At 40.0% G+C, this 288,358-nt stretch overlaps 10 protein-coding genes and 3 long non-coding RNA genes across 20 annotated transcripts in view; 11 read left to right on the top strand and 2 right to left on the bottom strand.

Moving 5' to 3' along the window:
* Positions 1–18,605: 18,605 nt before the first annotated feature.
* LOC145452920 (uncharacterized) lies at positions 18,606–20,942 on the top strand. The gene is made up of 2 exons (XR_013919588.1): positions 18,606–19,574; positions 20,239–20,942. It is a non-coding gene; the product is annotated as an uncharacterized LOC145452920 (long non-coding RNA).
* Positions 20,943–24,960: 4,018 nt separating this feature from the next.
* On the top strand, positions 24,961–42,560 carry LOC145451770 (solute carrier family 2, facilitated glucose transporter member 2-like). Of its 3 annotated transcripts, none has more exons than XM_080330011.1 (7): positions 24,961–25,128; positions 25,193–25,363; positions 25,426–25,532; positions 25,594–25,765; positions 38,961–39,121; positions 40,135–40,245; positions 42,253–42,560. In XM_080330011.1, the coding sequence occupies exons 1-7, from the start codon at positions 25,069–25,071 to the stop codon at positions 42,278–42,280; spliced, it is 810 nt and encodes a 269-aa protein (XP_080186137.1). In that variant the 5' UTR covers positions 24,961–25,068; the 3' UTR covers positions 42,281–42,560. The 3 variants fall into 3 exon arrangements, with proteins under 3 accessions (XP_080186137.1, XP_080186136.1, XP_080186135.1); XM_080330010.1 differs by having other exon boundaries at positions 24,987–25,128; positions 25,426–25,526; positions 40,135–40,276; XM_080330009.1 differs by having other exon boundaries at positions 24,987–25,128; positions 40,135–40,276.
* A 13,745-nt stretch (positions 42,561–56,305) lies between these two features.
* Positions 56,306–84,969, top strand: LOC145452735 (solute carrier family 2, facilitated glucose transporter member 9-like). Its single transcript, XM_080330891.1, has 9 exons — positions 56,306–56,323; positions 56,401–56,529; positions 72,995–73,262; positions 76,720–76,841; positions 78,690–78,811; positions 81,140–81,311; positions 82,532–82,687; positions 82,730–82,909; positions 82,977–84,969. The coding sequence occupies exons 1-9, from the start codon at positions 56,306–56,308 to the stop codon at positions 83,160–83,162; spliced, it is 1,353 nt and encodes a 450-aa protein (XP_080187017.1). The 3' UTR covers positions 83,163–84,969.
* On the top strand, positions 82,696–218,050 carry LOC145451771 (uncharacterized). Of its 2 annotated transcripts, none has more exons than XR_013919032.1 (6): positions 82,696–82,705; positions 213,654–213,719; positions 216,057–216,118; positions 216,180–216,327; positions 217,648–217,691; positions 217,750–218,050. It is a non-coding gene; the product is annotated as an uncharacterized LOC145451771 (long non-coding RNA). The 2 variants fall into 2 exon arrangements; XR_013919031.1 differs by lacking the exon at positions 82,696–82,705 and adding an exon at positions 212,797–213,037 and having other exon boundaries at positions 213,656–213,719.
* On the bottom strand, positions 90,105–92,662 carry LOC145451494 (uncharacterized). 3 transcript variants are annotated; one of them, XM_080329708.1, is made up of 4 exons: positions 92,111–92,662; positions 90,934–90,995; positions 90,737–90,878; positions 90,105–90,387 (listed from the first exon to the last, which is right to left on the bottom strand). In XM_080329708.1, the coding sequence occupies exons 2-4, from the start codon at positions 90,987–90,989 to the stop codon at positions 90,283–90,285; spliced, it is 303 nt and encodes a 100-aa protein (XP_080185834.1). In that variant the 5' UTR covers positions 90,990–90,995; positions 92,111–92,662; the 3' UTR covers positions 90,105–90,282. The 3 variants fall into 3 exon arrangements, with proteins under 3 accessions (XP_080185834.1, XP_080185835.1, XP_080185833.1); XM_080329709.1 differs by lacking the exon at positions 92,111–92,662 and having other exon boundaries at positions 90,105–90,290; positions 90,348–90,387; positions 90,934–92,030; XM_080329707.1 differs by lacking the exon at positions 92,111–92,662 and having other exon boundaries at positions 90,934–92,030.
* LOC145451767 (solute carrier family 2, facilitated glucose transporter member 5-like) lies at positions 111,896–176,265 on the top strand. The gene is made up of 10 exons (XM_080330007.1): positions 111,896–112,914; positions 132,548–132,676; positions 148,585–148,852; positions 155,504–155,625; positions 155,700–155,870; positions 157,371–157,498; positions 169,900–170,071; positions 174,899–175,059; positions 175,124–175,265; positions 175,333–176,265. The coding sequence occupies exons 1-10, from the start codon at positions 112,897–112,899 to the stop codon at positions 175,510–175,512; spliced, it is 1,491 nt and encodes a 496-aa protein (XP_080186133.1). The 5' UTR covers positions 111,896–112,896; the 3' UTR covers positions 175,513–176,265.
* LOC145451764 (kelch-like protein 24) lies at positions 172,615–229,798 on the top strand. Its single transcript, XM_080330004.1, has 2 exons — positions 172,615–172,628; positions 226,821–229,798. Exon 2 carries the CDS (start codon positions 227,795–227,797, stop codon positions 229,484–229,486), a length of 1,692 nt encoding a protein of 563 aa, XP_080186130.1. The 5' UTR covers positions 172,615–172,628; positions 226,821–227,794; the 3' UTR covers positions 229,487–229,798.
* Positions 204,375–206,799, bottom strand: LOC145451772 (uncharacterized). Its single transcript, XR_013919033.1, has 4 exons — positions 205,610–206,799; positions 205,101–205,162; positions 204,905–205,046; positions 204,375–204,689 (listed from the first exon to the last, which is right to left on the bottom strand). It is a non-coding gene; the product is annotated as an uncharacterized LOC145451772 (long non-coding RNA).
* A 1,927-nt stretch (positions 229,799–231,725) lies between the features above and the next one.
* Positions 231,726–236,094, top strand: LOC145451763 (kelch-like protein 38). Its single transcript, XM_080330003.1, has one exon. The coding sequence runs from the start codon at positions 231,726–231,728 to the stop codon at positions 233,478–233,480; it is 1,755 nt and encodes a 584-aa protein (XP_080186129.1). The 3' UTR covers positions 233,481–236,094.
* A 56-nt stretch (positions 236,095–236,150) lies between these two features.
* On the top strand, positions 236,151–238,524 carry LOC145451765 (kelch-like protein 38). Its single transcript, XM_080330005.1, has one exon. It carries the CDS (start codon positions 236,153–236,155, stop codon positions 237,815–237,817), a length of 1,665 nt encoding a protein of 554 aa, XP_080186131.1. The 5' UTR covers positions 236,151–236,152; the 3' UTR covers positions 237,818–238,524.
* A 69-nt stretch (positions 238,525–238,593) lies between these two features.
* On the top strand, positions 238,594–240,423 carry LOC145451773 (kelch-like protein 25). Its single transcript, XM_080330012.1, has 2 exons — positions 238,594–238,715; positions 239,783–240,423. Exons 1-2 carry the CDS (start codon positions 238,627–238,629, stop codon positions 240,129–240,131), a joined length of 438 nt encoding a protein of 145 aa, XP_080186138.1. The 5' UTR covers positions 238,594–238,626; the 3' UTR covers positions 240,132–240,423.
* Positions 240,424–243,506: 3,083 nt separating this feature from the next.
* LOC145451760 (uncharacterized) lies at positions 243,507–263,481 on the top strand. Its single transcript, XM_080329997.1, has 17 exons — positions 243,507–244,916; positions 244,977–245,118; positions 249,007–249,198; positions 249,257–249,396; positions 249,478–249,662; positions 250,578–250,690; positions 251,035–251,126; positions 254,624–254,779; positions 255,347–255,522; positions 256,392–256,692; positions 257,171–257,367; positions 258,053–258,228; positions 258,365–258,490; positions 258,867–259,003; positions 259,060–259,395; positions 260,528–260,745; positions 261,260–263,481. Exons 1-17 carry the CDS (start codon positions 244,899–244,901, stop codon positions 261,327–261,329), a joined length of 2,775 nt encoding a protein of 924 aa, XP_080186123.1. The 5' UTR covers positions 243,507–244,898; the 3' UTR covers positions 261,330–263,481.
* A 9,974-nt stretch (positions 263,482–273,455) lies between these two features.
* Positions 273,456–288,358, top strand: part of LOC145451691 (transmembrane channel-like protein 7) — a 24,902-nt gene continuing 9,999 nt past the window's right edge. For 2 of the 3 annotated variants that reach the window (XM_080329904.1, XM_080329903.1), the window contains exons 1-10: positions 273,456–273,614; positions 273,942–274,008; positions 274,760–274,853; positions 275,603–275,727; positions 281,544–281,607; positions 281,690–281,771; positions 283,417–283,575; positions 284,890–284,975; positions 285,030–285,181; positions 287,083–287,230. In XM_080329904.1, the coding sequence (XP_080186030.1) occupies positions 273,563–273,614; positions 273,942–274,008; positions 274,760–274,853; positions 275,603–275,727; positions 281,544–281,607; positions 281,690–281,771; positions 283,417–283,575; positions 284,890–284,975; positions 285,030–285,181; positions 287,083–287,230 (1,029 nt within the window). In that variant the 5' untranslated portion in view covers positions 273,456–273,562. The remainder of the gene's footprint in view (positions 273,615–273,941; positions 274,009–274,759; positions 274,854–275,602; positions 275,728–281,543; positions 281,608–281,689; positions 281,772–283,416; positions 283,576–284,889; positions 284,976–285,029; positions 285,182–287,082; positions 287,231–288,358) is intronic. The other variant, XM_080329905.1, reaches the window with a different exon arrangement.

Raw genomic sequence — 288,358 nt, 5'->3', positions numbered from 1 at the left:
AAGCTACTTACGATGAATTACGATATCGATGGCGAGACTTGGCCCGTCTGTGCCTTACCTCTCGTTTCGAGCTCTATTTTCGAACAATAAATATCAGTTTTTACAGAATAAAAATATGGCGCAAATGAGAAATCCCATGTAGTGAGTTCGAATTAGTGCTACCATGATTGGCATGTATGGCTCTTCGGATAGAAAAGGTGCCCGACCACCGCCTTAAAATAATCTAAAATATTTCTAGTGGTGTTTTGTCTACACCAAAATTGGAAAGTAGCATACGATATAAATATTGTTTGACTGCTATTTGGTCAAAATTAAATTCGTACAAATACTTTAGACACAAGGTATTTTCCAGTAGGCAGCAAGAAAAACAAGGAAGGTTAGTCTCAAAACATCGGCAATACAAAAAACACCCTGAATTTTCGATCTTAGCGCTCCATAAAATGCACAATTGATTTAAAAAAATGAAAACATAAAGATATTACGTAGTGCTATCATACAGCAGTACATATGGTAAAGCAGTAAATTATCTGAATATTTCCAGTGCTTTGAAAGAGTGGTACAACTGAGCCACTTCATGTGAACATGAACTTGCGTCCGCCATGAGTTAACTCCCATGAAATTTCACTTGACCATTAATTATATCCAGTTGATTCGCCTACCAGCCGAAACCACAAATCATAAACGGTGATGCTTGTGCACATTATTAAACGAAAGCAATAATTTTCCGAGTCGGCACCCTAAAGGGCGTTCCCGAACGAACTATAGATGCTGCCACAGGCGCAATTAGACTGATATTTATATCGAGAAGTTTACTGAACTATGACTGCACGAAATCGTTATTATTAGTAAATTAGTAACTTCGTGAAGATACCGTATATCCCGCTTGATTGTATGAGGGTGCATTGTTTGTTTGAATTCTGGTGAGATCTGTTTAGTCGCCCAATCCATCTTACTATGTTTGAATGTAAATGATCCCAGGATAAGCGGCTTCACCTAAAACGTGGTTACAATTATTAATCATAAATTACCCGTCGTTTGCGAAGATTCTGAATGTCATAAAGATATTGTATTGTCGTGAAAACATCAACTGAACATCTAAATTCGATAGCTTTCGATTTTATCGACATGAGTCCTGAACCCACTGTGGAAAATGTTGATTGTTCATCCTCATTATCGTTCCTTTGTCCCATTGCCACAGGTAGACTGTTCTGTAAAAGGAAAGTATGCGGGATCGCGCGAACCCCTGAACGGTTCAGGTTCTTGTGAACGCGAACTTTCACCGAAAGATCTGATGGAGTGATGTTTTCGAAAGTTTAGGACAAGTTATAAATGATGATGCATCTTCGGGTGATGTAGTTGGTATTATTCGTATCCTTACTAGGGATGGTGTGAACGTGAGGTTCACGTTCGCGTTCTGTGTGTGAACCTCGGAAATTTAAAGGTTCACAAACGAACCGTGGTAGGTTCTGCACTGTGAACCTTTTTCATGTATTACAACTTGTCACGTTATTATAACATCTTTGGTTGAAATTCTTTGTATTTCAGCTTAGCGCCACTCTATGCATGGCGCTGGCAGCATGAAAAAATAAATACTAAACGAGCATGCACCTTGCTAATCTCAAAAATTGTACTTGTTTTGTTACAAAAGTTTGCTCGAATCATCCAGTTTTCCGTTCGTGAATATGTAGTGACTTTCTGCAGTGAGCTTGACCCGCAATCATGCAACATCAAGAGCAAAATACGCTGCATGTAGGTTGTCAGCGAATGATGCATATTCAACCAATCAATTAAATTGATATAAACAATACATTGTTGTCTAATGTAAAAAATCTAGCAGGGGCACGGGGTCCATCTTGATTTGATTGGTTTATTGTATCATAGAAACCAAATACGTGCGATTGGGGTCTTGGCTTCTGTGTAACTTGTTAATGGGGTAATATCGGTAACACGTATAGAAACTTGCTTTACACTCTGCTCTATATCAAAGTAGCAACACTCAGACGCGGAATACATTGTCCGGTCTGGCGTAAGCCTATATTCTCTTGCAATTCATCGTCGAAATTCTTGGTTAAGTGACGGAAGATATCGATTTCATGGGATTATTATATAATTTGATTGCTCCAATTGATACATTTGGTTACGCACGTACTTCAGCATTGTGGCATAATGTGGCATGAGTAGTCACTAGGTGTCGTGTACATTATTACATCTCTTTGCTGAAATGTATGGTTGAAATTAGCAATATGACGTCACGTGACGTCATCGGTTCACGTTCGCGTTAACACAGAACTTCTCAAATAGGTTCGCGTTCACACGAACCTGAACTTTTCTGAGGTTCACACCAGCCCTGATCATTACTTCCATTCTGTTATTATTTTTTGGCCTCCCTTCAGGATGGTCGATATAGTGGAAAGGTGTTGGAATGGCCGTGCGTACCAGAAACAAATTTCGTTCGTAAGGAGCACACGATTCCAAGTAGGTATTTCTATATCGGGAGCATCATTTTATCTGCTGTTCGCATCTGTACTAAGGAGATCGGATTACGATTGGAACTACAATATTAAAATCGCAAAGTAAGTCGCATTGAATCGCGCAAGAAAAGTTCAAGTTTAATTAGAATGTATCAAAATTTTCGGGGTTCATTCGTTAATTAAATATGCATTTCGATGGTCGTTCACACATACGTGGAAATAACGTGTCGACAGCCACACAAATTTCACTTCTACGGCCGCAGGTTGGCCAACCCCTATGTACACGAGACCTAAAAAGTAACGACTACTCAGGCCACAGTATGACACAATGCTGAAGTACATGCTGACCTTTCAAACGTCACCAACAACTTGGAGTAATCAAATTCCATATTAACCCAATAACAAAAACATATTCCATCACCTTGCCAACAATATCGACGAGGAATTGCAAGGGAATACAAGCTTACTCCTAAACGGTATATGCTAGATCGTACAATGTGTTCGGCGTCTGACTATCGCTACATTGATATTGAATAGCGTGTAAAACGAGATTCTATACTTGACACCAATATTATCCCATAAACCAGGGGTGGGCAAACTTTTGAGCTCGGGGCGGCATTCAACATCTAAATCCATCCGCGTGCCGCACTATATAAAATTGGGATTATAAACCAAAACGCAATATTGGTGTTTGATTATATAGTGAGGACATGGAGATAGTATATATGTCTATTTAAAAAAAAGAAGATTGCTATGATGATATCGTACACGCGTCAGAAACGATGGCGAGATTTCATAGGCTGGTCAATGACCTCAATAACCGATTTGTCAAAACTGCAGAGATGAAAGTCGCTTGTCCTGATTCTTAGAACAGGATTGAAATTTGAATCTGTGAAAAGCAATCAGTTTATAGATTTACTAATTCCGCTTTTGGTTAAGTTCCAGAACACACAATGCGGACAGCATCATAACCATGTTAGCTTCAAACACCCTTCTACTATGTGTAGATAAAATATAAATACCTTATTCTTCGTATATAGAGAGAACGAATCTACCTAAGACACGCATGAATCGTTTTTTATAAGTACATCACTGAAATATTTAAAACTGGAGTGGCCAATCTGGAATCACACTCGTGATCCGAATTAGTTCAATCTCGTTTTGGATATCGGTGATTTCTAGCAGTTGAAACCTTTTAAACTTCGCGGACCTTGAGATCGGGCTGTCGCGCCATAAATGAAACATAAAAAATAAAATAGGAAGTATTTACCTTTTAGAACAGTGGTACTCAAACTAACTTTTTAAGACACGCCCACCTTATGATGGTGAAATATTTCTCCCCCCCCCCCCCTTATCGTCATATCACAAAACGCAACCAGGGTGCTAGCAAACCTAACGGATAGTTTGATGGCATGAAAGGTTACGACTGTGGATGGGGGATTTAAAAAAATGAAAGACAGAGCAATAAATAAGAAGTGAATGTAAATCGCGCGGGGCGCGAAAAAAATTTACAGTCAAGCTCAGCTTCGCGCCCCCAGTTTAAGAACCACTGCCTTAAAATTATCATGGTGAAATATACTAAGAAAAAGTTTAATCACGATCCTGCATTAACTCCATTTTTAGTATATGCATTTTATCAATATTTTTAAGAAGTGTTTTAGACTCTCGCGGGCCGCATAGAACGGTGTTGCGGGCCGTAGTTTGCCGACTCCTGCCATAAACAAAGCTATACAGTATAGCCAACTCTCCAATCGCATGGATTTTGTTTTTATAATGCTATAAACATATTAAATCAAGATAGATCCCGTACGCATGATGGATCCGGCACGCTTGTTGTATTTTTAAATCAACTCCGTTGATTGGTTGATTGAGCATCTTTCGCTGACTACACCTACCTGCATTGTATTTCGTTCATGATGTTGTGTGATTGCGGATCAAGCTCACAGCAGAGAGTCTCTACATATTCACCAACGGTAAGCTGATTATTTGGAGCAAACATTCGTAACAAAGCATGCAAAAGTTTTGAGATTTGCAAGCTGCACGCTTGTTTAGTGTTGACTTTTTGAAACATAGAGTGGTCCGAGTGGTACTCTAAATTTCCGAAATTCACACATAGATAGCGAACGTGAACCTGACGTTCATACCATCCCTAGAAAGTATACTCTAGGGATTGGCCACGGCTCTAAAAAGGGTTCTGAACCACTTCTATATACGAATACTTTTCATGCCATTTTGCGCTATCAGTAAAATTCATAAATACCTAATTGCCACTGCAATGTCATTTAAATTTAGAAGAACATGGACATCCATCAAACTGCTTTCGCAAATTATTTTTAGGTCATCGAGGTTATAATTGTTTCGCAGAAATGACAATCTGACCGTCGTACCTAACACTAAATATCGCAGTGACGGTTCACAATGTAAACTTACACGCTATAAATTTTCCGGTAAGCAAAAATCCGTACATAGTTCGCCGCGTTGCATTTACACAATCTTAGCGATTTCACGATAAGCAAAAAGTTTGTTGTACTCTGGCGTATCCATATTATGCAAACAGACATACACTCCGAGATGGTGGAATCAGATGGAATCGACTCTCAGCAATCAGCTTATCAAATATACCGCTGATCGGGTATGTCTTTTATTGTTTGCAATAACTCGAGTCAAACGGTAGAGCACCACTGTATTCTCTATAGAACCTCGCTACCGCCACACGGTGTGGAGAGGAACTCAGAATCTGGATATATCGTTAGCGTTGGTTTCACAACTTCAAGTTATCATAGCGAAATATCAACAGAATGACGATTACGACAATAAACAGTATTCGCGATTGCTCCCGATCACATTACACCAGTGTCCGAGGACAATATTGGTGTATCCAAAGTCATTTCGTTTAAGTGAAGAAAGACGATCGAGCGGCTAGATTATCGTGCGATGACTGCCAAGTGCATGCCAAGAGGTAGCATTTTTCTGGAACATTCGCTGCGCCTGTGGGAATGCTAAAAGCCATCGACGTTCGAAACCGTATGGTCGATATCGGATATCACATGTCGAAACACTCATGTTTGCGCTTACTGTGAATATTTCAATTTTTTTACTTTAAGATTCATCAGCTTTTCGGTAAGATTATGTATATAATAGGCTGTCTGCAATCTATATTCAGATTAATTTTACGACAACGTAAAGATGTACTGTACAGGGATGCCAATTCCGCAGAGTTTGGTGTCGCTAAATTAGTTCAATGTATGGAGCGCTGTCGTTAGAACGGCGCATGCATACGCGAAATCTTCAAATTGACATATGCGATACCCGACATATATATGTGGGTCGTGCATCGTCATTGCTACCAATGCTACGCCTGCAAATTTCTGACCGAGGGTTTTGATTCTCCGCGATATGTATTTACACAATCTTATTGATTTCATGATAAGTGAAAAGTTCGTTGTACTCCCGCGTATATATCATGCAAACCGACCAACATTCCGAAATGACTCAGCGTGGAATCGACGCTCATTAATCAACTTATCAAATATACTGTTGATATAGGGTTATAAACGTATATTGTTTGTAATGACTCTCGTCAAACGGTTTATTTCCACGGCATTATTGATAATCACTCGCTACAGTCATACGGCGTAGATCAATGGTTCTCAACCGGGGGTCCGCGAAGCATTTTCAGGGGTCCGCGAAACCTCTGAAGTTGTAAAATGATTGAGAACCTAATTTGCATTGTTTTTAATTAGGGTAAGCATGAGACAATTTAGCTTCATAATTGATAAAACCTTAAGACTCATATCATTAAAATGGTCGTCTGAGATGAAAGACCCGATTATGCAAACTCATTTCAACTGCCAAATTGCCGATAGCCTGCCAACGCAAAAATATTCCTGTTTAGAGAAGTTTTGTTGGGGTTTATAGATAAAAGGAAATGTTGAAGATAGCAAGGTCGAACAGAGCGACTTCGAAATATTTGCAAAACATTATGGATTTGTCGTTGTTAGTCTCAGCAAATTAGCAAACAGTCGTTTGAAAGGGAAATTCCTGAATTTTCTCCTAACCTGTTCCAATGAAGGAAATAAAAACTCGCCACGAGATCCATTTTCTCCTGAAATATAACTAGGCCTACTGAATACCTTCAAGATGAGAAAACGTTTACCAACAATCCACCTATCCCGACGGATAAAATGTGAAGCAGAAAATACGTTGGCGGGGGGAGATAAACTATAGTATTATGCGGCGTGGGGATTTATTTTTTAATCGGAAGATGTGCATTACATTGTTAACACATGTCGCTAAGTGGGTGGTTAATATTAGGCAGCGTCCCTAGCTCTGTGTTACGTGGTAAAATAGCCTTGCTGAATGAATTGCTTGATTCGCTAGCAGGTCTGCATCAGCCGTGTGCATGTATTTATTGCGTGATGAGAATGTTTCTCATTGTGCCGACTTAAATTTTATTCGTTAAACACGGATACCTGCTCGGTACTCACCACAAACTTAAAAGACCGGTTCACGGTGGAGTTCAGTGTATAAACGTAGGCCTTCATCCGTACCTTTCATAGCTTGACATAACATCGCCACACGGTGTGGAGAGGAACTCAGAATCTGGATATATCGTTAGCGTTGGTTTCACAACTTCAAGTTATCATAGCGAAATATCAACAGAATGACGATTACGACAATAAACAGTATTCGCGATTGCTCCCGATCACATTACACCAGTGTCCGAGGACAATATTGGTGTATCCAAAGTCATTTCGTTTAAGTGAAGAAAGACGATGGAGCGGCTAGATTATCGTGCGATGACTGCCAAGTGCATGCCAAGAGGTAGCATTTTTCTGGAACATTCGCTGCGCCTGTGGGAATGCTAAAAGCCATCGACGTTCGAAACCGTATGGTCGATATCGGATATCACATGTCGAAACACTCATGTTTGCGCTTACTGTGAATATTTCAATTTTTTTACTTTAAGATTCATCAGCTTTTCGGTAAGATTATGTATATAATAGGCTGTCTGCAATCTATATTCAGATTAATTTTACGACAACGTAAAGATGTACTGTACAGGGATGCCAATTCCGCAGAGTTTGGTGTCGCTAAATTAGTTCAATGTATGGAGCGCTGTCGTTAGAACGACGCATGCATACGCGAAATCTTCAAATTGACATATGCGATACCCGACATATATATGTGGGTCGTGCATCGTCATTGCTACCAATGCTACGCCTGCAAATTTCTGACCGAGGGTTTTGATTCTCCGCGATATGTATTTACACAATCTTATTGATTTCATGATAAGTGAAAAGTTCGTTGTACTCCCGCGTATATATCATGCAAACCGACCAACATTCCGAAATGACTCAGCGTGGAATCGACGCTCATTAATCAACTTATCAAATATACTGTTGATATAGGGTTATAAACGTATATTGTTTGTAATGACTCTCGTCAAACGGTTTATTTCCACGGCATTATTGATAATAACTCGCTACCGTCATACGGCGTAGATCAATGGTTCTCAACCGGGGGTCCGCGAAGCATTTTCAGGGGTCCGCGAAACCTCTGAAGTTGTAAAATGATTGATAACCTAATTTGTATTGTTTTTAATTAGGGTAAGCATGAGACAATTTAGCTTCATAATTGATAAAACCTTAAGACTCATATCATTAAAATGGTCGTCTGAGATGAAAGACCCGATTATGCAAACTCATTTCAATTGCCAAATTGCCCATAGCCTGCCAACGCAAACATATTCCTGTTTAGAGAGGTTTTGTTGGGGTTTATAGATAAAAGGAAATGTTGAAGATAGCAAGGTCGAACAGAGCGACTTCGAAATATTTGCAAAACATTATGGATTTGTCGTTGTTAGTCTCAGCAAATTTTCAAACAGTCGTTTGAAAGGGAAATTCCTGAATTTTCTCCTAATCTGTTCCAATGAAGGAAATAAAAACTCGCAACGAGATCCATTTTCTCCTGTTATATAACTAGGCCTACTAAATACCTTCAAGATGAGAAAACGTTTATCAACAATCCACCTATCCCGACGGATAAAATGTGAAGCAGAAAATACGTTGGCGGGGGGAGACAAACTATAGTATTCTGCGGCGTGGGGATTCATTTTTTAATCGGAAGATGTGCATTACATTGTTAACACATGTCGCTAAGTGGGTGGTTAATATTAGGCAGCGTCCCTAGCTCTGTGTTACGTGGTAAAATAGCCTTGCTGAATGAATTGCTTGATTCGCTAGCAGGTCTGCATCAGCCGTGTGCATGTATTTATTGCGTGATGAGAATGTTTCTCATTGTGCCGACTTAAATTTTATGCGTTAAACACGGATACCTGCTCGGTACTCACCACAAACTTAAAAGACCGGTTCACGACGGAGTTCAGTGTATAAATGTAGGCCTTCATCTGCACCTTTCATAGCTTGACATAACATCGTTAGTGAGTGAACATGGCAGCATTTGGAAACGTATGAGGTAACAGTTTGAAGCACATACCTGCCAACAGCCATGATTTGAAATTGAACATGGAAACAGTGACTTGTAACTTTTGTTCGGCATAATTTGATTCATCGGCTTTAATTTTAACCCGGATTACTTACTCGCTGTACGTAGGTTACATAATCACGGTACCTAAATAAAGTAAATGCATTTCCGGATCAGTTTATACAGTAGTGTATGTCCATTAAGGGTTGTTCAAAAATAACTTTTTTCGTGTCTCCCGGGTTATAATGAATCGCGTCATGACTCGACTCGAGTCACGATATTCTGATGACTCGACTTGACTCGAGTCATTTTCTCAAAATACGGAAATGACTCGACTCGACTCGATTCAATCTGTGTATTGACTCGACTTGGAATGGAGTCATTGCGCATGACTTGAACCAAGTCATATGACTCGAGACTCACGTGACCAAGACCAACAGTTCATTGTAATTTCGAAGAGAAGTAAAGTAACCACACTCTTGGGATTTCGTCTTTCGTACTGGTTTTTGAAAATGCGACCAGAAACTGATAAAAGTGTGGAAAATTAGTATACTATAAATGCGAACCACTCGATATCACCAAACAGGGTTATAACAATTGACTTTAACAAGACTTTAACTGGATACTGAGCAATCAACGCAATGACTCCGACTCGGACTCGACCCTCCGCTTGATGACTTGGACTCGGACTTGACTCGGTGGTGAAGGTAAAACGACTCGACTAGACTCGAGTCAAAACTATAAAAGTGAGATTGACTTGTGACTCGGGGCCATGTGACTTGGTTACAACCCTGCATGTCTCCTGGATTTACTGATCAAATTGTTACGTTGCCTTAAAAAACGCTGCATATCAAATTCGTCTCAATTCCAATCATCATACGCCAAAGCCGGGTCAATTGAAATTTTCGATACTACTATGAAAAAAAAGCAATTCTCGTTTTACTGTCAGCCCCGTGAAAATGTTGAGCTGTCTTAAAACGACGCGAAACAAATTTGACGCAATTCCAACGCGTAGAAGCGAAGTTATTACAGCTGAAAGTTTTGGATTTGCAAAAAAAATAGCACAGATGGTGGAAATCCCAGAATTATGAATGAACAACTCAAATACAGAGGTGGTCAGTGACGACGTACTTCTACTTTTTCGAAGTACTCAAGTATTTTTACTCTACTTCTGGTACTTACTCAAGTAAATGTGATTTTCACTACTTTCACTTCTACTTCGTAATATTTTGTGATCTACTGACTTACTTCTCGCTATTTTCCGTTTCTCAAGTAGAAGTAGTTCAATCCTCCAATCAGGAAGATAGCCTGACGAATTTCGGGGCTGTTTTCACGGAGTATCAACATTTAATTTTCAGAAAAGTTGAGTAAAGCCAAGAATTTTCGTCGCGCTTCGCCCGCAGTGGAGACGGAGTAACCAGTTTAAGTTTACGATAGTATCGGTGAATATAATTAGGTAGCGAGTTGTCGTGGTTCCGTTCACACCACATTGTCGCCCTTCACCCATATGAAATATTTCATCACAGTATATATGGCGGCATCTTAACGTTTGAAACTGATGTTTCGCAATCTGGCATTTACTTATCATAACGTAATCTAGCAGTACAGGGCGTGTCCCAATCTGAAAAAGTGGACTCTGACTTTTTTTAGTTTTAGACCTGTTTTAGCATACCACCTTTGAATCCTTCGGGAATTAAGACATGAAATACATTTTCCGCTTTTAGAAGTAGTATTTATATTTCACTTTCAATTCCCAGAATCATACTTTGAGTTTTAATTAGTATCAGTACTTTTGTCTGGATAACATAGGCCTAATGTTGAAGTAGAAAAGCAAGTGTGGTAATGACTTTAATTTCCGGAAATAAAGCTACATAATATGGCATTTTTACGATCCACCATATTTTCTATTAACGTTTACAATTGAATAGTATATTCATATTAAAATGAACCCGAATATTTTCGGCTGACACTCGTCAGGGGTAATCGTCAGCAACTAGTAGAGAATTCGAAAGAACAGCGTATATCAACAATCGTAACACAAAATATGACGTCACCAGCACGAAATATCGAATACGAGAGCGTTCAATGTACTATTTTTAGATGATACACGAACTCTTTTTGTTCGTGTATCATCTAAAAATAGTACATTGAACGCTCTCGTATTCGATATTTCGTGCTGGTGACGTCATATTTTGTGTTACGATTGTTGATATACGCTGTTCTTTCGAATTCTCTACTAGTTGCTGACGATTACCCCTGACGAGTGTCAGCCGAAAATATTCGGGTTCATTTTAATATGAATATACCATTCAATTGTATATTGAAGTTCTGTACCTCAAAGAAGCTGTTCAAATATTAACGTTTACTAATCACGCAAAGTGTTTACACCGTATCCTATACAACTTCTCCGTATTGCTCTTCGACTAAACTACGGGCCTTGTAATATGGGGGAGGGCGCCTTACCATGATATTTTCTAAAATGTGCTGTTCGAGTAAACAGAGGATTAATATCGCTTTTCCATATCAATACTAGCATTTTCATCTCATGATGCGGACGAAAGCTTATGCTGTCGAAAATTGAATACCTCCTGGTATACATCAATATCAACCAACCTCTGCACCTTTCGCATAGTTCAATTTGCAGCTTTTGACAAGCCATGCGAACGAATTACGATTGTTCTCGCAACTACTTACTTACTTGAGTAGATTTAAAGTCAGTCAATTTAACTTCTACTTCAAGTAGTTTTAGGTTGCTTATGGAAGAAGTACTTCTACTCGTACTTGAATAGATTTTTTCGTCGCTGCTTCTACTTCTACGTGAGTAGCGTTCTTCACTAGTTTGACCACGTCTGCTCAAATAACTTCGCTTTTACGGGTTGGAATTGCATAAAATTTGTTTTCCATCGTTTTTGTAGACAGCTAAACAATTTTATAGGGTTGATAGTAAATTAAAAAACATTAAACTTCATAACTTGCAATTGGCTAGGCGTCGACGTCTACTAGTTGGAATTGAGCCAAATTCGGTGAGCAGTGTTTTTTGAGCAACCGAAAAATTTCAGTGAATCCCCGGGATTCGATTTTTTTATTATTTTGGAACAACCCTAATGTCCATGCAGCACAATACCCATGTCGGTTTTAATGGAAGAGTGTCAAATTTCGAATATTTAACCTGTTTACATACTTCTCGACTAACAGCAAATTTAAAGTGCGTTTAACAAAGCATAGCCAACCAAGCATCACACATCAATAATCGCGATACTATTTACAGCTAAGCAGAATGGTGATTCTGATCCTCCTACGAGTACTATTCGATATTTTAATAAAACCGAGTACACCGTATTGATGCGATTGAGAATTGAGTATATTTGACTTCGATACGCTTCAATTATGCGAATATCCCTCGTTACGACGTCGTAACAGTACGGATAACTTGTAAAATGTAAAGTCAAGGCTTCCTCGGAGAGAATGTAGTAGCGAGACCATAACTCTCGTCGATGAAATAACTCCTATTGGTAAGGGGTAGAGCCGAGCGGGACACGTACCGGAGCCTGAATGGATATCCGGCCGGATTTATTTATTATTTTGGTCGGAGGAAAAGCGGAGCCGGATTCACGTTTCTTCTCATACGGTTGGAGTCGGATTATGGGTTCTACGATACGGTCAGAATCGCTTTCGAGGCTATTGATCAGCAAGGCTGTTTGTAACTAACAACCACACACTATAGTAGCATCCACTACATAACCAAGACCGGAGAATTTGTCAATCTGTCCCGCACTAGTAAGAGGCGCATAATTTTAGTAGGCCTGCTTTAAAAAGTCGTGTCCCACTATTTGACTCAAAGCGCTAGAGTATTACTCGATCGGGCTTCCAGTATACGAATCATTGTGCCCAGCCGTAAATATCTAACATGGTGATCGTTAAATCAATCATTACTACTACTGTACTTACTGTATCGAATATCTACTGACATCATGTGGATAAGTCGATACGATGCGACGAGCATAGCGAATACCTGTGATTAAATAATGAGACTCTGCCGTAGAATTGACAAATCCGCACTTTATGGCATCAATAACTAGATACAACGTACTAATCCTTGTTTAAAAATGTTCAGTTTATGTCAGTGTCCTCGACAACAAAAAATATCGCTATTTTGCATGAAGATCGATAATATATATCTTATAATCAAAGAAGCGTCCTGGATGTCTGATACATACAATTTTTGCGAAAAATGGTACACGGGAACCGATCACGCATTCAAAATTAGCAATCAGAATATTCATAGAATCTGTCGTACTGAAGACCTCTCAGCATTCATTGATCACCAACAAGCTAAATTTCTAGCACACATAATTCGAAAACCATGACAGTGTCGTGAAGTCAATAACGTTTGAAGATGAAAGGAGAACGAAAAAAGGAAGACTCACCGTAACGCTGATGAACAATGTCCTCAATCGGAACGACACCGACATCAGGACATTCTCTAAAGCAGCACTTTCAAGGGAAATTTAATTTATAGTTCAAATATTTGATGCTCTATTTTTTAATGGATACTTCCATCACCTCGGTGATGGTGCTCTAAGTATGAACGCAGACAGAGCTAGACCTATATATATATATATATAATCGATTAGCATTACTATTACTTGGGATTGTTTTGAATGTTATATACTACATTGAACTTGCAGCGAAAACATTGCAGCAATCGGTAATTAATTAAAGAAACTACACTACTGACAAGTCTAGCAAGTTAATAATCTGAAAAATATCATCAAAATTTCCAATTTTCTTGTCTTGGCTGAAAATATTAACATAGTACTTATACTGTCACCTAATGACCTTATCGGATCCAAAACATAAATTAAAAGTGCGTGATTTCGATTTTAATCGGCACCCGTTCAGTATATTTTATTACTGATAAAATGTTCGTTGAAAATTAAAAAGTTGAAAATTTCTATGGCATATGTGTGATGTAGGGCCATTTAAAGTCATTAAAGTCATATTTTTTCTATGCATCAGTAAGTCCTAAAATCAATTTTAACGCAAAAACCGCATCGCTATGAGGTATATTAAGAAAGTTATAAAGTCATATTTTCCTGGTTATGTCATAAATCAGCTTTTCAAGTTATAAAGTCATATTATTGAGTTATAAATTCAAATCGTTGTAAACTTTAAATAAAAAATACCAGTTTAAGCGGTGAAGCAATTGAGTACTAAGAAAGTAAAGCAGTTGCTCGTTGGGGTAGCTGGTTGAATGCTGCTCAATATGATGCCGAGAGACCTCTACAATTTAAAGAAATACTCAATGCATAGGAAGGGGAAGGAGTTATTGTGAAGAGCGTCAAAAATTCTTCAGCGATCCAAAGTTGAATAGTAAGTTAACAGAAATATGCCTTCAATCTAACAATATTTCAAACTTAATACTGAAAATGGAAAGTTGTACGTATACCATCAAAGAGGCCCATGCTGATCTAAATGCCCTTGATTTCGGAAAAGATCCGTTTGAGCTCAAAAATGTGATGTGATGTGAAACAAATTATGGAGCTACAAAGACAAGACACATCACCAGCGCTTTATGCAAAACTGCAGAAAGTGTAAACCCACATCAGCGTTGTAGAGCGCTCATTTTCCTTACTGAAGTCATTTTACTTCCAAATCGTAACTTCGAAGACTCTAACATTCCACACTACAAGAAACTGTACTGCAACAGTGGTTTAAAATAAAAATAGATGTGTTTTACTGTTAAGTTGCGTATGTTTTACTCTTTACTTCCGTGTTTAACGTTTTTTGCATGTAAAAATACACGATTTTGTCACGATAAAGTCATATAAAGTCATATTTTCCAAAAAATAAAGTCATACTATTGATTTTTTAAGGTCATATAAAAATGGCCCTAAGTTATTCACTCATGTTTATTTGAAAAGCTAACCGAATTAAATTGCTCCAAGATGGGTCGCGTATATCCCTTCGAACTTTAACATAGCATAAGACTGTCCCAGTGCGTCCTGATGAAGATGTTAGATCGGAGAAGGGGCACCACAATTTTGAGATTTGATGTTCAACGCAACGGTGTATTTCCCGACTGTCAAATCTAGATTGCGCAAAGCAGAACTTCAGTTTTCTACTTTCTCGTATAGAGCATAGCGACACCTAGCAGTTATGAAAATCTCATGGTGATGGGGTAGCCGTCCACACGCTACCACTGTCGACTTGCCAGTCCCTTATCAATATAACCGCGCCTTGGAGAATCGCTACACCGTCATTTACTGTTTATCCCACTATACTGAGTATGTAATGTTTGAAAAATGACTCACAATTATGCGATAGTAACCGATTATATATTGTTGAAATGTTGTCATCCGACGTACAGTTGAACCGTCTTGCAACGGGTATGTAGAAACAGAAAATCCTCGATGAGCAAGATTGTTCTTATATACAATCGTCGACCCACGCAGCATTCAAGTCAGGGTTGTAACCAAGTCACAAGGTTCCGACTCACAAGTCAATCACTTTTATGGTTTTGATCCGAGTCAAGTCGAATCATTTTCAATTCACCACCGAGTCAAGCCCGAGTCCTTGTCATAGTGTTTTGACTCGACCCCGAGTCCAAGTCATTATTTTCACTGTTCAGTTTTCGGTTGAATAGGGTTCAACCCACTTTTTCAACTCCATTTTCAAGTTTGTTTGTTTGTTTTGATGTACATGGTGCTTCGACTACATTGGTCATTTTACACCAGGTCGATATACTTAATTTCTGATTCCGTATTCACCGACTTGTAGCACGGCCCACTTTTCAGCTTTTCATAAGACACCGCTTTTGCGGATCACGTAGCGAGGGGGCCACTATAAACCTCCAACACTTAGATAGGAATTCCGGAGTCGACCTGGGTCGGACTCGAACCCAGAACCCATTGGCATTGCAGCTGTTGATTATAGCACTATGCTATCTCGCCACACTCCATTTTCGAATGATATAGAACGTTTCGAAAATCGCATTCATAATATAGTAATTTTCCTCCGTTTTAACAGCTTCTGTCTTTTTTCCAAGTATCAGGACTGATTGACGAAATACCAATAATTTGGTAACTTAACTAACACTTCGAAGTTACAATGAAATGTCTGACTTGGCCGTCCTAGTCTCGAGTCATATGACTTGGTTCGAGTCATGCGCAATGACTTGAGTACAAGTCGAGCCAATACAAAAATTGACTCGAGTCGAGCCGAGTTATTTTACGTATTTGAAAAAAGGACTCGAGTCAAGTCGACTCACAAAAAAAGTGACTCGAGTCGGACATTACTGATTCCAGACCGTTCGTCTAAGGTCTTGCTTGAGTGGTAAAACGCGGAAACAATCGCGCAAAGTGACCTATCGCATTAAAATGCAAGTAAAGGGGCTTGTCGAGACCGGTATGGTGGTCAGTATAGAAGTGCTTCTAATATTACAAAGAAAGCAAGTGAATTTTGTCTACTTGCACTACTTACTCAACTCGTTATGATTTTAATCTATTTCCATTCATACTTAAAAGTGTTACCCCAGTAGCGTAAAATACTTACTACGGCTACTTCTACTTGTATGTGAGGTAATATTTGCAACGTTACTCGAGGGATGGTGTGAAATGTGAAGGTTAGCGTTCACAAACGAACCTTCGCAGGTTCTGCAATGTGAACATTTTAATGTATTACAATTTTTGCGCGTGTTCATTTAAAAAATGTTTGCTCAAAAGTTTGCTCGGAATATTCAGCTTTCCATTTGTGAATCTTTAATGACTTTGTGAAATTATTATAGCGTTTGATTGTTCCAGTTGATACATGTGGCATTTAAATATTCAGCCTGGATACTTCAGGATTGCGGCATAATATGGCCTGAGTCGTCGCTATAATCATCACGTACATTAATATATTATACTTGACGGAGATGTATGGTTTGAATTCGCAATATGACATCATGTGACGTCATAGGTTCACGTTTGCGTTCACAAAGAAGCTTTCAGAGGTTCGTACCATCCCTAGCATCAATCTTGCCTGCTTTGACCAGCTGAGATCGGTGAAACTCACGCGAAAACTGAAACGTTAGCAATAACTTCCGTTTCTTCTAACTGAGTGTGCGAAGTGTCGCCATATGCGGGCCTTATTGGTGACTTCACTCTGATGCCGCTCTTGATATTGGCGTATGTTAAAATTGTAGTCGCGCGCAAAATGAAATCAACTTAAACTAAAATGTTTGAGTTGAGGTCTAATTTTACAATAGCGGAAAATCAAGAGTGTAAAATGCAGTCGCTCTTAACTGTTAATAACTTACTGAACACTTACGCTAATCTGCAAGTTTTCGCGGAGTCATGAAAACTAAAATCCGCCACAATACACATCCAACTACACAGCTCATACTTTACTCTAGATCAGTAGTTCTCCACCGCCGGTCCGCCACGTAGATTAGAATTTTGTGTCTCGGTCCCAAATGCGAGAAGTTGTTCGCGTGTCCGTTCATTAGATAAATAAAACGGTTGCCCGACATATGAGCATGCGACACAATGGAAAACGACAGTTCAGCATGGAACACATCAGCATGCGTCACTTCAGCATGTGACTGTATAACCCAAAAACTTACCCTAACCCGAAACATAGCCTAACCTAACCTAACCTAGCCTAACCTAATCTAAACCCTAACCCTAACCCAACCATAAATCCAACCCTAACCTACCCCTAACCCGTAATTAACCCACATGCTCATGTGTCGCATGCCAAATTGTCGCATGCCGAAGTCTCGCATGCTGTAATGTCGCATGCTCATATGTCCACGGACCAAATAAAACATCAAATTCTAAACGTATTTAGAAGTTTGGAACGTATTTTTTCTATAGTATCGCAATTGTGGGTTCGTATAGTCTACTTATAGGGCGTAGGTCACGATGGTGCAAGTGCAGTGAGTACTTATTTAAAAGTAGTCCGCAACTCCTTTAAGACAAATTGTATGCGAAGGCTACGGAGACTTTTAAACAAACTTCGTGACATTCCGACAGTAAACTTAAGCGACACATGGCAGTATAATAGATGGTAGGGATAATAAACAGCAAACTCGCATTTCTTTCAAGGATGTCTAACAATCGCAATCTGGTCAATGGTCTATAATGGGACTTTGCGAGCTGCTCCTTGCAGAAACTCCAATAGAACCTTACATATAAATATCTAGAATCAAAAAGACACCATTAAATAAAGTTTCCAATATTACATTGAAGTTGCATGCATTTGTCGTAATTTGTTTGTCGACCACATCTGATTTACACTGGGCCGATTTTCTTCATTTTCATTCCGTAGCTCCTGACTTATAGCACGGCTTATTTCTAGGCTTTTATAAGACACCGTGTGGCCGTTGTTCTTCTAGTAAACTAACTAACTCACAGAAGATGATGCCACTCTATTTTAGGTTCGAAACTAAAATGAGAAAATCCACCAAATGCAAACCAAAGTATGTATTGCTCAAAAGCAGCAGGGAAGCCCATGTCAGCGCAGCAGAATATGAATGAATCCCCTTTTTGACGTCGGCGTGATCTTCCAACCAGATATCACACAGCCTCCGGATCCGGGAGTCTATACACCGCCTTTGCGAATGAGATGGAGAGGAGGAGGCTATAGGTAGACCTCCAACACTTCAGTAGGAATTCTGGAGTCGACGTCGGTCGGACTCGAACCCACGATCCATTGGTGTTGCAGCTGTGGATTATACGACTAAAATCTATCTCCTCATTATTTGTCGTAATTAAATTTGGAGTGAATTTAAGTTTGGTGGGCGTTCCCTAAGGGCATGCAGTATTGGGTTTTATGAGATACCCCATGTATCTACGCGACACATGACTACGCCATGAAATCCATAAGCAACGATGGGGAGAATCAAAGGTCTCAATATCAAGGTTTGTGTCACTGTACTTGAAAAGCTTTTACATGAGTCGACTTCGGCCATAGTGACTTGATTTGGACACTGCCTGCTTCTGGTTGGAATTGAGTCCAAATGTGTGCAGCATTTTTATGTCGGATTTAAAAATATTTTCGAACAGAAGCGATGATCATATACATCGAAACACCATTGCTATAAAACATCTGGAATGGTACGCAATCACCATAAAAGATCGCCAAAGGTTCCATATGTAGCAGGAGTAAATCGTTGAACTCGTGATAAGGTGGTCTTTACATTAGTATTTTTCAAACAGCAACTCAATTGATAAATTTCAAAGCCGCCGCTTGTATTGAATGGAATTTTCGCGGTTGTGAAGCGCGAATGCGATATGTCCTTTGTAAAGTTATGGATGTTGTTGGTAAATGCATTGGTTGTTTTTTCGTAAATCAGCTGACAGCAGTCCGCTTGATTTCACGCGTTCCTCTGATTTGATTCGCAGCCGCTGTTGCGCAAGATCGAAACCGGCAGATTTTTTTTCTGAAACCAGTCTCTCATGACTAATATATAAGATATGTTGCTTGCACATTCCTTCATTCATTCATTCAGTCCGTCAGTCAGTCGGTTGGCCTGTCAGCCAGTCATTATAGGTACATGCGAACGAGTATTGTGGGAAACGTATTGGAACAGACCAATTCTATAAAATGGATTCTTCGTCGAAACAGTCACAGGTAATATACCTATTGGAATAAGCATAAGGTAGATCATTTTATGGCATGGATGTAGTTTCGACGTAGCAATGCGAGAGAATAACGAAGTGCGTGTTAGGAAGTGGTGAGCAGACACGGGGCGATGAAGGCATACATTACGATTACAACAAAACCTCGAAATAGTCAATTACGGTAACAATTACTTTAAAAAGTGTCATTGACAGCGGTACAAAAGGCCGTCAGGCGATAGGCACCAAATCTTTTTGTTCAATAACTAACAACAACAACAACAACCATATAAACTAATCAAGGCTATTCACGATTAAATTTTTTTTCCTTGAACGAGATGAGACTGCGTCGTGGGAGAGCATAATCATAAAATAATTTTCGTCATTAACTTTCTACGTCACACTATATGCATTGGGGACTTGGCAATCGAACTTATTTTTGCTTCAAGCACTACCTATGCTAACGTGGCCGGGTGGCTGGCGTAGGATTTAATTAGGTTTATGTGTTATGGGCGCAATTACACTTACCGTTGCTCTTCCTGGAGCGTGACTAGTGTTCGTGGGTCTCATCATAAAATTATCTTGCATGCGGACCCATTACCAGGGTATATACCGCCCTGGCTTATATACATATATATACAATATACATATATACGTGAGGATTGCTTATATTCAAGAACTCTTGGTACTGCGTGTTCGTGTTAGCTGCCATCACCGTAACTGGAAGCTTCACCATCGCCAATGGTTTGGCTGGCATGAATCCAATCACACCAGCTATCGAGAAGGCATACGGAAATATATACGAGGTACGTAATTTTAACGAGCCTGTTCGAACTCCAACTTGAATCAAATGCAACCGCGTAGGTCTACTCGGTTTAATTGCGGATGCAGAATAATTATAGACAAGGCAACTATACTTGTAACGAGCTAGTCATATTAACTAGAAATGCGATTCGATTTTAGCGCTTTCGACTGTATGTTTAGTAAAAGATTGACAACTATAGGTTATCATAGGTCTTAAGCACATCTATATACCATCGCAACATAATATGTCGAGATTATGTAGATGCAAGTTGTGCATTTTGGAAGTGAATTCTATGTACAATGCGCACGGCATTGCATTATAATGACTATTCAATGTATCCCTAGGCATACTCAATTCCTGAGACTAGAAGTTCACGCGTATAGTTAGTAATGCACGAACCATTATTACGCCGCCACGCAGATACTTGGATTTGTCTTTAAAATGCTACAATTCCGCCCTCGGACTGATTGAAAGATCACTAATAATAACGAAGCAATCAGAGACCCAAAATCACTGCTTGCGCGCCTGACCTCCATATCCAATAAATTTGAATGAGCAACATCATCGACGTTGTATGCATTAAATGCAAAAATAACGGAATACTGCAAGATCATGTTTTCAAAACCAGCGGTAAATATGCGATCGAGTCATAGTCATGGAAATGTGGGCAACGAGCATGGACGTTATACCAGATCATAGTGCTATCCCCTTAGAATTATGAACAAAAGTTTTCGAAAATGATTGCCCGGTACGATCCCATATAATCCCAGCTACGTTTGACTCCACCCGTGCAAAATTCTGACCCAAGACAATATTTTGCCCTAGTCTGATCATAAATTTGACGCGGTAATGCTTGCCGTCATGGATGAGCAATGAGCATAAATAATTGTCTCTTGTGTCTATGAAATTACACTCGGCAGTCTGCAAGCATTGATGATAAATTAGTCATGTCGGCGTCAGCCTTACGCTTGAAAACTACCTTTGGGCTATAACTTATATGTATGTTACGCGATATATATCTCTTATCAACTTCCGTATCTACGAAACTGTTTACCCGTCCGTTTACCTGTCATATTGTGCGGCCCGCGACTTGATTTGAGATTTCGGAAGAAAGCTAAGAAAACCATTTTGAAATGATGAAATCGACTACCGTTCAACATATTGTTGTTTATGTTGTTTACAAATAAGCTATTCTCGATTGCCCAACATCACTATCCGTCACTATAGCTAAAATGGCTGTGGCGATGGCAACAGCATTCCATCGAGGGAGAATCAGCTGATATGAATGAGCAATGAGCATATTGCCTTGACGTGCAATGGCCCAAACACTGACAAGACCAAGACGCTTAGAAAACGGCTTAGGGCAGTAGTTCTTAAGCTAGGGGCGCTTCCCCCTTGTGGGAGCGTGAAGGCCTCAGACATAGCCACGGAGCTACGCCCAGTTGAATTTTTTTTCGCGCTTCGCGCGATTTACCTAATTTTGATAGTTGTTGCTCTGTGTATAGTCCGGAATTCATAATTATAGAACTCTCATCAACAGTCATACCCTTCCGTGCCGTCAAACTATTCGTTGAGATTGCTAGCTTTCTGGATGCATTTTGTGATATGACGATAAGGGGCGCGCGATTTTTTTCAGTATCACAAAGGGGTGCCGTCTAAAAAAGTTTGAGAACCCCTGGCTTAGGGCTTCCCCACAGTCTCAAGCTTTACGTGGAGATGGTCTTTCAGCAATGTAACGTATCTTGTCGACCCCAATATCGATTCCATAGTTTCTGAAAAGCGTTTCCAGGTATCCTGCACAGCTCAGAGTTCAAAATGAAATGAAATTGATGATAATGATTTTTTTGTTGTATTTGTATTCCTTCAATAAAATATTACTTCTTTAGGGTCACTATGCTGTTGTTAGGTAGCACATAGTTGTACTGACTTAGAGTTTCAGAACGTGGTTGCCTATTTATGTCGATATCAAGTTCATGCGGCCCGCGGCCGCTACGAAATTTGAAAAGTGGCCCGCGACCCGTTTTGAGTTGGCGACCCCTGGTCTACGCTATACATTTAACCATGACTCCGTGGCCATGCATAATTGAGTTAGGCTCGTGAGATTTTTAGTCTCTGCAGCATCAAATATTCGAGTTATGAAAGGTAGAGATTACATACCACGGATAAACGAAATGTTGAATGTTCAACGCGCTACATATTTTCGTTCCATCATATCTGCGACAGTAAATAATGGATTCTCGAAACTTAAGTTACGAAACGATGTGGAAAAACTTACAATATTTTGAAATATTTGCCAAAAAATGAATTTATCACAAGCAACTACGATTCCTCACTGAGATCGCACACTATCATAAAAAATGTCATATAAAAATCGTTGATAGCAGACCCCAAAATAAGTTAATATTGTATAGACCAGGGATGGGCGAGCTGCGGTTAGCGAGCCGCATACGGCTCTTTCAGCTTTTGGTTGCAGCTCTTTTATGATTGCACGAAGCACATGCGTTTCCCCTTTTGCTAGAGATGTATATCCTGATCTTAAATTGATGCATTTTATCGCGTAAAACAATACTCGTATTGTGTTGGTGTTGTTTCTTTCGGTATGGTTTAGGAACGACTTGTTAAATTTATCTGAAGGTAGCAATAGCTGTAGAAATTTGCAATTGAACTCTCGAATCCAGTTCCCCCGCAACAATGGATGCCTGTTCATCAATCAATGACAGATCATCGTGTTCAACAATGTAATTGATTATTATTATGCCAGTGAAGGTCACAACCATTTCCGGGCTAACAAAGGTGAATACGGCTCTTCCATTTGTATTGTAAAGGCTAGCAATAACTGCTGAGTTTGGCCAACAAAAAGTCGTCGAGATTACCGAGCTGAAAACTTCATTAAATTTAATCAGCTCTTGAAGGAACTGCTCCGCGCTGCTTAGACGTCATATCAGCCTGATTTTAAACACCTTAAAGCCCAGGTGAAGATGCATCGTATGATTACATAATAATAAACTTCATTCGAAAGAATACATTTTATTGTGACTTCAAAAATTCGTATTGTGACTCTTTTTAAAGGTAAGTTTATTGATTTGCGACTCGCGCATGAATCAGGTTTGCCCACCCCTAATAGACTAGGCTTACCATATTTTGGAAATCTAAAAAGAGGACACTTTTTCAGAAATTTGCAACTTGCAGAACCAGAGTAGAATTCTCAAAAACCCGGTGAATTTTACCCACTTTGCGATCGGTTGACTAAAAAAAAAAAAAAAAGGTCAACTTTTCCGCTCAGAGCTAAAATCCCCGTTTTTCACTCCGAAATACCCGCCGGAGCGTCACTTCTGTGCTAATTTGCGGCGTATCACTCGCAATTTGCTCTAAATCTGACCTAAATTTTCAAAAAAGAGGACAAAATCTCAAAAAAGAGGACAAAAGGGCGTCCTCCGAGGACACTTTCAACAAAGTCAAAAAAGAGGACAAATCCTCTTAAAAGAGGTCGTATGGTAAGCCTATAATAGACTATAGCTGGTAACCGATACTTATAAATCAGGGGTCGCCAACTCAAAACGGGTCGCGGGCCACTTTTCAAATTTCGTAGCGGCCGCGGGCCGCATGAACTTGATATCGACATAAATAGGCAACCACGTTCTGAAACTCTAAGTCAGTACAACTATGTGCTACCTAACAACAGCATAGTGACCCTAAAGAAGTAATATTTTATTGAAGGAATACAAATACAACAAAAAAATCATTATCATCAATTTCATTTCATTTTGAACTCTGAGCTGTGCAGGATACCTGGAAACGCTTTTCAGAAACTATGGAATCGATATTGGGGTCGACAAGATACGTTACATTGCTGAAAGACCATCTCCACGTAAAGCTTGAAACTGTGGGGAAGCCCTAAGCCAGGGGTTCTCAAACTTTTTTAGACGGCACCCCTTTGTGATACTGAAAAAAATCGCGCGCCCCTTATCGTCATATCACAAAATGCATCCAGAAAGCTAGCAATCTCAACGAATAGTTTGACGGCACGGAAGGGTATGACTGTTGATGAGAGTTCTATAATTATGAATTCCGGACTATACACAGAGCAACAACTATCAAAATTAGGTAAATCGCGCGAAGCGCGAAAAAAAATTCAACTGGGCGTAGCTCCGTGGCTATGTCTGAGGCCTTCACGCTCCCACAAGGGGGAAGCGCCCCTAGCTTAAGAACTACTGCCCTAAGCCGTTTTCTAAGCGTCTTGGTGTTGTCAGTGTTTGGGCCATTGCACGTCAAGGCAATATGCTCATTGCTCATTCATATCAGCTGATTCTCCCTCGATGGAATGCTGTTGCCATCGCCACAGCCATTTTAGCTATAGTGACGGATAGTGATGTTGGGCAATCGAGAATAGCTTATTTGTAAACAACATAAACAACAATATGTTGAACGGTAGTCGATTTCATCATTTCAAAATGGTTTTCTTAGCTTTCTTCCGAAATCTCAAATCAAGTCGCGGGCCGCACAATATGACCTCGCGGGCCGCATGCGGCCCGCGGGCCGCGTGTTGGTGACCCCTGGCGTAGACGCTAGCACCAAAAGGTATTCAATTGGTGCCAAGTTGCCTTGATGAATAATAGAATAATCGGACAAATTTCTTTCAGCAATCAATCCCCTTATTGTGAGTGAGATTTCTGTGGCGCACAGACGGCAATACTATGGCGCTATGTACGGACTTTTACTACCAGTTGGACAAGTAGCTTCCACTTTTTTCGCGTGGTCAAAAGTAAGTCTTTTGTGGCATGTACGTCATGCGTGGGAAATCTTCTCATGGTGGTCATGAATCGCAGATTTTGGGATCTTACGAAAGAGTCTTGGGAGCCATCTTATACAGGCTCATCTTCACAGTTCTGTTTGTAATGTGCTTCTACTGGATTCCTGAAACGCCTTATCAGTCATATACGAAGCATGGTTCCGTAGAGGCTGCTGAAATATTGCAGAGGCTCCGTAGTAGCGATGCGGTATATTCGTTTGGTAGGAATTTAAAAACACAATTCTATGCATGCTCAATTGGTCATTATAGGAAAACATTCAAATTGAACTTAATTTACTACGAAGCGTAGCTGGAAACGATCTCGATACCCAACGGGAAGCCACTCTGAAGGAAATAATCACCACTCCACAATACAGGTATAAACTTCAAATTCTTCCATTTAAGTTAGAATTACATCTGTAAAGTCGATATTTTCAGGAAGCATTTCTTGTGCGTTGTTGTCACATTCAGTTTGTTGATGGGTCGTGGCTTCAGCAACGTCTTGGCATTTTCGGACAAAATATTATTGGAAGCTGGAATTTCACAGGACGTTGTAACGCCAACTTCGATGGGCGCGTTCTTTCTCTCGGCTTTGGCGTCTGCTGGTGCTGTAAGTTGTGTTACTTTTATTAAATGTGTAATGAAGTGACTGTTTACAACAGTGGTTCCCAACCTTTTTCGACTCATCGCCCCCTTTTGAAGCTCCACGCCGATCATCGCCCCCCAAATATTGGGAACCGAAAACAGCACTTCGTCACCCCCAAAAACGTTGGTCTTTGGCCCTATAAGGTGATAAACCACCTCAGACCCCTTGTCAGCCAGTGGGCTTTTTTCGCTACATATCAGCTATACTCTATTTCATGTAGCCTACTATTTGGTGAGTCACCGTATTTCGCCTAAACGCGCGAAGCGCGACAAATTTATATTGTTCATGTTTGAATCGGTCAATATGGTCGGGAGTTGCATATATATTGCTATCAATTTTTTCATCCTCTTTCTGCTCACGTAATCAGATTTACCGGTAGATCTGAGTGTGGTGTGTGTTGGAAAAGGTAGGACACCCTAAATATTATTTAAACATCTTCGGGCTTATACCCGTTGGCAGGAACGAAACAGCCCTTCGTCAGGCCCCCCAAAAAAACTTTGGTCTTGGGCTCCCATAGGGTGATAAATCAACCCCCATCACGTTTTTCGCTTTTGCCACGAAATTAGGCGGAATCGTTTTTATATTAACTTCGTTACATGATGCTATCTCCTGACCTCCTATATCTGCTATGTCAGAAGATATGGAAATCGTCAAAACGTACCATACTAAAAGACACGCATGATTTCAAATTGATATTTCTTAACTAGCAAAAATTTTTTTTCTTTGCGGCATGGCATTTGTCCTGTAGGGTTAAGGGCACCAGGACATGACCATTCGACGCCAGCCATTGAGGCAAATATGGACAATTAAACATATATGTGTATATATCGAAGTTTTCGTTCAGCACAAGGGAATTCCTTTTCGGTCAAGGTCTTCTCGCTGCTGATCGTTCTGGCACACTTCTCGGAGTCGCATATTACATCGCCTCTAACTTCATTATGTCATGGTGCGTCGTGTCGCAGTAATGGCTGACGCCGAAGTCTCCCATTTCCATAAATCATGCGTATTTTTGTTGAGAGACGGGTACCCCAAAGTCAAGATATATGAAAATATAAAATCGCTCGCAGCACGAAATTTTTTTGAAAAAGTTGCATGAATTTCTACAAAATTACTCTGCAATTTATGTTAATTCACGAAATAATTTATGGCCACCTTCGAATTCCGGCGCCCACCCCATGATTGGGGGTTTGCGGTGCGGTAGTTACAGTCCCGTCTCCAATATAGCCGTCTTAACGCGCCATTGCCCCCCTATCGCCCCCTTCGTTGTTTTCGCCCCCTATCGCCCCCTACGTCCGTTTTCGCCCCCCTATCGCCCCCTTCGGTATTTTCACCCCCTAGACCGTCAAATCGCCCCCTGGGGGGCGATATCGCCCACGTTGGGAACCACTGGTTTACAAGATCACCAATATTCGTTGTCGATAGACTACTGCACTCGTGCGAGTCGTACCTTTAGTCACAGTGGTTCACAAACTTTTTCAGCTTGCGGCACACTGTAGGATAATTCTGAAACGCTCGCGGCACACTTATTTTTCACGTACTAATGGGCTGGTTTACACAAATTTATACGACTGAAACGATGTGGAATTGTTGGCAAACATACGAGCATTTCGTCGTCAATTTCGAAATGTCACTCTCGGTTACAACTATGTTCATGCCATGTTCACATACCGGACCGAAACAGTATTGTGTTTTGTTAGCCACGCTAAAACAGGATCATCATGAACCCCCATTGCGTGTTCAAGATAACTTACCCCTTTCCTCTATACGGGTAATTTCATTACTATCCTTTATACATGCGATTCACAAACACACAATGACTCATGCAGTGGCGAACGAAGGACGGTGTTACGCGATTCATGAACGAGTCGTATAAACCGGTACAGATGATGAAGGTGATGATTTCGAAAATTTAGGGTATGTTATTATGCATCACCATGTTCAAATGGTCATGCTACATGGTCAAGACTATTCATTAGTGTAAGTGTCGTTTCCTATAATAACAATAATAAGTTGGCTCTCTTATAATTACGAATACGGTTAGGAATACGAGTTGAACCAAGAAGAAATTTTAAAGTAGAGTGCATCTTCCGAGAAATATTATATACTTTATGAGGATTTGCGAAATAGTTTTGGGCCCACTTCGAGGGAATTACGGATCCGTTCACATAGCTATGAAGATGCAACGGCTATATAGTGAAATTATGTTCGTTTTTATATCGATCATGGAATAGGATTCGAAAGCAGACTATCAAAACTCATCCATTTTTTTTCTTCAAATGGGTTCTTTCGTAAATGAATGATTCGTTCTTATTCCGCGAAAAAATGGATGATCTATTGTTTTCCAATCAATTACCTATACCCAAAGTTGTTAATAGCAGTTGCTATGCAATATTGCTGCAGTGCGGGAGGAATTCCTGAGAATGTGCTCATGATTTGCCGAAGGATTTCTTCTTTATAAGTTGATTCAATAAAATATAAAACAATTACTTTCCAACAATGCCAAAAATTCCTAGTGTGCCGTGCCACACAGTTCGGGAATCACTGGGTCAGACCAAGCATCAATGGGTCGTTTGAAAAATAAATCAGTACACATCAGGACGACGTCACAGAAGTAGTAGCAGGACTGCGTAGTCATAAACATTTCTATGCGATTCCTATCCCGACTCACATAACATTCAAAGTTGCGACATCGATTCCGACTATTGAATTCTGCACCAATTCGAAAAATGAGACCATGTCTTCCCCATCCCGACTTTTTAACAAATCGAATTCTGTATCCATCTCATACTCGACCACGAATCTATTCACACGGCAATTACATATATTGTATATAAAATTAGGAGTCGGGATAACTTTCATGCGACTCTGATTCTCTGCTCATCATCAATTTGATTAGCGACTCGATCCAGCTGTGACTCTTACCTGACAAAATGTGACGACTTCCGACTCCGACTCTCCAGTCTGAGTAGTAAACATGTACAGATCACAGTGATTCGAGATCCAGACCCAATCCTGACTATAAAAGTCGGAGGTATATGTTGTTTTAGAAAATTAGGAAGAAATCCGACTACGGATGACATTTATTGGAATATGTCGGGTTTCTGTCTTTTTGAATTACAAATCCCTATAATGAACCTATCCACAGAGCTGTCACTCATGACAGTTAAAAGTGTTTAGAGCAGGAGCGGGCAACTTTTGCAGTCGGCGGGCCGGATATAGGGAAATGAATTACTTGGCGGGCCATATTCCTAAATCGATACATTAAACACATATTTATCCACCTATAGGATTAATCGTATTTAAAAGTCAACTGCATCTTATAGACAACTTCGCCTAATCATGTTCAGAATTTTTTTTTCATACCGAAATTCCCGACTTTCCGTATTTCAAACTAATCGGAAATTGCCGTAATTTGGACTGAAAGTCCCAAAATTGGTATGTTTACAGAAAAAGCGAAATGTTCATTGTGACGTCATGTAGTTGACATCTCTTCTGACCGCTGCGGATGTATGCTATAGGGCTGGTGCTTTTGCAGTAGCAGGGCGATTATATTAGTTAGTTATCGCGGAGGTTTCGCTTGTAATGGATTCACCAAGTGAGTGCGATTACTCAGATGACGAATGTAAGTATGCTTTTTGACCTTGCTTACGAAAGTAATGTTTGAACTGAACAGTGAACACGTATCAAGTGTTGATGAGCTCAATCCCGTATCAGTGGAACTCCTTGCTGCTCCGAAAACGAGGGGTCGTTTGAGTATGATTATTGATGAATAACCTAAGGAGGTTAGTAATATATAGTATGATCAGCCTGGCTTGTTCAGCTGAAGCCGCTTGTCTATACCAAATGAAATACACCGGTATGTGTAATTTGGTGGAGTACCCTACCTCTTTTCAGTTATTAATCTTGGTATTATCAATTACAGGATAGAGGATGGAGGTTATTGCCAACTTATGCAAACTATTAGTGGGAGAGCAACTAACGAATTATTAGTGCATCACAGCATTACCAGGATTTCAATCAGTAGCTCAATCAGAGAGATATCTCACTATAGATATCAACAGGAATATTGTCATATAATTATACCATCTAGTTTGATGCATGACCGAATGAGTCTCATTCACATGAAACGTTGAGTCGTGTGCCAAGTAATTACCCGTCAGTAACACAACAATTATGCTTTTCAGGAAGCTGAGAAAGCTGGAAGCTGTACGGAAGTTTTGTTTGCTGGCCATTGGGATTCTGCAACACAAACCAACGAGAAATCCTGTCTGTACATCCGATCAAAATTCAAAGGATTTCATTTTTGCAATGCTTCGCGAAGGAATAATTGTATTGAAAATAATAAATGCAACATAACCAATCCATCAACAGTACTACTGTGTCAGGGAGAGAAATATAGTTTTGTGTCCAACAATAGCTTCTTTTGTTCAGCAATGGCTTCAACTAATTTTCACGATGCCGCTAGTTGAATGAGGAAGCCATCACAATAGACTTGGTCGACTCTGCCGTATCTGGTCTTGCTTGAATACATGCGTCACCTTCTTCATTGCAGGAATCTAAAGCAGGTGCAAAAACATTGCAGAGTTTTATAATAAAGTCGAATCAAAGGCAGTATACCAAATGCTGTTCCGAAGTATCATAAAAATGAAGGATTGCCAACTGCATCCTACCTAACTTTTAGACTGCTATGGTGATAGTGATACGTTTTCATCTTTTACTGAGCTGTCGATATCTTGAGAGATTTAGTCACTGATATCTGACAGTCTTCATTCAATAACTTAAGTAACTAATATGATTATATGACTAAACATGTACACAAACAGAAGTTTATTTTCAAAAGTAATAGCAACTCTTCCATTAAAATGAGGTCTGCGACATAACCATTATAGATCATGAAGTCAGCAGGTTACAGACTCCTATTAACTAATGCCTGTATATAGGCTTACCATACGTCCTCTTTTAAGAGGATTTGTCCTCTTTTTTGACTTTTTTTGAAAGTGTCCTCGGAGGACGCCCTTTTGTCCTCTTTTTTGAGATTTTGTCCTCTTTTTTGAAAATTTAGGTCAGATTTAGAGGAAATTGCGAGTGATATGCCACAAATTAGCGCAGAAGTGAAGTTCCGGCGGGTATTTCGGAGGGAAAAGTGGTGATTTCAGCTCTGAGCGAAAAGAAGACCTTTTTTTTTTTTTTTTTTTAGTCATCCACCTAGCAATGTGGAGGGAAAAACGTGTTTTTGAGCTCTGAGCGGAAGTGATGACCTTTTTTTTTTTTTTTTTTTTGTAGTCAATCGTTCATGAAGCGGGTGAAATTTACCTGTTTTTGAGAATTCTTCTCCAGTTTTGCTTGTCTGAAATTTCTGAAAAAGTGTCCTCTTTTTTCATTTCCGAAATATGGTAAGCCTACTTTATACATCTTTTTTCTTGATTGATTTTTAATTGGCTTTATTTCAGACTACGTACACTTCTACTCTCAAAGTTTTTCAAGGCATACTTATTTCAGTTATTTGCCTATATACAGTCCGTCCTCAAGATTACCGGACCACGACTGATCTATCGATCTCGCTTCCCATGACATGCCGCCCTAGTTCTTGTCGCTTTCTTTTTCTATACCAACTTTTTTACTTTCATTCAGTGTGCATGCCTCCTCTTTACATCGCCTAGGCCAAGGTGGGTGTCAGATTCCATAGACTACTCCTTGTTGCTTAGACATCTTCCTGTCTTTTCATTGTATCGCATTTTTTGTGGTGTATTGAACTGATAAAATTGCTTATAAACCAATGATGATGATGATGATGATTGCACATGCACAATGCACATGCGTGTAAACAGTAACTACTTTGATGACTACCGTACCACAGTCAATACTACTTTAAACGGTTAGTTACACTCTTACAATACTAGCTAACACAGTACATTTTCACTTACCGATTTTGGACACTTTGCATAGCTTTAGAAGTGCGTTCCTCTGCCATTACCACAATTTCACTGGTGCGTGAAAATAAAGTATGAACTGCAGTACGTCGGCACTACGTGTGAGAGTTTCCGTGGTCAGCAGTCAACTTTATTGCGCGTTGCGTATATCGGATACGTCATTGAAAATGTCTTTGCCTTTGGTTGTCTATAAGTCCGCACTTTTGGTCTTAGCGGCGTATGGTCGCCTGACGGTATACGGATGGATTTTGGCAGCGATGTAAAGACATTAAGGGCACGGCATATTGCGTATTGGAGCAACCATACGCGACATAACATCTGACTCTATGAATCACCTCCTTCACAGCCTTCATGATCTCACTCAATGACTCAAATCCACAGCAAATCTAAGCAACGAATCCCACCTAACAGCCAACAGGAATAACAAGGATTTTTGTTGTGTCAACTACTTGACGTCATTTCACAGCTGGATCATTTCGGGTCCGTTTTTCGGAATTTCGATTTGTAATTTAAATTACTTGAAAACTATCATGTAATTTTCATTTTCATTATTTTTTTCTTATTCCTAACCACATAATCCACGAAATAAGCAAAAGTCTTTTCGGACATGCAGTTGACCTTTAATGTAATCTTCAAGTTTGAAGCATAGAGACCAAATCGGTATTCAATGAATTTAATAACGGTATGTAGGCTAGGCCTACTTAAATAACTGTTGGAGTCAATGAGACATCTGTTGTCGATCAAAGTTGTGAACAGGATCTTTGAACTCTGGCTGCAGGTAGGACACACAAAATTACAAAGAACTAAAGAATAATTACCAATCACAATTATTTGTGTCCGAGAAAAAGAGAGAATAAACTACTGTCACTATTATTTGACGTAGTAGGCAAGCAGTGAAGAATTGCGCCAGACTGTGACCACGGGCCATACTATCATGTATGACCGAAAACTGTCTGCGGGCCGCTCAAAATCCCTTTGCGGGCCGTACGTTGCGCGCCTCTGGTAAAATGTATTGTATACGAACGAGGGGTTGGGATTTTTTCAAGTCTACGAAGACATCAATTCATTACGGTTACGTTTATGCGTATAAATGCCGGTAATGCAAGGCTTCTCGTGTTGACGAACTTACGCGTAAGATTCACTCTCGCACGCTATACACATACGAACGCTGAAGAATAACCTGCAGTCACTAAGATTCGACGTAGTAAGCAAGCAGTGGATGATCAAAATCACGTCGCGGGCCGTATGTTGCCCGTCCCTGGTCAAGAGCAGTGCTCTGCAACCTTTTTCGTCGTGGTACACCCTTTTAAAGTTCACTCAAAACTCGTACACCCCTGACCACATAATAAACCGATTCCGTAGTAAGCCACATTTCGATTTCATGTATACTATACATTACATATATGGCACACGGTCGCATTCCAGCGGAGAGTCGTCACGGTCCATCTGGACGACAAACACGGTGGGGCACAGATTGCAAGGACACTATCATATTAAACACGAAATATTTAATTCACCCTTAATAGTGCTAACCTTGAAGAAAATTTGTAGGTTGAATGGAAATCTTTCAAAGATTTTGGAACCAATTCGTAAATTTAAATTCCATATTGACGGCCGCCAACTCACGCTAATTTAATTATGTGTAGACGGCCGCATATTATGGTTTTATGGCTGCATGTAGTCGCACGTCAGCAGGTTGGCCACTCCTGGCCTAATCGAATAAAGAATGAGCAAGGATGCAACGTATAGGAACGGCTAAATACTAATCAGGGCTCGAGGTTACCGGACCACCATCTAACACAGTGGTTCTCCTCTTGCCATATTTTCTCGTTTATAACTGCGCTGGGTGGCGACTGAATCTAAGACCATCCGGTCCACCGTCGTATACCAATCCATAGCAATTTGCATGTTGTGTTTGTTGGTCAGATGAATAAAAACATACTGGCTGACTCAAACTAGGCCCCCTATATCCTTGGCTACGCCACTGCAATTATGTAGGCTACACTGCGTCCTATATATAAGGTTATCGCAGATAGTACCAAATCAAATGTCTGAGCTATCACACCGGTTTCATCGAGAATCATTATAAACAGATATCGCAATGCAAATCCCGTCCTCCGTAAGTCATTGTTTTCCACAAGTGGAACCCCGTGTCATATTTACTACGATATATTTACTACCACCAACGCGGAAGGATGTTCTTGCTGTGATTGATCACGGTAACATAATTTACCAATATACGTACCGATGCGACGACAGTCGGTATGTGGGTAGCACATACCAGCGCTTGCAACACAGAATTCGTCAACACATCCCACGTTAAATTAAGAATTCGCAGGGTGATAACATATTTTCTTCGTCAATACAGTCTCTATAGTTACCATGCGTGATTATGACCAAGTAACAGCATGTAATTCTGCCATCGGACTTTAAAGACCCAGAGTGTGCAAAACATAACAATAACAATCAGTTTTCCATAGTTGCTCGTGGTCGTTCTCTTTTTCATTTAAAGGTCCTTGAGTCAACCATTATAAAGCTGCAAAAGCCGATCATCTGTCGCCAGAAGGAACATCTCTACACGCTGTAAATCTGTCATTACTGTTGTTTGTGAACAAGCTACTTATAAATCCATCTAAAACACAAATTCTAATCATTAATCAAACACCTAGTACTATTACATCACCCACTCCATTCTTGAATATAAATAACACAGATGTGAACCCCATCCTATGTGCGAAGCAGGGCTGTGGAGTCGGTAAATTTTACCACCAACTCCGGATCCGACTCCGACTCCACACATTTTCAATATACCGACTCCGACTCCGACTGCGATTCCTGAGTCTTTAAACGTACCGACTCCGACTCCGACTCCTGGGTCTTTAAACGTACCGACTCCGACTCCCGACTCCGACTCCAGCATTATTACCAATTTACTTCGAAAATTATATGCCACATTGTCGGTTGAATGACTATCATACAACCATTAAACATATGCAAACCTATGATTAACTGTGGCATGCTGAATTGTTTCATTGTGGCACAACTCGAATTATCCACTTGCAATTAACATGAAATAAAGATTTGCTAAATATCCTTCCTTTTTCAAGTTTTTATAACATTGACTCTCTAATATCCTGAAATGTATAAATCATTCAAATATGGCAGATATCCAATCCTGTATAATAAAAATGTAGATAAAAAATCCAAGTGTAGCTCTTGTGTATGAGTCAGCAACTAATAAAGAGATTGAACTTACTAATTTTGTCATTGTACACTATACTGATTACAAGCACACAAACTCTTACTACTAATAGACATTGGTCATAAATGGAATTTAGTTAAGTATAGTCAAAGCCTATAGCATATGGCTAGTCTACATGTACTTAATCAAGTATTCAAGGATTGGGACTTGCAGTCTTTCTTAATCATTTGTTCGACCAAAACAGCTACGCTACACTACAAATATTTTTAATTTTGTCAAGTGGGAGGCTGCATCGTTTGGTCATATTTACATCATGTTTACAATTTTACAAAACCAGCCGATGCATTTGCTCTGTCACAATATCAATCAATTTTGACTGCATCGCGAAAACGCATATTGCGATTTTCTTCCCCTGTGCAACTGAGTTGTAATTTGCAAGTAATGTCTAATTTTATCTATATCAGGGGTGGGCCAAAGGGACACATGAGATTTACGAACCATTGCGTGGGCAACTGAAATGTTGATAGCCTTTTTTTAGTCGTCCGATAGGAGCGAACCGAATTAGGTAACATTGCAAACAAGACTTATAGTATTACGCTCTAAAATTGATAACAATATGTCATGCAACTGTGCAGTGCGCAATCAGGCCCTGGTCGCGCCATGCGCGAAATTTTTTTCAAGATGATGACTAAATTATATCAATATATATAAATATATATATCAATAAATATGTTGCTAACATACATTGGGGGTCGCATCTGTATACCACTGGGCTCATTTGGCAAGGATAGGATTATTCGACGTTAGACATAGCAAAATCGACGGTATCAGTGAACATGCCACTATCATTTTGTGCAAATGTTTTGTCGACGATCTCGCTGCGAGTGCACAAGCGTAGCCGCATGTTGGACGACACGTTATCTCCTACTTGCGAATATAGTTAGACTCAATTCTGTGAATAATATGCATTTATAATTTTCAGAAGGGGGCTTAAATACTGAATGCAAGAAATCTAGCGACAATGAATCATGCAAAGTATCGAGAAAAATTTCAAGTCAAGTAAATCTGCTATGAAATATTCTACTTCATGGTCATATACGAAGATCTGGGACAAATGTGGCTGGCCCCTGGATACGCCAATGCGTCAGAACTGTTGTTTTAGTCGTCATCATCAAATTTCGCGGTCATGCTAATCAAATTTTGGTTGGCCTTGCAATTGTACCTGATGTCATAAATAATTTTCGAGAATTACCTCGCAGGCCACACCTAACCTTCTCGTGTGCCAAATTTGGCCTGCGCGCCACGGGCTGGCCGCACCTGATCTGTATGGTTATTAATAACAGTGATTGGTGGTACATAAAAATTCTATTGAAAATTCTTTGAAAGCAAATGTTTTGATGATAGAGAAGTTGGAGTCGGAGTCGAAGTCAGGGTCATTTTCACAAACTCTGACTCCGACTCCAGTAAGTATTTTCCCCACGACTCCGACTCCAGCTATTATAGTTTTCACGACTCCGACTCCGACTCCGACTCCATCAAGCGAAAATTACCTAGACTCCGACTCCGACTCCACCGACTCCGACTCCACAGCCCTGGTGCGAAGTACCTTGGAATTCACATTGACGATACTTTATCTTGGAAATCCTATAAGGATAAAATTACTACAAAATTTTCCAGAGTTGTGGGAATTTTTCTCGTCTAAGACACAGCCTCCCAAGACCTGTGCTTAGAACTTTAAATTTCTCACTTTTTCATAGTCAGCCAAGTTATGGCATTGTCTTCTGGGGACTTAGCTGCAAAACATACTATTCAGAAACTGAAGTACTCCAAAATCTAGCAATTAGATTCATCAGTTGCATGAAAGAACGGGAAAGACTCTCCCCAAAATATAAATGCCTAAATATCTTGAAAGTCATGGATCTTTACACTCTAGAGAGGTTATTAAATTGATGTACAAGTATAATCGAGGTGATCTCCCAAGTTTGTTCAGTGAAATATTCTCGCCATCTAGTGTCGCACATTCACACCATACCGTGTCTTCAACTTAAAAAAATTTATTTATTTCACATATCACGAATAATAAGTGCCGCAGATACATCTTATATTCTGGTCCAAAAATATGGAATGCCATTCCATTAGCCTGGAAGGAATTGTCGTTCTCTGCTGTTTGTCGCGAAAACAAAGCTCATTTACTTACACCGTACTAAAGTTAGTTGCTTTACATTGTAATTGCTGTTTACCCTATTAATCTCCTGTTTTGATTGCATTTAGTGCTTTCAATCCTTTAGTATTTTGCCTGTTACTCATTTGATGCATCAACATACCACTGCTCGGCCTGCTTTCATTTTTTATATTTATTTATGACGCGACACTCGAATTGAACAATGCTTAATTAGTACTCCATCAAATGCAGCTGAATGGATTATTTGCAGGAATCCCTAAGGATCGTATCGCTGCAGCATGTATTTTATTTTTATTGCAATTTTGTTCAATAAAACTGTCTGTCTGTATGTATGTATGTATGTTGTATCGTAACCGTGCGTTGTTTACTGCCGTTCTCGACGCTGTGTATTAGTCATTATAATGTCACAACGACAAAATTCTATCTATATTTCGAACTTGGTTAACCTCATTTACTGGCGTTCGCTCCTGATGAGAGACAGTCGGACAGCTTCGAGTGGAATAAATTTGGCAACATGATCGTATTGTTTGCCGCGAAATGTTATCTCCACCCAGTTCTACCCCAAAATAAACCAAAGTCCATCACCAACGGTTAAATGAGAAACATTTGCCTATATGACATAACAAAAGGAATGTAATTTACAAGCTGCATGCAGTTGATATGAACTTTGTACGATGTTGCACATCCGTTCAACCTGTTCTGAAGCAGAGACTTGCCGCCTATTTATTGTGATAGCTCCAGCTCGGGCCTACGATATATCGTAGGCCCCGGATAGCTGATCGTGGTCATTGGTCCATTGTAATGCGGATCCGCTACACCCCATCCGAGTGGTACACCCTTTTAAAATTATGGCACACCCCAGGATGTACGATACGCCCGGTTAAAGAACCCTGGTCCAGAGTCTCTAGTCTGGTGGTCCTTAACCGGTGTTCCACGGAATACCAGCGGTTCCCTGCGCCAGTCTTGGGGGCTCCTTGGATGTCGAGACATACCCTCAACTGATTCATACGATCTGTGATGACACGACCTCCTTGACAATCATTGTTTTCAGTCGATTAGATCAGACCAGTAGTCTAATTGTGATTTTCTTAGTGGTATGCCGCGTGCAATGTCGTATGCAAGGGTATTTGGGGTCCGAAATCTAACCCCGTTGTCCTGAAATGCCTATTCTATTTCCCCAATCTTTATAAGCTTATTAGTAAATAAAATAATTGGTATCACGCTGTTGTGTCTCGACCGAGCACCTTCCAAGGTGAAGTATCACATTTCCTAAACTCCTAAAATCTGAAAGGGAATAGCAGATCAGGGTAGCGGTTAGTGTGTTCCGCAGGTTAGCTAAGCTGAAGAACAACGGGCCTAGACTCTAAATAAGGGGCTCTGAACGTAGGATCTATGAACTTCTTGGAGTTCATCCGTCCAGTCTTAATGTGTCTGTGAAAGGTCGATTTTGAAACTGCAAATATGAAACTGCATTCCATTTTGAATTATATGTCCCTAATTTTTTTACTGCGACCTAATTGTGTCTTATCTCCAGCGCACGCGCACATCGACAGGTCTCACGCGAAGGTGATTGTATCTTTTTAGGCAATAACTAGACCTGGGGAGCCATGATAACTGTTGACATTTTTCGTCAAGATCTTTCCAAAATTCGCAACGACTTAAAGAAATTTATGGGTTCTCGCTAGAAAACAAGGTCTCGACTAGTGATTTTCACGCAAATCAGATTAAGAGAAATGCTCGAAAATGGGATTACAAGCAGTTCCAAGTAGCCTATTATATATGGTATAATGTATTACATATATTGATATAGCATACAACACGTTATTGCCACCTATTTTCATTTAGATTATCGCCATGCGAAAATATGACTGTCGAACGCTCATGATAGTTTCCGACATCTTCATAGTTCTAAGTCATGCACTGATGACCGCAAGTATACAAACTTCCAAGCAGATTCCTGGCATGTCGTGGGGTGCTTTTGCGGCGTTATATCTTTTTATGGCTGCGTAAGTTGCATTGTAACTTTGGCGTCGTAAGTTCTTTTCAAAGTATCCATGCAATCAAGTATTGCTTGGAATTTCCATCAGAATTTAGTCGCAAGCAATTCTTTGGATGGAAACGGTGGTTGTACTGAGCCACGGATCTTTACCAATACCATAGCTGCGGCACCTTTATTCTGGTAATGTAGTGTGATTTGACATGATGAATTATTATTAGTTACTTTTCAGGTTTTGGAAGTAAAATTGCAGCTGCACACACGAACTTGCGATTCTAATTTGCAAACTGCATGTAGATTGCTGCACTTCAAAATATCACCTTTTAGTCACAGGCAATACTTGAACATGAAACTTTCATGCCATCAAAATCACAAAGCGACACCGATCACAATTATTACTGTACCTTTCAGCTTTTGGTTGAGATAGGATTGGAATATGGAATTGTCGATTTGGAATAAATATTGACTCCGAGGTTCATCGGGGTTACGGTTGGTTTGATGAGTTACTTGTACTGTATATACATTTGTGGACTATATACACGATGTCACTTACTGCTTTCAATTACGGTTGGGCTAAATCAAATACCTATAGGAGATTCGTGCGCTTCTAGTCGTTTCGAGTATTCGCGTATTACTCGGAAGGTCAATTATGCATCTTTATGCGACCACCACATAAAATAATTCCAGTTCTGCACCACATGAAGATAAATTGATATTTTTTCGACAATACCTATTTCTCTGCACATTGCGGCGATGTTTGTTCTAAGTTGATCACTACTTCGCAGATATGTCATTCCCACAAACATGCGTAGCTTTCTACATCATGGGTCGGATGCATGTTTTGGATATTAATCGAAGTTCCAAGGCTTTGTCTTGGTTGAAGTTTCAATGTTCGAAAAAATCGTCCCTCACTACTGGACTCGAATTATAACATCTAGTAGTCAAAGTAGGCCTACTTGAATCATCATGTCCGGCCCTTTACTGACTGAAAATTATGAACATTCGACATCCTTTCTTTTGCAGATTTGGAGTGATCACGACGGCTACATTCGCTCTTTTAGGCGTTCTCTGTGTTGATCGGACCCGATCTCTATGTTTACTGATTGGTGGGGCTGGATTCTGGTTCTTGGCCTGGTTCGTAGGTTTCATATCACCGTATCTCGCGGTAAGCAGTCGCATGTGCAAGGGAAATAGTAGCTTACAGACTATACCAACGATCGCAGTCGTATGATATGGTGTCTGTGTGGAGGTCGGGATTGAAATTATATCAGTGAGTGATGATAAATCTAATCGGCAGCTTTAGCCGTCTCGAAGGGTCGGACTGTAAGATCGCCACAAGCATTTGCAGAGAACTAATATTTTAGGAGTTTTCATTATAAGAAAGAGTTCACATTTACCTAACGAAATATAGTTAAACTGAATAACTAAAATGTTGGTAATGCGAGATACGGGCGTCATAATCTCGACATCCACAACAATTATACTCGTCAGAATTCCAGTTCTCGGCTCAGATGGGTGTAGAGCAGGGGTTATCAAATGGTGGGCCACCGGAGCATTTGAGGTGGGCCTCAGAGCTATTTCGAATATTGCAGAACTAGTGAAAATTTGGTTATATTTGTTATGTTATCCGCTCAAAAATATATTCACATTATCAAATTATGCGTAGGCTACATTAAGTTTTTCATCCGACTCTGATGGGACGTAATGGCACGTATGGAGTCACAATCGACAAGTCGAAAATGGGTGGGGAAACGGAGGCTTTTTCCCCCGGCTACGACAACCTACGGCTAATAACAACAACGAAAATAATTTCGATTATATATTAACTTGAAGTTAGTATTGAAGTGACCAAGTATCCCAGCAGGGTCGTATGCCGTTGAAAGGGGTGTGCATTAAACTCGGACAGAAGTGTATTTGATGTAGATTTACGGTACCTTGGCAGGTCGTATTATTGTAACATAAAAATAGCCATAATCGCAATTTATTATCAATTCAACTTTCTTATCGAAGTATACGACACCACCGAAACGAATCGTAATGTATTGAGGATTTAGAGCAGCACATTGATGTTTGGAGTCGGTTTAAAACTTCCGGCCTTGAAATCATTGTACATAATGTAAGAGTCACATGAAATGATTTTTATTATTGGATTGAATGTTCTGACATCGCAACTTCAGTAGATACAGGACATACTATATGTAGATTGTCCATGTAGAGAAATATCATTGAAATATTGTTTCTCCACATCTGTGCTGTATCCCTTTCACCAAAGTATTGTTTGAAGCTGGCCCAGCCCCAATCCGCTCCATAGTAAAACTAAAACCGCAATCACACAGTGGATGCAGGGATTAGATTATTGGGTTTCGCGACGTGAGTGAAACAGCAGCCATATTAATGCAAACAAGAGTTATACGGTCTACCAGGACCGTAACTTCTGCACCTAAAACTCCCAATTGTTGGGAACTCATAGGGGCCCAAATTTATTTGGTGGTTTGTTTGTTGGAGGAGATTTACTCAACATGAAAATTTTCGTTGCGCTTTGCGCGATTTCATTAATTTGGAGGTCTACATTTGTAATGATCAGCAAGAGAAAAATGCGCTGATTTTTGAGAAATAGGCATATCGGCGCAAGCGATGACCACGCCTTGAACAGCACTATGACTATAGGATAAGAGGTGGGCCACAGAACATTTTCAAACCGGAAAATGGGCCACGGGCAAAGAACGGCTGAGAACCACTGGTGTAGAGTCACGGCCGCCCATATCCGACTGATTATCATTTTTCGAGTCGGATTTCACCAAACATACATTTTCCGTCCAATTTCGCATGATCTTTGCTGGGTTTGGTCCGATTCAAGATATGCATGATGTGGTACCGTCTCGGGAATTTATTCAATGTGGATGCCGTAATATAATGCAGCTACAATATCGGTTATATCAGTAACGCCGTATCAGAAATACCATAATTCTAGTACTATTAGCTGATGTCTAAATATTTAGCTTTTGAGTGGTCTCTCTTGGACCTGCTGCAGACAATGTTGTGTGTAGGCCTATATTGTAACTGGGAAGAACTGTTGCGTAATTTCGAAAATAAAATCACCGTGCGCAGATAACGATAATAAAAGGATTTCCAACTTTGCAGGTCTGGATTCAAGGTTACGCATTCCTGATTTGGATGGGCACTACGGTGTTGAGCATGGTCCATTTCTCTCTCTTTGTGCCAATGACGAAAGGAAAGACCGAAAACGAAATTCAGACGTTTTTCCGGAAATGACCAAGATCTGGTAGACCTAATAAGCTATAGCCCGCCAGCTAGCTATATATTTATCAACTGCTTTTGAAACTGTCGAAGCATGCATTTAGGATACCTAGTTCCGTGGGTTACGATCTCTATTGTAATCTCTGATATTGTTCTTATGTCGATGAATAATAAAACATCCGAATTAGCGTCTTTATGAAGTTGTTCCCTGTTACGAGATTGAGATGATATTATTATATTCTTTATTCACAGTAAAACCTGTAAATAAACACATAATCCGGGGAGCAACCTGCCCCCAAAGGAAAATGGCGAGATTGGAGTAAATTATTTTAAATTTCATTGATACAGTCAAATTGGTATTCCTATGCAATATAATGCTACTCGGAATTACTTCGCGGGCTGGATGAAATCCTCTGGCGGGCCGGATGCGGCTCTCGGGCCGTATGTTTGACACCCCTGCTGTAAGTAATGCGGTGACGGCTTGGTACTGGATTTCCGTGCGCGAGAGGGATATTCTTGTTAACTTGCTGCAAAATGCCGCGGACAACGACGCATTTTCAGGAAAAAAATAAATTAGATTAGAATTAGAATTACAGCATAGAAAGATTTCCACAAATTAGATTAGAATTAGATAACTTGCATTTTGCTCCAATTTAGTGAAATTAGACAACTAGAGAACTATCTAGTTGTCCATGTCTGACGGGACAATCCTAGGTAACCTGCTACCAAGCCGGGTCTCACACGCACACACATTCATACCACGTATAGAATAGCCACTGAAGAGTCGTGCGTATGTTTGGTTTACGTTCGTGTTCGGTATGCGATCCTCGTTATTTCAGAGGTTGGTGTTCTATATTGTGAACATTTTTGTGAATAAGCAGAATGTTGCAGTAATATATCATTAGAATTCTGTAAAGAGCAGGTCCCCAATATTCGCTATATGACAGTGACTAAAAAATAGGAAATATCGACACAAAGCTAGTATAAACATATAGTACAGTAGACAATTTTATTGATTCTCCTGAGTTTGCTTGAAATATGACACTATATCCCGATAAATAATATAATGACTGGTCTCCGTTACTGCTAGATGGTTGGCCCGGAAAGGGACTAGAGTCTAGTCACTAAACCGAAATCTTATTTCATGCGCAAAGGTAGGGTTAGTCACTCATGATGGAATCACAAATGTCATTCGGATTAAATTGGTCATGAGCTCACGATATTGTGTGAGCAGCCCGATAATACCGAGTGTGAAAAATGGGCCGTTTCTGACCGAAAACTAACCCCGGATCTATCTAAATCTGACGTTGTTATAACATAATGGAACGATATTGCGCTCCAGTCATGAGTCCGTTTCAGGTTCAGCAGAGTAAGTATCATCAGCAGATTTGCGACAACGCCTCCTAGTGTAAGCAACCAAAATGTCGTTCTGATAGCAGTGAGCTCTATTGCAGTGTACACAGCGTCAATTCCGGTTCCAGTTGGCATGCTCGATGTCGGATGCCACGAATTCCCGTTCGGTATTATTAAACATAGAGTCGCTCGTCCTGATAAATTGAAAAATATATAAAAAGAATTATAGTAATAGGAATTATACTCGATGTATTTACAACTTAACTGTTGAATGCACACACTAAACAGTCGTGCAAGCTCAACAAAATTTATAACACACTAACGATCAGTCACTTAATATATACTATTTTTGTTTGTGTTTTTCGCAATGATCGTGTTGAAATCATGTCTGGAATGTGACGTCATATTACAAAACCAATTCGTCCCTGACTTCTTAGGCTGGCAAAATCGAGTACTTGAGTGATTCGATTGCGAATCGAGAACTAAACGTCGAGTCGTGTTCGGGAACCTATCAGAGATGCGCGGATATGGAATTTGTATGTCCTAATCCAATCCAAATCTAAAGCTTCTTATCCTAATCCAAATCCTAATCCAGAACTTATATATATTCAAATTCGCGTCTAATCCTAATCCTCTTCTAACTTGAAATTCAGAATAATCCTAATTCATGCAAGGGGGGAATTGGAAATTTTCCTCTCACAACCAACAATGCTCTTGATTTAAGATAACCTAGCATAGGGCCGCACCTGTCATGTTCATTGGCAGCGAGCGTACCATAAGTACATTAATAACTGATCTGAATAAATTCTGTCGCCATTGGACACATGAAATATCAATCCCAGAAAATCGGTAAATCCAATCCAAATCCTAATTCGTTCGGAAAAAAAAATCTCTAATCGTAATCCAATCCAAATCTGACAAAATTTCACAAATCCGTTTTTTTTTTCAAATCATAATCCAAATCCATGCTCATCTCTGGAACCTATGGGCCAAACACAGCTATTTTCATGATATGAACGGCGCTCTGATAAATTTTCAATTGGCAGAATGTCACTTAATGACATCAATATCGCTTTAACCTCTTTATTACTTTTTCAAGACCGTCAGAATCATTATTCTTGTGGTTGCTGAAACAAGTCTTTTAGAGGTAAGTCAGTGGCGTATCCAGGCTGTTGGAGATTCTCGGAGTGCCTTTTTTGAAATCCCGAAATTTATGTCTTATATTTTCTGCTGATATTTGCTAATTTATCATTTCAATATGATAGTTTTTTTCAAGTCATAAAGGGGCATACATCGACAAATTGTAAAAACAAACTTTCTTTCTCGCCGGCAACCAATGTCATTCGTGAAGACACTGTACTCGCTATCACACGCCGTGACATCTGGGGCAAAAGTGGTGTCTAACTGAACGTCGTGAATTCAGAGTGTAGTATCTGAAAAGGAGCAGCAGAAGTCCCACTGATGATTTCCAAGATATATCCAATATAATGTTTTCGTTTTGTGTAAAAATGTTCTTTTGTTCTAATTCTCTGTGAATTCACAATTCTTTTTGGGCGCCAGTGGTCCACAGTAACGCATTGGATGTGTAGTTAAATGTGTATTGTGGAACATTTCTATTTTTATGGCTCAGCGAAAATTTGGGGTTCCGCGAAGGCCTTAATTTTAGCGTAAGTGTTCCGCACGTTGGTACAGGAACCACAGCTTATTTTGCGCTCCGCACGATTTACCTCCATTTCATGGACATTACTCTGTCTATAGTCCTAATTTCATATTTGAGAATTATCTCATCAACTGTCAACCTTCCATGTCATCAAATTATCAGTCGAGATCCCAGCGTTGTGGTTGCATTTTGTGATGTGACGATAAGGGGGCGCGAAAGTCTTCACACTCATAAACGAAAACTGAAAAGATTTTGAACATTTTCCTCTCAAAATCACACAATTTGGATATTTATTTTTCGAACATAAAGCGCGAAACGAGAGGCAAGGCACAGACGGGCGATGCCTCACCAGTTACCATTGATAACGCAATTCATCGTAAATACCATACCATTTATTATAAGTGATATTAATCGAAAGTAACTGTAACGATTCCGAAAATCTAAATACTGATCGACTTCTCAATTCTAAAAGTATTCGGCGGTAACATATAACGTTGCGCTACACGCCTACATTTTATCGCCGGTACTACAGAGCAGTGACGTGCGGTGAGGTTCATGGCTGGTGAGGCAAATTAAATTAAGTTACCTAATAAATATACAAAAGCACGTGAATGACAACATAAGCAAGAGAAACGGGTAGGCGCGAGCGTTTTCTTTGATCCCTGTTAGCCGTTGCAATTATACACTCTACAATATGTAATTAATTTTATTCCTTCAGTGAAATTTTCAATTATATACAGATTTCGCAACGAAAAGGATGAAACGAAAATCACAGAAATATTTTAATAAAGATCATAATTTTGGTTTTATATTCTCTATTGCCTGTTGCTGTCCCAATCTCATTTTTACAAGATGAAAATGGACAGTGGACACTGTATCAGCAAAACTAAATATGCCGCACACAAACATCAAACTTGGTTTTTAAGACATCATTCAGACAGAACAAATCAGGATTAGATTGATGATTTTGATGGGGGATGCAGATTTCCTTTGATCAAGATTCGCAAATGTATAAAACCTACAAGGTTAGCTGTTTCTTATCACATTAGCCATCTACACACGCAGCCTAACTAGGCTACTAGTAGCGTTGGGACCCCGGGAAATCCCGATCCCGGGATCCCGGGATTTGAAGCAATCCCGATCCCGGGATTAGCCCCAATGAAATCCCGGGATTTGTGAACAGCATCTACCAGGGCTTACGTAGCGTCAGTGTCATTTTTTGGTAATAAAGCAGTGTCAAAAACTAGACAGGTTGTCTAAAACCGTGTTTCCTAATCTTACGTCGCTGCAGCGCCCCTTTTCGAAAATGGCCTACGTCTGGCGCCCCCTCCCATATTTTAAGGATATTTCGCCAACAAATTACGAAACCGTCTAAGCGATGATACTCTTTATCAGTGGTTCCTAACCAATTTGAATGTCGGAGCCGCATTTCAAACATCATAGTATACGCAGGGAGCCGCATTAAAACACCCGATTAGACTATATACTGATTCTAAAGGTATCTGATAACCTACCCCTAAATCTCACCATCTAGCAAACTCAAAAGCATGCACATGCACAATTGCACATAGACTTCTACAGATTGTATATCTGTTATTCTAGCATTGGTAGACGCAGATTGGCAAGTGCTATAAATTGAAAATGCATATCATTACTCAACATACTGTTGTGTTGTTATGTGATAACTCTTCATACATTCCAGCACTTGATACACAAGTTTGCGGAGGATTATTCTATGAAAAATATTGGACTTAGTAATTGCAATTTATACTTGACTATGAGCCGTTATTTTAATGTTAGTGAAATGGTGTCGTAATTTACTCTTCAAAAATACGATATATAGAGGTCTACGAGAGGCAGAACCCAAGATATGTCGTTGTCTGTCGGGTATTACTCCGTGCGTTTGACGCTAGTCTGCGAGAATTCTGTTTTTCTGTTTTCAGAAGCTGCCTTGGACGGCTTTAGTGATATCTAGTATTCCTCATTTCAGCATTTATATACAAAAATTGCCTATAAATATATATAGAAACAAACAACAACAACTGTCCTCCATTATATTTTGTGGCACATTTAGAGGTCACTCAGAGCCGCAAGAAGGCTACCTTGGAGCCGCGGTTGGGAATCAATATTACAAGGAATAAATGTTGTTTATGTAGCTTGCATTATGCGTATTTTACTATTTTGCTAATCCCGGGAAATCCCGGGATTGAGAAGCGCAAATCCCGGGAAATCCTGATCCCGGGATTTCAAATTCGATCCCGAAGTCCCAACACTAGCTACTAGTCGTCATCTGTTCCAAGCGGTGTCTTGCAAAAGCCTAGAAGCGGAACGTGCTAAAAGTTGACAATTACAAATATGAATCATAACAGAATATCGACCTGGGGCAGTCGAAAACACTATAACGACCACAAACAACGACAACGCACTCTATGTAAGTATAGCTATCGCATAGCCTACCACAGTTTAAGGTTATAAGTATGGTATGGGTGCAAAATATATATCGGCTACATCTAAAAGGGAATGTATTTGCTCCGCATTTTTGGCCGTCGCTACTAGACTGTTGTTTTCCGAAATCGATGGCGCGTTTCACTGCGCTGCGATTGTTCGATTGTTAGGGAATAGTGCATGAGGCAGATTCGTTTGTACCTCACCTTGCTATTGTTTCTCTGCGATGGCATTGTCTGTAATAAAGGCGAATGTCGCATTACTTGGCAATTTTGAGGGGGTTCTGGGGCTCTGACACTGTTAACAATTGGATTTTCAGAATCTGAGCGACGATAGCATTTGATTGATACCAGTTATTATGAATTCCGAGTTGTTTATGATGAATTGCATTGTCGCAGGTGAGGCACGACCCGCCCATTATGCCCATTATACCATTTATGACCACTCTGTATGTAGGCGTGTTTCTGTTGTTGCCTGATTAGTTAGTCCAACTAAAATACTTCATTTGGCCAGGTTAACATCGACCACTCGCGTTATAAATCTTGCACTAGAATTGAAAAATGTCCACTCAAGTGTGGTATTGAATAAAGAAAACATGTGCCGGTATATTGCCTGATACAAGCCCTACACTTCACATTACCAGTGATTGCGTGTTTTTACGTGTTGAAGGTTAGAAAGATAAATGTATACGTCGATCGAAATTTCTGTCACAGACGCCATAACTCGCGCAGGTCGAACTCACTACGATGTTGAGGAAAAATTCTGCCAGCATGCTACTGTAAACAAATTCACAGAGTGTAATCGTGGGATTATGATAGGTAATTTTTCAAGTATTTTCGATCCCAGTGTCTCATCGGTACCGCATCTCCCCTAGTCCAAATCAGGGGTGTTTAACCCTTTTGCTATTCATGCATTTTCATTACATATATGGCATACGGCCGCATTCCTACGGACATTCGTAATGGACTACCTGGACGGCCGATATCTATGCTAAATTGGCTAATGGGGGACTTCTCATCACTGACAGTCATTTTAGTTAGTTCTGAGGCATCAATGTTTTTTCGAGTAATATGTTACCCACGAACGTTTTTAATTGCAGAATCAGAATGCACCGGAAGGCTTTACGTATACGCACATACATCGCGAGTATTAATGCTATCAAAATCTATTGAGAATCGTCGCCTAATTTTTTTCGCATTCATGAATGACTTTCGCCAATAATATGGGTAGTTGCGCAATGCGCATGTTAGTATCAAATATTTATCCTTTCTCCTACCATGTGATCAAATATACCGGTAGAGCTAATGGAACGGGGGTGTCTTCAACAAAAAATTTGTGCAATTAATTTATGATGATGCATCTTCGGGTGGGCCGATAGCATTGTTCTTTATCACTTTGTTACGTGTTGTTATTTCTTGACCTCCCATCAGGATCGTCAGTATACTCTAAATATATTGGAATCGATCAAACGAACCAGAAAAAAAATGGTGAGACTCACACGATTCCAAATTGATAATTCCGACATTATTTTCCTATGGGTTTCGCATATAGGCCTACACTGTGGGGATCAGATTGCAAAGACGCTACCATCTTAAAATCGAAAATGATATTCACAATGAATAGCGGGAAGAAAACTTTTGACTTGAATTTAAATCCCTCAAAGATTTGGAAGTTGATTCGTAAATTCAAATTGCACGTTGACGGCCGCCAACAGAAGCTAATTGAATTACTTGTACACGGCCGTACATTTATGCCTGTACGACCGCAGGTTGGTCACCCCAGGTTTAAATCGATCATCAAAGTTAAAACCGCATTTTTTTTCTTCATTTTTGTAGATCAGTGTAATGCAAGGGTGGGCAAACTACGGCCCGCGGCCCGCATGCGGCCCGCAACGCCGTTTTGTGCATCCCGCGAGAGTCCAAAGAAACTTAATAAAAATATTGATAAAATGCGTACTAAAAATCTACAGGGACTAAATTAAACTTTTTCTTAATATATTTTACCATGTTAATTCTAAGGTAAATACTTCCTATGTTATTTTCTTATGTATAATTTCTGGCGCGACAGCCCGACCTCAAGGCCTACGCATTTTGAAAGGTTTGAACTGCTAAACATCACAGAAATCCTAAACGGAATTGATATAATTCATATCACGAGTGTGATTTCAGATTGACCACTCCAACAACTTTTATCAATTTTAGTGCTGTGCTTGGAGAAAACGATTCGCGGGTGTATTAGATAGATTCGGTCTCTGTATGCGTCAAACAAGGGTGGCCAACCTGCGGCTGTAGAAGGGAATTTGTGCGGCCGGGGCCTCGCAATTCAATTAGTATTTGTTGGCGGCCGTCGACATGCAATTTGAATTTACGAATTGACTCCCGATTTCTTGAAAGATTTTAATTAGTCTTGAAATTTTCTTCTTCTTCAATTTCACTTTCTTTTTCGATTTTAATATAATAGCGCTCTTTGCCATCAGAGCTCCGTAAAGATGCATAAAGCAGAGGATAATGACGCGCCTCATATAGAAATACCAACTCGGAATCGTGTGCTCCTCACTATACCGCCAATCCTGATGGGAGGACAAGAAATAACAGCATGCAACAAAGCGACTAACAGCGATTGGCCCGCCAGGAGATGCATCATCATTTATAACTTGCCCTAAATTCTCGAAAATACCCCCTTAATCAACTTTACCGGTGAATCTGTTCACATGGTCTGAAAAAGGTTAAAGTTTGATAGTAATATGTAAAACTACTAATATTAATGACGAAATTCTTAGGTGAATCTGAAAAAAAATTCGCGCTTCGCGGGAATACGAACAGTTCCTTGCCATTTCCAGTGCCCACTCGTGATTTAGGTTAGGATATAGTAAGCCTATATCATTAAATAGACGAGTCCGGAGTTCAGCGGAAATATACATAGACAATGTAACATCGGTATTTGGCGCCCAGCTCGTTCGTTACGAATATGCTCAGGAATGCGGCCTTAGGCTACATGAGTAGTCGAAATGCGGCCGTGAATGGCCAAAAGGTTGGCCACACCTGGCGTAAAAGTAGGCTATTTATATTTTATCTGCACATAGTAGAAGCGTGTTTGAAGCTAACATGGTTTTGATGCTGTCAGCATTGTGTGTCCTGGAACTGACCCAAAAGTGGAATTAGCAAATCTATGAACAGATAGCTGCTCACCGATTTAAATTTCAACCCCTTTTCTAAGAATCGGGACAACCGACTTTTATCCCTACAGTTTTGACAAATTGGTTTTTGAGTTCAACCAGCCTATAAAGTCTTGCCACTGTTTCTGACGCGTGTACGATTTCTTCTAAGCAATGTTTGGTTGGTTTTAAATAAGCATGTCGATTATCCCCATGTCCTAGCTATATAATCATATTACGAATATTTTGTTTTGGTTTATAATCCCTATTTTATATAGTGCGGCCCGCGAGCTCAAAAGTTTGTCCACCCCTGTTGTAATGTAATAACAAGAATCATTTATTTATTTCGATAATCTTCAGATTTGAGCGCAATCGAAGGCATTTTTGGTCAATAATGGATATCGTACCTGCAGTTCAAATACGGCTTTTTGGGGGAAATGGCTGCTGCCAAAAATTATTTCCCGATATTATCTTAGCGACTTAATCTGTGCTTCAATCATCTTTCAAAATGCAATGGCTTGAATCATGTCTCGAACTTCGAAATTTGGACATATTGCTATGACTTGACACCTTACTTGACTCGGATTGACTTGAATCGAACCAATATGTGCAACTACTCATATGACTTGGCACTTGATCCCAACACTGCACTGAGGTACTCGATTTTGCCCAGCCCTATAGTAGGTCAGAGCAATTTTTCGTTTCCAAATCTATCAAACATGATCATAGTATTGAAAATCGGATCTTATATTGATTGCATCCTGTATAGATATAATGACATGGTTTTGTAATTGCCTTTAGAAAAGTAGGATTTGTGTTTCGAACGTAATACAGATCCTGCGCCACTAAGTAGCCTACTATGCCTAAAAACACTTTAGATTCGCAAATGGGTTTGTGATAATTGTCATTACCAAGCATGTACTGAGATCATCATGTGATATCGATACAGTTGAATTACCTATATATTTGTTAGAAACCGCCCTCGGTCAAGATTTTCCCAATGCCTGTTGGCTGGCTGAGTGAGATTTACGGTTCAACATTCCGGACAATTTATATGTTGAATGGCTTGAATTGTTTTCACAAATCATATAACTAGGGTTGCATGTAAAACAAACGGTGTTTTAAAACACTTTGTATAAAACATGTTTTGAACAGTGTTTTAAACAACTGCCTTTTATATAACAATTTTTTTCAAACTTTGTCTCATATCGCCATAATTGTGTAAATACGTTTATGACAGTGGACTTTTCGTCCAAAGAGTCATATTTATCCTATATTTTTCATTGTCAATGTCAATCCACTGTGACGTCACAATTAAATATTCGTGAAGTCGTGACTGAAAAAAGTAAAAAGAAACATGTTTTAAACAAGGGCCTTGCTTTAAGCATGTTTGTTTTAAATTGATTTTTGTTTTAAATGCAACCTACACATAACTCTAGGCGTCATTTTTCGACTTTTTGATTTTTTTTGGTAAGATTAATTTAGCTTACCTAATTAGACGATGTTGATTCCTAATTCGCCATCGGAATTCACTCATCACGTCACAATTTGTCGCAAAAATCAAAAAGTAAATACGCACAAACGGCTGAATTACGGGCGCTTATGTCCGTTTAAGTCCGTATATGATACGAAACACATCGATACAAAGCTCTCAACTTACTTTATTGGATTTGATATTTTACTATCTTAAACTAAACCTCTAAATAATCAGGATACTTAGTATTTCCGATAAATTTCGATGGAACTTCAATGAAAGAGAGTTATGTATGTTTTCCGAATCCGCCTTCTTAATAAGAAATAGAGGCGTTTTGGTGAGTGTTCTGATTTGAGGTCCAACAAATACATCCTCTTCAACTTTACGGGCACTCAAGCGAGTAAACTTTACGTGACTGTATTTAGAAAGTTCACTGTCTTTGATCAGAGCTTTTAAAAACTTTTTCATGAGATACAGTTTATTATATGGCAAGGTGCCTTTTCTTTCTGTGCTAAATTTATTTTCTAGCTTTCAGCACCATTTAGATAATGGTCGGAAAGAAAGAATTTCAACCAAATATGTTGAAATGACGTTAAAAATTGTAATACATGAAAAGTTTTACAATGAAGAACCTATATCAAGGTTCGTTTGTCAACGCGAATCTCCATATTTCTGAGTTCACTTCACACACAGAGCGCGAACGTGAACCCCACATTCACGGTTCACACCATCCCTAGTATTCCGCTTCGTGGACAACATATGCCTTACAACATGTATGATACAAATCTTTATTCACAGGAGCTACTTCCTCCATTGAGCAGTACGATTTGAACTTATAATAATATCAATCGTAATTAAATGCCTTGTAATCTCTGAATGTAGAACATGCACTTTCGTTTTTGAGCCGCCGAGACATTGCAAATTATACAGTGATAAATTTTGCACAACTCAATGGCGCTTTGATGGTGGTTTGAAGATTGCAGGTAATCATCATCATGTGGGGCCATTTCGATATGAAATGCATGGTTGATTTCTCTTAAGACATTTCCAGCTTTTGATATTAAGCCTAATGTACCCCCATGGTAGTGCGACTTTTGAGAATGTCCTCATGTTGGTGTCGATCTGATTTCTAATATTTTCCATCAATTTCGCAGAGGCTATTTCCTTTTTCTTTCTCTTTCCATCTTCAAAGGATATGGATTGCACAATGTTATCTCGCTAATATTCTGTGACCCGTGGCTGGCTTGAGATATCGAAGAAAACACACGATATCGTATATTGTAATGCTGAGAGTAATTTCAGTTTCACATCTGTGAACATGATCACAATAGTATTATGATTATCTCATATGCTTATCACCATCAACAACGTGGTTACTGGCTGATAGCAAAAAGTGTCCCTTCGCTTGACGGGACAATGAGCCAGACGCAAACCATAAGTGAGTCTCCACCAATAACAACACCGTGCACCTATCTCTTATTGGTTGTTCAGTATTAAAGGGGCACTGTACTTTGAAGACAATGTGACATCAAATTAAAGATAAAGTCATAATTAAATTTTGGCCATAGCCATTTTCTTCAGAACGCCATCGCAATGAGACTGCAGTTAAACGAAAATTCCAACTATCCCCATTCCACACCAGTTGAATAAATATATTTATGTGGTGGCGCGGTAGCGAGTCTCCGCTGCTCTTGTTGCGAAATTGCTGGCACGATATCTTCACTTGCATTTGCCCGACCCGGTTTGTAGACGTGAACTCTATGTTCTATTCTCATCATTCCTTTAGCATTAGCTAGTGCATGGAAATCATAGGATAGGCTACGTCACGCCACTTTCTTTGCGTATGATGCAACATCACAGACTTTCATTGCAACTTGCAATACATATGTTTATCACCATACTCTGACAGGTTCCGTTGTACGTTACCGGTACTCTGCTATGCGTTCTGATCTGATGGGCTCAATCACTTTGCGGATGATGCACATGCACATGCACAAGCACGGACCCTCATTGCAACAATTTCGCATATATTCAGTACATTATTATATTATACATATGTATCAGGAGGGACATAATGGCTCAAGTGGGACTCGACTCGATTCCAACTCGAGTTACGAATTTTGGTGACTCGACTTGACTTGAGTCATTTATTCAAATGCGTAACATGACACGAATCGACTCGAGTCCATTTTTGTATTGACTCGACTTGTCTTCGATTCATTTAACATAAATAGAATCAAGTCATATAACTGGAGACTAGGACGGCCATGACAGGCATTTCATTGCAAGTTATAAGAATAGTTAAGTCACCACATTTTCGTTATTCGGCCCATCAGTCCTGATACTTGTAAAATAGAGCCAGAAACTGTTAAAACTGAGGAAAATTACGAAATTATGAATGCGAGTCATTCCATATCACTCGATTAGAGTTGACAAAAGTGGTTTGAACTGGATTGAACTGAAAACTGATCAGTGAACATAATGACTTTGACTTGGACTCGGGTCAAAACGCTATGATCCGGACTCGACCCTCTACTGGCTGACTTGGATTAGGACTTGACTCGGTGGTGAATTGAAAATGACTAGACTTTACTCAATTCAAAACTATTATTATTATTAATATTATATAGATAAAAACACAATGGCATGAGTGGCGCTTATCACAACTATAGAGGCTTTTTGCGCCACGGACAGAAACAAGTTAAACGCTACAGAAAGTTCATAATATATATGATAAATATATAGCTACACATGTGCACTAGGGGTCTTCAAAAAGGACTTTTTTTCTCAAATCGTACTGGATACTTGATAAAAATGTTGGGTTACCTAATTTAAGCCTACACACTAAATTTGGTTCAATTCACTGCACATGAAAGGTTTAAAGAGGTTTTACAACGTTACTCGCGTTGATCTTACGGATTCAACCACATATTGAAGTACTTGTGGGTCAGTCATTATAGTCTAAATTATAAAAGTGAGACTGACTTGTGACTCGGAACCCTCGTTACAACCCTGATATGTATAATAAATAGGGCAAGTTTTTGCAACTGTTACAGCTTCCAGAAGTTTCCTAGATACTCAGAATTTATGTAGTATGATGTTTTAACCTGTTAGTAGGAATTTTTGCAACTTTTTGCCATTTTTCATGCAGATTTTTACTGCAACTTTTATCAAATACAGCCCAAAATGCAAAGGAGTGATTTAAAAAAAAACATGCTATAAAACTATATTTCCGAAGCGGAATATCGGTCCAAAGCAATAAGCTTACACATGAAACGCATTGTATGCATAGTCACTAAACTGCTGCGTTCTGGAAGCCTATTCTGAAGACGGTAAAGGACTTTAAAAATTCGCAAAGTTCCGAATGCTGCATGGTGGCCGAAACCTGACATGAATAATTTTAGCAGTTTGAAGATTATCCTATCATAGCCGGATTTGTACTTGGATTCAGACGCGATACGAAATCATCTCAGGATGTGGACCCGGGATCGGATTTGTGACCAAAATCCTTAAAATTGTTTGACTTTAAAAATATTAAATCCGCTCATCTCTTGGCTGAAATCCATCTACGACCGACCAGCATATAAACGTCGACTTCTTTCACAGATTCTACCTGTTGCTTTTGGTGCTATATTTATATACACAATACATTTCCGCTGTTTCGCTGCATTTCCGTAACTTTAGAAAGGAACACCCGGGCAGCAATTTTTGAGATTTTGCTGTGACTCGGGCTAAGGAATTTATTGTCAGCAGCATTTCATACTGAATGGTATCAGCAGTTCGGTTGCCGTTTCATTGGGCACCTTGCTGATTTCAGAGGTCGGAACATTTTGTTTTTGCAACCGATGTTATGGATCAAGCTTCGAAGGTAATGTATCAACCCTTAAAATCAGTGATATAGTCCAGCTATATGTGACGAACTATACCTAATTTCAATATTTTCAGAATTCGTGGTACTGCGTATCTGTTTTGTGGGTCATTATACTTACCGGCACATTCACGATTGCAAATATTCTGTCTGGAATGAATCCTATTATTCCCATCGTCAAGCATACCTATTCGCAGATATACCAGGTATGAAATTTCATTTGTAACTATACTGCTGTGAGACGTATGTATTCCAGTAAATACATTCTGAAGGACAAGGGACGTTGCGTCATATAGTATTATTATATTCAAATAGAAGTTGATTGACGCATATGACAACATTGTTTATTTTTGCGACACCCTATACGGCCTACACAAAGGCTAGCTGTTTGACCAAAATTGGGGTCAGGTGCGTGTATATTCAAATCTTCTTCAATTAAGGAGCCCGAAAACCTTCTCCAAAATGTCGAGATATTGCAACCGAGTTATGCTGCTCAATATCGTATCAATCGATAACATTACGAAAGCTATTGTTTATGCTTAATAAAATGGCGTAGTGCTGACATTTGACAGCAGGATTTAGCTGCCGTGTATCTACTGAGCAATTGCGTCGCGGTATAGTGTAGCACCGGTGCGTCCGGGAATGTGTTACGCAAATTGTGTTACGGCATGAACTCCGGATATTGATGTAGGCCACGTTTTGGCTGCGGAATCCAATTCTGAGCTCATAATTTATCATGCACATCAGGTTATTTCGCTGTGCTATTTTATGAATTGATTAAGTTTTGACTTTCGTTAGTGACAGTACGATGAGCCAGGCATAAAACAGCAACGCATGAAAAACTGATATTGACATCACTTCTGATGAAACCTCGGCTGTTATAGCACCTAATGACACCATTTTCTGTCAATTTCATCTAGGGCGGCGCCGAAAATCTGTTCAAGTAGAAGTTGAAGTCTGGTACATGAATACCGGCGTCGGGGGAAGTAGCCAGAACATACTGAAGTATACTTCGAAAATCCGACAAGCTAGAATGATCTAAATACGTGATGTAATAGAAAAAATATTTCAGAGTCGGATTCCGCGCCCCCTAATTAGGTAAATAAAACCCAAAGACAATGTAGCACAAGAATCAAGTAGACCAGCAGTTACATGTTAAATTCAGTTTAACTCCGGATCATCGTCAGAAGTGACCGAACAACATACCTCGCCACTGATTGAAAAGCAATATATCGTTGTGTTGAGCAAACTGATATCGCTGTTCTTGCGATAATGAATATGTCCGTTTTAAAAATAGGAATCAATTTTTGTATTATATTTTTTTGTTTGAATTTGCCCTAATCACCTAAAAGTGCCTATATCAAGGGTGCTTACTGTTATTCGCGGTGCGTATTGCGATGCGGATTTCAACATGATAAATAAACCTGTCGACGATAAAAAAAAGGTTGATGTCAATAGCGGCTGCTTCGCCCATGAAACCAATGGCTGATACTGCTGTCTTCGCGGTCTACCTAAAGCAGGGGTGGGCAATTATTTTTCTCCATGAGCCAATTGAGTAACGGAAAATACGTTGGCGGGCTGAGTTAAAATGTTTATCTATATTCTCCAGCGTGTTAATTTTATTTCTAAATTGAAAGCACTGAATTGCATTGCTCATAAATGCTACTCAATGAATGCGTTGATATTAGATATTGAGAAATTGACGCTTAATTAACAAAAACCCATATTCTATTTATTTTCTGTCGTAATTCGAAATAATGTTAATCATGATACATTTTTAATTCTATTTAATCCATGTTTTTATATTAAGACATTAAAAGGTATTTGGGATACTACAAAGCTTATTGTCTTAATCGCTGCCGTCCGAACAGTTGCGGCTTGGTGAAATCGACATATCTATATCGGTTCCGGCCAGAGGCGGTAATTTTGGTCAAGATTTCCTCGACGCCGAGATTTTTGGCAGCACATATCGCAGAGTCTCATGTTAGCCGAAACGTCTTTGTCAACGTCTTGGTGTGTCGTGACGCGGTAACGGCCGACGCCGAAATGTTGATCCCCATAAATTAGGCGTTTTTCCGGGTAAGGAGTAGCCATATTGATTGCAACACGACTAGGCACGATAAATCGCGCTAAGCGCGAAGAAAATTTGAACAAAGTTTTATAAATATCTGAATAAGACCCTTTAATTTATCTTAATTTACGAAATAATTTTGGGTACCCTTCCATCTCGAGCCACCTCTCAGTGTGGGGTTTGGGGTGCGGCGGATACGGTTGTCTGTTTAGTGCTTCATACCATCTTTGAGTTTCAGCTTTCGGCTTTTTTTGACATCCCCGTTCGTCCTTTATGGATGGTGAGGTTTCATAGTGAAATGCAGCTCTGATTGCCATGTTTTAGGAAATACGTATCTGGAAACGTAGCCTATCACGAAACAATTTGAAGCACATACCGTGTAATGCGTTATGCGTAATGTGACAATGGCAACAAAGAAGGTTTGAACCAAACTATATGGTAGGGTTACCATTACCATACGTCCTCACTCCTCAACTAACTTTTCTGATTTGGTAAAAGTGTCGTCCTTTCCCGATTCCAAAATATGATACCCCTACTATATGGAAAGAGTGACTTCTTGTGATTTTAATTGTCAGGGAATAATTTGCTACATCGGCTTCATTTTGAATCAGGATTACGCATGCGAGCCTGCGAGGGACGTAGGGTGCGTAATCTCGGCATATTAATGAACACTTGAACAGTCAATTTCCGTTCCGATTCAGTTTATACAGAGTAGTAAGGGAAAGCAATTTATACGCCGGCCAATCCCAGAAGGCCACGTCGCCTTAATTGCCACGCCTATATGACACCCATTGTCACGCCTACAGGATGCCCATTGCCACGTCACCTGCCAGTGCCACATCGTGTGTATTTATGAGCAAATTTCATTGTTTTGTGAATTTCAATACCGGTTTTCCATGTATATTTAGCAATATGTATTGAATAACTTGAAATGTATCATCACTAATTAATTAATATAAAATGCGATTTTAAGCGCTGCGACTTGAAAATATTAATATAATAACTTACTTTTTTGGATATAAATAACATTCAGATTACACATAAATTTCGAAAACTATGATGTCAATAGAATACTATATTTGCCAGATATTCACAGATAACACTCATCAACGTTGAACTAGGCGCGGGGTTCTATGATGATATATCAAAATTCTACACATCCTCACTAATTAATTAATTCATATAAAATGCGATTTTGAGCGCAGACAGATCGCGGTTTCGATTGCCGAGGTCTCCGCATTTCATGACCTAATATGAGCGCACACTACAACTGAATTCATTCCAATACCTGCAAATTTACTTTGCATGTCGAGTATAAGGATAATTTAATCAGCGCTAAACGCCAGCGGACTAGCCGTAGGCGCACAATTCTCGGCGTTACAATTAAACAAACTTTTCGCGGCAGGTACGCGATTCCTAACGGTTTCTACAGTTTCCACATTTCACGACTTATTTTCTTTGGACGCATACAAGCGATTCCCAAGGTCGAGGCTATGGAAACAAATCAAGCATGAGTACGTAAATCTTGAGCTTAGATCTCCGAGATTCTTGTATGCAACTAACATTATAGACAACCATTCGACAATATTCAACCAGCAATAATGTTTTCGATATAGTGCATCATGTACAGCAGTGGTTCTTAACCTTTTTTCTTCCAGCGCCCCCTTTCAAAAATTATCGTGCTCCAGCGCCCCCCAACTTCATATTGTAAGGAATGTAATAAAGACAATGAGTAAGAGGGAGGGCCGTAATAGCACTTCGTCAACCCCCCTAAAAACGATTGCCTTGCGCACCCATAGCATGATAAACTGAACCTCTGAGGGCTTCGCCCCCACAAGCCCCATATCGTGATTTTGATGGTCAGCAAAGTTTGTGTGGCCTGGTCGCCCTAGGTACCAAATTTTCTATAATGCATGAATGGAAAGGTGGTAATTACATATATAACTCGCTATAAACTTTTTATCCTCTCAGCCCACGTAATCAGATTTACCAGTAGCACTGAGTGAGCTGTTGTATAGGAAAATAAAGGGCACGTAATTGATAATTAAACATATTCGGGCGTGCCCGCAGGTACAATTATTCGTTACCAGGGCCGTAACAGCACTTCGTCAGCCCCCCTCCAAACAAAAAACGTTGGTCCAGGGCCCCCATCGGGTGATAAACCAAACTTCCGGGAGACTTCACTCACAGACCTCTATTAGGCTGTCCGCTATTGGCTGATAGCCTATTAGGTATCTACATTGGGTGTCCATTTACTGAGGCAGCTATGCTCGCCTAGTCGCGCGAGGCGCGAAAAATTTCACTAATTAATGATTAAATTGGTCAATATCATCGGGAATTGCATGTAAATTGAGATCAATTTTTATCCTCTCTCTGCTCATGTAAACACATTTACCGGTAGAGCTGAGTGAGGTGCAATGTTCCCTCTAAGCTGCGCACGTGCGCAGTGCTGACACTGTCTACGTTGCGCACAACAAATCCGAAGTTATTACCTTTTTTTAGTCGTTACGCACTGTTATCGAAGGGTCAGCGCAGTGAGTTGTTGACTGTGCGCAGACTAATCAAAACTTGACGCGAACATTGTGAGGTTTCTTGAAAACTGTAGGGCCCGTTACTATTATTTAAACATGTTCGCGCGGGCGAGCCCGTTGGTATGACTTCGTTGCATGATGTTATTTCGTGACCCCCTGTCTGCAATATCAAAAAATATAGAATCGCTCAACGGGGATATCGCCCAACAGGAATATCCCTGTCGCCCAATCGTACTAAAGTAAAAGACGCACCAATTTCAGATTGGTATTTCCTCACTGACATATAATTTTTCCCTGCCAGATGGAATTCGTCTTCTGGGGTTCAGATTGCCAAGACAGGAACATTCGGTGTCAGTCATTTAGGCGCCCATGGACAATCAAACCTATATGTATTTTGAAGGCTATATGTAGCGAAGTTTTCGGTGTTAATTAGCCCTGAATACTCATTAAGGATAAGTCCTGTCACCAAATCATTTACTGCAAAGCCATTTTTTTCCAGCGCCCCCCATACCGCCCCCCTGAGCCAAGCGCCCCCCATATCGCCCCCTGAGCGCTTCCGCCCCCCTTCAAAGTCGCCAGCGCCCCCTGGGGGGCGCTGTGGGCAAGGTTAAGAACCACTGATGTACAGCGACACGCCGATCAATTCAAATTCAACAATGGGGATCCCCCGCACAATTATGAAGCCCGATTTGCGTTGAATATTAACGATACCAACAAATCGGAAGATCTCTTTTCCCTCTACATCTATGATAGAGGTACCATTCCATTGACCACGAATAACTTGAGATTCTGTGGGATCGAAATCGCAATCAAATAATATGAGAGTATCTTTTCCAGCTTTCAGAACTTGGACAATCGTGTCAGGACTATATCCCAACACCGCAGTATGTGTGCGTACAAAACGATACACAGTTATTTTTAGCGCCATCCGTACGACTTATGTTCAACTTGCAGTGCAACTGATGATTTAAAGACGGTAATATCTTTTTCGAGTGTGACAATGGCACTCGTAAAGGTTATACAAACATTACCTTAAACTACTATTTACTTCGTTGCAGAATTGATCGAAGTTACGATTGCAGCTGAAAAGAGTAAAGAGGTGGAAGCTAGTGATGATGACCTAACAATTACTGCTTGGGGCTGTCTATCCTTATTAAGGTACTTGGTAAGAACGTGGTAAAGCCATTGAACAGCAATTTTACACTCGCGGTTTTATTGTTATATATTAAAATTATACGTACATTTCGCGCGATCAAATCACTATGTTTTGATAATGACGTGCTTCCGAGAAATAAATAACATTCATTATACGTTAGATGATACTTTTCCTTGATATTCTATCATGTGTGTTTAGGACTAATGCAACATCACTATGTTTACGACATGTCTGATTTGAACACACTAATTTTGCGTATCACACCACAAACTGCGCAAGCCTTCAAAGTTGATAAGTAAACAAGTATTTGCACTCCATCAGAACACTAAAGTAGCTTTTCGCGTATATGTACCTGTAGCTAATACTAAAGTGCTTATGATTTCAGATTGCTTCAACTTCATGACATTTTCAGTATTAAACAGAAATATAGAACTAGAATACTAACTTTTATTCGTAAATAGCTACTTCTACCTTAATTTAATGGATTTATCTGAGATCATTGCTTTACTTAATCTCTCCAAAATGTGCATTGTACAAGTACCTCAGCATCGAAACCCTCTGGCTATAACTATCTGGGGGGTATAATTGTAGCAATACTCGAGTACTAATTTAAAAGTAGCTTAGGTATCTAAATGAGCTCTGAGTCGCTGTTATCTCGCATCTGACCATGGAGTTAACACCGGTATTACCTTTGCTCACTGATGAAAAAGATGAAAGTTATTAAAGAAAGCAGATTTGTATGAAAACTCGTTAAATAGAAGTAAAAGTAGCCTTGAAACATAACTACTTACTGAAAAATCGTTACGTAGAAGTGGGGTTAGTCTACGAACATAAACACCTACTTACTTTTAAATCTCAACTTGTACTTGTATTCGTACTTTACCTTTACACGGCGTTTTTGTATAATGTATACTAATTTTATTAAAAATAAACCAAAAGGACAAATATAATTGATCAAATTCATTCATTTATGCAAAAAATTGAGAGTCTTGTCGTGATGGTCCGTTTCGAAATGCAAGCGGATGAACTAGACCAAAAGTTTCGAAGATGCGTTTTATAATTGCTCTAGGTGTGAAATAGACATCGCACTCTTGCGGGGAAACAACATGAATTCAGTCTTCACACCACAGAAACACAGCCGCTTGGTTAACATCACAAAACCGCAATTGAACTCAAGATTGCCATACACGGAATCGCTGTTAACGATGTCTGACTGCGGCGTTTCGACGAGTAACGAATTCTCGTATTTAGTATTGATTGTGACACATAGTCAAAACAGCGACAGTTTTCACAACCCGGTACATACATTGAACCAACTGATGTAAGGTGAAACACTACGTTCGCAGCAAAAAAAAGTTTGCAGGGTATGACCACCACCAACATATAGAGTAGTGAGTGAGTAATTAAACTACATACCTCGATTTTACTATATTCCGAGATCCGGATCACGATTCAAGTCTACCTGAGAATCCGAACTACCCTGTGAAGTTGATATATCACGTTGTGAACCGTGAAAGGGTTGTAATCTCGGTGAAATAGTGTGCGACACATTTTTCCATAAGTCGAATGCAGGTCGGTTCATACTAAGACCATTAGGAATTTGCACAATGACAGGTTATTGAAACCGATGCCAAAACTCAGTATAATAGATTGATATTGACCGCGTGTATGTTTGACATATATGCAGCATCTTGGATCGGCGGTGGAGCACTGAATGGCACTGCAGAAGTCATCTACTCTCCTAAGCTTGGACTGATCTGGGCTATTGCGCCACTGTGTTACGGGTTTAGTGTTCAAGTACTTTATCTTTACACGACGTTTTTGTAAAATGAATACTAATTTTATTGAAAAAATAAAAAATAAAAAAGAGCGAAAAATTACATTATATCCCGGAACGCAACAAGAAAAATCGTATGATTTTGTAAACTACTTGTTCATGACATAATAATAATTCTACTTGTACACTTTTTCACATTTTATAACACTTTAAGTAATACTTAACAGTTTCAGTTTTAAATAAAATACGGAATATAAACTAATCGAAAAATTCGGTAACCAATCTCGCGTAGGCTATGCATGCATACAAATGAGGAAAGTTACATCAACGCGTGTTAAAGTAGCTGTATCGAGTTATCGAATGATTTTCTCCTTACATCAAAACAACTAGAATGTATAACTAAATTAAAAAACGTATCTAAATGAGCTCCAGGGCATTGTGATTATGCTGCATACCAAATTTCATCACACATTTCATGATGGAACAACATTAAAACTAACGCAGTTCTATAGCAACTTTTGCCTAAATCTGTTTTCGGTAGCGTGTACATATACATAGTCAGATTTAATAACAGAATTATCATGCTAATATGTGACTCCTCACCTTGAAACTTGGTACGTAGTTGTAGGACATTGTGAATATGCAGCATACCAAATTCCCTCAAGCATTTCATAATGGAACAACTTTAAAACTAACGCGGTTCTACATCGACTTTTTGCATACATCTGTTTTGCGTGGGGGGCGTATAGCACGTACCTATACATAGTAAACTTTAACAACGGAATTACCATGCTTAACATTGAATCCCAACTCGAAACTTGATACGTAGTTGTAGGACATTATGGCAATGCACCATGCTAAATTTCATCACACATCTAATGATGGAACATCTTTAAAACTAACGCAGTCGAATACCGACTTTTACGTATATCTGTTTTGCGTGAACATGGCATATACCTATACATAGTCAATATTAATAGCAGAATTACCGTGTTAAACATTGAATTCCCACCTTGAAAGTTGGTACGCGGTTATAGGAGATTATAACAATGCACCATACCAAATCCCATCACACATTTCATGATGGAACAACTTTATAACTAACGCGGCTCTACATCGACTTTTTGCGTACATCTGTTTGTGGGAGCGTATAGCACGTAGCCTACCCATACATAACCAACTTTAATAACGGAATTACCATGCTTAACATTGAATCCCAACTCGAAACTTGATACGTAGTTATAGGACATTATGGCAATTCACCATGCTAAATTTCATCACACATCTAATGATGGAACACCTTTGAAACTATCGCAGTCGAATACCAACTTTTACGCATATCTGTTTTTCGTGAACATAGCATATACCCATACATAGTCAATTTTAATAACAGAATTAGCATGCTAAACATTAAATTCTCACCTTGAACGTTGATACGCGGTTGTAGGACATAATAACAATGCACCATACCAAATTTCGTCAGACATTTCATGATGTAACACCTTTAAAACCAACGCAGTTCTATACAGACTTTTGGCTAAATCTGTTTTTCCGTAGCGTAGCACGTACCTATACATAGTCAACTTTAATAACGGATTTAGCATGTTATTGTTGTATAGTCATAAAAAACATTCCCGCGCGCTCTTAAACAAAACACTTCCTAACCCTACCACCTAATACTAAGACGCGCGCGGGAATGTTTTTTATGTCTATACAACTAAACGAATACCCATCGGCCTGCTTACTACATTTTAAATATTCTCTCCACTATTGTGTATACAACAATATACTTCTCTTAGTAAGCAATTTCTCGTGAATTCCGAAGCACATTGACGCGTGTTAACTTCTATATTCGATGATAGTATCATTTTCATGTCTGATAATGTTACTTGTCAAGGTGATACAAACGTAAGCTCAAACTACTTTAAAATTTAAAGTCTTACCAAATTTTATCTAACACTGAAACTGTCGAGTACCGATAAAGTACTCTAAAACCTAGTCACTTTTTACGTGGAGGGAGAACATAGCGAAGTACTTGTACATTTGCAGTACTTAAGTATAGGTTTGGCCTGCTTGCGCTATACTTAATGAAGTGATTACCTATTTACACCGCATCTACTTCTATTTCAGAGTTTTTCGCTTTTTCGAGCAAACTATACCTCAATACTTACTTTTTAACTAACTGGGAAATCATTACTTCTTGTACTTTAGTAGGACTTTACTGCTACAATGTACTTTTTTCAGTGGATCACTGGTCTTGGTGAGTGTTGTCAGTTTCATCTATATCCTACGAAAAGCAACTTGAGTACTTCACGGGTTCGTATCATCGCAAATAATATATTCTAAACATGTTTAGATAGCGAGGAGTTGTAATTATAGGTGAAAGGGACAAATTTTATCTAAAACTGTAACTGTAAAGTACCGATAAAGTAGTCTAGAGTATTTTTTATGTTTGTTCAGCTCAACGAATATCTTCATTTGGCCTGCTTACTACATTTTAAAGATTTCTACGCTAGAAAAATCGCTGTAACATGATAAGTATATTATAATTAATCTTATCAGCGCGGCATAGTACATTCGAGTAAATTCATTAAATTAGCTTATGTTTATGAAATTATTTGGTTTCCGAATTCTATCTAAAACTGAAACCGACGAGTATCGGTAAAAGCAGTCTTAAACCATAGACACTTATTACGTGGAGGGAGGCGATAGCGAAGTACTCGTGCATTTTGTACTACTCAAGTATAGGTTTTATCTGCTTGCACTAAACTTAATTAGGTGATTAACTATTTACACTGCATCTACTTCTATTTCAGAGTATTCGGTTTTCAGGTAAACTATACCTGCAATACTTACTTTTTAACTCACTCGGAAATCATCACGTCTTGTACTTTACTAGAAATTTACTGCTACTAAATGTTGAAATGTACTGTTTTCAGCGGTCTTGATGAGTGGTGCTAGTTTCATCTATATCCTACGACGCATTTTCTCGAGTGGGGTGTTATAGGAAGCAAGACGAATCATTGTAAAAGTGTTGAAACTTAATTACATATGTAATTCCATCACTAAAGTTGATCACGCATAGGTACGTGCTACGCTCCCGCAAACAGATTCACGCGAAGTTGGTATAGAACTGCGTTAGTTTTAAAGGTGTTCCATCATGAAATGTGTGATGAAATTTGATGTGTTCCATTGTCATACTGCCCTACACCTGTGAACCAATCTTCAAGTTGCGCATTCAATGTTTAGCTCGGTAATTCCGTTATGAAAGTTGAGTATGCATATAGGTACGTGCTACGCACTCGCAAAAGTCGGTATGGAACTGCGTTAGTTTTAAAGTTGTTCAATCATGAAATGCGTAACAAAATTTGACATGGTGCATTGTCATAATGTCTTACAACTGCGTACCGAGTTTCAAGGTGGGGAGTCGATTATTAACATGCTAAATCCGTTATTAAAGTTGACTATGTATAGGTACGTGCTACGCTACGGAAAAACAGATTTAGCCAAAAGTCTGTATAGAACTGCGTTGGTTTTAAAGGTATTACATCATGAAATGTCTGACGAAATTTGGTATGGTGCATTTTTATTATGTCCTACAACCGCGTATCAACGTTCAAGGTGAGAATTTAATGTTTAGCATGCTAATTCTGTTATTAAAATTGACTACGTATCAAGTTTCGAGTTGGGATTCAATGTTAAGCATGGTAATTCCGTTATTAAAGTTGGTTATGTATGGGTAGGCTACGTGCTATACGCTCCCACAAACAGATGTACGCAAAAAGTCGATGTAGAGCCGCGTTAGTTATAAAGTTGTTCCATCATGAAATGTGTGATGGGATTTGGTATGGTGCATTGTTATAATCTCCTATAACCGCGTACCAACTTTCAAGGTGGGAATTCAATGTTTAACACGGTAATTCTGCTATTAATATTGACTATGTATAGGTATATGCCATGTTCACGCAAAACAGATATACGTAAAAGTCGGTATTCGACTGCGTTAGTTTTAAAGGTGTTCCATCATTAGATGTGTGATGAAATTTAGCATGGTGCATTGCCATAATGTCCTACAACTACGTATCAAGTTTCGAGTTGGGATTCAATGTTAAGCATGGTAATTCCGTTGTTAAAGTTGACTATGTATGGGTACGTGCTATACGCCCCCCACGCAAAACAGATGTATGCAAAAAGTCGATGTAGAACCGCGTTAGTTTTAAAGTTGTTCCATTATGAAATGCGTGAGGGAATTTGGTATGCTGCATATTCACAATGTCCTACAACTACGTACCAAGTTTCAAGGTGAGGAGTCACATATTAGCATGATAATTCTGTTATTAAATCTGACTATGTATATGTACACGCTACCGAAAACAGATTTAGGCAAAAGTTGCTATAGAACTGCGTTAGTTTTAATGTTGTTCCATCATGAAATGTGTGATGAAATTTGGTATGCAGCATAATCACAATGCCCTGGAGCTCATTTAGATACGTTTTTTAATTTAGTTATACATTCTAGTTGTTTTGATGTAAGGAGAAAATCATTCGATAACTCGATACAGCTACTTTAACACGCGTTGATGTAACTTTCCTCATTTGTATGCATGCATAGCCTACGCGAGATTGGTTACCGAATTTTTCGATTAGTTTATATTCCGTATTTTATTTAAAACTGAAACTGTTAAGTATTACTTAAAGTGTTATAAAATGTGAAAAAGTGTACAAGTAGAATTATTATTATGTCATGAACAAGTAGTTTACAAATTCATACGATTTTTCTTGTTGCGTTCCGGGATATAATGTAATTTTTCGCTCTTTTTTATTTTTTATTTTTTCAATAAAATTAGTATTCATTTTACAAAAACGTCGTGTAAAGATAAAGTACTTGAACACTAAACCCGTAACACAGTGGCGCAATAGCCCAGATCAGTCCAAGCTTAGGAGAGTAGATGACTTCTGCAGTGCCATTCAGTGCTCCACCGCCGATCCAAGATGCTGCATATATGTCAAACATACACGCGGTCAATATCAATCTATTATACTGAGTTTTGGCATCGGTTTCAATAACCTGTCATTGTGCAAATTCCTAATGGTCTTAGTATGAACCGACCTGCATTCGACTTATGGAAAAATGTGTCGCACACTATTTCACCGAGATTACAACCCTTTCACGGTTCACAACGTGATATATCAACTTCACAGGGTAGTTCGGATTCTCAGGTAGACTTGAATCGTGATCCGGATCTCGGAATATAGTAAAATCGAGGTATGTAGTTTAATTACTCACTCACTACTCTATATGTTGGTGGTGGTCATACCCTGCAAACTTTTTTTTGCTGCGAACGTAGTGTTTCACCTTACATCAGTTGGTTCAATGTATGTACCGGGTTGTGAAAACTGTCGCTGTTTTGACTATGTGTCACAATCAATACTAAATACGAGAATTCGTTACTCGTCGAAACGCCGCAGTCAGACATCGTTAACAGCGATTCCGTGTATGGCAATCTTGAGTTCAATTGCGGTTTTGTGATGTTAACCAAGCGGCTGTGTTTCTGTGGTGTGAAGACTGAATTCATGTTGTTTCCCCGCAAGAGTGCGATGTCTATTTCACACCTAGAGCAATTATAAAACGCATCTTCGAAACTTTTGGTCTAGTTCATCCGCTTGCATTTCGAAACGGACCATCACGACAAGACTCTCAATTTTTTGCATAAATGAATGAATTTGATCAATTATATTTGTCCTTTTGGTTTATTTTTAATAAAATTAGTATACATTATACAAAAACGCCGTGTAAAGGTAAAGTACGAATACAAGTACAAGTTGAGATTTAAAAGTAAGTAGGTGTTTATGTTCGTAGACTAACCCCACTTCTACGTAACGATTTTTCAGTAAGTAGTTATGTTTCAAGGCTACTTTTACTTCTATTTAACGAGTTTTCATACAAATCTGCTTTCTTTAATAACTTTCATCTTTTTCATCAGTGAGCAAAGGTAATACCGGTGTTAACTCCATGGTCAGATGCGAGATAACAGCGACTCAGAGCTCATTTAGATACCTAAGCTACTTTTAAATTAGTACTCGAGTATTGCTACAATTATACCCCCCAGATAGTTATAGCCAGAGGGTTTCGATGCTGAGGTACTTGTACAATGCACATTTTGGAGAGATTAAGTAAAGCAATGATCTCAGATAAATCCATTAAATTAAGGTAGAAGTAGCTATTTACGAATAAAAGTTAGTATTCTAGTTCTATATTTCTGTTTAATACTGAAAATGTCATGAAGTTGAAGCAATCTGAAATCATAAGCACTTTAGTATTAGCTACAGGTACATATACGCGAAAAGCTACTTTAGTGTTCTGATGGAGTGCAAATACTTGTTTACTTATCAACTTTGAAGGCTTGCGCAGTTTGTGGTGTGATACGCAAAATTAGTGTGTTCAAATCAGACATGTCGTAAACATAGTGATGTTGCATTAGTCCTAAACACACATGATAGAATATCAAGGAAAAGTATCATCTAACGTATAATGAATGTTATTTATTTCTCGGAAGCACGTCATTATCAAAACATAGTGATTTGATCGCGCGAAATGTACGTATAATTTTAATATATAACAATAAAACCGCGAGTGTAAAATTGCTGTTCAATGGCTTTACCACGTTCTTACCAAGTACCTTAATAAGGATAGACAGCCCCAAGCAGTAATTGTTAGGTCATCATCACTAGCTTCCACCTCTTTACTCTTTTCAGCTGCAATCGTAACTTCGATCAATTCTGCAACGAAGTAAATAGTAGTTTAAGGTAATGTTTGTATAACCTTTACGAGTGCCATTGTCACACTCGAAAAAGATATTACCGTCTTTAAATCATCAGTTGCACTGCAAGTTGAACATAAGTCGTACGGATGGCGCTAAAAATAACTGTGTATCGTTTTGTACGCACACATACTGCGGTGTTGGGATATAGTCCTGACACGATTGTCCAAGTTCTGAAAGCTGGAAAAGATACTCTCATATTATTTGATTGCGATTTCGATCCCACAGAATCTCAAGTTATTCGTGGTCAATGGAATGGTACCTCTATCATAGATGTAGAGGGAAAAGAGATCTTCCGATTTGTTGGTATCGTTAATATTCAACGCAAATCGGGCTTCATAATTGTGCGGGGGATCCCCATTGTTGAATTTGAATTGATCGGCGTGTCGCTGTACATGATGCACTATATCGAAAACATTATTGCTGGTTGAATATTGTCGAATGGTTGTCTATAATGTTAGTTGCATACAAGAATCTCGGAGATCTAAGCTCAAGATTTACGTACTCATGCTTGATTTGTTTCCATAGCCTCGACCTTGGGAATCGCTTGTATGCGTCCAAAGAAAATAAGTCGTGAAATGTGGAAACTGTAGAAACCGTTAGGAATCGCGTACCTGCCGCGAAAAGTTTGTTTAATTGTAACGCCGAGAATTGTGCGCCTACGGCTAGTCCGCTGGCGTTTAGCGCTGATTAAATTATCCTTATACTCGACATGCAAAGTAAATTTGCAGGTATTGGAATGAATTCAGTTGTAGTGTGCGCTCATATTAGGTCATGAAATGCGGAGACCTCGGCAATCGAAACCGCGATCTGTCTGCGCTCAAAATCGCATTTTATATGAATTAATTAATTAGTGAGGATGTGTAGAATTTTGATATATCATCATAGAACCCCGCGCCTAGTTCAACGTTGATGAGTGTTATCTGTGAATATCTGGCAAATATAGTATTCTATTGACATCATAGTTTTCGAAATTTATGTGTAATCTGAATGTTATTTATATCCAAAAAAGTAAGTTATTATATTAATATTTTCAAGTCGCAGCGCTTAAAATCGCATTTTATATTAATTAATTAGTGATGATACATTTCAAGTTATTCAATACATATTGCTAAATATACATGGAAAACCGGTATTGAAATTCACAAAACAATGAAATTTGCTCATAAATACACACGATGTGGCACTGGCAGGTGACGTGGCAATGGGCATCCTGTAGGCGTGACAATGGGTGTCATATAGGCGTGGCAATTAAGGCGACGTGGCCTTCTGGGATTGGCCGGCGTATAAATTGCTTTCCCTTACTACTATACAGCCTATGGTTTTAATCCACGCAGCAATATTCAAAAGTAGGTTTTATGGTTTGAATTCCTAGCAACGGGCACGCGGGCCGCTCGAAATAGCTCCGCGGGTCGCACTCTGCCCAGGTCTAACCTAAAGGTTTTCGCGATGTACCGCAAATGATTTAATGATCTACCGTTGGTTAAAGACCGCTGGGGTCAGTAATCCTCGTCGATTCGATACACGGAGAAGGGTTTGCGGGACTGAATCCACAAATCATGATTCGTAGTACACATTTTTGAGCTTCTAATGCAAATCTCAAATTCCTTTCATCATGAAATTCGTAAGCCCTGTCTGAATTCCACGACAGATGCAAATCCATAATCCATACATTTGCTAACACCTCTCCGAAATTAATCTATAAGTCGAAATCCTCAATTTGCTTCAATCCATCATCCCATTGCAGAGTTTATGTCAAATTCATAAATCTGCATTCGCGTACGAATATCAATCCGAATACTGCATGTAATTACATGGCTCATCAATCACCATTCCGTAGCCTATATCCAATTTAATCCGCGTTCACTGACGATCTTCACGAACTCATAGCAACCGACGGCAGTAGTCTCGTGCACCATTCCAACAGTTAAGTTTATTATTAATTTCATCATTTGGCAACACAACAAGATTGCGATACAACGAAGCAGAATCGAAACAACTTGGCCCACATGACTAGATATCAGCATTATACTTAATCTAGCTATGACCTGCGGATATGGCTGATAGCTGGCATACGCTATTTTTGTTGTATGCTTCTTGCATCGCATTGCATCTCGTTGGCTGCTCTGGAAGTTCATTGTCATTTGCAAAGTGCTCCATCGCTGACAAAAGGTCGAAAATCACTACACCAGACAAAATACACTACGATTGACGCCAGAAGTCGAATTAAGATAGACGAAATGGAAACGTGATAACCCCTGTTCCGTGATATTTTCCACGATATTACCGAATATTCCGTGCGATTGTTTTTTCAGGACAGATACGATGAAGACATGTCCGACAGTACTTGGACACTTTTACTGTCGGTTACATCGTCAATGACTTATATAGGAGGTTTAGTGGGCTCCCTATTAGCTAATCTTTTGCTCAAATGGTTGACAAGGAAACAATCGTTGCTGGTATTCCAAGGCACCAACAGTATCGGACTGGTCTTAGTTGCCATTGGACTACGGGTTGCAATGTCACACGAGATGGTGATATGTGGAAGATTTGTGGTCGGCTTGTCCGCTGGTTTGGCAATGAGTGAGTGCACTGAGTACAGTATGTTACACATTATTCGATCCACATTGCTAGCTGCACCTCAGATGAGGCATCGTTCCACCTCGACGGATGCAATTATGTGTCACAATGCCAAATCCGACGAGGCTGAGACAGGTTTGGGATGTTTGCGCGTTGATGGATATACCCAGATATTGCATACGACTAGGGCTGGACATAATGATTCGAGTACTCGAGTATTAATTTTAATGATTTGAGTCGAGTAGTAAAATACGATTTTTTCGAGTACTGAAATTATACGCTTCTCGCCACTGAAAGTTAATTTATCTACGATAATTATAGTTTCGTTCATACTTTTCACTGTTGAAGCCTTGGAACCTTGATAGGCGGTATCGTAGAATACGAAACATATAGTACAAAGCTACGAAGGTTACTGGACATAGCACATTTCCGAAGTCATGATTATCCCACAACATTGTCCCTAAGTGGAATGATATCGGAATGATCGGAAAAATACCAAAGTATCCAGGGCCGTAACAGCACTTCGTCAGGCCCCCCAAAAAACTTTGGTCTTGGGCCCCCCATAGGGTTACTGGGCGAACTTCTGGGGGGCGAAGCCTTCGGCGATACCCTGTTTACCGCTATTTATCATATTGTTGGGAGTATGTTTAGCGTACCAGCTTTTGTCGCCTAAGTGCGCGAAGCGTGGAAAATTTCTAGAATTCATGATTGAATCGGTCAGTATAATCGGGAATTGCATATGTATTGTTATCAATTTTTATCTTCTCTCTGTCTCTATCAGATTTGCCGGTAGAGCTGAGTGAGGTGTGTTTGAAAAGGTAGGACGACTCAATAATTAAACATCTTCGGGCGTATACCCATTGGCAGGAACGAAACAGTACCTCGTCAGGCCCCCAAAAACGTGGGTCTTGGGCTCCCATAGGGTGTAAAACGACCCCCCCCCCATCACGTTGTTCGCGTTTGTCACGAAATCATCTGTACTGTATTGTGAGGCAGCGCCATGCGCGAAAATTTTCGATAATTCATGATAAAATCGGTCAATCAGATCGGCGATTGCATATATATTATGCTATCAATTTATTGTCCTCTCCACTCACGTAATTAGATTCACCGGTAGAGCTGAGTGAAGTGTCTTGAAAACGAGAGGGCCCGTAAATAATAATTAAACATCTTCGGCGGGCGGACACGTTGATATGACTTCGTTACATGATGTTATTTCGTGACTTCCAGTCTGCTATAACAAAAAATATAGAATCGCCGAAACGTGAGCTTCTGAACTAAGAGACGAACACGACTTCAAATTGGTATTTCTTCACTGGCATAAAATTTTTCCCAGCGGGATGTTATTTGTCATGTGAGGTTCAGATTGCAAAGACAGCAACATTCAGCGCAACTCATTTAGGCGCCAATGGACAATTAAACCTATATGTATTTTGTATATATAACGAAGTCTTCGGTCAGCATAAGGGCATAGACCTTTTCGGCCAAGGTTTTCTCGCTGCCGATCGTTCTGGCACACTTCTTGGAGTCGCATGTTATATGGCCCAAAACTTGATTGTAGGTCTTGGTGGGTCGTGGCGCGGTAATGGCCCAATACCCAATAATAAAGACAAATGGCTACTCAAATTCGCGCGCAGCGCGAAAAAATCTTGAAAAAATTGCATAAATTTTCGAAAAATACTCTATGATTTATGCTAATTCACGAAATAATTTTGGGCCCCCTTCGAGGTCGCCCCCCCCCCAATTCGGGGGTTTGGGGTGCGGCAGTTACGGTGCTGAAAGTATCATAAACGGTACATATTTGAACTTTGACTGTTGCATTCCGTTATGACGTCATAATCGCTGATACTCGATTACTCGACTCGACTCGAAGCGTATTACGTGATTCAGAATCGAATCACTCAGGTACTCGATTTTGCCCAGCCCTACATACGACATGCTGATGCTACCAAAGCAGGATTCTTAGTTGCATCAAAAGTTGTATACAGCAGCCACTTTCGTTACCAAATAATGCCTTTACCGCCACAGGAATACGATAACGCCATTAGCGGTGCGCTAAATCCTGACCTAGAATGCCTTATTCGGTGAAGTGAAAGTATATAATAGTCAACCCTATAGAATCCCACTGTTGAGTGTTGTATGCTCATTGCTCATGATACACTGTCGTTTTTCATTGTGTCACACGCTCAAATGTCCAGTAATCATTACACACACGTGAACCGCACGAGTTCAAAGATGTGTTAAAATATAAGCTTCAGTTGTGCTTGCGACAGTGAAAATATACATTTCATGAAACTTGGTCCGTGTATATCGAACTTTCTAGGCTTTCTTGGGATCGGGGTTGGGGGCTACTTCTGTTAAGGCATCATCAATATATTTTGTGAGTGACACGCAGGTACGTTGGTCAAAAGGGGCGGAGGTCCTTTTGTTACCCCGGTACCGCACCTTATATTACATCCAAAAAACAGCAACAAGTTTCACACGAGTCGGTCGTTCAATCGTTGCAGATATCGGTCGTCATCATATAAGCGCGTTACCATTTATATTACTCCATAATTATCGCTGACGTACGTCAAAATAATGAAAGCTTTATAAAAGCAGTATGGATATGAAGTCTGAAATATTCAAGTTTCATCTTATCCAATCCTGATTGTGTGTTAGGTGGCTTTGACTCAATAATGTCTTCTTATCACATACGTTTAGTCTGGTCGAAGGATGTCTGTAGACATCTCATATATCCAGGGTTGTAACCAAGTCATAAGGTTCCGAGTCACAAGTCAATCTAACTTTTATAGTTTTGACTCTAGTCAAGTCAAGTCATTTTCAATTCACCACCGAGTCAAGTCCGAGTCCAAGTCACAGAGTAGAGTGTCGAGTCCGAGTCATAGTGTTTTGAATAGAGTTCGAGTCCAAGTCTTTGTGTCAACTGTTCAGTTCCAAGTTCATGTCATCTAAAACCCACTTTTTACAACTCTAATCGGTGATATCGAATGCTTCGCATTCAAAATATGCTTATTTTTCTCACTTTCAACAGTTTCTGGTAGCATTTTCAAGTACCAGTTCTGTATAACTTTATTATTCTTCGACATTACAATGAAATGCCTGTGTTGGTAAACCTATCACTCTCGAGTCATATGTCTTGGTCCAAGTCATGCGCAAAGACTCGAGTACAAGTCGAGTCATGACACAAGTTGACTCGATTCGAATCGAGTCTTTTTTTCATTTTAGGATAATGACTCGAGTCAAGTCTTAGTCTCGAGTCGAGTCATGACTCGAGTCATGACAACCCTGCATATATCCCTGGGTCTGATCAAATTGCCCCTTTTCATTAAGTATCAAATTGTATCCTTCCGAAGCAATAAACAATCAAAATCACGCAAATACATGTTTGTTAAGATAAATCGCTTGCTCAGTAAATCTATCTCGGCGAGAGACGTAGCCATTCCGATTATATTTGCAGCCATTGTCCCGCTGGTTATCAATGAGATGTCCGTGCCTAATCGGCGACAATTTTACGGTGCGGTATACGGAACTATGCTACCAATCGGAGTGGTTGTTGCGACGTTTTTTGCGTGGTCTGAAGTAAGATATGACGACAGTACCCTCATCAGTCACACACGGTAACAGAGCACGATCGCGACTGAATTCCAGATTTTCGGGAACCAATCGCGACTTATGGGAACGCTACTTTACGGCTTAGTTTATAGCATAATATTTGCGGTGTGTGCTTACTGGATTCCTGGCACCCCTTATCAAACATGCTTGAGTCGAGGACCGGAGGAAGCAGACACCATTTTATGCAAGCTACGCGTTGGTGAAAAGGTACGTTTCTATGTATTGAAAGAATTGGATATGTATGTATACCCATAGTCGTGATCATGATCATGATCATTCGCCACTACTGTAATTTTGATCTCATATCCATGTTTAATTGTCATTTTGTTCGTTGTTTTGATGATGACTCTAGTCTACGACTATCATTTACGGTTGATTTACGGTTCCTAGAAAAGTGCCGTAATAGTAGGCTACAACTCTACTAGTCCAGCCCGTACTCTCATATGTTGCTATAGGCTATACGACCCAAGCCAAAAAAGATTGTCACTGACGTTACTGAAATAACATTACCAGTAGCGAATGCCTGAAAAATCAGTGCAGTGGAGTTTCAGTTCAAGTTTCTGTAAATTTCCATTTATTGGCGTCTGAGTAGAAATCAGTCAGTCTGAATCCGATCAATTTCAACCAAAAGTCCATGCGAATCCGAATAATGCCGTCCAGAATCCGAAAATTCCGCATCGAATAACTTTTCCGAAGAATACTAACTATACAGCTGAGTATAGTATAGTCTTTACCAAGGCTATGGTTAGGGTCAGCAGATTTATATTTGTTGGACCTTTGACAGAACAACTTTAGAGTGCTACCATTACTATCAGTGTTAGGTTGTCGAGCTGACGATTTTTTCTTTTGACTTGAAATCAAAGTATATATAAACCTAATCCGTGCGATTGGGGTGTTGGCTACTGCTGTATAAATTGTTAAGGGGGCAATATTGGTAGCAAGTATAGAAACCCGTTTTACACTCTTCTCAATATCAACGTAGCAATACTCAGACCCCGAATACATTGTCTGGTCTGGCCTAGACCGTTTAGGCGTAAGCTTATATTCCCTTGTAAGTCCTCGTCGGAATTGTAGGCAGAGCGACGAAAGATATTGATTTTATGCGATTATTATAGCATTTGATTGGCGCCCCAGTTGATACATTTGGCGACGTTTAAAGCTTCAATATCTACTTCAGCATTGTGGCATTATGTGACCCGAGTCGTCGCTAGGTATCGTGTACTTGTACAATGTACACTGTGCACATTCATATAGGCTATCACGAACCTGAACCTTTCAGTGGTTCACACCATCCATAAATTAATGGACATTGGTGTAAAACGGAATGACAAAATAGTGACACATTTCACATCAAAGTTTTTTCCGTTACCACAACGTATCCATATGATCATTGATGACAATGAGACTATAGGAACAAAATAAATGCATCGGCAGAAAGGTACTGATGCAAGTTTAAATAATCGTAGTTATAGCAACAGATTCAAACGCGATCTGACATGGACATAGATCCGTCACTGTTTACCTTATACTATCGTAAATGATTTGGGTGGAATAATATTCCGTTCTATTGTCCTATGTCCAATTGCGTAGTTGAGGAATGAGAGAGAGGCCTGTTCCCCTCGAAATTGTTGACGGGGTCAATGTATCACCCACTTTAAACTAAACCACATTAAATTGTAATGTCACGGCATAAATAAAAAGATTTGACCCGCCCTCCCAATGTTTTCTTAGGCCCTTCCCACCCCTACGCCCATAATCACGTTCACCTGTTTATTCGAATACTGACTCCTACAGCGGGATATTCTTTTGCATTAGGAAGCAATACAACTAGAGTTGAAGTCTTTTGTACCGAAAAGAGTCGAAGGGGGAAATGCTGCTGGGTCAGAATTACAGCAAGAAGCATCGTTGAAAGAAGTTTTTACAACACCACGATACAGGTGACCAATCCGGTTCTTGGAACGGCATTCTACGTGATGGACATTTTAGCATTACACGTAGCATTCACTGACGTAATGAGAAGTGGTACTGAATGGTGAAATCAGGCTAATGGATGTAGAAAACTGCTATTACTTGTCAATCCATCATACTCGAAAAGCAATGTACCTTGTTCCTCCGGTTGCAAAATTGGTCTACTTTAGATGTATGTCGTTCGGTACAGGACCGAAACAGCGCTATGTTCTCCCACGCCTCAAACAACTATGGTCTTGCCATCATAGGGTGAACTACAAAACTTATGGAGGAAATGTCTCCTAACCCCTCCACAATTACGGGTCAGAAAAACCACCGTTCGAATTAGCGATAAATCAATGATATGGTATGGTCATTGTATAATAGTTGTTCAGTCGCGCTAAGCGCATTTTTTTTGCAAGTCCGCCAATGCATTTTGCAACATTCTGAGCAGTGTTGGGATGACTCGAGTCATGACTTGACTTAAGTCAGACTCGAGTCACCTTTTTCGAATGACTTGAATTGACTCGAGTCACTTTGCTAAAATGACTTGACTTGACTTGACTCGGCGTATCAGAAATATGGATTGTCTCGTGACTCGGAGCAAAATTCACGAGTCAATTTCAAGTCATCAAGTAATCGGTGTCGATAAAAATCACTGAATCTTGCATATGTTCGGATTGTTCGGGAAACGCTGGTGTAACCGTGAGAGCGACCAATCATTTATTGATCGTGCGTTTTACTGAGCCTCCATTGTTCCCTCACAAATAAATTGACCGCAAACGAAGTGATCGAAGCTTACAGCTTACGTTGTCGTAAACTAGTATAGTAAAGTAATTAATCTCTGTTTTTACCTTAACCAAACCCTTGTTTTATTGAAATTGAATTCGAATATAGTTTATATAATCCTCAACCATTGGCGCAGGCTCGAATTGCATCATATCGATTTGTAAATGGGTAATGTATCGCATCCTATCAATTCGTATCTATTCTCTATTTTGACTGGAAACTATAAACTGTGGTTTAGCAGTTCTACGTATATGTGAGCGATACAGCGATACTTCTTGCGTGTATATTTAACTCTGTATTCGTTCATCGGTTCAAAATCAATGACCGCTCAATCTGTATTTCAGACAGCTAGCAAAATGCAATGACGTCATCATGCCCCATACTTCGAAAAGGCAACTTGACTTGAATTGTGACTTGACTCGTGACTGGACTTGACTTGACTCGACTTGACTCGAGTCACCTCCAAAAATCGAGTGACTTGACTTGACTCGAGTAACCCTTGAAAATTGATTGACTTGACTTGACTCGAGTCAAAATGGGCAATGACTCGAAATGACTCATGACTCGAAGGTAGTGACTTGATCCCAACACTGATTCTGAGCCTAGTAATTACATATATTGATATTGAGTGTTGATCCTCTCTCGCTTGACGGGATCAGATTTACCGGTAGTGCTGAGGAAGGCTGTGTTTCCGGAAATTTAGGGCACGTAATTATTAATAATAATCATACATCTGCAGAAGGGCCCATCGTTATTAATTCCTTTGTTACGTGTTGTTATTTATTGACCTCCTGTAAGGATTGTCTCTACATCGCTATACAGCCCAAAGATACCGGAATCGCTCAACATATACCAGACAAAACTAGAAGAAAAACTTCGTTCATGAGACGCACACTATTCCAAATTAGCATCTACTCAAGGGTCGTATAATTTTCCTGTGCGAGTGGCATTTGTACTGAGGGACTATCCGCCGCCGCACATTTAGGCGGCTATGGAAAATTGACAGTTTTTTATTTATATGTCGACGATTTGGGAAACGCTCATTTTCGTCCGAAGTTATGTCGCACCCAATTTTTTTGGGCAGCACAGGTCGCTTAGTCACACGTTGGCCTATACTTCATATGACTCGGAGTGTCGTGTCGCGGTGTAATGACTGGCGCGGAAACTAGAGTAAATACGTGAGCCAATAGTCACGCATCCTTACGGCCTCAAGCGATGATAGCGATACTCCGTTCTCTCATAATTGCGTATCGACACGATATTACGCGCGAAGAAAATTCTTGTTGAATATATCCCCAAATATACTAAATAAAGTACTTCATGTTTGCCTATAAAATTATTGTCGGCCTCTACGAGCTTGCCTACCAATTGTGGAGGTTTTAGGCTGCGTTTACGGCCCTGGCTGGGGAATATTGCTGTAATTATAAATGTAAATCTGATCAAAATATCATATTCCGGGTTTCCCTTATCTAATTCAATGCAACTGTATTTATCGTCTCCGCTATTATTTGTTTTAATTCCTGTTTCAGAAAGCATTGTCTGGTTGTTGTAGTCATCTTCAGTCTACTAATGGCGTGTGGATTCAGCAATATTCTTTCATTCTCTGACAAAATATTCCGAGATGCGGGACTTCCCCCGTATGTGGGGACTCCGGCCACTATGGGATCGTTCTTTATTTCGACGCTGGCCTCTGTTGGAGCGGTAAATAGCAATGTTGTTTTAATGTAATTATGCTACAAAACAAGCAGCCCTGTATAGCAGAGCAATAGAAGACATGAAATATGGGCTGTTTTTACAGAGAACAAAGCGCCAAACATGGATAGCTAGTTCGAAGTATAACAGCTACTGAATAAGGATATCCTTCCAAGATTGTAAGATAAATGTCTCCAGGCTCCATTCTAATCGTGAATACACTACGTCAGCAGTGGCGAGATAGCGCAGTGGTATAGTCCGCGGCTGCAACACCGATGGGTGCGGGCTCGAGTCCGACCGAGGTCGACTTCCGAATTCCGATACCTAAGTGTAGGAGGTTTACCTAGGCTCCTCCTCGACACCTCATCCGCGTCAGAGGTGTCTTATAAAAGCCTAACGGTGGGCCGTGCTATAAGTCAGCAGTTACGGAAAATAAGAAGAATATCGGCCTGGTGGAAATGACCATAGTAGTCGACAAACACCATTAATACCCCACAAACAAACAAACACTACGTCAGTGCTAGCCGTGGGTCATTTCATGACAAATATACTATTAACACCTCTCCGTTAGCCAGAAGAGAGACGGGACGTTGTGCTTAGGGTTGTATTTAAGAAGGAGAACTGTCCCTTACAAGTTTTCATTCTGGCTTCTCCCACGGGCTGCTACAAACTAAACTACAATAACAGCAATTCACCTTACCTCTCTACCTTGTAACATATTACATGATAGCCTAGTGTAGTTGATAATAACAATAATCGAATGCAACTAAATTACTTAAGGATGAATATGGCAAGGCTTGGGATTATTTCGCTGTGATTTGGTTTTCTTGCTGGCACAAGAACGATTAGCCTATCTGATATGCCGAAATGATTAACGCGGCTCTTCAGGCGTGGCTTGATGCATCACAATAGGAATAATATCGCTCATCCATGATCCGGATTGTTTGGTGCAAATAGGTCTACGTAGCTGTGCATGTCTGTGTGTTCTTTAAAGGTAAATTCACAATCTATATAGCTCGTATAGCCGTAATTGGAGCCTATTGTCAGATGAGTGCAAAAATCGAGTTTTCGTCAAAAGAGTTTCACTGTGAACATTTTTGAAATATATCATTCATAAAGGACAACGGACAAATATAAATTTGTTATCAGTAGTTTATGTATTATACTTCATGTTTGTCATGGCGGCAGGTATTGGCCAAGTGGATTTTGATAGCACTAATCAATTTTAGGTGATTGCGATGAAGAGATTTGACTCTGGGTCTTTGATGATCGTGTCATATGTCGTCGTAGCCCTTAGTCATGCTCTCATGACAACAAGCATAGGAACGTCCAAGCACGCTCCAGCAATGTCTTGGGTGTCGCTTGCAGCGATGTACGTTTTCATGGTCTCGTAAGTTGTATTATCATAAGATCATTTGCGCTGGTAGCCATTCTATTTGAATATTAAAGGCAAAAATGCATTCAGATTCGGAGTCGCCAACACCGCGTCATTCTCTCTGATGGGAGTGCTTTGTATCGATAGAACGCGGCCACTTTGTCTGTTAATAGGAGGAACGTGCTATTGGTTTTCCGCATGGCTTACAGGTTTCATGGGTCCCTATTTAACAGTAAGTCATGACCTTACACCGATTCGGCGATTGGTATGGATATATATTATTAATTATACCATTCTAGGAATGGATACGCGGATATTCCTTCCTGATATGGATGGGCGTGACCTTACTAGGCACTGTTTATCTGTTTTTCTTTGTGCCGCGGACAAAGGGGAAGTCGGAGAAAGAAATTCAAGATTTCTTCGGGAAAAGGAATTCTTTCGACTCCAAAGTGATGGATGCCCACGATGCAATGCTGACTGCATGAAAAAGTGCTAGTATTGTTCGAAACATATTTCTGATAAGCTAAGAACTGCTGGCACGTTATTAATCGCCCAGCATTGCAAATATATAGCATGTTCGTAAGTCACATTTTCACCGTCCGGCGGTACTGTTGGTTCTTACAACTATAGTCACTGTTCGTGACAGATCTGCGACTTCGACATCAAATTCTGAAAAGAGCAAAATATATGCACAGTTTCGCTATAAAACCGTCAGAAACTTGGTAATTCACCTACGCGAATACGTGGAAGGGCTAAACCAATGGTTCCTAAGTTTATGGAAGGCACCGAGCCCCACAATCACTATATGTACGCATTCATTATAATTAAATTATGCACTTATCAGTTGGAGAAATATAATGTACTTAGGGCTAGACGCACATATAAAGTAACTAAGTGAAATAGATCTATCGCTCGCACTGATTCCAAGAAATGTGAATTTTCATCGAGCCATGGCACTGGAAGTCTGGAACCCTCACTACATCACTTTCAACGATGGGCGTTGTTCCGAACAATTACAGGGCTGCAAAACAGTGATGCACTGGCAGTCAGTTTCTTTTGCTCGGTAAAAATGCGTCTGGACGAAGTTGACCGTGAATAGTTGCTTTTAAAAGACGATTTCAGCATTGCGTCATTTCAAATTGGTAAATGTACCTCTGATATCATTTTTACGACAAAGTCCGCTGCTTTTCTCCGTTCCCATATCTTTCGTTACCAGTATAGAAATGATCGCCCAGATATATTGTATATGGTATGACATGGGTAACCTATCTCAAAGTCTTGACATTCGTCGAACGCGTGATACTGACTCATAGAACTCACTTGTTACAGTGGTCGAAGAACATACTGCAAAATATTAGCGGTGGCAGGGTATGATAAGGCAGTAGTTCTGGAATTTTCAACTTGTGGCACTCCAGAGAATTTATGAAACACTCGCGGCCCACCAAACAAGGAAAAGTTGATTTACAAACATTATTTCCTCGTGTTGATGCAACACACATGAGTGTGTAATACGAAGATATCGAATACGACTGAGTCGATGTTGCGTTGTTAACAAACGTGACTGCCTTTTGTCGTCAATTCCAAGCATTCTCCCACGTTTACAGCTTTCCCTTTGGTCAAACCAAAACATTAATCAATTTAATATGCCCATGAAAATGCATGATCTTACGGTTGTCCATAATTTGGAAAATCTCAAAATGTATGCGTATCCATGTCTCATTCTATATATTATAGTTAAAAAACGTCAATGAACCTGCAATAACCTCACGGGAAAGTCGTTAGCATTTGTCTAAATGCGTTTGAAAGTAGCTGCCGTAGAGTGGGCGTGTCAGCGACCATAGAACGGCAAGCAGACTAGTAATCACGAAATCACGGCGTTTGATTAGCTAATCTGCTACGCTTCAATGATCACGACGTTGGCGGCTTGTTGATCAGCCGGTCAAGGAGTCGGCTAACGGCGGTGATTCTGTAAGCGCATTGTAGGTTGGTCCGCCAATAATGATTTAGGATTAATTCAGAACATGTTGAGTAACCATACACATGATGAACAAAGAACAGCTGCTTCACAATATCTTTAAATACATGACTGGATGACTTATTGTGAAGGTAACCGCTGTAGCCCGTATGCCTTGATTTCATTGATGGAAAGCACAAAAACAAGCGGAAAAATATTGCAAAGGCTCTTATGCAAGTGGCAGACGAATTTCTAGTTTCAGAGGGGATGTACCATCGTTGAATACAAATATAAAGCTTGACATTGACACTACTTTGTCTGATCTTATTAGGCTCTGGTCGTGGTATATAATTGAAGTCTTGAATGCGGTAAGGGCTGGATGAATCTGTCATTTATGCTTGGCACTTGTCAGATTATTGCAGCATAATGAATCATACCCGCAAGCAATGTTCCCTCTAATTTTTCAAGAGTCTGCGCAAACACGCCAACTCGCTGCGCAGGCCCTCGGACAACAGTGCGCAACCACCCTCCAATAGGGTGATAAAACTAACTACTGGGGGGCTTCGCCCCCCAGACCCCCCTAGGGCTCTAGGCTTCTTCCGGTACTTATCATGTACATTGGGTGCCCATTTAGTAGTAACTTACCTAAACGCGCCAAGCGCGAAAAAATTTCTATAATTCATGATTGCATCAAGTCAATATGATCGGGAATTGCATATATATTGCTATCAATTTTTATCCTCTCCCTACTCACATAATCAGATTTACCGATAGATCTGATCCAGTGAGGTGTGTTGGAATAGATAGGCCCTCTAAATAATAATAAAACATCTGCGGGCGTACCCGTTGATATAATGACTTCGTTACATGATGCTGTTTCGTGACCCCCTATCTGCTATGTCAAAAGATCTTGAAATCACCAAAACGTACTAAAGTAAAAGACGTAGCCTAAACGATTTCAAATTGGTATTTAACTGGAAAATTATGTTCCCTCGATATGGCATTTGTCTTGTTGTGGGACTCGGATCGCGAGGACAGGAACATTCGGCGCCAGCCATTTAGGCGCCCATGGACATGGACAATTACACATATATTTGTATATATCGAAGTTTTCGGTCAGCACCGGGGCAGTCTTTTTCGCCCAAGGTTTTCTCGCTGCTGATCGTTCTGGCGCACTTCTTGGATTCGCATGTTACATAGCCTTTAACTTCATATGTCTTGGCTCGTCATGGTGCGGTAATGGCCGACGCCCAGCTGCCCATTTCTATAAATCATGCCTAATTAATGTTGGGAAAGGGTACCAATAATCAGATATCTTACAATCATAAAACGCGCGTAGCGCGAAAAAATATTCCTGAAAAATTTCAAATAATACACCATGATCAATGTTAATTCTCGAAATAATTTTGGACCCCCTTCGAGCTCGGCCCCTCCAATTGGGGGGTTTGGGGTGCGAAAGTTACGGTCCTGAGTAAATCTTACGCAATGTTCATGCCACGCGGAGAAGACTATCATTGGTTAGTTTCTCGCAGATTAACTTCGAGCTAGCCCATTGTTATTTATAACTTTGTTAAACCATGTTATCTCGCCATTCCCAGAAAATAATGCGCTATTGAAATGATGTCAGTATCGTTCACGTGTACGAGGCCATACTAAAAAATATCTTCCGTGAGGCACAGGTGATTATGAACTCTCATTTCTTCACGAAGCGCAATACTTACCTTTGCGTGGCGCACTTGTACCTCGGTTTCAGACTTCAATGATAACACTATTTGGCCCTGGCAATGATCCATTTTAATTTTCACGAATCTGCGCGCCTGTGTGGTCCATTGGACAACAGTGCGCAACAACTATAAAAAAAAACATCATTTCTGATTTTTTTGTGCGCAGCGTAGATTTTCTGTGCGCAGAGACCGTTTCAGCACTGCGCATTTGCGCACGTGTGCAGCTTAGAGGGAACATTGCCCGCAAGTGCTGTCAAAGTCCTCAATGATGCCGCGAAAAGAGGTCTAAAGATAAGCACAGACTATGCTGGTAGGACCTGCAAAAGACAGTTTGCTTGCATTGCTTAGCATGTCCTTAATGAATCTTAGATCATTACCGGCTGCATCACTACTTATGCTTGAATCAAACCAGACATGGACACAAAAAGGATGTATTGAAGCGGTGTGGTAGTTACACTCAGTGGTGGCCTTACGAACGGGGGGGGGGGGGGGACTGGGCGAGACTTACCGGGGGGCCCCCTATAAGTATCTAACCGTAACTTCTGGGGAGCTCCGCCCCGCGGTAAGGTTTGTACAGGTGCTGGATTCGGCTATGTATATTATTGCATGTGTCTAAGGATAGACTACATCAAGACTAAGTAATTCTACCGCATGCAGAGACGTGTTGATCATCGGGATACGGGACTTTTCGAACAAATGCAGAGATTTGATGATGATTGACACATCCGTACGGAATCATATTCTTGCTTGGTACACGGATTTCCATGTTTATTCGTTATTATCCTTAAAAAAAAGCGCATAATCCGAATAGGGGGGCCCCTTCGACCAGGGGGGGGGCCGGGCGACCGCCCACCCCGCCCACCCCAAAAGCCACCACTGGTTCTTACACTCTTCTGCCGAAATCCAATGTAAGCTACCTGGTCGGCCCACATATCTTCTGAGCATACAGGATTGTGTCCAGAATCCATATCACATGGTATGCCACACCAGTTCGGCGATGTCTAATATGCCTAACCAGCACCCAGAAAACAGGACCACTTGGTGTAATCTCAAGCATATCAGATATGTAGGCTATTTCTGGTATCTATACTTACTTCTATAAGTTCACAATCATACGCTGTTTCACCTCTGCCATGCCTGCAATAGGCTATTGTTGCACTAAAGCTATCGGTACCTAGTTTTAACACTAAAACATTCAATGACAAGATGTCTCATTTTATTATTGAATCACCAACGTACAATGCGCTTACAGAATCATTGCCGTTAGCGAACTTCTCGAACTAGTACAAGCACATAATCAGCAAGCCGCTATGGTCGTGACCATTCAAGCATTGCTGATTAACCAATCAAGAGACGTGATTTCGTTAATACTAGTCTTCTCGCCGTTCTATGGTCGCCAACACGCCCACTCTACTGTAGCTACTTTCAAACGTATTTAGACAAATGTTAACGACTTTCCCGTGAGCTTATTGCGGGTTCATTGATGTTTTTTATCAATAATCTACAGAATGAGGCATGGGTATACGCATCTTTTTTGAGATTTTCCAAATTATGGACAATCCTATGATCATGATGTTGTGTATTTGGAAGCATCCTATTTTGATGGTGGAGGCAGCATTTGAATATATTGGTCAACCGAAAGGTTGTTGGGTATATTTCAGTCCTGAATAACCAATAAACCAGTACTGGACGTTAATTTTTTTTTATATTTACGCCTGTGCTTCTGATGTGTTGTCTCTTTCATTTTGTTGAACTAGCTTTATCATATTATTTTTTTATATTATTTACTTGACTATTAGGGCTATATAGCCTAAACTAAGATCAGAATAAATGAAGCCCTGAAAACGTTGAACAACCTTTACAGCTTGGGACCACGTAGCAAAACAATAGCCGTAAACAAGGCGAGTGCGCATAGTAGCCTATTCACTAAAAATCAGAATCTTCGTCGTATCTCGCTTTATAACCTTGTATGTGTAACGAGGGCTCATTGTCGATTCATTCTTCTTGAAAATATTTGTTTCCCCGGAGGTCTACATTTGAATGTGATTAGTAGGCCTAATAGAAAAATGCGCATGTTATGGAGAAATAGGCGTATTAACGCAGGTGATTAGCAAGCATTGAAGAGGACTATGACTCTGGGACAGGGGTTCTCAACCTTTTTGACCGTGGCCAATTTTCCGGTTGAGAATCCCTGATCCAGAGCCTAAAATTATTTTGCAAACTGAAAAAACATTTTGTAGGCCAATTTATTCAACTCAAATTGCTTTCGCGCTACCCGCGATTTCAAGCTAATTGTCTTGTTGATTTTAATATAGTATCGCCATAGGTTGTTTCGAAAATGGACAGGCGGAACGAGAAATTTTATTGAAAGCTCAAGGGGTAAGAGCGTTAAAAAGGTTAAGAAAACAATGGCCTATGGGTATACGATACACTGCCTTAGTACATAGTTCTTCGTATATGTGAGCCATACAACGCCCCGTTGAAGATGTAAGCCAAATTACCTCGATATTCGTTACTCGAATCATAATTAATAGTAAATCAATTTGTATATTTCGATCATCAAAATAAAATTGTTTTATTTACGTCTCAAATTTCCAAACCCGGCACGACTTTGTAACTTTACTCTTGACTTAGCTATACTTGACTCGAGTCACCTACGAAAAATGAGGGACTTGACTTGACTCGAGTCATCATCGAAAATCGAGTGACTTGGCTTGACTTTAGTCAAAATGTGTAATGAATCGACCTGACTTGGGACTCGAAGGTATAGTGACTTGATCCCAACACTGCTAGACTACCTCGCCACGTGACATGGCACTACATCTAGGCCTGCGTACATGAAGTGTATTTTGTTCTTGATGTTGTTTGATTGTGAACCAATCTCACAGTAGCGAGTCACTAAATATTCTCAAACTGAATGCTGGTTATTTTGTTCAAACTTTCCCGACAAATCAAATGAAACATTTTAAATTGGGAAGCTGCATGTTAGTTTAGTGCTGAGTTTCTTTTCATGTTGCTAGCGCCATGAAGGGTGTGGTCCCAGATATTTCAACCTGAGATGTTATAACGTTATTCACGATCTATAGGGGAAAGTGGCAAAATCCCTAGTTGCTCTATCAACTAAACTAAAATCCTGCATTCCATAGCGTTCATCTTTGTAAGGAATTTATTAGGTATAGTTGTTGAGCGAAGATGACGAGTTGCAAGATGAACTAATTACCTTCATAACTGCCTCAGGCTGCCGTGACTTATTATATTTCAAGATGTGCCTGCTGTGGTAGCCGAGTTCTATACTGTTTCATCATAGTAGTGATAGTAGTGATGTCTCGAGTTGTGTCTGGCCGCTTAAGCGGTCGGACGCATAATATAAAGTCTGTGTAGCAGTTGTTGTATCGAGACTTTGTGAGTGATCAACTACAGAAAGAGATCTTTTATACCTGCCATTGAATTCTGGATCAACGTACACAGCAAAACGTGTCCTATGAAGTTACGGCCTTACACCACTAGGCGGGTGTATGAGTCAGCATTTTCGTCCCATGTTGGACAGTCCAACTACTTACTACATTTTGCACATGACGTACACTTATAACTCTCATGGAATGCACCCAGAATAAAAAGTTTGGTGAATGAAATACGGAAAAGCCCAATTAAATCTTATTGAATATGCATGTATGTGGTTTACTGCGCCATTGGAACATTGAACGATTCAGTGTCATGTTTTAACTAATTTAGTGGGTCATGAGTATAGGTTAGGTTGCAAAGACTGGGCAAATCTTAAAACATGTAATTATAGTTATGCACACTGAATGACAACTAACACAAGAAAACATGAAATGACAAGCGATGAAACGAAGAGACAGGGGTCGGCAGGCGAAGTCGACATGGTAGATCGTCGTCCGGTGATCTCAGCCGCTGATTATTATTTATTCAGAGTCCTGCAAAGATGGCATGCATTAGATTGACACTCGGGAAGGGCTGATCATGATACTCACGCTGCGTTGGCCAAAGGCGTAGGCAATATCGTAAGACGGACTGCAACACATCAGAGAGGTTATAGGAGCTCATGCGCGAAATTAGGATAGAGCGTAAAATGCGGAATATACGTCTAAATGGTTGATGAAATATTTCATGAATCTCTCTTTCACCCTCAATCTCCCTCTCTCTCTCTCTCTCTCTCTCTCTCTTTCCCCCCTCTCTCTCCCTCTCTCTCTCTCTCTCCCTCCCCCCTCTCTCTCTCTCTCTCCCTCCCCCTCTCTCTCTCTCTCCCTCCCCCTCTCTCTCTCTCTCCCTCTCTCTCTGTCTCTCTCCCTCTCTTACTTAGAGGATGACAAAAGGGCGAAGATTGAACGTTAGAAACAACAGTTCGCCAAAAAATACTCACTAAGATCCCAAATTTCCATCCAGATATAGTATTCAATGAATCGTTCGACGGCACTTTTGGGTGGATGCTGAGGTGGAAATATGGGTGCTGGATACCCAGGTTGAGGATAATGATATTGGACGGCTTGAGCTTGTGGTGCGGTCTGTGACGTAATCGAATTGAGAATAGACATGAGAAGTTGCGGTGACTGAACTTACTTTACCGTGTCTGGAAACCGCTGACTCATCATCGTCTGCTGAGGCGAAAATTCCATTCGCAACTAAAAGAAAAAAGATTGGCAATTCTTGACTGTTCCATGAGGATGTTTCCCACTTGTACGTAGTCTCTTTTAATTGACGATTATTATCTATTGCAGAGGTGATAGAAGTAACGTCGTAAACTTTTATTCCAGTATGAGTAGAAGTAGCGAACTCTAAGTTATAAAAGAGTAAGTATTCCAGAGCTCGGGCTGGTTGGCTAAAAAACGAAAATTGTCTAGTAAACGTTGAAGCAGTCTAACATAAAAACCACTTAATGTAATTGTGAAAGTATAGATAACCGACTTGAATTCTTTGAAACCGAACAAGTACTGAGCTAGTGTCGCCTCTGTAGTGAATCCTAGTGATCGCCCAATATCACGTTTTTTCCAAACTTATGGAAACAGGTGCCGTTTTAAATTGCAAGCTCGTTATAGTTTTGACTGATCATATCATAGTAACAACTCATTTGCGATAAAGCAGATAGTGACAAAAATCTTCATGGTTGCGCCTATCGGAAACTACACCGATATCTGCAAAATATTTCACGCAGATTTTGAGTCAGATACGTCATCGTGGTATGTTGAGAAGTGGGAAACAGTGTCTTTGCGGGGACGGCTTCTCTCATTTGCCAGTTGTCGCCTAATTTGCCGCCTCAAGGTAGAGATTCGCTGCCTCTACTTCTGCGTCGGTGTCATTGCCGGGGAGTCGTCCGTAAATCCTACGCAGTTTTATGTAATCATTCATTTTTTAGTGACAACGCGACAGCTGAGAACTGAATAATGCAATAGTATAGACCTGAACAAGCCACTATTTTGCGACTCATCTACTTCAGATACTAAAGGCGGACAATAAACGATACCCTGTAACTATACTCGCAGTCACTCAATTCGCATAAACGCGTAATGTAAAAGGCTCAATCAAGTCCGATTCAATGGAGATGAGCAAAGTAGTTTTTCATATCCCAATTTTGTCATTCTTTTGGTCCATATTCAGAACTCGTGTCTTATCATCGTGAAAAGCAGTTATGCTATTTTTATATTCACAGGATACATGATGCCCAATGCGATACACAAGACGGAATACCATCTATTGAACAGGCGAGGTGTCGAAACGACCAAGAATACCGTCTCTCGACCTTTTATCTATCTCGGTTGAACTTCCAATGTACCAGTGTTCGATCTTCATCTTTTGGTTGTCTTTCTTTTTTAGACGCCCTGCCCTTGCTCATTTCATTCGCCTTTTCTCGGCTTCGGTTTGCAAAGACGCCACCAAAACTACTACGTCCAAATCCAAGTCCATATCTATTATTAACTGAATCTATATTTAGAATCATGGGGAAATTATGAAATCTTTTTTCCGAATTTATGCATTTAATGACCAAACCCAAATCAAAATCGAGCTTCAAAACAACTATAAATCTAAATCCGATGCTATCTGACAGCAATCAATTTTTTCTTTCAAGTCCAATCCTAATTCCATTGGTCATTGTTCATTGCTAAATGCTCATGGTAATCTATTTGATTCGGTGCGAACGGTGATCTGCGTATTCGTCGACAAATTGCTTCTTAACGCTCGGGTCAAATACACACAAATTCACAAAAGCCTTTCATCGTGTATGCACTAGCCAGTCGTGACTGTCGGCAACGACACTGCGAAGTAAGAATGAATACCCCCGCGCATCCGACACACACTCTATTCAAAGCGCCCTTTCATCGAGTCGCGACATCGCTAACGGAGTGACGTTTCAAGCCATTTAAAAATAAGAACGACTCACCCTCTAGGCGACAATCGACGTCACGATTTACCGAAACGAATTGGGATGTTCGGATCATAATCTTGCGCCATCTTGCACTAATCAATAGTGTCTTTTGAGTTGATTGACGACGGTTCTGATTTCGGAAATAGGTGCTTTTGCATACCTAATATAGCCTGCATTGTTATAGATGACTAACTTACGGATAAATGCGCTACACGTTACCCAGGTTACTGCACGGTTGAGTAGCCTATACCCATATGCGGCCAGCGACCGTAAAGCATTATATCTTGGGGGGATTCGGACTATATTGCTACTCGGACACCACGTCTGGGGCATGCTCGGAGGACTTTTTCCATTCGGACATCCTATCTGGGGTATGCTCGCACTGATGAAGTTTTCATCAATTCAAAAACACCGCAAGATTGCGATATAATGAAACGATAGAAGGGTGTCGAAACCATTTGAGGTAGTGTTTCAATAATAGTTGCAGTCGAGGGGTCGTTAGATATGTTTCATAAAACCGCAATATTGTGATTTTTCGACCGATAAAAATATTATTGATGAAATCTGAAGGTATGCGTCAAAATCTCAGGAAATTGATGGTATGTCAGCATCGATAGTGTAATTTGGAATATTTCGAGACTGCAGCAAATCCCGAACAACCTGTTATTGCTCCAATTGTTCAATCTTTGAGGCCAAAATTGAACCCACATCAGAGAGTTCAAGCAACATCAATTTTCAAATGCTTCCCATATCTGATTCAAATAAGAGCGCACGCTGAAGTCAAACATTGATTATTTTATCTAGCGTCGAGAGGCCATTAGGATTCGAGGCATGTGGCTATAAATAACTCAGCATTATTTACTTTGACTGCGATGGTGGAGGATCTCTTCGTTCCGAAAAATGGCATAACAAAAAACCATCGGAGACTTTGACTGGCGCTCTACACATACTCACGGAACAATGATGGTAAACACTTCCATATAATACTGAATAGTATATTCATATTGAAATGAGCCCGAATATTTTCGGCCGACACTGGTCAGGGGTAATCGTCAGCAACTACAGTAAAGAATTGGGAAGAACATTGTATTTCAACAGTCGTATCACAAAATATGACGTCATCGGCATAAAATTCCGAATAATCTGAACGAAGCGATGTAATATTTTGAGATGGTACACCAACTCCAACGCTTCCATTTGTTTGCCTAGGGCAGGGGTCACCAACACGCGGCCCGCGGGTCGCATGCGGCCCACCAAGTCATATTCTGCGGCCCGCGACCTGATTTGAGATTTAGGAAGAAAGCTAAAATAACCAATTTGAAATGCTGAAATCAACTACAGTTTTAACATGTTGTTTTTGTTTTAAAATAAGCTATTCGCTTGTGCCCAACATCACTATTCGTCATTATAGCTAAAACGGCTGTGGTGATGGCAGCAGCACTCCATCGAGGGAGAATTAGCTGATGTGAATGGGCATATTGGCTTGACTTGTAACGGCCCAAACACTGCCAAGACTGAGACTCATAGAAAACGGCTTAGGGCAGTGGTGTGGTACCCAAACTGGGGAGCGCGCGCCCCTTGTGGGGGCGTGAAAGCAACTGAAGGGGAGGTGGAGATGCGCTCAAATTAAAAAAATTTCGCGCTCCACGCGATTTACCTCTATTTCATAGTTATTGCTATGTGTGTACTACAGACATAGCAATAACTATGAAATAGAGGTAAATCGCGTGGACACTGTGTACACTGTGTAGTCCGGAATTCATCTTATAGAATTATGTTATCAAAAGCCATGACCTTCCATGCTATGAAACTAGCCGTTGTGATTGCTAGCATTCTGGTTGCATTTTGTGATATGACGATTTTTAGGTATCATAAAGGGGTGTGTGTCTAAAAAAAATTGAGGACCACTGGCTTAGGGCTTCCCCACAAGATCAAGCTTTACGTGGCGATGGTCTTTCAGCTGGTAACGTATCTCGCTAGTCCTAATATCGATTCCTTAGTTGCTGAAAAGCGTTTCCAGGTATCGTGCACAGCTCACAGTTCAAAATTTGTGTTGTTGTATTTGTATTCCTTTAATAAAATATTATTTCTTTTGTGGTCAAATATGCCCATCGCCTATGTTAGGTAGCTCACCGTTGTACTGACGTAGAGTTTTGGAACGTGGTTTCTTATTTTACATCTATATCGAATTCATGCGGCCCGCGGCCTCTACGATATTTGCAAAGTGACCCGCGACCCGTTTTGAGTTGGCGACCCCTGGCCTAGGGGTTATTGCAAATCAGCGTGACGTCAGCTGTTCCCCATCAGATAGCAGTGAAGAGATGCGAGGCTTCGCATTGGAAAGTGTCATCGTCCGGTCGAAACACTGCATCGTGATACCAATTGATTGATTGCAAATGAATTTATGAATGTTGGAGATAGTATTGGTACTTCAGAACGACAGAGTTTCGATGTAGAACTTCGACCTATCAGGCGTACGCCACTGCCCACAACCTTCCACAACTACAGTCACAATTCGACCACTGATCTGGTCTAATTGTAAGCAGCAATGACAGCCAAGACGGGCGTGTAATCACAAATTTTGTGTATGGCTTGAGTGTATGGCTTGACCTCTAGTAACCCCTGGGGTTCCCGGGAACACCGGTTAAGAACGACTGAGCTACAGAAATATTCTCTCATTACTTCATTCATTGCCAGTATTAGTCGATTCCGATTCTTGGAGTCGGAAAGCACTGCGCGCAGCCGTAACAGTCATAAATGGCTAAAACGGTACCCATAACCAGCATTTTGTATTCTTTGCGTTACTTTTCATTCAGTGTGCGTGCCTCTTCTCTACTTCGCATAGGCCAAGGTGGGTGTCTGATCTCCAAGTTCACTCCAAGTCATTTCGACACGTTCCCATCGTTTCATTGTATCGCAGTTTTGAGGTGTTTTGAAATGATGAAAATATTAATAAACTGATACTGATCACGACGATATAAGCTTGTCTATTTTCATTCTCCTTTGTTTTAACCGTGTTGCGGTTTTGATCCTGCGTATTCTTTGTGACGACTACAACAGATGCCGCTGTAGAGAAATTTGGTTTTAGCATTAAACAATTATATTGGCTTTTTCGCAGATTCGACTTTAGGTTACGACAGAAAATGGGTAATGGAACCGACAAACTGAACCACCTCAATACCCTAACCCTAACCCTAACCCAGCACTGATTTAATGCAAAAGCCGGTACCGAGTTGGGAGACAGGATTTGGTTTGGTATATCTTAAATATGCCATGAAACAATGTGGAATGTCGCCATAATTCAATAACTAGAGCTAATCAACAAATGGATATTCGTGATCAGTGACCCCAAATCCACTATGATTTACCGGTGACCACATCAGTCTCAGAAGTATAATGGCTGATGTTGACCAATGACTTGACAGTGGACAATCGTTCAACTTATAGCATTTGGCAATTGAGATGTAAAATTGCAATTATTCGGCGGACCGAGAGGAAAATTGTGACGGACTCTCGGTTCAGAACCACTGCAATACATATTCAACTGTAGAAGCAGTGAGACAATATATATCCCTGACATTCGGATTTTCACATTCCTCTATTTCCCGCCTACGTGCATGCACAAAGAGATTGGTCACTAATAGTTTAATTTTCTTACCCATCTGAGCTTCGTGTATAGTATACTGTAACTACTATAGTTTAGTGAAACAACATAAAACTGCAGTGAAAGTACGTAGAATGAAACGAATCTCCAGTGCTGGCCCTACGACACAAAATCTTAAGGCAATTACGCTATTCCCGAGGCTCCCCATTCCTGATTTACGCGAGCTAGCCTATTAAAATGTCGAATATTAAATTAAAAACTGCCGCTCACCTTATCAATTCACAGTGTCATGGTGATAATCTGCAATGGCTCAGCGATCGATAAATATTTGGTTGTATCTTAAAGATACATATTTCTGAATTTGTTTGATCACGTTCGAAGTCATTATGTGCTTTGATAAATGAGCTATCGATTAAAGTTGCAGCAATATTTCAAATGCGATGATAACGGATGTCAGTTGACTGGTAGACGTCGGGGAAGGTTGTACGTAAATTGCAGATCGTGCATCGGAAGTAATTCAGCATCAGCCAGATATTTCACGACCACAGCTTCTACGTTTTACAGCCAGAGCTGCGAGGTGTATCCAACTATTTACCCCTACCTATAGTGCATCTAAGATTATACTGAAAGTAATGGAAGGATAGCAGAAGTACTGTCAGTTTAAGGTGGACCGCAAAAGCTCTCCGTTGAGATCTGTCAGGTAATATGCGCAACTACCAATAATATCGACGAAATTCATTCATGAAGTTGAAAAATTTTCGCGTGCTCCGTGCGACTAGACAGCGATTTACAATAACTTTTATTAACAATAACACTTAAGTTTTCGGTATGTATGGTAGTAGTAGAAGTCCACTAGTAGCCACTTCAACATGGACATTTGGAGTCCAGGTGGTCCATTATGCTGACTTTCCGTTGACGCTACAAATGTATTCGAATTGCGGCAGTGAATAGCAAAAGGATTAAAAACCCTGCCGTGGGGGAGGGTGGCTAGCGAACCTCAACTTGAGTGTGTTTAATGCTGGACAATCCACAGCTACGCTTTCGGTCGTTATATCCGTCACGGTAGAGGCACTTCGAAATTGCAGCGCCTTGGTCATAAACAGTAACGTTCACCATTTGCTTGGGCTCCGTATAATGGCATTCGGTGTATCATGCATTGGATTTGCATTTGTATTTCCGTTGGAGTGCAAAAACAGTGCATAACTTGAATAGCTATCTATCTCGTGACAGCCTGGGCATGCACGAAAAGCCGTAATGTTTGTAGAAGTAAAACTATAGAGATCAAAAGCGGCTGAGGTCCGAATGGTAACATAAGATGTCCCATTAGAAATGACGATCGAACAAACTCAAAATGAGTTGTCCAATCAAGAAGTGTCAGATTTACATTCGCATATCGAACGATGTCTGGTATTGCCGACAGTAAATCGGCACCCCTCCCTATGCTTCGCATCGGCTATCTTTCAAACAGTCGTCAAGGTAGGCTTCATGAATTTTCGAGTCCTGACTTCTAGCCCACCGCCTGTACGTTGATACAGTTGCAACAGGTTTGGAAATAGAGTGAAATTCTGTCACAGCGCACAGAGATGCACGAAATGCGGCTAGCGACATACACAACCATGCATGTTGTGTAAATTTTGGAGGTTCACACACATGCTGCGCACGGTATCAACAAGAGGTCACACTTAACACAATAATGAGTAACTCAAACATCAGTTACTGGGACGCGAAACGAACGATGCAGTAGCCTAGCAGCATCCAGCGCCGAGCACCGTATCGGAAACCGAAATTCCGTCATTGCAGCCTACTAATATCAATCCAAGTGGGACACTCAAGAAACAGCGATTAGTCCTGTAGAATTTTTGGTCAACCTAGAAAAAAATTCTTATAAAGACGTATTATATACCGTTGGAAAGATAATTTTATCAGCTTTTCAATGATGGGTTATGTCATTTTTTTATTACCTTGGGGAAAAAAAGTAGTGACCAAAAACGTACCAGGGGGTAAAACACTATCTTGCCTAAAATTATAATACAATTATAAGCTAAAATACGATACCTTCGTAACAGAATACAACACCATAAATTGGAATATTACTATCTGCAAAGCAAACTAACAATCGGACAGCAAAAAAATAAAACATAACTTTATTAAGAGGTATTTATCATGACGTTTAAGGATGTAAAAGTTGACCGAGACGGATATAATAGGAGAGATTTCCCTGAAACAAAAGTTTTTCTTTTATAAGCAAGGTCATGTAAGCAACACCAAAAAGTTCTTTAAGACGTAGTGAAGATGCATTTCGTTAAATGCTATACCATAGGCTATTTTGTTACAAAAATACACCGAAAATCTGTACACCCCAGTCCTGGAGTGTCTAAAAAGCCCTGTCTTGCTCGGGTTAAACGATATTTACAGTTGTTAAGTTCTAATAAAATATAAACGCATTTCAATCAAAATCATGCAAACGCATTCATAAAATGTCACTCTTCTCCCAATTCGTCATCAAACCCGACTGGAGTATTCGTGCATGTCATTTCGCAACATTCCTTGCATGACGATGTGCATGTTAAGCCCGCTTTCTGACAAGAGCAGTGTTTGTTACATGATCCCTTGCAGCTAAATCGAATGATTTTCAAGACATCTTGTGGTGCAGCAGCTACATCCGTCATCACTGGAGAAAACATGACATCTTTTGTTTGCCAACCCCATGACAAGGGGTTCAAATCTGAGTTGAGTTCTCCAAATTTTCAGCTGGTGATATACTCTGAGGCTGTGGTGATATGCAGCTCGTGGTGATGGTGGAATGATAGCTGGATCAACGTGAGAACGATTAGACATGACCATTTCCTAGTACTTTTGTTTCCTGATTTGTGGGAAAGTAGACGTAGACGAGTTTAAAAATTCGAAGAACCGTATCGTAGCCCTGCCAACTTGATCTGGAGACACGTCGTTTTCGTAGAAAACATTGGCAACATTTCGCAAACTGCTTGATTTCAACTTCTCAAATACAGATATCTTGCCGAATTTATACACTGCTGAAGTTGTATCGCAGCCCGTAAATGCAATAATATCTCTAACACTGTAGCACTGTCTTTGCTGGCAGTTTTTCCCTCTTGTAATGTTTGTCAAGAAGATATCAGGATAGTAGCATAGCATGATGCACTAGCAAGCAAAGGACATCAGTATCGTCGGAGTACACAGTTACAGGTGTCCCACGTACCGAATCAAAGCAAGTTGAACGATTGTTGTATCTGCATCACCAGGGCACAAATGAACTTTGAAACCATTGAACTCGAGTTGTTTCGATAAAGCCACCACAAATCAATGTTTGTTTGTATAGTATGAGAAAAAGAAGTTTAGAGAAAATAAGGATGACAGTCAATGTGAATGAATTACGATCATTTTCACAACTACTTACTTACTTAAGTAGATTTTAAGTCAGTCAATTCTACTTCTACTTCAAGTAGTTTCAAGCTGCTTTTAAAAGATCTACTTCTACTTGTACTGGAGTCGATTTTTGCGTCGCTACTTCTACTTCTACTTGAGTAATTTTCGACTACTTTGACCACATCTGGTTTTAGTCCACACCCTTAATACATTATCGGTGATGCCCTTGCCGATGACTCCACCTTTTCCTTTTAAAGATTTCATGAGAATCCGTTTAATACACAAATCAGTCCAGATTCCTGCCCATAGACAAATCAGTCCAGATTCCTGCCCATTGTTTGTTAGAACGCCTGATTACCGTACATACATTGCTGGTAGATATCTGGGTGACTTGTTTCCAATTCTGCAACTGTTTGAAGATACAGTCGACATGTTTTTGCATAATTGTTGTGACCTGTGACATCAAATAGGTTTCCACATGCTTTTTGACGCAGAAATGTGTAGTAACCAGACGCTTGTTCTCTCTGTTCGAATAAACTCCTGCACATCTGAAACGTATCTGACCGGGTAGATCTCTTTTGCTACTGGATTGTTCAGTGCTTGAGGCTTGACGTTTATTGGAACTCGCATGGTTTCTCAAGAAATTACGATATGATGTGTGGATGTACGTAATATGGCCATTTTCTTTATTTTTCTGCAAAGTTGCGACCAGCGTTTCACAATCCAGTTTCAAAGCATGACCAATTATAGTGTCCAAAGTTTGTGTGGTACTATCACTAGGGCCATTTAAAGTCATATTTTTTTCTGTGCATCAGTAAGTCGTGAAATCAATTTTAACGCAAAAACCGCATCCCTATGAGGTATGTTAGGAACGTTATGAAGTAATATTAAGAACGTTAAGAAGTCATATTTTCCTGGTAAGGTCATAAATCAGCAATTAAAAACTAAGAAAGTAAGGCAGTTACTCGTTGGGGTAGCTGGTTGAATGCTGGTCAACATTAAGCCGAGAGACTTCCACATGTGAAAGAAATAGTCAATGCATATAGGAAGGTGAAGGAGTTATTATAAAGAGCGTCAAAAATTCAGTCATCGATCCGAAGTTGACTAGTCAGTTAACAGAAATATGCCTCCGCTATAACAATAATTGAAACTTGATACTCAAAATGGAAAGTTGTATGTAGACCATCAAAGAGGCCCATCATGCTGATCTAAATGCCCTTGATTTCGGAAAAGATCCACTTGAGCTCAAAAATTACGTTAATATGCGATTGGACAAAAACGATGGGAAACAAATTATGGAGCTACAAAGACAAGATATTTCAGAAGCGCTTTATGCAAAACTGCAGAAGTGTCAACCCACATCAGCGTCTGTGGAGCGCTTATTTTCCTTACTACAGTCATTTTACGTTCTAAGCGTAACTTCAAAGACTCTAACATTCCACTATACATGAAACTGTACTATAACAGTGGTTTAAAATAAAAATGGATGTGTATTACTTACTGATGTGTTGCGTATATTTTACTCTTTAGTTCCATGAGTGACGTTGTTCTCATGTAAAAATACACGATTTTCACATTAAGTAATATTTTCCGAAAAATAAAGTCATATTATTGATGTTTTAAGGTCATATAAAAATGGCCCTATCACTCTCGCAGAGATAAGCTCCAACATGACACAGTGAATAACCAGTCCGATAGTCTTTTCTACACTTCACACAAATTGCTGTTTCTTTTTGACTAAGCACAGGGCCGTAACTGCCGCAACCCAAACCCCCCAATTGGGGGGGGCGAGCTCGAAGGGGGCCCAAAATTATTTCGTGAATTAGCATAAATTATGGAGAATTTTTTAGAGAAATTTAAGCAACTTTATCAAAAATTTTTCGCGCTGCGCGCGATTTCAAGTTGCCAAGTATCTTGAATATTGGGTACTCTTCCCACAAGAAAAAATACGCAAGATTTATAGAAATGGACATATCAGCGTCGGCCATTACCTAGCCACGACGCACCAAGACGTATAAAGTTTTTGGCCATGTTACATGCGACTGCAAGAAGTGTGCCAAAGCGATTGGCAGCGAGAAAACCTTGGCCGAAAAGGACTGCCTTTATGCTGACAGAAAACTTCGTTATATATACAAAATACATGTGGGTTTAATAGTCCATAGGCGCCTAAATGACTGGCACCTAAATGTTCCTGTCTGGACAATCTGAACCTCACAAGACAAATACCACCCCGCAGGGAAAATTAGATGCCAGTGAAGAAATACCAATTTGAAATCGTGAGATCTTTTAGTTTAGTACGTTTCGGCGATTGTATATTTTTCATATAGCAGACAGGAGGTCACGAAATAACATCATGTAACGAAGTCATACCAACGGGTCCACCTGTCCGAAGGTGTTTAATTATTATTTACGGGCTCTACATTTTCCAAGACAACACCTGACTCAGCTCTACCGGTAAATCTGATTACGTGAGCAACTGAGTGTAGAGGACAAGAAATTGATAGCAATATATATGCAATTCCCGATCTCATTGACCGATTTTATCTTGAATTATCGAAAATTTTCGCGCTTCGCGCTGGCTTACTCCGCGATACATCTATACTTTCGTGACAAAGTGAACAACGTGGTGGCGGCCTGGAGGGTCGGTTTGTCACCCTATGGGAGCCCAAGACTCCCGTTTTTGGGGCCTGACGAAGTGCTGTTTCGTTCCTGCCAACGGGTATACAATACATCCGGAGATGTTTATTTATTATTGAGGGGTCCTACCCTTTCAAACACACCTCGCTCTGCTCTACCGGTAAATCTGATTACGTGAGCAGAGAAAGGATACAAATTGATAGCAATATATATGCAATTCTCGATCATATTCCCCGATTCAGTCATGAATTATAGAAATTTTTCGCGCTTCGCGCGTTTAGGCGATATAAACTGACTCACTAAACGGATACCCGATATAGATGACAAGCAGCGGTAAACAACGTACAGCCTGAGGGGGGTTAGGTTTATCACCCTATGGGGGGCCAACGTTTTGGGGGGGCTGACGAAGTGCTGTTACGGCCCTGACTAAACATTATCTAAAAAAACAAGCCAGGTGAATAAAACTGACCAGAGTAAGTAAACAATAACATAATGACGTTATAACGAACGACAGCTCTACTGCCCCCCACCAACAACCCCCCACCCCCGTCTTGCTCACTCTTACTCCCTGAAACATGTATATATAATTCTATTTTTATTTTCATTTATACCTTTTGCATCTATGTCGTGCTTTTCTGCTAATAATTCATTAGTTTCTAGCCTTTTGTTCATATTTTTATATAAAAAAATTTCCCTAATTTTCATTTTGACCCCTTGGCACGTTTTTGGTCATAACTTTTTTCCCCAAGGTAAAACAATGACAAAACCTATCATTGAAAAGCTGATTAAATTATCTTTCCAACGGTATATAATACGTCTTTATAAGAATTTTTCTAGGCTGACCCATTTTTAGACCAAATTCTACAGGACTAGATCCGATCTATTCGTTGTCGCTAAATTCATTCAAGACATATTGACGTCCATCGCGTAGGGCAAAGGTATATATCAGTGGTTCCCAACCTTTGGTTTCGAGGCCACATTTCAAAGTTCAGTGTACCTATATGGAGCAACATGGAAACATTCAATTAAAACAAAAACTTTGAACCATGAGAGTATGTACCTCAGGATACCTCCATCGAATTACTTCAAAAACATACACATGCACAATGCACACTGCACATAGACTTCTATACATCTTATAGCATTGATAGTCGCAGATGGGCGGGTGCTAGGGATGGTGTGAACGTGAGGTTCACGTTCGCTTTCTGCGTGTGAACCTCTTAAATTTAGAGGTTCACGTTCACAAACAAACCTTAGTAGGTTCTGCACTGTGAAACTTTTCATATATCACAATTTTCACTTCATTATAGCATCTTTGGTTGAAATTTATTGCATGTCAACTGCGGGCCACTTTATGCATGGCAGTGGCAGCATAATAAACAATCAACACTGAACGAGCATGCACCTTGGCAATCTCAAAAATTTTACTTGCTTTGTTACAAAAGTTTGCTCGAAATATCCAGCTTTCCGTTTGTGAATATTTGGTGACTCTCTGCTGTGAGCTTGGCCCGTAATCACACAACAGCAAGAGCGAAATACACTACATGTAGGTAGTCACCGAATGATGCTTATTGCTTATTCAACAAATCAATGAAATTGATATTGTTGTCGATGTAAAAAAAAATCTAAGTGGCGTACGGGGTAAATCTCGATTTCATAAATTTGTTGTATCATAAAAACCAAATCCATGCGATTGGGGCGTTGGCTAATGCTGTATAACTTGATAATGGGGTATTATCGGTAGCAAGTATAGAAACCCGTTTTACACTCTGCTCAATATCAACGTAGCAATACTCCGACGACGAATACATTGTCTGGTCTGGCATAGACCGTTAAGGCGTAAGCTTATATTTCCCTGCAAGTCCTCGTCGAAATTGTTGGCAAAGTGACGAAAGATATTGATTTTATGGGATTATTATATCATTTGATTGCCCCAGTTGATACATTTGGCGATGTTTAAAACGTCAATATGTTCTTCAGCATTGTGGCTTCAGCTCTGGTTATTAGAGAGTCCATGTTACGAAAACTGTTGAAATATGAAATAATGAAGGAAATTTTGAAAGGCAATCTTTCATGCATAGTGAATAATTCGAGCTGTGCCACAATGAAACAATTTCGCATGTCATCTTTAATCATATGTTTACATCTGTTTAATGATTATATGATAGTCATTTAACCGTCACTGTGGCATATAATTTTCGAAGTAAATTGGTAATATTGTTGGAGTCGGGGTTGGAGTCGGAGTCAGAGTCGGTATTTTTAAAGACTCAGGAGTCGGAGCCGGAGTCGGAGTTGGTACGTTTAAACACTCAGGAGTCGGAGTAGGTCCATTGAAAATGTGTGGAATCGGAGTCGGAGTTGGAGTCGGTGCTAAAATTTACCAACTCCACAGCCCTGGTGACGACTGGAGCTTCTGTATAAATGTCGAAAAATCTGCAGCACTTTTATTCACCAGGAAACGCAAATCACCAACGGTTCAGTTTACGATGTCAAACTCACTGCTTCAGGTTAAGATAGAATATAGATATCTAGGGATCATCTTTGATTCGCGACTATCGCACAGACAGCACTCAGTTTCAGTAGTAGATAAATGCAGCAAACGACTGAACGTACTTCGCCTACTTGGCGCCACAAGATAGGGTGCCTCCAAATCGTGTCTTCTCTCATTATATATAGGCCTACAACAATTATTCGCTCCGTTGTCGAATATGGATATGAAGCATATATCTCTTGTCTCCAATTGAAGGATCTTCAAAAAAATCAAATAAAGGCATAGGGCAGGGGCGGGCAACATACGCACTCTGGAAACTGTGATCTCCATCATCGGTATATATGTATAATTGTATATATGGTGACTCGGAGGTAAAGCTCTTGATACACGTCATTTTGCTTACTGCGTAGAACAGCTTTTGTCACCGGACTGTCATATTCTATACTCTATAGTGATGTGTATAGTGTTAGTGTTACGTCCATTATTCTACGAATAGCCATTATGCGTGGACAATTTCGTGTTATTATTTCAAAGCTTGCTGCGGGCCGAAGAGATTTGAAGTCCAGGGCCGCAGATCGGACACTAGGGCAAGGTGGAGCATAAGGGATACAAGGGCAAAATAGTAGCCTACATCATGTATAAAAACCCGACAGAAAGAATATACATCGCTTGAGTGATTTAGTAGTGTCATATCAGCCGTAATCCTGAAGTAGTTCGATTTCGCCAGGGTCACCGTCTTAGTGAGAAAATGACGAGTTTCCTAATTTTGCTCATGTGCGTAAATTTACATCGCTATACCTTCAGATCGTGTATTAGGTTGGTACTGGGTATATCTCGCTTGATGCTCTTGAAATTAGTACACAACATGGTCAGAGCAGTTATTAGTCGCTCTGTATGCTATTTTAGGCGACGGATTTCGATTATAAAGTATTTCGCGGGGTTTTGGTCCAGAGCAGTGGTTCTCAACCGCAGGTGCGCAGACCGGTGCCGGTCCGCGACGACTTTCCTGCCGGTCGGCCAGGTATATTACAATTTTATACCCTAATTTCAAGAAGCAATGTTGAAGGCTTGTCAATTGATAGAATAAATAAAACATCAAATTTTAAACAGATTCAGAACTTCGCGAGGTAACATTAGATCTGGAAACATGTTCGATTCAACTTCAAGTTCTAGCCGTGTCATTCGGCGACATGCGAGCTGACTCGCTAAATCGGGCAAACTGCGCGGTTTAGCGAGTCAGTCCAATTGGAAGGGGGGCCAAAATTATTTTGTGAATGAACATAAATTATACAATTTTTTGAAATTTTTTTCGCGCTTTGCTCGATTTAGTGACACAAAATATTTTGAATACTGGGCGCCATTCCGTCAAGAGATACGCTTGAATTATAGAAATAGGCATTCAACGAAGTAATTATTGCAACAGGCCCGCCCGAATATGTTTAATTATAGTTAATTTAATTATAATTACGTGGCCTGAATTTTGCAGGACCACACCTCACTCAGATTTATCGGAAAATCTAATTCTGGGAGGATAATACTAACAACAATACCAATTCAATAGTGAAATATAGAGAATTTCCGCGCCTGGCGCGTTTAGGCTACATAAACTCTCTGTCTACACTAATTAGAATCAATGTGATGGTGAAAACATCCATGCAACTGTGGAGTCTGGTGGCCCGAGACCAAGGTTTATGGTGGGATGGGCTGACAAAGTGCTTTTTCGGCCCAGATTTTGTGAATGGCCAGGTATAGCTGTTGTCAGGTGTATTTTAGTGCGGCGCATTGTTTTCGTAGTAGCCAGAGTAGCCTAGGTCTGGTAGTAGTGGACAATGATCAAGGTAGCACGCCAAGGTGCTTGACTCTGAAACGCTTATTCTCTCGATATTGTCGAAAAGAAGAATGTTATTCGAGTTGGCGAGGTCGGTTAAATCCACGGGTCTCGGCGCGAAAGACTGTAAACGACTCTCGGTGGTAGCGCGTTTATCTGAGAGAGGCAATTTGACCTCGACTCGACCGTAAAATCACCTGGACAACATCGTGAATATAACTAATTACAATCAAAACCCTCAAAATCTCACCCTCTAGTACCCTATACTCGCAAAAAAATGGTTGCAAACTTTGCATTTTAGGTTGATTGCAATTTTTGAAAGTCCACCGGTTCGCCAAATATTTTTTGGAATTTTACCGGTCCGTGAGATGAAAAAGGTTGAAAACCACTAGTCCAGGGGTGGGCAAACTTTTGAGCTCGCGGGCCGCATTCAACACCTGAATCCATTCGCGGGCCGCACTGTATATAATTGGGATTATAAACCAAAACGCAATATTGATATTTGATTATATGGTGGGGTCAGGGAGATAATATATGTTCTTATTTAAAACAAGCCAAACATTGCTTTGATGATATCGTACACGCGTCAGAAACATATATTGGCGAGATTTCATAGGCTGGCGTACCTCAATAACCAATTTGTCAAAACTATAGGGATGAAAGACGGTTGACCCGATTCTTAGAACAGGATTGAAATTTAAATCTTTGGGCAGCGATCTGTTCACAGATTTACTAATTCCACTTTTGGTTCAGTTCCAGGAAACACAATGCTGACAGCATCATAACCATGTTAGCTTCAAACACGCTTCTACTATGTGTAGATAAAATATAAATACCCCAATTCTCCGCATACCGACAACGAATCTACCTAAGACACGCCTGAATCGTTTTTTATAAGCTCATCACTGAAATAATTTAAAATGGAGTCGCCAATCTGAAATCCCACTCGTGATCTAAATTATGTCAATCTCGTTGCAGCTATCCCGCTGTGATATTAAGTATTTTACCTTGGATCAGTGGTTCTCGCGCTGTTTAAGACACCCCCCCCCCCCTTGCGATGGTGAGGGATTTCGCACCCACTTAACGTCATATCACAAAACGCAACCAGGATGCTAGCAAATCTAACGGGTAGTTTGATGGCATGGAAGGTTACGACTATGGATGAGAGATGTCTAAGTATGTAATTCAGACTAAACATATAGCAATAACTATGAATTTGGTGAAAATCGCGTGAAGCGCGAAAAAAAATTTCAGTTGCGCTCAGCTTCACGATCCCCTTCAGATGCTTTGACGCCCCCAAGGGGGCGTGCCCACCAGTTTGAGAACCACCGTCTCAGAAATATCCTGGTGAAATATACTAAGAAAAAGTTATTCAGGTCCCTGCATTAATTCGATTTTTAGTACGCATTTTATCAATACTTTTAAAAAGTTTCTTTAGACTCTCGCGGGCCGCATGCGGCCCGCGGGCCGTAGTTTGCCCACCCCTGCACTAGTCTAAAGAAGTGGGTGGGGCGCATTGGGACTATTACTGCGTTTCCATCAGAGATGAGCATGGATTAGGATTAGGTTTTGAAAAAACAGGATTAGTGAATTTTTGTCGGATTTGGATTGGATTTGGATTAGACATTTTTTTCGGAACGGATTAGGATTTGGATTGGATTTACCTATTTTCTGGGAGATTAAAATGTCGTGTGGCGAATGGCGACAAACTTTATTCAGATCAGTTATTAATGTACTTATGGTTACTAAGTTATCTTGAATCAAGTGAATCGTTGGTTGTGAAAGAAAATTTTCGAATTACGCTAATGAAAACCTAAAGAAGCTAAAAGCTAATGACTCTAATAACTATGCTGTAGCACGGGGGCCTTTCGACCCGCCTGGCGGGAGCAGACCTTTTAACGTGGCACATGCATTTAAAGGGGAGTTTGGACTTTGAAAATTTTCGAGCTCGCCTATACTATACGCGACATAACTGCCCCAACTTTGCCGCGTGTCGCCTACCCCAAAACACGCGGCCCTATGGCAAACTGGCTATACTTGCTCGGATCGGTCCCAGATTTCGTGTGAGCCTAGTCGTGGGGGGTGTTTGGCCGAAAAAATTTTTTAGAAGTTTCCTAAAAAATTTTCGGACTTCAATTTTTCTCAATTTCGTTGCCATGTTAAAGGATAGGGAAGTTGGAGTTGGTCGTTTTTTCGATAACTTTTTTTTTTTAATTTTCTTCTCGATTTCCACTTTATCTGGTATCGTTCGACGCAGCGGACGCAGTACAGTAATCTACCGCTTAAGTACGCACCCGTTTAAGTTCGCATCCCCGATAAGTACGCAAAAATTCTTTACAATTTCTGGGTTCAACTATTTCAACAATTTATTTATTTCAAACAGCAAGCACCATAACCGAATGTCAGGAAAACACTGCTTGAACATATCGTGCAAAGTCATTTAATGCATATTTGGCATTCTTTGTTGCTTGACTTCCAATGTCACCTGTCTCAGTTTTCGCTGAATGCATTTAAATGTGCTTTTGAGGTTGTCATAAGCACCTCCTGCTTGATCTTGTAAGGCAGGACACAACAACTGATCCTCAACTTTAAACACTTTATTATGAAGTTGTGCAAAGCCATGAAAAACGATGCTGTTTTCGACAGGTGCAGAATCGTTGCTTACGCTAGCCTCGTCGTCGGTGTCATCATTTTCAGTCTGCATCGGCCAAGAAATTATTTTAAATTTTCCGAAAATTTTTTCGGAGTTTCGGCTTTGTCTCTTTGCGGCGCTTCCAACGAGGGGTCGAGCTTGGGGCTGGGCCTCACAGGAGCCGAGCTATAACACGAAACGTCGTATCTCGGCTCCTGTGCGTCGTAGAGCTAAGCGAATAGTCGATTCGAGCTCCTGATAACAGAACGAGGATAAAAATCTGAAATATTTCTGCGACCTCCTAGAGCCACGCCGAGGGTACCGGCGTGTTCTACGAGTACTGCGTCGAACGATACCAGCAAAGTGGGAATCGAGAGGAAAATTAAAAAAAAAAAATTATCGAAAAAACGACTAACTCCAACTTCCCTATCCTTTAACATGGCAACGAAATTGAAAAAAAATTGAAGTCCGAAAAAATTTTCGGAAAATTAAAAAAAAAATTCTCGGCCAAACACCCCCCATGACTAGGCTCACACGAAATCTGGGACCGATCCGAGCAAGTATAGCCGGTTTGCCATAGGGCCGCGTGTTTTAAGGTAGGCGACGCGCGACCAGTTATGTCGCCCACGTTAAAGTACAGGCGAGCTCGAAAATTTTCAAAGTCCAAACTCCCCTTTGAAATGCATGGGCCACGTTAGAAGGTCTGCTTCCGCCAGGCGGGTCGAAAGGCCCCCGTGCTACAGCATAGTTATTAGCGTCATTAGCTTTTAGCTTCATTAGCTTTTCATTAGCGTACTTTTCATTAGCTTACTTTTTCATTAGCTTAATTAGCTTTCCATTAGCTTCATTAGCTTTTCATTAGCTTACTTTCCATTAGCTTACTTTTTCATTAGCTTAATTAGCTTTTCATTAGCTTAATTAGCTTTTCATTACCTTAATTAGCTGCATTAGCTTTTCATTAGCTTGCATGTACAAAATAAAGGCACCCCATGCTTGCGCTGTGTCTTGGATTAGCGAATTGGTATTCGCTACTTAAAATACACTTTTCGTATCAAATTAACTATGGCTGCACTCCGGACGGATCTTGGACGCCTTGAAAAACCCAGAATTTAATTATGATTGCAATGGAATTTAGTAGTACCGGTACTGCTACGAATTACCCGTAGGCTACCGAAATCTTCGCGATCTGATCACATACGCTGCTGCCACAATTCGAGGGTTTGTGTTCTGTTGCATTGGTACAATACAAACTATACCGTTTGACCACAAACTAGGTGAACTTATTCACATTCCCCTTGTTAGCAAATCAGCAACAGGACACTGGAAGTTCATGTCTGAATCATGACGACGAAACAGTAGTACCGGTAGACTACTGGACAAGTTACTATCCTGCGCTCGAAATTATTGGAGCACGATATCCCATATCTATATCCCCCACATACTAAGATATGCCACCAATTTTCATCTTTTTTCCATTTTAGTTTATCTTCTGTTAGTTTTAAGCAATTGGTTCATCATGACCATTTTACCTTTTGGATGGATTTAGGCCTACGTGTTCCAGGTCAAAGCGTGTTGTTTGACTGAATGACCGCTACAAGTCATCTCGGTTCATTCCTACCGAGTCATTTATCGCAATCTTGTGATTATTATGAAATTATTACATAAAGTATAAGCCAAAAACGTCATTGCGATCGCTTCGCCCACCTTTCGGCCAAGTCACGTTCGGATTACGCCTGGTCATGGAAACACGGCCGACATGTACAACGCTTGCGTCATGGCCTTTCGGCCGACCGTCGGCCGAGCATGGAAACGAAGTAAATGTGCCTGGGGCACAACGGTCCATTGTTATCCAAAGGAAGGCAAATTATATAAAATCAACAGAATGGTGCGCAGAAGCAAGATCGGCCCCAACACTCCCTTAAAACATCCCTTGAAGTGTCACACACTAAATGGAGGATATTATGGTTATTTTACCACCACAATTTAGACGTGGATCCACGAGCCGGCAGCGATCTTCATACAAGTTTCATTGCTATTCCAAACTTCGAGATGTAACCTAAAACTGGTCTTGGACACCTGTTGATCCATCATTTTTTTCAACAGCTCTCAGTTTCGTGCTAACTGATGTGGTGATAATTTTTTTGTTACTGTCACATTTTGCCTCACCGTTTGTCCTATTGTTCCCCACCTATGGAGCACGATGGGGCATAAAAGGTACATTTTTCAAGTGGTTGTGATTTCGTTATTTCTTTGTATTTTCAAATCATTTTGAAACCAGCAGCTGCAGCCACTTGCGACCTCACGGTCGCAAAAATGCAGCCACGCGAGGGCCACATTACATGTTTTTTAGTTCCCACTATACTCATGTTTTTTAGTATTTCCACCACAGTTGCGGCTGTGTAGCCTACTATACAGTACAGTGTCTAGCAGAGAAAAAAGACCGGCAACTAAAGAGAGGTAGAACGGTAACTGTGTGGCCCAGCAATCGTTCAACCTCAAGGCTCAAGGCTAATACAGTTGTTATGAAACAAACTTGCCCGAGGGGCATAGCTGCAAATTATTAAAACTTCAGCTCTGTGGACGAAGCCGCGCAATTATCTCGCCAGGCTTATACATCATCACGTTACCGATATGTATAGTTGCTTTTCTCGCTATGCCACACGTACGTAGTGATTCATTAAATATGCGTCTTCAATTCGGTAGAACGTTTCTAACTCAGGAATTCTTGGCTTTTCTGATTGCGCTTTTGTTAATTAGGTAGATTATTTCTGGAAGCAATCGTGAAGGCTGTACTTGACGCCGTTATCGATTCAGACTATACTTCTGACCGAGGTGACGATTTTATATTATCCAAAGTATATGTTGCATTTGATTCTACACGGGTAAATATGTAACGAAGAGCGCTACTATCACCCAACACTATATGTATGGAATCTCAAGATATACATAAATATCGTCAGATCAGGCACGGATGATCCGCAGTCATAGAATAAATCACGATGCAAATGAACAGCACGTTTTCCAATGGTCTCACAATCTGCACCATGGGCTACTTATATTTTCACGGGAATGGACTTCCATTGCGGGCCTGGACCCTTGACATGGATCGACTTCAACGTAAATTTCATCGTGGCGGAATTTCGTTTCAAAATAATACATGCGTCCAAATGAAACGTATTGTTTACATTGTCAGTGAATTGCTGCGTTCTAGTAGCTTTTACTGAAGAAGGTTAATGTCTTTGCGAGTTCACAAAGTTTCAAAATTGTATTGCTTGGTGGTCGATTTGGATTTGAAATTGGACCAGTAATTTCTAGTGGTTTTCAATTTTCATGCGGCTTCTGGATAAATTCCGGCCATACCTGGTATTGCTCTTTGATTCGGACGTGGTTTTAACTGCTGATGCTGTTATATATGCCATACTTCTACGCATTAAAAATGACCCTCCATGCAGCATATAAATTTCGTTGCCAACAGTTTATTCTAGAGAGTAGCCTATAAGAGTTCGATTATCGTTCCACACTGTGTATCTGTGTATCTTGCTGATGTGAGACATCGGAATAACAAATTTCAGCCGCAGACAATATGGATCAACTTCCGCAGGTAATGCATCACACATAAGTAGTATAGAGTTTGGGCGTTTGGCGCCCGAACACGATTTAAAATATACAAACAAAGATTATCAATATAATAAATAATGAAAGAAATAGCTCATTCGTAATTTGCAGCAATACTCGAAGGGGAATTCCCTTTTTGGCTGTGCGGCTATCAAAATGGGAGATTAATGTAGGTCTTAGCGAAAAAGAATAAACTAACAATCAGCGTGAGTCACCTCGCGTGACCTCGTGACCTGAAACTTGTGAATTGATTTGTAATTTTACTGTATTTTTTCACCATAATTGTCTCCTGACTTCGATCGTACACCGACAAATCGGTTCGCCCTGACTTGTCGTACCGTGGTCCAATTTCATGACGGGGCTTGGAAATAATTGCCCGTCAACCCCCCTGGATGACTTGTCGTTCTGCGGTTGATTCAATTTCGTGTACGGTGGCGCTTAAGAATAATTACCGGTCGTGACGTCAGTAAAGTTTTCTCCTGATCCATGAAATCCTGGTGCGTGTTTTAGGTATCAATACGTTCGGTGAATCTGTGTAAAGTGACGCTTGTGATCTGTCTCATACTGTCGTACTTGACCTCTTTGCTTTGTTGTCGGAACAGTCAGTAACGAGAAATGTTCTGTTATGGTTATAAATATGCGTGTCATTTCGAGTCATATCGAGAACTAGAGAGAATGTCGTGTAGTAGAAATTTATATTAGGCGCCCCGACATAGATTAATTTACATAAAGTAACATTATGAATATAATAAGTAAATAAAGAAATAGCTGATTCTCAATTTGGCTCGCATCAACGTGTTAACCTGCGGTATTATGTACCTAGTAATTGGTGCAAGCAACAACAGTTGTTGTTCCATACCTTTACCGCGTTCTAGCGTCTTCATAACGACATACAGTCCCAACCAAACAATGTATTTATGATATGTTCTTCTACTGCTTCACGTCTGGTCAAGCGTAATCATGCCGGTGCCTGCAAATGATATGTAATTAACCGCGGCATATTAACCTTGTATGCTGTACATTATGTACAACTTGAATCGATCTGTTGGCGAACTAATGCTTTGCCCGTCTGTAACATACATATCGATTAAGAGCTCATCACGCAGTTGTCGTTCGAGCAGTGGCGTAGCAGCCACTTGGCGGTTCTGGCTCTGCGCCAGGGGCGGCAGGCTCCAAGGGGGCGGCAAAATGTGGCAGCACAGTGAGTGAGAGAGAGAGAGAGAGAGATATGGTATTCTTTTTCGCCTGCACCATCGAGATGCTCTGATGACGGAGATGCGAGACGGACTTGTTTTTATAATAAGGTCATCTAGTCTTTCCCTCTGTGATTGCTGAGCGACTAGCGGGATAACCGCGGATACCAGTTTTCGATTCTTTGGTCTGATTGGCCGAAGATGGAACCCACGACATACCGAACAAGAAGCCGGACGCATCACTATTACACTATCTCGCTCGGCACCGTGTACACAGACGGCTAAAAGAAGCGTTAATTGATAGTCCTATAGCTGGCGTGCCGTGAGCTAAAATTTAATCAAACAGATCTCAATCGAAAGCTAGTGTCGCGCTGATTCCGAAAACCCGAATTAATATGCTAACATGGCGATGGAACCACTCCGAAACAGCCTTCAATGCCGATTGTTCGGAGAGTTCGCAGAAAAAGGAGAATGCCCGGCGAACAATCAAAAGATGCTGGCCTTAGTGTTGTTGAAGAAGTTAGACGATGCATGTTTCAACCTTTGGACAGATTTAAACTTGAAGCTGAAACTAGGTTTACCGGCCTACACCACTTAAATGATATGTTTGTATTTTTGAATTCCCACCCGCTGCTGCAAAGCGAAAGTCACAATTTATTCACCAGCGCTTTTAGAACCACTTATGACAACGACGTGGACTTTTTGTAGTCAGCTGTGAAAATTGTCATGTCTTATACCTTCGAATTAGGGATCATATAAATCAGAAGATTGCTAGCTTTTCGTACAAACCAATATGAGGCCTCTAGGACGAACACAAACTATGATATGATCATATGAAGTTGTTCAACTTGAGATTTTAAAAGGGTTAAGAGGCTGGTGCGGAGCATAGTGAAGCCACGTTTGTTTGTAGTGCAACAGCGTTTGATGTTTTACAGTGGTTAGTTCATGCAAAGCTACTTGATTCGACACCATATTTATGCTCGTGTCTGAAACTTTATCTGACCATTGGGGTTTCAATTGCGAGCTGCGTGAGGCGAGCTTCTCAAAGCTTAAAACTGATTAAGTCTTATTTACGTTCTACCACGAATGATGATTGGTTATCAGCTCTGTTCGTTCTGTCTATAAAAATAGACTACGTTCAAAAACTTGAATTTGAGGATATTATCGCTGATTTTGCTTTGAGGCGGCTATTGATTTTCTATTTGCACAACACAATCGTTCGCTATTTCTTGTCTTTATTATTTTTTGAGACGGTGAGGCTGAAACGCGGCATATTGTTTGCAGTTATTTTTATTACCAAGGTTGCTTGAACATGAATCTATGTCGAAATTTGCTGTGGTCTACTTAGGGGAGGGGGCGGCATTTTCGGCGAGAGCCAGGGGCGGCAGCACATGCTGCTACGCCAGTGCGTTCGAGGGCGACTAATTTCGCTGTAGACAATCCGTTGTGTTCGCGTGTGCCGTAAAATATCCTCGACACTTGTTATGCCAACACCTCCAAACATATTGACAACATCATACCAAGGATATACTGATTCGGCGGAGTGGTACAATCAGAGAATTGCTGTTTCACTCCCTCGAACCTCGCATTTGTCGTTCGAACTTTAAAAATTCCGTTGGGTCAGCTGTGATCGAGAGTGTGTCGCAATCGATGTCACGCTCCATCAATCCGACAAACTTGTACGTAGGCCTGGACGTAGGAGCAGGCGTACGCGTGTGGGTTGACAGCAAAGTATTGGTGTTGTTCTCCGATGCGGTTGTTGTATCGAGTACAACGAGTGCGATGTCAGATTCAACTGCACAGCGGCGATTCGGGATAGCTCGCTTCATCGGGGATCAGCAGATTGACCTTATTTTGCTGAAACGCGCGCGGTTACGGTGGTGCAACAGGGATGAATTGTGTCCATTCACACGTGAGTAGTTAGAGAAATGGGCGGAAGGTGCCCATTCGCGATTTATAAAGAACAAACAAAGATTATCAGTATAATAAACAATTAAAGAATTACCCGATTCTCATTTTTGCAGCAATACTTTTATGACCCTGTGTGCGGCAATCAAAAAGGGGGAATAATTAACGCTAGAGAGAAAAAGAACAAAGAATCTCGATTGACCTTTGTACTCTGGCCAGACATGAAACTTATTGATTAGTAATTCTACTTGTACTTTTCCACTCGCCTCCTGATTTAATCTGTCTCGCTCGACCTCTGGACAAGGACACGAAACTAGAGCTGACTTCGGTCGTACGCGACGGGGCTTGGTAATAGTTGCCTGCCGACAAATCGCCCTGACCTATCGTTTTGTGGTCCAATTTCGTGACGGGGCTTTAGGAATAATTGCCCGTCAAACCACCCTGGTTGACTTGTCGTTTCGCGGTTGACTCGATTTCATGTACGGGGGGTCATAGAAATAATTACCGGTCGTGACGTGAAAGTTTTCTCCTGATCGGTGTGATCCTGGTGCGTGTTTTAGGTGTCCATACGTTCGGCTGTGCATAGTGACGCTTGTAGTCTGTTCCATACTGTCGTACTTGCTCTTGCTTTGTTGTCGACTTAAATAGTAAGGAGAAATGATCTGTTCTGGTTATAAATATGTGTATCATTTTGAGTCATATCGAGAACCAGAATGTCGTGTATTAGAAATAGGTATTAGGCGCCCCCGACATAGATTAACTTAAATAAAGTAAAATTTAGAATATAATAAGTAATTAGAGAAATAGCTGATTCTCAATTTTGCTCGCATCAACGTGTTAACCCCCGGTATTACGTACCTAGTATTCGGTGCAAGCAGCAAATGTCGCTGTTCCATACCTATACCGCGTTCTAGCGTCTTAGGACAGACAGTCCGATCCGAACAATGTATTTATGATGGGTTCTTTTTACTGCTTCACGTCCGGTCAAGCGTAATCATACCAGTGCCTATAAATGATATGTAATTTACCGCGGGATATTAATTTTGTATGCTGTATATGATATACAACTTGAATCGATCAGTTGTCGAACTGATGCTTTACCCGTCTGTACGATCGATCACGAGCTCACCACGCACTTGTCGTTCGAGAGCGACTCATTTCGCTATAGACAATCAGTTGTGTTCGCATGTACCGTAACATATCCTCAACACTTGTTATGCCAACGCCTCCACGCGTATTTACAATATCATACTAAGGAGCTATTGCTTCGGCAGACACGCACTGTCGCTCGAAGTCAACAAATTTCGCTGCAGACAGTCAGTTGTATTCGCGTATGTGTCGTAAATATATCCTCAACACATGTTATGCCAATACCTCCAAGCATATTTGCGGCATCATACTACGGGTATATTGATTCGGGGGATTGTTACCGTCAGAGAATTGCTGTGTCACCCCTTTTAGCCTCGCATTTCCCGTTCGAACTCGGTAACTGCGAGTGCGATGTCAGATTCAATTGTACAGTGACGAATCGGGGTAGCTCGCTTCATCGGGGATCAGTGGACTGTCTTATTTGGCTGAAACGCGCTCGGTGGTGCAATAATGGGGATGAATTGTGACAGATCATATGTGATGCGATCTATAGCCTCCTTTCGGTGAGGATGAGTGGGAGATTTCGAAATCGGAATCCACTGCGACTATAGGATTGCAAAATCAAAGTCCAAAAAATCCGACTGACACGTAAATTCCTGGTTTCTCCATATATTAGGCTGGGTAAAATGTAGCATAAATCCGACTCTCAAAGACACTTGGACGCATCCAGTCCGGGTTTAACCAAAACTGATGAAATCTGCGCCGGAAACGAATCGTGACCACCCCGTCCAGACAAAACAGTTCTGCTGTAAGGGGAGTGTCGTTGTAGATTAATTTGCGTTCAGCGAAACTTTGTATCGACTCATTGGCGGACTTCTGTTTGTCTGTACAGGTGTTATTAGTGTAATTAGATTTGGCCCCACGATGAGCATATTGGCAAAATCACACAACGATAACAGCTTTACCCGCCAACAACTCACATGGGATATATCAGAGGTCTCAAACACGCGGGCCGCGTTTCAGCCGCGAGGCCGCCATTATTTTCGAAACACTAACAATATGGTTATTTTGTGTATCTGACGATGAAATTACACTAAAATCACATCGAACATAGTAGGATCCTAAATAAAATAAGAAACTTTCATTCCGCGACCTCAATAGTTACGTTTCACCAAGCTATATTACGGTTATTTTTGTAAGAAACAAGTCAAAAAGTAATATATTATCGTAAAACTCGCCAAGTCTCCTTTCAGCTTCAGAAATTAAGGTGACAGCTCAGTCTGACCATTAGGCATTCGTTAGGCTATTGTGACTCATTCAACACTCACTTTGTTTAATAACAGCGATGGTGGGCGTCTTACCTTACAGGGGGGTGTTTACCCCACTCTACCCTAATATAGAGCCTATCAAGTACAAGAACAATTCTATTCAAATAGTTATAAATCCGATGATTCTTTTCGTGCCAGGTCTAAATTGATACAAGAGTAAATCAAATTTTGACGATGTGTGTTTACTTTCAGCCTGCTGGATCGGCTCGCTTTCAATAGGACAATTCACTCCTGTCAAATAAGGCCTACTTGGAAATACTCGGAATACTACTATAAATGCTACCCGCCTGTTTGACAAAACACGCGTTTTCTGGTTGACAGCAACACGATGCGATCCATTTGATGTCCCCATCGACCCTCCTATTTTAATAGGGTTACCATTTAGGGGAGCATATGTGCTACTTTTCCCAGATATGTCACCCCTTCGCCAAAATGTACTCTCTTTCTGTCAATTTGCTCTCCTTGTTAGCTTAACATATCCAAAAAACACCACGGGTAACGAAAAATGTGGGCCTAGATTATAAAAGTCGGGTATGTAGCCAAATCGGAAAAATGACGCTATGTATTGTGCAGGCTATTACGTGGATACGGGGGCCTGTGTAAACATGTGAATAGTAAAAGCGCCCCAAACTACCGTTACATGAAAAAGATCGAGCGCACTCGACCATGCCGTGGTATACCTACCTTAGTGCAGCCAAATGATCCAACGTCGTGCCGAGAATAGCGGGGGTGGTGGTATATCATTCTCACAAGATATACTTTGGAATGCGTGTGAAATCGACATCGCCCGTTACTCGACTGAAGCAAGTCGCCACTGCACTCCCTCTCTGTGTATACACAACGTACTAGGTACTGCAGATCCAGACGAAACTACGCATTCTAGCGAGGTTATCGAGATAGCTGGAGCGGTTTACCACACATGCTAAATTTACTTCAAATGGAAGGACAAAATATATAGCTTTTGAAGTACTCAAGTAGTTTTAAAGAAATGTCGGTATCGTGAAATCGCTTTTTATCCTAATTATAAAAGAGTAGGTCCCCATAAAACTGTCGAGCCAAAATACAGTTTCGAAGCGATCCAGTAATTTGTAAATCTTATTTATGGGTTGCACGGTGTGTTCATTGATTAGAGAGAAGCAGACACGGCGGTGCCTGTATAACAAGGCTGTTCTCAAATCCACATTGTCCTCGTTATTATCAGCGAGTGACATTGCGGTCGTTAAAATAAATCGATTAAATACGATTTATTCCTCATATATGGGGATCAACGGGGGAGTAATGTATCGATTCAGCAATTCGGCCCACCAAGTACTTAATTTTCTTATATCCGGCCCGCCGACTGAAGGAGGTGCCCGCCCCCTTGTATAACACATATGTAAATGATACAATAGCGACAGCTAGCGGTTTTCAATCATCCATAAATATACAGCTAACCAGTAATACAGCCCTCAAGGATAAACTAGGAATATCTGTGTGAGTCGTCTCGATTGACCCATGCGGGCAAGTTTAGACACGTTTTTTTATCTTAAAATATCCAAAAAGACTACGAATGGCCCGAAATGATGACCTAGTTTACGAGAGATGGGTATTTCGGGAGTCAAGTCAGGGGACAAAATGAGCTTTTTTAGTCAACACAATGAAATTTGAAGTATAAACATAAAAATCATTCGTCCGCTATAGTAACTTTTTGCAGCTCGTGAAAAGTGTCCTCCATTCGGAGCTTATGCTAGCCCTATATTTTACCAGCTTTTAGTCTCGGATATGAGCATCGAAATTTGCACATAATTTCACATTACATTCCCTATGACAAGCATAGGCTATTATGGTTATGGGACCTGTGCTTTCAAACATGTATTGATGAATAGCGAAAGCGACCACAAGCTATCATTACATGAAAAAAAACGATCTCACTAGCCCGCCCATGTTGGGATATACCCACCAATGGCCATGTCCATGATCTGAAGTTCGCACATAATTTCACATTGCATTACCATGACATAGCACAGACTATTACGTGGGTATGGGGCTGTGCTTTCAAACATGTATCGATGAATACCGAAAGCGACTCAAGCTACCATTACACGAAAAATCGAGCACACTCGTCCCTCCCTGTCGGGGTATACCCGCCTTCGTACATACAAATGTTTCCATGTTGTAGCGAGAATAGCGGGGAGGGTGGTAGGCCATTATCACAAGAAGTACCATGAAATGAGTGTGAAATCGACATCGTCCGTTACGCGACTGAAGCAAGTCGCCACTACAATCACTCTCTGCGTAGTGCGTAAACGCAACGTACTAAGCGCTGCTGGGTATACGAAACTACGGATTCTAGCCAAAGCGAGGTTATCGAGATAGCTGTAGCGATTCACAGCACATGCTAAATCCCCTTGAAACGGGAGTACAAAATGTAGCGCTTTGAAATACTCAAGTAGAAGTAGTTGTTAAAGAGGAATTGGTATCGTAAAATTGCTTTCTATCGTAATTATAAAGAGTCTTTTCCCATAGAACTTTCAAGCGTAGCCCAGACACATTGGTAACTTGATAGTGTAAGCAGACAAAACCGACTCGAGTACTTCGGAAAAATTGAATGTATTTCGTTGCTGACCACGCCTGCTTATTCACACCGACTTGAACGACTCGTGTAGTAACCAACTGCGCCCCGTCATCTTCTTATAGTTCATTAATTTAACAATGAATACACACGAAATTGATTTAAATTTGTCGGTAATGCTATCGTTACATATAGGACACGGTGTTCGGTATCACATTACACAAGTCCCACAAAAAGCGAAAAGCCCCGCCGTCGCAGTAAAAACATTTGGTTTTGTCCGAAACGATGTAGTGAAACCCCCGCTTTTGCTAATTATTCAACACTAGCATTAATTTTATTCGGTTCCCCGCCTTCGTCTAGCGTTGCGATTCTTTTTGACAACGACGCCATGAGTGGATTCACGGGGTTAAGGCACGGAAATAGGGCGTATTAAAACATCCCGTAGCCATCATGGTATTACCGACAGTGATTTTATGGACATGCCACCCATTATAACTAAAGCTCTATGATACAACTCTACGAATTTTGTTCGTCAATTCCCCGACGGATCAGTACAGGACACTTGATCTCAACCAACGCGTGTGCAACCGAAGCAACTTTGCGTGGCGTGTATTTTTGATAACACCTCTATGGCAACCTTTAACCTCTCTACTGGCAATAAAGCTGCTTCTGATTAATATGGCAAGGGTGGAAGAAGCAACAAACATACTAGTAAACCGGTAGGCCTATTCGATGGAGTTGATAATGACGCGCTCACTCAACTTCTGCAATCGTACAGGTACAAAGCATTTTGAATAGTGTTGCTCAATCGCGGCTGGACTCCCAAGGCCACTGCGAACGTAAGTCGATCTCACTGTTTTGGAGTGCTAATGTCACACAATTGCTATAATGATCACTCGCTTATGTGTAGAAAGCAGAAATTGACGACTCGATTACTTGTACGAGCTCGTAGCTTTGGTAAGCTTGCTGAAGCGGAAAGCCACTCAAGTTGGACATTAAATTGATTGTGTTCGTTCTCTTGTTAGCGTTGATAGTCGTTGGTACGTGCTTTCGTGATTTAAAATTTTCGTTATCATCGAAGGATGGTCATAAATAGGCAGGGAACAACTGATGTAGACCTTGATGCGTTCAATAAAATGGGCGTGTAACAGTGTAACACATCCTATTCCGGGCCGAAACCGATATTTTACCACACCTTCTATATGGTAAACGTAGCTTTTACTCATATGTAGCACGATGATCTGCGAAGACACAGCGCTAACGTGCCATTTCGTTATTATTTCGACGTCACATGACAGGGTAGGTAGACATTGGGCTGTGGTACCCGACAATACAGTGTTCAACGCGATCGATAAGTACCCCCACTGCGTGCTATACGTTTAAATAAATATTTTTACTCGTTTCCGCCACCTAGTGTGTAGTAATGAAGAGGGTACACAAATGAAGTAGCAATATAAACCAGACTGTACAACTGACTATGATTTCCGATAATACGAATTATTGATTTGGAAATGAGCTAAGAAGTATTAGACATAGAATCGGTATTTCCAAAGGATAGGTCTTCGAATTTGAAGTGGTTGAAACCCTTCCAAAGTCACTGTTAGTATCGATGACTGTGAGCTAACAACGTCCGCAAGCACATCACATAACAGAATATCGGTATCACGATTTAAGTCAAACCGCGACACGTGTTTTATTCTACAGTTCGAGTTTCACAGCGAAATCAGTTTTAGAATGCGCAACTAGAACTAGAACAACTGACTTTTTTAACTCCGCAACTATAACTACATAAAACAGCAGATGGCTGACCGTCAACCAATTAGTTAAATAATTCGTACAAGTCCGCGAGCTGTCGTTACCACCAGGCTCGGTTATGATTTATTTGAGTACCCGATGATTTTATTGCTTTGATGTGGAAATTTGTCATGTATTATTTGATGAGTGTAAAACTTCAAATAGATGTCCGCTGTTCGTGCTACTGGCCAAGGAGCAGCGTTCCAACTGTGTTTAACATACAACGAAACGTCAATAATTGCTTTACTATTTGAAACGTAGCAGAGTGGAGGGTTATTATTCTCCCCTATGCGAAGTAGTGTGTCTGCGATTTGTTGATAACTCGCACACTGTGGGGGTTACGAGTGATAAATTCTGCAAAAGACATTATAGCATGCAGCAGGGGTCCTCACGGATCGCGGTCAACACTGCATTGTATCAATTCTTATAAGGATCGCATTCAATACTGCATTGTATCAATGCCTATACACGATGACATATGACGGAGGAGAGATAACAAATTAGCACCTTGGTGATTACGTTTCGACTACTTGGGGGATTTTTCTGTGACCGTAATTATAGTCGCATGGTTCAGCAGTAATCGTAATCGCAATCGATTCTATTGATGAAATAAGCATCCCCATGTCCACTAACACACATTACAAAGCAAATTAACACACATTTAAGCTTGTGTAAGTTATTGTATGATACCGATGTGTTACAATATGTAACCGATTTTATAGTCACATGACATCAAGACATCATATCTAATTCATTAGTTGATGTTGAGTATGTCTTATGGTACTTTACAAAATTTATCAATCCCATTTTTTGTAGTTTATTCTTTTTCGCTATGACCTAAATCCCCTCTTTTCATTACCGCACAGCGGGATACCCGGGAGTATTGCTTGCAAAAGTGTGAATCAGCTGTTTCTTTAATTATCTTTAAAACAAAATAGCACGTTAGCGCCTGCATTTCCCGTATGCCATCGGCTTACCTCTGGGTAAAAACGACGTTTATCTTATAGAAGGTGTGGTAAAGGATCGGTCACGGCCCAGAAAGAGGATGTGTTACAAGTGTATTTGGTGGAACTCATCAAGGCTTAAATCAGTAGCTCCCAACCTTTTACGAAAACACTCTATAATAACCAACAATTTAAACCATGAAAACACGTACCAATGAATATCGACGCTAACAAGAGTACAACAGCAATCAAAGGCCAACATGACAGTGACTTTTGAACTATAGAACGTTTGTCAAGGCCACGAGATAGTACAACCCATGGGTCAATTTCTGCTTTCTACACATAAGCGAGTGATCATTATAGCAATTGTGTGACATTAGCACTCCAAAACAGTGAGATCGACTTACGTTCGCAGTGGCCTTGGGAGTCCAGCCGCGATTGAGCAACACTATTCAAAATGCTTTGTACCTGTACGATTGCAGAAGTTGAGTGAGCGCGTCATTATCAACTCCATCGAATAGGCCTACCGGTTTACTAGTATGTTTGTTGCTTCTTCCACCCTTGCCATATTAATCAGAAGCAGCTTTATTGCCAGTAGAGAGGTTAAAGGTTGCCATAGAGGTGTTATCAAAAATACACACCACGCAAAGTTGCTTCGGTTGCACACGCGTTGGTTGAGATCAAGTGTCCTGTACTGATCCGTCGGGGAATTGACGAACAAAATTCGTAGAGTTGTATCATAGAGCTTTAGTTATAATGGGTGGCATGTCCATAAAATCACTGTCGGTAATACCATGATGGCTACGGGATGTTTTAATACGCCCTATTTCCGTGCCTTAACCCCGTGAATCCACTCATGGCGTCGTTGTCAAAAAGAATCGCAACGCTAGACGAAGGCGGGGAACCGAATAAAATTAATGCTAGTGTTGAATAATTAGCAAAAGCGGGGGTTTCACTACATCGTTTCGGACAAAACCAAATGTTTTTACTGCGACGGCGGGGCTTTTCGCTTTTTGTGGGACTTGTGTAATGTGATACCGAACACCGTGTCCTATATGTAACGATAGCATTACCGACAAATTTAAATCAATTTCGTGTGTATTCATTGTTAAATTAATGAACTATAAGAAGATGACGGGGCGCAGTTGGTTACTACACGAGTCGTTCAAGTCGGTGTGAATAAGCAGGCGTGGTCAGCAACGAAATACATTCAATTTTTCCGAAGTACTCGAGTCGGTTTTGTCTGCTTACACTATCAAGTTACCAATGTGTCTGGGCTACGCTTGAAAGTTCTATGGGAAAAGACTCTTTATAATTACGATAGAAAGCAATTTTACGATACCAATTCCTCTTTAACAACTACTTCTACTTGAGTATTTCAAAGCGCTACATTTTGTACTCCCGTTTCAAGGGGATTTAGCATGTGCTGTGAATCGCTACAGCTATCTCGATAACCTCGCTTTGGCTAGAATCCGTAGTTTCGTATACCCAGCAGCGCTTAGTACGTTGCGTTTACGCACTACGCAGAGAGTGATTGTAGTGGCGACTTGCTTCAGTCGCGTAACGGACGATGTCGATTTCACACTCATTTCATGGTACTTCTTGTGATAATGGCCTACCACCCTCCCCGCTATTCTCGCTACAACATGGAAACATTTGTATGTACGAAGGCGGGTATACCCCGACAGGGAGGGACGAGTGTGCTCGATTTTTCGTGTAATGGTAGCTTGAGTCGCTTTCGGTATTCATCGATACATGTTTGAAAGCACAGCCCCATACCCACGTAATAGTCTGTGCTATGTCATGGTAATGCAATGTGAAATTATGTGCGAACTTCAGATCATGGACATGGCCATTGGTGGGTATATCCCAACATGGGCGGGCTAGTGAGATCGTTTTTTTTCATGTAATGATAGCTTGTGGTCGCTTTCGCTATTCATCAATACATGTTTGAAAGCACAGGTCCCATAACCATAATAGCCTATGCTTGTCATAGGGAATGTAATGTGAAATTATGTGCAAATTTCGATGCTCATATCCGAGACTAAAAGCTGGTAAAATATAGGGCTAACATAAGCTCCGAATGGAGGACACTTTTCACGAGCTGCAAAAAGTTACTATAGCGGACGAATGATTTTTATGTTTATACTTCAAATTTCATTGTGTTGACTAAAAAAGCTCATTTTGTCCCCTGACTTGACTCCCGAAATACCCATCTCTCGTAAACTAGGTCATCATTTCGGGCCATTCGTAGTCTTTTTGGATATTTTAAGATAAAAAAACGTGTCTAAACTTGCCCGCATGGGTCAATCGAGACGACTCACACAGATATTCCTAGTTTATCCTTGAGGGCTGTATTACTGGTTAGCTGTATATTTATGGATGATTGAAAACCGCTAGCTGTCGCTATTGTATCATTTACATATGTGTTATACAAGGGGGCGGGCACCTCCTTCAGTCGGCGGGCCGGATATAAGAAAATTAAGTACTTGGTGGGCCGAATTGCTGAATCGATACATTACTCCCCCGTTGATCCCCATATATGAGGAATAAATCGTATTTAATCGATTTATTTTAACGACCGCAATGTCACTCGCTGATAATAACGAGGACAATGTGGATTTGAGAACAGCCTTGTTATACAGGCACCGCCGTGTCTGCTTCTCTCTAATCAATGAACACACCGTGCAACCCATAAATAAGATTTACAAATTACTGGATCGCTTCGAAACTGTATTTTGGCTCGACAGTTTTATGGGGACCTACTCTTTTATAATTAGGATAAAAAGCGATTTCACGATACCGACATTTCTTTAAAACTACTTGAGTACTTCAAAAGCTATATATTTTGTCCTTCCATTTGAAGTAAATTTAGCATGTGTGGTAAACCGCTCCAGCTATCTCGATAACCTCGCTAGAATGCGTAGTTTCGTCTGGATCTGCAGTACCTAGTACGTTGTGTATACACAGAGAGGGAGTGCAGTGGCGACTTGCTTCAGTCGAGTAACGGGCGATGTCGATTTCACACGCATTCCAAAGTATATCTTGTGAGAATGATATACCACCACCCCCGCTATTCTCGGCACGACGTTGGATCATTTGGCTGCACTAAGGTAGGTATACCACGGCATGGTCGAGTGCGCTCGATCTTTTTCATGTAACGGTAGTTTGGGGCGCTTTTACTATTCACATGTTTACACAGGCCCCCGTATCCACGTAATAGCCTGCACAATACATAGCGTCATTTTTCCGATTTGGCTACATACCCGACTTTTATAATCTAGGCCCACATTTTTCGTTACCCGTGGTGTTTTTTGGATATGTTAAGCTAACAAGGAGAGCAAATTGACAGAAAGAGAGTACATTTTGGCGAAGGGGTGACATATCTGGGAAAAGTAGCACATATGCTCCCCTAAATGGTAACCCTATTAAAATAGGAGGGTCGATGGGGACATCAAATGGATCGCATCGTGTTGCTGTCAACCAGAAAACGCGTGTTTTGTCAAACAGGCGGGTAGCATTTATAGTAGTATTCCGAGTATTTCCAAGTAGGCCTTATTTGACAGGAGTGAATTGTCCTATTGAAAGCGAGCCGATCCAGCAGGCTGAAAGTAAACACACATCGTCAAAATTTGATTTACTCTTGTATCAATTTAGACCTGGCACGAAAAGAATCATCGGATTTATAACTATTTGAATAGAATTGTTCTTGTACTTGATAGGCTCTATATTAGGGTAGAGTGGGGTAAACACCCCCCTGTAAGGTAAGACGCCCACCATCGCTGTTATTAAACAAAGTGAGTGTTGAATGAGTCACAATAGCCTAACGAATGCCTAATGGTCAGACTGAGCTGTCACCTTAATTTCTGAAGCTGAAAGGAGACTTGGCGAGTTTTACGATAATATATTACTTTTTGACTTGTTTCTTACAAAAATAACCGTAATATAGCTTGGTGAAACGTAACTATTGAGGTCGCGGAATGAAAGTTTCTTATTTTATTTAGGATCCTACTATGTTCGATGTGATTTTAGTGTAATTTCATCGTCAGATACACAAAATAACCATATTGTTAGTGTTTCGAAAATAATGGCGGCCTCGCGGCTGAAACGCGGCCCGCGTGTTTGAGACCTCTGATATATCCCATGTGAGTTGTTGGCGGGTAAAGCTGTTATCGTTGTGTGATTTTGCCAATATGCTCATCGTGGGGCCAAATCTAATTACACTAATAACACCTGTACAGACAAACAGAAGTCCGCCAATGAGTCGATACAAAGTTTCGCTGAACGCAAATTAATCTACAACGACACTCCCCTTACAGCAGAACTGTTTTGTCTGGACGGGGTGGTCACGATTCGTTTCCGGCGCAGATTTCATCAGTTTTGGTTAAACCCGGACTGGATGCGTCCAAGTGTCTTTGAGAGTCGGATTTATGCTACATTTTACCCAGCCTAATATATGGAGAAACCAGGAATTTACGTGTCAGTCGGATTTTTTGGACTTTGATTTTGCAATCCTATAGTCGCAGTGGATTCCGATTTCGAAATCTCCCACTCATCCTCACCGAAAGGAGGCTATAGATCGCATCACATATGATCTGTCACAATTCATCCCCATTATTGCACCACCGAGCGCGTTTCAGCCAAATAAGACAGTCCACTGATCCCCGATGAAGCGAGCTACCCCGATTCGTCACTGTACAATTGAATCTGACATCGCACTCGCAGTTACCGAGTTCGAACGGGAAATGCGAGGCTAAAAGGGGTGACACAGCAATTCTCTGACGGTAACAATCCCCCGAATCAATATACCCGTAGTATGATGCCGCAAATATGCTTGGAGGTATTGGCATAACATGTGTTGAGGATATATTTACGACACATACGCGAATACAACTGACTGTCTGCAGCGAAATTTGTTGACTTCGAGCGACAGTGCGTGTCTGCCGAAGCAATAGCTCCTTAGTATGATATTGTAAATACGCGTGGAGGCGTTGGCATAACAAGTGTTGAGGATATGTTACGGTACATGCGAACACAACTGATTGTCTATAGCGAAATGAGTCGCTCTCGAACGACAAGTGCGTGGTGAGCTCGTGATCGATCGTACAGACGGGTAAAGCATCAGTTCGACAACTGATCGATTCAAGTTGTATATCATATACAGCATACAAAATTAATATCCCGCGGTAAATTACATATCATTTATAGGCACTGGTATGATTACGCTTGACCGGACGTGAAGCAGTAAAAAGAACCCATCATAAATACATTGTTCGGATCGGACTGTCTGTCCTAAGACGCTAGAACGCGGTATAGGTATGGAACAGCGACATTTGCTGCTTGCACCGAATACTAGGTACGTAATACCGGGGGTTAACACGTTGATGCGAGCAAAATTGAGAATCAGCTATTTCTCTAATTACTTATTATATTCTAAATTTTACTTTATTTAAGTTAATCTATGTCGGGGGCGCCTAATACCTATTTCTAATACACGACATTCTGGTTCTCGATATGACTCAAAATGATACACATATTTATAACCAGAACAGATCATTTCTCCTTACTATTTAAGTCGACAACAAAGCAAGAGCAAGTACGACAGTATGGAACAGACTACAAGCGTCACTATGCACAGCCGAACGTATGGACACCTAAAACACGCACCAGGATCACACCGATCAGGAGAAAACTTTCACGTCACGACCGGTAATTATTTCTATGACCCCCCGTACATGAAATCGAGTCAACCGCGAAACGACAAGTCAACCAGGGTGGTTTGACGGGCAATTATTCCTAAAGCCCCGTCACGAAATTGGACCACAAAACGATAGGTCAGGGCGATTTGTCGGCAGGCAACTATTACCAAGCCCCGTCGCGTACGACCGAAGTCAGCTCTAGTTTCGTGTCCTTGTCCAGAGGTCGAGCGAGACAGATTAAATCAGGAGGCGAGTGGAAAAGTACAAGTAGAATTACTAATCAATAAGTTTCATGTCTGGCCAGAGTACAAAGGTCAATCGAGATTCTTTGTTCTTTTTCTCTCTAGCGTTAATTATTCCCCCTTTTTGATTGCCGCACACAGGGTCATAAAAGTATTGCTGCAAAAATGAGAATCGGGTAATTCTTTAATTGTTTATTATACTGATAATCTTTGTTTGTTCTTTATAAATCGCGAATGGGCACCTTCCGCCCATTTCTCTAACTACTCACGTGATACAACCTAGTCTGCCTTCGGTGAGGTGTAAAGATGAGTGGGATATTTCGAAATCCGAATCCGCCCCCCGACTCAGGCGGCCAAATTGAAGTAAATCCCGGCTGGTACGTAAAGTCCTGTTATTTCCACATATAGTGAGGGTAAAATAGAGAATAAATATGACTCTCAAAGACACTTGACCGTATCCAGTCCGGCTTCGCTCAAAACCGATGAAATTTGGGTCCGGAAACGTTTAAGTGACGACCCCCCTTCCAGGCATAATAGTTCTACTGTCTTTACACGATATGGGGATAACGTGGCATATTAATTTGCGCACAGCGAAACTTTGTATCGACCCATTGGCGGGATTATGTTCATCTGTGCAGGTGTTGTCAGTGCAATCAGGTTTAGCACCACAAGAAGTATATTAGCAAAATCTTATCCACCACAAAACGTTAACAACTTTACCCCGCCAACAAACTCCACGGTCATCACTTGTCATTCGAATACTTGTAATTTCGTTGTGGTGTGAAGTACGCAAATCAGCTATGATCATTCGAGCGTAACACAATCGATGTCAGTCATCAATCTGCTGTTTGACAAAACTCGCGTTTTCGGGAGGATTGACAGCTACAGAATGCAATACATTTGATGTCCCCATCGACCCCTCTCCACCCCCCTCCCCATTTGAACAGCGTTACCATCAATGTTCCCTCTAATTTTTCACGAGTCTGCGCAAACACGGGCGCAACCAGGCCCCCCATAAGGTGATAACCCGAACTTCTGGGGGGCTTCGCCCCCCAGACCCCCCTCGGCCCCTACGTTTTTTGCCGCCACTTACCATCTAAATTGGGTGTCCCTTTAGTGGGTGCATGGCATTGACGCGCGATGCGCGAAAATTTTATATAATTCATGATTGAATCGGTCAATATGATCGGGAATTGCATATATATTGCTATTAATATTTATCCTCCCTCTGCTCACGTAATCAGATTTACCGGTAGAGCTGATCGAGTGAAGTGTGTTCGAAAAGGTAGGACCCCTAAATAATAATCAAACATCTTCGGGCGTACCCGTTGGTATAATGACTTCGGTATGATGCTATTTCGTGTCCTCCTATCTGCTGTGTCAGAAGATATTGAAATCGCCCAAACGTAAGACGTACACGGTTTCAAATTGTCATTTCTTCTCTGAAAAAGTTGCATAAATTTCCAAAAAATACTCCATGATTCCACGTGTGCTTTGATGCATATTTTGAGGGTGATTTGGCTTCAGTTCGAGTGCGGTGGCTTTCCTAAGAAAATGTATGCTATTCTTTTCCATATTTTGCTTCTAGACATATTTTGCAGACCTTTCTCGCTCGAAAAAGAAAAATTCTCAACTAATTTTACAATTTTTTCTTCCGTTTTCACATGCTCCGACAACCATTTCATGTTAAACGAATCGCTTGCATATTGCCATTATCCTATCTCACCATACGTGATCAGATTCGCCTGATGGAGGTGATGACTTCGAAAATTCACGGCATGTAATTGTACAGTAAATCTTACGCAATGTTCATGCCACGCGGAAAATACTATTCGTTAGTTTCTCGCTAGCCCATTGGTATTTATAACTTTGTTAAACCATGTTATTTCGCCATTTCCAGAAAAGATTGCGCTATTGAAGTGAAATCAGTATCGCTCACGCGTACTAGACCATACTAAAAGAAAATTTCGTTTGCGAGGCGCACGTGATTGCAGATTCTCATTTCTTCACGGAGCGCAATATCTACCTTTGCGGGCAGCACTTGTGCCTCGCCTTCAGACTTCAGCGATAGCACTATTTTCCCCTGGCTATGTTCCCTATAAATTTTCTGCGCGCCTGCGCGGTCCCTTGGACAACTGTGCGCAACGACTGAAAAAAAATCATCATTTCGGATTTTTTGTGCGCAGCCTAGATTTTCTGTGCGCAGAGACCGTTTCAGCACTGCGCATTTGCGCACGTGCGCAGCTTAGAGGGAACATTGATCACAAGCGTCATTTTGCACAGATTCACCGAACGTATTGATACCTAAAACACGCACCAGGATTTCATGGATCAGGAGAAAACTTTACTGACGTCACGACCGGCAATTATTCCTATGCGCCACCGTACACGAAATTGAATCAACCGCGGAACGACAAGTCATTCAGGGGGTATGACGGGCAATTATTTCCAAGCCCCGTCATGAAATTGGACCACGGTACGACAAGTCAGGGCGAGCCGATTTGTCGGCGTACGATCGAAGTCAGGAGACAATTATGATGGAAAAATACAGTAAAATTGCAAATCAATTCAGAAGTTTCAGGTCACGAGGTCAAGCGAGGCGACTCACGCAGATTGTTAGTTTATTCTTTTTCGCTATGACCTACATTAATCTCCCCTTTTGATTGCCGCACAGCCAAAAAGGGAATTCCCCTTCGAGTATTGCTGCAAATTAAGAATGAGCTATTTCTCTCATTATTTATTATATTGATAATCTTTGTTTGTTTATTTTAAATCGTGTTCGGGTGCCAAACGCCCAAACTCTATACTACAAACACACTCGCATGATGGTCCAGCTAAAAAAGGCCGAATCTTTAATCTTATTGTTTCTAGAATTCGTGGTACTGCGTGTCTGTATTGTGGGTCATTATCCTTACTGGGACGTTCACAATTGCGAATATTCTGTCTGGAATGAATCCTATAATTCCGATCCTTGAGCAGACCTACTCGCAGACATTCCAGGTATGAAATTTCCATATTCCATTTGTAATAATTATTGCAAGAATTTCCTAAATAAATTGTGAAGGACGAGTGGTGCTATACTAAATATCAAATATTGAAAGTTTTGCTGTGTACGGAGATGTGTTGAAGGAAATAGTAAATTCAATTGTAACTACGACGTCCCACATAATATAACGCGTCCTTGGAACCGACTAGTATTATTTCACTGTTCCACTAGCTGACTTTATTTGATATTAAATATCTGACAGACATCAGTGTTTCTCAATTTCTATTTGATTACGAACCCCCAAAACCACCTTTAAATATTGAGATATTTCACTTGTGCCGCTCAATATTTTATGGATAATATTGCGAATTTTATAACAAAATTCATGCATAATAAAATGTCAAAGTGCTGACATATGACAGCAGCTTCTTGCTGGTGGGTGTAGTTACTGAGCTTTCGCGACCCGGTATTCTCGGTCACGGGCGCGTCCAGTAAAATGTTTTGGCCAGTTTGATGCGGCAATGTTATCTTAAAAGTCAGTTTAACTCCGGCTAAGCGTCAGAATTTGCCGGACAACCGATCTCGGGAGCCGGCACTAATTGTAAAGCAATATTGTTGCTTCTGAGCTCGTAGTGCATGCGGTAATGAATATGTGTGTTTGCTTCAATATATTGCATATTATATCATTGCAAACATGATAACTAATGTAGACTCTATGCCGAGAGTGCTCACTATTATGCGGGATACGATCTGCTTTTCGAATGCAGAGTTCGTCGTGACCAATGAATCTGGTCACGAAAATAGGGTCAAAATACAGGTTGGTTAATTTGGTGTCAATAGCACCAATTTCACCCCATACGATCTATGAATGTAGCATTGCTGCGTGGAATTCTGGACGGTTTTCGCAAGCTTTCGAAGAGATCCAGCAATCTAACAGGAATGACTTGCAGGATGTTTGCTAAATGCGTCCTAGTTCGGTAATATTCAGTTTCAAAAGGATTAGACTCTTGAAAAGACTAGAGTTAAATCAGCAAGTGACAATTTGTTGGTTATGTGCAAGCGTTTGGCAAGTCGGAAATGTTTTCAACAACGAACAATATCTCATTGATTGACTCTATTGTGTGTAGTAACACATTAAAATATCGTGACACCATAGCGATAGTATTTACTGAAACCCTATGTGACAGATGGAAAACCGACTCGCGAATAGAATTGCAAGGTTTCAGTACTTGTTTCAAATCAGTACGTGTATAATCTCGAAATGTGACTGGGTGAAAATTGGTAGTCATGTTTGTCAATCCTATTTCAATTCACACTATGTCAAAGTAGAAATGTTTCATTTTGGATTATCCCAATTTATCTATAGTAGTCAACATCTCACGAATGGATTCCGACACCTGAATTTTTCGGTGATGATACAGTTGGCAAATGATAGCCTAAGATGTGTGTATTTGTCAAGAGTTTGATTTATAGTTGACAAATTACCAAAATGATTGAATATTCTCGGGATAGAGATAGTTGGTATTGATTCTATAAGTGTGAAAACAGCGGCGTGGAATGTGTGAATAATCCGAAAACGGAGTTGGGAGTTGGTCAAGTCAAGTAATATTCAGTTTCAAAAGGATTCTGTTATTCGTTACTTATTGTACTTATCAATTAGAGTTAGAACATGAAGCGACAAGTTGTTGTTTTCGGAACTTGACGTCGAGGTGATAAATTTACGCATTCGGATACGATGCAACTTCAGTTGTATAGTGAGCGAGAGATCGCTATGTCTGGAACATTATCTTGTCAGCGAGCATAGGATTTTACAATTATTTCACACCTTTTTGAATAAGCGCTAACATCGCAAAGGATTAGGGTTAGAGCAGAAATAAGTGAGAATTTGTCGGTATTCGAGTCACCGTCTGCGACGGTTCTGTTATTCGTTACTTATTAAATCTTACCAGTAAAATCCAGTTCTGCGACATACTGATTACCAAAATATTACCTCGTCAGCGATCGGTATGTCTCTAACACCAAGTCACGAGTGATGGTTATGTCTGAGGTGTTATCTTGTCGGCGATCGCGATTAGTAATAACTTATTTCACACCTATTTAAGGTGTTAGTTTGCGACCGCAACTATTGTTGGTATTCGAATCGCCGTCTGTGACGACTCTGTGGTAAACTAATTATCAAAATATTACCATGCGCGTTATTCCTCGATTTCGCAAACTTTTTCACACCTTTTCGAATAAACGTTACTTCACGACCGCAGCCATAAAAATAACGATATATTGAAGTCGCACTCACCGAAAACGTTAGGATTAACTCGAATCGGTTATATATAATAATTTTGAATATACAAGCAAAGTGATGGCGTCACTCATTCTATACTTAATGCACCATCACGTCATCAGAAATCCCTATACCTGAAACGTTAGTTCACACATCATCACCACAAGCTATACCTTCTATCAACACACAATCTGCGCAAGGGTCACCTCATCAAAGATAGGGGGTCTGAAAGGGTGCCATCACGAACACAGGTTTCGAGTCACCGGTCGAGAGGGCCCATGAGAACCACACGCACCTCACGAGCGATCTAAACTACTACTCGCGCCCCTCTTACGCTATCACGCATCCCTAAGAGGAGCGCCTCGCAGTTTGAGAACCACTGCACTAAGCACTAAACAGCCTTCAAAGTAAACGCATTTGCGGTTCAATTTGAACATCCCATCGTTTTAGTTCAAATGTATAGTTCAAAATTCTAAGCAACTTTTCGCTGCCCGGATTTGCCCCACGGGCCGTAAAATGTCCAGGTGGACCCTACGCTAATCCGTAAGCCTTGTAGGAACCACTAATTTTCAGTGAGTCACAAAAACCATAATCTGCCAGTACCACATTACACATCTAACTGCACATTTAATACATTACTTACATTCTGCGTCCGGAAACACGGGTCACGAACCACTGATCTAGTTAGTTGTTTTTTAGTCAGTTGCGGATCTTTAAAGATCGTTAGTTCAAGATCTAGTGAGTAGTTCTACTTCCAGTGCTGGTTGCGGATTTTGAAAAGTGAGTAGTTCTAGTTTTAGTTAAAGTTGCGAATCGTGAAAAGTTACTAGATAAAGTTATAGTTGCGAGTTTTAAAAATTGAGTAGTTCTAGTTCTAGTTGCGCTTTTTGAAAAGCCAGTAGTTCGTACAAGTCTAGAACCAGTCCTTTACGAGGCGAGCAAGTCGCCGTGGAGTATAACACCGTGTAACTCGATTGTTGATCCCGGGTTCTAATTGATATTTCCTGAGATCGCTTTCATCTAGAAACATCCAAAAATCAATATAGTTATACTGATTAACCCTATAGGAAATGGATATTCACCAAACTGTCTTTGATCGCTGTAAGTCCATTTTTAATCGCTTGGCATCGACTAATAAGTTATTTTCTATCAATTTATTTACTAAATATTCCTACGCGTTAGTCGTAGGCGATCGATTGCTTTTTCGCAAAGCAAATTACAGCCAACATTTAGCTATTTTTCTGTCTGGTCAAGGGTTAATTCTGAGTTTGCATAATAATAGGCAACGAATTAGAATTTTTGGTATTAAAATCAAATCACAAAGCAGAGGTATTTGGTACATGGAAATTTGCACATAATTGTCTTAACTGTACCCGAATCAATACCATCGTTAAATATTAAATGCAAAGCTAAATAAATATTTCAGTTCAAGTATAAAATCTATAAATATGAGATGTTGTGCGGGATTTTCTTTTGTACTTTACATCACTTTCCCGCATCAAGGCCTAGACATAATCTCCCATCATGCTTTCATTATATTGCCCTTGGTATCTCCTTCAAAATCTTTTATGTCTTGATGGAATCGCTCCCCTAGTTCTTCTGAATAAGTTCTTGTATTGTCTTTAAACTCGTCCAAGTGAGCATCAAGCATATGTACTTTCATGGACGTTCTGCACCCCATGTTTCCATACGACTTTACCAAATTGGCAACGAGTTCAGAGTTATGTGCGTTAATATTGCTCAAGAACCCATTCACCACATCTGCAAAGCTATTTCAAGCCTTCTTTTCAACATCATTAAGCATTTGGATAAAATCATTCGACTTGAGAATTTTTTTAATTTGTGGGCCAATACTTACACCACCTTTAACTTTAGCTTTTAATAGTTTAGGAAAGAAGTTCTGGAGAAACTGGAGTACGTCACCACCTTATACAATGCTTTCGCAAATTGCTTTATAAGGCCAAGTTTTATGTGAAGGGGAGGCATAAGCACTTTGTTTGGGTTAATCAACCAAGTTTGCTTTACATTTTTCTCTCCAACAACAAATTCGTTTCGTTTTGTCCATATTTGCTTTTTGTAGTGTTCTGTCGTAGCCTTACTATCCCAAAGGCAAGGGTGTCAAGGATACTTGGTGAACCCCCCTTGCATACCCATTAAAATGCTACCATTTTTAAGTCCCCATTACTTCCCAGTTATATTAAAAAGTATTATAAAATATCAATTGCAAATCATAAAATATCAACAACTCAAAAATCAACCCTGCAAACAGAAGTATCTATAAAATGGCAAATATTGCAGAGTGTATTAACATTAAAAGTAATTAATATCCATCTTGGATGCTCTTTAGACATATTTTTGATATCTTTTCTCAAAAATATTGCGATTTTAGAACATCATTCTCTAAGCCACAAAAACAAAGTTTATATGAAACAGAGCTGATTTTTGACACTTACTGGTTCTAAGTAATAGGTAGAAATTGATTAGAACCTGGGAACAAAAAAAATTGTTACATTGTGAAATTTAAGTCGGTCATGAAGAAGAACACTCAGATAAGGGAGGGGAATTTCGGAAGCGCTGTTGGTGCTGGTTTCCATCAATAACAAGGCTATTTCACCACGATGCACACTGCTCGGGAGGCAGCGATCAAGACAAGCATGGTAGTATCCTAATTACTTTTTGATTTCTTAATAGTAAAACACATTTTGGGGTTAAAAAGAGTTTCAAATGTATCATGTTTACCATTGTTTTGAACTACGGAGGCGAATAATTAGTTATATTTTTTTTGTTAATTAACCATCACTTTCTCATTGCCAAGTATCAATACATCCACCGTGTGTATTAGTAATTCACCGCTTTCAATTTAGAAGTACAGTTAACACGCCGCAGAATATAGTTAAAAATTTTGACTTGGCCCACCATCGTATTTTCAACTTTTCACTTGACCCGTGTGGGGGAAAATAATTGACCACCTCTGATCTTGGTCATCATGACGACTCACGTGACCAATCGCTAAGTGGCCAAATATCAACGCAGTATCCTAACCAGCCACAATATTGTATAGACAAAAGCTGATAGCTTTTATGCTGTTGTTATGATGTTGTTTTTTCGCATCAATTAAAATTTCCTCTGGTATTCCGCTAGTTCAGTGCTTATCAACATGTGTGATGGTTCGCACTTGTGCGAATGAAAAAAAATTGCAGTGCGAATGACGAAGGTGGTGCGAATGACGAAGGTGGTGCGAATGAAAATGGTAAATAATTGTTAATTTTCTGACGCGGAATAATTCAAATAAACCTAATAGGAAATTCAAGGGTAGTGTAACTTTTACAGTTGCGACGCAATTGTATAAACTTGTTTAACTTACGGCACACCACTAATCGTAGCTTTGAGAATAACTTTACCTCTCGCAAGCCGCAATGAAATGTTATTTTTGCACTGCAGTTATTTCGCAACCAAAAGCCTGGTTCGAAAGCTGGTGAAGGGTCAGATATACAGTGTATCAGCTCGTCTGAGCGGGCGACAGGCTGGAAAATGACGTCAAAATGACTTTCTGCTTTCTTTCGCTGAACTATTTTCGTAACTGTTTGATTAGCGCGAGGCACGAGGATAGTAGTAAATACCATCATTGCACACTCACATTTGCAACTTACTGTAACGCAAATTTATACTTCTTCAAGGGTTATTTAAGTATGGGCCGCAAAGGGTATATAGTTTTGGGTCGACACGGTGCCAGAGCTATATCTGTTAATATGAATGTAATATTTGTTGAATTTATTGAAAAAATCATGCATTCGATTTTACATATCTATCCAAGGTTACAATGTTTGGTACTATAGCCGATAAGCGAGAGCCGCAGAAAATATGGCTTGATCATGAGAATCTGCCTACCTTTGGTTTGAATTCATGATAAGATTTGTCCGACTGGTTTTTCAGGAAAACATGGTCGAAGACCGTTGGGATGAGCTAGTGTGGGGGTGTGCAAAGTGCGAGTTCAGGCCTGTGGAACTCAATCATTTCGAAGCCAACCCCTTTTGCCTCGGGGCACATGAAGACGAAAAGTTTTGGCCAACATACCGCTGATAAAATGCTGCGCCATAAACATCAGCGGCGATAAAACCTTGGCCAAAAATGACCGTCGCTAGATGGCCAAACCTTTCGATATGGATATGCTCCGTTGTCGGCAGTCGACAGTCGGCACCGAATAGTCCCGTTCTTACAATCTGAGTAGGCAGTAGTACAATTGCAACACGCAGAAGAATTTAATTCACCCTAATTTGAAATCGAGTGCGTCAGACATGTTTCTAGAGCTGTGTTGGGTAGAATTGTGGTGTGCGCGTTCTGTATGTCATACATGTCCGTAAAATCCTAGCATACTACTGTAATATTAATAATGAATTCTTATTCATGGGCGAGGCTCAGGTCGCGAGATGCCACAAAAACTCAGATTTTGGTGATAGTCTAAAAAGCTGCTTTAAAGTTATTAAACTGTCATGAACTTTCAAGTTACATTGAGCTAAAGAACCGACCACACAGTATCGTGACTTTTTTTGCTCTTCTAACTTACTCGCAAGACAGAAAATGGGAAATCGAAAAAAAAGGTAACGAGGTAGCGCTATAAGGTAGCGAGCTCTAATGTACCTACTATCCTTGATCGTTTGGATCTTATTTTCCAAGACATCAGACAAAAGCCTTAACACAAACATGTGGATTTTTCACCCTTTCGACAAACGGGAGTCTCTGGGACCTTTGAGTCATCTCTCAAAAACGATTTCTGCCAGCAAGAATTTTTCGCTTGCAAAAACTATGCTGTGTTTTGTATAGGAGTGCAGAACAGAATTTAAGACTTCAATTTTCCAGCAAACAATACGTGCATGTTGCCAAATTTATTCCACTCGAAGCTTTTCGACTGGCTCTCATCGGGAACTAACGCCAGTAAATGAGGTTAACCAAGTTCGAAATATAGAAATAATTTGGTCGCTGTGACGTAATAATGACAAGTACACAGAGTCGCGAACGGCAGTAAACAACGCAGACATGCCACTCCTGGGTTTTTCCACCCATATCTGGGTTTTTCGAGCATCACCTGGGTTTCTGGGTTTTGTCCGTGAAATCTGTTTTTTTTTTCAACATCATGCTTGTCAGGTCAATTTTACGCTCGAAGATTAATTATTAGATTAGGGATAGTTTGATCATAATGTCGTAAAATGCACGCACTTCAGTTCGACATTGTAAGGATATCTATAGAATTGCCGATTGATTCCGTTGTTATTGTAATGGCGTGACTAGTTATTGTAACGGGACACTGTTTCACTAGTAAAATGATAGGCCTTGGTGCGATCCGCCATGCAATGAAGCTTCATTGAATACTAACTTTCAGGTCGCAAAAAATCATGTTCAGAGGGCAACTCAGCTGAAACGTTTTCTTGCAATTTAAAACGGGATCTGAGTATATTCACTTCCAACAGGAATACTCAGAGGCAGTCGCTCACCCCAGTAATGTTAGTCAGACGCGTTGGTTATCAGCACATTTGAATATACTCTGAATTTCATGATTGGACACTTGAACAGTGTTTTCGACTAATCATCCCTTCCATATTATCGCATGGGTCGATCAACCGAAACCTACTTTCAACTTGTCAGATCACTGCATGAAAATACCCGAAAATCACCCTGCACACTGTACCAGGGGAGTCCAACTCAAATTACTTCGCGGGCCGGATTCAAACCTTCAAATCGCTCGCTGATCAAGCATATATAGACATCGTATCACGGACCATAGGGGTTTATTCGCGAACGATGGAGTTGGAAAAATACGATGAGTGGCCAGTTGCATACATTTATGAACCGCTAAGGCAGTGACAGTAACGACGATATAAGTCGGCATATTTTTATGCTGCCTTCGCTTTAGTCCTAATCTGGAGTTAGCCATATGCGTGCGTTGTGAGGACTACAAAAGATTCAACACTGTTGACGCGGAAGTTTGAATTTGGCTCATTATTATTAAATCGCGATTCAGATTTCTCCGGATTGCGAGTTGGAAGTGACACGGCGGTGCGACCACAGATATTTGAATGATATTTTTGTGTAACATATATATTCTCAATGTAAACTGCATATAATGGTTCCGCTTTGGCGTTTTCGCTTCTCTGGATATCTACTTATTGTTCCATTTTTTCAGAAAACTCTTATCTCAATGTGCACTTCGTGTCTTCTCAAATTGGGTGTCAATGTGGCCGGCTTGTTCCTAGTGGTAACTAGAAATAGAGTGAATAACCACAACACCGTAGCCGGATGGTTATAATGTCGATTATGAACATACTCAACATTTGCTTTCCCGATGGATTATTGTATCGAAGTGTTTTCTTCAAAACATCTCAACATTTGTTACAAACGTGCATGTACTGGATAAAATAACAATTTGTCGATTTACTCAGAATTGCTTCGCGGGCCGGATAAAATCGTCTGGCGGGCCGGATGTGGCCCGTGGGCTGTATGTTTGACTCCCCTGCTGTACAGTGTCCACTATTGAGTATTGACGCCGCGCATCAATTGTTTCATAGCAATGCGTTGAGTGGAAAGCAAAATACTTTGGTGGGATGTGCTGTGTTTACCGAGCAAATTGTATAGTATAAACATTTGTAATTTCGATATCGCGGGCTAAATCTTACTTCTCTGACTGCATGACTGTAATAATGATTGTCAGTTTTCAGTTTCACAGCTATCTTACATCAATTTCGGTGTAATTTAGAATCTGGGTTTTTCTGGGTTTATTTGGCGTCCACATCTGGGTTTTTCCGAAATATCCCAGTGGCATCTCTGAAACAACGCACGGTTACGGTACAACACACACACAATCGGCTGTAAAACAGCCGAATGGCAAAACAACACCAATGACAGATTCCCAGCGTGTAGAGATGTTCCTACTGGCGGCAGAAGATCGGCTTTTGCAACTTTGGTTGATTCAAGAACCTTTATATGGAAAAGAGAACGACCACGGGCAACTATGGAAAACTGATTGTTATTGTAATGTTTTGCACACTCTGGGTGTTTCAAGAGGTGCTGTCCGATGGCAGAATTTTATGCTGTTACTTGTTCATAATCACGCATGGTAACTAGAGACTGTGATGATGAAGAAGATATGTCATCACCCTGCGAATTCCTAATTTGACGTGGGACGTGTTGACGAATTCTTTGTTGAAAGCGCTGAGATGTGCGACCCACATACCAACTGTCGCATCGGCACGTATATTGGTAGATTTTGTTAGTCTGATCAATCGCAAGCAGCACAAGCACGCGTTGCTGGTAGAAAAGATTTCGTAGTAAATATGACACGGGGTTCCGTTTGTGGAAAACAATGACTCGCGGAGGACCTAATCTGTTTTTCAAACCTGTTACAAGCTGTGCCTACCCACGGGAGATACAACTAAACTGGGCACCTTCTCGGTACAAATACAATATTCAGACGCGGCACCACTCGCGCATACGTTTCATTCTCTGCTCTGCTCATGCGCTAGCGCGCGCCAACGCAGAGCGCGCGAGCAGAGATGTCACTGGGATATTTCGGAAAAACCCAGATTTGGACGCTAAATAAACCCAGAAAAACCCAGATCCTACATTACACTCAAATTGCTATGAAATAGCTGTGAAACTGGAAACTGACAGTCACTATTACAGTAATGCAGTAATATAAATAAGTTGTAGCTGTTGATATTGAAATTACAACAGTTTATACTGTGCATTATCCTCGGTCAACGCACAAATCCCACAAATATATGTTGCTGTCCTCTCAAGTCATTGCCATGATACAATTGGTGCGCGGTGACAGTACTCAATAGTGTATTTACGGTATTATATTACAGCGCCGCGAATGTTCGAAACAATGCCGTTAATCCCCATCTCTGAGGGTGATTTCCGAGTATTTCCATGCAGTGATCTGACCAGTTGAACGTAACGTTCGGTTGATTAATCCTGGGATAATGTAACAGGCATATTTAGTAAAAAAAATTGCACAATGACGAAATCCAAGATATATTCGAATGTGCTGATAACCAACACCCTTTGGCTAACTTAATTGCTGAGGGTGTCCGACTGTCTCTCTCTGAGTGTCCCTGTTGGAAGTGAATATACTCGGATACCCATCTCACCTATGCGCATAATATACAGTTACGCGGCATGTTACTTTTTGGTACACACCAAATTTATTGGAGTGATATATACTAGCGTTCAAGTCTCAAATCGTATTAAATTGTCTGACAACGGTTCTCATGAGTTGCTCTAACATGATTTTCTGTGACCAGGAAGTTAGCCTACTCAATGAAGCTCCATCGCATCACACCGAGGCCTCTCATATTTGGAGTGAAACAGTGTCTCAGGACTCGTTACAATAACTCGTTACGCCTTTACAATAACAACGAAATCCATCGACAATTCCTGATATGCATGCGATGGCGAACAGAAGTGCGTGCATCTTACGACATTATGATCTTACTGATCTAATACTTAATTTTCGAGCGTAAACTTGACCTGACGAACATGATGTTGAAAAAACAACAGATTTCAAAGACAAATACCCAGAAACCCAGGTGATGCTCGAAAAACCCAGATCTGGGTGGAAAAACCAAGGAGTGGCATGTCTGCGCGCGAGGAACGCTCCAGCCGCGTTTCATTCGAGAGACGCGAGTGAATCTTTCCGTACGAGAGCATATACGTCGCAGCTGAGAAAAAGTGAATTGTGAAATATGAATCAGTATTGCGGATGCCTTCGCCGTGTACGGAGCTTGTACGTGTACCTAGTAGGTTATGCATATCAGCAATTCGGCGTATAGAAGTGTGTAATTTTTAAATACAAGAACAAATCTTATGTAACTAATGATATTCAACTATGTGAAAATATTCGCTCTAGCAACCACAAGAATTCAACTATTTAGAGCAGAACACTAGCTATGTAGAATGATTACGACACGGCCCGTACAATCCTGATTAAAAAACTATCACTGACACCAAACCTATGCTTGATATGAACGGATCATGGCCAATGTTCCCTCTAATTTCTGACGCGTCTGCGCACACTCCCCAACTGACTGCGCAGACCCTTGGAAAACAGTGCGTAACGACTAAAAAAAGGTCATCACTTCGGATTTTTTGTGCGCAACTTAGATTTTCTGTGCGCAGAGACCATGTCAGCACTGCGCATTTGCGCACGTGCGCAGCTTAGAGGGAACATTGATCATGGCTACTACTGGACATTTTATTACGGCGTTTTCCCGATTTTATCATCGTGGTGATTTAATCCATCAAGCAGCTGTTGTAACCCGCCAAGCTCTCAACAACTGACCAACACCTATAGCCAATCGCAGATAAATTAATCGCTACGATGCCGCATTTGCCTGGTGAAATATGATTCTATTTATTGAATGCCGCCGCCAATGAAAGTATTGCCTCTACAAATAGCTTCCCGCAATGCCTTGAACTGTCAGTGCATATAGCATTTTATTCCTGTTTTCAACTTCTTCCGTATCATACGGTCGGCTAACATATCTTCGGCGGCAGAAGATCTTTGGAATGATGTCAAAAATAAATTAATGTGCTAGTACAACGTTCAAAAGCCTGGCAAATCGAAGTACCGTACCGGTGCAGTTTCTCTCGCGAGAAAGACGTACTCAGTTTACCTATTCCCCCCCATTATGACGTAATACTCGTCTTAGTGAATAAGTGAGATTTGAGCGAGTGGTGCCGCGTCTGAATATTGTACGTGTGATCTCCACTAAACGGCTTATCTTTAAGAAAATCTTGTATTTTACGCTCAATAGTTAGCTCAACAACTTGTTTGGCCGAGTAGGGTTTTAGAGAAATAGTTGAAATCAAAACGTGAGAAAAGAGTTGCTTTTTCAATGAAACACTTGATAGCGTAAGCCAGTGGTTCCCAACCTGTGGTACGCGAAGGTCTTCCAGGTGGTACGCGTGTAGATTCTGTTTTTTTCGACCAAAGGGAATTATTTGTTCAGGTGGGATTGACTTTGAGTTTGTGGAAGCCGTCGTCGTCGTGGGTAGGGGCAATCCCACAAATGACGCCTACGGGGAAGAGATCTAGTCGTAAAGCATTGGGATTCTTACTCTTACCTAACCAAATTCCGTTTTAATATATTTGACCATAAGAATTCGAAATGGATCCGCTACAGAAATCATATACAGTGCCTTAGAATAGGCGGTTTATTTTCTATTTCGCTGCCTTCGGCAGCTCAACACAGTGGAAACATTTTTGACCGCCTTCGGCGCGCGTAACTTATGTTGGTGGTACGCGAGCACTGCATAAAGCAGGGGTCGCCAACTCAAAATGGGTCGCGGGCCACTTTTCAAAATTCCTAGAGGCCGCGGGCCGCATGACTTCAATATCGAGATTAACATAGCCAACGCAGCTTATCAATCACGTGTGATAGGGCTAACTCTACGTAAGTACAATGCTCTCTTACATGGGCGATGGGCATAGTCACCTTAAAATGAATAATATTTTATTGAACAAACACAAATACATAAAAATATCATGCTCATCAATTTCATTATATTTTGAACTATGAGCTGCGCACGATACCTGACAACACTCTGTAGCAACCGCAACAGGGGTGGCCAACCTTTTTGCTATTCACGGTCGCATTTCAATTAGGGGAGATGTGGTACCGATGGGTCACTGGGACCGAAAATACATTGAAAATTCTCTATGATAATTCCATGATTACACTCCGTGAACTCGTCTACAATAGCTTGCTGGCAAAATCTTTCCTCACATACAAAAAAATTCGACGTGCGCGAGCTATGGGATCTCTCACAGATGTTTTTTGTTTTAGGGGGTGTAAAGTAAATTTATATCGACATATACATTTTTCTTTGTAACCTTCAACACGAACAAACCAGCAATCATTTTTATTGTGAAGTGCAGGGCTTGTATCAGGCTATATAATGGCACCTATTATTTTTTTCAGTACTTTCCTTGAGTGGAATTTTTTTCGATTCATGTATAAAATTCGTAGGGTGGGGACCGATGATACAATAGCCAAATCAAGCAAACTAATCAAGCATACTAATCATAAAACAAGTGAAACATGCCTACGTACCAGAGATGAGCGGATTTGAAATTTCTATGTCCTAATCCAATCCAAATCCAAATCCTAATCCATAACCTTTCCTTATTCAAGTCCATGTCCAATCCTAATCCGATTCCAACTGGAAATTCAGAAAAAATACTAATTTATGCAATGGAGGGATTCGAAAATTTTCTTTCACTACCAACGATTCAATTGATTCAAGATAACTTAGTAACCATAAGTACAATAATAACTGATATGAATAAAGTTTGTCGCCATTCGCCACACGACATTTCAATCTCCCAGAAAATCGGTAAATCTAATCCAAATCCTAATCCGTTCCGAAAAAATGTCTAAGCCAAATCCAATCCAAATCCGAAAAAATTTCCCAAATCCTGTTTTTTCAAAACCTAATCCTAATCCATGCTCATCTCTGCTACGTACAGAAAATCTTTGTGTAATAATTGCATATGATGTTTTATCGCTATAACGAGGTATTTGGAAGTCACACTGTCGATTTTCGGGCAATATGTATGTACCCTCAAATTTATAAGTCGGAGCCTAAATCGAAACGTGATTTTATGACAACATTTGAGTTAATATTTATTCTATTTCTTGACGGTTGCGATCAAACATTCTTCTTTGGCTTACTGTAGCTTAGATTATAATACTGAGCACGAAAAGTTGTCACATCTGAGGTATTTAGGGTATATGTGTCATAGGTCCCCGGGTCGTGTGCCATTGGACCCACCGGGTGGGGACCGATGACACGTTCGAGCAACAAATTTTGAACGGCCATAAATATTTTTTGAAAAGACGGATATTCATGTATATGTGCGCGATAGGTAGAGCTTGTATCAAAGTGCTGAGCCAGCAAAAGATCTGCTGTTTTCGGCTGAACATTTTGGGGCCAGCGATCATTTTCCAATTTTTGATCCATCGGTACCACATTTCCCCTACTCATGTAGCCCGCGGCCGCATTCCGGTGTATAGTGGTAATAAACAAGCGGGGGCCAAATATCCACGTTAAACTCACCATGTCCATTGCTGGTACACTCCGGACAAATCTATTTACTCATATCGGCTTACTATGGGCACCGAGATCCTGAATATTGTCATGTTGTGAAGATGAGCAACAGGGATTCGTATACTATAGTCGCGCCAAGCGCGAAAATTTTTTCATGTTCATGAGGGGATTTCGTCAATGTATTATAAGTATTGTTTCACATATTACTATCAAAAATTCATCCTTTCTCGGCCCATGTGAACAGATTCACCGGTAGAGTTTATGCAGTGGGTGTCTTCAAAAACTTAGAGAAGTTATTATTATACCGTGGTGCATCTTTGAGTGGGCCAATTCTCATTAGTCTCCTATGATGCATGCAGGTATTTCTTGACCTCCCATTAGAACTGTCGTTATAGTGGAAATATATTGGATTCGCCCAAACGCAGGCCTACCAGAACAAATAAATTTATTCGGGATGAGGAGAACACGATCAAAAATTGGTATTTCTTTGTGGGGCGCATAATTTTTCTCTGCTGTTCGCATCTGTACGGGGGGGTCTCAGATTACAATGGACACTGCTATATTAATATAAAAAACGAACTCGTATTGACACGCGCGCAAGCGCGAAGAAAATTTCAAGTATAATTCAAATGTTTCATTAATCAGGGAGTCAATTCGTAAATTAAATTTGCATAATATTGACAGCCGCCAACACATCCTAATTGAATTGAGTGTCGACGACCGCATAATTTTTCTTCTACTGCCGCACATTGACCGCCCCAGGATTAAAGAATCAATATTGGGGTTAGTTATAGGCAAGGTAGCCTATTTGCTGGAAAACTATCTACTCGTAAAGCATGGTCTCTTGTAGAGCCATCAAGCCCCCCAGTATTGGCAGTGGTTGGCCATTGCACGCCAAGGCAATATGCGCATTCATATCAGCAAATTATTCCTTCAGCATAGAATGATATTACCACGCCGAACCGCAGGAATAGTGATATTGGACACAGTAGAATGGCTTACTTTGAACAACAACAACAATATGTTTAAACTGAAATCAATTTCGGCATTTCGAAATGGTTCGCTGAGCGTTCTTCCAAAATTTCTCCAAATCGGGCCGCGGGCCGCAAAATATGACTTCGCGGGCCGCATGAGGCCCGCTGGTCGCGTGTTGGTGACCCCTGGCATAAAGCCTCGAAATGATACGTGGGTGGGAAAAGGTTGGGAACCACTGGCCTAAGCTATAGCATCCAATTTGTTGCACATCTGAACAAAATATTGTTAAGTCTCTTCATCATTTTTTTTGTATAACAATTTTTGGTTAGTTTGCGCGAATGAAATTTATTTTCCAAAAAAAGTGCAAATGGAACTCAAAAAGGCTGAAAAGCACTGCGCTAGTTCATTGTAATGCTCAAAGAATTCCGTCGCTGATAAAAGGTTGAAAATCACTGCTCCTGATAGAATATACTGTGTTGTATTTGGATGACCTACTGACGGAATTGCCCAGGTCCGAGGTATTTTGCAGGATATTATCGTTATTCCATTTGTTTGTTGTTGCAGGCCAGATACCATGAAGATATGGCCGACGGCACTTGGATACTTTTACTATCAGTTACTATGTCAATGACGTATGTAGGTGGTTTAGTGGGCTCCCTACTAGCTAACCCTTTGCTGAAATGGTTGGCGCGCAAACAATCGTTGCTGGTATTCCATGGTACCAACACTATCGGACTGATCTTGGTTGCCATTGGACTAAAGGTTGCAATGTCGCATGAGATGGTGATATGCGGAAGATTTGTGGTCGGCATGTCAGCTGGGTTGGGAATGTGTAAGTATGCGATGGCTATATTACACATCATTTGTTGCTCCACAGACTACAAATATGAATCGTTTGAGAAGGCTGCATCATGGACACAAATGTTATTACCGAAATATTTTCTGAAGACCCGAATTCATAAATACAGACAGAATGTATGGCGATTTATTCACGTGCACACGAGGTGTATGACTGATTCGTGTCATACAATTATATTTACATTCGAACTTCTGTACCTCTAACAAGCTCTACAATTATATATATACAGTTGCCTTAGCTTAATCCGTACATTTTGATTCCGCTCAATTTTGGCGTAATTCAGCGAAGAAAATGCTTTGTCCGAATGAAGCTGAACGCAATTGTTCTTTTCTTGGTCATTGGTCATGTGCAAAGGCAGACAACGCAATAAAAATACGGTACTGCTGTATCATAAATGTATTGCATATGTGCTATACTGCAGTAGTTGGCAACAGAGTTGGATCAATTGTAATTTGTAATTGTAATTGAATGTAATTAATTACATTTTTCAATGTAATTGTAATGTAATTGTAATTGAAGCATTTTTATTTTGTGTAATTGTAATTGTAATTGTAATTTGACAAAAATTTTGCTCAATTACAATTTCAATTACATTAAATTGCTATTGAGACCTGACAAGCACAACATAAAACAATTGACTTATAATGCATTTTTTTTAAACGAACGACAAGGAATTTGGTGGATCCATTCGCGAAGGCCATTGACCGCGCCCTTGCGGGCGAAGTTTATTTTTATTTTTACCGCTATGCTGGCCTCGGCTGCCATTCCATACAATTTTTAAATTACTAACCAACCGATGGATTCGCAACACGTGGCTCACGATTGAATACGCCGAGAAGCGAACTGCTGAGCCGGCTAAAAGCAGCAGAATTGATAGTCCCATAGCTGGCGATCCAAGAGTCGAAATTTGATATGTATGGTCGTAATCGAAAGCTAGTGTCGCACTGATTCCGCAATAAAAGTATATTTCCAGGCAATGGTACCATCCCAAAATAGTCGTGGAAGTCTGGGAATCGGCATTGTGCTGAACAATCGCTATGGGCGTAACTGGTAATTGTTGTAGTCATGCTGCTGCAGCGCTCTCACTTTTCAGAACAGTCGGCCTTAAACGGCTATTTTGGAGCAGTTACATTGCCCTGACGAGATTTTATTTTGTATTTTCGGAATTAGTACATCAATAGCTTACGATGAAGACCAGATGCATCAAATTTGGACGCATGGATCGCCAGCTCTAGGACTATAAAGTTTGCTGGTTTTAGCCGACTTTTCAGTACGTTTGTCGGTGCATTCATCCGTGACTCACATATTGCGCATCTTTCCATGGGTTGGCAATCTACAATACGATCTCAGATAACGATGATGCATCGTTATTTCGTCTGGCTAACTAACCAGACCACTGGATATTATATAACGTCTTATCTGACAAAGCACGGTTTTGTTTTTACTCCTCATCCTAATTCCTACGTCCCTCGATAAAAATAATATTGTTTCTTTAATTATATACTATATACGCAAATCCAACACATGCATATATTATAATACTTTTTCAACGACATACTGCACCCTATCCTCAATCCTAACCCATAGGAAATTAGGTAAATAACATTTTACCTTTCCAATTACGTGAGCCATAATTACCTAGCATACAAAACACGCTTACATTACGTCACAGTGACATCTTACATAGCATACTATGTACGCACATCAATGCAATTATTACTACACAATCTGAACTAGACTTGAATTGTTGTTAAATACGTCGCTACGGTTGTCAAGGACCACGGTTGAATTTATGACTATTCAATTACATGTTCAACAGCAGCAATTGTAATTGTAATGTAATTGATGCATGCAAGGAGTAATTGTAATTGTAATTGTAATGTAATTGATGCATGCAAGGAGTAATTGTAATTGTAATTGTAATTTGATATTTTTAGCATGGAGTAATTGTAATTGTAATGTAATTGAAACATTCATGAAAGTAATTGTAATTGTAATTGTAATTGAACTGAAATAATGTAATTGATCCAACTCTGGTTGGCAACGATCACTTAAAACGCACAAGAGGTATGCATTCAGCTTAGTTGCGTTGAACAGTATTTGGGTGCCAAACGATTCATCCAATACTTTGTATAGGCCAACTGTATTACCGTTTAACAGGGCTGTGCGGTTGGAGTCGAAGTGGGAGTTTCACTCATTATTTTCCCTTAATGGAGTCGGAGTTTCACTAATTATTTTCCTTAATGGAGTTGGAGTCACAATTTTTTGCAGCACGCCTTGGAGTCGAAGTCGTGAAAAAGAAACTGGCAGGAGTCGGAGTCGGAGTTTGCGAAAATGCTCCTGACTCCGACTCCAACTTCTTTAATACGAAAACAAGTGCTTTCAAAGTTCTCTTCAAACTACTAATAATAAATAAAATTACTAATAATAAATAAAATTACTAATATTAAATAAAATATGATTTGTACGTATCAACAATGACTGTTATCAGCAACTGTATTGATATAATGGAACATTATTTGCAAATTGCAATGCAGTTGCATAGCTAGGATTAAAGTTGCAATCAAATCGCGACCAACACAGTATTGATGCAATTTTTGGAATTATACCATGATTGTGTAAAAGAGTAAATTTATCGTTTGGTTTTGTAAGTGACAACATCACTTGCAAAATTGATGCAAATGTAACCAAACGCTGCTTCCCGCTTGACAAAACTAACAAAATACTTCAGGTAGCTCAGAAGCTTGGTCGAACTAATGTTTTAAAAAGAGTGCAAGTATTGTCCTAGTCCAGTGGTTCCCAACCTTTTTCGAATAATTTTCGCTCCCCAATATTTACGGATCTAAAAAAGAGGACTTATGTATGGGAAATTTATTCATCTAACTCGGATCGCTGATGAATTGACTAAAAATAAGTTTATTTTTCCGAGTAGGTGCTCTGAAGACCGGTTTGCGTGTCCATTTTCCATTTAGTTGTGACTAGGGCGATATTTTTACCTAAAACAGGGAAGATTTTGACCTAAAAAATCTCAATTTTGACATTTTTTGACCTTGAAAACCTTTTGTTTATCCAGATTTGGACCTCATGTATGTAAATTAGGTGTTTTCCCACATAATGTTAAATTGGTCTAATTATCTTCATTTCTGGTTGGAACTGTCTGTCCTTACGAAGTAGTTTGGCCTGAAAAAACTTATTTGACTTGAAAACTGACAAATTTTTACATGAAAAAACCTAATTTTAACGAAATCTGGACCTATGAAGAATTCCAGTTTTTTGACTTTGTAAACAATTTTGACGATTTTCTGACCTAACGCTACAATTTTAAAAAAATTTTGACATATTTTGACATGTCAAAAAACCGCCCTAGTTATGACCTTTTTCAAGTCAACTTTTGTGTCATATGCAGAATAAGCCGTCTTCACGTGTATTTTTTTGGCCGTGTTAATTAAATATATCTCACGGGACGTTCCAACATTTTCGCCCCCAGTCGCCCCCTTTGGCATTTTTGCCCCCTTGTTTCTGAAAATCGCCCACTGAGGGGCGATATCGCCCACGTTGGGAACTTCTGTCCTAGTCCATGAATACTTGACTACGTGCATGTAGACATAGGCTATTTGAATACTCATTAAATTTCGTTTTTGACTATATCGTTTATTAGTAATGAGTAGGGCGATATTTTTTTATCTAAAAAAACGAAAGATTTTGACCTAAATAGCAGAATTTTGACATTTTTGACCTTAGAAATCTTACTTTTGACATTTTTTGACCTTAAAAATCTTAATTTTGACATTTTTTGACCTTAAAAGTCCTAATTTTGACCAAATTTGACCTAACCTATGCAAATTAGGTGTTTTACCACATAATGTTAGAATTGTACTATACTTCTCTTCATTTCTGGTTGGAACTGCCTGTCCTTAACAAGTAGTTTGGCCTGAAAAAAAACTTTTCGACCTCAAAAACTGACAAATTTTTACATGAAAAAACTTTATTTCAACGAAATCCAGCCCTATGAAGAATTCCTGTAGTTACATCACGTATTATGGTGGAAATCAATAAAAAATGTTGTAGTACAACGAAAGATACTTTCCTATATTCTCGGGTAGAATATATCTGTCCTTACTAGCTTGCGAGGATGAAGAAAGAACGTTCGACAGCAGCAGTTGTTGGCTGACCACACTGAAGTTGTGCGTACACTGCTGGTTACAAACCGTGTTGCTTCATTCTGGTAATGGTGTCTACATCAAAATTTTTCATCATGCGCTTCTTGATATAAGAACCATGCAATGCCAGCGCAGTCATGCTTCAATTGGGATATTGCGGTACGTTGAGCATAACACCATGTCAACCTATCAGTTTCATTTGAATGTCTATGATTCACAATGAGTAGACAATGGGCCGTCAACAACGCAAGGCCTGTAAAGTAAAACGTCAAATGATAAGTTCAGCGACAGTGCAAAATCTACAATACATACGAAATACAGGTTGCAAAAAAGTTCTTTCTTAGTAAACAATTTTAACATTTTTTGACCTAACGCTACAATTTTGACCTAATTTTGACGTTTTTTGACATGTCAAGAAAAATCGCCCTAGTAATGAGAGAGAGTGTGCTTGTCATTAGTGTTTGCAGTGTGTATGTAGAGTAAGAAAGTTTGTAGTCCTACATCTCGGTATTAGTTGCGTACTCGTGTACAGAGCTACGCTCCTATTGTTTTTATCCACATTTTAAATATACATGATGGGATATATATCATGTTTGAATGATTCATACATATTAGAGCAGTTGTTTTTAACCAGCGGTGCATGAACCTCTGGGATATGAAGCACCAAAGTAGGTGGTAGGAAATGCTGTGTGAAATTATACGCTATTTAATGACCAAAATTATTTTGCAAATCAACATAGAGTGGAATAGTATTGATTGGATTTCTCCCACTCGAAAATTTTCTTCGTGCCTCGCGCGATTTCGTGTAAGGAGAGTTGTTGCTTTAATATTGGGTCTGGAATGGCGCCCGGATCACACCAAGACCGATATTCCGGTACACCTGCGACCAAGTAACCTGCATTGTCAGCGATAAACATTTGGACCATAAAAACACATCACGTTGGCGAAACGTTCTATAATAATATCTGCGGTCGCTGAAATGTCTCCTGCCCCTGACATCCACAGTAGTTATTTTGAAAAATCTACGGGGGTCCAAAAGCAGCGTTTGGGTGGCCTGACCATGTTCTGTTTCGATCCTCGATGGGGTCCGAGAAACAATTCATGACAGCATAAGCGGAACCAGCGCTCAGAAGGTTAAGAAACATTGTATTAGAGTATCCGTGACTTGTCTATCTTATAAAGACTTATAACTTCTGAAAAAAAGGAAGGATATTTCTACATGAATACTTCTCATGTTAATTATACAGTGAATATTTCAAGCTGTGTCACAATGAAACAATATTGTATGCCATCGTGAATATTATGTTTGCATATGCCCAATAGTTATATGAAAGTCGTTAAACCGTCACTGTGGCATATAATTGTCGAAGAAAATATTTAGTACTGTTGGAGCCGGAGTTGGAGTTCTGTGAGGAAAATAGTCGGAGTCGGAGCCGGAGCCGGAGTTGAAGTCAGTACGTTCAAAGACTCAGTAGGAGTAGGAGTCGGAGTTGGAGTTGGATTCGGTCTTCTGAAAATGTATGGAGTTGGAAAATTTACCGACCCCCAGCCCTGCGGTGTAACACACACATATAAGGTTAAAATAGTACAGTAATTATTGAAATACATTACTAAAGCCACGCAGCAAGAGCGGATACGGTGTTTTCTCTTGATCATAATGCACCACAAAAACTAACATCAAAAAGCTTTTAGCGAGCCAAGTCTTTTCTTACCCTTTTCTTGCACAAGGTGAACGCGACTGCATCGAAGTAAAAGTGACTACGAAGCTGGCATGGCCGTAATGAGACCATTGTCGATTGTCATTACATGATTCGTCATTGTATTGTTTCAACATGATTACTGATCTTGTGTTCCGTTCCCGAGCATTTTGACCGAATGAAGCGGTTGCCGTGTGAAGCAGTGTCAATAAAAATATAATTGGTGGTAGACGACTGTATTTCTTCAAAGGTTGGCAATTTTCCGATTCCTTTGACACTCCACTTGTAATTACAGGTCGTAAAAGTATTTCTTACAAAATTTGACAATCACTTCTAAAAAATTTTCTCTGGATAATGGTGAAATAGAAATGTCAGATCGTGGCCCACTGATCACGAACGCAGAATAACATTCATTCAGTAGAAACTGCGGGTATTTTGACTTCAATGTGGACACTTGACATGCTCGACGACTGGTTCATTAACGGCTAAATACTGCTCCACAGTTACATTTGATTGAGAGATCTGTTTTATGCATTTCGTGCGGTAATTGGACGGAGAGGACGACCGATGTTGTACTTACGCGAAGCAGGGAGCTCTAGACATCCCTCACATGAAGAAGTCGTTGATTGAAGTAGTAAATACATCAATTCTAATCTTTCAAACTACTGAAACCACGTCAATATATATATTTTTATCAATGGGGATAACCGTCTGTGTAAATCTTTGTCTCGGGGTGACACGTAATCAGCACTACACATATATTTTAGCAATTGTCCCGCTGGTTGTGAATGAGATGTGCGTGCCGAATCGGCGGCAATTTTACGGTGCTGTGTACGGAACCATGCTACCAATCGGAGTGGTTGTCGCGACATTTTTTGCGTGGTACGAAGTAAGATGCTGGCGATATCCTCATCGGACTCTCACGCCAACATCGAACGATCGTGATGTGTGTGTGTGTTCCAGATTTTCGGAAACCAATCGCGACTCCTGGGAACGCTACTTTACGGAATAGTTTACACCGTGATATTTTCGATATGTGCGTACTGGATTCCTGACACGCCTTATCAAGCGTACTTGAGGCGAGGACCAGAGGAGGCCGGCTCTATTTTATGCAAACTGCGTGCGGGTGAAAGGGTACGTTGCTCTGCATAGAACGAAATGGATATCCGGTCGTGATCATTGGTCGATGGTTATGTGCAGAGGTAGTCAAAGTCGTCAAGACAGCTACTCAAGTAGAAGTAGAAGTAGTGACGAAAAAGTCTACTCAAGTACGACTAGAAGTACTTCTTCAGTAAGGCAAGTAAAACTACTTGAAGCAGAAGTAAAATTGACTGACTTTAAATCTACTCAAGTAAGTAGTTTTGAAAACAGTCTTAATTCGTTCGCATGGACTGTCAAAAGCTGCGAATGAGCTATGCGGGAGGTGCAGAGAGCTTGATTGGTATGATACTCGGAATTGAAAGTGAAATACAAATACCACTTCTAAAAAGCGGAAAATATATTTCATGTATTTTGTCTATAAAGCTTCAAAGGTGATCTGCTAGAACAGGTGTAACGTTGAAAAAAGCTGGATTTTCCAGATTAGCAAGACACGTAATGGGCTGCTAGATTGCGATATGATAGGTAATTGCTAGATTGCTAAACGGGAGTTTCAAACGTTATGGTGGGCCATATATTTACTGTGATGAAATATTTGATATGGGCGACAATGCGGTGTGAGCGGAACTAAGCAATCCGGTACCTAAATTATATTCACTGATACTTTCGTGAAAACATATTTGTCACTCCATACCTACTGTGCGCGAAGCGCAACAAAATTTCTGGGCTTTACTTGACTTTCGTGAATATTAAATGTTGGTAGCCCGTGATAACAGCCCCGACATTCCTCAGGCTATCTTTCGTATTGGGGATTAAACTACTTCTACTTAACAAACTGAAAATAGCGAAAAGTAAGTAAGTAGATCACAAAATATTATGAAGTAGAAGTAGAAGTAGATAGAATCAGATCTACTTGAGTAAGTATCAGAAGTAGAGGAAAACTACTTGAGGACTTCCAAAAATTAGAAGTACTTCGTTACTGACCACCTCTGGTTATGTGCATAGGGGAAAATTCCTGGGTGGTGACATAGACCCCTCGCAGTTGGTAATTTTGTTGACGTAGACAGTTGCGTAGAAAAGCCTTGAGAGGCACTTAGGCTACGCCCTCTCCAAATTTTTGACTTGGTCACTATGTCGTCAACAGCGTTAACTCCCTCAGTGTGGATTTATGGCGACCCGGCATTGTTAACCAGAGGTGGTCAATAACGAAGTACTTCTACTTCTTGAAGTACTTGAAGTAGATTTTGACCATCCGCACTACTTATCAAGTAGTTATAATTTTAGACTACTTCTACTTCTACTTGACAGTTTTCAGTTTTTAAGGCAAAAATAGGTGTGGAATACCTACTTACTTACTTACTTACTTGTGAACCACCACAACTACTTTTTCTTTAGTAGAATTTCCGGTGTTACTGCTACTTCTACTTGAGTAGCGACGCTGACTACTTTGACCACCTCTGTTGTTAACAGATTTCTCCATCACACTTCTTTCCAAGATTGGTTTGTTTTGTATTACGGAATATTCTTTTGCATTAGGAAGTGATACAACTAGAGTTAAAGTGCATTGTTCCGGAAAGTATCGAATGTGAAACTGCTGCTGCTGCTGGGTCAGACTTGCAGAAAGAAGCGACGTTGAGAGAAATTTTCACTACACGGCAATACAGGTGACCGATCCACTTCTTGGAATTGTATTACGGATGTGGCCTTATTATTGAATCCATACACAATGTAACCTCTTTTATAAATTGTCATTTTGCACTCATCTAATCTCATACTAGCGGATGAAAAAGTTTCAACAGAGCTGATGCACAAGACCATAGTAGTCAACTGTAGGGATGGGGTGAACCTCTGGAAGGTTCAGGTTCGTGTGAACGCGAACCTTTTTGAAAGGTTCATTGTGAACGCGAACGTGAACCGCGTGACGTCATATTGCTAATTCCAATCCTACATTACAGTGAAGTGATAGCCTATATTAATGTACACCAGTGGTTCTTAACCTTGTCTCCAGCGCCCTCCAAGGGGTGATTTGGATTTTGAATGGGGCGGTATGGGAGGGGCTGGGCTCAGAGGGGCGGTATGGGGGGCGCTGAAGAAAATGGCCTCGCACTAGATGGTGTAGTAAGTATATATAATTATATAGTAGAACAATAGTTCTATATATCCCTGACTTCTCATTGCAAACTAACATTCGACGAAATCTGTCAAATCACGTTTTCCGTTACGCTCATCGTGAAATATCCCCCGACGATGTTTCCATGAATGCGGTGGTTTATTTTAATTATTGTAAAATGAATTTGGCGTACTTTTGGATTTCTAATTCCCCGTTAAAACACTCCCGTTACGCTAGCTACTCCAAGTCGTTTTGACACCTTCCTATCTTTTCATTGTATCACAATTTCGTGGTGTTTTGAAATGATGAACATAATAGTAAACTGATATTTATACCGATAGCTCGGGTTATTTTCCACAAAATGTTTTGAATTAGGTATTGTATCTTGCAGCGCACTGCGTGTCGAAATCGAAAAGGCCTTGCAGGCTACTGTACTTTTGAGAGTGATGCTCTGTACATTAAAGATATTTTGAAGCTTTTTGGCCAAAAGGGTTAGTTAAATATAGTTGTATTTGAGAGCTACAAAATTAAATCGTCAGAGTATTTCTTCGCCGTATCATGAAGGATGATACTGGTTAGTGTTGTTACCCCCATTCATGTTAAAGCTAAGAGTGCAGTACTAAATTTAATGAGAGCAAATCTCTACTACATTCTTAGTTGATTTAGTATAGTCACACAAAGCAATAAAACAAAATCCAATACAATTACCTGCTCCCTATTTCCAATTGCAGAGGAGAATTCGGGATGTGTACATTCGGGCTCTTCAAAAATGACTTATTTTCTCAAATCGTACTGGCTACTTGATAAAATTGTTAGGTTACCTATTTTAAGCCTACACACAAAATTTGGTTCAATTCCAGCCAGTAACCGCTTTGCTACAGGAGAAGTAAGTTTCTATTTATTATTTAAAAATAAATATTAAAAAATTGAATTGAAATTGAACCAAATTTGGTGAGCATCGTTTCTATAGACAGCCTAACACTTTCATGGGGTGAACAGAAAATTTTCAAATTTTTTAATATTTATTTTTATATAATAAATAGAAACTTACTTCTCCTGTAGCAAAGCGGTTACTGGCTGGAATTGAACCAAATTTTGTGTGTAGGCTTAAAATAGGTAACCTAACAATTTTATCAAGTAGCCAGTACGATTTGAGAAAATAAGTCATTTTTGAAGAGCCCTAGTGTACATCGATGTCGAACCAAGTGTTATGAGGCCGTAGGCCTTAAGCGATGGTTGTTATAACCAGGGCTTTGGAGCAGCCGTAAATTTGCATAGCTCCAGCTCCGGCTCTGGAGCTTTCTTGTATCATACAATAGCTCCGGCTCCAGCTCCGGAGCCAGATTATTACCACTGATCCGGCTCCAGCTCGGGCTCCGGCTCTGAAAACTATCGAAGGTGTCTGTCTATATCAGGATTGGGCAACCCGCGGCTTCCGGGCCATATGTGGCCCGCGAGAAGGTTTTGAGTAGCCCGCGAGCTAATTTCCCACCATATTATCGAAATCCTGCTATATTATCGAAATTGAATTGCTCAGATTGTGAACTTGCAAGGCCAACCAAAAATATGATTAGTCTGGCGCCGAAACTTGGGATGTTGATGACTAATATATCAGTTCCGACGCATTGGCAGATCCAGGGTCCAGTCACATTCTCAGTAAATCGTCGTACATTACAATAAACTAAAAAAGTAGTAAAATTTTTCTTCCCGCTTCGCATGTTTAATTGTCACACAATTTTTTGCTTTGTAGCCTACCCCCTCCTGAAAATGAAAAAATGCCTGATTTAGCCGATTGAGTTTAAAGGGGCACTGCGCTCTAAAAATGATGTGGTCTCAAATTGAAGGTAAAAACGAACAAAAATTTTTGGCCGCGGCCATTTCCTCCAGAACGCCGCGGTAATGGAGCTGCAATTTATTGAAATTTCTACAAGACCAGCTGCCGCGGCTGCTTTACCCGCTACATGGCACGATGTCTTCATCGTCGCACTTGCTCGACGCGATAAGGCAGTCACGCAGGGAACGAAACTTAGACACATTTCCTTCAAAACATCGGCTGACAACTATCTAAAATTCGTTCTCTGCGTGACTGCCTAATCGCGTCGAGCAAGTGCGACGGTGACGATATCGTGCCATGTAACGGGTTAAGCAGCCGCGGCAGCTGGTCTTGTAGAAATTTCAATAAATTGCAGCTCTATTACGGTGGCGTTCTGAAGGAAATGGCCGCGGTCAAAAATTTTTGTTCGTTTTTACCTTCAATTTGAGACCACATCATTTTTAGAGTGCAGTGCCCCTTTAACTATATTCGCAATTACGAGAGAAAGTCTTCTCGCGTTTGCGCTCGCAGAAAGGTCGTCGACGATAAAATGTAGGCACAAAATGATTGTCGTATATTAGCGGAAATCTTCGATATCGATATGTCTAGATGCCGAATAGTCCTGTCCTTGCAAACTGAGCCCAGCGGGCGGTATACATTCGACCCACAATATACCCAAATAATAATATTATAAACTTTGAAAATTTGACGCGCCTGGCGCGGCTAGTGGGCAACGCATTCGTTCGTCAATTTCATGTGGCCCTTCAGCCGAAAAGATTGCCCCCCTGGACTGTAGATTCCTAATTTACCCGTAGGTTAGTTATCTATAGTAATCTAGAGTCTATCAGCCGTCAGTAACATCGGATGCAGTAACGAAGACATAGGTGCCGCCGTGCCGACTTGTGACGTTATAATGAATACTTGTCAATTGTCGATAACATCATAGTTGCACTTGAACGCACTTTACTCCATGCCGTTTCTGTGTACACTGTACAGTATTCAAATTCTGATGCGGCGTTTTAACACTGGCACTGAACTCGTTAACATTAAGCCATACAGCTCAATTCAATCTTTAAATGTGCGATTATTATTCAACTGTAACTGTAGTGAGAGCAATATGGGCGGATATCACGACCTGATAAATGGAAATTCGATTTGTACCAAATAGCCAATGGTTTGACGTTCGGTATTGGTGCACTCGTTACCGGTCCGTCCGGTGTCGATCAAGTTTATCGGAATATAATATTCCCCCGTTTAAACGAATCGAATAATCGAATCAAACACTGTGCCATACACATGCTCAATGCCCATAACGAATTAAACTATGCACATTGCACATTGCACATTTACAATTCACAGTGCGCTATAATCCGGGAATACTAGAGTATCAAGCCGACATCAAGAAAGAATTTACGAAACAGATGATTACAAATTGGAAATCGCGTATCAAATCAGTAATTTGTTTCCAACGTAAAATACCTATGGGCAGGCCACTTTAAATTGTACTTTTGGGTCTCAAAAGTACAATTTAGTATAAAATAAAATTTCTGTCGAGTATAAAATAAGGATTTTTCTTTTTTTTTGTTTACCGTGTTCCGGTGTTTGTCAGTTCACCGGAGTTTCTAAGAAACGCATTTGCGGGTTTATCGCTTCCGTTCGGGCCCTGCTGGCTCCACAGGTGCTGCCTGGCGGTTAGGTGGGGAGACCGGCGGCGGCGGGGGTGCAGATGCCGCACCGCAATGGGGTTCTTCCTGCGCAGCGCTGTGTGTGTGGCTTTGCTCGCACGGCGGGATTGATATTCGCTTCATTCCATTCCACGCTCAGCTCATCTTCCTCTTCCTTTGTTCATTTTTTTTTCTGTTTTGTGATCTATCGCAGCCCAAATTAAATTGCCATAGTAGGCCTCCAAATTTCCTCTTTCTCGCTCCTATAATCTAAACTCTAGTGAGTGAGTGAATCATCTCGACTATAGGTTGTAACTTGGCACGGCTGACAATCCCTGCTGAACTGTACAAGACCGGAATATACTGTTGCAGTGTATATACCGGCAGTAGGTTGCTAGGTTGAATCAGTTCTTAAGGGGGGAAGGTACACACAGATCATCAAAATTTTTTATAATTTTTTTTATTGCAGAATTACAAAGTATGAAACTTGCTCTTTCATAAAATATAATCATCTTGCATGATTTCAAGCAATAAGTAGGTTAAAACTGATGATGAAGTTGCGTGACAACCTGACAACAGCAACTACAGAGCTTCGTGTGGAGGATGGCTTCCAGGGTGAATTAGAATACGTCAGAGTGGAATCAGTTTCTGTTTCCATGACAAATGTTCCGGAGTTCATCCTCGACTTAGGACTTTTTGTACAGGCCAAACTTGATAAAATCTCGGAGGCTATAAGGAACACTGTTCAAAGGGGAGTCAGCCTTCTGGTTTGCACCCTATTTCATGGCGTCTGTGATCTCCTGGTAAACAACGCGGACATCAAAAACAACGAGATACCACCGACGCTCCCGAAGGAACTGGTGTTGCGTCGTTCAGCTGTCTCTGACTTGGTTCGCGAACAGTCAGGACGCCTTCGAGCAGCTGGTTGGGCCGAAGAAAAACTCGAGGATGTCGAGACGGAGCACGCTCATCAACTGAGGGACTTTTACAGAGACCATGACAATTTCCGCATTACGTTGGAGGATGAGGGCCCTGACAGCAGCTTCAGGGACGCTTGGGGTGTCCTCGAGGGTATGAACAATGAACATCCACCTGCCCACCTCAAAGGACTACTGCGGAACGCTCTCGACCGTGTTTCCAACGACGGCACCAGTGCAGGCGGATTTTTCCGCCATCGGAATTGAAAAGGATGACTACCGGGAGAGCCTGACCGATTTCCCGCTCGAAGGCTGCCTTCATGCAAAACAGTTTCAAGAGCTGCAGAAACTTGTGTGATTTTTGGTTGGATCATTAAACTTGAAACACCGGCAGGCGGAGTAACGCAAAACACGAGCTTGTTTTCACATAAAAGACTCAGTATGGTACCCTCCTACGCCAGGAAAGCCATTTTTCATGAAATTATAATTTAGTATAATTTAAAATTCTGGTTGAGTATAAAATAAGCTATTTTTGCTAAATTGTACTTAAGTACCATTTATAGACCCCTGCCTATGGGTCCTGACATCGCATTGAGTAGCTCGTACCGCGACAATTGTTTGCTGAGTGTAACGGCGTTTTGGCTACTCTTCTGCGATCCCCTATTTAGCCTACGGTCGAAAATCCTCACTGGAGTGAATGACGATCATGCGCAATAATGAATTCCAATTCGCATGCATAATTGCATACAAAATACCACTGTCCAATTTCGCGGCCCGATTAAAGAACTATCACGAAAGAACGAGTATTTGCTCATCCGATTCATAGCAACGATGAGATGGAATTTCTCGGCTCGTGCTCGTCATATCGACATGTGCAACGAAATCACGTTTTATACTCTCTCCCATTTCGCGTAATACATAGTGATCATTATTTTTGAACCGTACAATTGGCCAACAATGTTGTGCTGATGAAATTGCGGGTATGCCGAATACCCACAATATTCACAATAATATTTAGCATACCGAGGTTCGGCACTCATGTATGAAAATTGAACATTGAACATATGGCTGCTCTACTGTTAAATCCCAAGGAACATGGTTCGTCGGAAAAGGTAGCGCCAAAGAGGAAAAGATTCCTAATTTCGCGAAAGCCTGCTGATCAATTATGTGAACTCAGCAGATATGGTTGTTGCATATATAATAGCATCTTATGAAATACTTCGGAGCCGGAGCCACCCCTCATATAACTAGCTCCAGCTCCGGCTCCGGCTCCGGCTCCGACTGAATTTTATGTAGAGCTCCGGCTCCGGCTCCAGCTCCGGTAAAAATGCACGGCTCCGGGGCTTCGGCTCAGGCCCCGGCTCCAAAGCCCTGGTTATAACAACCTGGATTTGATCCCGAAAATAGAACATATAATTATACCGTTAATCAGTCTAGTGGTCTAATAGTGAAGTGCCGACCCGAAATCAGACTTCGACCATTTACTCATTGTTTTTTACTACAGTCCTTAAAATAAGGGGGCGCCACACCAAGGCAATTGTTGAAAGGGGGCGCTGGAGAAAAAAAGGTTAAGAACCACTGATGTACACGATACCTAGCGACGACTCGGACCACACCATACCACACTGCTGAAGTACATATTGACGTTTAAAACGTCGCCAAATGTGTCAACTGGGGCAATCAAATGATAAAATAATCCCATAAAATCAATATCTTCCGTCGCTTCCAACAATTTCGACGCGGATTTGCAAAGGATTATATAAGCTTACACAACAGTTTTGGCCGGACCGGACAATGTACTCAGCGTTGATATTGAGCAGGGTGTAAAATGGGTTTCTATACTTGCTACGAATATTTCCCCATTAAGAAGTTATACACTTATACAGCAGTAGTCAACACCGCAATCGCACGGATTTGGTTGTTATGATGCAATAAACACATGAAGTCAAGCTTGACCCCGTACGCCTGCTAGATTTTTTGAATGAGATAACGATATCAATTTCATTGATTGGTTGAATAAGCGTCGTTCGTTGACTACATGTAGTGTATTTCGCTCTTGATGTTGTGTGGGTCAAGCTAACAGAAGAGAGAGTCACTAAATATTCACAAACGGAAAGCTGAATATTTCGAGCAAACTTTTGTAACAAAGCAAGTGAAATTTTTGAGATTGTCAATGTGCTTTCTCGTCAAGTGTTGATTTTTTTTATTCTGCCAGCGCCATGCATAGAGTGGCCCTCAGTGGAAATGCAATAAATTTACACCAATGATGTTGTATTGAAGTGAAAATTGCAATACACGAAAAAGGTTCACAGTGCAGAACCTACCGAGGTTCGTCTGTGAACGTGAACCTCTAAATTTCTGAGGTTCACACACAGAACGCGAACGTGAACCTCACGTTCACACCATCCCTAGTCAACTGTACAGACAACAACAGCTGGTAGGATATTCGGCACTTACCCGATTTATTCCGTCCATCACTCGAAATAACAGGCACTGACACAGAGGAGAATCGGCACTGAATGGTGAAACCGGATAATGGATGCAGATAACTGCTAGCAGCCACATGTTATGAGCAATGTTACCTTGCTACCCCTGGTTCGATGTAATTGCGTAATGTGTAGCCTACGTGTATGTGGCTTTTGTCATATAATCAGGGTTGCCATACCGTCCTTATTTCTAAGATTTGTCCTTATTTTTAAGTGCCACGTATTAGAAAACTCGACTGTCCTTATTTCTAAGAAATGTCCTTCTTTTCGACTTGCGTCCTTATTTTGTCTTATTTTGAGCAACTAGAACTTATATCGATTTCCTCCGGTATCTGTGTTGCATAATATTCTAAAAGTATGCTGTTGCGTCGAGATTTTATGACATTATTATTGAAAGGAACTCCCGTAGCGTACAGAACAACCGATTTGACCTATAAGTGGTGAGATTGCGAGGGCAGTGAGTGGTATAGGCTAGTAGTTTCGGCTGTACCAAGCTATCGCAGCGGGCGTCATTTTAGTAGCAAACAGCAATACAAGGTTTCTGCCGTCTATAGTCAGCAGAATAAGCTGTGGGGAAGGTAGCATTTATTGCGTACTGGAAAAGAGCGCAGTACAGTCGACACTTGGGTTAAAAATAGTAAATCTATTAATCATTGGTAAATTTATCTGAATTATATTGCACATATAGTTTCAGCTACTAATAAGGCTAGATCTGTTGAGTTAAAATGAGCAGGCGTAAGAACGTTTTTCGTGACGAATATGAGAGATAATTCAAAGGAAGCTTGAGGGGCGGGTGTTTCGCACATTGCAATATCTGCAATTGTGACATTAACCTGGAGGCCATAGGAAATACCACTATTTCAACTCACATTGATACTCCAAAACATAAGAAGTGTGTCTTAATGATTGATTCGAGCCAGTCGATGAATAATTTCTTCACAAATCGATCATTACCAACGGCCACAGACTACTAGGCAGCTGCTGATGAGGGTATTTGGGCATTTCATACTGTCAAACACCTGCAATCATTCCTCTACAACGATTGCACATCGCCATTTTCCAAAGCAATATTCCCCGATTCCAGCATCGCAAAGAAGTTTGCTTCGGCCAGGACCAAGACTACAAGCATTTTTCTTGCTCCATACGCTCAAAAAATTATTTTGTCTAAACTTGATGTAGCCCCCAGCCTTTTTCCATCTTGGTTGACGCCTCTAATAAGAACGAGGTGAAGAAGTTTGATTTATCACCCTATGGGGGCCCACGCCAACGTGTTTTTTTGGGGTGGGGCTGACGAAGTGCTGTCTCGGCTCTAAGTAAAGGTAAACCTAGACCTGCGCTGTCGTGAGATCCATGAAGGATTTTTCAATAACAAGGAGTTGCGAGAGCAGGTTGTTTCATGCCAAAAGTATGTAATGTGATATGCCACTGCTCATATAAATACAAAGTATCTACAAAATCGCTTTTAATGATAATCTAATTTTCCGACTGTCCTTATTTTTGGGTCCATGTCGATGGCAACCCTGCATATAATTCTAGATCTTGTATGCAGCGGGATGAAGCATCCAAGATAGAACAACAGTTTCATTGTATAGATCAGTGACGTGCGGCGGGATTCATGGTGGTGATGCACTGGCCCCTTTAGCGTCATATTTACAAATATATAAACCCAGAACGGTAGCTGATTTAGTAGACATTTGTTGCTTATCACTCAGGCTGCGTAAGAAACTACCATACATATCCACAATTAGTGGTGTGGGTCAGTGATTACCAACCGCGGCTCTTAGAGCCGCATGCGGTTCCAAGGTAGCCTTCCTGTGGCTCTGATTGACCTCTACATGTGCCACAAAAATACAATAGACGACATTTGTTGTTTCTTTGTTTCTAGGAATAGTTATAGTCAATTTCTGAATGCTGAAATGGGGGATATTATTTCTGTCCAAACTAAAGCCGTCCCAGGCCGCTTCTGAAAACGGTGCAAGAGAATTCTTGCACACTATTATAGCGTCAAACGCATGGATGAATACCTGTCAGAAAAGGATACTTCTTGAGTTCTCTTGGTCATAGACCTTTAAATATTGTCTCTGTCAAGAGCAAATTTCGACGCAATTTACTAACATCACAATAACGGCTCATAGTCAAGTAAAAATTGCAATAAGGCCAACATTACTCACCGAATACCCCCCCCCCCCCCCGCAAACTGGTGCAATACGTGCTGGAATGTATGAAGAGCTATCACATAGCGACATAGAGTATGTTGTAGTAATGATATGCATTTTCAATTTATTTCAATGTACAGCACTCGCCAATCTGCGTCTATCAATGCTAAAATAGCCGATATATATTTTATAGAAGTCTATGTGCAATTGTGCATGCTTTTGAATTAACTGGATGGTGAGATCCAGAGGTAGGCAAGCTACCTTCAAAATTTTCTTTAGAAGTAGCCTACTAGAGTGTTTTCATGCGGCTCCATACGTGGCCTATAGCCCATAGCCTACTCTGAAGTTTGCAATGCGGCTCTAACATCCAAAAAGCGTGGGAACCACTCGTGTGTATGGGAAATACATAGCAGCTGCATCAGTATGGGAGTGTAATTGCTCTGTACTACAAGTTGGCCGTCGCAAATAAATGATTTATACTGCATAGTCACAGTCAGTTTGCGAAGTCGATAGCCCATTGTATCACTGCGCTGCGACTGTCGGATTGTTAGCTAGCAATTGCTGAGAAAAATTCGTCCATGCCTCATCTGGTTTTTGATTCTCGGCGCAGTCATGATATGTAAAAAAGCGGAATTTCACATTCCTTGGCTAGGGGGGTCTGTTGCTCTGACATTCATATTATTTAGATTTTCGGAAGCAGTTCGAAAATAGCTTTCGATCGATAACAGGTAATATAAATTATGAGCTGTTCATAATGAATTGCGCCCGTCTGTGCTATATTTTTGAGTAATAAATATGCAAATTCCATGATTTTAGGCATAAAAATGTTTAAAATTTAGTCATTCATGTAGGCTACTGTACATCGATAAAAGATAGCTATAATTATTGGGTTTATAATCAGAGAATGTTTCACGATTTTGTTTTACTTAACCTTAAGACAGCTAGCGAGGCACTGACTCCCTTGCCTCCCTTGACCGCACGTCACTGGATTCATAAGAGATTAGCAGTGACGGCTCGTACTATAGGACAACTGGGGCATTGCCCCACCTAAAATTCTGTTCAATAACAATTATTTACCAGTTATAGACGCACAGCAATCAATATATACCGAGATCACAGCGAAATCCGCATTCTTCTTGTGCTTTCACTTGTAAATGCCCATACCTATAGCGAAGTCTGCTAAAATCGAATTCTATTCTGTGTTTTCGCTTAGTGAATGCCTAGCCGAGGCTTGCCCCGGTAGCGATCATAACAAGCTTTCACTGTCTATTCTCTCAAAGCCGCGCACAATAAAGAAACGGTGATTTACTCTCTTCTATTCATAAAATTACAGAGCAAGTGGGGCAACCTTGCCTTGTTGCCCTTATGGTGTGATGTAACAATCGTATCTATATCTGAACCAGGTTACCGCCGTGTTCGTTGAGTCGACCTTTGCTGGTATAGGTCGATTTTGACGGTGTTTCTCACCATGATAATTTTTGAAACTTGGTATGTTATCTCGTGGAGGTGGTATTTAACACTGCTCCAAGTTTCAGTTGCTACTTAAATATTAGGGTAGTAATTTCGTTTCCGAAATTCAGTGTGTGCTGATGTATCATGTACAGCGAACAGATTTTACTCAAAAGCCGGTATTGGTCTCTATTGATTTTGACGATGTTCCTTACCGAGATCAGTCATGACAGTTGGCACGGTAAGTCTTAATGTTATTATCGAACGCTGTGCGAAGTTTTAAGTTTGCCACTGAACTATGTTAGTGGTAAATTCGTTTCCTAAGTTTAGTGAGAGCTGACTCGTCATTTATCGCTAACAGATTTACGCAAAAGCCGCTATTGGTCGCTATTGTTTTTAACGATGCTCCATACCTAGATCTGTCATGGGCTTTTGCACGGTATGTTTTGATTTTAGTCTCGAACGCGGTGCCCAGTCTCAACGTTGGCACCGACCAATGAGTTCCGAGGCTGCTATCCGTAGTTCTTCAAAGACAGTTCAAAATGATGGTTTGGATTCAATATGACAGGCGCAATCTATGAGATAACAATTGCGTAAATGCGTATGTGTCCGAACTCTTTGACCTTTTCAGTTAGGCTTACGCAATCTCTCGAGTTCTAGTCATTAGAATTATTCAGGTCAATTGCGAACATGAATCGTGTTGAATCTTTGCTCCGTACTCCGTTGCCTTTAGAGCGAAAATTAGAGGCCTAATAATTCTCCATTGATCCAATCGTACGTCGGGCGCCTCCGCTTTGGTTGCCTATCACCTGGTCGTAACACACCAGGATCGTGTACGAAACACTTTCGGACGGGCTTAGAAAAACTAGGGCCAATCGATTTGCGTAATCTCTACCACGAAATCATAACGCATGCTACTAAGGATGCCCTGATGATTGATTCGTGGCAAAGGGGCGATTCTTAGTTACTGTACATTTTGTAAAAGAATCCTTTGAATGAATAAAAAGTGTTCATTTTGTAAAACAATCCTTTGAATAAAAAAAAAATGACTAAAACATTTGTTACCAGACTTCAAGTCGCAGCTCCTACGTTTAAAATCACTGTTGTCTGGAAATTCATGTGACCATCATAAAGTTACTTTTATACGTTGGAAAACGCCATTGTGACGTCATTTTGATAAAAAGTCTCTTGTAGCCCTTGCCCCACCATCCGATATTGTCACGAGCCGCCACTGGAGATTAGAGAGGGCGATGGTAGTAGACTTCATAGCCAACGATTCCCAGCAGACCTGTCAGATTTGAGTAATAATTAAGTCCTATAAGGTAAATTTGAAATCTGTGTACACTTGATGTATGCTTGATGTATTATCAATCGGAATCAGATCAAATTATTCTATTCCTGTTTTCGGCAATACAAGAGAAAAAAGCTATCGCTCATCTTCGCTATTTAGCAGTAAAAATCTTGTTTCAGAAATCATTTTCTGGTTGTCGTATTGATATTCAGTCTACTGATGGCATGCGGGTTCAGCAATGTTCTGTCTTTCTCCGACAAAATATTCAGAGAGGCGGGATTGCCTCCGGATGTGGGGACTCCGGCTACTATGGGAGCGTTCTTTATTTCAGCTCTGGCCTCTGTTGGTGCGGTAAATATCAATATCTTTTCGTTCGGCAGCTATGCTAGAAATCGGGTGCCTTTATTTTGTACATGCAAGCTAATGAAAAGCTAATGCAGCTAATTAAGCTAATGAAAAGCTAAGTAAGCTAATGAAAAGCTAATTAGGCTAATGAAAAGCTAATGAAAAGCTAATTAAGCTAATGAAAAGCTAATTAAGCTAATGAAAAGCTAATTGAGCTAATGAAAAAGTAAGCTAATGAAAAGTAAGCTAATGAAAAGCTAATTAAGCTAATGAAAAGCTAATGAAAAGCTAATTAAGCTAATGAAAAAGTAGGCTAATGAAAAGTATGCTAATGAAAAGCTAATGAAGCTTATGAAAAGCTAATTAAGCTAATTAAAAAGTAAGCTAATGAAAAGTAAGCTAATGAAAAGCTGATTAAGCTATCTAACAACTATGCTGTAGCACGGGGGCCTTTCGATCCGCCTGGCGGGAGCAGACCTTTTAACGTGGCCCATGCATTTCAAAGGGGAGTTTGGACTTTGAAAATTTTCGAGCTCGCCTATACTTTAACGCGAGCGACATAACTGCTGCAACTTTGCCGCGCGTCGCCTAACCCAAAACACGCAGCCCTATGGCAAACCGCCTATACCCGCTCGGATCGGTCCCAGATTTCGTGTGAGCCTAGTCGTGGGGGTGTTTGGCCGAGAAAATTTTTAGAAATTTTCCGAAAAATTTTCCCGACTTCAGCGTGCGCCGCTTCGACCGATAGCAGAAAGTCGGGAATCGATAAAATTGAAAAATCATAAAATTTCTGAAAAATCGACCGAAGTCCAACTTCCCTATACCTTAGCACGGGGACGAAATCGAAAAAAAGTCCGAAATTTTTCTCCCCCTCGAAACACCCCTAGTCGCGTGTTGCTCTCCCTATTTCAAGACACCCCGTGAAAGAATTATCCGGATCGGACAAAGGGTATGGCATCCAGAGCCGATCGAAAGTCGCTTTTTGGGGCCCTTTGATCGGACATATATCGGCTCCGGATATCCCGATCCGGATGATTTTTTTCTCCGACTTCGCCTCTTTGCGGCGCTTCCAACGAGGGGTCGAGCTTGGGGCTGGGCCTTACAGGAGCCGAGCTATAACACGAAACGTCGTATCTCGGCTCCTGTGCGTCGTAGAGCTAAGCGGATAGTCGATTCGAGCTCCTAATGACAGAACGAGGATAAAAATCTGAAATCTTTCTGCGACCTCTTAGAGCAGTGGTTCTCAACCTTTTTCGGTGGCAGGGCCAAATTTAGAGTTTCAGAGTGCGGTCGGGGCCGCACGAATACCAGGGCAATAAAAGGAACCCAAAATAGTCACCAAAATATGAATATTGGCCTTGTTCCGATCATTCGCTTGACGCCATTGGCCATTGTGTTGCCGCGCTCCCGTTGTTCAGAACAATCAACCTTTGCTGGCTATTTCGGAGTAGTTTTATTGCCCTGGCGAGATTTCAATTCGTATTTTTGGAATCAGTGCGACACTTGCTTTCGATAAACACCGACATATCAAATTATTCGGACGCTTGGGTCGCGAGCTATAGGACTACCAATTATGCTGCTTTTTGCCGGCTAAGCAGTACGCATCTTGGCGTACTCAATCGTGAGTCACAGGGTTGTAACCAAGTCACAAAGCTCCGAGTCACATGTCAATCTCACTGTTATAGTTTTGACTCGAGTCATTTTCAATTCACCACCGAGTCAACTCCGAGTCCAAGTTATCGAGCAGAGGTTCGAGTCCGAGTCATGTTATTATAACTCGAGTCCGAGTCCAAGTCATTGTGTTAACTGCTCATCAGTTTCCAGTTAAGTCTTGGTAAACCCACTTTTACAAATCTGTTTGGTGATATCGAATGGTTCGCATTTATAATATACTAATTTTCATCACTTTTAACAGTTTCTGGTCGCATTTTCAAGCACCAGTACCAATAGACGAAATCCCAATAGGGTGGTTACTTTACTGTTCTTCGAAATTACCATGAAATGTCGGTCTTGGCCGTCTGAGTCTCGAGTCATATGACTTGGTTCGAGTCATGCGCAATGACTCGAGTCCAAGTCGAGTCAATACACAGATTGACTCGAGTCGAGTCGAGTCATTTCTCGATTTTGAGAAAATGACTCGAGTCAAGTCGAGTCATCAGAAAATCGTGATTCGAGTCTGACTCGAGTCATTACAACCCTGGTGAGTCACTTGTTGCACATCTATCCGTAAATTAGTTATCAATACCAGGGGCCGTAACAGCACTTCGTCAGGCCCTCCTAAAACGTTGCTCTTGGGCCCCCCATAGGGTGATAAACCGAACTTCGAAGCCCCCAGCCCCCCTTAGGCTTGATGGCTGTTTACCGCTATTTATCATCTAAATCGGGTGTCCGTTTTAGGCAGCTTCTCTCGACTAATCACGCGAAGCGCGAAAAATTTCAACAATTCATGATGGAATCGGTCAATATAATCGGGAATTGCATATATATTGGTATCAATTTCTATCCTCTATCTGCTCACGTAATCAGATTGACCGGTTGAGCCGAGGGAATTGTGTTTGAAAAGGTAGGACCACTCAATAATAATTAAACATCTTCGGGCGTATACCCGTTGGCAGGAACGAAACAGCAATTCGTCAGGCCACCCAAAACACTTTGGTCTTGAGTTCTCATGGGGTGATGAACCGACCCCCCATCCCGTTGTTCGCTTCTGCCACGAAATCAGGATCCCCGTTTAGTGAGCCAGCGTGGAGCCCGAAAATTTTCGATAATTCAAAATAAATTAGGTCAATAAGATCGGGAATTGCATATATATTGCTATCAATTACTTGTCCTCTCTGCTCACGTAATCAGATTTGCCGGTAGAGCTGAGTGAGGTATCTTGGAAACTGTAGGGCCCGTAAATAATGATTAAACATATTCGGACGGGCGAACCTGTTGGTACGACTTCGTTACATGATGTTATTTCGTGACCTCCAGTCTGCTATATCAAAAAATATAGAATCGCCCAAACGTACTAAACTAAAAGATGCACACGATTTCAAATTGGTAGTTCTTCACTGGCATATAATTCTTCCCTGCGCGATGGCAGCCTATCTGTCTCGTGAGGTTCAGATTGCAAAGACAGGAACATTCGGCGCCAGTCATTTAGGCGCCTATGGTCAATTATACCTATATGTATTTTTTATATACATAACGAAGTTTTCGGTCAGCGTAAGGGCAGTCCTTTTCGGCCAAGGTTTTCTCGCTGCCGATAATTCTGGCACACTTCTTGGAGTCGCATGTTACATGGCCTAAAACTTTATATGTCTTCGTGCGTCGTGGCACGGTAATGGCCAACGCCGATATGCCCACTTCTATAAATCTTGCGCATTTTATCTTGGTGGAAGAGTACTTAATAATTAACGTACTTGAAAACTTGAAATCGCGCCATTTTTGAAAAAGTTGCAGAAAATTTCATAAAATACTGTATAATTTATGCTAATTCACTAAATAATTTTTGGCCTCCTTCGAGGTCGCATCGGCTTGGGGTGCGGCAGTTACGGTCCTGTCAATACCTGTATCTATAGGCTACCTATATCTATAAGTAATACTTATACTGCTCGTTCAACTGCAAAGTTAGGGCACATTGCATTGAAACAGCAGTGACGTAATCTTAGCAGTCTACTCACAACTTTCAAGCAATCTTAATTGAAAACTCCAGACTCCAAGCCAAGCAAGAGTATTTTATAGATATAAATTTTTTTCACATACCGATTTCTCAATATTTTCGTGGGGGCCGCAAGAAGGCTAGCTGGGGGCCGCGGTTGGGAATCACTCTCCTAGAGCCACGCCGACGGTACCGGCGTGTTCTACTGCGTCCGCTGGGTCGAACGATACCAGAAAAGTGGGAATCGAAAAAACGATCAAGTCCAACTTTCCTATCCTTTAACATGGAGCAAATCGAAAAAAGTGCAAGTCCGAAAAGTCTCGAAAATTTTCAAGTCCAACTTCCCTATATTTTAACATGGGGACGAAATTGAAAGAAAGTCGAAGTTCAGAAAATTTTCGGAAAATATTCTAAAAAATTTCTCGGCCAAACACACCCCACGACTAGGCTCACACGAAATCTGGGACCGATCCGAGCAAGTATGGGCGGTTTGCCATAGGGCCGCGTGTTTTGGGGTAGGCGACGCGCGGCAAAGTTGCGACAGTTATGTCGCCCACGTTAAAGTATAGGCGAGCTCGAAGATTTTCAAAGTCCAAACTCCCCTTTGAAATGCATGGGCCACATTAAAAGGTCTTCTCCCGCCAGGCGGGTCGAAAGTCCCCCGTGCTTTAGCGTCATTAGCTTTTAGCCTAATTAGCTTTTCATTAGCGTACTTTTCATTAGCTTACTTTTCATTAGCTTACTTTTTCATTAGCTTAATTAGCTTTCCATTAGCTTCATTAGCTTTTCATTAGCTTACTTTTCATTAGCTTACTTTTTCATTAGTTTAATTAGCTTTTCATTAGCTTAATTAGCTTTTCATTAGCTTAATTAGCTTTTCATTAGCTTAATTAGCTTTTCATTAGCTTTTCATTAGCTTAATTAGCTTTTCATTAGCTTACTTAGCATTTCATTAGCTTAATTAGCTGCATTAGCTTTTCATTAGCTTGCATGTACAAAATAAAGGCACCCGGCGCGAAACATGATCAGTTAAATTTATGGACTGGATGAAAAATATTCAAGTAGGGCCTAGGCCGAACTTTTAGTGAGTCCGGAAATATATAGGTAGGCCTACATAATATTGTTTATGTTTGTCATGAAGACAGGCATGGACACAGTGGAGTATGATAGCAGTAATCAATTCATAGGTGATTGCGATGAGGAACTTCGACTCTCGATCTCTGATGATCGTGTCATATGTCGTCGTGGCTATCAGTCATGCTCTAATGACAACGAGCATCGAAACGTCTGAATACGCTTCTGCAATGTCTTGGGTATCGCTAGCCGCGATGTACGTCTTCATGATCGCGTAAGCTATATTAACTGTCCCCGTTGGGCATCTCTCTGACTGTTCCATAAAAACTTGCATTCAGATACGGAGTCGTTACGACTACTTCCTTCGCGCTGATGGGGGTGCTCTGTATCGATAGAACGCGATCACTTAGTCTTTTAATAGGAGGTGCCTGCTTTTGGTTTTTTGCTTGGCTTGTGAGTTTCATGGCTCCATATTTAACGGTAAGTCTTGACCTTATACTGATTCGTCGATTCGTACGGATATATGTTATTTCTGATATCATTCTAGGAATGGATACAAGGATACTCCTTCCTAATATGGATGGGCGTGACCTTGCTAGGCACGGTTAATCTGTTTTTCTTTGTGCCGCGAACGAAGGGAAAGTCAGAGCAAGAAATTCAAGATTTCTTCGCGATAAAAAAATCGTTTTGCACCTATGTTGCGGGTGAGAGACGACGGACGATTTAATCCGGTCCGTGATGCAATCAATGCGGAATGAATAAAAGAGTGCTTCAAAATTTTGGATTTTCATGTTGTTGATAATATTTAAGTGCCAAATTTCGTGTTTGAGACCCCTGATTTACATAGTTAACTCATAGTGTCCTACAGTGGTGTAACCCTAGACACGTTCAAATCTCACTGCTCACTGCACTTGAACTGACTTTCCGAGACCGAAATTTGATAAAACCGCTGTGAATTGAAAGAAAGCTATTGAGCCCCAAACATGCCCTTAGAATTTTGCATTATGACATAGTTTGGCATTGCGACTCCATAAGCACGTGGGTTATATCGATGCCAAAGCTCAGAAGCAAGCGAGCTCTATCATTGCGCGATTGAGCACTCTGAATCTACTCTTAAAGTCGCTCACGACTAAACATTTTAAAATTTCGTGTGCTATTCTTTGTTTTGGCTGACAATTATAGTCTGCAGGCCAGTGTTTCCCAGGTTTTGGTAGAGACTACAGGCTAGTTAATCAAGTGGATATTTATATAAAATCACACACATACACATAGATTAACCATTCAGAATAGATATGACAACGAAACAACGTGATATTGCGCTTCAAAACGATTTATCAAAATGTAGATGATATTTGTTAAAGTAAATCATAAATAATTTCCAGAATTGCAACAAGTGATAAAATAGCAGAATTTCGCCAGGAATTTGCGATATTATTAGATTAGACAGATTATCAGTATTGAAAAATACATTCGTTGATGCTGTACAACTTTGTTATGCGTGAAAATCTGCTTACAAAAGATCAACGTAGTCTGCATTGACTGCGTAATGTGGTGTCCAATGGTGAGGTGAAGCCTGGTTGAACAGCTTGCATACAGATATGAATCTGAGTGAAGGAGAAAATACTTCATAAAGTATTGAAAGGGTTGAAGTTCAAGGCTTAATCAAATAATAAGATGAACAAAACTTCATGTCACGAAGGAAATTAACACGAACTATCTCATTGAGTTGCAAAATCATGCCGCGAGCTTGATGTATGAGCTCCCTCTGCATGGTGCAGAACCAAGCTCGTGTACCGAACAGCACTAACGTGCACCGACGTTCACACCAGACATGGGGTGATTACTTCATGAATGTAATCGATTGCGATTACGATTACTTCAGAATCATGCGATTACGATTACGATTACGATTACAGCAAAATCGGGAAGTAGTCGATTACGATTACGATTACATTGGAAAAGTAATCACGATTACTCACGATTACATTTGCTTCTTAGGACTATAATCTTAAATGATATATTGGAAGACAATACAAGGATTGCGTTGGAAAGGCTTAATGAGATATCAACTCTCTTCATATTTCATGCGTCACTTGCTTATTACGTCATAATATACAAATTGCCCAACTTTATAGGGGATGATTTATCGCACCCAACGATTTGCATTATTGCCAGGTCTTTACCTGCCGCACCCCTAATTTCTTAATAGGGTGGGAAGCGTGCTCGAAGGGGACTCAAAAGTATTTCGTAAACCAAGATAAATTATAGAGTATTTTCGAGAATTTAATTAATTCTTGAAAATGTTCTTCGAGCTTTGCGATTCAAATGTCTCTAGTACAGGGGTCACCAACGCGGACCAAATGAGTCGCCCTGCGGTCGCTGTAGCAAATATCCAAATGAGAGATTTGAAAGTTGAAGCTGGTTTCATATGAGCAGCAGTTGAAAATGGGTCGGCCGACCCCAAGGAACATACGAACGCAGTCGCTCGGGGCATTGCTCGTCTTCGCCCGTCACGCGGCTGCTCAACGGTAATCTATATAGTTAATATTCCCAAATCTCGTTTCGGCGCGCACTGCAGCAACGCAACTGGGCCCGGAGGAGCTGGTGTGAGTCCTGGCGAGTGAGCGTTTTTTGTTCTTGGTAAGGGGCGGAAACCCGGTCCAGTGCTCTGATTGTCTTACTCTAAGTGAAGAAATCCAACTGAACACGGAGAAACGGCGGGAGTAAGTGGTAACCCGTCGGTCGTCGCAATAATCAGTACACACTACGCAAGAAGTAGCTTTTTGTTTCAAAACGGTTGGTGACCGCTGCTCCAGTAGATAGCTGGGTTTGAAATGCATACCTCTTTCCCTCAAGAAAAAACATTCATAGGCTATTTTATGGGAACAGGCATTTCGGAGCCGGTCATTACCGCGCCACGATCCCACAACATACCGCGGAATGTGATACCAAAGAAATACCTTTGCCGAAACTTAGGGTATTCGTCCATTGTCAATAGCCGCGCTGGGTGGGCGTGACTAATAAGTCCTGTCCTTCCAATCTGGGCCTACAATGCAAATGCCACCCGGCGCATCCACAAAGAAAGAAAGCCATGACAATTTGTGTGTGCGTCTCACGAAAGATATTCTTTTAGTCTGCTACGTTTGGGCGAGTACAATATCTTTTGATTATACAACAGACTGGAGATCGTGAATTACCGACATACAATAAAGTAATTATAACAACATACCAGATGCTATAATTCTGAATTACGTGCCCCAGATCTACAGGTAAATCTGACACTCGGGGCTGAGAGAGGTTATAAATGAATAGTAATATAATGCAATTACCAATATTATTGACGAAATTCAGTTTTGAAAATTGACCAACGGTTGGACTGGGGGACGAATTGCTGTTTTGGTTCTGATTCTAGCTACAACCCACGCTAACATGTCAGGTTTTATAAGCGGATGGTTATGGCGGCAGGTCCAAATGCTGAGTAACGAACTGTGAAATAACAATTGACGCCCGTTCCAAGTAGTTATATTAGAATAAGATATAGTGAACATAAAAATTCTGCCTTCAACTTCATACATATACTGCGAGCTGCTGTTACGAGAAACGGCTAAGCACGGCTCAGTTATGATATATATCAACAGCTGTTTATTTGTAATGCTTCGTTGCGGAAACTGCAATGTTTTATTCGACGAGTACGAAATTCCGAATCTTCATCAGGTGCACGTGCGTACTTAGGCGTCCTGCTCGCCAAGCAGCAACGGTAAACTGCGTTTAAATAAGCACAACCAAACATCAATACATAAGTTACTATTTGAAACTATAGGCAGAGTGGTGATCAATATCCTGCTGCGAGGTAGGGGCTTCTGTAGTGTATTGATAACCTGATATACACCACGGGGGGGTGTTCTTACAATCACACTACAATGTCCATCGCATGTCTGTTTACTATGTGTGGATACCTACGCAATGACGAGCGGAGCTAATACTTCTGACGTAATAATGAGTAGTGGCGTTTGAAAACAGACGTTCGTGCTATCGCTAACGTGGTATATTATCTCATTCTTGTTCACGAATATTCAGTGTATGTCATAGTCCTTGTACCAACTAAAAGTAATCGTTCTTTCACAAAAAAATCGATTAGATATGGGAAGTAGTCGATTACGATTACGATTACTTCGGATTTTTTTCGAATGTAATCGATTGCGATTACGATTACTTCAAAATGCTGTAATCGTCGTAATCGATTACGATTACTAATCGCGATTACCCCATGTCTGGTTCACACCATTCCTAAAGTTTAGCCCTCAAATCATGAGTGAATCCAAACCGACAATCTCTCTGGTAACGTGTAAATTCATGGACATGCTCTGAGAAGCCATCATTTTTATGGTAGGAATTGAAATTTCCTATCCGTTCTTTGGAAGTGTTTGTGGTAGTTATCGTGTGTGGGTATGTGAAACGCCAGTTATAATGTATTAGATGGTTCTTCGGTATGTCATTTTTTTAAACTCTCGATGTGAAAAGTCAATGCCGCGGTATTTATAGCCCGGCTCGTATTCAGATGGATGGAATTAGATGAAATTATCAGATGAATGTTTGAACTTGGCGTGTGCTCTTATTTGAATCAGATATGGACAGAAGGACATCATTCCAAAATTGATATTGCTTGAAGTCGGTGCTGTGGGTTCAATTTTGACCTCAGAGATGGAACAAGGAGCAATAACAGGCTGATCGCGATATGCTGCAGTCTCAAGTTATTCCGGATTACACTATCGAGATTGACATATCATCAATTTCTTACGATCCTTACGCACACCATCAGATTTTATCAATACTATTTTCATCGGTCCAAGAGTTACATGGTTACGGTACTATGAAATCGTATCCAACGTCACGACTGCAACTATTACACTGGTCTACACGATTTTTGCGCCATGAGATTCCTCTTCGTCATATTTACCTAATTTGGGGGTGTTGAGTCCGAATCTGGCGTTATTTTTGTTCTATCACGTCACGTTTTGGAGATAATGAAAATATGTCGATTTTTACTACTTTTTTGGGGTACTCAAGTAGATTAAACCTACTTGCAGTACTTACTTAAGTTGATATGTTTTCAGACTACTTCCACTACTACCTGAACAGTATTTTGGATAAACTATTTACTTTTGCAATCCGGATTTTGAAAAGTAGGAAGTAGATTAAGGAAATGATTGCACCACTCTCATGAGTTTCATTATCATACGAGCTGCGTGACATAGCCCCTAAAGCATGATAAGTGGTAACTGAATATATTTCCGAATATTCTACCGATCTGTATAGTGTCAATATAGACACTTTGCGTTAGCCGAGAAGATACATCTTGCGAATTCATATGTAGCCACCTCCGACAAACTGCTGGAAAGTATGCGACCACCCTCTCCGACCAAATATACTTAGACTTACTGACTCTTAGTACTTCGGAAACCTTTCGTTTCGTCTTCCACTTGAGGTACTTTTGACGGGTCTTAGAAATTAGTAGTAATTGAGTAGAAATGTAAGGCGTTACTTGTTCTACTTGAGTAGCAACGCCGATCAACTACTGTGGTTCATAGAAAAATATTTACGGCAAATCAGAAACCGCCAAAAATGCATAAGCTTTTTTTTTAGAACTGAAGTTTGTTCATGCAAAACAGAAACACAATGCCTCAAAACCAGAGTTTTGGAGCTGGCACAAATTTTAAACTGCTCCAGCTCCGGCTCCGGCTCCGAGGCTCTCTTCTATCATGAATTAGCTCCGGTTCCAAGCTCCGGAGCTCGTTGATACCGCTTCTCCGGCTCCAGCTCCGGCTCGGGCCCGTAAACTATCGCACGGTTCAGTCTTGTAATCAATAATTACCGTTGTGCCGGGGCCGTCGCGACGAACCGTTATTTTGTGTGGGTATGCGCAGTCCTGTGACTTCATAATCACTCTATGTCGACTGTCGAAAACGTCATAGTCGCATGAGGACTCATCCCACGGCATTGCAGCATGCCGCATCAAAACACTAATACGACGTTTTAATACCGGCGCTGCACTTGATCATATCAAGCCTTATACAGTTGACTGTAGTCTTGAAGGTGTGGGATTGTTCAAGTGTGACTGCAGCAAGCGCCACACGAGCGCATGTCGCGACCAGAAATTCGCTTCCTACTGATTGCCCAATGGGTTGAAATTCGATATTGATGCGCTCGTTGCCAGTCCGTCAAGTGAGTAGTGTAGTAGATCGCTCGTGATGTGGCAGGGGTTCTTATGGGCCCGCTCGACCGGTGCCTCGAAAACTCGTGTTGAACCGGTGACCCTTTTGACCCCCCCTTCCGCTCGACCGGTGCCTGGGTTGGTATAGGCATCTCTCGACCGGTAACCCTTTTCGGTATAGGGATCGCTCGACCGGTGCCTCGAAACTCGTGTTGAACCGGTGACCCTTTTCGGTATATGCATCGCTCGACCGGTGCCTCGAAACTCGTGTTGAACCGGTAACCCTTTTCGGTATATGCATCGCTCGACCGGTGCTAGTATAGATATCTCTCGACCGGTGACCCTTTTCGGTATATGCATCGCTCAACCGGTGCTAGTATAGCCATCTCTCGACCGGTAACCCTTTTCGGTATATGAATCGCTCAACCGATGTCGCGGTGGTAATTCATACGTTCGGGTATATGCATCTCTCGACCGGTGTTGAATATGTATCAAATAAATAGTCATGTGAATGAATCTTTGTTAATGTGTATATCGTGAAAACTCGTGGTCGTGACTCGCCTTTTTTGCTATAGGTGGTGACGGTAATTCGCCTGCCGTGTATTCTTACGGGCTCTGTGGTGACTCGCCATGTGTTCTTATGGGTGCGGTCGCATGCAGCTATTGTGTCTTATGGGTGCGGCCGTGAATCGCCCTTTCGGTATAGGCATCTCTCGCACGTCGTACTTTCGCATGTCGTGCTTTCGCGTATAGGTTGTGTTGGTGATTCGTAATGGGTTCTTATGGCCGTGGCGGTGATTCGTACTTTCGAGTATAGGCATCTCTCGCGCGGTGTTGAATATGTACGAGTCACCAACAATAACCGCACAAACGGAAACGTGGCTTGTTGTGAGGATTACGCAGTGCGTGCGACCTATAATTCGAATGACCTGTGCGCTGAATTGTTTCCGTGCAGTTGTGGGCTACTATCGATTATTACACTAGACCGGTCAGTGTGAAATAGTTTGATCGTAAATTATGATATATGATGTCGTAGTTTAGTCGTGTCAAATGACCGATCGTGTTCTCTTTCCTCGCTATTGATTGCTACCTGAATAATACTTTCGGCTTATTCACACCGCTGTTTCGCACCTACAGAATAGTCTGCTGTTCACAGTCACAACTTCATCGCGATAGCACAATTTTCACACCTCGATCAGTAGAACAACACCGCACTAACCCAGTTGTCGAATCACATAGGTCATACATTTTACGCGAAATGAAATATTGTATTGTGGTATACAAATATGCAAACTATTCTTTCAATTCAACAAGTCTAGTTAACGAATCGATTTTCAAGCTGCCGACACAGTTTTTAACACGAGTGAGTTGATATTTCTTCCCGGGTACGAACGAGGCTTTGTTCCATTGGTCCAAAACCACCTCACCAGTATCATCCTTCAATGTAAAACTGTATAATTTCAACTCCTTTCCGGCACCAGAATTGACCGTCTTCTCCTCTCGAGAAACACAAGTAGCGGCGATCGAGACGTATTCATCTTTATTTCCGTATACCGATTCACAGGTCAATAATGGGTATTCTTCAGTCGTATGTCTCGATTTTCCATGCAGAGTTACTGACGAAGCCCGTCCCCGTAATACAGCAGGTTTTCCAGTAAACTTGTCAATTTGGACCCAACCGGATTTGACCATGAGTTTTTTTCGTTTGGAGAATGCTTTCTCAATGACCCCGAACAATTCACGATTGAAACACGTGAAAGATATCTCTTCGTTATTGCCGTCGATGAATATACCTTTGAGATATTGGCTAACGCCACCTCTTTTGGGTGATGAGACGAATTTGACGCCGACGTGAAAATTTGAAGTTGCTCCGACTTGCATAGTGTTGACGCTGTTCGATGTCATATCGTTTGATAAAGTGTCAACTTGAAATGTAACTCACTACACAAATCGAGTTGAATCGTATTTGAATGTATTGATTCGACCCAACTCAAATCCTTTGACAAATCCTATTAACGCGATCTGTTGAATCGAACGTAACCTGAATATTACTGACGCCAACATTCACCCGCATCGGATCATTCACACATTCCACGCCGCTGTTTTAACACTTATAGAATCAATACCAACTATCTCTAACCCGATAATATTCAATCATTTTGGTAATTTGCCAACTTTAAATCCATTCGCGGGATGTACTAAAGGTAAATCCAAATAATCCAGAATGAAATATTTGGACTTTGACATTGCGTGAATTGAAATAGGTTTGACAAACATGACTACCAACTTTCACCAAGTCACATTTCAAGATTATACTTTGAAACAATCCTTGAAACTGACAACTCTATTCACGACTCCGTTTCCGTTTGTAAAATAGGGTTTCAGAAATACTATCACTATGACAACTCAACATTTTACCATCTCGCCATGCACAAACGAGTAAAATACAAAAACCTTGGTAAGTCAATCCGTTTGTAGTAACTCACCAAACCAAAACAAAAAGTGTCCGTATGAAAAGTAGACAAGACTACGCGAGTAATCACTACAACCCACAAACATACCAACTCAGTTGTATCCATATCCCATATTTTTTATTCAACTGTAAGATGAAGTAATTACTACTTGGCGCGCGGTTTGAGATTAACACATTACATTTGAGTATACGAGATTTGAATGTCTGACCAACGTAGTTGAGAATTCTTACAATCGAACGATGGTGTTATATTCAAAGTTATCATGCTGTGAACATAAGGATTGACGCATTGATTTGACATATGAGATTTGTAATAGTTGATCATTACTTGATTAGTAAATTATGACATTATTAGACCAGGGTTGTGTTGAAGGTTATTACGATACCAACAAACTTTTCAGAAACATTGTTATTAACATATCGATTTGTAAAACTAGATTAACATGTCTGAAATGTTTTGGTTGGGAAGATTAAGCCGTGTTCGTAAAAACCACGCAGCGTATTGTGGAAATCAGGAAATAATTTACAAATGTAATTGTCTCCAGTAACCAAGACTAAAGATGAAACAACAATTTTCTTTGTTGAACAATAACCGGTACAATACTTTATCGTCGTAATCTGCGGTGGGAATTGAAACACTTTCGCACATTTCCCGGTGTCAAGATATCACACTAGGTGAATTGACATATCGCCGCTTGATTAATGCTTAATCCGTTCGCGCCATTTCACACACTTTGATCATTACAAAAAACAAATTGGAATATGTTTGCTAGATGCATTCAATTCGGTTAGAAATGTCTGGTACACAACAATCGTAATATCAATGAAGTACTTGCTACACTGTAATTCACTTAACGTGTTTTGCATTGTTGTTCATTTGTAGTATTGATTGTTTTTGAACCCCCAAATAATAATTCCCCGACATGAAACCAAACCGTTGAAAGTCGTTACCATCACAACGAAACAATTTGTACGATGTTTGCTAAATGTATCCTATAGTTAGGTGTACTAGAATTATTTGTCTAACACATACACCGACAATGCAATCGAAAATTTTTCCGTTGTCATTGCTAGAGTAAATGTCATCACAATACTCTGTCACTAAAAGACGTTACTTGTATGTGATTGAATCCCTAACAATTATCTCACTAAACCGAACTCCAAAGAAATTTTACTCACTCGACGGATATGAAACAGCGTCGCTTAATCGGTCTATATCGTTTTTCTAAAGGTAAATCATATCCATCCAATAGAAAACAATTTTCACTAGCTTGGTAATGAAACCGAAGTCTTCAGTCGATATTTTGTTTGTGTCAAATACTTTGTAATAAACACATTTGAGTGGTTGAGCTTTACATCATCAAGCTGTCATCTGTAAATCGAGATTACATCCGACTTGTAACTCTATCGTTTAACTAACCGAGTTGTATGCACAGTTTGATATTTTGGTCATTTAGTGATTGCTGAACATACCAAACGATGCACACCCACCGCCGAAATACTGCGTTGATCTTAATTTCCATCATCGTGATAATCGAAGTACATTTCTTTCGAATTCGTAACAACCGACTACGACATGATAAATTTTTGACAAGTTTACTTAGAAGGTTTGTTGCATATCGCGAAAAATAATATACCACTCATATTGATACTGTTACTTCATTGATCGATATTTTCAAACGAGTAAAATTTATTACTTGAGTTTCTCCGCTTAATGTAAATGTAAACTCAGTCGTCTTTTAACATCACAAATACATTGATAAAAAGTAGGCAATCAAACACAACACTTTGTACGACACTAATTATTGTTCCACACATCTCATTTCATACTAAGTGTATACGAAAGATATTCACGACACATGAAAATATTCGCTCATGCTACGAACATACGCAATGATTGGTGGTGCTTTCAAACTGTTTCGATATCACAAGAACTTTATTGTCTGAATGGGTGTTCATGTATCTTAATAATCAAATAGTTCAACACAGAACTAGTACTAACAGAAACATCAGAGAGTTGTTTACACAAAAGTTTGTATGTGTACAGTATGCGAATACCATGTGTAAGTCCAGCACAATTGCAGTATCCATCCGAGTTTAGTCAACACAAATTTATTACAACGGAGCCACGTAAACTTTCGTGAAAGAAAAGCATACTCACTTCCAGAGGGTTATGTCAACACCATAGCAGTAAATCAGCTACTCCAACAACAAAGTACATATGTTTCTAGCCACGATCCTTACATCTTTCACATAGATCAATCTAGTTTGCTAACGAAAAGTGCTGAGTCATCACATGATCGACCTCACAACAAAACAACTAGTAGATATTATCATTCAAAATATTCCTAACCCTTTACACACCAGTGACAAATCATACAACGAATATGTTTTGTGGGTCGAATTGTTGTTCAGTGTCAAGTCTACCTGTTGAAACGTACATTAAAACAGCGCAATTCAATTAAAACCACGAATCTATTTTCATTTCCTCACAAACTGTCACATACAGAAAAATAAATTTTATTCCGCCAAAACATACTTGTAACCAATCGCTTTCATTAAACACACAACACCATAAAAGTATTTACTTTCTACAACATAGACATTCTGATGTAGTCAAGAAATATTTTTATTAATCAAAATCATCGACTTCTGTTTACGGCGTTAGTGTGTGCATGTCATACGTGTGGGATCCGTATTAAAATGGACACGACACGACTGAATGTAAGGAGATAGAAGTCTATCGCATAGATTTACATGTGGTCTTCGCTACGGTTTCAAAAAACGAATCATCTCTTTGCATTGATCGAGACCGAGCAAGTTAGTTAATGGCCATGATTGTGTTTGTCATATGCGAATGATAGGGTTACTGTCAAATCTACATACAACAACCTTCTGGCACTCATAATAGCAATTTCATTCTCTCCCTTCGTAATTGTAGACTCACGACAAGTATATTGTACAACTCGACAGCTACGTTTAACAACACCAACGACACTAAACATACGATACCTACCCAAGTAAAATTACCATTTTCACCTGGAGGTCAGTCGTTACCTGAGTAAAAATACCATTATTCTTTGGAGATTTATCGTTTAATCAGAGTAACAAAACATTTTCACTTGGGGGTCTATCGTTTCCAAGAGTAACAAGCCCCCTTTCCTTTGGAAATCTATTTTTTCCCTGGGTAACAAACCTTTTTCACTTGGAAATATATTTTTTCTCTGGATAACAAACCTTTATCACTTGGAAATATATTTTTTTCCCTGAGCAACAAACCTTTTTCACTTGGGAATATATTTTTTCCCTGAGCAACAAACCTTTTTCACTTGGGAATATATTTTTTCTCTGGATAACAAACCTTTTTCACTTGGAAATATATTTTTTCTCTGGGTAACAAACCTTTTTCACTTGGAAATATATTTTTTCTCTGGGTAACAAACCTTTTTCACTTGGAAATATATTTTTTACCTGAGTACCAAACCTTTTTCACTTGGAAATATATTTTTATCCTACAGCAACAAACCATTTTCACATGGAAAACTACTTTTACCTAGAGTAACTAATCATTTTCTTTTGGAAATATATTTTCTCCCTGGGTAACAAACCCGTTTCGTTTGGAAAACTATCATTTACCTGAGTACCAATACCGTTTGCACTTGGAAATCTATCTTTTCTCTGGGTAACAATACCATTTTCGTTTTGAAAACTGACAACCACACCCGACAATTTGATATTTTTGTATATTGTTACAACGGGCAGTGACAAAATATACACCAACCACGACTCCGATACATTTGTGCAATCGCATATTTACTTGTGTTGGTGCATCCCATCAAAATCATCGGTTACCCACATGCAATGTGCTCTTGTATATCGAAATGTATGTTTGGGAAATTGGACAATAGGTTTCGATAGGTCTGTGATGTCCGGGTTCGTGCTTTGGATTTTCCAGAGTCAAAATGTCTGAATAAAACACCTCCTCGACGATGGTTGGTATGTGGATAACGGTGTTCGGAAAACGGTTGGATTTATGTCACCCATCGCGATAACAATTCCAGGTCGAGTTTTCCCCGCATGTTTACTATATTGTGTCTTTATTGGTCATGTATGTCTCAACATTCAGTTTGAAATCGGAAACTCTGATAAAGTACGTAACCGGAGCCGGATATCAACTCTGAATCGATAAACCAATGAACAATATTCAAAGTAAACATGTTACACCCTGTGTTTCCACGAAAAAATACCATCCAGACATACGTCGCGCTTGTTTGCCCACACCAGTATACGCGTAAATGGAGGTGTGTGACATTGCATGCAATGTGTTGGTATACAAACATCGGGGAGTAATCCTTCGATCCACAGACATTATCATAGCCGGTAATTTTGATGCAGATCGAATGTCATCAAGCACACCCGATAACAATACCAATAAGCCACATTGCAATGACTCTGAGTCCGCGCTATGACATCGATATTTCGACACCGTTCACTGATTTATTCGATGGTGTTATCGTGTTGTAACATTACAAGATAGTCATGACCCTATCTGCAGACGGACCACCCAGACCAATTGGATACATCGGTCAATATCCGTCGTGTTGTCGACACCGAAGTTTTCTGCTGAGACTGCAGCGTTTGACCAATGTGAACTATCGAAGTACGGGTGCTCGAAATGATTGCGATCAGTCTTTCACTAAATCACGATGCATGGATATCGCTACTCCCACATAACGACTCCAAATAAATATCGTGAACAGTGATTCTGCAAATCTCGGACTGATACTGTGGTCCAATAAGGTGTGTTTCTGTGGAATGAAGACTGCAATCGTACACCACAATAGAACACTACCTCGTGATTTCACACGCAAGCATATTACACACTTTCGTAAGGGTCCAGTTCGTCCGGCGACATTTCGAAACGGTCATCGTCACAAGAGATCGAGGTTGGTCTCGTCATATCGGAGCATTTTGAAACTGTCATCACCACAAGGTTATTGACGTTGGTTTCAGTTGGTCATGTCAATCCGTTTCACAATCCACCGTTTTTCAACTCCCCGCACCATAGTGTTACGACACAGACAAGAAGCGTCGGTGGAAATAATAAAACACGGAAGGGACACTTTGGTGTTATTTGACATGGACTTTACACCTGACGAACCTTATATTCGAGCGATGCATTGGAATGCCGCTTGTATTATTGACGTAGAAGGAACAGAAATGTATCGATTTATTGGTTTCGTACATATCCAACGAAAATCTGGGTATATGATTGTGCATGGCTCGCATATTCGATTGTGAACGCTCTATTGATATATGCTGTACAGTTCACTTTCGCCGTCGTGCGAATAACCCATGTTACGGTTCCATGTTTGTGCGTCTGTATGTCATGCTTCAGATTGACTCAGAGTCATTGCAATGTGGCTTATTGGTATTGTTATCGGGTGTGCTTGATGACATTCGATCTGCATCAAAATTACCGGCTATGATAATGTCTGTGGATCGAAGGATTACTCCCCGATGTTTGTATATACCAACACATTGCATGCAATGTCACACACCTCCATTTACGCGTATACTGGTGTGGGCAAACAAGCGCGACGTATGTCTGGATGGTATTTTTTCGTGGAAACACAGGGTGTAACATGTTTACTTTGAATATTGTTCATTGGTTTATCGATTCAGAGTTGATATCCGGCTCCGGTTACGTACTTTATCAGAGTTTCCGATTTCAAACTGAATGTTGAGACATACATGACCAATAAAGACACAATATAGTAAACATGCGGGGAAAACTCGACCTGGAATTGTTATCGCGATGGGTGACATAAATCCAACCGTTTTCCGAACACCGTTATCCACATACCAACCATCGTCGAGGAGGTGTTTTATTCAGACATTTTGACTCTGGAAAATCCAAAGCACGAACCCGGACATCACAGACCTATCGAAACCTATTGTCCAATTTCCCAAACATACATTTCGATATACAAGAGCACATTGCATGTGGGTAACCGATGATTTTGATGGGATGCACCAACACAAGTAAATATGCGATTGCACAAATGTATCGGAGTCGTGGTTGGTGTATATTTTGTCACTGCCCGTTGTAACAATATACAAAAATATCAAATTGTCGGGTGTGGTTGTCAGTTTTCAAAACGAAAATGGTATTGTTACCCAGAGAAAAGATAGATTTCCAAGTGCAAACGGTATTGGTACTCAGGTAAATGATAGTTTTCCAAACGAAACGGGTTTGTTACCCAGGGAGAAAATATATTTCCAAAAGAAAATGATTAGTTACTCTAGGTAAAAGTAGTTTTCCATGTGAAAATGGTTTGTTGCTGTAGGATAAAAATATATTTCCAAGTGAAAAAGGTTTGGTACTCAGGTAAAAAATATATTTCCAAGTGAAAAAGGTTTGTTACCCAGAGAAAAAATATATTTCCAAGTGAAAAAGGTTTGTTATCCAGAGAAAAAATATATTCCCAAGTGAAAAAGGTTTGTTGCTCAGGGAAAAAATATATTCCCAAGTGAAAAAGGTTTGTTGCTCAGGGAAAAAAATATATTTCCAAGTGATAAAGGTTTGTTATCCAGAGAAAAAATATATTTCCAAGTGAAAAAGGTTTGTTACCCAGGGAAAAAATAGATTTCCAAAGGAAAGGGGGCTTGTTACTCTTGGAAACGATAGACCCCCAAGTGAAAATGTTTTGTTACTCTGATTAAACGATAAATCTCCAAAGAATAATGGTATTTTTACTCAGGTAACGACTGACCTCCAGGTGAAAATGGTAATTTTACTTGGGTAGGTATCGTATGTTTAGTGTCGTTGGTGTTGTTAAACGTAGCTGTCGAGTTGTACAATATACTTGTCGTGAGTCTACAATTACGAAGGGAGAGAATGAAATTGCTATTATGAGTGCCAGAAGGTTGTTGTATGTAGATTTGACAGTAACCCTATCATTCGCATATGACAAACACAATCATGGCCATTAACTAACTTGCTCGGTCTCGATCAATGCAAAGAGATGATTCGTTTTTTGAAACCGTAGCGAAGACCACATGTAAATCTATGCGATAGACTTCTATCTCCTTACATTCAGTCGTGTCGTGTCCATTTTAATACGGATCCCACACGTATTACATGCACACACTAACGCCGTAAACAGAAGTCGATGATTTTGATTAATAAAAATATTTCTTGACTACATCAGAATGTCTATGTTGTAGAAAGTAAATACTTTTATGGTGTTGTGTGTTTAATGAAAGCGATTGGTTACAAGTATGTTTTGGCGGAATAAAATTTATTTTTCTGTATGTGACAGTTTGTGAGGAAATGAAAATAGATTCGTGGTTTTAATTGAATTGCGCTGTTTTAATGTACGTTTCAACAGGTAGACTTGACACTGAACAACAATTCGACCCACAAAACATATTCGTTGTATGATTTGTCACTGGTGTGTAAAGGGTTAGGAATATTTTGAATGATAATATCTACTAGTTGTTTTGTTGTGAGGTCGATCATGTGATGACTCAGCACTTTTCGTTAGCAAACTAGATTGATCTATGTGAAAGATGTAAGGATCGTGGCTAGAAACATATGTACTTTGTTGTTGGAGTAGCTGATTTACTGCTATGGTGTTGACATAACCCTCTGGAAGTGAGTATGCTTTTCTTTCACGAAAGTTTACGTGGCTCCGTTGTAATAAATTTGTGTTGACTAAACTCGGATGGATACTGCAATTGTGCTGGACTTACACATGGTATTCGCATACTGTACACATACAAACTTTTGTGTAAACAACTCTCTGATGTTTCTGTTAGTACTAGTTCTGTGTTGAACTATTTGATTATTAAGATACATGAACACCCATTCAGACAATAAAGTTCTTGTGATATCGAAACAGTTTGAAAGCACCACCAATCATTGCGTATGTTCGTAGCATGAGCGAATATTTTCATGTGTCGTGAATATCTTTCGTATACACTTAGTATGAAATGAGATGTGTGGAACAATAATTAGTGTCGTACAAAGTGTTGTGTTTGATTGCCTACTTTTTATCAATGTATTTGTGATGTTAAAAGACGACTGAGTTTACATTTACATTAAGCGGAGAAACTCAAGTAATAAATTTTACTCGTTTGAAAATATCGATCAATGAAGTAACAGTATCAATATGAGTGGTATATTATTTTTCGCGATATGCAACAAACCTTCTAAGTAAACTTGTCAAAAATTTATCATGTCGTAGTCGGTTGTTACGAATTCGAAAGAAATGTACTTCGATTATCACGATGATGGAAATTAAGATCAACGCAGTATTTCGGCGGTGGGTGTGCATCGTTTGGTATGTTCAGCAATCACTAAATGACCAAAATATCAAACTGTGCATACAACTCGGTTAGTTAAACGATAGAGTTACAAGTCGGATGTAATCTCGATTTACAGATGACAGCTTGATGATGTAAAGCTCAACCACTCAAATGTGTTTATTACAAAGTATTTGACACAAACAAAATATCGACTGAAGACTTCGGTTTCATTACCAAGCTAGTGAAAATTGTTTTCTATTGGATGGATATGATTTACCTTTAGAAAAACGATATAGACCGATTAAGCGACGCTGTTTCATATCCGTCGAGTGAGTAAAATTTCTTTGGAGTTCGGTTTAGTGAGATAATTGTTAGGGATTCAATCACATACAAGTAACGTCTTTTAGTGACAGAGTATTGTGATGACATTTACTCTAGCAATGACAACGGAAAAATTTTCGATTGCATTGTCGGTGTATGTGTTAGACAAATAATTCTAGTACACCTAACTATAGGATACATTTAGCAAACATCGTACAAATTGTTTCGTTGTGATGGTAACGACTTTCAACGGTTTGGTTTCATGTCGGGGAATTATTATTTGGGGGTTCAAAAACAATCAATACTACAAATGAACAACAATGCAAAACACGTTAAGTGAATTACAGTGTAGCAAGTACTTCATTGATATTACGATTGTTGTGTACCAGACATTTCTAACCGAATTGAATGCATCTAGCAAACATATTCCAATTTGTTTTTTGTAATGATCAAAGTGTGTGAAATGGCGCGAACGGATTAAGCATTAATCAAGCGGCGATATGTTAATTCACCTAGTGTGATATCTTGACACCGGGAAATGTGCGAAAGTGTTTCAATTCCCACCGCAGATTACGACGATAAAGTATTGTACCGGTTATTGTTCAACAAAGAAAATTGTTGTTTCATCTTTAGTCTTGGTTACTGGAGACAATTACATTTGTAAATTATTTCCTGATTTCCACAATACGCTGCGTGGTTTTTACGAACACGGCTTAATCTTCCCAACCAAAACATTTCAGACATGTTAATCTAGTTTTACAAATCGATATGTTAATAACAATGTTTCTGAAAAGTTTGTTGGTATCGTAATAACCTTCAACACAACCCTGGTCTGATAATGTCATAATTTAATAATCAAGTAATGATCAACTATTACAAATCTCATATGTCAAATCAATGCGTCAATCCTTGTGTTCACAGCATGATAACTTTGAATATAACACCATCGTTCGATTGTAAGAATTCTCAACTACGTTGGTCAGACATTCAAATCTCGTATACTCAAATGTAATGTGTTAATCTCAAACCGCGCGCCAAGTAGTAATTACTTCATCTTACAGTTGAATAAAAAATATGGGATATGGATACAACTGAGTTGGTATGTTTGTGGGTTGTAGTGATTACTCGCGTAGTCTTGTCTACTTTTCATACGGACACTTTTTGTTTTGGTTTGGTGAGTTACTACAAACGGATTGACTTACCAAGGTTTTTGTATTTTACTCGTTTGTGCATGGCGAGATGTTAAAATGTTGAGTTGTCATAGTGATAGTATTTCTGAAACCCTATTTTACAAACGGAAACGGAGTCGTGAATAGAGTTGTCAGTTTCAAGGATTGTTTCAAAGTATAATCTTGAAATGTGACTTGGTGAAAGTTGGTAGTCATGTTTGTCAAACCTATTTCAATTCACGCAATGTCAAAGTCCAAATATTTCATTCTGGATTATTTGGATTTACCTTTAGTACATCCCACGAATGGATTTAAAGTTGGCAAATTACCAAAATGATTGAATATTATCGGGTTAGAGATAGTTGGTATTGATTCTATAAGTGTTAAAACAGCGGCGTGGAATGTGTGAATGATCCGATGCGGGTGAATGTTGGCGTCAGTAATATTCAGGTTACGTTCGATTCAACAGATCGCGTTAATAGGATTTGTCAAAGGATTTGAGTTGGGTCGAATCAATACATTCAAATACGATTCAACTCGATTTGTGTAGTGAGTTACATTTCAAGTTGACACTTTATCAAACGATATGACATCGAACAGCGTCAACACTATGCAAGTCGGAGCAACTTCAAATTTTCACGTCGGCGTCAAATTCGTCTCATCACCCAAAAGAGGTGGCGTTAGCCAATATCTCAAAGGTATATTCATCGACGGCAATAACGAAGAGATATCTTTCACGTGTTTCAATCGTGAATTGTTCGGGGTCATTGAGAAAGCATTCTCCAAACGAAAAAAACTCATGGTCAAATCCGGTTGGGTCCAAATTGACAAGTTTACTGGAAAACCTGCTGTATTACGGGGACGGGCTTCGTCAGTAACTCTGCATGGAAAATCGAGACATACGACTGAAGAATACCCATTATTGACCTGTGAATCGGTATACGGAAATAAAGATGAATACGTCTCGATCGCCGCTACTTGTGTTTCTCGAGAGGAGAAGACGGTCAATTCTGGTGCCGGAAAGGAGTTGAAATTATACAGTTTTACATTGAAGGATGATACTGGTGAGGTGGTTTTGGACCAATGGAACAAAGCCTCGTTCGTACCCGGGAAGAAATATCAACTCACTCGTGTTAAAAACTGTGTCGGCAGCTTGAAAATCGATTCGTTAACTAGACTTGTTGAATTGAAAGAATAGTTTGCATATTTGTATACCACAATACAATATTTCATTTCGCGTAAAATGTATGACCTATGTGATTCGACAACTGGGTTAGTGCGGTGTTGTTCTACTGATCGAGGTGTGAAAATTGTGCTATCGCGATGAAGTTGTGACTGTGAACAGCAGACTATTCTGTAGGTGCGAAACAGCGGTGTGAATAAGCCGAAAGTATTATTCAGGTAGCAATCAATAGCGAGGAAAGAGAACACGATCGGTCATTTGACACGACTAAACTACGACATCATATATCATAATTTACGATCAAACTATTTCACACTGACCGGTCTAGTGTAATAATCGATAGTAGCCCACAACTGCACGGAAACAATTCAGCGCACAGGTCATTCGAATTATAGGTCGCACGCACTGCGTAATCCTCACAACAAGCCACGTTTCCGTTTGTGCGGTTATTGTTGGTGACTCGTACATATTCAACACCGCGCGAGAGATGCCTATACTCGAAAGTACGAATCACCGCCACGGCCATAAGAACCCATTACGAATCACCAACACAACCTATACGCGAAAGCACGACATGCGAAAGTACGACGTGCGAGAGATGCCTATACCGAAAGGGCGATTCACGGCCGCACCCATAAGACACAATAGCCGCATGCGACCGCACCCATAAGAACACATGGCGAGTCACCACAGAGCCCGTAAGAATACACGGCAGGCGAATTACCGTCACCACCTATAGCAAAAAAGGCGAGTCACGACCACGAGTTTTCACGATATACACATTAACAAAGATTCATTCACATGACTATTTACTTGATACATATTCAACACCGGTCGAGAGATGCATATACCCGAACGTATGAATTACCACCGCGACACCGGTTGAGCGATTCATATACCGAAAAGGGTTACCGGTCGAGAGATGGCTATACTAGCACCGGTTGAGCGATGCATATACCGAAAAGGGTCACCGGTCGAGAGATATCTATACTAGCACCGGTCGAGCGATGCATATACCGAAAAGGGTTACCGGTTCAACACGAGTTTCGAGGCACCGGTCGAGCGATGCATATACCGAAAAGGGTCACCGGTTCAACACGAGTTTCGAGGCACCGGTCGAGCGATCCCTATACCGAAAAGGGTTACCGGTCGAGAGATGCCTATACCAACCCAGGCACCGGTCGAGCGGAAGGGGGGGTCAAAAGGGTCACCGGTTCAACACGAGTTTTCGAGGCACCGGTCGAGCGGGACCATAAGAACCCCTGCCACATCACGAGCGATCTACTACACTACTCAGGTGTCGATCAAGTTTACCAGAATATTGAAAGTTTTCCGTCAAAAGAGCCGAAAAAATTCTGAACTAGTGCCACTAAGAATCTGGTGTGCAGCGCACCATGTCAGTAACGAATTAAACTATACACGCTCATTGCGTGACAATTCAGGAATACGACTGTTTCAAGCAGACAAGAATAAATGCACAGAACAGATGATTACATACGGGAGAGCGCGCATTCAATCACTAGTTTCTCTCTACTATACCCAACACCAGGGGGTTCGGGCATCGAAATCGAGACGGACGTTCAGCATTCCCGTGGCCACTTCCTGGCCATGAAAAGTGCTATTCTATGGCCGGTCATGGCGATTTTCATGGCCGGCTATGAAATTTCCTTGGCCGGCTATGTCAAACTCATTCTCATGGCCGGCCATGGCTAAATTCCATGGCCGGCTGCAATATTTCAACTTAGTATTGAACATTGATTAGTACTGTCCGTCATCCAATCGTGGTAAAACATATGATCATTTATTTGCTGTTATGGGTGTACGTACACGTACAGTCGATTGCGACAGGAGAGCGAGAATGTTTCGGTCACTTCATTCAGCAAAATACCAGACAAGTTACAATGCAATGAAATTATATGAAGAAGTCGAAACGACTTGGAAACGTCTAGCAATCAAATGATGGGCCTACATTAAAAAGAAGAGTCCAAGCTAAATGAAATCGAAAACTACATAGCGTGAAAAGCGAGAAGAGATGGAGACAAGGCACCTTTCAGCCCTGTGTCTAAATTTCGACCCAAAAATCTTTATTTTGGTTAAGTATAGATATCAGTGATTTGAATACGTGTTCATATTGCGATAAACCCGAATATTTTCGTCTGACACAGGGGGGATCGTCAACAACTAGTAGAGAATGGAAAGAACATTGTATAGAAAGTAGATCTTAGGAAAAGTTATCTGGACTCCTAGTCTAGTCACGCGGAGCGCGAAAGATTTTTTACGTTTGGGAAATTAATTTCGTCGATAATATTGGTTATTTTCTGTTGAAAATGATGATTTTCATGTTACATGAGACATTGTGAAACAGTTGTTTATATTGTACATATTGTGTATTCGTTGTATACTGTACTAGTGTTTGGAATATTCTGGAACTTTGATAGCTAACCACTAGTCTCCCTGCATGAGTGAGAATGACTCATATTAAAAGTCTTCTGGTTTCTTGTGTACGTTTGAATTAATGTTTTGATACTCGGGTATAATTGGTTTGATTCTGGCTTACCTCGTGGTAGTACGATACGTCGCTCGATGTATGAACAGGTCCGCTGTAATGTACTCTGCTGTATGTGTTGGACTGGTGTTAGTCAAGTGTAAGGAATAAGCCGCAGGTAGAACGGTGTAGATTCTGAATTTCATCAGTTTCATATCGCCATGTAACAAAATTTTGCAAAAGTTTTAGTTGGCTAAAAAATTTTCTGTATTGTGTTTTGGCTAAAAAATTTTATGTATTCTGTTTTAGTATTCTAACTTAATTAATTACCAAAATAACAAAAATTTTCCGTATGAAGAAATGTCAATTTCTCTCATTTTCGATTTTACTCATCATTGCTCCGTATTAATCACAATAATTCCTAATTGTAGGTAAGACAACGCTAATGAAAAGGTTAATATGAACCAATATAGCTTACTCATGCATCACGTAACAATGCGAACACTTTAAAAATCGTCGAAAGGGGTTTCGTTTGCGTGACTTGCGCGTGTGAAATGAGAAATCTTGTCTTACTATGGATCACAAATAATGCCATGTCACAACATTTTGCAAAATTTTTGTTGAGTAAATATTTTTATGTAATGTGTTTTGCTATTCCAAACCAATCACTAGAATTCAAAAATTTATTCTGAAATGTCCCTATAGTCTTTGAGAAATGTCACTTTTTGTGATTCCGCGTCAAAATAGCCCTGTAATAATACGCATAATTCCTTATTAGACGTACAAACACACCAACAAAACGAAGAAATATGCGCAAATGTTGGCTACCATAGATTATAAAAGGACGGAAACACTTCAAAATATTTCTGAAGTGGTTTTGTTTGCATGATTTGGGTCTCTAGACTAAGAAATCTGCTGGTATTATGGACGGCAAATAATCCCGCATCATGATGCAATCCTACCACTCTAAGTATCTTCTTTCCAAATCGTACGTATCGTCGTGAAACACGTCACTATATTCCTCACTTACATCACATATATTTGAACTAGTAAAATCAAGGTGAAAGTGCAGGTAATGCGTTTCTAAGGACATGCCCCACTTTTATATTTTCATATATCTCGATCATATTGTTTAACAGAGGTTTGTATTCATTGCTTCGTTTATTTCCAATTTTCAAAAATTTTCAACTACATCCCGAAAGGCCTTGAATTTCTGCATTTGATTTAGTGAGTCCCAACTAAATCATCAAGTTCGTGTTAGTTAGGAATGTGTGGTTTTGGATTTATATCTACATGGGAGGTGTTGCAGTCGTCATCAGAGTCATTTTCTGTATCCTTAAGCCCCGTCGAGTCTTCTGGAGCTTTTTTGCCTGATAATTTGGGCAGTGAAAACTTACTGAAATAAGGAACAGGTTCAAGAGGAGATGGCATAGAAGGATATGCAATTTCAAGTCATTTTTTTAGTTATTCTGAACCTTGGAATGTCACCCATACAGAAATAACAGTCATCTATAAGGTGTCAAATTTCCTTTCAGATTCTTTAATAGCAAATGTCATTGAATGCCGATCTCCCCTTAACCACCCATCCCTATTTCATCCGCATGTCTCGCAGATTATATGAAATGCCCAGTTTTTATCTTTATCTCCAATCTTCATGCCAAGGTAAGCTAATAAGTATAAAAAAACGGTTCAAGTATAGAAATTAAACATGGAAGGGCAACGACCGATTTTGCAGCTTCGTTCCGCTTCGCTGAGGCTGGAGTGGAGAATTGTTTTGCGTAAGCGACTGTAGGATTTCTGGCAATTCAAAAGCTATCTTCCCGAGCGCAGAAATTATTGAATCTGGTCTTGATCGAAAGCTACTGTTGCACCGATTCCGAAAATTCAAATTAAAATAATGATCAGGCACTGATCCACCTAGAATCCGTACTTCAAGTCTGAAGTATCGGCATTGTTCGAACAATCGGAGAGTCGCAATGGGTCATTGTTATGGCCATTGTGTTGCGGTTACCCGATTGTTCTGAACAATGCCGATATTTCAGACTTGGAGGACGTTAATGTATCAATGTGTTTATCCCCTCACGTTGTAAAACCACGTTGTAAAACGTGTAAGTTGTTGTTGTTGAGCACGAATACCATCTTTCATCAGCTCTAAAATTACACGATGCTATGCAGCGTAGCGTGCCTTGACACCTCAAATCGTCTAAAGGCACAATGGGGTTGAATTACGCCAAGCAATTCCAAATGCAATAGTCGGTGGTAGTTATCCGAAATGTATTGATACACGCTGATTTTGTTTTCGTCAATTTCGGCTGATTTAATAATCAAAGCACTTCAACGCGCATCGCCGAACATATGCGCAGGATTCCTCGATTCATAGAGAGAATAAATGCATTATGCCAGCTTAGCTGCGAAGTCAACCACAAAGAATAACACTTCATGGATTTGAAAATTCACTTACGCCATTCATAGGACAATAAGTCCAATGAGTTTACAATGTTTATGAAACAAGTTGAGGATTGAACGAGCGGACGTTCAATTCAAAATGTACTCTTGACGGGGTTCCTATTACTCTATTACTCTAACTATAATCATTAGGTTAAGAAATTGGAAGAGTAGACACAGTGGTGGCCCTACGAACGCGGGGGGCTGGGCGAGACTTACCGGGGGGCCCTATAAGTATCTATCCGTAACTTCTGGGGGGCTCCGCCTCCCAGACCCCCCTTCCGCATCGGTTATTATTATCTATCTTTCACCATCGCAAAGCTTTGCCAAGGTGCTGGATTCGACCATGTCTATTTTGCATGTGTGCAAGGATAGACTACATCAAAACTAAGTAATTCTACCGCATGCAGACGCCGTGATGATTATCGGGACACGGGACTTTTCTAACAAATGCAGTGATTTGGAATCGCCGAACATATGCGCAGGATTCCTCGATTCATAGAGAGAATAAATGCATCATGCCAGCTTAGCTGCGAAGTCAACCACAAAGAATAACACTTCATGGATTTGAAAATTCACTTACGCCATTCATAGGACAATAAGTCCAATGAGTTTACATTGTTTATGAAACAAGTTCAGGATTGAACGTGCGGACGTTCAATTCAAAATGTACTCTTGACGGGGTTCCTATTACTCTATTACTCTAACTATAATCATTAGGTTAAGAAATTGGAAGAGTAGACACAGTGGTGGCCCTACGAACGCGGGGGGCTGGGCGAGACTTACCGGGGGGGCCCCTATAAGTATCTATCCGTAACTTCTGGGGGGCTCCGCCTCCAAGACCCCCCTTCCGCATCGGTTATTATTATCTATCTTTCACCACCGCAAAGCTTTGCCAAGGTGCTGGATTCGACCATGGCTATTTTGCATGTGTGCAAGGATAGACTACATCAAAACTAAGTAATTCTACCGCATGCAGACGACGTGATGATTATCAGGACACGGGACTTTTCTAACAAATGCAGTGATTTGATGATGATTGACACATCTGTACGGAATCATATTCTTGCTTGGTCTGGTGCACGGATTTCCATGTTTATTCGTCATTCTCCTTGAAAAAAGCGCAAAATCCAAATAGGGGGCCCCCTTCGACCAGAGGGGGGCCCCGGGCGACCGCCCACCTTGCCCACCCCAAAAGCCACCACTGAGTAGACACTGACGCATTACACGGCAACCATGTCAATTGTAACATTAGTTTTGAATGTGTTATACATGCTGACAACTATCCAGATCACGAATGAAATGTCACAATCAGCCTCTTGCGTCAGTTCAAAAATGAATCTCAATCACGTTTGCTTCCACGAGCCACATATTACCACAATGGGCCGTGCTACGGATCGGCCACTATGGAATAAACATGAAGTAAATTGACTCGGTGTAAATGACCAATGACCATGGTAGTCGACAAACACCATGAACACCACAAACAAGCATACCACAATTAATTTTTCAATCCACCAGTAGCGTAAATACAGAGGTGATCAAAGTAGTCAAGAAAGCTACTCAAGTAGAAGTAGAAGTAGCGACGGAAAAATCTACTCAAGTACGAGTAAAAGTACTTCTTCCATAAGCAATCTAAAACTACTTGAAGTAGAAGTAGAATTGACTGACTTTAAATCTACTCAAGTAAGTAAGTAGTGTTGAAAACAGTCTTAATTCGTTCGCATGGACTGCCAAAAGCTGCAAATTGAGCTATGCGGGAGGTGCAGAGAGCTTAATTCGTATTGATGCAACCCAGGAGGTATCAATTTTCGACAATATAAGCATTCTTTCGCATCATGAGATGTAAATTATAGTAATGATATGAAAATGCGATACTAACCCTTTGTTTACTAGAAGACCCTGTTTTAGAAAATATCATGGCATGGCGCCCTACCCCATATTATAAGGCCCCAAGTTTAGGCGAAGATCAATGCGGAGAAGTTGTATCAGACTTTGCGCGATTAGTATAAGGTAATAACAAATATTGTGGATCGAAAAAGTTATATTTAGTGTAGCTTTATTATAGGAAAATAGAGGCATTACTACGCTTATTTTGTGCTTAGGCATCAGCATGTATATTCTGCAGTCAAAGAACTAAAAGTAATTAGAACTCAAAGTATGATACTCGGATTTGAAAGTGGAATGAAAATACCACTTCTAAAAAGCGGGAAATATATTTCATGCCTTTTGTCCAAAATGATTCAAAGGTGATCTGCTAAAACAGGTGTAACGTTAAAAAAAAGCCGGATTTCCAGATTGGCAGGACACGTTATGGACTGCTAGATTACGAAATGATAGGTAATTGCTAGATTGAGAAACGAAAGTTTTAAACGTTATGGTGGGCCATATTTACTGTGATGAAATGTTTGATATGGGCGACAATGCGGTGTGAGTGGAACCAAAGATCCGGTACCTGAATTACATTCACCGATACCCTCGTGAAAACATATTTGTCACTCCAACTGCTGTGCGCGAAGCGCAACAAAATTTCTGGGCTTTACTTGACTTTTACGAATATTTAATGTTGGTACTCCGTGAAAACAGCCCGGAAATTTCTCAGGCTATCTTTCGTACTGGGGAATTAAACTACTTCTACTTGACAAACTGAAAATAGCGAAAAGTAAGTAAGTAGATCACAAAATATTACGAAGTAGAAGTAGAAGTAGAGAAAATAAGATCTACTTGAGTAAGTACCAGAAGTAGAGGAAAACTACTTGAGTACTTCTAAAAAGTAGAAGTACTTGTTACTGACCACCTCTGCGTAAATATCGAGTCTTCTCTGATATATTATGCCCGTCACCAACAGAATCAATAATTCCAATATTTGCAATTAATAAAAACCGGAAAAAATTCGTGCATCGCTTTTTATAGTTGCTGGAAATTTCACTCCGTAATTCAGCCATACATCAATCAAATGGAATAGACTCAAGTTATCCGCCAATGTTTTGGAAGAATGATTTAGTTGAACTCATTACTGTAAATTTCCGTATCGATACATAGGAGGTTTGCATACCATGAAGTGTTTCATCACTTACTGTGATGTGAACTTGATCAATCGCGAGTGAATGACCGCGAAGTGGTGACTTGTAGGAGGTGGGGATTGGGTTTACCCTTAAAACGTTTCGGGTTCGTGTGTAATCGAACTTTTAGAAAAGTTATTTGGAAACACAAGCATAAGCAAGCACGTACACGAGGCACCGTGCGTATACTGTCACAATGCTAATTAAAAACAAAAAATTTTTGCGTTCCTGACTATATCCCGCCTGTTGCCGGGGTAGCTAGTCGTAGCGAGGGCTCATTGTCGATTCACTCTTCTTGAAAATTTTTGTTTCCCCGAAGGTTCACATTTGAATGTGATTAGTAGGTCTAATAGAGAAATGCGCATATTATGGAGAAATAGGCGTATTAGCGCAGGTTATTAGCAAGCATTGGAGAGGACTATGACTCTGGGACAGGAGTTCTCAACCTTTTTGACCGCGGCCAATTTTCCGGTTGAGAATCCCTCATCCAGAGCCTAAAATTATTTGGCAAGCCGACAAAATATTTTCTAGGCCAATTTATTCAACTCAAATTTTTTTTGCGCTACCCGCGATTTCAAGCTAATTGTCTTTTTGATTTTAATATAGTATCGCCATAGGTTGTTTCGAAAATGGACAGGTGGTACGAGAAATGTTATTGAAAGCTCAAGGCGTAAGAGCGTTAAAAAGGTTAAGAAAATGATGGCCTATGTGTGTACGATACACTGACTTAGTATATGGTTCTTCGTATATGTGAGTCATACAACGCTCCATTGAAGATGTAAGCCTAATTACCTCGATATTCCTTACTCGAATCATAATTAATAGTAAATCAATTTGTATATATCAATCATCAAAATAAAATTGTTTCAATCATGTCTCAAATTTCCAAACCCGACACGACTTGTAACTTATTTACTTTTGACTTAGCTATACTTGACTCGAGTCACCTACGAAAAATAAGTGACTTGGCTTGACTCTAGTCAAAATGTGTAATGAATCGACCTGACTTGGGACTCGAAGGTATAGTGACTTGATCCCAACACTGCTAGACTACCTCGCCACGTGACATGGCACTATATCTAGGCCTATACGTACATGAAGTGTATTTTGTTCTTGATGTTGTGTGATTGTGAACCAAGCTCACAGAAGCGAGTCACTAAATATTCACAAACTGAATGCTGGTTATTTAGTTCAAACTTTTCTAACAAATCAAATGAAACATTTTAAATTGGGAAGCTGCATGTTAGTTTAGTAGTTTAGTGCTGAGCTTCTTTTCATGTTGCTAGCGCCATAAAGAGTGTAGTCCTATGTATTTCAACCTATAAGATGTTATAACGCTATTCACGATCTCTGGGGGAAAGTGGCAAGACCCCTAGGTGCTTTATCAACTGAATTAAAATCCTGCATTCCCTAGCGTTCGTCTTTGTAAGGAATTTATCAGGTGTAGTTGTTGAGCGAAGATGACGAGTTGCAAGATGAACTAATGACCTTCATAACTTCGTCAGGCTGCCGCGACTTATTATATTTCAAGATGTGCCTGCTGTGGTAGCCGAGTCCTATAGCCTACTGCTTCATCATAGTATTGATAGTAGTGATGTCTCGTGTTGTATCTGGCCGCTTAAGCGGTCGGACGCATAATATAAAGTCCGTGCAGCAGTTGTTGTGTCGTGACTTCGTGAGTGATCAACTACAGAAGGAGATCTTTTATACCTGCTATTGAATTCCGGATCAACATACACAGCAAAACGTGCCCTATGAAATCACGGCCTTTCACCACTAGGTGGATGTATGCGTCAGCATTTTCATCCCATGTTGGACAGTCCAACTATTTACTACATTTTGCACTTGACGTACACTTCTAACTCTCATGGAATGCACCCAGAATGCAAAGTCTGGTGAATGAAATACGGAAAAGCCTAATTAAATCTTATTGAATATGCATGTGTGTGTTTTAATGCGCTATTGGAACATTGAACGATTCGGTGTCATGTTTTAACTAATTTAGTGGGTCATGAGTATAGCTTAGGTTGTAAAGCCTGGGCAAAGCTTAAAACATGTAATTATAGTTATGCACACTGAATGACGACTAAAACAAGAAAACATGAAATGACAAGCGATGAAACGAAGAGACAGGGGTCGGTAGGCGAAGTCGATATAGTAGATCGTCGTCCGGTAATCTCAGCCGCTGACCATGATACTCACGCTCCGTTGGCCAAAGGCGTAGGCAATATCGTAGGACGGACTGCAACAGATCAGAGAGGTTATTGGAGCTCATGCGCGAAATTAGGATGGAGTGTAAAATGCGGATTATACTAATGCGGATTATACGTCTAAATGGTTGACGTAATATTTCATAAATATCGCTCTCACCCCCTATCTCCCTCTCTTACTAAGAGGATGACAAAAGGGCGAGGATTGAACGTTAGAAACAACAGTTCGCAAAAAAAAAATACTCACTAAGGTCCCAAATTTTCATCCAGATATAGTATTCAATGAATCGTTCGACGGCACTTTTGGGAGGATGCTGCGGAGGAAATATAGGTACCGGATTCCCAGGTTGAGGATAATGATATTCGACGGCTTGAGCTTGTGGTGCGATCTTGACGTGATCGGATTGAGAATAAACATGAGAAGTTGCGGTTACTGAACTTACTTGACCGTGTCTGGAAACCGCTGACTCATCATCGTCTGCTGAGGCGGAAATTCCATTCGCAACTAAAAGAAAAAAGATTGGCAATTCTTGATTGTTCCGTAGGGATTTTTCCCACTTGTACGTAGTCTCTTTTAATTAACGATTGTTATCTATTGCATAGGTGATAGAAGTAACGTCGTAAACTTTTATTCCAGTATGAGTAGAAGTAGCGAACTCTAAGTAATAAAAGAGTAAGTATTCTAGGGCTCGGGCTGGGTGGCTAAAAACGAAAATTGTCTAGTAAACGTGGAAGCAGTCTAACATAAAAACCACTTAATGAAATTGTGAAAGTATAGATAACCGACTTTGAATTCTTTGAAACCGAACAAGTATATTGAGCTAGTGTCGCCTCTGTAGTGAATCCTAGTGATCGCCCAATATCAATTTTTTCCAAAATTATGGAAACAGGTGCCGTTAGAAATTGCAAGTTCGTTATAGTTTCGACTGATCATATCATAGTAAAAGCTCACTTGCGATAAAACAGATAGTGACAAAAATCTTCATGGTTGCGCCTATCGGAAACTACGCCGATATCTGCAAAATATTTCACGCAGATTTTGAGCCGGATACGTCATCGAGGTATGTTGAGAAGTGGGAAACAGTGTCTTTGCGGGAACGGCTTCTCTCATTTGTCAGTCGTCGCCTAATTTGCCGCTTCAAGGTAGAGATTCGCCGCCTCTACTTGTGCGTCGATGTCATTGTCGGGTAGTCGTCCGTAAATCCTATCCAGTTTTATGGAATCATTCATATTTTAGTGACAACAGCCCGAGAACAGAATGATATAATAGTATAGACCTGAGCGGCCACTAATTTGCGACTCATCTACTTCTGATTCTAAAGGCGGACAATAAACGACACCCTATAACTATACTCGCAGTCAATCAATTCGCATCAACGCGTATTGTAAAAGGCTCAGTCAAGTCCGATTCAATGGAGATGAGCAAAGTAGTTTTTCATATCCCAATTTAGACATTCTTTTGGTCCAAATTCAGAACTCATGTCTTATCATCGTGAAAAGCAGGTATGTTATTTTTATATTCACAGGATACATGATGCCCAATGCGACAGACAAGGCGGAATACCATCTCTCGAACAGGGGAGGTGTCGAAACGATCGAAACGACCAAGTACACCGTCTCTCAATCTTTTATCTATCTCGGTTGAACTTCCAATGTACCAGTGTTCGATCTTCATCTTTTGGTTGTCTTTCTTTTTTAGACGCCCTTCCCTTGCTCATTTCATTCGCTTTTACATTCGCCCTTTACTGTGCCTTTTCTAGGCTTCTGTTTGCAAAGACGTCCCACAAACAACGAATCTCGAATCCAAGTCCATAACTATTATTACCTGAATCTTTATTTAGAATCATAAGAAAATTCTGAAATCCTTCATTCCGAATTTATACATTCAATGACCAAACCCAAATCAAAATCGAGCTTCAAAACAATTATGAATCTAAATCCGATGCTATCTGGCAGTAATTCAATTTTTCTTTCAAGTCCAATTCTAAAACCATCGGTATTTGCTCATTGATAATTAATGCTCATGTTCATTTATTTGATTCGGTGCCAACAATAATCTGCGTATTCGTCGTCAAATTGCGTCTCAACGCTCGGGTCAAAGACGCACAAATTCGCAAAAGCCTCTCATCATGTGTGCCGTAGCCAGTCGTGAATGTCGACAACGGCACTGCGAAGTGAACTTATACCCCCGCGCATCCGCCACACACTCTATTTAAAGCGCCCTTTCTTCGAGTCGCGACATCGTTAACGGAGTGACATTTCAAGCCATTTAAAGATAAGAACGACTCACCCTCTAGGCGACAATCGATGAAATATGGCATTCGATTATTCTCCCAACAAAATTGTAGACTGCTAACTTTATCGTGTTGTTGTTGAGATTGCGGTCGAGTAATGTGCAACTCAAAGACATTCCCTATAATGCGTTTTGTAGATTACTATCGACCAGCATTTTGAGTTTTGACGTGATCCACGTCACGACTTACCGAAACGAAATTGAACGTTCCTATCACAAACTTGCGCCATCTAGTTCAATCTCGCACGATTCAATAGTGCCTTTCGAGTTGATTGACGACGGTTCTGATTTCGGAAAATAGGTTCTGTTGTATACCTAATATAGCATATAGATGACGAACCTATACGGATAAATGCGCCACACGTTACCCAGGTTAACTGCACGGTTGAGTATACCTATATACAGCTAGCGATTGCAGATCGCTTCGCAAACAGATGTTGTAAGCCAGCGACCGTATAGCATTATATCTTTGGTAGATTCGGACTATATTGCTACTCGGACACCACGTCTGGGGCATGCTCGGAGGACTTTTTCCATTCGGAAATCCTATCTGGGGTATGTTCGCACTGATGAAATTTTCATCAATTCAAAAACACCACAAGTTTTCGATATCATGAAAACATAAAAGCAGGGTTGTAACCAAGGCACGAGGTTCCGAGTCACAAGTCAATCTCACTTTTATAGTTTTGACTCGAGTCAAGTCGAGTCATTTTCAATTCACCACCGAGTCAACTCCAAGTCCAAGTCATGGAACAGAGTGTCGAGTCCGAGTTATAGTGTTTAACTCCAGTCCGAGTCCAAGTCATTGTTTGACTGATCAGTTTCGAGATAATGTCATGTGAAACCTACATTTTAGAAACCTGCTAGATGAAATCGATAGCTTCGCATTCATAATATACTAATTTTCCTCGCTTTTAACAGTTTGTGGTAGCATTTTCAAGTACCAGTACTGATAGACGAAATAACAACTTTACTATTCTTCGAGAACACAATGAAATGCCTGTCTTGGTAGACCCAGTCTCGAGTCATATGACTTGCGCAATGACTCGAGTCAAGTTAAGTGCTTTTTCATTTTTAAGAAAATGACTCGAGTCAATTGGAGTCACCAAAAAATCGCGACTCGAGTCAAGTCATTCCAAACCTGGATAAAAGGGTGTCGGAAGCACTCCGGATAGTGTTTTGATATTAGTTGCATAGTCGGATCGTTAGATATGTTTTCATAAAACCGCAATATTGTGATTCTTCTACCGATAAAAATATTATTGATGAAATCTGAAGATATGCGTCAAAATCTCAGGAAATTGATGACATATCAGCATCGATAGTGAAATATGGAATCTTTCGAGACTGCAGAAAATCACGATCAACCTGATATTGCTCCTTGTTCGATCTTTGAGGTCAAAATTGAACCCACATCAGAGAGTTCAAGCAGCATTAATTTTTCGAATGCTGCCCATATTGGATTCAAATCAGAGCACACGCCGAAGTCAAACATAGATAATCCTACCTAGCGACGAGAGGCTTTCAGGATTCGAGGCATGTGGCTATAAATAGCGTGGCATTGACTTTTGACTTCGATGGTGGAGGATCTCATCGATCCGAAAAATTTCATAACAAATAACCATCGTAGACATTGACTGACGCTTCACAAATACTCATAGAACAATGATAATGAACACTTCCATTTAAAATTAAATAGTATATTCATATTGAAATGAACCCGAATATTTTCAGCCGACGCTCATCAGGGGTAATCGTCAGCAACTAGTAAAGAATTAGGAATAACATTGTGTATCAACAATCGTATCACAAAATATTACGTCACCGGCATAAAATTCCTTATAATCTGAGCGAAGAGATGTACTAGTTTTAGATGGTACACCAACACATATGCCTTCATCTGTTTGCATTGGAGTTATTGCAAATCAGCGTGGCCTCAGCTGTTCGCCATCAGATACCAGTGAAGAGGTGCGGGGCTTCGCATTTGAAAGTGTAATCGTACTGTCCGGTCGAAACGCAGCATCGTGATACCAATTGATTGATTGCAAATGAATCTATCAATTTTGGAGATAGCATTGGCACTTCAGAACGACGAAGCTTCGATTTAGTAGAAGTTCAACCTATCCTGCGTACGCCACTGCACACGACCTATACCGCCACTGCAGTCACAATTCGACCACTAATCGGGTCCAACTGTAAGCACCAATGAAGGCCAAGACGGGTGTCAAAATTTGTATTTCTGGATTGAGTGTGTGGCTTGACCTCCAGTAAAACCTGGGCTTTCCGGGAACACCGGTAAAGAACGACTGAGCTACAGAAATATTTTCTCATTACTTCATCCATTGCAAGTATTGCTCGATTCGGGTTCTTGGATTCGAACATCACTTAACTCGATTCACCTCCAACAATCGAGAGACTTGAATTGACTCAACAAACCTCCGTCCTTGAGTGAACTTTTTTTTTTCAATTCAATTACACAATTTATAGAGTGAAGGCTGATAATACCATAGCCAATTCAATCAAAATAGTTGGACTAAGGGACTAACTAATCATGCACCAAAAGAAACACGCCTATACCAGAGATAAGCGGGTTTGGAATTTCTCTGTCCTAATCCAATCCAAATCCGAAGCTTCAAATCCTAATCCAAATCCTAATCCAGAACTTTTGCATATTCATCATCATCATTGGTTTATTAGCATTTTATCAGTTAAATACACCACAAAAAAATGCGACACATTGAAAAGAAAGGAAGATGTCGAAGCGACTAGGAGTTGTCTATGGAATCGGACACCCACCTTGGCCTAGGCGATGTAAAGAGGAGGCATGCACACTGAATGAAAGTAAAGAAGATAGTATAGAAAAAGGAAGCGACAAGAAATAGGGCGGCATGTCATGGGAAGCGAGATCGATAGGTCAGTCGTGGTCCGGTAATCTTGAGGATGGACTGTATTTATTTAGTAGTAATTGCTTGTATTTCGACTTGAATGTGGACATGCTCGTCGACTGCCGGATGGCCGGCGGGATACTGTTCCACACATCAGGTCCGGCATATTTGATAGAGCGATGATCTTTTCGGTCGATCATATGATATTTGGACGACGTGGACGCGCGTGTGTTGTACCTGTGCGCTTTTGATTCAGAGGTAAAGAAGTCATTGAAGTATTCGGGGCAACGACCGCAGTGAAACTGATACATAAACTTGGCGATTTCTAGTTTCCGCATATCTTCTATGTTTAGGACGCCGAATCTCTTCAGCAGCGACTTATTGGATGGGCAGCCAGGACCCTTTGGGACCCTAGCTATGATTCGGAGTACTTTATGCTGTAGTTTCTGCAGTGGCTTGAGTGCAGTTTTACTGGCAGCCCCCCAACAGAGAATGCCATAATGTAACTTCGATTGGATTAAGGATTTAAAGAGTATCAGAAGAACCCATGCTGGCATGAAGCGCCCAAGGCTGTAGAACAGGCCGCACTTCGGTGATAATTTAGTTTGTAGGGACTGAATATGACTCTTCCAGGACATGTTCGAGTCCAGTAAAACCCCCAGATATTTGGCATTATCTGTGTTGGAAACGGGCTGACCAGCGATATTAACGGTTAAGTTATTTTTTGAATTTACTGTCAGCAATTGGGTTTTCGAGGCGTTTATGCAAAGGTTGTTCTGGGCCGTCCACTCAAGTCCATATCCAATCCTAATCCGATTCCAACTTGAAATTCAGAGAAGGAATTGCAAGTTTTTCTTTCACAACCAACTATTCTCTTGATTTAAGATAACTTGGCATAGGGCTGCACCTCTCATGTTCATTGGCACCGAATGTACCATAGTGTAATGTACCATAAGTAGGCTAAATTAATAACTGATCTGAATAAAGTTTGTTGCCATGCGCCGCACGACATATCAATCTTCCAGAAAATCGGTAAATCCAATCCAATTCCTCAGCCGCTCAGAAAAAAATCTCTAATCCTAATCCAATCCAAATCCGACACAATTTAACAAATCCTGTTTTTTCAAATCCTAATCCTAATCCATGCTCATCTCTGGCCTATACATACCGAGGAAGTGTCTGTGATAATTACTTGCGGTGATTTATCGCTATGACTCGCTATTTGGAAGTAAAATTGTCGATTAACGGACAATATGTATGTATGATCAAATTAGTAAGTTTGAGCCGAAATCGAAACATGATCTTATTATGGCAACATTTGAGATATTTTCTATTCTGACATTCGCTACGTCACGGTCGAGTTGTTGAGGGCATTTTAATGCTTTTTCCAAAAAAAGAGGTCAAATTCCAAAAAAGAGGACATTTAGGTGTCCTCCGAGGACACTTTCAATATATTAAAAAAAGAGGACAAATCATCTTAAAAGAGGACGTATGGTAACCCTAAGCTAATCCCAATATCGATTCATAAGTCGCTGAAAAGTGTTGTCACGTATATCTTGCGCAGCTCATATATTAAAATAGAATGAAAGTAATGATAATGATGTTTTTATTGTATTACTTTGATAAAATAAAATTTCATTGTGATAGCTATGCACGTCGCCCATGTTAGAGAGCACAGCGTTGTATGGATGAAAAGTTTCAAAATAGTGGTTGTTAGACTGTGTGGCCTATTTTATTCCTATATTGAATTCATGCGGCCCGCGGCCTCACCAAGATTTAAAAAGTGACCCAGAACCCGTTTTGAGTTGGCATCCCCTGGCTTAGAGGACTTCCCATAAGATCATGCTTTACGACGGATAGTCTTTCGGCTGGTACTGTACCTCGCTAGCCGCAATATCGATTCCTGCGTAGTTGAAAAAATGTAGCTGTCAGATATTGTGGGCAGTTCATAGTTTACAATACAATGCAGCTGATGATATGAATGTTACTTTTGCTGTAGTTGTATTTCTTTAATATAATATTACGTCTTTTGTGGTAACTATGCCCGTTGCCCATGATAGAGTGCAAAGAGCTGTACTTCTAACGTTAAGTTTCAAAAACGCGGTTGCGAGCTGTGTGGCCTATTTTATCTCGATATTGCATTCTTGCGGAACGTGGCCTCTGTGAAATTTGAAAAGTGCCCGCGACCCGTTTGCATCATGCATTCGTGCCTGATCACTCAAGATTGTGATCCGATCATCCAAATTCGTTCCGGGAAATCGTAATGTGATTCTCGTCTAAACTTAAAATGCTGGTCGATAGCAATCTACAAAGTGCAATATAGGGAAGGCTTATTGAGTTGCACATTACTCGGCCGCAATCTCAACAACAACACGACAAGTATTTTGGAAGAATAGCCCAATGCAATATTTCATAGAGTGTCGCCTAGAGGGTGAGTCGTTCTTATCTTAAAATGCCTCGAAATGTCACTCCGTTATCGATGTCGCGACTCGAAGAAAGGGCGCTTTTAATAGAGCGTGTGCCGGATGCGCGGGGGTATATCTTCTCGCTGCGCACTGTTGTTGCCGACAGTCACGACTGGCTAGTGCTCACGCGATGAGAGTCTTTTGCGAATTTGTTAGTCTGTGACCCGAGCGTTAAGACGCACGAATACACAGCTTATTCGTTCGCACCAAACCAAATACATGAGCATGAGTATTGATCATTTAGCAATGAGCAATGCCCGATATAGATCCGGATTTGGGCAAGAGAAAAACGGCATTTTGCCAGATTAGTATCGCATTTAGATTTGTGATGGTTTTGAAGCTGGATTATAATTTGGGTTTGCTCACGGAAAGTAGGAATTTGGAATGAACGAATTTACAAATTCCTTATGACGTCAAAAAAGAAAGGCAGCGGAAAAATAAAGATCGAACACTGTTACATTGGTAATTCAGCCGAGGTGGATGTTGGATTGAATGATCGTACTTGATTGTTTCGGCACCCGCCTACCTGTTCATTATATCGCATCCATATTTTCTGTCGCATTGAAAATTGTGTGTGTGTTTGTTTGTGTTATTCATGGTGCTTGTCGACTACAATGGTCATTTTCACCAGGCCGTATCTGCCTACTGGTAGCACGGCCCCCTTTTAGGCTTTTTTAAGACATCGCTGGCGCGGATCAGATGGCGAGGAGGAGCCTAGATGCACCTTAAACACTTAGGTATGAATTCTGAAGTCAACCTCGGCCGCACTCGAACCCGCAACCCGTTGGTGTTGCAGCCGAGGATCATACCACTGCAATATCTCGTCGTGTGCCTTGAGCGGATAAAAATAATATAACCGCCGATTACGATGATAGGAAGTGAATTCAAAACTTGAATTTGAATCTCTTATCCAGAATTAAATTGTGGTTTTAACATTTTAACTTTGCATATCTCTATTGGATCGGACTTGACTGAACTTTTATTAGATTTCACATTTGAGCATATTGAGTCTCGTCAAGTATATAGTCATCGGGTGACATTTGTTGTCCCGCTTTAGTGCCAGAAGTAGATGGCTCGCAAAGAAGTAGATGGCTCGCAAAATATAGTGGCTCGTCCAGATCTCTTCGGTTCTCGGGCTGTGGTTAGCAAATAATGAATGCTTCCATAAAACCACGTTGAATGACCGGAGTCGCGGACGATAGCTCTACTTGGAGTCAGTGAATGAGGCAATAGCCGACACATCAGAGCAATGTAATATATATCATTACATCCGAGTAACCGTTCCCAAGACGCGCCATCTCATTTCTCGACTTCGCGATAACTATGGCTCAAGATTTGCGTAAAATATTTTCCAGATTTCGATATAGTTTCTGATGAACGCAACGATGAAGATTTTTGTCGCTGTATGTTTTATCGCAAGTAAGCTTTCACTATATCATCTGTCGAATCTATAACGAACTTACTACTAACCGGAAATGGTATGAAAAAAGAATGAAAACGAGGCTTTATTCCGCTAGATGACGACATAAGTGCTGGTCAGCAGCGAAGTAGTTCTACAATCTACATTTTCAATGAACTCGATCGGTTTTGCCTACTACTTCATTAGAGGCGGAGATCGTAGAGTTGGATTGATTAAAAAGTCGATAATCGCGTCCATCATGATTGAATAACCCTTGATTAAGGAAAGCGGATGATCACAGCGCATAAAGTTGAATTTTAATCTCACGATTTAACAAACCGGAAAAACCTGTCCAATACACTGCGTAAATTCCTACGCGGGAATATTCCGATAATGACCGTGGTGGTTGTCTCCTATATGTATTATGTAATGCAGTGGTTCCCAACCTGTGGTACGCGTACCACTAGTGGTACGCGAAGGTCTTCCAGGTGGTACGCGAGTAGATTTTTTTTCGACCGAAGGAAGTTATTAGTTCAAGTGGGATTGATTTTGAATTTTTTGAAGTTTTTTGACTAGTGGTGAAAAAACAATGCCATATGCATTTATCAACCCGGGCTGATAATGCCTAGTTTAATAGACTTTGTTATTACTAGGGCGATCCTTCACAAAATTCAGTGTTAAGTCAAAAAATTGTCAAAATTGTTTACAAATTGTTTACAAATAATTTGACCCCTCCATTTCGTTTGTATCGTAGATTTTGATATTTTACAGCCTCATAGCCCCGTTGCAGGCGGCCCATTGTCTGCTCATCGTGGATCATAAACTGTCAAACGAAACAAATAGGTTGACAATTGACATGGTGTTATGCTCAACGTACCGCAATATCCTAACTGAAGCAAAGCCTGCTTGGGCATTGCATGGTTGTTTTATCAAGAAGCGCATGATGAAAGATTGTGATGTATGACAACATTGTCAGAATGGAGCAACATGTTGCGTCACCAGCAGTGTACGTACAGCTTCAGTGTTGTCAGCCAACAACTATTGATGTTACACGGTATTTCTTCATCCTTGGCAAGCTACTTAGTAAGGACAGACACTTTCTACCCGAGAATGTAAGAAAGTATATGTTTCGTTGTAATACAACACATTTTAATCAACTTTTCCATAATACGTGGTGTAACTACTGGGCCAGATATCGTTGAAATGAAGTTTTTTCATGACAAAATTTGTCAGTTTTTCAGTCAAAAATGCTTTTTCATGTTAAATTACTTCGTAAGGACAGACAGTCCCAACCTGAAATGAATATAAGTAGTACAATTTTAACATTATGTGCGAAAACACATAATTTGGGTACGTGAAGTCAAAATTTGGTCAAAATCCAGTTTTTTTACGTCAAAATCCTCCAATTTTTAAGTACAAAATCGCCCTAGTTATTACACCTCACATAGCTCAAATACGTGAGTATGACGTCATAAATGGTGAAAATATTTTTGACCGCCTACGGCGTGCGTAAATTGTGTAGGTGGTACGCGAGCACTGCATAAAACCTCGAAGTGGTACGTGGGTGGAAAAAGGTTGGGAACCACTGATGTAATGGCTTCACTAAACAATCAGACGAACAACCAATAATTTACGCACCATTGCAGAGCGATATATCTACCAATATTCTATAATCCCATTCTTCGCTCTGCCATACTACGCGAGTTTCATTTCACGATGATAAAAATTATAACTATTACAGTCGCAGTATCTTATATCAGCAGTCTGCCGTTTCGTTCCACAACCTGACAATTGACAGTCAACAACGCATTCCCGCATCATGTTGCAACAGATATCGCACCACCACTTGATCAAGAGTACCACGTCGGTAAATCATCGCGCGTAACCTTATCCAACTTTATGCGTTCGGATTATAAATTTTTAATCACACGATTAGCATTCTTCCGGATCAGTTAACTTTATGATATCCGACTAAAACCCGTCACGATTAGCAGTTTTTAATCACACGATTAGCATTCTCCTGGATTAGCTAACTTTATGATCTCTGCCCTAAGTGTTTATTATAATAGACAACTTCCAAGTTTACTTGACATATTTTGTTTATTAGCCAATTACCCCTAGTTGCTGACGATTGCCTCTGACTAGTGTCAGCATAAAATATTCGAGTTTAACTAAATATGAAGATATCCTTCAATGATGTTTTTTGTATCTCCAAGAGTCTCTTCAATTACTTGGAAATCACTGCTTTTACTCGTACTTCAATAATAATTTACGACGTTACGTATGCACTGCAGATTAAAAACGTTGACAACGTACTAATGAGGAACATCTAGTAATTTGAAATCCTTTTCTTTTAGTTGCATATGGTGTTGCAGCGTCAGCAGATGATGATGATTCAGCGGCCACCAGACACGGACAAGTAGGCCTAAGTTCAGCGACCGCATCTCGTCATGCTTATTCTCACTTCGATTACGTCACAGATCGCGCCACAAGGACATGCCGAGCAATATCATTATCCTGAACATGGATATCCATATCCACCTGTATATCCACCTCCGCCTCCTCGCCGCATGAGTGCTGCCATCGAACGATACCTTCTATGCATTATTTGGAGGAGAATTGATTCATGTCAGTATAGTCTTTGTGCGAACTGCAGTTTCTAACCTGCATTTTCCCCCCGTTTACCATGCTCCAAATAAGAGAGAGAAAGAGAGAGATTATTTCGTAAAGTGGAACATTAAAATATGTCCAAACAAAAATACATAGGCCTGCGTAACTTAATCCGCGTGGGCGGTACCGTATCCGTATGATCGTGACGATCTTCTTGTCTTGTAAACATCATAATATCGCAGTTATAGAATATAGGAACAAAAAGAGTAGGCTATACGGTATTTTATATCCATGTCCATTGTCCACCATTAGAAGCAGAGCAGGTCGCTGACATTGACATGACACCCTATTCCGGGAAGGCAAGAAAGTACGAATTCATTGCACTGACCCAAAACCAGCTGTTCAATGCATAGGCCATATATGCAGGTTACACGGAAAATATATCAGAGGTCTCCAGCCCCGAGAGAAACCCGAATCGCGATATATTAATATTAAGAACATTCCAACATTCGCGTTTACAGTTGAATCTTTTGCATTCCTCGCAACGCATACGCAGGGCTGATGCCAATGTATATACCACTAAAACAAAGGGAGCATAGAAGTATGTCAGCTTATATCATCATTAAAGCAACTGATTTATCGGGTTATAACAATATTAAACCGCCCAATCATCGTATTATTGCCAATTGCACTGTTTGCGAATGAAAGTGCAGCTAGAATACGAACCTCGATGATCCGTAATATAATGCAATATGCGATTGTGTAGGGTGGATAATGAAGTATTCAAATGAAAAATAGGAGCATGAATTTTGAGGTATTGGGGAATTTTGGTGCGGCCCGGGAACGATCTGAAATGTTGAATCTGGCCCGCGACGTCAGTTGAGTTTGACATTCCCGTCTTATGGATTCAAAGGTCCCTGATAAACTATAGATAAACACGATATAATACTTTCAGAGTTCTATCTCTCTGCGAACCGTTTTATTAGTGCTAAATCATTTTTGATACACGATCTCGGACCGTTTTATTTCGATACCAAATCCTTTGAAATATAAACCTACTTTCGAGATGAGGGTTCGGGCTGCCATTTTGCAATGCAAACAGCTTATGGCCTCACCAGACAATTTGGTGTTTGCTCATTGTGAAAAGTACCAGCAGACTGAACATATTTGTTTAAATACCAATAAAAAATTCTTCGTTAAACTGGCAGCAATTATGCTCCATGGATAAGTTTCTAGCACTCTGTTAGAAGAACCCACGCCTGAACAGATATTCCGTAATAGCCCCTTTACGCTCTAATTTTGCGCATTTTCAATAATAACCAGTCTGATCTGTTTCAGTTTCCATATGTCCTTTTCTTGCATTTGCAAAATAAGGCTAAGACGTGAGTATACCATGCCTACCCCTATCCGGATTCATATCTAAATGCCACATTTTTGCAGGACTGAATAGCTACTATAGTCAGCGATCGGAATTACCGGACCACGATTTGACATAACGACTTCGCCTACCGACACATGTCGTTTCGTTTCATCGCTTCTACTTTTTATGTTATGTAATGTTATAATGCGTTACCTATCATTCAGTGTGCAATTGTGCATACCTCTTATTACATGCTTTAGGTTGGTCAAGGGTTTGCAACCTTTTTGCTCATGATCCAACGAATTAGTTAAAAGATGACACAAACCCTTTCAATTAATAAACATCAGGTTCCAATAACACAATAAATTAATCAAACGAAAATTATCTGAAATTTGTTGAGAAGGCTGTTGCTGTTTGTTGCCCGCAAGACTATGTCTTCTGGATACAGTCGATAAGAGTGAAAAGCGTATGTCAGCCGCAGCATTAGGTCAGGTATGTGGTTTGGAATTTATGTTTAACATGGGATGTAAATGCTGACTCACAAAACCACCTTGTGGTGAAAGACGGTATTTTCATGGGACAAGTTTTGCTGATTTGTAAATATGATAAGGGCACTGTCATCCAGAATTCAATGGCAAGCAAATATTGATATATAGGTCACGACGTCCTTAATCATTTCCGAGGTTAATTATTTATTCTTGTAACTCGTCATTTACTAGCTCAATAGCTATACGAAATGTATGCCTAACATATCTGAAGGCAATCGCTGTTAATCTAAGGAAGGGGTTCTCTTTGAGGGTGGGCCACAGGAGCAATTTGATGTGGGCCACAAAGCTATTTGGAAAATTGTAGAATTAGTGTAAATTTAGTTATATTTGTTATGTTATTCGCTCAAAAATATATTGATATTATCGAATTATACGTAAGCTACATAAAGCTTTTAAATTCGACTCCGATGAGACGTAGTGGCACGTATGGAGTCACAATGTACAAGTAGAAAACGGGACGGGAAACAATGGAATGAAAATGTACCGACCTTTGTATTGCACAAATTGGATGACGCTGGCCATGACAAGAATTGTCCGACATTGGTTTCTCTTGAAAGCTCTCACTGGCACCGACAATCGGGCTGTGGTAATGTACAGGGAGCGAAAGAGCACGGCCGTAACCAATGGCCCCTCTAAGCTGCGCACGTGCGTAATTGCGCAGTGCTGACAAGGTCTCTGCGCACAGAAAATCTTAGTTACGCACAAAAAATCCGAAGGGATGACCTTTTTAGTCGTTACGCACTGTTGTTCAAGGGATCGCGCAATGAGTTGGCGAGTGCGCGCAGACTCGTCAAAATTAGAGGGAACATTGGCCGTAACTGTCGCACCCAAAAAATAACTCACAAACTAATTTAATAACTGCAATCGCAATTGCGAAATAATAATATTTGGTTCAATTCTAACAAGTGTAGGCAGGGTTATTGCCGTCGAAAGATTTGGATTTGAATAAAATAGTATTTAAGGTGGGCACCACTATAATAAATAATAAAAGAATTGTACACCGTAAATACTATTTTATTCATAATCCAAATTTGCCTAGAATGAGTACTGTATTTCATGGTTGACGAATAGATTAGGGTTACCATATTTTTGTGAGACAAATTCCGGACACTCTTTAGCGACCACTAGCGTATTTTAAAATGAGGTCTGACACATTGTCTGTCAATATGGCGTCGCACTAGCACAGCTTTGCCTGTCGACCAGATGTGGTCACGATCCGGATCAGGAGCCGCTATGATGTTAAGTCGGTGCATATATGTGGTTGTCAATGTTCCCTCTAAGCTGCGCGCGTGCGCAAATGCGCAGTGCTGATACGGTCTCTGATGGGCACAGAAAATCCAACTTGCGCACAAAAAATCCGAAGTAATGACTTTTTTTAGTCGTTACGCACTGTTGTCCAAGGGTCTGCGCAGAGAGTTGACGAGTGTGCGCAGACTCGTCATAAATTAGAGGGGACATTGGTGGTTGTGTGTAGTAACCAGGACCGAATCAACATTTTTTTGAGCAATCTCCCATCCAAATAAACACTGATCTTGAGCCCACTATATTGTAATCTATGTAACTTCTGGGGGGCTTACTATATAGGCCTGGCCTACATCTGCTTTCTATATTGGTCTGGTCGTTAAATTTTGTGACAGACATCCGTCTATAATATCGGTTCTTCCATATATGACTAAAAATAAATTTATTCTCTCTCCGAACACATGAAAATATAGTTAGCGGTAGAGCTGGTGGAGGATGGTGACTTCGAAAATATATTGAACGCAATTATAGTAGTCATGTCATTTCACACGGAAAATACTCTTATAAGCGCGAATGCCGGTCCGCACCAGCAAGTTGCCTATCCGGCGCTTTTCAACGTTTTATAGTCGCGACTCCAGTTCAAATATTAAATTGTTCTGTGGCCCAGCTCAAAATTTGCTAAGCTGATTAATCAACACCAGTCAGCAGTATTGAGATCTAAGTCACTAACTTCGAGTCACGAGACATCTCGAGTCATTGCACATTTTGACTCGAGTCAAGTCAAGTCAATCGATTTTCGAAAGTGAATCGAGTAAAGTAAAGTAAAGTAAAGTCACAATTCAAGTCAAATCGAATTTTCGAAGTATGAGTGATCATTCAAAGTTATTACATTTTGATATTTGCTTTAAAGACAGATTAATTGGCCATTTGGCTTGAATCAAATATCGAATATAAAGTTAAATATACATGCAAAAATGCGTTGTATTGCGCACGCATACGTAGAACTGCTAGTAAAATACGTAAGTAACTGTAGTGTACAGCTATACATCATGGATGTAAAACAAACGGCCCTCCAAATGATTTCATCCGGCCCGCGATGCAATTCTGGCTATATATTAAAAAATGCGAGTATTTTATCCATCATATTTCTCGAATCTGTAGTAAGAAATATTTCTAATAAATATTCCTTCAAAATAGCAAATGTCGAGTATGTTCATACGCCACATTATAACAGCCCGACAGCGGAGTTGTGATTTCTAGTCATCGTCTGGAGAAAATCGCTGACATTGAGACCCAATTCCCAGAATGCGAAAAAGTGCATGTATTGCGTTGGTCGCATTTTGGAATCATTTGACTGATGCGGCCTGCGAGTGATCTGAATATTTGAATCCGGCCAGCGACTTCAGTTGAGTTCGATAACTCTAAGCTGCATGCTACATTCTGTTATTATCAGCCAAAATAGAGGATCGAGTACGAAGCCTCGAGAATTTAACATGAAGAAATTGATATCGTACAATACTCTACCTATCTCTACACATCCGTGAGATATATAAACGCACAAACTACATTCGTTCGATTTGAATCATACAAGAGGGTTTGGTAAAGGTGAGCGTTGTGCAATGTAAGGACAGAGCCGTCAAATAGACATCGATCGACACGTTGCTATTAGATTAATCTACTACTACTGGTACGACAATGCAATCGCAAGCTGTGATCATTTCGCTTACGGTCAGTTTATTTGTGATGTAACTATTATTGGAGGATCAGCGAAACGTGGGCTACAATTAGTGAATGACTGGTTGCTCTCACAAGTGACACTGGCGTATCGTGAATAATACGAACATGCACAAGATGCAGTGATTTAATCGACACCGTTTACTTGATGACTTGAAATTGACTCGTAAATTTTGCGCCGAGTCACGAGACAATCCACATTTTTGAAGCGCCGATTCAAGTCAAGTCAAGTCATTTTTGCAAAGTGACTCGAGTCAAGTCAAGTCATACGAAAATGTTGACTCGAGTCACGTCATGACTCGAGTCATCCCAACACTGCCAGTCAACACCTTTGCCCAGACTCACGGTCCATTTTGGAAGCTGATTACGTTCACCATCTTCGCGAACCCAAGAATAAAGGCACGTGACCCCGGATTTACAGCCACTATCTTTGACTAGAAAGCATCTAAATGGCCTTCACTGACTCTAGGAATACACCGTCCTCCTATAATTGCGATTACATTGTGACTTATTTCAGTAAATGACGATTATTTTTAATGATTTTTATTGCATGTTTTGCGAGGTCGGAGGGGGTCCAAACTCCACATATTAAAATCAATGAATGTGACACTAAATCGCGCGCAGTGCGAAGAAATATTCTAAGTGACATAAATCTGCCCCAAATAATCCTTTATGATGATTTACGAATAAAAATTGATCCTATTTGAAGCCTTTAAGATTCCGGACGTTTGGGAATATTTTAGAAGTTCCTCCCGGACTCAGTTTAAACCAGTGATTCCCAACCGCGGCCCCGAGGGCCGCATGCGGCCCGCAGATAGCCTTCTTGCGGCCCCCACAAAATATTAAGAAATCGAGTATTGACAAAAAGTAAAATTTTATATTAATAAAATGCACGTACATAGATATAGGTATAGACATGACCATAACTGCGGCACGCCACACCCTCCAATTGGGGGGGGGGCGAGCTCGAAGGGGGATCAAAATTATTACGTGAATAAGCATAAATTATAGAGTATTTTCTGAAAATTTATGCATCTTTTAACTCTAGACGTGATTTCATGCTGCCAAATATCTTGACTTTTGGGTACTCATCCCCCCAAAAAACATATTTATCGAAATGGGCATATCGGCGTTTGCCATTACCGCGCCACGACGCACCAAGACATATTAAGTTTTACGCCATGTAACATGCGACTCCAAGAAGTGTGTCCAGAACGATTGGCAGCGAGAAAACCGTGGCCGTAAAGGACTGCCCTTATGCTGACCGAAGCTTCGTTATATATATATACAAAATACTGTCTTGGCAATATGAACCTCACAAGACACATAGCCTATCATCCGGCAGGGACAAATTATATTCCAGTGAAGAAATTTGAAATAGTGTGCGTCTCCTAGTTTAGTTGCCTACGTTTGGGCGATTCTATATTTTTTGATATAGCAGACAGGAGGTCACGAAATAACATCATGACGGGGTCATACCAACGGGTTCTACAGTGTCCAAGACACCTCACTTATTTCTACCGGTAAATCTGATTACGTGAGCAGCGAGGACAAGAAATTGATAGCAATATATATGTATTTCCCAATAATATTGACCGATTTTATCATAAAATATCGAAAATGTCGCGCTTCGCGCTAGGCTCACTTAACGGTGGAGCTAATTTCGTGGTAGAATCGAACAAGGTGATAGGGATAGGTTTTTCATCCTATGGGAGCCCAAGACCAAAGTTTTTTTCGGGAGAGGGGGGCTCACTAAGTGCTCTTTCGTTCCTGCCAACGGATATACGCCCGGAGATGTTTAATTATTATTGAGGGGTCTTACCTTTTCAAACACACCTTCCTCGGCTCTACCTGTAAAACTGATTACGTGAGCAGAGAGAGAATAAAAATTGATAGCAATATATATGCGATTCCCGATCATATTGACCGATTCAATTATGAATTACAGAAAATTTTCGCGCTTCGCGCGTTTAGTCAATAAAAGCTGACTCACTAACAAGCCCCTAAAGCAGCATAATTGGTAGTCCTACAGCTCACGACCCAAGCGTCCGAATAATTTGAAAGCTACTGTCGTACTGATTCCAAAAATACGAATTGAAATCTCGCCAGGGCAATAAAGCTGCTCCGAAATAGCCACCAAAGGTCGATTGTTCTGAACAATGGGAGCGTAGCAACACAATGACCATAACAATGGCCAATGGCTTCGAGTGACAGATCGGAACAATGCCAATTTTCATATTTTGACTATTTTGGGTTCGTTTCATTGCCGTGGTCTTCGTGCGGCCCCGACCGTACTCTGAAATTCTAAATTTGGCCCCGACACCGAAAAAGGTTGGGAACCACTGGTTTAAACAGTGAAATTCCGGACATGTCCGGGAAATTCCGGACGTGTATTGCAACCCTAGAATAGATGAAACACTGAGCTATTCAAAGGTAAGGTTACCATATGTCCTCTTTAAAGAGGATCCGTCCTCTTTGAATTTTTTGAAAGTGTCCTCGAAGGACGCCCAAATGTACTATTATTTGAGAAAATCATTACCCAAGTAACGGTCCGACCGGTCTTTCGGCAGTTGAGCCAGCAAGACGACCTTTTTTCAGTCAACCAACCGAAAACTCATACAAAGCAGAGCTTTGGAGCTGAAGCCGGAGCAAGGATTCGAAGCCCTAGAGCCGTGAATTTTCAGCGGAGCCGGAGCTCTACATAAAATTCAAGAGGAGCCGGAGCCGGATCTGAAGCCGTTTCTATGAACAGTAGCTCCGGCTCCGGTGTATTGCATAAGATGCTATGCTTTTACTGATGGCTGCGAATTCACATAATTTTACGATAATCGTTCAAAAGATTGAGAATTGTTGCCTCGTCGGCACCACCTTTTTCCTCACTAACCAGCAACGATGTTTAATTGTTTATATACAGGCGCCACACCTGGGTAGGCTGGATTTGCCGCGCATAGGCTACTCCGTAATTACTGTATTATAGGCATACCCTCAAATTCGTAATCAGCACAACACCGATGGCCAATTGTGTGGGTCGAAAAATAATGAAAACCGTGCATGTCACAAAACAGGATTGATGCTTATGTGATATGAGCAATACACCTTATTAGTGCTGAGACGAATATATATAAGCGACGCCATAGGATATAGCCATGACATTGCTGCACATGTAGATTTAGAGGCGCGCACGCTGCACGCCGAGGAACATTAATTTAACTCGTTTCTAAATTGAACGAGCAAATGCACGTTCTTCGATGATAGTTTTTTAATCGTAGCGCCAAATTGGATAGTGTGTTAACGTTTTTGCCTATTATGTATTGAAATTCATTCAAGCGCACGATCGTTTACTCCAGTAACGATTTGAGAACTAAAATGAGGAAATGCGTCGAAGCAGCTCAGATTGCTATTATAGTCCGCATAGCCTACACAATTGCCGCCATGGTGCGAGCTCATCAATAGGGTGTCCGATTCCTGCGCCGGTGTTGAATATAAGAGGGAAATTAGTGATTGAATGCGCGCTTTCCAATTTCTAATAATCAATTTTGTGTATTCATTCTTGTCTGCTTGATACACTCGTATACTTGAATTGTCGCGCAATGTCACTTGCGAACTTGCAGTGTAATTGCATGGTTACTGACTTGTACAGTGCACGTCGTTGAATTAAGTTCTCAAATATTGATGCGCCATCAGATTGTCAGTGGCACTAATTTCGAGTTTATTCGATTCGTTTGAAGGGGAACTTTCTACACTCCACTAAACTTGATCGACGACGGACAGACTGGTAACGAATGCGCCAATATGGAAGCCATTGGGGGTATATTTGGTAAAAAGTGGATTTCTGCTGATAAGGTCGCGACATGCGTTCATTTCTGCAGTTACACCGGAACAAATCTCACCATTTCAAGATGTATGGCTGATGTATGGCTTGTAACGAGCGCAGTATCGGTATTAAAACATCACATCACAGTTTTAATGCTGTGTCATGTGTACAATGTACAATTGTACATGCAATGGCATGAGGTATATTGCGTTCTCGTCCGGATATGACGTCATCGACTTACGAAACGAAGCAATTATTACGTCATAGGACTTCGCATACCCCCACAAAATGATGGTTCCTTGCGATGGCTACAACCGAACCATAGTTGCCGGAGCTGGAGCCAGAGCAGTGGTATCAATGAGCTCCGGAGCTTGGAGCCGTAGCTAATTTAGAGAGCTCTGGAGCCGGAGCAGTTTAAAATTCACGACTGCTCCAAAGCTCTGATACAATGTGGGTATTTCGGGAGTCGAGTGGGAAAGATGGCCTATTTTAGTCAACCAACTACAAATTTGGAATAAATTTAGCAATTTCTCCGGATTTTACTCCTGTATTGTAAGTCCGAATTTAAAAAAAAAGTGTCCTCTTTTCAGATTCCCAAAATATGCGCTTGAAGGACTTTGTCGACACCATAGTATCGTGAACGGGGATCCCCCCGTGATCAAAGACTTCCTCTTCTCCCACGGGCACCTGCAGACGGCACTTAGCAAATTTGATAACCGTTAGGAGGTTGCTGCTCAACATCAACAGGAGTTTAGAATGTAAAGTATTTTATTATGTCATAAATAACTATAAACACTGGCTTGTTATCGGGCATAAAACGAAGAAGGGCCAGTCATTTTTGCTGTTAATGAATATAGTGATTGATCGGTTCATCTGCATGGTGGTATATGCGTTTGCTTTCTTGCCTTTCTGTGGCTGTGGGTCCTTTCGAGTTATCTTTTCATTTTATCGTAATCTTGCGCTGCATTGAACTGCTGAAAGTGTTGATAAACTAATTGAAAGATTAATTAGTAACAGTGTTATATCATAATTTGTTAATGTCGCATTTTGGTGTTTCTTCAGCTGTTCGGCCTGTTCCCACATTGTTCTTGCTGAGTTGAGTGATGAGTCCGGTCCGTCTCTTGCTACGGTACCTTTCCATTATTTTGATGTATTGGATCAGAAGATTGCATTCACTACGTCTTGAGAACAAACGAATACGCATCTTCGAATATGGCGAACTATGTTCACAAATGTCCAAATTTGTTTTGGAATCTGTTCTGTTGTGACACCGACTTCAGAAAAGTGAGAACGGGTTCGCACCCATAAAACCCAGCCCCTGGCTACGCGTCATCAGGGTTGCCAGTGAACCCGGCCCTCGGTGAACCCGGCCCAGTGAACCCGGCCCTCGGTGAACCCGGCCCTCGGTGAACCCGGCCCTCGATGAACTCGGCCCTCGGTGAATTCCGTCCTCGGGAAATTTTGAAATTAAGTGTATTAACAAGTATTAATATGAATTATTAAACTAATAATGTTATTATCAACTGATTTGTCGATCTTGTAATGAGGTCAGGGCATGCGTAGATCACGCAGTCACGATTGCGTGGTCGGCTCAGTGTTGAATTGACTGCGCGAGGTGCGGACGTGCGAAGTTCGACATCCTCGTATCTGTTCTGTTCATGACATTGCATTGGGTCTTATCGCATTGTACATTGTGTGTGACATATTCAGATGAAAAATATATATCAACGATTGTTATTGCTCATATATCAACCACGCGTGGTCTGCTCGTTATTGCAACTGTAGGTTGAGGTGGGGTGTTAGGGTTGGGTAGGGTATAGGGGGAAGGGAGACATCAGGGTTCGGGGAGTGGGACATTAGGGTTGGGGGAAGGGGGGGATATTAGGGTTGCCGGAAGTGGGATATTAGGGTTGCCGGAGGTGGGATATTGATATGTGAGCGTCGCGTTATCTCCCCCGCTTACTCAATCCGTGAATACAAAATTTCCCGAGGGCCGGGTTCACTGGTAATTGTCATCAGACCTTGTTAACAGCAGCGTGATCTTGAAGGTGAACTGGCTGCTAGCAATGAATTGACCTTGGTTTGTCGTGACAACATGGCATGGGGCTACTGTTTGAATGGTTGGTTTCTGAGTGTTCGCCAAACCCAATGTCTCATCTGCGTAGGATCTATTGCTTTCAGAAATAATTAGGGTTAGTGTTTACCAACATTACACAAGGTCGACAAGGAGAGGTTATAAAATACAAAATTTGAACAGATGTTTGATCGCAGTCAGTGTTTGATTAGACAACAAAACCTACTGAATCTTAACGTAGTTACAAAATTAATGTAAATAAATCTGCCTTGCGCTTTCAACAGGCATACAGAGATTCTTCAAAACAAACTAAGAATACCCATTCAGACATTTCACCCAACCTGAACTCCTTGGTTTCAATTGTGATATGGTCGCTCATAGTATGTTTCTAATTGTGAAGTGGTGTAACACACTGGTAATGGTAACACAGCAGCAAACTTGAAGAGGAGGCTGGTAATCATCTCTATTGATGAATGAAAACATATAATTGAGTGTTCGCAAAATGCTGCCTTAACCGAGATCTTGCTGATTACAGTTTCCCATTATTCCATGCTGAATACTCTAAAGTCTAAATGTTTTGTATTTCACAGTTTTGGCAGTTCCTATAGTATATTTTTTAAAAGCTTTGCATTAATAATAGCGCATATTATCTGACCGATCTTGTTGAAATCACTGAAAACATCAATTTACCATTACGGCGGTTCATTTCTAAAATGGAGCAGAAAGTTGGTATTGACAGGACCGAGTTTGCTTTTGATCTGCTGGCAAGATTCAATGACTTGAGAAAGTCCAACAAGTACTGTGACTTTGTCATACGTGCCGGAAAAAAAGAATTGCCTGTTCACAGGTTCGTGCTTGCTGCAAATTCTGAATACTTTGATGGGATGCTGAGTCATGATACTGAAGAAAATATTGAAGGTGTTGTTGAGATCAAGGAGGTGGATCCGGAATGTGTTGTCAAGTGTGTTGATTTTATGTATACTGGAGAAGCAGTTGTCTCGGAACAAAAGCAAAGGGATTTGATGCATGTCGCTCATATGCTACGACTACACAGACTATACAATGGAATTGCTATCAGTTTGGAGGAAAAATTAGATTTCTCGACATTTCTCTCAAGTAGGCATATAGCGATTGTTTACGATTGTGGAAAACTTTTGGAAGCTTGTGACGAGTTTGCTCTGAAAAACTTTGAAACAATTGCGACTTTTGAATTTTTCAAAGAGCTAGAACTTGAATATGTAAAATTTCTGTTGTCGTCGAACATACTGAAAAAGAAAAATACAATAAAATTGAAAGCTTTGATGATTTGGATCAATCACAGTAGTGACCGGAATGCTGCCCTTGTCGACCTCATGAAACTGATTGATTTGAAAAATGTTTCACTGTCGTACAGAAGATTTGTAACAGAATACGAGCCGGCAGTGTCTGGGTCGAACGAATGTTTGCATCAAATAATGAAGTCTATGTATGCGAGAGATGATGTAGGCGCTGCTGATATTACATTGGAGGATCGCACTTCTCAAAGAAGAGAAACTCGAATTGTTGTCTGTGATAGCAGATGTCAGAGACTCAAGTCTTTTGATCCATTTCAGAGAACATGGAATGACTTACACATGATGCATGAAGATATGAGAAATAAACCTTGTTCTGCGGTGTGCTTGGATGAATACATCTATGTGTTTCCTGACGAAAAATGCTTTCGCTTGAGCTATCTTGAGCATGATGCTAATTGGGAGCAGCTAGCTAGCAGAAATGAGTTCCCAGTTGTCGCAGTTACAATAAATGGAAACATATATGCTCGGAAACTATACGGATACTGCAACCGTGTGGAATGTTACGATCCAGAATTGAACTCGTGGAGTTTCATACCTGATATCGACTTATGTCTGGCAAATTCTTCGTTTATCGCTTCTGATAAGTTTGGCCCAATTCGTTCTGGAAAGGTATTTGTAATCGGCGGTAGTACTGTAACTGAATTATCGAATGCAGTGCTGCAATTTGATACAGCGATGTGTACTTGGTCGAAGGGTCCTTCCTTGATAGAATCCAGATCCCGGGCCTCTGCAACGTTGCTACACGGTGCGATCTACGTATTTGGGGGAAGTTACAAAAATGAGTATTTTACCAGTGCTGAATTTCTGCATCCTAATAGCGAGGCTTGGCAAATTGTTCGACTGGATCATTTTTGTTATACGCAATTTATGTCATTCACCATTAACGATAAGATATATATGGTTGGTCATAGTGAAAACCAAACCTTGAAGGGTATTGGCAAATATGATCCTTGTACCGTAAACCGGGGTAACATTGGACAATTCTCAACAATTCCGCTTTGTATCTTGGAAATGCTCGGGTGTAGGGGAGGCAACTTTTGTGTTTTTTTGGAGTCATGGAGCAAAGATTAGAATTAACTAATCCAAAATCTTCATGGTCATAAATAAGTACCTTATTTTTGTAAATTATCCGTGTCCAAAGTTACCCGTGCATGTGGGGTAACTTTGGACAATGCAGTTTTTTGTATGCCTTTACCCTCTATTGTTTATGAAACCTCGTAAATGAGGCTTATTTGGTAAGAGTTGATGAGGGCAGTGACTAAAACTGAAACAAAATAGTATATGTCTGGCCTATTGCATGATTTTTACCTAATCCCCCCCCCCAAAAAAAATAGGTAGTTTATGAAGGCTAATGCCCCCTTATTCATCCCTTTACTCAATTTTCCCTCATGCCTTCACCAATTGGGACTTATAAATAACATATGGTGATAAGGGGTATCCATCTGGCAGTGTCAGCAATCGACAGCAAACATCAAGCATGTTACGGTGATTAATTCCGATTTCAAATATATTACTGTTCTTTAAAAGATACACTTCCCCTTTCCTATGACCTCTGAGGGATATATTTGTCGTAATTTACGATATCCCATATTCAGCAGGCGCATCTTTGGGAGTATATGATAAGTTTTCGAAGTAGCTTACACCCGATTACAATCTCTCAGCTCATTGCCTACCCATTTTTTCATATTTTGGCAAACTCTTAATTTATTAACCTTCTCATTCCATTTTAAGAAGCCATTAGGCCGGTCATAAGGAATATAGTTGACGATACCCTTTGACACAGATGAAGCAGCCACTTTCCAGAGCTCTAAATATCACATTTTTCACTGTCCAAAGTTGCCCCATTCTGATAAAATTTGACGGGGTAACTTTGGACATCACATTTTCTTGTATTGATCTAAGGGTGAGCCCACTGAGATTTTGGCCATGGATTAAGACTACTTAGAGGTATCTGCTGCCAAGTTTTGAATCTGTGAATCACATGCTATCTATGTTTGGCTGTAAGAAGTTTATTGGCCATCAATTTTGACGAAATTGACCCCCTCCATTAATTTATCGATGTTGGGTCAAGTTTATCTGGTAGTGAAATGAATCCACCTTTTATAGAGACTACTTGTAGTACTGTTGCCTCATGAAAAAGAATTGGACATCCAGCGGCAACCCTTTTTCATCAATAACCATTTAAATCTTTTACTGCTTAGTGTCCAAAGTTACCCTTAAGTCCAAAGTTACCCCGGTTTACGATACTGAAGAATTGAAAACGGTCACTACTTTTGACGAAATGTTTGTTACTGCGTGTTCTTCTGTTGCTGTATGAAATAAAATGTGACAACAAATGATTTGAAAAACATTATGAAGGCGCATGTGTGATAACTGCACTTGACTAAAACTGGTTTCTACGATGTAATGTAATCACGATATTCAAACTTTAAATCCGTTACTAATATCGCGGGTGTTTTACTTTGTTCATCCATCTCATTCCTTTATAGCTCGGACTATGTCCTAGGTTTGATTTGTGAATTAGCAATGGGCTTCATATTCTTTTGAATCTGCTCTTGCTGCTTTTGATATGGCAAATAGTTGATACTACTGCCTTGCGGAGCTATCTAGTTTATAGACTTACCGTGCTATAATTACGCTAACTTAATATTCAAAAGCAATCAATATACGACTTCTATTTCTTGTGATGTCATTCTTTCTTAAATTTTTACTGGAATAGTCATTAGGGGTGTGGTCTGATTCACAAACACCACACCCATGACCTCTTTATGCATTACTGTGTGCAGAAACGCAATGTCATTTCAGGGAGGCCCAACATTTTTACTCGTTATTAAGCTGTCAAAGTTTTTTAACTTGAATTGAAAATCATGTTCTTTTCAAACTGAATTTGTCCTTGTCCTTTTTAGATCTAAGCAGTATTGTTACAGGTACACGATTGGTGGTTTGAAGCATCTCGAAATCATTTCCAAATTTTACTGGTGTGATATTTATATAAAGATTCTGATCCCATGCAATGCTCCTTTCACGAGCTCATCTTTAATTTGCATCAGTCTGGATATTTATCTCAATTTTACTACTGACATAGACCTTTATTCCATTCATATTCAGTGAGCTTACCATCCACTACAACAGGCAGCCTTTCAGGCATCAAATAAAGTCCAGATTGCAATGAGGGCTATGACTACGGCAAAAGTGTTAGTCATCAGCTTCTCAAAGTTTGCAGTTAGGCTAGTCGACGGCAGCCTAATTTTTTTTAACAACCCTAAATATTTATATCTAGTACGGGATTGTTTCTGCACGCCACTTTTTTATGCTCATTACTATTATACGACTACTATTCTTTCAAGATATTCCAGGCATAAAACATAATTTAAGGTTGTCTGATCAGAACCATATTTGTAAAATGGAGCAAAGAATTGAAATCAACAAGAGTGAGTTTGCTTTGGATCTGCTTACGAGATTCAGCGAGTTGAAAAAGTCAAACAAGTATTGTGACTTTGTCATACGAGCCGGAAAACAAGAAATACCCGTTCATAGGTGTGTTCTTGCTGCAAATTCTGAATATTTTGACGCAATGCTAAGTCATGATACTAAAGAAAACACCAAAGGAGAAGTAGAAATCAAAGAGGTTGATCCGGAATGTGTTGTCAAGTGTGTGGATTTCATGTATAGCGGTGAAGCAGTGGTCTCAGAGGAGAAGCAAAGAGATCTGATGCATGTTGCTCATATGCTCAGATTACATAAACTCTACAAAGGAATTGCAACCTTTCTGAAGTCAGGACTTGATTGCTCGACATTTTTCTCAACCAGGAAAATAGCAAGACTCTATGATTGTGAAAATCTTTTGGAAACTTGCAATGAATTTGCTGTGAAAAACTTTGAAGCGATCGCCACTTTTGAAGATTTCAAAAACTTGGAATTGGGCTGTGTCAAATTATTCTTGTCATCAAATGTGCTGAATAAGAAAAATACAATAAAGTTGAAGGCGTTGCTGATGTGGATCAACTATGATAATGACCGGATGTCTGCTCTCAATGATATGATAAAGCTTATTCAATTGAGAAATGTATCTTTATCATATCGAAGATATGTCACTGAAAATGAACCTGCAGTGTTAGAATCGATTGAATGTCTGCGTGAAATAGTAAAGTCTGTTTATGATGATTCACACGTCGAGGCTGCTGATGTAACATTGAAATGCCGACTTTCACAAGGAACTTATACACGTATTGTTATTTTGGACAACAACACTGAAACTCTGAAGTCCTTTGATCCATGCAAGAAAACATGGACTGATATGCATAAAATGCATAAAGATATGGGAAACAAATTTTGCTCAGCAGTGTCAATAGATGATTACTTATATGTATTTTCGAACACAAAGAGCTTTCGGATAAATTATCATGAGCACGATGCGGAATGGGAGCAGTTGGCTAACAGCACAACCACCTCAATGGTTGTAGTTGCATTAAATGGAACAATATATGGCAAGCCCTATGGCTGGTACAGTGACCGTGTGGAATCTTATGACCCTGAGATAAATGTATGGAATTTTATTCCCGACTCGAGATATATGACTGTATTTTCAGCAATGGGCATTATTGACACTGACGAGACAATGCATTCTTGCATGCTCATTATAATCGGAGGGAGAGACAAGCTTACAGCAAAACCAACAGATAGAGTGGTACGGTTCAATCCTGCTACATCCAGCTGGTCAGATGCTCCTACATTGAGAGTAGCCAGAGATGAATTTGGTGCAGTCACACTCGATTCAGTTGTATATGTGTTCGGAGGACATGATGGTAACAAGTGGCTGACGGACAGTGCTGAAATTTGGTATCCTAACACTGATGCTTGGCAAATTATTCGACTCAATTCTTGTCCTATGTACCAGTTAAGCTCATTTAACATAAATGATAAGATATACACCGTTGGAGATTGTGCAATGGAAAATTCGCGGTTCATTTATGAATACAATCCAGCTACTCTAGAGTTTGAATTGCTTGCAGATTTCAAAGACATATCGGGACATCAACATTCTTCATTAGCCTTGTGTATTTGAATATCTACATTAAGAAAAGACTCATCAATGAGCCTTGCTGTCATGAATATTCTCACTTGCAATAATAATCGCATGTATTATGTACAATGCTGAAGCAATATAGCACATTAATTATTTCCAAGTCTTGAACATTAAGATTCTTGCTCTGATCTGATGTCTCGATATGCATGACGTGCAATCCAGATTTTAATCAATTGCCAGCTGTCCCAGGCGAGTGCTACATTTCACACATCATTGCACATGAAGATATAAAGTATGACAGTTAGCTATTAATATTTTTGTCTACGTCAGGGTATGTATCACTTATTAATAATGGTCAGTGTATGGTCAATACTAGGTAATACAAGCCTGACATTTCAAAATGCCGTTTTTGCATTTCGTAGCATTCAAATTGGTGTGTGACAGCTGGACAGAATCAGGTAATATTTTCATTGTGTTGCAGTTTCTGAAATTTTTAATAAAGGCATGTTCAAAATATTCAATTCGCCATTACGGAACTATTCATCAAATTCTAATTCTTTCCATTCGTAACACTGGTCGACATGATTTTTTTTATCTAGCCAAAATGATGACTTTTAAGTCAATTTTCGTACGCTGATTACGAATATGAAGTCGCTTTTTTTCTCTCATGTAAAGATTTTTAATAATCTGTGATTTAAAGTTTTGCATTATAGTGCTAAAAACAGCCTGTTCTGTGACGTATTCCTTGCTGTTTGGTCATAGCTATCACCATTGTGACGTCATCAGAGGTGGTCGAAGCACTTACCATAGGTAGGCCTACTCAAGTAGAAGTAGAAGTAACGGCGTCAATTTCTACTGAAGTAGAAGTAAAACTAACTTTTTATAAGTATGTAAAAATGTTATTATCTAGGCCGAGTTTTTTATATCAGTATCAATTTATTAATATTTTCTTCCTTTCAAAACATCACAATACTGCGATACAATGAAAAGATAGGGTGGCGTCGAAACGACTTGGAGTAGTCTTTGAAGTATTTGAAGACAAAAATATTTACAATTTGGTGTGCCAATATGGTTTGGAGAGAGCCACATGGACATGGAAAAGATTGTTACTTTTGCTCATTTGTTTTATTATTTACTGTCAAAAATCAGCATAAAATTCAATATCCAATGTGACTTGCGCAATACGACCGATTTCTCATGGGCCAGATAGATGTTACAATTCCATTGCCTTCAAAAGTTTTACCAGTAGTTGAAGAAGATTCTCTAAGTGAAGAGTCTTTGTCTGAAGAATGTTCTCAGCATGTGTGTGATGGTGATCAGCAGCTATAATTATAAAGTTGAATCCAGCTGAACTAAATAAGTGTGTCATAAATTTGAATTTGCCTAATGAATCTGCCCTTATTGTAGGTTCCAGATTGAAAGCCGAACATATAGCCTACTTGGCACTGACACCACTTTTGCTTGGTATATGCATCGTGATAATGAATACACATCCTTCTTTGCCGGTGAACCCTCTTCAGTCTATTGTGTCGATGTTCTCATAGAGACATTGGGAACGGTGAAATGTGGCTCTTTATTTATGCATCAAACCTAAAAGCTGTTTTGTCGCGCAATACAAATCAATGTTCTTCTATCCTTGTAGATGACAGTACAGCTGGCATCAAGGGGTCTTGCGAGAATATGAAACTAGTAGTATTCTAGTACTCTAGAACTACTTGGTATCCTTGTTTTATGTGTGAATGACACAGTAGAAATCATTCAATTTAACGTAAGTGACCGATGAGGGAGTGTCGTACACCAGGCTTTAAAATGCTTCAGAGCCTGCTGTTATCGACAGATCTAATGTTGTATTTCCACCATTATATATCTCATGAAAAAGTTTTTAAAGGCTCTGATCAAAGAGAGAGCACGTTCTAAATACATTCACGAAAGGTTTCCTCACTTGACGGTGTATTTGCTGGACCTCAAATCAGAACACTCACAAAAACCCCCAATTTCTTATTAGGAAGTCGGATTTGGAGAAAAATACATGACTCTCATTTATAGACGTTGCATCTAAATTTCATGGAAATACTAAGGATCCTGATTATCTGGAGGGTTTTAGTTCAAGATAATCAAACCTCAAATCCTATAAAGTAAGCTGAGAGCTTTGTAGGATGTGTTCCGTGTCATATACGGACCTAAACGGGGATAAACGCACTTGATACAGCCCTATCTGAGTAAAATTTTCATTCCATTTTTGCGAAAAAATTGTGACGTGATGAGTGAATTCTGACGGCAAATTCTGAATCAGCATCGTCAAATTAGGTAAAATCAAATGATCGTTTTAAAAAAAAAAAAGTTGAAAAATGTCGACCAGTGTAATCAGTGAGCTGACCATCCACAACAACAGGCAGCCTTTCAGGCAACAAATAGAGTCCAGATTGCAATGATGGCAGTTATTAGGGCAAAAGTGTTTGTCATCAGCTACCCAAAGTTTTCAGTTAGACTAGTCGACGGCAACCAAATTTTTTTTTTTTGAACAACCGTTGATATTTATATCTCGAAACCGCTTGTTAGCAATCACGGTTTCATTTCTTGTTGCTTGTTTCTGCACGCTATCATTATACACATTTTAATGCTCATTACTATTATCTGTTTACCATTCATTCAAGATCCTCTGGTATAGAACATAATTTAAGGTTGTTTGATAGAAACGATTTATTTCTAAAATGGAGCAAAGAATTGAAATCAACAAGAGTGAGTTTGCTTTGGATCTGCTTACGAGATTCAGCGAGTTGAAAAAGTCAAACAAGTATTGTGACTTTATCATACGTGCCGGAAAACAAGAAATACCTGTTCATAGGTGTGTACTTGCTGCAAATTCTGAATATTTTGACGCAATGCTAAGTCATGATACTAAAGAAAACACCGAAGGAGAAGTAGAAATCAAAGAAGTTGATCCGGAATGTGTTGTCAAGTGTGTGGATTTCATGTATAGCGGAGAAGCAGTGGTCTCAGAGGAGAAGCGAAGAGATCTAATGCATGTTGCTCATATGCTCAGACTACATAAACTCTACAAAGGCATTGCTAACTTTCTGAAGTCACGGCTTGATTTCACGACGTTTTTCTCAACCAGGGAAATAGCGAGACTCTATGATTGTGAAAATCTTTTGGAAACTTGCAATGAATTTGCTGTGAAAAACTTTGAGGCGATTGCCACTTTTGAAGGTTTCAAAAAATTGGAATTGGACTGTGTCAAATTATTCTTGTCGTCAAAGGTGCTGAATAAGAAAAATACGATAAAGTTGAAGGCGTTGCTGATGTGGATCAACCATGATAGTGAGCGTATGTCTGCTCTCAATGATACGATGAAGCTTATTGAATGGAGAAATGTATCTCTATCATATAGAAAATATGTCGCTGAAAATGAGCCTGCAGTGTCAGGGTCGACTGAATGTCTGCGTGAAATATTCAAATCTGTTTTTGATGATTCACATGTGGAGGGTGCTGATGTAACGTTGAAATACAGATTTTCACGAGTAAATTATACTCATGTTGTTTTGTTGGACAACAACACTGAAACTCTTAAGTCCTTTGATCCATGCGGGAAGACATGGACTGATATGCGTGAAATGCACACAGAAATGGTAAAGAAATTTTGCTCCTCGGTGTCGATGGATGAATACTTATATGTCTTTTCAAACAAAAAGACCTTTCGGATGAATTATAGTGTGCATAATGCTGAATGGGAGCAGTTGGCTGACAGCACAACCACCTCAATGGTTGTAGTTGCGTTGAATGGAATAATATATGGCAAAGAATATGGTGTATTCAGCAACTGTGTGGAATGTTACGATCCGAAGAAAAATTCATGGAATTTTATACCAAACACGAAATTCAAGACCGTATATTCAGCGATTGGTACTCTTGATGATGACGAGATAATTCATACTCGCATGCTCGTTATAATCGGAGGGAGAGACATGCTTTCATTACAATCAACAGATAGAGTTGCACAGTTCGATCCTGCTACATCCAGCTGGTCAGATGCTCCTTCGCTGAGAGTAGCAAGATCTGAAGCTTCTGTAGTCACATTCAATTCAGTGATGTATGTGTTTGGAGGACATGATGGTAGCAAGTGGGTGACGGACAGTGCTGAAATTTGGTATCCTAACACTGATGCTTGGCAAGTTGTTCAACTCAAGAATTTTTCTCCCACATACTACTTTAGCTTATTTGCCATACATGATAAGATATACACTGTTGGAAATTGTGAATGGGAAAGTGCTCGGTACATTCATGAATATAATCCAGCTACTGAAAAGTGTGAATTGCTTGCAGATTTCAAAGACATATTGGGATATCCACATTCTTCAGTAGCCTTGTGTATTTGAATATCTATGAAAAGAGAAGACTTATCACTGAGCCTTGCTGTCATGAATATTCTTGCATGCAATACTAATTGCATGTAGCATTTACTATGCTGCAATAATATCAAATTAATTATTTCCAAGTCTTGAGCAATATGTCATTTTTGATTGACATTAGGCCTTCAGTATGTCTCGATATGCATGCTTTGAAATCCAGATTATTCTCAATTGCCAGCTGTCCCCTGGCTCTTTTGCTATGTTTCTTTCTTTGAGCGCTGGATTATTTGCTTTATTGAGGGCAGCAACTATCATTGTACATTGACATATGAATGGAGTGTGGCTTGATGTGACGACCTCCAAGCCATAGGCTTCTGAAATTTTGGGGATAAGCGCAACCCCCTGAAGGGGTTCATGATCACAAAAGTTTAAGAGCGCCTCATCTAGAGCTGTATTTTTTAAAATCTCATTATTATTAGTTAAGTTATTCAGTTAACCGTGTTTCACAGCTTTAACTGCTTTGTCTAGGCATCTCATCAGACTGCTAGATCACGAATTAATTCATTTAATTTCAAATATTTTTTTGGTTACATGTTCAGCCCAGTACGAAATTGAAGTTTTCTTTCTATTAACCTGTTCACTCTTAATTTACATGTTGCTGTTTTCTATGTTTCTGGCAATTCCATTCATTTACTTGGTAATGTTTATTGCTAATCAATACTCAATGCTTTCAGCTTTTTTTTAGCATAGAACCTTAATAAGTACTTTTTCATTGAAAGCCCCTTTCCGAATTGGAGCAAAGAATTGAAATTGACAAGAATGAGTTCGCTTTGAATATGCTTGCGAAATTCAATGAACTAAGGAAGTCCAGCAAGCATTGTGACTTCATCATACGAGCTGGAAACAAAGAGATACCTGTTCACAGGTGACTCATTCCATTATAATTTAGCAAATTTTCTGACATTTGTAATGCATACCCTCAGAATTCTCCAATATTTACAAATGTTGTTCTTTTTTAATTCTGGGTACATTGCAAAAAATTAGATTGAAAAATTTCAAGCGGTTCAAAAGATAATGCGATTCAAAATTCTCATGTCACTAGGTGGCGCTACACGCAAAAATCTTTAAAATCCATATTTTTGCTGTAATGATGGTGGAGAATCAATTGAAATGTCTAGTTATACAATTTTGAGGCCAAGGAATTGAAAAAAATCAACATTTTCGCTCTAAACTCGAAGAAAAAAAGTTACGGACAAAACAAAATTGGGGGGGAGCGGACTTGAAAATCCATGTAGGATTCCGTTTACACAAAAAAAAGTATTGGAAAATGTACTCTAAAGCAGTATGATTGATAAAAAATTGGATTTTTAAATTAATCTCTATTCCTCGAGGAAATCACGAAAAAAAATTATTTTTGGATTGAGTGATTGATTATAATAGTAGTTACGGTGAGCAGAATTGCACTGCTGCCCACCACAACTACTATTATAACCAATCACTCAATGCAAAGATAATTTTTTTTTCGTGATTTCCTTGAGGGATAGAGATTAATTTAAAAATCCAATTTTTTATCAATCATAATGCTTCAGAGTACATTTTGCAATAATTTTTTTTGTGTAAACGGAATCCTACATGGATTTTCAAGTCCGCTCCCCCCCCGATTTTGTTTTGTCCGTAACTTTTTTTTCTTCGAGTTAGAGCGAAAATGTTGATTTTTTTCAATTCCTTGGCCTCAAAATTGTATAATTAGACATTTTAATTGATTCTCCACCATCATTACAGCAAAAAATATGGATTTTAAAGATTTTTGCATGCAGCGCCACCTAGTGACATGAGATTTTTGAATCGCATTATCTTTTGAACCGCTGGAAATTTTTCAATCTAATTTTTTTTAATGTACCCAGAATTCAAAAAAGAACAACATTTGTAAATATTGGACAATTCTGAGGGTATGCATTACAGCCCCTGTTAAGTTATAATGGAATTAGCCAGGTGTGTGCTCTCAGCGAACTCTGAATATTTTGACGGGATGCTTAGTCATGATACAAAAGAGAACAGTGAAGGAGTTGTAGATATCAAAGAGGTTGTACCAGAATGTGTTGTTAAGTGTGTGGATTTCATGTATACTGGAGAGGCTGCAGTACAGGAGAACAAGCAGAGAGATTTGATACATGTGTCTCATATGCTTCAACTACACAGACTTTACAATGGAATTGCTAACTCTCGTGAAATCCGATTGGACTTTTCGTCATTTTTCCGAACTTGGAATATAGCAAGTCTATATAGTTTCAAAAAACTTTTGGAATCCTGTAACGAATTTTGCAAGTATCATTGTTTTTGAGGACTTCAAGAGATCAGAACTCAGTTATGTACAATTTTTGCTATCATCAACGAAGCTGACTAAAAAGGAGACAGTAAAACTGAAGGCTTTGATGATTTGGATAAACCATAATCGTGATCGCATTGCAGTGCTTGCTGATTTGATGCAGCTTATTGATTTGAAAAATGTTTCGATGTCGTATAGGAGATATGCCAGTGAAAATGAGCCTGCTGTATCTCAGTCAAACAAATGTTTACGTCATATAATGAAGTCAATGTACGATTGTGCCAATGTACAGGCAACAGATGTGGAATTAGACTATCCATTTTCCCAAACAGATCCTACGCACATTGTTATTTTTGACCGCTTTTCTCAAAAGCTAAAGTCGTTTGATCCCATTCAGGAAACTTGGAAGGGCATGCACAATATTCACGAAGATATTTTGAACTGCAATTTATGCTCAGCAGTGACGTTGGATAAATACATCTATGTATTTCCCGGCAAAAAATGTTTCCGACTGAATTATTGTAGACCCAATGCTGAATGGGAAAGGTTAGCTGATAGTAAGGTCGATGGTATTGTTGCAGTTGCAATGGATGGAATGATATGTGGCAAAGAATATGATGTTTACAGTAGCCGTATTCAATGCTATCATCCGAAGACAAATGTTTAGGAATTTATTCCTTCCCTCAATTTACATCTCACATGTTCAGTGATTGTTACAGATGATTTTGTTAATCCAGCTGATTCTAAAATGCTCTTTTTGATTGGAGGGAAAACTGACAGTGATCCCTCAAATACAGTGGTACAATTCAATCCAGCTATACAGCGTTGGTCAAAATGTCCTAGCTTGAATGTTGCGCGATTCCATGCTTCTGCTACTTCAGTAAATGCATCACTATATGTTTTTGGAGGGGAGGATGGCAGCAAATGGCACGGAAGTGCCGAAATTTTACATCCGAATAGTAATTCTTGGCAGATTGTCCAACTCCAAATCAATTCCAAGTCATATTTTCGTGCATTCACCATACATGAAAACATATATTTGGTTTCTGATGGGGGATCTTTTCATGTTTATAAATACTGTCCTTCCACTGAATTCATGAAAACTGTAGTATCCTTCAAAATGATGAATTATCCTGTATCTTCTCGTACTTCGGTCGCAGTGTCTCTTTGATATGAATGCTGAAAAAGGCATTCGAATGCCATCCTAACATGCAATTATGAATCTGCTGATTTTCATCATTCAATGGCTTTTACCACCACAATTATAAAAAATATTAATCACTTTATTCGATGTGAGGATATTAAGTGATTTACATTTTTTGATTCATGCCTCAACTGTGAATATTTATGATATCTTCGGTGTGTCGTAACACTCATTGACCGCAGGAATCAATTGTTTTTCAAAGCGGGTCGAAATGGGCCGATCCCAGGTAACGTATATGAATATATACATCTTTGGTTGTTTGTTCGGTGTGCTCTGTTGACTTTTTTGCATTGAATTGTGTTAATTTCCTCTCGATGCAGTGGTTGATGACGTGCTCAGGGTAGTCTAATAAGATTTTATGGACGTTGTCAAAATGTAAACTCAATTTGTTACCCGAACATATCATCAACGCTCTATGCACGTAAGTATTCACCTGTGTATGTGTTGTGAAAAATTTAAAGACTTAATTGTAAACACGGACATTGTAATCTACTTCATATTATTATATTGATATTCGGGTTACTCTCAAGGCCGGAGACCTTTTGAATCGGAAGTGATGTAGCAGCACAACCACAGATATTTGAAATATATTTCTGTAATTCTCCACGTAACCTGCATATACGGGTTTCACATCGGCGTTTTCGCTTCTGTGAATACCCGGTAATGCGTTTTTAGTCAATTTTCCAAAAAAACTCAAAAAACCCAAAAAACTCTCAACTCAATAAGCTCTTTTTTGCCTTTTCGGAATTGGATGTCAATGCAAGCCACTTGCTCCTAATGATGACTAGAAACCACAACACTGCTGTCGGTAGTGATAATGTGTGGCCTTTGAACACACTCGACATTCGCTGGCTTGAGGGAATATTTAATGGACATCTCAAGATTTGTTGGAAATGTGCTCGATAATACTTGCATTTTTCAATCTACTTGAAATAACTTCAATCTACTTAGAATAACTTCGAGGGCCATATGTTTGGCACCCCTGGTGTACAGCTGGACCAGAACTCAGTATTCACAATTCACGCTTACATTTGTGAGACTTGCCACAGATTTCACCACTCACCGAATTCAGCAAGTGCCGATTTCACTAGTAATTACTGTAAAATACAGTCAACACAACACTTGGGAAACCGCAATATGATAACAAATAGTAGTTCATCCCTTTCCGTTGTCTATATGCTAGTAACCACTTGAAAGTAACGTAGGCTACTAGAGTAGCCTACTACATTAATTGAAAGTATTTGACAATATATAAAGTGATACTGATACTGTATGGTTGACCGAATAAGTATTATGCATGATGGTATTATTCCACAGTAAACTGACTACCAGTTGACTTAGCACTTCGTGAATTTAACAATGTTAGCTTTCTTGTTGCATATTGATTTCTCAACATCTTCCGTACCAAGGATATAGCGAGACTCAGTCATTTTGACAATCTTTTGAAAACTTGCAATGAGTTTGCTGTCAACAAATTTGAAGCAATCCCCCTCTGAAGATTTCGAAAAATTAGAATTGACAGTCAAATTTTTCTTGCTCTTCCATTGTGTTATTTTATGTTCAATTTAGGTGTCAATTTTGCGAGCCCCGTCTTTACACCACCATATCATGATTTTAATTACAATCATTCTGCAATTGTTTCCAGATCTTTTGATATACAACGTGACTAAGTAAATTTCGATCGAAAATGGTAATTTCAAAAATCGAGCACAAAGTTGAAGTTGACAAGAGTGAGTTTGCTTTGGATCTTCTAATGAGATTCAATGAGTTGAGAATGACTAGGAAGTATTGCGACTTCATCATACGGGCCGGAGAAAAAGATATACCTGTTCATAGGTGTGTGATTTCAGCAAATTCTGAATATTTTGATGCGATGCTAAATCATAGAGATAACACAGAAAGGAGTTGTAGAAATCAAAGAGGTTGATCCAGAATGTGTTGCCAAGTGTGTTGATTTCATGTATGCTGGAGAAGCAACGGTATCGGAACAGAAGCAAACAGATTTGATGCATGTTGCTCATATGCTCAGACGCTCAGACCTCATAGACTCTACAAAGGAATTCCAAGGTTTCCGAAGTCATGACTTGATTTCTCGACATTTTTCTTCACCAGGGATATAGCGAGGCTATATGATTCTGAACATCTCTTGGAAACTTGCAATCAGTTTGCTGTCAACAATTTTGAAGCAATTGCCACTTTCGAAGATTTTATGAATTGAAATTTGGTTGTGTCAAATTATTTTGTCATTAAATGAATGAAAAGAATACAATAAAATTGAAGGCCTTGCTGATGTGGATTGATCATGATCATGAGCGTTTGTCTGCTCTCAATGATATGATGAAGCTTATTGAATTAAGGAATGTATCTCTGTCGTATAGAAGATGTATCACAGAAAATGAGCCTGCAGTATCATCGTCAAATGAATGTTTGCGTGAAATATTCGAGTCTATATTTGATGATTCACATGTGGAGGGGGCTGATGTGACGTTGAAATGCCGATTTTCACAAGGAAGTTATACATGTGTTGTGTTTTTCTTTTGGATAATACCCCTGAAGTCTTTTGATCCATGCAAGAAAACATGGATGGATATATATAAAATGCATAAAGATATGGTGAACAAATTTTGCTCAGCAGTGTCAATAGATGATTACTCATATGTATTTTCAAACATAAAGAGCTTTCGGATGAATTATCATGAGCACAATGCTGAATGGGAGCAGTTGGCTAACAGCACAACTGCTTCAATGGTTGTAGTAGCATCAAATGGAATAATATATTGCAAGCACTATGATCAGCTCAGTGACCGTGTGGAATGTTACGATCCAAATAAGAACACATGGAATTACATTGCCAACTTGAAGTACATGACTGCATTTACAGCAATGTGTACTTATGATGCTGACGAGACAATTCATTCTGGGATGCTCGTTTTAATCGATGGACCAAACAGCACTTCGGTATCAGATAAACTTGCACACCTTCAATCCTGCTACATGCAGCTGGTCAGATGCTCGTTCGTTGAGAATAGCGAGAAATAAAGCTTCTGCATTCACATTCAATAACGTGATGTATGTATTTGGAGGAAATTCTGGTGTCAGCTGGTTCAAGGACGGTGCAAAAATTTTGGCATCCTAACACTGATGCTGGGCAAATTATTCAACTCGATACTATTTCTCAATCATACTATTTTAGCTCATTTGTAATGAACGATAAGATGAGGATTAAGTTTCACAGTATATTCATGAATACAATCCAGCCGCTGGAGAGTTTGAATTGCTTTCAAATTGCTAAGACATATCTGTATATTCACATTCTTCAGTAGCCTTCTGTTTGAAACCATCACAAGGTCATGGCTTATCCTGGCTGCCCTGAATACTCCAGCTTGCATAATATAATGAGTTCTCTCGTAGAGGTCTTGACATTGAATGTCCCTTATCCGAATGTTCCATTATGCCAATTTCTAACCCTTTTCATTTGTGGAATAAATTACTCTTTGTTCGTAACAAGATTTAACCATCTAAGTGGTATTTTAACGGATTACAGAAGAGCCCTTCGATGACGTAAAAAAATCTCCATAATGTCATTTGGCAGTGAAGTAAGTGAAAATCTGCCCGTGTACTTATTCTCAATTTATGTGTTCAACCTTCATATTCAGCTCATATGCCTTGCTCAAATAGAGCTTGAAGCATCTGCTTTGACAAGAAATAACATTGAAATGGACCAATTCATGAAGTTTGTCGCAACATTTGATGGAATAAAAGTCAGCATTGAACCGGGAAAGATTAAAATTCAAGCAGGTAAAATTATTATATTATCACAGCAATTCTGTCATATCCTTTCATCTGTAACTCCCTTGTAATTGATTAATATTTACAACCAGTAATTGCATTGTTTTGTCACACTTGATTTGTCAGACAGGCTTTCTTTGTGAAAGCTTCTAGACCAGGGGTTGGGAGCCTTTTTCGACAATGGAGCCATATTTCCCCTAAATTTCGAATTATAATACCCAAAAAGCCATACATACATTGATGTCAAATATTATGTTACAATTGAAGATCCGTGGCGTCACTGAGGCACGAAATTGACGTTAACTAAACATGGGATTCGTGGTGTGCGCCGTATTTTCTGTGTGAACAATGAAGAGATGTTACAACTCGGCCCTACAAATCACGCTGATTTTGTAACATTTGAGGATCCGACACAGTGAAAAACAACAGTTGAGCATGGTACACTTCAACCTAGCTACAGGGTTCGGGAAACTTTTGCGAGCTACATAGTTATTATTTTATTTCCATAATTATGATGTTTGAAACTTAAGGCAATTAGGATGTGCATTTTAAAGCAAAACCAACACTCATAGACAACAGTAAACATGCAAATCAACAGCATGTTCTTCAGCAGCATACACGGCTTCCCAAGTCACCTACTGCAAGGGTGGGCACACCTCAATAGCTCAACTGACAGTGACGCGCTGTTCAATCAGTTGCTCCAAGCCATGAAAATCTCCTGAGGCGGAGACCATCGTTAACCGATTCCATTTGGTTAACTTAACCACTCGATTCTCAAATTCTTCGACGGTAACATAATGTTGTGCCTTACATTTTAACGGCGTTGTGAGCAAGCTACCGACACATCTGGATTTTAGATGACTATACTTTAAAATTTGAATTTGTAATTAGGAATGACACTTCCATGCAAGAGAGTCAATTTCTCGTCCATGACCCGGGATGAGAGTGTGGGTTTGAAAACTCCATTGTCATATTTGCGTCGCCAAGTTTGATTTTCCTTCTGATTAATCAACGCACCCTGAAATCCCAAATCTGAAGCCATGCGATTTTGCGAACAGCGATGTGTATCACGAAAGACGTGGATGTGTTTATACCATTACCATTGCCCGCCCTGCTATATATTCCAGTGAACAATGTGAACACTGAACAGGAGCACTGGTTGAAACTATTTTGTCAATGTCAGCGTATATCTATTTTGTCAATGTCGACAACTATTCTACCTGAGTAACATTAGAATTTAAGCTAGAATTATAGCTACACAACGTTTTTCAAATTTGATGGATTAGAATTATAATTAGAGCATATAGAAACAGTTCACATATTAGATTACAACTAGATTATACCGGCATTTCTTTCTAATTATAGTCTAATTCGACAACTGGAATTATTATCTAGCTGTCCAAGTCTGATTCCTCGAACTAATTCATTATTCTATTTGAGTAGCAGGCATGTAGCCAGGGTGAGCCGAGGGTCAACACCCCCAATTTCATATTTTTACATGAACATATCACATCTAGCCTAATCATTTCCACCCAGCAGCTCATCGTGAAGATTTTCTTGAAAAGTTGTTAATAATGTCCATAACAGAGAAGAAAATAGATTTCGTGGACCCCCTGAAATTGCTTTGCAAGGTCCGCGGAACTCCAGTTAAGCACCACTAGTTTTGAGACAATGCTGCCGTTTGGCGTACGGTGATTAGCGATGGTTATGTCATACAGGTTCAGAATGACATCTTGATACTGAATAACCTTGAATCTGCCTTAAACATGCATCAACGAGCGTATTTGATATCCGCTAATACTGTCGGCATTGTCGACAAAATAAATACAATCAGAACGCAGTAGGCCCTACCAGGTTAAAAAGTTATACTTTCATGTAAATGCACATTGCACAATTGTGCATCTTGCTGATGAGCAATTATGAAGGTGGATAGTTCGTTTACTATTGTTTTGATTACTGTTTTTTGCGATGTCATTTCCTATGCATAGAGGTTGGACCCAACTAGAGATTCATTTTAGTTCATGCTTATTAATCAATCTAATTTGTAGCATCTATTTCCAAGTAAAAATGATAATTTTTCAAAAGTCCTTGTGTGTAGTAAACGGAAGTATCTGGTGTGATGTCTTATTGATATATTTGCCGTTTGTTCTTTTGAACTCTGTTAATCTCGAAACATTAGAAAATGAGAAATAGTTGATCTTGGGAATGCACAGGGAATTGATTTGTAGGCGGTTTCCACATTCAAATCTGGAATTTTCTGTTCTTGTACATTTCAAAATATTCCTGAAATTGATAAAAATAGTTCTGAATGTTGGTTTTGTGACATGCTCAAAATTACGCTACCTCTGAAATTGTAACCTAGTATCGAAATGTTGTTCAAAAACAAAGATGGTACTATTTATATCATAATTTCATTAACCTAGTGCTATATTAGCATTTTCTAGACCTTAAATTGACACTGAGATACAGTTGATACAACCTCCACCATCGGTAAGAGACGCCACGGTTCAAGCCTCGTCAGTAGCACGTTCCGAGGTTTATCCGTGCTGCTCTTACGAGGTCTTCACAAAAAATCCTAGGGAAAGATTCGATAAAGAACGTGTACACTGTACAGGGAAACGGAGGAAAAGGCTGCAACAATATGGATAGCATGGCATATCTCCTCTTCAAGAGGATTTGTCCTCATTTTTCAAGACAAGCCTAATGTCCTCTTTTTTCGCAGTTTGTCTTCTTTTATTGCTGTGATAGGGAATGACTAGGGCGATTTATGTTAACCTAAAAAATTTTTTACCTTAAAAAACTTGATTTTGACCAAATCTTGGCCTCAAGCATGTAAATTAGGTGTTTTCCCACATAATGTTAGAATTGTACTACTTATCTTCATTTCAGGTTGGAACTGTATGTCCTTACGAAGTAGTTTGGCCTGAGAAAAAACTTTTTTGAAAAAAAACTGACAAATTTTTTTCATGAAAAAGTTTAATTTAACTGAATCTGGACCCATGAAGAATATCATTAGTTACATCACGCATTATGGTAGAAATAATTAAAATTTGTTGTGGTACCATGAGAAATACTTAACTGCATTCTCGGGTAGAAAGCGTCTGTCTTTACTGAGTAGCTTGCCAAAAGTGGACAAAGAGCATTAAACAGCAGCACTGTGACACACTGTGTTGCTTCATTCTGAAAATGTTGTCCACATCACAATTTTTCATCATGTGCTTCTTCATATGCTAACCAATGTCCACCCAGTCTTGCTTCAGTTAACATAATGTGGTATGCTACGTTGAGCAGAAAACTATGTCAACGTATTTGTTTCATTTGACCGTTTATGATTCACAATGACCAGACATTGAGCCGTCTACAACGGTAGGCTACAAGCTGTAAAATGTCAAATGATAAGATCATCTTTGGCCTTTATATAGGCTATGATTCATCCACAGCGCAAACATCTACGATACAAACGAAATGCAGGTTGCAAAATAATTTTGACGTCGTAAACAATTTTGACAATTTTTGACCTAATGCTACAATTTTGACAAAATTTGATATGTGAAAAAATAGCCCCAGTGATGACATATAGAGACAACTAAAAGCGGTAATGTCGGCAGAAAAAACTGGCTTCTATAGGCTGCAATTATGCGAAGGCTGACTGAAAAAACAACCTAATGTAATTAGCCGTGAAAACCAGTTTACGGCCACCTGCTCGGAAGAATGACCTTTTATTTAGTCAAGCCATGACGGATCGCCATTATCCATAACAATCTTCCGTTTCAACGCATCTTAGCATCCCTCCCATCTCGTCATTCCATCACATTGTGCGTTGCGTTGTACATCGTGTACCTTGAGCGGATGAAAATATTAGACCACGATTATTAGCCTACTATTTATTATTACTAGACTCATTGAAGATATTGGTGGAATTTGAGAAGAAATGTGAAATACTGAAATCCCAGACTACGCAAACAATAGATCCATTTCGACAAGAAAGACTAGATCTCCATGAATGGCAACAAGACTTTACTAGAGGCGCTAAATTTGAAAAACGACAAACTTCACCTTTGGAATACATGCAAAACCTTGGCGCGACAGGTAATATTGGTGCTAATAATAGTAGCATAACTTGAAGTGATTACACATGGCACTTCAGGCATCGAATATGATTCTCTGGCACCTGAATGGTCAGACTCCCCATTTCCACAGCCTAAGAATGGGCACACAATTTCTGAAGATATAGAGGGTTCAGGTGTAATAAAACGAAAATTTCGCTTTCCTGGTGGACAAATTCCGGTGAGCATATTTGTTTCCAGATTTCTTGGAATATCAGTTATATATATTGGAATTTCGACCATGTATGTTACATACCAACAGATTCCAGGTGATGTTATCAGATACACTTCTTATGAGTGTGTGATTATTCTACCTCTGACACCTACTGGGCGTAATGTTGACGAACTGCTTAAACGGGCCTTCAAAGGACGGAAACTGTTCTACATCGGAAGAGATATTCACGGAGTGGGTTTTACGATTCAGTCAGCGTATCAGCTACTTCCGGGGTAAATTTATGTCTACCTTTCAAGATTTCTGATACTTCATTTTTCTAAGTGTTTTAAAATTCAACAATTCAGTTTATATCAAGATTTGTTGCCTGAATTGATAGCTTCAATTTGTAAACCAATAGTAAGCAAGCGGTCTGTATTGGCTAAATTGTGACTACAATTTTTATAGAAAACATATAATTCTGAGAATAGTACAAAATAAGCAAAAAATAGCATGCCCAGGGTAATGTCACTTTCAAAAGCCATTATGAAAATACGTTGACTGGTAAAGCCAATTCATTCAATCAAATTTTGTTACAAAGGCTATTTACTATCAATATTTTCTCATTGTTAACAATCAAGTACATTTCTTTCTCCTTGCAGCCCACTCTCTTCTGGTTTACCTCATTCCATGCTAAGTTTGACAACTAGAAGATTTTCTACTTGTTGAAATTAGATTAGAATTCGTATTATAGCTACACAGTTTATTCGAAATTACTCTGTAATTAGAATTAGAATTGCTGAATTTGCGAAAACTTGGTAATTGAATCAAGTTCCGTTGATATCAAATTATAGTTTATTCTCATAAGCATAACAATGGCAAATCCCTGTACTGTGCAGCAAGCTTGGCTCGTTTCACAATATGCAGTTCTTTTGTAGCATTTTCAGGTAGCATAGAAACATTTCATAAATTAGATTAGTATTTGAACACCAGCATTTCGCTCAAATTTCACAGCTAGAATTATCTAGTGCTCCAAATCTGCTTCTATGTGATCGATTCTGGACCAAGATATATTGTGAGCAACATCGTACATTTGTCCATCTTTACTGTTTTTTGTCGGCCATTGAAATTGCAATTCATATTATTATTTGAAGTCGTTGCATGTTGGTCGTTTATTCATTGGCACATCATTTTACTCTTTTCCTTCGCAGCAACAAATCTGAATTGGAAGTTACTGGAAGTAAAATGGCGGAAATTCAAAGTATACTGTCAGACTTGGATGTAACTGTATCCCCACCCAACGGCGAAAATTCTCAGGGACTGGGTAAGGCCATGTATTCTTCAACCACTCGCGGTGTATTATAGGGACACGGTATTTGACATAAGGGACTGTTTACAATTGTGTGGCTATTGTAGAGACACAGTAGTTAAATTGATAAAATAAACTATTTCAAATTTCGGAAAAATATTTGCTATTTACACAACTTCATTTTAACTTCCATTTGGCATCACTTGGTTCACAAGCTAGCTTAGCTTAGCGACGGTATTGTGTTATGTCATCATTTATGTGGTGACAAAACATGACCCAGGACGATTATGTCAGCATTAGATTAGCATGACCAAAATATACATTGACGTCTAATACAAATATTGGAATGATAATTGCAGAACATATTGTACGTCGAGTGGAGCCGAATTCGTCTGCAGCCATCAATTCCACGATTATTGACACACTTCAGACAGCACCTGTTCGTGAAAAGGTCAGTCAATTTGTCATTCCTAATGAAAGCTAAACAGCTAAACAGTTAGCAGTGAGAATCCTGTGCAATCTGTGGCAGTGATATTGAACTCATTAGCTTGCTATCCGGTTAGCAGTACAAATCATATGTAACAACAAAACTGCTGGTATTCCCCTTTGGATACCAGTTCACAAATATGAGGCTCATCGTATTGTTCAGTCGGAAGCAGCAGCTTGATACCAATTGCTTACTTACGTATGAGCTTATAGATATTGGAGATAGAAGTGGAATCTCAAAAGGACGGGATTCCAATTTCGTACCCAACCTCCCCTGCATACACCACTGCACAGTAGGGTTGTTCAAAAATAACTTATTTATCCACATTTCACTCGCTTAGTGATAAAATTGTTTCAGTCAATTCCGACCAGTAAAGGCCATGCAATCTTGAATTTAAATTTCGACCATTTTTGAAATTATAGTATTTACGGAGGCAAATTTCAACACTTCGGTATGACGAAACATATTGTTCCAGGTATGTCTGGAGTGAGAATTAAGCTTTTTTCACCCGTTACATTTTGATAAAGTCCTGTGATCGAGATTGCATGATGAAGTTGCTAATAGCCTATATGAAAAATGAATATGACCCTGATAAGCTGGAACTACATTGAAAGAGCCTCATGAAAACGATAATGATATACATGGCATATGAATACTTTCAGCACTGAAATCCGGGACCATATAGAGAAAATAAATTGCCTAACAGGTTAAATACAGTAAAATATATTCCCAGACTTTAGGCGGTATCTTTTGTCGCACCAGTGTGAATTTCACGTAATTAGAGCAAATGAGCTTGTGGATGTTGTCTTCACATCGCATTACGACATTTGTTTTTTCCGATATACTGCGATAGAATGTCTATCTTCCTCAGGCAAGCGAACTACTACTTGCGAGACATTATGTCGACTTTCAGAGATCGCACATCATTCTCCAAACATTTATATCAAGGGAACTCGATTCGATATTCAAGGAATCTCAGGTCATAATTAGGTTGATAGTGATGCTGGTCTCGTGTTTCGATATTTGAGACAATGACCCCGTAGATACGCCACGTTGAACTCACTGTGCAATGTTTGCCTACCCCTTATCTTTTAATTGGATCGCAATCTTGTAGTGTATTGAACTGGCTATATACCCCGCAAACTCTCTGACTGCAGAAGAAAAGGCACGATAACATTCCTCCTTTCTGCACTGCCAAGTGGTAGCATGACATTCCTCAAACATCCTATTGCTGACTGGTGCTAGTTCACTACGGTACATATTAATGTCCTATGATGATGCGGATCCGCTAAAATTTGAAAATAATGCCTCAGCATTTGCAATTCGCCTTGTAGAGGTATATAGGATATAGCTTTCCATACAACATCCATTGTAACTGAATATTTATTAAACTCGAAGACTTTTCGGGTGCCTCTTTTCAAGAGTTAACGGCACACTAAAGGGATTTACGATTACCAAGCATATGCTTCGTCAATTGGTCAGCATTTGAGTGAAAACCTCGCCTGTGCACAGCACTATGATGACAATATGTTCACTGTCATTGCGCGTGGTAGATCTTTGTTTCATCTAAAAGTGCTGGAGTCTACTATTATTCAGTTGAACAAACCTATTTTATGTAGACAAAAACATTTCCTCTATAACCTACAAATTTCTCATTAGTGCGTATTGTTTCATGCGTGTAACTGTTTATTTACGAATTGTGCTGCAACTATAGTACCGTATGTCCGTATACTTCATAGTTTGTTATTGTTGCCATTGGTACAATGCGAATTTCATGGTCTGTGATTTTGATTGTTGCTTCATACATTGCCTTTTTGTTTTTGCTTTTGTATCTGTTTAAATCCCTTTAGTGTGCCGTTAACTCTTGAAAAGAGGCACCCGAAAAGTCTTCGAGTTAAATAAATATTCTGTTACAATGGATGTTGTATTGAAAGCTATATTCAAGTTCTGTACCACGAACCAGCTATTTAGGTATATAGGAGTCGTGGAAAGCAAATATCATAACGCACTGCAAAGAAAACAGCAACAACGTCGTCAAATCTACATCGGCACGACAAAAACTACTCTCAGGGATCCATATTAACCTGGGAAATATATTTTGCTGTATTTAACCTGTGCATCAGCTCATTTTCTCTTCATGCTGCCCAATTTCAGCCTCAAAACTATTTTGTTTGCTAATGTATATCACCATCGTTTTGACGAGACTGTTTCAATTTCGTTGGCTCATTTCCAGCAAATCAGTGTCAAATTAATTTTTCATTAATTAGCAATTAGTTCATATCAACTCTATCACAGCCCAGTATCAAGATGTAAATGCGTGATAAAAGCTTCACTTTCCCTTCAGGCATGCCCGGAACACGATATCTGATCGTAATGAGATTGGCCACCGTAAATACTATAAATCCATAAATGGTCGAAATTTCAATTTAAGATTGCCTTTACTGGTCGGAATTGACCGAAATTTGGTGTGTGGCGTTTTTTTAGGCAACCTGACAATTTTATCACTAAGCGAGTGAAATTTGGGAACAAAATTTATTTTTGAACAACCCTACTGCACAGTGCGCAATTGACTACTCATCAGACCTAATTACATCCAACGAATGATGGCCAAGACGGGTATGTCATCACAAATCATATGTAAGAATTAAGTGTGTACCTTGAGCTCCAGGGTACCCCTGAGACTAAGTCAGGGAAACCATGGAAACTGTTTAGGAATTCTGAAGAAATCTTGCACAAAGCAGCCATATTAGATCAGATGATGCAGTAAAGTAACTACTTACTCTTCAGTTGAATTTCAGGTCGACGTGTGTCCTGCCATTGTCATTAGCCGTAACCTAGTAGAGATCAGGGTTGTAATGACTCGACTCTGGTCACGGATTTTTGGAGACTCAACGAGACTCGATTCAATTTTTCAAATGTGTTAAATGACTCAACTCGAGTCAATTTTTGTATTGACTCGACTTGTACTCGAGTCATTGTGCATGTAACTTGAAGAATATCAAAGTCACCACTTTATTGGTATTTCGTCTATAAGTCCTGATGCTTGGAAAATGGGGCTAGAAACTTTTGGACTGAGGAAAATGACAGTATTATGAATACGAGTCATTCTATATCACTCAAGCAGAGTTTAAAAGGGGGGGGGGCAGAACCGGATTGAACTCTAAACTGAACAGTGAACACAATGACTTGGACTCAGACTCGAGTCACAACAGTATGACTCAGACTCGACTCTCTACTGAATGACTTGGACTCGGACTTGACTCGATAGTGAGTTGAAAATGACTCAACTTGACTCGAGTCAAAACTATAAAAGTGAGATTGACTTGTGACTCGGAACCTTGTGATTTGGTTACAACCCTGGCAGAGATATTTGTATTTGCAGTTACTGGCTGGAACCTTTTCATCATTGTGGTTCTAATATGTCTGATTGTTTTCAATTGATCGATGCTATGTATTTACAGGCTGCGCCATCAAAAACTGCAGACGACCGGCGTTTTCCTCAACCTGACGGCTTGAAAATGAATTCTGAACTTCACGATAAAAGTTTGAAAGGGTTTGAGGGAACGGGAGCGATCCACATGTATTTCAGATTCGACGGTGGACAAATCATGGGCGAGGTATGTTGACAACACTACCCCTCCGCTGAATACAAATTCATTGACACACATCTGAGTTTGAGCGGCATTTGTTTTATAAACTCTCGAGCATGCCCTGTCATAATCCAACAATTATTACACTGCCGTATGCTACTTTATGCAGTAAAAGTTATATAGACAGACAACTGAATGAAATCGCCAGTATGGTAAAAGCAGGAGCACAGTTGTGAGATTTACTGAAGTGCGTACATATGTATTGCTTCAATTCAACTTAAAGTCAAAAAGTACTTGGACAGCGAACTAATGGACAGTAGATATGTAATCTCAAACTACTTATTAAAGCCTCGTGATTTGGAAATCAATACTTGTCCATGAATGGCTTATGTGACAACTCTTACTGCCTTCGCTTGTACCTGACCAGTGACCACATCTGTTCTTAAATAAAATTTTGACCTAATACTGCATATCTGGTATTCACCGACTCTTTACCAACACTTATGTTACCGCTTTTTTCGAGAAATTTCAATAGCTAGTTATTATTTTGATTGCTATACTAAGCCCCAATTCACCAGAATAACCATGTTTCAGGACGACGATACCATACAGTATCTCTCTTACCATAAGACAGGATGCTTACCAGATAGTCGGGAGGGGAGGCAATTGTATGGCATGATTAAAAGTGCTGCCAATTCCAAGAAATTATTTGTTGTCGCTCAGAAGGCTGGGAAATTTGTTATCAGGTGTAAAGTTCTTCTATTAAGCAGGTGAGTGACATGTCGTTATTACATGTCATTGATCGATATGCTGTTGACTATGGTTGTTGGACATTTTAACGCGGACGTGGGTTCATCATGGGTTCTTCGTGACGTGATGAAACCATATTACATCACAATGCCCTAGTCAAGATCTTGTGGGGAAGGCACCTTCCACCCTTACCCCCACAATATGACCTATGTCTGTGACTATGACCCGACAGATTTAAGTAATTTCGTAGGACTAAAATCTTTAGTATGTGACATTTTGACTTGAGATCATTCATAAGTAGATCACAAAATTAAATCTTGAAATCCCTTCACGAAACTTGCTGAAAATGACATTTGAGACAATATGCCTGTACTTTACTTCCGTCTAATCGTGGCTATTATTACCATTGTGATTCAAAGATAGATTAAGTGTGTGTATGACCTAGAACGTTTTATTCACCGAGGTCAAATGCAATGTGCCGATAGGGTTCCAATGGGGGAGCTGTCGCAGTTGATTAATCCACTTCGGTACACTTAGGCTCTGGTACAGGAGAGTAAGGTTTGAGTCTCGATGGTAGTACGTTTTTATGCGTCAAGGGGAGTACCCCTATGTCTTTCATAAAAACCTTGAGAAAGACCCGGTGTAGGACTAATACAGGGAAGCAAAAGAAAAGGTCATGGAAACTGTCAAAATGATAGAACCCTGAAAGATCAAGCTCGGGTATTGTTACATCAGGCTGTGGTGGATGTTAGATTTAGAGACCGTGCTTGTTTGTTCGGAAATCCTACAAACTATTCAATACATCACATTGTGTCACTGTGTATCGCATTCTACATTGTGTGTCTTGAGCAAATGACAATAATAGAACCAGTGATTATGTTTATTTTAGCGACGACTACCCAATACCAGACTATTTACCTCGATTGCATTCTGAATTGGTGAAACTGGGTTTTCCTCCATCCGATTCCACCCCACCGTTGCCGCGGAAACTACAAGCCCACCACGGGGAGTCGTCAGATGACGAGGAGGAGGAAAGAAAGCTGATCACGTTAAGAAAGGGTGGTCCTTTCGATCAGCCAGATAACGGGATCTTGAGATTTGAAAGAGATCCCCGAAATCTCAATGGTGTAGGCAATGGCGGAAGAATAATGATGTACGTGCGATTTGCCGGTGGGAAAATGAAAGTAAAGGTACCGTTGAATGATTTTACCAATACACATTTCTACTCCAGATATAGAACAGAGAGTGAAGGTTAATGTGTGTAATATTATCATCTTCTTATGATCTGACTACAGTAGGTTGCTTGAGTGTGCTGTTGCGTGTTCTTCCTCAATCGACAGGGTTTATTTTACATACCACAACGCCCTGTCTTATAGACACAGTCACAGACACTAAATCCACACCGATTTTGTTGTTTACCATGCCCAAGCCGTATTGTGATTATTGAACCAATTGCATACAGTATTTGAGTGTGAATATTGATTCAGAACAACAGTTACAAAACACATATATTATGCACTAGCATGAACGAATTAGTCATGAAACACTTCTTATGTATATTTCTCGTGACAAGCACAACACACCTGAAAATCCTATCGCATGTTATATCAATTTGACTGATACATTCTCACAAAATGAAGTTTTCCACCCAGTGTCTACTTATTGCAGGGTTACAAACCGTCCAAATCATTTGAAATTCAGTACAGTCAAGTGAATATTGTGGCTGCGCTTCCCGGTACTGACAAGGGAAGGAAAGTCGCTGCGATGTTAAAAACGGCATTTGACAGACGTCTACTGTTTTCGGTTGGAAAAAAAGATGGAGAACCTTCGTTTCGTGTCCGTCCCACAGTCTCTTTGTTGACTGCGTAAGAATAATTTTCCTAATTATTATAGTTATCTCATAAACATCAATTCTTGGGTTGAATCTCGATCCAGATGCATTCAATGAAACAGCTAGGATACTTCAAGGATGGTGGTTGATGATTATCAGAATAAAATTAGAATATTTTAATGTCAAGTTGTAACAGAAGCCTAGCAACGAATGACCCACAACGAAGAGAAGCAGACAAAGTCTTTGAGGAATATAATCTGCGGTTTTCAGATTATACAATAATTCCTCAGACTTGTCTAAGTGAAAGTATTTCCTTACGCGGTACTTGAAATTGACTTGAAATTGTAAAATCTGAGATTTTTTGACTTGACTCCAGACATTATGAGAATTTGCGTGATTTGACCTGTGACTCGACTTGGGGCTATATCTGTTCGAAATGACTTGCGTCTCAAAGTCTGCGAATTGATTCCCACACTGGTAATACCCGGAAGGCGTATGGTTGAATATAAAGTTAGCTAAACAATAATCCTAAAATAGCCCCGTCAACGGAAACGATCTCGATATGAAATTATATGTGTACTTGTTCAGAATATTAATAATCTGTGCTTGTTCTGATTATTTGCATCAGCTTCAAATCATGAGTAATACCAACTGCAATATACCTTCACAGAGCAAAATTTTTCTTCAAAAACATGTAATATTTCTTTCTGCGTATTCAGTGAAGATTACCCGAGAGCAAGATATCTTCAAAACGTGACCAATCAACTCTTGAAACTAAACATACCGGAGCCGTCTGGCACCGACTCATCAAATCTTGTTATCCATGACAAGACATCACCCCAAGGCGGAGCTTTACCAACTACCTGGGCCACTGATCAAAACCAAAATGCAAATGGTAAGGATATTAAGTCATGCGAATATAGAATGTTGTTATTCATGTCTGTCTCCTCTTAAAGAAATTGTGCTGCAGCAATTGGGGCAACTTTTTGACAAACTTTTCCGAACTCTTAAAATATAATGTCTTATTTCAGGGCCGCAACCCAGTCCACGGACAAGACCCTACAATTCTGGTGCTAGGCCAAAGCAGAGGCTGTCGAACATCCGTTCTGATGGTGCACAGAGATCCCCTGTTCAATCAGCGGCCTTCCTACAGAAAGGTTTGCTATCATTCCAGTCTGTTTTTAGTACAATTAAATTTTAATTATGGTTGTTTGATGCATCTACTTCTATATTAGGCAATTCTGTAGTGAAAAAATTGTGCTTGTCAGCAAATGATGTGACATCCTTGGTGATCTTATGTCTGTTCTTGGACAATTTCTTTCGTTCTTTTCTCTTGTATGCGTCCTTTTTAAATATGTCATAAGAACAGTGGCTTAGAGGAGGACATATAAAGCCCAGATAAGCCTACTCCTCGAAATATGTTACAGAAACTTTGTTCGCGGTGGATTAACCAATTGCACTAACGTCCCTTCCTATCAAACCGTGCGTTGGGTCAACCGTAATAATTTAAGATGTGTAATTGTTGTTTTGCAGCCGAACCTCCCGTGAAACAGCCAGAAGAAGACAAATGCGCGATATGCCTGGCTGCTTTATCTCAGCAAGTGACTAAGAGACTGACGTGCGGTCACGCATTTCACAGCATTTGCATCGATATGGCGTTGAAGTCACAGGCGAGTAAATTACACTGTGAATTCATTGGCTCGAGCTAACAATCGATCCTTTTTAGACAAACAAGACTTGTCCTTATTGCAAGCAGAATGTGGACGTATCTAAACCCAACTCAACACCGATGAACATACAATCTCCGACATACGTCAGGGCAGTGCCATCGTTTAATCAGCCACCAGCAACAAGCCCTTTCCTACAAAGCAACCATTTCAATATGTCTTCGTGGAATCCTGCAATCCAGCAGCAGTCTTCGGTTAGCAATACCAAGGGTACAACTGGAATACAGCTCTTCAACGCTACAATGTGTACCAGCATCGACTCGCGATCTCTACCAGGCTTTGAAGGATACAGCACCATTGTAATAAATTATCGTATACCGCCAGGGATTCAGCAGGTAACGAGTTTTAATCACTCCTCCAAACCAGTGTTGTGTCATCATGCAACACTACTATAGGGACTTGAGAGCCACGTGAATTCTATGTTAAATTTTAAATACTAGAATCCGCGACTCTATCGCCAACTACAACGCTCTTTTCATTTGTGTTTCGTCCAAAAATATGCATGAGTGGCATGACTATAGCCCCTGAACAGGTCAGGTTTTGATTGCCAACTCGCACTCGTGCTGCTGACAGGAGTAACCCGTACCTTGTCCTCGCGGCTTTACTCACATATTCTTGAATTCATTTTGATCACTTGAAAAGATTTGTCAGATTACGATTCATATTTAATCTTACTCGTGTGCTCAACATCACAAATATAACGACTGGTCCATATAAATCAGAGGTTGACAAGCGGTTGGTTGTTGTATTGTGGACCAATCATCATTCCATTCAACACCTTTGGCAATGATATTTTAATTTAACTAATGATGGCAAGCAACATCCACAATCCAATCAAATTTGTACACACTTTATGTCTTTCCATTTTCTATGTACCGTAATACATTGGTTCATATAACTTGTTTTGATTAATGAACTGTCAGTGAAGATAACCGACCGACCTCAGATATAGATCAGGCATTGGACGCTGTATTTTCCTGTATTTCCTTATGAGATTTGGCTATTAGAAACAGAACTGCGAAACCGAATAATCATAGTGCTACGATACGTAAAGGTTCATGTCACATCATGAGGAGCATGTACCACAGGTCTATGTATTTTTATGGAAAATACGTTTCTACAAAGTAATGATCCATACTTAATTATTGTCACACAGCGAAATGAAATAGTTAATAGTATAAATAAGAAACACAATTTACTTTGATTTTGGTGTCTTTGTTATTTTTTTCTTTGTGGTCACATAATTATAGTATGTTGTTGATTCCTTCCTAGCGTTGTATTGTAACTACTTATAGAGTCGTATCGCTGAGATGCTGATACTCGATTATGCCTAGCCCTGCTCATTACTCAGGATGTATTTCATCCACATTTGGAAGATATTTGCAGATTGTGATCACATCATGGCTGGTGCCGATACTGTCCTTTGTAAATCCCATGTGGTGCCCTAACTAATCTTACTCTATTTAGATAGGACATCCCAACCCCGGGGTAAGATATGATTGTTCTGATCGGAAAGCATTCCTTCCTGACACTGCAGAAGGCCAAGCTCTGCTGAAACTCATAAGACGCGCTTTCGATTGTGGATTGACATTCACGATAGGGCGCTCTCAGACCACCGGAAGAGATAACCAGATTATTTGGAACGGTATTCCGCACAAAACCAATACGAAGGGTGGAAAGCAAAGGTATTGAGATACTTTTATACATAGACGGCGAACTACAATTAAATCACAGTCGACTCAACAATTGTAACGTTGCTCTCGTGTGGCGTCACAATGCTTTTTATCACCCTTTTACCAAGGTCAGAATCAGCAGGGTTGGCATTTTGCCGTTTTCACGGCCTAACTGTTGAAATCTGGCGGTGTTTTTGTATGTTTGAAATGAATTGATTATTTTCTAATTTGTGCAACAGCCATAATGAATTGTGGCACATTACAAAATGACGTTGATAACAACATCATACGTTCACCATAGCACTACGAGTATTTCTTCAACTATCACATAGAAATAGGGAACCATATCCAAAGTCTATATGTGTTTATGCAGAAAGTTTTTGTCTTTGGAGGTTCTATAATAAACCAAACTTACATTCTACCACCATTTCTCGGATACTCATTGAATATACTATAGAAAAACATACGTATCCTGTCTTTTGTCACATTTTCATGCATGTAAAGGACCGACCCGTTTTCTTTTCAGTTATGGTTACCCGGATAGCGGATACCTGGATGAACTTCGGAAAGCTCTTGCAGCAAAAGGCATCCGCTGACATTAGCTTAATTGCAATGTATATACATTTTAGGCACATGATCAAAACTCTATTTTACTGATATTGTTTTTTTTTTCTTATAGCTTTTTACCGACTCCTCTCATGTACAATTCCATTCCTTCCATCTCATTTACTTCCTCCATAGAACAACAGTTTTTTAAACATTCCATCTATCATGATTACGGCATCTGAGATATTCCGTCAAGTACTTTGTTGCGAATAGAGTTTTTAGTCAAATAACCTCTACCTGCTGAATATTCAGTTGTTTATGCACTATTTCTACTGTGGTAATGCTTCAAGTCAAACAACCTTTCGCTTTCGCATTCTCGTATGGTTTTGGCAATCAAAATTTTAATGTTTTGCAGTAGCTATTAAGTAGGGTTACCATATTTTGAGAGCTGAAAAAGAGGACACTTTACAAAAATTAAATTCTGAAAGCTCTGGTACCCGGCTAAGAAAATTGGTGAATTTGAAAAAAAAATACCAAAACTTCTGTGTTGGCTAAAAATAAATAAAAAGTCATCACATTGTCTCAACTCCCGAAAAACCCGCTTTTTTACGATACTTTTGTGATGTTGACTTGAAAAAAGGTCATTTTGATCGACTCCCGCATTACCCACTTTTCTACAATTCTGCCTCAAAGTCGACTTTTCCATGAAATTCTAGTACTTTTCTGAAAAAATAGGACTTTTAGGTGTTCTCTGAAGACACTTTCAATTTTGTGAAAAATAAAGGGGACAAATCCTCTTAAAAGGGGACGTATGGTAACCCTATATTAAGTAGCTCTGCGTCATGCATCTAGTCTAATAGTGAAACGAATATGCTCAAGCTATGATAATATCATTAATGGTTGCGATATTTGATGATTACGATATTGCTTGTGGCCTCTGTAAATGATATACCATACCATATATAGACTTTATTTTGTATCAATAATAATTTTTTGTTATATAGCAAACCTGGTCGAGTGCTTCAATGTGTTATCAACTTCCACATGTAATTTTTGCTTAGTCCTAAAGATTTTTATACGACCATATTAACATTGATTGTTCAGAATGCCTAGTAATTGCAGTTGTATGTATATAGGCCTATGCAACTATGATTATTTATGCCAATCACTATACCAAAATGAAATAATTTGAGTCAAACTCGGGTATGCTGTTAAGAGCAGAGTGCTATGTGAATCACGTCTGTAAACAGTGAGGCCGTACATATTTGCGTTTGAAACCTTTTATTTACCATTCGCTAATTAAATTGAGATTGTCTTGTAATTCCATAGCAAGGCAAATATCCACTCTTCTTCACTGTTTGGATATCGTTCTACAGAGACTTTTGTCATGATACTCTATGAGGCAGTAATTCCAAATCGCAATGGAATCATTAACGTTTGAGCGTGATGTATTTCATGATCATTTATCGAACTTTCACAGTTTTGCATCGCTGTAGTTCCAACTCACTATAAATGGCCATATTAATATTCATCCCATATTATTAATGTTGCCAATGCTTTAGGACTTCATCGCATTTCACCTCTCCAGCTGTTCGGAGTTATACAGAGTTTGAAAAACTGGAATCTGTATGTTCCATGCAACTGGAGCACTTATAGATCGTACATGCTACATTCATAATTCTATGTGGTTCATGAGCCAGTATCCCTACAAAATTTTGTAAAAACTTGAAAACTATCCCCGCCCCACTGGTGTTTACCAGCCAAATATGTGCTATCATCAATCCTATTGCTGCATAAATAATATACCTTGTCAAGTTCCACTGTACGTCCCCTCTCCGGATACTTTGCCCGGATTCTATCTACACATGACAATTGATTCTTCATCATTTTTCGCACAAGCCTATTTCATGTTCGTAGCGGGTATGAGTACGTGATTAAATAATATACAATTACTTTGAAGTTGAATTGCAAATATTTCAATATGTCTATACCAATTGAAATTTTCTTGAGTGCCTGATGCATCGTATCTTTCACGTACATGCGTCCTTCCAGCATGTTTGCACCGATATGCGTAGGTAAAGTTGATGTAGGTATTTGATATGTAAATACACTTGATAAATAACTCCGTATTCTTTCTGATGTCAAGGCCTAATGCCATGATCTTATACTGTTTTGAAATGATGTAATATACGAATTGATGAATGTGGAGTATAAATATTTTCTGCGTATAAGCCAGTGGTTCTATCAAGTATGGTCATAACTTTGTGTCGCGACCACATCTGAGCGAACGCTCAATGTAAGTATAGGCTAATATATTTGCTGAATTTCCGACAACGAATTCTTTGCGCGATTTTCAGTGGATATGCTACTAGTGCAGGGGCGGGCAACATACATCCCGCGACGGGATTTCGTCCGGCCCGCGGACAGTTTTCCGTCTTCTGGGAGATTCCCACTACTTGATTAAAAGTCAAATTTTAGTGATTCTATGTTATTATTAGGGCAATTTTTTAACCTAAAACGGAAGATTTTGATCTACAAAATTTTGACATTTTTTATGTTAAAAAAACTTAATTTTAACCTAACGTTTGCAAATTAGGTGTTTTCCCACATAATGTAAGAATTGTACTTCTTATCTTCATTTCTGGTTGGAACTGTCTGTCCTGACGAAGTAGTTTGGCCTGAAAAAACTTTTTTGACTCAAAAACTGACAAATTGTGACTAAAAAAAACTTTATTTGAACGAAATCTGACCGTATGAAGAATTCCAGTAGTTACATCACGTATTATGTTAGAAATAATTAAAATTTGTTGTAGTACAACGAAAGATACTTTCCTACATTCCACCTAAAATCCATCCTCCAAGTCTGAAATATCGGCATTGTTCGAACAATCGGAGAGTCGCAACGGGTCATTGTTATGGCCATCGTGTTGCGGTTACCCGATTGTTCTGAACAATGCCGATATTTCAGACTTGGAGGACAGATTCTAGGTGGATCAGTGCCTGATCAATATTTTAATACATATTTTCGGAATCGGTGCAACAACAGCTTTCGATCAAGACCAGATTCTATAATTTCTGCGTTCGGGAAGATAGCTTTTGGATTGCCAGAAATTCTACATTCGCTTACGCAAAACAATTATCCACTCCAGCCTCGGCGAAGCGGAACGAAGCTGCAAATTCGATCGTTGCCGTTACATGTTTAATTTCTATAATTGCACCGTGTGTTGATTGATCGGAGAGAAGCAGACATGGCGCCGGGGTAGGGTTGTTCAGAATTGACCGACTTTCAAAAAGTCCAGGTTTTCAGTCCGATTCCCATGCCTTATACCTTAAAAACATATTCTGGCTACTTTTTTTTGTAACTCGTCCCCTGCATCCGTGTGCACATTGAGCTAGAACAGTGGTTCCCAACCTGTGGTACGCGTACCACTAGTGGTACGCGAAGGTCTTCCAGGTGGTACGCGAGTAGATTCTATTTTTTTCGACCGAAGGGAGTTATTTTCAGGTGGGGTTGATTTTGATAAGATCGTTATCCAATAAACTTATGGCTTAGCATGGCATTTGTACTCGACGCTAGCTTCTCGCGCTATTCCCAATCTCCTAATTTTCCCTTCTACGTCGGAGTGCGAGCAAGGATTTTCATCCCCGATGACTGTCAATTCGAAGAAACAAAACCCACTTGTTGCGCCCAAGCTGCATGACTTTCGATGCGCTGTGAGCAAACGAATGCCACGCATCGACCAGCTAGTGGAAAATGAACAAGTGCAGCCATCGCATTAAATAAATTGACTTTTGTTGTTATTTCATTATGTTGTTCGTCTTGTGACTGGTGGTGAAAAAACAATTCCATGCATCCCATCAACCCTGGCTGATAATGCCTAGTGCAGGGGTGACCAACCTGCCGCGGTAGAGGGAAATTTGAGCCGCCGTCGAAATGCAATTTGAATTTACGAATTAACTCCCGATTTCTTGAAAGCTTTTAATTAATCTTGGTAATGTGACTTCATTTTTCGATTTTAATACAGTATAGTGCCCTTTGCAATCAGAGCCCCACAATATAGATATAAACAGCAGCAGAGGAAAATGATGCTCGTATAGAAATACCAACTCGGAATCGTGAACGCTCCTCACTATACCGACAATCCTGACGGGAGGTCAAGAAATAACAGCATGCAATAAAAGAATGACTACGCCCGAAGATGCATCATAATTTATAACTGGCCCTAAATTTTCGAAAACGCCCCCTGCATCAACTTTATACCGGTGAATCTGATCACGTTGGCTGAGAAAGGATCAATGCTTGATAGTAATATGTAAAACTACTAATATCAATGACGAAATTCATTCGTGAATCTGGAAAAATTTTCGCGCCTGGCGCGGCACTGAGCAGTCCCTCGCCATTACCAGTGACCACTCGCAATTCCGGTGCGTATAGTAAGCCTATATCATTAAATTTCGCAGTTCACCGGAAATGGCCATATACACCTTGACCTGGCTACTTGGCGTCCAGCTCGTCCATTACGACTATTATGCCCTGGAATGCGGCCGTGGGCTACATGAGTGGCCGAAATGCGGCTGTGAATGGCAAAAATGTTGGCCACCCCTGGTGTAATAGAATTTGTTATTACACCACGCATAGGTCAAATACGTGATTATTACGTCATAAATGGCGGAAATTTGCCTTCGGTGTGCGTACCTTATGTAGGTGGTACGCGAACACTGTATAAAACCTCTAAATGGTACGTTGGTGGAAAAAGGTTGGGAACCACTGAACTAGATGAATAGCAGCTGAAAATAGGGGATTCCCCTAAAATCTGAGTGTCACGATTTTACCTAGCCTAGTTAAAGTGACATATAACATGGATTTATGCAGCTGTTGCGGTTTGGAGTGCTACAAAACCCCACTATATAAGGCATTCCTAGTTCAGCATATCATTTCCATGTCCCACACTGCCTTAGAACTGCTCAAAACTACCTAAAACTGATAGTCATTTTGTTGGATCACATATCCTACACCCCTCAAACCTACCCGGCACTGTTCATCAATTTCCTGGATCCTCATGTGCAAGAATACAACTGTAAATGTAACATCCACTCACAGACACATAATAAACATCACAGGAAACGAAAAAATAAGGCAAAGAAAGAGATCAACTTGGCAAAATATTACATAAATCAGGTGGATGAAATGGTTGATTTCGAGAAATCTGCATATCTGTTCCGGTGATCTTCCACAGCTTGTAGGAGGCTCGCTCGCTGTTTTTTGTCATCCGTTATGAACGCAGCATAGTCGGTATTCAATTTTACCATACGCTCTGCTGCATCATTAACTACTTCAACAGTATTCACAAATTCTTGAGCAGTCACGAAATCCGGATCAGTATGCCATTCCGAAACTGGAAGACTCAACCAATCATGTTCCACATGTATAGCATCAAATAGAAACCACGATTCTGGCCCAATCAAATCGACCATACTCATTGACTCAGAGACAGAGTCAGAGATCAGATTGAGAGGCATACCTCTGCGAAATTTTTCAGGGATTGGCATTTTCAGCAATTTAGCAGCCATCTCTTCCTTCAGTTTGTCAGGAATCTTTGGATTAGCCGAGAACGTGGTAAATACCACCATTTCCTCAGTTAGATACCAATGATGTTTTCGCAATTTCTTGTATGCCACATCAGCAACAGTGAGATCGCATAATGAAAAGTTTTTCATGTCATGAAGGAATTTGAGATCATTCCACGGTGCGTCACATGCAATACCAGTTTTCAACCAAGCTGGAACATAAAACAAAGCAATGAATGTATTGATTCGTTCCAACTTTTCAATGAACTCTTCAGAATAGTCCATTTGCTCAATCCACATGACCATTTTTTGACAGTACAGGACTTGACTCAGCCATCTAGCGCTATGAGTAGCACCAGGCTTGCGAAAACGATGATCAAGATATTTGTCAGCCAAAATCGCCAAGGTGCTAATTGCAGATTCTCTGTAGTCATCTCTTATCAAGACTTCTTTCTGCTTTCCATCATTGGGTTTCATCAGTGGAATTATTTCTTGCTTTGCTTCATCAGCTTTCATCGCCAACCAGCTGCCTTCAATAAACTTCAGCGTTTTATAGCTTCTTGATTTATCAATATGTTTCCACTTCTTCTTGAAGGTATTAAAATCCGTGTTTTCAGGGCCTGTGGTTGTCGATCCAAACAAACACTTCCAAACCTCTCGAATGACCAGTTCATAAATATGATGGCGACAGGCATTGTAGAAAACTTTCCTGTTAATCAATTCTTCAAGTAACGGAACCGCACCTTTGTTTTTACCAGTGTTTGAGGATGTTGTGTCAAACACAAGAGCTCTAACAGATTTTGTTAAATTCCAAAGTTCCAGCAGTTCAAATGATGCATCAGCCTGTGCTTTTCCTGTAGCACTTTAATGATGCAGCAGAGTGTATGGCAGTGTTGGGATCAAGTCACTACCTTCGAGTCACGAGTCATTTCGAGTCATTGCACATTTTGACTCGAGTCAAGTCAAGTCAATCGATTTTCAAAGGTGACTCGAGTCAAGTCAAGTCACTCGATTTTTGGAGGTGACTCGAGTCAAGTCGAGTCAAGTCAAGTCAAGTCACGAGTCAAGTCACAATTCAAGTCAAGTTGCCTTTTCGAAGCATGAAGCGTGATTACATCATTGCATTTCGCTAGCTGTCTGAATAATTACAGATTGAGTGGTAATTGATTCTGGACCGATGAACGAATGTAGAGTTAAATATACACGCAATAAGGCGATGTATCGCTGACATATACGTAGAACTGTTAAACTACGTAAGTAATTGCATAGCCTCAGTTTATAGTTGCCAGCCTTAATAGAGAATAGAGAAACGAATTGATAAGATGCAATACATTACCCATTTATACATATTGCTATGATACACTTCGAGTCTGCGCCAATGGTTGAGGAGTATATAACCTATATTCGATTTCAATTTCAATGAAACAAGAGGTTTGGGTAAGGTAAGAACGGAGGGCTGGAATAGAAATTTTCTATTGACTCACCTTACTACTAGTTTTCGACAACGTAAGCTGTAAGCTTCGATCAATTCGTTTGTGGTCAATTCATTTGTGAGAGAACTATGGAGGCTCAGTAAAACGCACGATCATTGAATGATTGGTCGCACTCACGGGTTACAAGAGTGTTTCGCGAACAATCCGAAAATATGCAAGATAGTGATTTTTATCGACACTGGTTAGTTGATGACTTGAAAATGACTCGTGAATTTCGCTCCGAGTCACGAGTCAATCCATATTTCTGATACGTCGAGTCAAGTCAAGTCAAGTCATTTTAGCAAAGTGACTCGAGTCAAGTCAAGTCATACGAAAAAGGTGACTCGAGTCTGACTCGAGTCAAGTCATGACTCGAGTCATCCCAACACTGGTGTATGGTAAAATTGAATACCGACTATGCTGCGTTCATAACGGATGACAAAAAACAGCGAGCGAGCCTCCTACAAGCTGTGGAAGATCACCGGAACAGATATGCAGATTTCTCGAAATCAACCATTTCATCCACCTGATTTATGTAATATTTTGCGAAGTTGATCTCTTTCTTTGCCTTATTTTTTCGTTTCCTGTGATGTTTATTATGTGTCTGTGAGTGGATGTTACATTTACAGTTGTATTCTTGCACATGGGGATCCAGAAAATTGATGAACAGTGCCGGGTTGGTTTGAGGGGTGTAGGATATGTGATCCAACAAAATGACTATCAGTTTTAGGTAGTTTTGAGCAGTTCTAAGGCAGTGTGGGACATGGAAATGATATGCTGAACTAGGAATGCCTTATAAGTGGGGTTTTGTAGCACTCCAAACCGCAACAGCTGCATAAATCCATGTTATATGTCACTTTAACTAGGCTAGGTAAAATCGTGACACTCAGATTTTAGGGGAATCCCCTATTTTCAGCTGCTATTCTTCCAGCTCAATGTGCACACGGATGCAGGGGACGATGAGTTACAAAAAAAAGCAGCCAGAATATGTTTTTAAGGTATAAGGCATGGGAATCGGACTGAAAACCTGGACTTTTTGAAAGTCGGTCAATTCTGAACAACCCATTGGCGGCGCCTGTATGACAATGGTGTTTCCAGATACACATTGTCTTCGTCATTATCGGATAGAAATGGCTTTGAAGTGACATTGCTGTCGGTAAAATACATTCTCATTCATTGAGTACGATTTATTCCTTGCATATGTGGATAAATGGGCGAATAATGTGTCGATTCAGCAATCCGGCCCGCCAAATACTTAATATTCCTATATCCGGCCCGCTGACTGGAGAAGTTGCCCGCCCCTGTACTAGTGCATTTCTTAAGTTCTCAATATGTTGGGTTCTAGACAACAAGTGACATTCGCCGAACAGCTGGTACGACTATATCTTACGAGGGTGTCCGGTCAATACCGAGAATGCTATTACCGAGAAGGACAATACCGAGAATGGACATCACCGAGAATGGACAATACCGAGAATGGACATTGCCGAGAATGGACACCACCGAGAATGGACATTACCGAGAATGCAATATATGCAATGCAGGCATGTTATGCATATGAACAGGTCGTGTGTGTGCATCACGGCGTTGCCACATTCGGTATCGATTCTCAGGTATAAATTTCTCGACAACGTCCGTTACATTAAGCTAGATTCTTGGCATTGGCCATTCTCGGTAATGTCCATTCTCGGTAATGTCCGTTCTCGGTAATGTGCATTCTCGGTAATGTCCGTTCTCGGTAATGTCCATTCTCGGTAATAGCATTCTCGGTAATAGTATGGAACCGAACCGAACCGAACCTCTTACGAGATATGTGCTCACCCCTGTATTACACGTGTCAATTTTATATCCAAGTAAAATTTGTCTGATGTTTGGTTTCTCTTGAAATCCCCATAACTTGAGCGTGTAATCGGCAGCAGCGAGAGGAAATGGTGGCCGACTTGCTGAGGTAAAACACCGCTATCACAGTAACGTTTTGCAACAACGTTCTCGGTAATGTCCATTCACGGTAATAGCATTCTCGGTAATGTCCATCTCGGTAATGTCCGTTCTCGGTAATGTCCATTCACGGTAATAGCATTCTCGGTAATGTCCATCTCGGTAATAGTATGGAACCGTATTACACGTGTCAATTTTATATCCAAGTAAACTTTGTCTGATGTTTGGTTTCTCTTGAAATCCCCATAACTTGAGCGTGTAATCGGCAGCAGCAAGAGGAAGTGGTGGCCCACTTGCTGAGGTAAAACACCGCTATCACAGTAACGTTTTGCAACTATCTTGCATCAGTTACTTCCGGTTCCATACTATTACCGAGAGGTTCGGTTCCATACTATTACCGAGATGGACATTACCGAGAATGCAGCACCGTAACTGCCGCACCCCAAACCCCCCAATTGGGGGGGGGCGAGCTCGAAGGGGGCCCAAAATTATTTCCTGAATCAGCATAAATCATAAAGTATTTTTTGAAATTTTATGCAATTTTTTCAAAATTTTTTCGCGCTGTGCGCGAATTAAAGTAGCCATTTATCTATAGTATTGGGTATTGGACCATTACCGCGCCCGACCCACCAAGACATACAATCAAGTTTTAGCGATATAACATGCGACTCCAAGAGGTGTGCCAGAACGATCGGCAGCGAGAAAAGCTTGGCCAAAAAGGTCTATGCCCTTATGCAGACCGAAGACTTCGTTATATATACAAAATACTAGGGATGGTGTGAACGTGAGGTTCACTTCGCGTTCTGTGTGTGAACCTTCGAAATTTAGGGGTTCACGTTCACAAACGAACCTTGGTAGGTTCTGCACTGCCAACCTTTTTCATATATTACAATTTTCACTTCATTATAACATCTTTGGTTGAAATTTATTGCATGTCAACTGCGAGCCACTCTATGCGTGGCGCTGGCAGCATAAAAACAAATCAACACTGAACGACCATGCACCTTGAAAATCTCAAAAATTCTACATGCTTGGTTACAAATGTTTGCTCGAAATATCCAGCTTTACGTTTGTGAATATTTAGTGACTCTGTGATGTGAGCTTGACCCGCAATCACACAAGATCAAGAGGGAAATACGCTATACCTAGGTACTCAACTTAGCCAGGGATATCCCTGACTTAGCGAATGATGCTTATTCAGCCAACGAATGATGCTTATTCGGCCAATCAATGAAACTGATATCGTTGTCTGGTAATAAAAATCTGGCTGCCGTACGTGGTCAATCTTGATTTCATGTGTTTATTGCATCATAAAAAACAAATCGTCGCGATTGGGGTGTTGGCTACTGCTATATAACTTTTTAATGGGGCAATATCGGTAGCAGGTATGGAAACCCGTTTTACGCTCTGCGCAATATCAACGTAGCAATGCTCAGACGCCGAATGCATTGTCTGGCCTGGCCTAGATCGCTAAGTCGTAAGCTTATAATAATTGTCCATAGGCGCCTAAATGACTGGCGCCGAATGTTCCTGTCTTTGCAATCTGAACCCCACAAGACAAATACCATCCCGTTGGGAAAAATTTTATGCCAGTGAAGAAATACCAATTTGAAATCGTGTGCGTCTCTTAGTTTAGAAGCCTACATTTGGACGATTCTATATTTCTTGATATAGCAGACTTGAAGTCACGAAATAACATCATGTGACGAAGCCATATCAACGTGTCCGCCAGCCCGAAGATGTTTAATGATTATTTACGGGCCCTCCCGGTAAATCTAATTACGTGAGTAGAGAGGACAATAAATTGATAGCATAATATATATGCAATCGCCGATCTGATTGATCGATTTCATAATAAATTATCGAAAATTTTCGCGCATCGCGCTGGCTCACAGTATAGTACAGATAATTTCGTGACAAACGCGAACAACGTGATTGGGGGGGGGGGTCGTTTCATCACCCTATGTGAGCCCAAGACCCACGTTTTTAGGGGCCTGACCAGGTTCTGTTTCGTTCCTGCCAAGGGGTATACCCCCGAAGATGTTTAATTAATATTGAGTGGTCCTACCTTTTCAAACACACCTCACTCAGGTCTACCGGCGAATCTGATTACGTGAGCAGAGAGAAGATAAAAATTGATAACAATTTATGCAATTCCCGATCATACTGACCGATGAAATCATGAATTCTAGAAATTTTCCGCGCTTCGCGCGCTTAGGCGTCAAAAGCTGATACACCAAACAAACTCCGAATGAAAATGATGAATAGCGGTAAAAGTGTATCGCCGGAGGGGGGTCTGGGGGGCTTCGCCCCCCAGAAGTTGGGTCTCTAACCCTATGGGGGGCGCAAGACCAAAGTTTTTGGGGGGGGGCCTGACGAAGTGCTGTTACGGCCCTGCGAGAATGCTATTACCGTGAATGGACATTACCGAGAACGGACATTACCGAGAATGGACATTACCGAGAACGGACATTACCGAGAATGGAGAGAATGATGTTTGGTTTCTCTTGAAATCCCCATAACTTGAGCGTGTAATCGGCAGCAGCGAGAGGAAATGGTGGCCGACTTGCTGAGACCGCTATCACAGTAACGTTTTGCAACTATCTTGCATCAGTTATTTCCACATATGGGAGAACACTTTGTAGAAACTACAAAAGTTGGATTACTGAAAAAGATAACTGCCGATTCTAGAACTTTCACTAGAAATTGTGTCGTGTTCACTAAAAAAAGGTAATTTTCTGACTCGATCCCCAAATACAACTAAACTGCTGCGGCTGCTTTACAGGTGCTGATTAAAAATGCTATTTCACCAGTCCTACTCCCGGGAGACCCGCCCGAACATCCGCATCGTATATTTCACGTCATCTGTGCCGTTTTATAGTTGTGGCTGTCCAGTGTCCATTAGCCTGTCTCTCCAAGCGATAAAGGAGGACATTTAGGCATCATCGGAGGACATTTTCGATTTCCTGAAATAGCAGGACACAAATCCTCCTGAAGGAGGACATGTGTAATCCTAGTAAAATGAAGAAAAAGTATATAGAAGGGAACATTTCTTGAAGTGAAGAGAGAATGTGACGAAGCCATCTTGTGACAATGGACATTATCCGTGCAGAAGATCATGAAATCCCAAATCCCAAATACCGAATTTTATTGTCGTCGCTAGCTGTCGTCACAGAGTTGTTGTCATGTATCCAATGGTTTTAAAGTTCACGTAATAGGTGCAAATTTCTGAGATTTTGCGTGCGAATCTGTCGCATCTATCAAATTCGTATGGACAGTGCTGTAGGTACGTGAAGATATTCAAAATGTCGTGGAGTCCAAGCCCGTACGACGACGAGTGGATAAATAAACACCAAGGTGAGATTTGTACAGCCGGAACTACGTTTGCCTGTATGATAATAAATATTGACTCACCTCACACGGCACTACTGTCATTATGAGTTATGACACACACCATTCTCCTTCGCTACCCGCGTATGTGAACGATGAACGTAGGTGGCAGGCTTCATTCGCTCTATAGAAACCATATTGTCTAAAGTAAAATGTATTGACAAAAAGAATTCTCTCAAAAGTTTGTTATTTTAGGTAGGCAATGCTGTAGTATAGCCTATACCAATACTTGTGGACTTGTGGTGTTTTGAACAACTCATCAAATTCTTAATGAATTGAACTACTGTTCGACAGGCAGCTCAAAGTTTGCAAATATGACTGAAGTAGAACGAGCAAAGGCCATGGAATCGGCTCTGCCAAGGTAAGTGTGCTTATTTATAGTATAGGCCTATAGTGCATTTTTCACATTCTGGTGTTGCTGGCAATTGACTCACCAAGACCAAATTCAAATCGGCTACACGGTATAGTCAAACCATGGTGGATTGAACATGTTGGTAAATAAACGAACTGTATTATAGTAATTTATCAACCATCAACTTATGTCATGGTACTAAATACCCTGGCAAACCGATCTAGAAAACTACGTAAATATTATCCGATTATCTACTCTGCCGTATTGTTGATGTCACAAATGGGACTGGGATTAACAATTTGACTACCGTAATTATGCAACCCTTGTTATTTCATGATCAAGAATTTTGATGTAACTATTTCTTACCACTGCCCAAACCGTAAGTTTCGATGCAAGGTAAGGAGCATAAGGCTACTCACTTTAATGGAAGACCATTTCTGTGTAGTGGTGATCGACCTAATGTTTCAGATGGCTACATGGTAATATTTTCATAGTTGCAACAAATTTCAAATTGTATTGTGAATAAGTAGAACTGTCATTATTTAGTTAGAGGTACATATTTGAACACTTTTCAAGTCTGTTATGACATCATACTGAAATACTCAAGTCTGAATCGAATCACTGAGGTAGGCCTACTCTATTTTGCCAGGCCCCACTGATAAAGTATCCTGCTTGGTAACGTTTGCTTGTTATAGCTATCTCGATGATATAGCAAGTTTATGCATCCATATAACCATGTCATTCAACGCTTTATTTGCAGTGTACGTGCGGGAAGACCCCATTCACATCATAGAAAAACCAAGAAGAAATCTAGGAAAAAATCGGGAATAGCACGATCCTCCATCAGTCAAGTTGTACGTACATAGGCCTAAGTAAACGCTTGAATGCGTATATGCCATCCATAACTGAAGAGGTCATTAATGCAGTATTTTTGTATTAATTTAATCTAATTAGTCAGCAGTTGGTTTATGACTTCATTTTGTTTAAATAACCAGTTACTATGGTTCCGTTTGACACGAAAATCGTCATGATCATATCACCGGTACTGATAAGGCGATAAAGCATTGTTTATGTTTTATACCGCATGTTTAGGCCTATATGTACGGTGTGTGTTGTTTTGGTTTCATGCGTTTTAGATTCTGTATTTGGTTAAGGAAAATATAGGTTTGAAGTATGATTTCGTTATCTTTATGTGTGGAACTATAATCCCAGTACTGCGGTATTGCGGTACCGGTAATGAATATATTTTCGAAAATTGGCCGACTTGTCTAATTCTCAGACCTTCATTTGTCATGTCTTTGAAGACATTTCTTCTACTTGTACTTGGTGGAAATTTACCTTATATTATTAATTTGACTACTTTTGTTCATAGCTCTTTAGATTCAAGCAACAGTAGTAGTGAATGGACTAATTTAATATTGATATATGACCGACATAATATACTTACCCATTCACTCTCAGCGTTGACTTAGCAACCATTTCTTGCCCGTGTTTGCCTAGCTTAACACTGAAAGCGATTACAATACTTTGGGGACTCAATCTTTTTTATACTACTTCATAAGGACGTGTCGCATGTGCCATAAGCTTTATTCTCTGTTGTCAGGGGGTGGAACTGTCAGATTTGAACGCCGAACGATCTGTCGCAATGGCGGAAGACGACTTGGAGGATTTAGATATCGAAACACTCAAGGAGTTGCCATACCCAATGCACAGGAAGAAAGAGTTAAGGTGATGACCTGTTATTCATTTCGGAGTTTTTTCATTTCTGTCACGTCCAAGCATTAAAATGGGTAAGCCATCAAAAATAATTTGATTATAATCAACCATACACCATTTTAACTCATATTTTATATTATTTTATGTACAATTTAAGGCATAAGACCAGATCAGTGTTAATGTTCTTCAGTGGTTTGGACCTTAGACTGGAATTGACAATTTCAATCACTGCTTTGCAAGCTGTGGCTAATGACCTTGTTTACGGTATAGGAATGTGCGCAGCAAATACGATTTGTTATTGTTATTTTGTGTCACGCTGCATAAGTTGTCTGTCACTAGTTAATATTACTATGGTAATGACTTATATGGGTACCATACCTATAGGCTATATACCCAACAAGTAATCTTAAGACTTTTTTTGCTGAAAAGGGGTCAAAACGCATTGAAGATCAAGGAAACATTAATCTTAAAATGGCACCGATAAGATAAGGTGATAAACACTACACACATGCACCGCGTTGGTGCTGCTGACAACAACAACAACAGAATTACATTTTTTGCGGAAGTTATGATTCCTAAAAATGCAAGATGCTATAGCAAACTTGTCAGTAAATCAGTGGTAAATATGCAACCACTTATATAGTCATTGTGACTGTGAGACTCGAGCTAAAATGCAGTGCTTTTTTTCTAAAATTGCCTGGTTAGACCTTGCCTTGTGTACTGATTTTGGGCAAAAGGGCATTATTAGTAAAATAATAATCCCACATTATTTATCGTATAATGTCTTAAAATATTTTGTGCCATTATTAACAACATTTACTCACAAGTAATTTTTTAATGTATCTGAGGTAAAATTCAGATATTTACCATTAATGAATATGTGTTGTTATATTATTGTGTCACAAACCAACAACCAATGGATAGGTGGTAACTTGAGTGACATTTATTAGCGGTATAGACAGCCCCAGAGGACAATATAATATGGTGGTGTTATGTCTTGGACTATGATGGGTTACAACGAGCACATTTTCTGATATACTCAATGTTTTGCTTCTGTTATGGTTGTCACAGATATGTCTCAAATCTCAACTTGGGGATACCACAGGTGGGTAAAGTAACCCTTGTTGATACTCGGGGAGAAATAGAAGTGTCGCCATAAATTTTATTCAATTACAGTTAGGGGTAAGGTATTTGTATACTTTTGGCAGTTGATCGCAGGTGGCTAAGTTTGAAATTGCAACTAACGCAAAATGAACAATGACTAGGGCGATCTCTTTACCTAAAAAGCAGAAGATTTTGTCCTAAAAATTAAAATTTTGATAATTTTTTACATTAAAAAACAGAATCTTGCTCAAAATTTTGCCCTCGTTTAAGTAAATTAGGCGTTTTCACACATAATGTTAGAATTATACTACTTATCTTGATTTCTGGTTAGAACTGTCTGTCCTTACGAAGCTTCTTGATATAAGAACCAATGCTCGCACAGTCTTGCTTCAAGGATATTGCGGTACGTTAAGCATAACACCATGTCAACCTATTTGGTTCATTTCACCGGTTATGATTCACAATGAGCACAATGGACCATCTACAACGATAGGCCTGTAAAGTAGGCTACAAGATGTCAAATGTCAAATGATAAGTTCACAGGCAGTGCGAACATCTACCATACAAGCGAAATGCAGGTTGCAAAAAGAATTTTGACTTTGTGAACAATATTTTGATCTGACGCTACAACTTTGAATTTTTTTTCACAATGTCAAAAAAATCGCCCTAATAATGACACTGACAATGACATGGGGCTATTTCGCCCAGATGTTTTCATATGTTCATTCAAAAAAGTTATGCAAACACTGTCCCAAACATTTCCGAATTTAAAGTGCAGAAAGTAAATAGTTTTAACCAAACATATATTAAGTAGAAGTGGAAATAATCTAATCACATCACCACTCGAGTAGTTCAAGTAAGTAAAGTTTTGAGTGGCTTGGCGGTGATAATGCAGCCTGTGTTCATCTCGTTTATTCATATGTACCACACATTGTTCAGCACTTGTCCACTCGCCTTTTAACCCTTACGAGGTGGGGCCATATTTTGCAGAATTGACCTTCACTTTTCAAATTCTCACCGTGACCCCACCAGGTCTTGAATCTGGGCCGTTCCAGTTTAAAAGTGGGCGGAGTATAGCCCTCTACCGATTCCACCCTTGATCGACACCCCATGACATGTCTGAGGTTTTTTAATAAGTTTAAATAAACAAGCTTTTCCCCCAAAAAAATCTCTCTATCTCTCAATTTTCCATGTGTAGCCACTGTTGCCTGGTTTCAAACAAGCCGTCAACCATGGTTGTAAACCGCGCGGTTCGTCAGATATCGAAAAATGGAAAATACATATAAAATTTACAAATGGGCGTGGTCATTGAGTGGTCATCGAGGTCAAGTTCATGATGAAGACTCAATCGGCCCCTACAGTCCGTTTTATGGCATAAAACAACGCGATATGCTTTCTTTTGTCATATCCAACCATTTGCAGGCATAGTAAACCTGTTTATGACTCATATGCCGACTGAATTTGCACTTGAACTTGACTTAGATCTTGAAAATCACTGAAGGGTGACCAAAATTTACAAATCCCCCTCAGAAAACTCTCCAGAAAACGTTTTGATGTTTGAAACGGTGAAAATTTACACAGAAAACCGTACATGTCAACTTCTGATGTTCTGGCAGATTTTCCGACAGTATTTCCCACTCGGAAAATATCCGGAAATTTTAGGTGATAACCATATTTTATTTAATTTTTAATTTTTTGTTTATTTTTACAAACCAAAATTTTTGAGTAAGGTACCAAATACACCGGAACAGTCTCAGCTTTTCAAAAAACGTAGTACCCGATGTCTAGGGCGTGTCAACATGGAGAAATCGGTGTTGGAGACATGCCATATCATATATGATACGCCCACCTCGTAAGGGTTAAAAAATTAATCTCCTATCAACGAGTGTTTTATTGCCCGTAATCAGCAAGCTGTCAATACAGGATAATCTTTAAAAAAATGAACTTGTGGTAAAGACAAACTAATTTGTTGGGCATTGGGGCTTACTCTACCGTGACTACACTTAGCGTGTTATTAAGACATGGACATTGAAGTGGGATCACAAATTCAATTTATTTTGTGTAGGTATCCTATATGAAATTCATATAGGGCACATTTTTATGCTGTAACAATGTCACTTGGAACATATAGTCTTGATTGAGGAATATAAAATGGTGAACACAACATCTGCAATTTTTACTGTGAGGCATCCAAGCCATCCAAAGTTTTGGTACAATTGGCGCTAATTTTTTATTCTTGTGGTTGATTTGATTCTTGTCTGCGGACTCCTTGGGGTTACAAAGCGCCGAAGCAGGTGGTAACCTAAGAAATGCAGTATGGTATTATACAGTATTTAGAGCCCAAAATTATTCTGCAAACCAACAAAAACAGCAAATAAAATATATTTTTCAGACTCGGTCCATGAGTAGGCCTACTTTGCAGTTCCCATAACTTTGGCCAGTAGGAATGATCATTTTAAACGAGTGCCTGAAATTATTTACAGGAAATGTCATTGAAATTACATACAGCAATCAGGATACTCAAAACTGTCACAACCAATCGGCATGTTAATTTTGAACTTGTGACAGATCCTTGTATGTAGAAATGACCAAATGTTACAGTCACCGTCGAAAAGATGTTTGCAACAACAATCAAGCAGGTAGAGCTGGTTGGGCAATTTCTTGGAAAACCTTTTTGAAACCAGCAATTCAGCATGTTTCATGGCTGCAGTAATTTTTTTGGGTCTTGTATACGCAACTGACTCGAAATGCGAACAAAGAGACATTTGGGCATTTTGGGGCGGCCGAGGGGCGGGGGCATTCATTTTCTTGGGAAAAGAGAGCAAATCCTCCTTAAAGACGACATGTATGCCTCTATATATAAGCCCCATGTAAGCCTAACATATAACACACAAGTCAATTTCAATGTGCAATTTCAGAAATATCAAAATTCTCCCTGTAAGATACGAAAATGCAGACATACGGTAATTGTGGTTGCCTACTAGTTGGACTACCCTACAAGTATCTCAGCCTATGTACCGGTACGCTAGGCTATGATTTTGATATCCTCATTATTTTCATCGAGCCTTATGAATCGATTAATAAATTTTCTATTCTTCCATTATATGGTGCTATGGCTGGGTAACTACAACAGGGGTAACAACATGATTTCGCAAGATTAAATAGCCTTTTGTTCCCATTGTTGAGTTTCTTTACACTGCATCTCTGTATGAAGTGCACCACTACCAACGTCATCACTGCAAACAACTGTTTATGCCCTTTTTTTAAATCATGGAATTATATTCAGGACTAGTGCTTTCTTTTGTCATATCTTCTTTTGTCATATCAACTTCCCTTTTGTTAAATGAACTGAGGCTATTATTCAGCTTTTATTGAGGCATTGTTCAATTTTATTCTCGTGATTTAAACTTTATGATCTCAACTGTACTATATTTAAACACCTAGATCGTTGGAACTATATATAATATTTTTGTGTCAACGTACTAAACATTCTGCGACACAAGTACCAGTATCAAACAAACAGAAATAACAGACAATTTTATATTCCGCATTTCAAAATGGTGATCGAATACAGTGAAAATGTACGCCTCTAGAATGATTTGAATGGGGATATTATTGTCAGCAGGATAAGTCCAGGTAAAGTAATCATTCAATAGCTATTCAAGATGATTCGTAGTATATTCCATCACTTTGACTTGGGCATTGTGCATCCTGCTTCAGCTTCAATTTGTGGTACCCTGGGAAGGATAGTTAGGCTACTTTCATAAGAGGTTCATATTCCAAGGTTGACAACTGTCATGTTTCTGTGACTTGTTTGCAGGCATCAGCCTTTGAAAGTCTGTTTCCCTCTAGCATTCGTGTAGCCACCAAAAAATGCAGGCATGGCAAAAGTTTACTAGCGCGATGGTAAAAAATTATATCACAATCTTATGAAGTAAATATAGGCTTACAAATGTAACATTAACTGGGCAGTATTGCCTGGGAAATGCTTGAGAACCAATTTAGATTGCCATTGTTGTTCAATGCAGCGTATAAAACTAATATCAGCAGAGTGTCGATTTCATTTTCAACAACTCAGGTATATTAAGACGTTGAAACACAATAATACCATTGAAATAACCCATGCTTTACTGAGGAAATGATGCAGTCCATACGATCCTACATTTTATGACTATCCATGTTCCTTATCGTATAGGTAGCAGTTAACACAGCACAAATTCTTTATAACACATCCAAATTACAATTTTTCTGTAATAAGGGGTAGACATCTCATTCAGGCCAATGATTATCTGTTGTAACGCTCTGATACCTGTATAGTAGTTGAAACTGTTCAACTCATAGCCATCGTATGGCGATGGGTTAGTGGTATATGTTGCATGTTACATTCATTATTTTATATTCGATCTTTTCTCATAAACCCAAAAGAGCTAGCCCAATCATATATTATAAAATAAACATTGTGGTCGAAGATAAGGTGTCTTCTGATATAAATTATGGTCATCCTGATCACGCAAGTCCGTGCATTGGTCAACTATATGACGTAATTTCTCCTTTTAACAATACTCCATCATATTACGTCATATGACGCTGAGCCCTGGTGCACCGAGCTATTGTGTGTCATTGTTTACTTACTTGGGCTACTCATTGTTTTCACATATCATGGGAGATAATAATCTGTGTGATGCCTTGTTGTGATTGAAAATATTGCACCCTCACATTTTCAGGAAACGTCTCCTACAATATAATGAATACAGTACGAGATCGACCTGGCAAAGGAAAAGTGGACAGGTTAGCTTTGTTTTGTTATATCTGAAGTGTACAATACCGCAGTGGATCACACCACACTTCACCACGGTCACCTTGTTTTCAGAGGTGGAAGAGATTCAAAGAAAATGCGGCAGAAACAATAAGAGTTTGTGAGCTTTGGCGCTCATCAATTCATGAAATCGAAGGTGGATGTTGTTTTATTACCATATCACTGCATATGCTCTGCCATAGATGGCCTACAGTGGTTACTCAACACATGCATAACATTGCGCCTCCACTAAATGTATCATATGCTCATATATATTTCCTTTGGATTTTTAATTGCAATTCAGTCGATATAATTTTAATATTCTGCCTTATTAATGGCTTCATGATATTATATTTATAATGACAAGTCTGTTCTTTGCAGTTTAAATGGTTTGAAATATGGATCAAATAACAGAAAAGTGAGCCTACCATATTTATACCTGTGTGTACTTTGTTATGGCTCTGATAGACTACTTGACATGACTCGAACAATGCAATGTTTTATTTTGTTCTAAATTACGAACCTGTGTCATTTCAAATCAAGTGAATCGCAAACAACACAGTAGAATTACTCTGAGACGGTGAGAGCACCTTAGGAATTTTAATTAGCGGATGTTTAACATCGATTAACCAGTTGTATTGGGCATAAACCTCAATTACTGCTTGGCTTGACTGGTTGTATTCATGTTCAATGTTAATTGGGCTAAATATTGTTATTTTACGATGGCATATATATCCGGTAAACTACCAGAACCCCATTCTTGGTGAAAGATACACACTGACACAGTTTTGAAAACCTTACCCTTAATAGGGTTGTCGTTACAAATATGACTTTCATGAGTTTGAGCATAAAGTATTGAACCAATGCGCTTATCAATTGAACGGGTGAATTGTTCAAACTCGGAACACAATGGAGTACACTGTCATCTTCATTATGAATAACAGACCATGGACACTATTCGGCATATTGACAATGTAAATAGACATCATTCACGAATGTTAGTGTCATTGGAACTAGTTTTGTGGTTTCTCTGGAAATCGACTTATTTTTAGCACTGACGGCATATTAAACCGGTCAATAATTGCATAGTTCGCTAGTTTTTGGGGTGATGAACTCTAAATAACTATGGTCAAAGGAATAAAAAAAGTTGTGAATACATCGCAACCAACAACCATTCAGCCCTTGCACATTTAAAAGACTCTTTACTCCTAATTCTAAAGTATCTATCTGATACTTGTTTGTACATAAGGCCACATATAGTACATTGGTTCCAGTATCGCCATCAGTCTACTTTGCCTTTTCATTATATCGTAAACTTTTTACTAGCATTGGCGACAATGATTCCAATCGAGCAGTAAGAGTGTGATTTTTCAAGTAGCAAAACTACAGGCATCTAATGACGAAGGTGTATTCAACAGGAATTATCATTTCGACACTTTTATCATACCATGAGACCGACACCCGTTTTAATACTGTACTGATGACATATAGTATGAGGATCCGTATGCTCACAGTAACGACCATTTCCTGTAGCGACATTATGACGATGCGCTTTAGTCAACGTTATGGCTAACAAATATGAAAATACTCAATTTGGTGAACCTAACTCGCATTATTTTCATTCTAATTGTGTGAAAGATGCAAATTTTGAACATTGAAATTCGCTTTTTTGTATGCCATCTTAATGAATGTGACCTAAATACTCAACTCGAGACTTATTACCGGTGCTTGAATCAGTCTATACTCGACCATACTCGTTACTACTCGAAGAATTTCCGCTTATTGCTGCTCGTGAATTTCAGGGCGCTTCGGAAATGGGATACGCTCGTACTTTGCGTTCCTGCGCTGGCTTTTTTTACTCAACGTGTACATATTTACGCTTGTTTTCTTCTTCATTTGCGTGCCTACGATAATTTTCGAACACGTCGATTCATCCTCATCCACGAATAGCACTTCTAACAGTAAGTAACCTCACTGATGTTGGTATGCAAGGGTCGGTGACCACAGGTGGTCAGTAACCCTACTTTTTCGCAGTAATCAAGTACTTCTACTTCTACTTAAACCGTTTTTATGCAAAACTACTTACTCCTTACAGTTTGGATTACATGAAAACCATCATATAGTTTTGGAATAAGTTTGCATCACCCGGATCAGTGAAATTGTCATAAGACGCGCAAGAAATAGCCCTCATATCATGTTACCGGTAGCCGAATGTATTTTCAAAGATGTTACCTATTTGTATTGCCATTAGATATTTTGCATTAGTCGCGAAGATACATCATGCAATATTGGAAGTACCCACCTCAGATTATCTGCAAAAAGTATGCGACCCAGGGTTGTAACCAAGTTACAAGGTTCCGAGTCACAATCAATCTCACTTTTATGCTTTTGACTCGAGTCAAGTCAAGTCATTTTCAATTCACCACCGAGTCCGAATCCAAGTCAGTTCACTGTTCGGTTTTGAGTTCAACTCTGCTCGGGTGATATAGAATGGCTCACATTCATAATACCGGTATTGTAGTTTTTCTCAGTCCTAACAGTTTCTGGCCCTATTTCCAAGTATCGGGACTGGTAGACGAAATACCAATAACGGTAACTTTACTATTCTTCGAAGTTACAATGAAATATCTGTCTTGGCTGTACTAGTCTCGAGTCATGATTATTGACTCGAGTACAAGTGGAGTCAATACACAAATTGTCTCGAGTCGAAATAAATGTGATTTGAGTCATTACAACCCTGAATTGCGACCCCTTAGCAAAATGGTGTTTTTATGTCTTGGAAATTGCTACTTGTTCCACTTGTAATTGGGTAGCAATTAATGGCGTTACTTTTACTCCTGTAGCAATTCTGATTACTTCAACCACATCTACGCGATACCGGCACCATGGATTTTCGACATATTAGGATTAACTGTGCATCTGTGATTTTTCAATTCGGAAATGATAAATTTTTACATAGAGATATTGTATTTAAAAAGCATCCTAGTATGCCAAGCATTCAAATTAGCTCATTGAGGCGGAGTGCACTGTTGAATCGTAAGTCTGTAATTGAACATTGTGCCATTGTGCCGATACCTAGGGCCTATGCTTCACCATCTAACAGTGGATCCGTGGCATCTGTATATTGAGTAAAATAACTTGCCCATTTCAAATGTTTTCATGTAATTATCTTTGTATAGCTGCTGGCCTGGCTCCATTTTCCGTATCCTTACCTATGTTCGGAAAGGTTGCCCGCCCCTGTTGAAATGTATTGTTTCTCTTTCATTTCGACACAGGCACTGAGCAGTGCGAATACGATCCATACGACGCATCGGCTGTGCAACCATTCCAGCAATACATCATATGGTGGTTCACTGGCCAGGTATGCTCCTTGCGATACACGTTTTATCAGAGCATTTATGGATGATTTTAACAGGGATTTATGGAGAACACTTTGCTTTTCTATGGTTACTATGAGAACACGGTTAATTCCATTGCCACCAGCAACTTCGAGTACAATATCCCTCTCGCTTATGTATTGATTGCATTTTCTTATTTCTTCTTGAGCTTGGCGTTGATTGTGAGAAGGTGAGTGTTGTTTATTCATTGCTTGACTGCGGGGCTGATTAAAAACTGTTATCTTGAATTCGTTGGTCACATTTTTACAGCCTGCTGACAATAGCCTAGTGACCTGTTATGATAACCGAACCTAACCTATCCATAATATTCCTGTTGCAATGAAGCATGTTTGATACCTGCATAACATCTTATAACAAAGCTCATACCGGCATACACTGTCATTTTTGACACATTTAAGCACCTATTACATGCTCTTTGAGATTTCAGTAGGCCCTACTCTTAAAACTTTAAAATTGTGTCTATGTTTTGAGATGTAGTAGCTCCGTCATTCAATTTCTCCAATATCCATCCCTGTTGTTTACACGTTTTACGCTATTCACATAGAATCTTAGGATGTTAATTTGCGTTGCAAGGCTTGGACTTGTCGGCGATATGTGGAGTTTTTGTTACAAGTGTAGTGTGGAGTGACAAAAGATAGATAGGCCTACCAGTAATTGTTGTGTTTGAGGTCAATTTGATGACGTGTAGGCCAATCCAGATCACAGTTATTTTCTTTCCTGTACTAAAGAACTATCAATCAGTTGTGTCAGAGAGTTGAATATCGGGTGACCTGTACTACCTGATACATTTGATCGAAACCGTAATATGCCATGACATACGATAATCGTACGCACAAAAGGCATTGTGTGCGCACAAATGCTATCCTTGCGTTTACGGTACAGAAACCATCCATCTAATCATAAATTGGTTATTAATCATGTCAGCTAAATCCTGCTGTCATAATGGATACAGGCTGAAAATGGCAAGCATTTAATGTTGTCGGTTAACATTTTCAACCTAAGGAGGAAAGATTCTGCTTCAGAAGTAGGATTCTGTGCTATATAATGCTAGATCTCATAAAACTTTTCAAGATGTAAAATTTTGGAAAGAATAATCTTTCACCATCTTTCACGGTCAGTATGGCTGCCTGGGTTGTCATGACAATTTCACTCATGGCAGTGTGTCGAAGCTATTATATTTATGCCTACTAATTTTTACCTAACAAAATCTAAAACGTGTAAGTAATCAATTTGGCTTTATTAGAGGTGGAAGTATATATGTGATCAAAAAGGTAGTAGTACTTAGTTGCTGGCCACCTCGGGATTATTGAAGCATCAGCATTTCAGTACAGAGATTTCTTTACTTGATGCTGCTTGTATATGTAGACTACATTAGAGCTGTTCAAAATAACTGTATTTTTCTAATTTTACTGGCTACTTGATAAAATTGTTAGGTTACCGAAAAAAAAAAACGCTGCACACCAATTTTGTCTCAATTCCAACCTATAGATGTGAGAGAAAATCGGTTCTGGTTCGAATTGAGCCAAATTTGTTGTAACATATTTAAAAAATTTATAGGCTGTTATATTTTTATTATACATATAAAAAAATATTTTCCCTTACCACAATGCCTCTATAGGTCGGAAATGAGCCACAAATTGCCTGTAAAATTTGAAAAAAAAGTGATTTTGGAACAGCCCTAATGTACAATAGGCTATAGCCTACATATGTTAGTAGGGAATTAGCAATATTATAATTTTTTGGGAAATGATAATGTACAGAAAAGTTGCTAATAATTTATTTGCAATTACAAAAATAAACACAATTTGGTAGGTTATAATTATTTCAAATTGTTTCCTACTTAAACGACGACATAAATTAAATGCTAACCAGGATTGAGACCATTTATCATGCATCGAAATATCCCTGAGCTGGAGAAGCGGCAAGTTTATGACGTAATGGCGTGGTCGTCAATAACGATCAATGCATTGCGAATTCCTGTTCGAGTTCCTGAACTGGTTCCGGCAGTCATCTCTTAACAAACATCAGCGCATGTCTCTTGCTGATACCACGCTGTAACTTCCTGTACAGGGCAGGAGTTGGCGTGAAGGAAGCTATGCTTTCCGGAGAGAATCGTCACTTTCAGTATTGCAATCAAGTATTTGCCGGTTGGGATTTTTGTATCACCAACCAAAAAGCAGCCGAACTCAAACATCTCACCATCAAAAATGAGTTGCAAGTAAGCTGGAAATTTGATGATTACCATTTTATAGAAGATTCCGGTTTTCAATGTATTACTTAAACGTAAGACCTTGGTAGCTTTCAAACCCTATTTAACGTCCACTTGCTAATGAATATAACTTTATCAGTTACACGAGCTTTCGGAGCGCCGCTTCTTCATCAGGTGTTTGATTTCTGAAACTGAACTAATTAAAGTGTCACAATTGTCAACTCCCAAAGCAATGTAGATCGCAGGGATATTGGTAGTTTTGAAATTCAATGACCAATATGCCCAACGTCTATGCTTTCGAGTGACGAGTGGATTAAATCCAACTAAGTTTTTCAAAATGCAAATCATGTTTCGGATTTGAGTTTCAAGTCCAAATATGAGATCATCATTATATATTATGTCCAAATTCAAGTCCAGTTCCGGTAATGACTTAACTCTGGGCCATGCATCGTGCGGTCCCGCGGAGCAAATGTTTCTGCAAATAAGTAACAATTTTGAATGGTGTGCAGTCCGCAAAATAGGCTTCTAACTTAGGTTGTTTGAGCTAAGTTCAAGTCCGCTGAGAATATGGTCAGAATAACTGTAAAATCACTAATCCGTACCGTATGCTATATTTGTTACTTGAATTAAAATTTTTCTTCACGCAATTGGCGTTACAATAGAATAATATATTCATATTGAAATAAACCTGAATATTTTTGGCTGACACATGTCCGTGACAATCGTCAATGGTAATTCTCTAATAGTTGTTATGAGTATTGAAATAAACCCGAATAATAATGGCTGAGAATCGTCAGGAACAGTTCTCGAAAATTGCTGAATTGTATACCGGTACTGCAGTTCTAAACCTCCAAGATAGGGTATTAAGGCAGGCTATTCAGCTTTGTTATGAGTACGTCCCATACCTAGCTGTCTCTCGCCATAACCCTTGCCCTTGCAACTACTAGAAAGCCTATTTAGGGCTGGCGTTTTTTACATAAACTTAACCTCGCGATAGAGTCGCATGATAATTGAAAATGATTACAATTTCAATGTCCAAATCCTAATTCGAATCAGCTTTAAATATCATAGATCCAAATCTGATCAGAATCCACCAAAATCTCCAGATCCACACTCATCTCTTGTGCTCTGGTATGG

Source organism: Botryllus schlosseri, chromosome 12, assembly GCF_051294905.1.
Source record: "Botryllus schlosseri isolate E-star chromosome 12, Bs_hap1, whole genome shotgun sequence".
NCBI lineage: Eukaryota > Metazoa > Chordata > Ascidiacea > Stolidobranchia > Styelidae > Botryllus > Botryllus schlosseri.
This window is presented reverse-complemented; position numbering and strand designations above follow the sequence as displayed.

What these genes read in the sequence shown, in the direction of transcription:
- LOC145452735 (XM_080330891.1), top strand. An exon ending in GTCCGCTGGTTTGGCAATGA is followed by an intron (nt 73,263 to 76,719) that starts GTGAGTGCACTG and finishes TTATATTTGCAG; the next exon opens with CCATTGTCCCGCTGGTTATC. An exon ending in TCATGGGTCCCTATTTAACA is followed by an intron (nt 82,910 to 82,976) that starts GTAAGTCATGAC and finishes ATACCATTCTAG; the next exon opens with GAATGGATACGCGGATATTC.
- LOC145451770 (XM_080330009.1), top strand. Translation starts at nt 25,069, where the DNA reads ATGTACGGACTTTTACTACCAGTTGGACAAGTAGCTTCCACTTTTTTC. An exon ending in ATCACCACTCCACAATACAG is followed by an intron (nt 25,533 to 25,593) that starts GTATAAACTTCA and finishes CGATATTTTCAG; the next exon opens with GAAGCATTTCTTGTGCGTTG. An exon ending in TCATATCACCGTATCTCGCG is followed by an intron (nt 40,277 to 42,252) that starts GTAAGCAGTCGC and finishes CCAACTTTGCAG; the next exon opens with GTCTGGATTCAAGGTTACGC.
- LOC145451767 (XM_080330007.1), top strand. An exon ending in CATTTTTTGCGTGGTACGAA is followed by an intron (nt 155,626 to 155,699) that starts GTAAGATGCTGG and finishes TGTGTGTTCCAG; the next exon opens with ATTTTCGGAAACCAATCGCG. An exon ending in ATGTACGTCTTCATGATCGC is followed by an intron (nt 175,060 to 175,123) that starts GTAAGCTATATT and finishes ACTTGCATTCAG; the next exon opens with ATACGGAGTCGTTACGACTA.
- LOC145451773 (XM_080330012.1), top strand. Translation starts at nt 238,627, where the DNA reads ATGCTTGCGAAATTCAATGAACTAAGGAAGTCCAGCAAGCATTGTGAC. An exon ending in AAAGAGATACCTGTTCACAG is followed by an intron (nt 238,716 to 239,782) that starts GTGACTCATTCC and finishes GGAATTAGCCAG; the next exon opens with GTGTGTGCTCTCAGCGAACT.
- LOC145451764 (XM_080330004.1), top strand. Translation starts at nt 227,795, where the DNA reads ATGGAGCAGAAAGTTGGTATTGACAGGACCGAGTTTGCTTTTGATCTG.
- LOC145451494 (XM_080329708.1), bottom strand. Translation starts at nt 90,989, where the DNA reads ATGGAATTTTCGCCTCAGCAGACGATGATGAGTCAGCGGTTTCCAGAC. An exon ending in CGGTTTCCAGACACGGTAAA is followed by an intron (nt 90,879 to 90,933) that starts GTAAGTTCAGTC and finishes ATTACGTCACAG; the next exon opens with ACCGCACCACAAGCTCAAGC. An exon ending in GATGGAAATTTGGGATCTTA is followed by an intron (nt 90,388 to 90,736) that starts GTGAGTATTTTT and finishes GATGTGTTGCAG; the next exon opens with TCCGTCTTACGATATTGCCT.
- LOC145451765 (XM_080330005.1), top strand. Translation starts at nt 236,153, where the DNA reads ATGGAGCAAAGAATTGAAATCAACAAGAGTGAGTTTGCTTTGGATCTG.
- LOC145451763 (XM_080330003.1), top strand. Translation starts at nt 231,726, where the DNA reads ATGCTCATTACTATTATACGACTACTATTCTTTCAAGATATTCCAGGC.
- LOC145451760 (XM_080329997.1), top strand. An exon ending in AAAGTTCTTCTATTAAGCAG is followed by an intron (nt 255,523 to 256,391) that starts GTGAGTGACATG and finishes TGTTTATTTTAG; the next exon opens with CGACGACTACCCAATACCAG. An exon ending in GTGGGAAAATGAAAGTAAAG is followed by an intron (nt 256,693 to 257,170) that starts GTACCGTTGAAT and finishes TACTTATTGCAG; the next exon opens with GGTTACAAACCGTCCAAATC.